General features: G+C 34.9%; 3 protein-coding genes and 2 long non-coding RNA genes across 7 annotated transcripts; 2 read left to right on the forward strand and 3 right to left on the reverse strand.

Annotated features, from left to right (window-relative positions):
• Positions 1–260: 260 nt before the first annotated feature.
• Positions 261–28465, reverse strand: LOC128550100 (uncharacterized). Of its 2 annotated transcripts, none has more exons than XM_053528258.1 (7): positions 28383–28465; positions 25665–25776; positions 17060–18446; positions 15066–15250; positions 12604–12727; positions 8744–9927; positions 261–6124 (listed from the first exon to the last, which is right to left on the reverse strand). In XM_053528258.1, the coding sequence occupies exons 2-7, from the start codon at positions 25670–25672 to the stop codon at positions 3907–3909; spliced, it is 5106 nt and encodes a 1701-aa protein (XP_053384233.1). In that variant the 5' UTR covers positions 25673–25776; positions 28383–28465; the 3' UTR covers positions 261–3906. The 2 variants fall into 2 exon arrangements, with proteins under 2 accessions (XP_053384233.1, XP_053384234.1); XM_053528259.1 differs by having other exon boundaries at positions 28371–28450.
• An 11613-nt stretch (positions 28466–40078) lies between these two features.
• Positions 40079–156124, reverse strand: LOC128550102 (uncharacterized). Its single transcript, XR_008368059.1, has 2 exons — positions 155987–156124; positions 40079–40534 (listed from the first exon to the last, which is right to left on the reverse strand). It is a non-coding gene; the product is annotated as an uncharacterized LOC128550102 (long non-coding RNA).
• On the forward strand, positions 153833–159095 carry LOC128550101 (SAM pointed domain-containing Ets transcription factor-like). 2 transcript variants are annotated; one of them, XM_053528261.1, is made up of 6 exons: positions 153833–153955; positions 154317–154384; positions 154643–155069; positions 156056–156253; positions 156461–156634; positions 156994–159095. In XM_053528261.1, exons 3-6 carry the CDS (start codon positions 154652–154654, stop codon positions 157302–157304), a joined length of 1101 nt encoding a protein of 366 aa, XP_053384236.1. In that variant the 5' UTR covers positions 153833–153955; positions 154317–154384; positions 154643–154651; the 3' UTR covers positions 157305–159095. The 2 variants fall into 2 exon arrangements, with proteins under 2 accessions (XP_053384236.1, XP_053384235.1); XM_053528260.1 differs by having other exon boundaries at positions 153860–154012.
• Positions 159096–264318: 105223 nt separating this feature from the next.
• Positions 264319–268825, reverse strand: LOC128550103 (uncharacterized). Its single transcript, XR_008368060.1, has 4 exons — positions 267904–268825; positions 267409–267509; positions 266862–266929; positions 264319–265738 (listed from the first exon to the last, which is right to left on the reverse strand). It is a non-coding gene; the product is annotated as an uncharacterized LOC128550103 (long non-coding RNA).
• Positions 268826–269487: 662 nt separating this feature from the next.
• Positions 269488–279101, forward strand: LOC123535699 (demethylmenaquinone methyltransferase-like). Its single transcript, XM_053528908.1, has 4 exons — positions 269488–269576; positions 270062–270180; positions 275019–275249; positions 277277–279101. The coding sequence occupies exons 1-4, from the start codon at positions 269567–269569 to the stop codon at positions 277784–277786; spliced, it is 870 nt and encodes a 289-aa protein (XP_053384883.1). The 5' UTR covers positions 269488–269566; the 3' UTR covers positions 277787–279101.
• Positions 279102–288358: the final 9257 nt, after the last annotated feature.

Below are 288358 nucleotides of genomic sequence, written 5' to 3' on the forward strand. Positions count from 1 at the left end.
TTATTTTGAACTTTTAATATTCCTTATTTCTCTTTCACAATTTTAAGCCAAACTATTATTGAAGCAATTTCATTTTTTTGACTCCCTCCATGAATGAATTAAGTTACTGAACAGGACGAGGTTGAAAGAACACCTCAGTATTGCCAATGACAATGATCATGGACAGGTTTTTCAATTTTACAACCAGTATACCTTTTTTTCAAAGCTAAGTGCATAATAAAAACTATCAGCTTCTGGAATAATACAACAATTTCACTCAATTCAAAATTGCACTTTTATTTCAATGTACTTTTATTTCATTATAAATCCAGTCTGTTAGAGATTGCAATTTCATACATGTACCAATATGTGCAAGATATCTATCTTTATTTCAATATGTATCTGTGGTGTCAAAATTCAGAACATTGCAAATGCTGTCTGTTGTGTGTAAGATCTATTACACATTATGTTCTCACCTAATTATATCTATGTGAAATTGAAACATCTCATCTGACAATGTAACAACAAATAAAAAATCATTTTCAAATTTCTGTCAGAATACATCATAAAATTGTTACTGTAATTAACAAATGTCATTATAACAGGAATTAAAATAACAAATATTTAACCAAAATATAATAAATAAACAAATAATACATTGAGAACAACACAGTTCATGCTAAAACACTGTTTCCTCTTTTCATATCCATTATACACAGACAAAATAAATGTTTACAAATATGTTATAACACGATTTACTAGAAACCAATCGAGATTGTTCTTTTTTTACCAATTAAAAAATACACACACCCTAAAGAGTTTATTATTTGCTTTGGATTGTTTATTTTGCATATTTTTTGTGTTATGGGAAAATGAAAAAAAAAACAAGGAGTCATTAACAACGAATGATACTCCCCGATGCAAGTGCTTGTTCCAATATGGGGAATAATATATATGAAACCTAAAAACAATAAATAAAGATAATCAAAGGAAGAAAATTGAATAAAGGGAGATAATTCAAAAACTAGGTAAGGTAGAGTTATGGTTCTTTGACACTGCACTTCCTGATAATGGCCTCTTATCATTTTGTGAAGTTTCAATGAAACGCCATTAACACTTTTCAAGTAATGCTCTGGTCAAGTCTTTTTTGTATAATAAAGGGAGATAATTCAAAAACTAAGTTGTGTGCAAGTTTTATTAAAATCAATTGCAAAATGTGGTCTCTATCGTGTTCACAAGCCAAAAATAGCAAATTCTGGCCCTTTAAACTCTGGAACCCATGATGGGATCTGGCCAGTTTTCGAAAGGAACCCTGAGATATTATGCCAATACAAGTTGTGTGCAAGTTTGATAAAAATCAGTTGCAAAATGTGGTCTCTATTGTCACATTGTGTTCACAAGAAAGTGTGAAAGGACGGATGGATGTCAGGCGATCACAAAAGCTCACCCTGTCACTATGTGATAGATGAACTTAAAACTAGGTAAGGTAGAGTTATGATTCTTTGATACTTTGTCTCAATGGCCTCTATGATTATGTGAAGTTTCAATCAAATGCCATTAATACTTTTCAAGTTATACTCCGGACAAGCCTTATTTTGTATAATAAAGGGAGAAAATTCAAAAATTATGTAAAGTAGAGTAATGGTTCTTCGACACTGCACTTCCCGTCAATGGCCTCTATCAATTTGTGAAGTTTCAATGAAATACTATTAATACTTTTCAAGTAATGCTCCTGACAAGCCTTATTTTGTATAATAAAGGGAGATAATTCAAAAACTAGGTAAGGTAGAGTTATGATTCTTTGACACTGCACTTTGTCTCAATGGCCTCTATGATTATATGAAGTTTCAATCAAATGGCATTAATACTTTTCAAGTTGTACTCCTGACAAAAAAATGTGACGGATGGACAAAGCGGCAACCATATGCTCGCCCATTTCGGTGAGCATAAAAATCTTACAGGAATACAAGCAAAAACACAATTTTATAAAAGTATCTGATGAAAATTATAGTAGAAAATGCACTAGCTATAAGCAATCAAAATAAATTTTAAAAAAAAGTTCATGGTCTAGTCATTTTCAAAGAATCAGATTACAAATACAGTAAAGACTGCCTCAGCGACCCCTTGCTTTCAGCGACTTTCTGTCTACAATGACTTTTTTTATTTCCTCCCGGTTCATTTCATATCAAAATTGGCTTGTTTCTAGCAACCCCGTCTGACGCGTACAGCGACCATGAATCCTAACTTCGAACCTTTATAATGACTTTTTGACCACCCTCTCAAAGGTAGAAAACTTCTCCAGAACTGAACTTTTAAATCAATTTATATTAAACTATGCTTTAAAAGATCACTTAAAATATTCCATGCTTTAGCAGGCAGAGTGTTTAAAAGTTTTAAGGTTTTAAATGCTAACTAGAACATGTATTATTTACCTAAAACCAAGACCTCTCCCAGTCAGATTGTGTATAGAAACTACCTGTCTACAATGACATTTTTGAAATTCTCCAAAGGTTGGTCACTGTAGACAGTCTTTACTGTAGTTCATTACCATTTTTTGTCTTTCTTAGTCTGTGTTAAACACATTGATTATCATTATGAAAGAGAAAAGACTTTGTAATATGCCTACAGATGTACCTGAAAATATAATTCATTATTATCATCAAATACTTACAACAGATATCAGTAAAATACAAAGCAATCATATACCAGCATTTACTGAAGTTGATGTTTTATGCATATAGTATAATGTTCAGATAAATTTCTTTTATTTCACAACAAAATTTTACTATTAAAGTGACTTATACAGTAGACAGCTTTTCAACACAAGTTAAAGAAGTTTTTTTTTCATTTAGACCAGTACTGACATTATAATGGAAGCCAGCAAAGCAATAGAAAATTCCTGAACTGTCAATCAAAAATATTTAGCCCTAATCAAACACTGCATTATTAGAAAACAAGGTGTTTGTAAACACCCTCCCCCCTCATAATGGCCTTTGCAACTATGTATGTTACTTTGTATGCTGTGACATTGACTTTTGACGTAATACCCCAAAACAACAAGGGTCATCTATTGACTATAGGTAATCATCTTATAAAGTTTGTAGGCCAATAGACCCCAAGTGTTCTCTAGTAACTGATCACAAGCCATTTTCAATCTAAAGGTCACTATGAACTTGACCCTTGAGGTTCTGATCCCAAAAACAATAGGGAACACCTCCTAATTACAATCAATCTATGAAAGGTGCTTAACATATTGACTGGGAACTGTTTTCAGTTTCAAGGTCACTGTGACCTTTGACCTACTGACTCAAAAACGTAAGGGGTCATGTGTTAACCACAGGCAATAACTATGAAGCTAAAAAGTAGGCAACAACATTTTTCTAGGAATTAAACAGAAACTTAAGTTAAATGTGACTTTGACCTTTGGCCTACTGACCCATAAAATAAGAAGGGTCATTTAACGACTACAGGCAATCATCCTATAAAGAGTGAAGGAAGTAGACCAAAGAGTTCTTTAGTTATTGAGCAGAAACCATTTTCAGTCTATACATCATGGTGACCTTCACGTTTGACTTACAGGCTCTCAAAACAATAGGGATTATGTACTGACCATAGGCAAATATGCTATGAAAGTTGCAAACAGTAAGCAAAAGCATTCTCTAGTTATGGCACCAAAATGGTTTCCAGTCTCCAATGACGTACTGACCCCAAAACAAAAGTGTTATCGATCAACCAAATGCAATTACCCTATGAAGTTTGAACATTGTTGGTCCTTAGATTCTCTTGTTATTATTCTAAAAACAAATAATCTACCAACCGACTAACAGACCAACAATTAGAAAAACAATATATCCTTTCTTCGGAAGGAGCTAGAAGTTTTATATTTAGTTTGATTGTTGAGGTTATATACGAGGATCGTTACAACTCTCAGTAATTTTCAATATCATAATGTTCCTGGTAATATCCTTGATACAGGGCCCCATCTGGCCCATACTGATTGGTTGTTGACTGTGATGCTACAGGAGTGTAGCCCTGACCTTGTAATGACTGTAAAGAATGAATTTGACCTTGAGTCTCATTTTGTGAAACTGAGGTTAAGGTCACATTAGACTGTGTCTCTATATCTGAGACTGGTAATGTGATTAACCCATGTGAAGAGGAACTATAGGCAGGTGGAGAACCAGACGAATGATGGTATGCCTGGAAGTGGGCTGGTTCCATTGTCTGTTGTTGTGATGTTATATTTTGAAGAAGGATCTCAGGTACTGAATGTTCATTTCTAAAAAGTGCAGTAGGAGTACTGTCCCTATATTGCTCATTACTTTCACGTAACTGTTGAATTTGTGACCTTAGTCGCTGAACAACCTCATCTTCTTGATTAAGAGGGATTTGGTGACTACCACTTTCATGTAAATCTATAACAAGTTTTTCAGCTTCATTAAGTAAGTTTGTGGACTCTGAGATGTTTGAATTATCAGGCAAATGTCTGGTTCCTATCTCAAGTCTTTGGCTATCCTGGTTCCCATGCAAAATGGCTGACTTCAAAAGAGACCTACTTCCATGCCCTTCAAAAGCTTCTCTTATCATCATTCTGGCTTCCTTGGAGTGTGGATCTAGAATCTTATGAGTTCCATGAATCTGAGAATTATCGGAAAAGCGTGATCCACTACTATTACTCGGTGTTTCGTATGTTTGACCAAGTGAGCTTTGATCAGGTAACCTGTTTCTCATATCTTGAATTTCATTTTCAGCACTTTCCTGGAAATCTTGAACATATTGATTCTGATTGGGATTATCCTGGTGTTGCATAAACTGATGTGCATCTTGAATGAGCATTTCCACATGACGTGGAATATTTTGGTTTTCTAGCATTTGGTTATCCTCTGGCATTACCATATCTAAATCTTGATTTTGAACAGCTGCCTGACTAACAAGGGAATAATCTCTAGCATTTAACATAATAGGAGCACTTACAGGCACTGGCCCACTATATGCTGATACCATAACATTATCCTGAGTAATAACTTCCATTTGACCAGAAACGTATTGCTCACGGTTACTTGTGACATCACTATTCTCTAGAGCTGCAGTCTGCACAAGAATATCAAAAGGCCCAGATTCTGTACCACCTTCTCGTGGTAGTGTCTGCTTATTTGTTCCATTGTTAAAACTTTCTTCAAATAAAAGTGATTCTGGGCCAACTTCACTCGCTTCAAGTGCCTCCATAAGGCTCTTTACAGTGCCAGGATTAAGTTTGTGTTTGCTTGTTAAATGCAACTTCATATTTCCACGAGTTGTACTTCGGTAGATACAATGCTCTGTCGGACATAAGAACGGCTTTTCGCCAGTATGAACCCGCTGATGAACTTTCATCTGCGTTGCTGTTTTGAATGTCTTTGGGCATTCGGGACATTTGTGTTTGCGCACTGAACTATGCTTATGAAATACATGACTATTGAGGCAAGTACGTGACCTAAATCCACTTCCGCACTGTTCGCAAACGAACGGATTATCCTCAAAATGGATAAGTTTGTGCTCACGTAACTGAAATTTTGTGAAGAACTCTTTATGACATAGATCACATTTGTATGCCTGCCATCCTTTTGGTAGTGGAATCTGATGTCTGAAATATTTATGATAATGAATATAATATGTTCCCGATTCTTTTGGCCTAAACCCACAGATATCACACTCTTGCAGATCTTTACTGTCCTCTGTCTTTTTCTCAACAGAAACATAGTCTGGTGTGTCATCTAAGTCAATGTCATGAGTGCCAATTAAATGTGTAACAGCACGTTTAGCAAACTTGAACTCAACAGAGCAAAATGCACAACGATAAATCTTCTCTGAATTAATAGATACGGCAACTTTCTCTATTTCATAAACCTTTGCCATAACAATATCATTCTTAACTCTAGGTCTTTTTCTTTTTGTTTTTACTTTCTTTGTTGAATTTTCTTTTCCAACTTCTTTCAAATCCAACTTTCCCTCTTCAGAAGTCTTTGAATTTTCCTCTGAATCTTTCCCATTGAGTTTACCATCTTCCTCATTTTTCATCATTTCTCTGATTTCTTTTGTACGCTTTTTCGGAGGGGGTCTCATGTACACTGTATCCTTCAATTCTTGTTTCTCCATAGTAGATTTCCTAAAATGGGAGAAAATTTGACTTAAATTCACGGCTAAAATACAATCATAAAAGGCACTGAGCCCCAGATTATGGCTAAAAATGATCTTTCTTTAAAATTGAAGTTTGGTCATGTTATGAACATTAGAATATTTTTTTAGTTTTTGTTTCTGAACTATCATAAAAAATGCCAAATCAAGAAGAAAAAAATGCCCGAGTCAGGAATCAAACTTGGGCCACCTCGGCAATAAAATCTTTCCTACCTTCTTACCCATTACACCACAGAGGAATACGAACCTAACAACCGTTGAATATAAAGCAGTTACAAACGCTTTTCAATTTTGAATGGAAAATTTAGTAAAATCAACCAATTCTCATGTGTTTCTGTAACATATAATCTGTCAGTAACTAAGTTTCAAAGCCTTCTTAAAAATAAAGCAATAACTTCCTGATATCAAAAATTTTTCTTTTCTTTTGTTGTTTTACAATCTGATGGTTAATGCCTTTAGAACATAAACATCAACCATATTTTTGGAAATTTACACTAGTTAAGAAAACAGCAATAAACCAACATCAACCCTTCAACTCTATCAAACTTATAGCCGACTATTCTGTGTAAGACTGATGTCAAAGTAATAATTCAAATCTGACACAACAAGTGCTAAATAAACTAGAAGAAAAGTGCATGTCTCCCCCAATGCATAGTCATATAGGCAAGAAGTCAATAGGGGACAGGAGCAAAACTCAAAGAGACACTGATGGTTGGCTGCAATAGGGATCATCTACTTGGCATGTCCAATCATCCCTCTAAGTTTCAACATTCTGGGCCTAGTGGTTCTCAAGTTATGAATTGGAAACGGTTTTCCATGTTCAATCCCCTGTGACCTTGACCTTTGATAGAGTGACCCCAAAATCAGTTGGGGTCATCTACTCTGCATGCCCAGTCTCCTATTAAGTTTCAACATTCTGGGTCAAGTGGTTCTCAAGTTATTGATTGAAAGTCCTATCACCCTATTTGTAAGTCCTATCACCCTATGAAATTTGAAGGTTCTAGGTCAAATAGTTCTCAAGTTATTGACTGGAAATGGATTTCCATGTTCTGTCCACTGCGACTTTGACCTTTAAAGAGTGACCCCAAAATCAATAGGGATCATCTACTCTACATGTCCAATCATCCTATGAAGTTTCAGCATTCTGGGTCAAGTGGTTCTCAAGTTACTGACCGGAAATGGTTTTCCAGGTTCAGGCCCCTGTGACCTTGACCTTTAATAGAGTGACCCCAAGATCAATAGAGGTCATTTACTCTGCATGTCCAATCATCATAATAAGTCTCAACATTCTGGGTCAAGTGGTTCTCAAGTGCTTGATCGGAAATTGTTTTCCATTTTCAGGTCCCTGTGACCTTGACCTTTATCAGAGTGACCCCAAAATCAATAGGGGTCATCTACTCTGCATGACCAATCATCCTGTGAAGTTTCAACATTCTGTGTCAAGTGGTTCTCAAGTTACTGACTGGAAATGGTTTTCCAGGTTCAGGCCCCTGTGACCTTGACCTTTATTAGAGTGACCCCAAAATCAGTTGGGGTCATCTACTCTGCATGTCCAATCTCCTATTAAGTTTCAACATTCTGGGTCAAGTGGTTCTCAAGTTATTGATTGAAAAGAGTTTTCTATGTTCAGCCCCCTGTGATCTTGACCTTTGACGGAGTGACCCTAAAAACAATACGGGTCATCTACTCTGTAAGTCCTATCACTCTATGAAATTTGAAGGTTCTAGGTCAAATGGTTCTCAAGCTATTGACTGGAAATGGATTTCCATGTTCTGTCCACTGCAACCTTGACCTTTAATAGGGTGACCCCAAAATCAATAGGGATCATCTACTCTATTGTCCAATCATCCTAAGAAGTTTCAACATTCTGGGTCAAGTGGTTCTCAAGTTCTTGATCGGAAATGGTTTTCCATTTTCAGGCCCCTGTGACCTTGACCTTTATCAGAGTGACCCCAAAATCAATAGGGGTCATCTACTCTGCATGACCAATCACCCTTTGAAGTTTTAACATTCTGGGTCAAGTGGCTCTCAAGTTATTTATCGGAAATGGTTTTGCATGTTCAGGCCCCTGTGACCTTGACCTTTATTAGAGTGACCCCAAAATTAAAGTCATAGACCTTAATCGCTTGGCCATGGCGGCTCCCACTAACAGCATATTTAAGAAGAAGTTTAAATGAATTGATTACAAACTCTACATATATTCTGATCTACAAAACTCAAATTTAGCTACTTCTGATTTTTCCCCATTCACAATTAAATGTATTTATATTTTATCGTTTAAATAATTCTGCATTAAAAGGGTGTCATTTAAATGTTTCATAACAAAGCAACAATAAAACGTAACTCTTTTAACAGTTAATCTTTTATAAAATTACACAAGTAATATTGATATTCTCAATCTTTCCAAGCATACCCAAACTTCTTTACTAGTGCTTTTTCCAAAATCTCAAATTGAAAGCAAAATAATTAAATAACACATTTTTAAATTGTATTAAATATCCTCAATTTCCCCAAAGCACGTCAAAATGCGTCTTATCAGAGATAGAGCTATCACCTATCCTAAAATCTCAAATCAAACCACTTCTTTTACCTTAATTTTGCTTTTTTTGGTGCTGATGGATATTTAGGTGACGGTTCATCAGGGTCAGTTTCCATAACTTCCTGTCCTGGTTTTGCTGTTAAATTCTCTACCACTTTTTTCAACCTTCCTTCATCTACAACCTTTGTTGGTTCTATATCTGCTATATCTTTTGTAATATTAGTTGTCAGAGGTGGAATTTCATTTAAACTTGCATTCAAAATATTCTGCCCAGTTGCAGATTTTGTTTTTATAGCCTCCTTTTCTTTCTCCAAAACTGGAACGGCTTCTGTCACAGTTTTTGTTGGATTTGTTAAAAGTCTTTTAATCTCTGAGCCAGTCTGTTTATCTGTGTAAGGACCTGTTGGAGATTTCTTCATTACTCTCTTTCTTCTACTTTTTATAGAGGAAATTGTACTCATATCGTTAGACTTTGCTTTCATTTGTGATGCCGCTTCAACAACACTAATGTTTGCTCTTGCACGAAATCTCCTTACTTCTGGTTTATTTGGAGTGTGTGGTGTAAGTAGTTTTTCGGAACTATTTTTGTTTGATTTATCTTCAGTTTCCTTTAATTTTAACAGTTCATTTTCATCAAGTTTCCCAGAAACTAGGGGATCTGGTAAGGCTGTAAGATGGTCTACAAAATCATCAATCAGTTCAGTCTGTTTCCTGCTTCCTTCTGCTGTATCTATACCACTGTTTAAATTTCTGTCATCAGTACTCTTTGCACCATCATCATTTGCTATAAACATTTCATATTCAGCCAGTGACTGATTAAATCCAAATTTATTAACTTCATTCTTTTTAGGATGAGCATTTCTGATTTCTGTCGTTGGTTCAGTATTTTCAGTCACACTGTTGTCATTATTGATTTCTTGAACATTTTCTACAGTTTCTTGATCAATTCTGTTCACAGTTTCACTTTCAGTAGTTTTAATCATGTTAGTTTGTCCAGTTTTTCTGTTTCTTCCCCTTTTTCGTATTGGGATATTACTCTGTGAGGGATCATTTGTCATCCAATCAATTTCTGAGCTAATGGTTTCAAAATTTTCTCGACTTTCTTTCTTCACAGGTGGTTTGGCTTTTGTTAACAGTTTTGGTGACGAAAGCAAGGTAGATGTAGTGACTGTGGTTGGAATGACAGACCTGTCCACTGTCAAACTAACCGGCAATAGTTCTGTAGCCACTGTCTCCTGAAGTGAGAAGCAACATAATGAAATCATGTAAGTTTATAAAAATACGATTAAGACTGAAGTAGGGAAGATTTTAATATACACATGTTTCTCTTCACTTTAATTGAGAATAAGATCACTGGTAATGCATTTAGCTCTCACACTACTACAGATTGAGTGATATTCACATAGGTTTTATTTTAGCGATTCCATGCTTACCACACACATTTGTGGTTTTAAGAATTCATGAAACAGGAGTGTTTGTGTATTAGGACATAATGGAAATCAATATCTACAAATATTTTTAATTTGTGAGAGGCATAATTAGTGAATATTAGCAACAACTAGAATGTGTGCCCCCACTGGTACATTTGTCACAAATAAGGGGCAATAATTCAAATGTTTGCAATCTTAGTGGAGTATAGCCTCAACAAACCTTTTATATAATGGATTCATTATTCTAGGCCATATACTTTTTGAGCTATGAGCATCACAAACAAACAATCCATTATTTTGGCTATTTCAAGGGCCGAAACTCTGTAACTAGCTCTAAAATCTCAAGAAGAATGCCAAATGTGCAAGGTCACATCATGATAAAGACTCAAGCAAGGTTTCATGAATTTATACCAAATACTTCTTGAGCTAGGCGCATCACAAGGTGAAAATGTGAATTGTTTACTATTTCAGGGGCCATAACTCTTGAAATTGGGGGCAGAGCCAGACAAAAAATAGGTGCGCAGGTTCATATCATGAAAAAGACTCATACAAGGTTTCATCAGTTTGTATGGAACACTTTTTGAGCTAGGCATGTCACAAGGTGAAAATAAGCATTTTTGACTATTTCAGGGGCCATAGTCTGGAAATAGGGGGCAGAGCCAGACGAAAAATAGGAGGTGCGCAAGTTCATATCATGATTAAGACTCAATCAAGGTTATATTAATTTAATTAAATACTTTTTGAGCTAGGTGTGTCACAAGGTGAAAATGGTGCATTTAAATAGGAGGCAGAGCCAGACGAAAAATAGGAGGGGCTCAAGTTCATATCATGATAAGGACTCATGCAAGGTTTCATCAATTTATATCAAATAATTTTTGAGCTAGGTGCATCACAAATTTTTTTTCGGACTGATGCACGGATGGACACACAGACAATATCAAATTTATATGCCACTTCAATGAGTGGTGGAGGCACAATAAAACCACTGCGATTGTTACCCTTTCTACAGTAAAAACATTACACCATATAAAATGTTTTCTGAAGTTGTGTAGTTTATTTAGCAGGAGGTTTGAAAAAGAGTAAATACGAAAAAGTGCATATTTATATACATGTATGTTCATATTTAGCATTTATTATAGCTTTCTTTTTTGTTAAGCTACTTGTAAACATCTTTTAGTAGTTTGTCAAGAATGAATTTCTCTTAAAATTAGTTTACACAAGTAAATTATATATCTTATAGGAGCTGCTTTTAGTAAAAACTTACTGACATATGAATTTTTGCACAATGGACCCACAACTATTATCTGTTTTTTCCACATATGATTTGAGCAATCGCCAGTTATTGCAGAAACCATTGCTTGTATGAACTACATTTATAACTGAAGAAAACAGAAATAACATGTAGTTTTGATTATTTGTCTCTGAATTCCTTGTGATCTCCTCAGTTGAGTTCTTTAGCTGGAGAGGGAAGACTGCAAACTGCCAACTATACATATTGTATTACTGACACTTCCCAAAGAAAGTATTTAATCAGCACTGAAATAACTAATAGGTGTAGACTGAAGCTTAACAGCTGAATTGTTGTATTTTATTGTTGTATTTTACTGGTTCCAGTTAAGATGACCAGAGAGACATACAACTAATCAAACTACATATGGTACATTATCTCATGACACAACTGTACTAAAGCTGACAAGACAGAAAGGAAAAGTGTTAAACTACCATATATTGCTATTGCTTAAAAACACAACACACTTTACTAAGATGACCACAGAGATAGGTGAATAGTCAAACTACATGTACCTTAACTAAGCTGATACACATGTGATCTCATGACACAACTAAGCCAATACATAATTATGTTTTCTCATGACACAACTAAGCCAATACATATGTTTTCTCATGACACAACTAAGCCAATAAATATGTTTTCTCATGACACAACTAAGCTCATACTTATGTGATCTCATGACACATCTGAGCTGATACATATATGATCTCATGACACAACTTAGCTGATACAAATGTGATCTCATGACACAACTAAGCTCATACATATGTGATCTCATGAAACAACTGAGCTGATACATGTGATCTCACGACACAACTAAGCTAATACATATGTTTTCTCATGACACAACTCAGCTGATACATTTGTGATCTTATAAAACAACTAAGCTCATACATATGTCATCTAATGACACAACTAAGCTGATACATATGTCATCTAATGATACAACTAAGCTGATACATATGTCATCTAATGATCTAATGACACAACTAAGCTTACCTTACAGACAGACAAATGATCAATTTACATGTACTATGTAATCTAATGACATAACTGAGCTGACCATACAGACAAATAATCAAACTACATGTACCACATGTGAACTTGTGACCAATACAGACAAACAGTCAAATACATGTACACACACCATAATATGTGATCTCATGACTCAACTAAGCTGGGAAACCTACCTTTTGGATTTGTTTAGCAGCCTCCTGGTAAGGACTGCCGATGATAAGATGTCCCATCTTAGCCACCTTACAGAAGTCATAACAGTGTTTACTGAGCTGAGTCAACCCAAATATTCCAGATAATCTGAAAAATGCAAAATTTCAATTGTAACAACAACTAATATATATGTATGCCCCCAATAATAGCCTGTCTGAGGTAATTAGGTTTGTAAATTTTCAGTTTTGAGTAGACTGCAGTCTTGACCTTTGACCTAACTAGATTTATCACTGGAGATGATTAATACCTCAAGACACTGACACAGGGAAGGTTGTGATGATAATCTTTGACCAAAAAAGTGTTACACTGACCTAGTGACCTGGGTAATAATATCCGCATATATCTTGATGCTAGTTTTATAATATGATGGCTATGATGGCCCTAAATTGCTCAAATGAGTTTCAAGGATTGCTTTAACAATTTTGGTAGAGGGTCTTACATGGAAATTTCAGTAAAATTATTTTGAAACTGAGGTTTTCTGACAAGATTTTTAAAGGTCCCACTATATGTATATAGGAAATACTATAATTATACAATCAATTATATAAGAAAAGTGACTACTGTGAAATCATTTAATTTCGTGGTTTTGGTCAAAACGGCAATTTCGTGGGGATATGAATTCGTGGATTTCAACTTTTGAACATAAAATGAATGGGAATTTTGCTTGTTCGTTGGGATTAACATTCGAGGATTGACACAATCACGAAATTTACGAAAATTAGTCCCCCACGAATATTAATGATTTCACAGTATCCACTTTAGTGGCTATGTTTTCGACAAACTAGAACCATTTGAACAGTGAATTAAGGAACACTTCAGTGAAATTATTTAATTTGTGACCTTGACCTTTGACCTACAGACCCTGCCAATGTACTCTGCACATCGTCTCATCACCACCTACCTACATGCCAAGTTTGAAGTCAATATCTTACATGGTTATTTAGTTAAGCACCGGACACAAAGTATGATGGACAGTTTTGACATTTTAGTTCCATTTGTGACCTTGACCTTTGACCAACACAGCCGGTTCAAGAGCTCTGCACATTGTCTCATTGCCATCTACCTATATGCCACGTTTAAAGTCATTACCTTTAATGGTTATGAAGTTATGCTCCGGACATGAAATAAATGACAGACGGATGGATGGACAGATGCACACGCCATCACATAATACGTCCAGTTTTTTAAATACAGGCGTATATAATTTTTTTAACCAAAGTGTTAAAAAAAGAGGATGTGGACACCATTACTAGAAAAGCTCTCCATATACTTTGTAATGCCGAGTCAAAAGAGGTATTCTACAAAAACAACGAAGGAATTAATTGTTTAGTTTGTTGAACTGTGTGAAAATGGAAAACTACTGTAAACAAGAGGGTCATGATGATCCTGGATTGCTCACCTGAGTAATATGAGCCACATGTTTCAAATGGCAAACTGATGCTAAAATATAAAGAAAGTAGGTCAGTAGGTCACACTCATGGTCACTGAAAGTCAGTTTTAAGATCTGTGTGCTTAACTGTACATGTCATCCAAATTTCAAGGTTGTATCTTAAAAAACAAGAAAGTAAGGTCAGTTGGTCAAGGTCACAGTCAGGTGACGCCTAATCACTTGCAGTCATCAGGTAATTATAATTAAACTGTCTAGGAACTATGATCTAATAATTTTGGTGACGCCTAATCACTTGGGGTCATCAGGTAATTATAATTAAACAGTCTAGGAACTATGATCTAATAATTTTTAAGTAATTTTTCCTATATAACTCATATAACAAGTGACCCGCAGGACGGGGCCTCTTTTCACCCCAGGGGTATAATTTGAACAATCTTGTAAGAGATCCACCAGGCAACGCTACACACCAAATATCAAAGGCCTAGGCCTTGAACTTTAGGACAAGAAGATTTTAAAATTTTTTTCCTGTATAAGTCTACGTAAAACTTGAGACCCCCGGGGCAGGGCCTCTTTTCACCCTAGGGTAATAATTTGAACAATTTTGGTAGAGGACCACAAGGAAATGCAACATACCAAATATCAAAAGCCTAGGCCTTGCAGTATCAGACAAGAAGATTTTGTTTTTAAATTTCCTATAGAAGTCTATGTAAAACTTTAGACCCCATGGGGTAGGGCCTCTTTTCACCCCAGGGTAATAATTTGAATAATTTTGTTAGAGGACCACAAGGCAATGCTACATACCAAATATCAAAGGCCTAGGTCTTGTGGTTTCAGATAAGAAGATTTTTAATGTTTTTTCCTATATAAGTCTATGCAAAACAGACGACGCACGACAGACACTGAGTGGTCACAAAAGCTCACCATGAGCCTTTGGCTCAGGTGAGTTAAAAAGCTAGACATTCTCCTGGGCAATTTTAATCAACTCATTGTATTATAAAATGTAGAATAAAATGGTCATATATGAAATGTTCTTACCTGTAAATCTGCTGGACATTCTCCAGTGTAAGTTTAATCAACCCATTGTAAATGTAGTATAAAAAGGTCATGATATTCTCATGCAGCATGTCGCCAGGTAACACAAGCTTTAGTTCTGGTTCCAACGTCTTTAAGACTCGTTTCTGGATTTCTGGGCTCACACCAATCAGAACTATTTTATGAAGCTGCAAGTTCAAAAAATTAAAATGGATAATAGAATAGCTGTTTGTAAAACACATATGCCCCCGTGTTGGCCTCTTAAAGTTCCCAGGTAAGTTGTTTTCAGTCTCAAGTATGCTGTGACATTCACCTTTAACCTAATGGCATGTATGACAATACATGTCACCTAGTAACATTAGATGCTGTGACATTGACCTTTCACCTAATGGCCTGTAGGACAATACATGTTACCTAGTGGCATTAGATGCTGTGACATTGACCTTTGACCTAATGGCATGTAGGACAATACATGTCACCTAGTGACATTAGATGCTGTGACACTGACCTTTGACCTAATGGCATGTAGGACAATACATGTCACCTAGTGTGTAGTGACATAAGACCACGTTATTAACTTTGATGGTTCATAGGTCAAACTGTTTTCTAGCTATAGAACTAAAAAATGTTTTAGTTACACAGTAAATTGTGAACTTGACCTTAAAGATCCAAACCACTTAAACAATGATGGTCTGTTTTTGACCATACACAATCATGATATTAAGTTTGATGGCCACATGCCAAAATTTATGTCAACTATTGATAAGAAACCACTAATAGTCTCAAAATCACTATGACCTTCACCTATGAACTACTGACCTCCAAAACAAAGGGGGTCATCTACCGACCACAATAACTATTCTATGCAGCTTGACAATCCTAGGCCATAGCATTCTCCTGTTATTGATCAGAAAATGTTTAAGGTCTTCATGCCACTGTGACCTTTATTTTTTATCTTCTGACCCTAACACAATACAGATCATCTCATTAATACTATGGATATAATAATGCTATGAAGTTTAATGACTATAGGCCAAGACATATTTCCAGTTATTGATAAGGATCTATTTTAATCCTGAAGTCACTATGACCTTGAACTTTGACCTACTAGTCCCCACAACTTTTTACCATAAGCATGAAATCTAACACTATTAGGCACTTCATATTCCAGGTATTGATTTGATTTTGTTCACACATGAGATTACTGTATTACTGACCTTTGACCCTAAAACAAGGAAGCCACTGTAGTCCCAAGTATTCTCAAACTGTTTATAGGTAACAGTTTTCAGTCTTAAGGTCACCCAAAGCAAGTAGGGTCATCTAGAGACCACAGGAAACCATCTAGTAAATTTGAACATTACAAGCCCAAGTGTTCTCTAGATATTGATAGGGAACAATTTTTAGTCTCTAGGTCACTGTTACATTGACCTACAGACACCCAAAACAAAATGGGTCATCTACTGATCACAAACAGTCATTCTATGAAGTTAGACCCCTGTAGACCAAGGCATTCTCTAGTAATTGATCTAAACTGTCTATCTTACAACCAACATAAGCAAAACAATACAAAAGTCATGCTCTCATCTTCAAAAGGGGGCATAATTATAACTGCGATATAAATTATTAGTCAGAAGGGAAAAAGTTCTAATATATCAAATTTTGCGTATTATGAGTAGGGCTACTAGTATATAAATATTTTCAAATTAACATTCTGACGTCAAACTATTGCCAACAGATGTTCTGAGACAACTCATGAAACAGGTCTTTACATCAAATCAGAATCAATTTTCAATAAAATTTGTATCATCTCAAACTGCTTTAAACTTGTATTCTTTGTTGAAACTTTATTTTATGGATCCACTCAACCATGAAAATTACTGGTAGTCCTTTCATGAATACTGGTATTTACGATTCCACAGTATTGAAAATTTCTTTTCATCTTTAGCTGAGCAGTGCCAGTTGTAACAGTAAAGTAGAAAAACAATGGTAAAATATACCTTGATCTCATTTGGCCCGGCATAAAGCACAGCATCACAATACAGATCATCTTGTCTGAAGCTCCATAACACTTCCAGGATAGATTTCCCCATACAATGATCTTCGTATGTTTTTTCCCTGATAGCCATTTCTAGCTGTTCAATAGGCAAGCTGCCAAATGTAGGAAGAGACGAATGAGCAAATTCCTGATTACTCGCAACTTCTAGCTCCACGTTGCTTTCAGTACCACCATCTGCAATACTAAATACGTCCATTATTTTTGGGTTACTATGAAAATCATCAGGAATGATAGAGTATTGGGGTGCGGACTTGGTCTTTAATAATAATTGTGTCTCAATGGGCTGCTGGTAGAATGCCTGCTTTTCTTGTTGCTGCATACCTTTGCCAGCAACAAAATTTTTGTAATATTCTGCAACTTTTGAAACTTTCAGTGTTGATTTGGAGGGAACACTGCTTACAGCATCATCTTCAGTAATTACATACTGTGGGACAGGCTGTTGTGGTATTGGTCTACTGATGTACCTGTCTGATTTTATGAAACTCGTGTTTGTCTCAGCTGATGGTGCATTAACTGAAGCTGGTATTGTTTTATGTGCAATCGAAGGTACAGCTGAAGTCTTGTTTATAGAACTTTTTGCAGAACTCTGCATTAATAAGTTCTGTGCCATAGCTTTTTCTAATTTAGATTTATAAACTGGACTAGCTACTGCCTGCGTACTTTTCCCTTTAGGTACTGAAAATACAGAACCAGTCATAATTTGACTAGAACCGTTTCCTGTATTTTGATCACAAGTGGTCACAGTCTGTACTTCTTGAAAACCAGTCTGTACTTTAGGAACTTGTATTTGTAATCCTTCTGCCTTGGAGGAAGTAGATAATAAACCACTTAGACTAAGATTCTGGTTGCTAGGGAATGTTGAAGACTGTCCTGCCTGTGAATTAGTTAACAGAACAACATTCTTTTGACTTCCTTCCCCCTGAATTTGATAAATTTCATTTCCTGACACAACAACAGGTATCAGAGAAGTTTGGTCTCCGGCAGACCTAGTTTTAGCAGGAACCAGCTGAACACTTCCACCAATATTTTCAAGACGGAGAGGTAAACTAATGTACTGGTTACCAGTTTCTCCACTTTTTGCATTTACAAGATCTCTTGGTAAAACTGTCAATCCAGGAGACTTTGACAAAGCACTGAGTTGCAGAGACCTATTTTTGATTGGAACCCTAACTGTTGATGTTCCTGGCAGATTTGAATTTGCAGTCAAGCTGGTTCTCAGCTGTGATTGTTGATTATATTGATAGATATGAGGTGAGGTACCAGCAACACTACCAAGGCTACCGTACTCCATTTGAGACAGTCTTGTTCCACTCTGAGTACTGGTATCACTGAAAATACACAAAATGTCAAATTTCAGTTTCTTTCGTTACAAGAAATGCTTAGCCATTAAAGCCATAAACTTTCTTTTTAAATAATGCTGTCGTCATTAAACAAAATCATGATTGCTGTTTTGGTTTTGTTGGGTTAAACATCGCATCAACACAACTGTAGGTCATATGGCGACTTTCCAGCTTCGATGGTGGAGGAAGACCCCACGTATCCCTCCATGCATTATTTCATCATGGGTGGGCACTTGAGTAGAACCACAGACCTTCTGTAAGCCAGCTGGATGACTTCCTCACATGAAGAATTCAATGCCCTGAGTGAGGCTTGAACCTACATCTGTCAAAGGCAAGTGACATGAAGTCAGCAAGCTTAATCACTGGGCTAAAATCATGATGTTATAATAGCAAGGTGTGATTATAAACTGAAAAACAAAAACTTTTCTATACACATACCAAGTTTTATGAACCTAGCTTGAATACTTCTGAAGTTATCGCAGGATCCAGATTTGCTGATGGACAGACAGAGGGCATTCCTATAGTCCCCTCCAGTGTTCCACTGGCAGGAGACTAATTACTACAATAATCTTCTATATATACATGTATGTAGTATGTAATACGTCATTTACAACACAAGAGTCATCTAAGATGGAGTTTTAAAGCACTGTTGAAAATACCAGAAATCATCGTCTGATATACAAGAAATTATTTATCACACTGATGCATCAATATTGAAGATTTCCTAATACAGCTAGTCTGCTGGGGCATTTTTGGAAAAACAAAATGAATTGCATATATACAAGACTGCAATTTTAATCAAAACAGCTGAGATAGACACTTATATTGATGATCCTTAATAAATGTTATTTACACTTTCATAATTTATAAGTCTGATATTACATACAGATCCATTCCTTCTTTTACAGTCGACATTGTATTAAGAGACCGCTCAAGGGACTGCTAAAAAGTGGTCTCTTAATGGAATATTCTCTTAACTCATTCTGCCCTAAAGTGTTATCTCCACTTCTACCCTGGTGATATTTATCTTTCAGCCGACTAGGAGGCTGATAAGCCAATCTACCCCTGAATACCTAGAGGTGTTTTGAGAGATAACATTGATTTTGTAGTGTTTTTGCTTGGGACATTGTTATTAATTAATGACATATCACATCAAATAATGTGTTAATAGGCATGGAATTTGCACTCTTTGTAAGTAAATTGAAGTAGCTACACAACAAAGCTAATTTCATGCAGCTGTGTGGAACAGTCATTTTTAACAGACTGTTGAATTAAAGACACAAAACAAATGACCATAACCCCTCGTAAGATTTTGTTTGGGCTAAACAACATTTATAAAATGCTAAATTTTATCATGCACAGATTTAAACAACAAATAAGAACAATTCTTAACAAGAGCTGTCACTAATGGTGACAAATGCCCCAGCAGCACCTTGACCTTTGACCTGGTGACCTTGACCTTTGACCTGGTGACCCCAAAGTCAGTAGGTGTGGTGTACTCAATAAGTACTATCAGCATGTGAAGTTTGAAGGTCCTGGGTGAAGTGGTTCGCGAGTAAAGTGCCTTCATGCAAAAAGTTAACGTTGGCCCCTGTGACCATGACCTTTGACCTGTTGACCCCAAAGTCAGTAGGGGTGGTGTACTCATTAAGTACTATCAGCACGTAAAGTTTCAAGGTCCTGGGTGCAGTGGTTCGCGAGTAAAGTGCCTTCATGCAAAAAGTTAACATTGGCCCCTGTGACCTTGACCTCTCACCTGGTGACCCCAAAGTCAGTAGGGGTGGTGTACTCAATAAGTACTATCAGCAAGTGAAGTTTGAAGGCCCTGGGTACAGTGGTTCGCGAGTAAAGTGCCTTCATGCAAAAAGTTAACATAGGCCCCTGTGACCTTGACCTTTGACCTGGTGATCCCAAAGTCAGTAGGGGTGGTGTACTCAATAAGTACTATCAGCATGTGAAGTTTGAAGGTCCTGGGTACAGTGGTTCGCGAGTAAAGTGCCTTCATGCAAAAAGTTAACGTTGGCCCCTGTGACCTTGACCTTTGACCTGGTGACCCCAAAGTCAGTAAGGGTGGTGTACTCAATAAGTACTATCAGCAAGTGAAGTTTGAAGGTCCTGGGTGCAATGGTTCGCGAGTAAAGTGCCTTCATGCAAAAAGTTAACGTTGTGACGAACAAACTAACGAACAAACGGACGGACAGTTGAAAACTAATATGCCTCCCTTCGGGGGCATAAAAATAATTTTAAATAAATATTATTGTCATTTTCTAACACTGATTTTATTCAGTTATATGCACTAAGGCAATCAAAACGCATCAAGATAAAGTTAATTCTCATAAAACCAGTGTAAAGTATGTATTTAATATGAAGATGTAATAAAATGAAAATAAGTAAATATTTCAACTATTTTAGGCAGAAACTATTAGCCTGAAAAAGAGATTATTTTGGACTAATTTTCAGAAAACATGTACTTTATGAAAATTTGAATTTTGAAACAATTTTGTAGAGTTTCTAAAGTGTTAAAATGATTGAGTTATTATTAACAGTTTATTCTATAGATCAAGAGACAGTTTTGAAGTTTAATAACAAATAAATAAATATTAAATAGACACCCACAAAGATGATTTTACTTTTTCGTACACACATGAGCATTGTCATATCGCATAGGTAAAAATGAAAGGTCTGGTGTGCATGAGTGGAAGATAGTTTAATCTTATATGTAAAAGAAAATATTTTAGTTCTTTTCCTTTCAATGTGCATCATCACTTGACAAAGTGCACGCGGTATGAAAATATAAAATAATTTTATGAGATTTTCTTGCATTTTGATCGGTATGATGACTGCATGTTATTTTTGTGCAGTAATTATGTACGTCTGTCTTTACTGAAGTGTGTTTTATAACAATACCCAATTATTTACAACTTATTTTTTTCCGCACTCAAATGTTTAGATCCGTACTTATAAAGAATACACTCAACGCCTTTTCTAGCTCCATAGCTGGGTTTTGTTTTTTTATCTCCGCTAAATTTTGACAGATTTGAATGAAATGCTGGCACACTATTTAATGATTATTTTATTGTAATAAAACGTAAGAATGATAATAATCAGAAGTAAACTCATTTAGCCGTAAAATTGTTTGATCCCGCAGATGGCATCCTTTGCCGCATAGCGATGAGCGAAAAAGTTTATATTTTTGGGTTGCGTTAATTTGAATTGCCATTGCTCAGTGAATCTTCGTTGGTATCTATTTATTTATTTATCTTTTACTTATTTTTTTTATGTTTCGATCATATAAAAAATTATCAGTAATTTTCAGGCTTCAAAAAAATAAACAAATTATAGCTTGAATGATGCCGGCTTTTACAGCTTTCTTCAGCGAAAGCATTCATTTTTTCACAATGTCTGGTTTTATTTATGTTCTAAAAATGTTACGCACCAAAAATATTTTGATTGGTCCAATTTGTTAGAAAGAACTAAAAGATTTTGTTTAAGACCAATGAAATGTGACGACTGAAAGTGTCACGCGGAATTCGGAGCTGTTACTGTAAAGACGCATGTATTCGACGTGAGGTTTCAAGATGTAGATAAGAACACTGCCTAGAAGCGGCACGCGGTGCACAGATAACAATCGGCCGACGCAATAATGCGCCGTGCAGGTAGAATGAGTTAATGAATTTCAGTCGGGTGAAGAGAAGAATTATTTTAACTGTTAAGGTAACTGTATCATGAACATACATATATGTATATACATCGTATATATTTCAAAATGTACATCATGAACACTTTTCAAAGTTCACAAACCGTAAAAATTATAGCTTGGACTGTTAAAAGGGTTACTTGCATTCAGTCAGGTGCAAAACGTACTTGCTAATTACATAGGTGAAGAAATGCCCAGTGGAAATTTGGTACCCAGTTGCTTAATAGATACTTTTGCCCATTATTTTACCTGTCGGGACTACATTAATGTGGTCGCTAGTCGTTTAATAAATAAGAGAGCCATGATGGCCCTATATATCGCTCACCAGAGTTGATCTGGGCTACTGACCTAGTTTTTGACCCCACATGGCCAAGAGTTGAACTTAACCTAAAGATCATCAAGACAAACATTCTGACTAAATTTCATAAAGATTTGGTTACAACTGTGGCCTCTAGAGTGTTCACAAGCTTTTCCTTTGATTTGACCGGTGACCTAGTTTTTGACCCCACATGACCCAGATTCAAACTTGACCTATAGATTATCAAAACAAACATTCTGACTAATTATCATGAGTTTCAAACTTAAATTGCGGTCTCTAGAGTTGAAAAGATTTTCCTTTGATCTGGCCTAGCGACCTAGTTTTTGACCCCACATGACCAGACATCCCAGCTCTCCCGATCCGATCGGGATTCTCCCGATTCTGGTTGTAAAACCCGATCACCCCGATCAGAAGTCTCAATCTCCCGATTAAAAAACAACAAAAACAAAAAAAAAAAAATGAAATAATCCACTTCTTTGCGCCATTCTGATACTGTATCACTAGAGTACTGACGAGTCTGTAAACAACAGCTTTCGGATATTTTCGCACCTTATTCTACCCTTGCTGATTATTGTTTATTACACGATTTAACAAAGCCAGGTGTTGATTAATGTGTCACAATTGAAATTAAAATCCAGACATTAGATATCTAATTAAATTTAATCAAATTTAGATTAGAAATTATACCAGCTTTACCCTTTTCTGTAACTTTTTGAAATCGAAAGTAGATGGTCGCCGAGTCAACCTGCTGGGTTTTAAAAAACATTTCTCTTAAAATCATTTTGATAAGAGGAAATGTCATGGTAAATTTTAATATCACTTACTATCAAATGCTGTTAAACTGTCTTTGCATCATGACAATTTGTCAAACACATCCTTTTGACTGGAGATTTAGGCAAATCTACGAAAGTGTAACAATACCCGGACATTCAATTTTGGATAACAGGATTTTGATCAATAAAAGTATTTGAGCTAGGGGTTTTAAATACTGGTTGACAGGGATGAGAATCAAACAGTACATTTTCTATTGCTTGAACTTTTATTCTTTTAGCTATATACATTTTGTTTTTACAGTTCTAACAGCTGCACTGTTTGTCATGTAATATTCACCTGGGGAGTCTTCTTTCCAACAAAAGAAATAAAAGTGCAGGTTTAATTCTCAGTGGAGTTTTGAATTTAGACATAGTGCTTAAAGTGCCATAACTATTTAATTTTGCAAAGAAGGCTTCATGTATTATTGTTTCAAAACATTAAAAATGCATGAATAATAAGATATAGAAAAGTGAAATTTTTTTAAGACTGGTGATTTTATAAGGGCAAATAAGTTTATATTATCATTAGATTTGTTAAAAGCTTCGTTATTATGAACATAATTACCGCGGTATAAAATCTCCCACTTGAACACCTTAATCTCCCACTTTGGAAAGCAAAAACTCCCACTTGGCATTCAGAAAAAGTTGGGATGTCTGCATGACCCAGATTCAAACTTGACTAGAAATGATTAAGACAAACATTCTGACCCAGTTTCATAAAGATTGAGTCACAAATGTGGCCTCTAAAGTGTTTACAAGTTTTTTCTTTGATTTGACCAGGTGACCTAGTTTTTGACCCCACATGACCCAGATTCAAACCTGACCTAGAAATCATCAAGCTAAACTTTCTGACTAAGTTTCATAAATATTGGGTCACAACTGTGGCCTCTGGAGTGTTCACAAGCTTTTCCTTTGATTTGACCAGGTGACCTAGTTTTTAATCCAACATGACCCAGTTTCAAACTTGACCTACAGATCATCAAGACTAACTAACAATATAAATCTGGTATAATAATAATAATAATAACTAACATTCTGACCAAGTTTCATAAAGATTGGGTCACAAATGTGGTCTCTAGAGTGTTCACAAGCTTTTCCATTGATCTGACCTACTGACCTAGTTTTTGACCCAACATGACCCAGATTCAACCCTGACCTAGAGATCATCAATACTAACATTCTGATTAAGTTTCATAAAGATTGGGGCATAAACGTGGTCTCTAGAGTGTTCACAAGCTATTTCTTTGATCTGATTTAATGGCCTAGTTTTTCACCCCACATGACCCAGTTTCGAACTTGACCTAGAGATCATCAAGACTAACATTCTGACCAAGTTTCATAAAGATTAGGTCACAAATGTGGTCTCTAGAGTGTTCACAAGCTTTTCCATTGATCTGACCTACTGACCTAGTTTTTGACCCCACATGACCCAGTTTCGAACTTGACCTAGAGAGCATCAAGACTAACATTCTGACCAAGTTTCATAATGATTGGGTCAAAAATGTGGTCTCTAGAGTGTTCACAATCTTTTCCTTTGACCTGACCTACTGACCTTGTTTTTGACTAAACATGACCCAGTTTCAAACCTGACCTAGAGATCATCAAGACAGACATTATGACCAAGTTTCATAAAGATTGGGTCACAAATGCGGTCTCTAGAGTGTTCACAAGCTTTTCCTTTGATCTGACCTACTGACCTAGTTTTTGACCCCACATGACACAGTTTCGACTTGACCAAGAGATCATTGAGACTAACATTCTGACTAAGTTTCATAAAGATTAGGTCACAAATGTGGCCTCTAGAGTGCTCACAAGGCAAATGTTGAAGGACGACGCACGACAACCGGCGACGGACAATGACCGGTCACAATAGCTCACCTTGAGTACTTCGTGCTCTGGTGAGCTAAAAGGCCGTTTAATGGAATGAATTTATGTACTGAAAACGTTCAGGAGGGAGTTTGACCGGTCGTTTAATGAAAAATCCGCTTAATAGAGGTGGTCGCAAGTACGATGTCGACTGTATATATAAAAGTAATATTGCATGACAAGAACTTATTTAAACTAGTGAAACTATTTTTTAACAAAACCTAGAAAAGAGCCAAGCCACGAGAAAACCAACATAGTGCCATTTGCGACCAGCATGGATCCAGACCAGCCTGCGCATCCGCGCTGGCTGGTCAGGATCCATGCTGTTCGCTAATGTTTTCTCTAATTGCAATAGACTTTGAAAGCAAACAGCATGGATCCAGACCAGAATGCACGGATGCGCAGCCTGGTCTGGATCCATGCTGGTCCCAAATGCACTATGTTGGTTTTCTCATGGCGTGGCTCAAAACATTAACATAAATCTGAAAGAAACTATGCCCCATATTTTTTACCTAGACATCACTGGTGAACTGTCTATATCCACTTCAAACTTGAAAGAAATCTTCCTCAACAACTCTGTAAGTTTTTCAGGATTGCATTTTACGGTTGTATCAGAATCCGTATCTGAAATGTTCAAGGTTATAATTAGGGTACATTGTATGATTAACGAATCATATAGAAAATGCTAAACAGGATTAAGTCTAAATGTTTAGGAACCAACTTAGTGCAGTACTAGCAGTTGTTAAAGAACAAGATATTGCACCCTAACAGTTCAGGGTAAAATGGCCCGTATTTCCCAACAACAGGAATTCCTGCTGATATTTACCAGTAATTCCTAGCGGAGGCCTTAAAAATTTCTATTAAACTGACTGAAAAAAAAAATTCTTTGTTTCCGGTAACATGCTCCAAAAAATTAGGGTAGGTAGGTCGGAATTTTTTTTTTTTTTGGAATTTTTTTTTATTAAGGGAGACTTTTCGGTAATTATTTTTTTGTAAAAAAATGATTAAAAATAAGGGGGTTATGCCTTTAGAGCATCAGTAAGTTGTTTTCCAACATCACTGGCCATGTTTAAAGCATAAAAAGTGCAGTTTTGCATCTTTTTGTTAAAAAGTTGAAAAAAATATTCTCCAAGGCCATAAAAACATTTAGGGTCGGGCCAAAAAATTAGGGTAGGTCGGGATACTGGAAACAAACAATTTTTTTTTTTTACGCCTTATAGTCACGTAAATAGAAAGAAAATACTGGAAACTTGAGATACGATTCAGTACCCCTAAAATGCACCAGGTCTCGCCATTTATGATCCTGTTTTTTTTTTAAAAATTCTGGGGGAGACCCCGTACCTCCTTACGGGAGTGGGTATCCCCCTCCAGTACCTACCCCCCTTCACTGCCCCAATATCAGACACCTTCCGATGCCCCTGAGAGGTGCAGCCCCCCTGATGCTAAAGCAGGAGATTGCCATTTTATCATTAGAAAAGTTAAGTAACGTTGCCGTTTTAATAAATTACTCATGGGTTTCCATTAATTTATATAACAATACTGGTACTAATGATAAACCCGGACAGAAAATGAGGTTTTTTTTACTTGTAACTTTTTTATTTCTGCAAATTGTTATCAATGGTTGGTATAAAAATAAAGCTTAACGTTTGCTGAAAAATTGAAAGAATTCAAACTTATATTTAGTAAGCAAACGCTCACGAAGTGAGGCCCTGAAAGGGGTATGTAAAATGGGGACTGAACGAACGATGACTGATGATAAATGCGACCACTTTGTCATTTATAAAATTTTCTCCATAGTATATATTATACTGAAACTTTCCCAAAAATGCTGCAACAGTCATTCCGGATCAAGTAATGAAAAGTGACCCAATGCCAGGCCTTCATGTGTTGACAGTGAGCATGCACAAAAAACATCCTCTTCCCCAGTAATTTTGGATTAATATTTTTAAACAGATAAATGTTAAGTCATTTATCTCTATACAGAATATTTACCAATTTTGTTTTTGTTTACACCAGTTGGTGTTGTAAGTGGTTGCTATTAGACAGCGTGTGCAATTATATAAATAACCCATTGCAATCAAATAATTCGGTGGTCAACTTTATCATCTGTCCGGGTTTATCATCAGTACCAGTATATTCCATGTTTTGCGGATAAATGACATTAGATATAATACCAAAATTTACTTCTAGTTTATAAAACGTGCAGAACACCTTAGTGAGATATCTTTTAGACTGGTCTCAGTGTCTATGGCAACTATAAAATATCAGGTTACCTTGTAATATAATAAGCTACTCCCAGTAAGGCGAATGAGTAAGGCTAGTAAGTAGTAGCCTTACTCATTTAATTGGCTTAAATTATCGGGATCACAGGCACGGGTCCAGTGTATATATATTGTTTAATATAAATTTTTTTCACACAAATATACTTTATATATGTTAGTCAAAAGAAAAAAAATCGATGACAAAAAATCCCGTCATAGTGTCATTTACATTCAATGTATATGACACTATGACCGGATTTTTTGCCATCGACTTTTTTTTCATTTGACTAACATATATAATGTATATTTGTTTGAAAAAAAAATATATTAAACAAAAAAATGTACACTGGGCCCGTGCCTGTGATCGGGATGACTTATTTTATGATCTAATACATCTGTATTTTTAGCTGTCATCCCTCGGAGACAGCGTTACAGTCAAAAGTTATCACGCTGTCCCGAAATGTCCTATTACTTGGACTATAAGCAAGTAGATTCTTCCAGTTTGTTTCAAAGGGCATATAGTCACATAATTAGTGACTACCATTATCCATTCAACAGACTATAACTTACAGAGACTATAGATTGTCAATTTGTGTATATTCTATTTCAAATTATATACATGAAACTGACTATATCCTTTCCCTATGGTTTGTATCAAATAAACAATAGACCTTTGACAAATAATTCGAACTGTACGTTAATATATTCACACAGTATTTAAGTCTAACTGCCACATGCAATAGTAAAAGTACCGGAACATAATTAAAACAACCGCTGAATACAGTTATTCGATATAATAGCTTAATTTTTAAAAATTAAAAAAAATAATTGAGGTAAAGGACGCATCGTTCTTTGTAACTCTCAGCAATACGAACGCGGTTTTCCTCAATATTGCTTATTAATTATAATATTTCTTTTCTGTATACCACGTCTGAATTTGTAAGAACAGAAACACACATCCAGATTTACCACTTTTTGACGATTTTGGAAACAAACTATGTATGGTTTACTTCTAAATGTCGGCCATTTGCAATTATTTTGTTACGGTCAAGGTCACTTCCTCTTTGGCTGATTAGGAGTTATTTCCCTTCGACCAGCTACCTTGTATAATTATCATAACAGAATAATTTTGTGCTTCCATGGTGGCAGTTATACACGATTTTCATTGAAAAATACAGGATATACTTGTTTTTATTATTTTCCATTTTCCACACTTTTATCTTATAAAATTTTAATTTTTGCCCAATGGCTTGGCATTTTTGTTCTGAAAACAGTACAAAGAAAATGGAAAAAAAAAAACTGCAAGAAAGGGCACTGAACTTTGTTTAGGCCTACGATGACTTTTCATCATCCTATTCTGATCTATTACATAAAGTTAAAATGCCTTCCTTACAGGTTATAACACATTAAATAGTTGTTGTTCTTTATTCTATATAAAACTGACCTATTTCCAATGGCCGCAGCACACATCAGGACCCATTTTAAATGTCTGTAACCTACATTTTCTTGAAGAATATTGTCAGTGCTAAATAAAAATCAGAAGAAAAGTGGGGGTCATTTTTGATGCAAGAAAAATAATTTCAGTCAAACACACAAATTGCAAAATCAGCTAAAAATGAGACCCAAAATTATACTGGTGGTGTATGATCTAGGTTTCCATGAAAAATTTTGTCATGTTGTTATTTCATTATGAAAATGCTACATACATGTCAAGCATAGATCTGTCATGTGATTTTAGCCAAAATAATGCAAAGAAAATAGGGAAAATAGCTCTACAGAGCAAAAAAAATCCTGAGGACTATTTGTATCCGCCATTATGCTACCATTTTTTTTCGCGCCATTTTTCTATTTAGTGTATGTATGCCTACATATAAGAAGAATGCGTACAATGGCTATTGAAACATTCAAAATCCTAAATGGTCTTGGCCCTGTGGTTCTCTCTGATTTAGTTGTAAAAAGAAATTCTTCCATTAACTTTAGATATTCTAATATTTTACAGGTAGGCCTACATAGAGTTAACTCTACAACTTATGGTAAGCACTCCTACAGATATGCTGCTCCAGTGTTGTAGAACTCTCTCCCAGATGATTTTAGATCATGTGTTAATTTTAGCCAGTTTAAAACCCTTATTCAATCATGGAATGGCACAGTATGTAAATGTTCCTCCTGCTCTAGGGGGGTTTCATAACACAGACACAGCATAAAGTCAAGTGCATGCTTGGCTAAATGTATTCTCAAGCTTAAGATTGCTTTTGTTCCTTTTATTTTTGTCTTTTTGTTCTGCCGCTTTATATATATATTTTTTTCAAGCACTGAGTTTCATTTTGCCTTTGTAGTCTGCTTACTGCTATTGTGTCTACTGTAGATGTTTGTAGTTTGATTTTTACTGTAGCTAAATGTTTGTTTGTATGTAATTGAGTCCTACTTTTGTTTGTTTCTCAGACGTTGTATTTCTGCTTTAGTTCATGTTGTATTCATTTTGTGATTATTGTAATTACATCCCTTTGATAGAATCAAAATAACGTGTCTGTGTACCTATTAACTTGAGTGTGAAGTACCTTGTTGCTTGCAACCCTGCCTGTCTGTTGGAAAATCTAATGATAGAGCCTATATGTCATGTCTGTATGCCAATTCTTTATTAAACCAAGTTAATTTTTAACCATAATACAAATCTGTATTTCTATGCTATTCAACATCAAACATGTTCATTTTAATGATTATTGATTTACCCTATGAAAAAGATGCTAATCAGGTCACTTTCAAATCTGATTTGAGTGAAAGCGTAGGAAAGCGTAGTAATACAAAATTCGTGCAATAAATCGTGGAGTTCCGAGCTTTTCTTTAAATCGTGGACATCGTGGACATCGTGGCTAAGTGTAAACGCAGCATAACCAGCTACAATACGATACGATACGATATTATCTAAAGTCGGTAAGACATCATAACAAGAAACATAAGCTCAAGAAGAGCTTTTATAACCGTCTGCTATAACATATATTAGATGAACAAATAAAAGAGCTGCAAAAAACAACAACAAAAAAACAAACAAACAAAAAACACACACACACACACAACACAAACATAAAGCGTATACAGTACACAAAAGCAAAGTAAAGCATAGCATTATATAAGCAAAGCAAAAGTAAAAACTGAGTGGATTATGCTAATCTTGACCAGAGGCCTAAAATTAATTAAGAACGTAAGGTTAAGAAACTGAAAAGGAAAAACGGACACTAATGTGTAGACTAAAAACGTGCTAAGACCTCAAACCAGGTTTCAGGAAAACAGAGTAGCATGATCATCTCAGATTTAGAATAAAGCATTATACGGACGGAAGCAAGCATGCAACACACTTAAAACAAGAGGGCAAGAATAAGTTAAAAAGCTAAAAAAAAGTATTGGAGAAAAAACACATAATCATAGAAATAATTTGTAACAGTACTGGAAGAAGCATGCAAAAATAATCAAGCAGACAAACAAGCAGGTGTTGGGAAAGGCAAGCATGACACTTATCAACATTCAAACCACAGAAAATAGGATTTAACAAGAAATGACTATAATTATCTAATGTACAAAATTAAAAAAAAAATGTGACAGCCATTAACAGACAAACGTGGTATGACCCTTTGAACCAGACTGAAAGAGAATGAAAACGATACCAGTAATTACGTCATGCTATGAAACTGAGCAAAACAGGATTTATTAATGCAATTCTAAGATGGGCGGGTATGGGTTTTAAAAATGTTTTTATTTAGATGGGCGGGTATGGGTTTTAAAAATGTTTTTATTTAAACAATACAATAAAACTGAGATGAGTAGATACAAAAGGAAAAACATATTGCATTCTATATCTGGACAGGATATCGCATACCTCCCAAAAATAAATAAGGAAAGAGTTATTCTAAAATAAATCGTCAGGGAAACTTAAGAAACCACAGCAAAGGGAGCGATATAAATTCTATTCATTAGCATTAACTTCCTGATATTTATCATTATCAGAAATCTTTAGTTTCCTTTATTAGAAGCTGTTGAAATATGACACCAATTTATTGAAGTACTTAAGGTACTTTTTGACGATGAAATTTCAGTTTTAGCTTCCATGAAGTCCTGAATAAAAATAATATTTTTCGTTTTCTTTTCGTCTTCAGAAAACTGTACTAAAATTCCCGAAATGAACAAATCCGTAGAAAACTAGGAAATACCCACAACATCAAAGATAAGGGGATTCTCTTGTACATTTCTGGTATTAAGAGGTATAGGTATTCATATATTGTTATGGAAACAAGCGTTATTTCAATAAACTTGGGAAAGTAACGGGTCTACAGAGTTTTATTAGGTTTGTTTTAGGTACACAGTTTCTGCAACCTTTTTAACAGTTTACATTTCATAATTTTTGACATTTTTGCGTGTGAACTGTATTAAAGGAGTATACCTGTAACACGGCCATGTCAATATCTGTTATATAACATTCTAATAATTGAACGAGGCCTAAATTTTCCTTCTGTTATATTTACATTCACTGGAAAGAAAATTTCGTTTATTTTCATATAAACAAAATTGATGCAAAATTAAGGGCGACCTTTTCCGCGATATTGAACGCGCGATATCTAAAAAAAACCAAAAAACATAAGCAAACGGCGCCGTTTATAACCCATTGAAAGTGGCAATTGAAATTTCATTAAGAATAAATATATAAAAGTACCATGTTTTAAAATATCGAAACAATTCGTTGAAGTTATTCGCTTGCGGAATAATTTCACAAGGGCGTAGGCCCAGTGAATTATGTACTACAAAAGGCATTTTTTTATTTCCATATAGTACCAATATAACTGTAACTTACGTGATTTAAATGTGATATATTTATAGTTATTTCAGTCAGGTGACATATAGGTCCACTGGGCCGGGTACTGTAACTTTGTTTTGTCATGTTATGAAATAATGTTTGCTGTTTTATGTACATGTCACTATAATAAAATATTTACTTACTTACTTATAGTAGGAATATGCTGAACTGGAAACATATTTTGTATATTCGACATGATGCTGTATTCAGTCGAAATAAAATAAACAGACAAAATACGGTCGTCTCGGGTTAACACTCAGTGCAATAAAATGATTAAGATATTTACTTATTTGAGATAAAAAGAGCACCTAGTGCTCCCAGTGAAATTGTTTTAAAGGTATGTAATATTTATAAACAAACTTTTATTATAAACTTACGTTATCAGGACATACTAGCAATCGGGAAGTTCGCCAGATGGTCCGTAGTGCATTAAACGACTGACTCCACTCAATGATCTAACTTTTGCGGAGAAGCAATGTATGAATATTCTCGGAGCAAAGAAATAATGAACAACCTTGATAGAGTGAAAAATGCCGCAAGAAGCTGAATTATTTCGAAGCGTTAATCATACCCAAACGTCAAGGATAGGCTTATAGATTTTAAGCAAAAATTTGACAAAAGACTTATGTCAACGAACACTTTCAATATTCCATTTTTGATGTGATGTTGTTTTTTCTTCTTAAGAGCTGTTACTAATATTGTCAAAAAATCTTGTACTTATCTTAAAGTTACTGTAAGACGGACTGACGGCAAGACTGACTGATGGGCGGACAGACGGGGTGCAAACCGTAAGTAACATCGGGTGAAACATCGGTAGGGGACTAAAAAGTATCGAAAAGTGATGTAATGAGTGCTACATGTATGAAGTGTAGTATCTATTGCATTTGTCGCGCGGTGTAAATTTTTTATGTGAAAAAGAACGAGTTTATCTTAGGCCACTCTGTCATAACATGCCTATCAATAATATTGAAGTATGAGTCTTATTATTTATAAAAGTTGTTATCAATTTCTTGTTGTTATCAAATTAAAGTTTGGAGGAGTGTCCTTTTAGAATTAGGATAAAGGGGATGACAATATGATCCTTGTAAACACTGGAATGAAATATTTTGAAACACTTCAAATGACTAAATCATGTTGCTTGTAAGGGAATGGCATCGTAAAAGAAATAATATATATATATATTTCTCGTAGCATCATAGCTTATTTAGTTTGAACAGCAACATTTTCTAAATGAGTAATATCTCTTCAAAACGGTGAGAAAATGCAATCCTATCAATAATATTCAGTATTAATTAGGTCATTTAACTTTCGAAATGGGATCGAAATCATCTACTTTTAACTGTTGTCATATGAAAAAAGTAAATAAAACTAATGTGGTGAGAAGTAGTCATAGGCTGTGTAGTCAGAGCGATATTGCATGGTGTTGTGGTTCGTAAAGAGAGTGCCAATGGCCCAGCACCTCTGTCTTCAACTCTCTAGGTTTCTTTCTGGGTTACCTCACCCTTAGTTCCGAGTTAAAACCCTATCCTGGGAACACAGGAGCTATTTGTCCCATAGCTGGGGGTCTGTTCATAGGCATCAGGGCGTGTCCACACACCGGTGGGCCTGGCATGCCACATGTCTGGGGGCAGACCTCCTCCGAGTCCCCTGCAGTTCTGCCTGAGGCCGCAAGGTGCTCAGTTACCGTGTGGCGCCAACTCGGAGGCACTGCAAAAGGGCTTGTCTGCAGAGAGGCTATGTACTGGCAGGGAAGGCTTACGCACTCGGCTCCTTTTTCACCAGAAGGCTAGCCAGCGGTGAAGGCTGAAAGCGGAAGGTGACAAGCACACAACACACAGCACACCACACTTGACGCATCAGCAAACCAATGCCACACATGTGGTGAGATAATATAGAAAATTTCGTTTAATGCTTGCAAACCCCAGCGAGCATGTCCATACCTGATATAATCGGTAAGTAAAATATTGGCAGGTCGGACAAAGGTCAGATGTCTGTCCGACCTTGTGGTATCGTTGTTAGTGTATAAACAACGAATGTTTATTTGTGTGTGTTTCTTCTACTCATTAAAAAACGACAATGGTCCGACATCGTTTTTTGTTGTTGTTGTTGTTGTTCTTTTTTTCTTTGCATTTATTTTTACTGAAATCACGTGACAGATTTATGCTTGGCATGTAGGTAGCATTTGGAATCTCAGTTTTAGCTGATTTTGCAGTTTGTGTGTTTGACTGAAAATACATTTCTTACATCAAACATGACCCCCACTTTTCTTTTGATTTTTATTCAACACTTAGATTAGTTTTGAATGTTGCCTTGCATTATTACCAACGTGTTTCCCTAGAGTGTTGACTGGCAATAGCTAAACTCGAAGAAGAAGAAGAAGAAGTAGTAGTAGTAGTAGTAGTAGTAGTATTTCCTGTCATGTGATTTCAACAACAATAACAAAAAACGCAATGAAGTCAAGAAAAATTCTCTACAGAGCAAACAAAATAATCCGAGAAAAAATTGGAATCCATCATTTAATATACTGCTTTTGATGCCATTTCCCTATTATTTTCTATAAACCTAAAATGCACCATATTCTCTGACGAGACAAAATATTGACTTATGCAAACTTAGAATTTACAATAGACTTACAACGTCTGTTGAGATCAAGCAATCTGTAATAAAGTTTATTTCTAGATTCATAATGACACTCATCGGATAATTTCTAAGAAAACCCATTTCTTTCTAGGTTCATCTCAACACGTTAGAGTCAGAGATAAGGGATATTGTGAAGAAAGTGCTGTTTGAGAGGATTTAATAGCAGAGATATTTATTTTAAAGGACTCAACGACTGATGCCAGTCTAAATTTACAAGTACGATCTAAGAAGTAAGCAATTAGAAGTAAGAAATAAGGGCTCCCTTTTTTTAGCTTTCGTACGAAAATTGCCTCTCCAGATTAGTAAGAGGTTGATACTCTACTCGGGTGAAGGGTCCCGCTATAATGAAACTACTGCAGTGTGCCTGTTTAACCAAAATGCACACTCAAACTATTTAACGATCTTTTCGTGATATACACACTCATCATTTTTTTTATATTTCATATTCATATTTTTCCAGTTCACTAACTATAACTTAAATTTTAATTTTACAGTTTAATAATAATTATTATTATATACTCGTTTCTATTCCCCGTTAAGTTACACTGGTACCGGAAACGTCAATATTTTTCCATACACTGACGCCTGAATTTCATATCGGGTGCGTGACATAATTCAGTGTATGTTGTTGCACTATTTTTTCTATTTAGTTCAGTATTGTCAATCCTAATCAGGCTATTGAATATATTTATGATATTTACATAATATCAAATACGTGTAGCTGCGTGTGTAATAAAAAGGTTGTTATCTTTGCATTGGAAAATATGCACTCGTTCTTCAGCGGAAGAAAGTCGCGCAATATTTCCGCTGAAGAACTCGTGCATATTTTCCGATACAAAGCTAATAACCTATAATAATACCATAAAGCGGTTTAATCATTACTGTCGCAGAGCTAATGGTATATAGCCTGCAAGCGATTTTCATCTTGTGCTATCTAAAACAAGAGATCTCCTGGTAGCTGGAGTGTCGTGTCTTTATATTTACACAAAACTAATTAAGAGCCCGAGTTTCCGTCCATTCCTGTGACTGCATTTTTGCATTACGTTTAAGTCTTTTTTTTAATGATTTCGCAACTTGTAAATATATTCAGTCAAATTGACTGAAGGCGAATGTGATTAACAGATGGTGTCATGAACACTATCTCATACTAAGTTTTCCGTGCGCCTGTCCGGTCAGTGCTGTTAATATTCTAATATGATTCAAGTTGTTCAAGTTCAGCATACAATACTGCTTACACTTTTTTTTTGAGTTTTCTCTATAGGTTTTTAAACTACAGCACAAGTCCATATAATTATTTATAAGTGTCCGTTATTTGTCCAAATAATTATTTTCTTGTCCATGAGCAAAACTTTTGTATTGTATATTTTGGCTGAATCGTTCAGGCTTCGTCAGCTGTCACTGAAACTCGTGTGATATCAGGAAAGAGTCACGGAGGAGGGCACAAGACTTTCAGCTAGACACAAATACATTTGTCACGACACAAATTATTTAATCGTTAAAGAGCATAAGAAATATTGCTTGATTGCGCTTAATGTAAGCGTTTGTGTGTTATTGGGTGGTAGATTTAACTCAAAAGGTCACTCATTTCGTAGCAAATCATATTTCGTCTTTTACCTGTGCATCAAGCGGAAAAGTATTAAAGGTTTGGTTTACTGACACCCGTGCGTAACAAACGATGTCATTTTGCGAGTATTTATTTAAAATCAGCTGTTTTAAGATGAGGTTACGTGAACCAGTTCTAGTTCGACTATTTTCATTACATTTCATATCATTTATACAGGTAAATAATGTATATGAAACGATTTTACAGAAAATTGTTGACATATAGGTAAAATTTATAACGTAAAGGAAAAAGCCACAATTTTACCGAGAGAAAAAAAGATATGCACAAGATTCAGCAATTTGCATGTACATATTCTAAAACTACTGCCAATGCGATTACCTCTTGTGTGCAAAACCCTTATTTTTCTTGTTCATTTGACGGGGTATAACAATACGTTACAATATTCCAGTCGTCAGGTAACAAAGCAATTCGCTATGGTTTGCTGGAATCACTGTTTAGTATAATGTAGATTTTATTACAGAGTCACCTGCCGATAAATCAGCAATGTGACTGAGTTATGCATTGATGTGAAAAACATTACTTCCATTTTAAATGTGTCAGCTTCGGCGTTTTGCGGTTCACTAATGAGACGAAGCGCCCCACTCTTAGTTTCAGAATATATTGGTATGAATGATGGGACTCGTCAGCATAGAAGTTATGAAGAAGTCCTTGACGTCTGTATATATTTCATCCATGGATTCAGTGTACGTTACGTAGCTCTTTCGACCGAGTACCAGTCCCTGTGGTAGAGCACAGGCAGGTTGGTCAGCGTACATGTATGCTGGTTCATACAACATGATTTGGGAATCCTAAATAATCTTTCAGCATCTCGACGTGAAGATATTTAAGAACTGAATGTTATTTTTGTGCGTTTAAACAAATATAAACCACACTGAGACTTCTGGCAAATCCATGTTTCTTGGATGATATGACAGAGGTTTTACCGGCTTTTACACTTAAATCACACACACACACGGAACCTATTATTAAAGTCTGTCTCATCTCATTTTTTACCTTAACTTTGGGCGGATATGAAAAGAATGGAACAGGATCAAAGAAGCATAGAATAACTTACTAGACGTCTACGCACCCTAAGTTATCCCACGTGCCTAAACACTGTTTTAAGCCCGCCGATTAGCTCAATAGGGAGAGCGCAGATCTATGGATCGCGGGGTCGTGAGTTCGATCTTCGGGCGAGGCGCATGTTTTCCTTGATGGCTGATAAGATATTGTATCTGCAATCATTCGTCCTCCACCTCTGATTCATGTGTGAAAGTTGGCAGTTACTTGCGGAGGACAGATCTGTACTGGTACAGAATCCAGGAACACTGGTTAGATTAACTGCCCGCCGTTATAACTGAAATAATGTTAAACCCAAAACAAGCAAATAAACACTGAACATTGTGCGTTGACGTCACGTCGACCTACTATATTTGACGCCATACGTGCGTCATTCTATTTCATCGACTTGATTACATAAATACATATATTGTTGTAGCATATCTCGACAATACGAATCGGTTATACGCCGCGTGTATAATTAGTTTTTAGAAAAGAATAGCCTTGTAAACTCCAGTGCTTTCTGATTTTACTGCGTAGAGCTTTTAATGTTTATACACATATTTTCAGCCTATAAAGTAATGAAACTTACTATACTGGATGTACATACCGCAATGTTTTAAAAAAGAAAATATAAATTTCCAAACATATGATATTATATGATATAATCGTCACAGCAATTAATCTGCTTCTTTTACTTTTGTTTTTTGCTGGGTATGTAGGTCATAAGGCGGCTTTTCCCTCTCTTGGTGGTAGTTGAAGATCCAAGACGACCCAGTCGAGCATTATTTTAAGCAAGAGTGAGTACCTAGGTTGAACCACCGGTATTTCGAAAGCCCAGACAATCAATCTGTGGGTTTTTTTACTAGGCGACTTACCCACTTGTAGATATAGTTAGATATTGGATATTGACTATCAAAAATAAAGAGTGTACATCCAGCATTTTTACAAAGTGCTATAATGCGTATTTTGTATTAACGTTTATGAAAATGGAAATAAGGGGCAAAAAAGGGAATTCTAATGATATTGAGCATGTGTCGAGTATAAGTATTCAAGGACTGGAACATATTGGTGAGGTGACCATTTTTGTCGAGCCCGCTTGCGGATGCGAAGACAAAGTTGTCCAAATGGCTGTTCGGTGCATGTGCGTCCGTCCGTGTGTGCATGTGTGCGTGCGTCCGTCCGTCCGGATTTGATTGTCTGGAATATAACTTTGATTTGCATCGAGCAATCTTGTTTATATCTGGCACGAATGTTAACCTCAGTGAGACGGCTGTCATGCGCAAATCCAAGGTTCCTATCCCAAAGGTTAAGGTCACAGTCGGAGGTTAAAGGTGATCTCAGATCTTTTACGGCCCATAACTTTGACATGCATTGAAGAATCTTGTTTATATTTGGCATTAATGTTAACCTCAGTGAGACGGAGTGTCTTGCGCAAACCTCAGGTTCCTATCCTAAAGGTCAAGGTCACAGTTGGAGGTCAAGGTCCGAATTTGTTTGCCCGGCCCGTATCTTTGACAAGCATGGAGCAATCTTGTTTATATTTGGCATGGATGTTAACCTCAGTGAGACGGAATGTCATGCGTAAACCCCAGTTCCTATCTCAAAGGTCAAGGTCACAGATGGAGGTCAAAGGTCATGTCAGATCTTGTTAGGACCATAACTTTGACATGCATTGAGGAATCTTGTTTGTATTTTGCATGAATATTTAACTTAATGAGACGGACTCTATCTCAAAGTCAAGGTCACAGTTAGGGGTCAAAGGGCGGGCTCGACATGTTGCCCGTGGGCATCTAGTTATTTTATTCATTTGTTTATATTTCATTATTACATGTAAAAGAGATAGATTCTAGAAAACATAGTAATGTTATGTTATACAGGCAAACTTTGACTAATGATGCCTCAAAATAATCAACTCGTCTATGTGTAGTTAATAACCATTTTTTTCAGCTCTTTTAACTATGAGAAATATTTACCTTCTTCACTTTTTATAAATTGCCAACTGTAGTCTTTAAAAGCGGGTCTAACAGATCGCAGATATGACTATGTCCGGCTTTATAACGTTTTTTATAGGGGGCGGGGGTGTAGACGGGCACAAGGTGAATTCAAAGGCCATATGGGCATAGCGTCGAGTGGGGTATGACCTTTGTTAAAGGTCTGGGTCTAAAATATCATTAATTTAAATGCAGGAACAGACCCAGGCATACAATAACCTCACTGCATACATCATTTTTGTAGAAACCACAATACTGTTCAACCGCTGGGAATAGGTACGGAAAGGGGGTAACCCCCTCCTGTACGGTGGTCACGGGTATCTCTTGGAAATATTTGAAATATAGGTGTGAAATGGTGGCAACTAGTGCACATTTGGGTCTAAAATTGGTAGGTAAAGGTCATTTCTCAGCCGACTGGAAGGGTGGTTGGGGCGCACGGGTTTCTTGTCCCTCTTCAACCGGGCCTGGTGTTTCATCCTGTAACGTGTTTTTGCGGTAAGGATCAATAAAAGAAAAAAAATGCAAAGAAATGAAAGATAATTTATTTACCTACGGTCAAAATTGAAACTATATAAAAATAAAACTTTAAAGTGAAAAACGGAACGTGATCATTGTGATGCCAACAAAATGTAGTCACATGTACTTCCGTGTACGAAATATGTGACATACTAGTCAAGGCTAAAGTTCGATTAAGCTATCATTGTTTTAACCAATCCTGTAAGAATAATACTGCATCTGTTTTATTTCACACGCCTACACTTGCATCTGCCTATGATAAGTATAACAGTAAGCAGTTTTGAGCTGAAAATTGTTATATAAAGCCCTTCCCATCTGAGGACAGACAGATGTGTATGTCCGCACACGTCGACGGAATGTTCTGCTTCTCGTACTGCAAAGAGTCTATCCCATTTGCTTTATGTAGACCTTGAACTGCAGAGTTTTTGTCCAAGTTAGATCGGATGTGGTACCGATTGTATGGAACCTGAAATAAATATGCAAATAATTTTCCAATGGTATAGGTTTGGTGTTTTAGCAGTTTTTAAAACTTAATGTATTAATTTTTACTCTTTTATATCATTCTCACGGACTTTGAAAAACGCAATATTTCACAAGGAAAGAAAACTTGCTTGTATTGTAATACACCATGTGAAGGTCATGCTACAAGAACTGTGAGGCACCCATCCTTGACTTCGACGTTGAAAATTAATAGCCATTGAGCAGGTCGGACCTTTTTGTCAGGAAAGCAAAAATAATATTTATAGTGTGATACACCATCTTAAAGGTAAATTAAAGTTGGCATTGTCATGTCAAAATATTTCAAATTCGTCTAAAACAGTTGCATGATTAAGACTGGAAACATACACTATTGCCATATTTGTCCTGGAGCTTGATGAAAAATACGCCTGCGTCTCTTTAGATTTTTTTCTCACGAAAACTTAACAAGGATTATCCCTTTAAACTTATCATATTTTAACACATAATACAAACTCAACAATTGAAAATATGAAAACATCATCAACAGTCCACCAATGTACGTAGAGTCCATAGAAAACATCTGATACATCTTACAACACAATACAAATCTTTAGGTCCAGTTGTTTGTATTTACCTTTACCTCAAAAATCTTTAGAAACGATAATTCCTATTCTTCCTTACTACTACACACCCGTTACTGCTAGGCGCTGGGCTTTTATACTGAACTAACGACGCACGAGCGACGCTTTCAGTTCATTGTGTACACTACGGTGGCGCTTCCATACTGACACTGACGGAAATTAGTGACGTCACGCTCTAAGTATGGACTGAAGGTTAAACTGAATGTAGTGACGTTACACTCTAGGTACAGAATGCTTTCAATTACCAACGGGAAAAATGTCTGCAGCGCTATTTTTATCATGGGATGTATTATTTGATAATTATCTGATTTCAAATGTTTTGTTACCAACATGACGGCAGTATGTTAACCTTCCAAATGCTATAGGACGATGCTTTCCTGGTAAAAACCATCTTACCCCACTGTTACATTTTCAAAGTCCGTAAGTATATTATCCAAACTTTAATAGAACCTGAATTAAACTGGGTGCCAAACCCATATGACTTTTGAACACCGTACACACGAGAAAAATGTCCCGATTCAGGTAACAGTTTGCCTATGTTTTCCTTACTTGACAGTTTTTCATGAGATAAAGAGCAATGAGTGCTTTTTTCCACAAAAAACGTTTGCAATCAGTTCTCAGTACTTTTCTCAAACACTTAGCCCAGCTGCGAAAGTGTATACGTTATCTAAGAAACGTATAGAGAACTATGGTGACTGATTTTTTCGCCCCGCGACCCCGCCGAGCGAAAACCAAGAATTAACAAGTTAAAATGGCGGGTGCGCGGGGCGAAAACACGATAATAAGCGGGGGCACGGGGCGAAAAGTCGACATTTAGTAACTCTAATGGCGGGGACGCTGTGCGAAAACTCGACGTTTGAAGACGCTATTTATCGTGTTTTCGCCCTGCGCCCTCACCATTTTAGTAAATAAATCTCGACCTTTGCCCCGCGACCCCGACAATTAGCGAATTTTCGCCCCGCGCCCCCGCCATTTTAATGCTTGAATTTCGCCTTTTCGCTCCGCGACCTCCGCCGTTTTATTTCTGCGTATTGCAATTACTAGTGCGTATTGCAGTTACTAGTATCTATGTGGCTGATTTGTGCTATTTAGCGGGGGCGCGGAGTGAAAACACGATAATTAGCGGGGTCGCGGGGCGAAAAGTCGAGATTTAGTAACTGGAATGTCGGGGGCGCGGTGCGAAAACTCGACGTTTAAGTAGCGCTAATAATCACGTTTTCGCCCCGCGCCCCCGACATACCAGTTACTAAATCTCGCCCCACGATCCCGCTAAACAGCGAGTTTTCGCCCCGCCCCGCGCCCCGCCATTTTAACTTGTTAATTTTTGTGTTCCGCTCGGCGGGGTCGCGGGGCGAAAACGCGAAATGGCAGAAATCAGCTACCATAGAGAACAGACGGCAGACGCATTTTGCGGAGGGAAACACTCATTTTACTGTCTTCGGCGCACTTTATTTTATGAAAATCCGTCAAGTATTAAAGAAAATATAGGCAAATTGTTACCTGAATCGAGGCGTTTTCTCCGTGTGTACAGTATCCAAATGTCACCCTATTAAAATATTAAATATACCCACTACCCTCTTACTTCTTCATCTGATGTGTATTTATGAAGTGAACTTAAAACTGTTTCGAATTGGAAAAATATTTTTTTCTTTTTGTTGTTGTTTTGCATCGAAAAGAAAGGCCAGTTGGTACTCAAATGTATACTTTTATAGGTGGTTCAAAAATGTCTACACTTCATTGCTTTGATTTTGTTACAGCATTCACTACAAAAACCATGCAACAGCAACAATAACAACAACAGCAACAATAACAACAATACAACAATAACAACAACAGCAGCAGCAACAATAACAATAATACAACAATAACAATAACAGCAACAATAACAACAACACAACAATAACAACAACAACACAACAATAACAACAACAGCAACAATAACAACAACAACACAACAATAACAACAACACAACAATAACAACAATACAACGATAACAACAACAACAACAACAACAATACTACTACTACTAACTAATAATAACAATTATCATAATAAAAGTATCAATAATAATTGCTATAATAATAGAATGGTGATTTTTTGAGATGGTGGTGTTGCTGATGCTGATGATAATGATGTGTATAGACCTTTGAATAAAGCAAGTTTAAGGTTACCGTAGTGATCAGTCACGACAATCGGTATTTTCCGTTCGAAAACTAATTCTTCGTATGCTAATTTGGTTTCTGTTATGATCAAGGGCGCTGAATTAGTATATGATGATTTCTATTCGCAGGGAAATTGCCGATATTCATGACGGGTCCCCTTCTAAAGCCTTTTTATAATTTCAAAAAAAAAAAAAAAAAAAAAAAAAGGACTGTAAATATTGAAAAGTCATCACTCCTATCTTTTCATTCTAAAAGTGCGCCAGATTGTTTATCAAGATAACACTATGGTAGCTTAAGATAGCGACTTTTGTTTTCGACAAATATAAATTAATCACTGATTAATCGAACGATTGGTTTTTATCTTTATGTATTAATAATCGCCTCTCAAAACCATTAGTCTCTTGCCCGGTGAAACCGCTTAAACACTTCAGCAATGTACGCAAGTCTTTCCTATCAAATCAGTACAACGCTGTGCTTCAGGGAAATCATTATTAATATCTCAATTAAAAACAATTAAAATTTATTTTTCGGACATAGATAAAATTTGATCGGTGTAAGCAAATAGAGCACTTATCATAAGCTCTTAAGAACGGTAGCAGTGTGATGACATTTAATTGATTTCATCCGGTATAAAGTAGTGAATTCTCGTTCTCACTGAATGATTTTCGCCATTATCACTGATTCAGCCAAAATATTTTTGATAGTCAATATTAAAAGTATTTGTATATATGTATCTTTTGAATGAATGTTCTTGGTTACATGAATCATAATCTTAGAAACCATTTAAACAGAAGATAATCTGGCGTTTCCCTAATACTAGCTAGTTTTCATTAATAATCAACATGAAGGAAACCGCAAAACCTTTGGAAAGCTGCAATAGTAAACAAATAAATTTTAATTTTATATCGCGATGGTAAATAATCTAAATTGTCTTCAGAAACAACACATACATTTAAGATCCATGTAACAATTAATTATATAGTGTATAATAAATTAGGCTGCCGTTTCCTAATATATCGCTACACTAAACATACATATGTTACCGCCATTGATATTGTTTGAAATGTTTTTCTTTACTGTGATGCTTTGCTGTTCATTATGTATGAGCCTAAGTATTGAAATAAAAGTTGAAAGTTGAAGTTGAAAAGGTTTAACATAGGTTTATGGTTTACATTTAATGCAAGAATTCACGAATTCTGTTTGCACGTCCATTTTTTAGAAATTTAGAAAATTCTTTTACAAGTGATTGATTAAAATAGAAAGAAGTGTTAATGTGGTTCCATAGGTTTTAGCACTCATATGTGGGAAACTCAGAAAAAAAGTTAATTTTGATATTCTTGTATCACACACATATTTATATCTCTGTTTAAGGAACACTGGATTATCATTTTAAATATATAATATCATTTGCTATCTGATATGTAAAAATTGAAATTTTGATATACATCTTTGAAATAACAGCCTTAAGTACTTTCTTTCAACTTCAATGTATAAGAGAATGCATATTTGTTTTATATGATAAAAAAAAGCAACCTTTTACAACATTTCGATGTTAATGGTCACGGGTAGCAAGTTTGTGTGATGGAAGGAATGGTTATATGGTGTCTTTTACATTTTAGCTAGGCTATTCTTTTTCGGACTACTGGCCTATTGCGGAACTGAATGGGGCGCAATGTTGATGAAGAAATCTCACGGTCATATAAATCAATATTATGAATGTGTATTGTGTGTGATATAAATGTATAATACTATTTGTGATAAAAGTTTCCTGTACTTCTAATTGTAAAATGGCCAAATACATTTCTTGTTTGTGTATATTTTTTTTACTATTTGTATGTACCTGGATGAACATAAAGGATAAAATCTAAATCTTTAAAAAGAAATTGATTCTGTCAAAAGGAGACCAATTACTTTCTAAACTACTGAAAATGTCCACCCTTTAAATTTGAAGGAAATCAATTTATTCATCAATATTTGTATATTCTTCCGAACCTAGATATTCAATTAGATTTTAATTACACAAAATAACATCTTCCTACGCATATTATGATAATTTTTGAACACTTTAAACATTTGTTTTACCTTAATGCTTTATAAACGTATAAGAAAATATCAAAACCAAAATTCCAATTTTCATTAGTAATATTGTATGTCTAACTTGTCCTCAGTCACGCTATATATGAATAGGATTTACATAAGTATCTAACAAATGTGGGAGTAAAAGTCATCTTGTTTAGTTAACTACTATATCAAATTAATTAAAAGGTCGTATCTTTTTACAAATCTCAGTTTTGTCATTTGTTAGCCTGGCTCCCAGGCTGCATGGTTATTTATTTTTTATAAACATTGCAAACATTTTATAAGTTAATATTAAACCTCTAAAATAGCACATTTCAGTTTTCTGATGGCGACACCGTACCTATGTTTGGAGCCAGGGGTAATAACGAATGTCAATATAGAAAGAACCTGCTGGAGGAACTTCCACTGTTAATGAAGAAAACTTATATAAGAGAGGTAATGAGCCAGTCTAGTAATTTGTATGCATGATGATTTTGTCAATGTGGGTTGAGACCAATGCCCGATATCGACCGAAAACTAAACAGCGCCTCGTGTTTCAATTCTGCTGGGCTCTGGTTACTGTCAATATTTAGCAATGTCATTGAGGTAACGATAAGATAAATGGAAATAGTCGAGGGATATCTATTCAGATATGTGTTTGATTTAACAAGTTGATATCTGTCAAAGTATTATCTCCACTGTTCTATTTTTATATATCAGCTTGAATGAACAGTTATGAGTGAACGCCGTGGACAACGCCTGATTATAAACCCTGCAGGGGGTTGATTATCACTAGAGTACGGAATCAAGTGCGCCTTGATACTATAACTAAATTTAACTAAATACCGCCATTTGGAGATGTAGGCTGCTGTACGCCAGCCGTAATTAGGCAAAGAAAACTTCTGCGATTGAGCGCATCTTTTCTCCAAAAGCTAAGATTATTATTATTGCGTTTTCTCGACCTGGAAGTGACACTGAGAAATCCCAATGTAGCGACTCCTGAGAAACTTGGAAAACACCGAATTGGGTGAAGACGAAATTCATCGCAAACATGCGACAACTATGTAAACAGTCTCAACATAACAAAGCTCTTGTGTACTTTGAGTATTTTCTTGGACAAATAAGGCCTGTATGACGCTACAAATTACGCATTTATACGTCATAATGAACGTGTACGCATCTCGAGAACTAAAGAATAATGTACTTGACCTTGAAATTTAATGCTACAGCCACTTTTGTCCTTTTGTAATGAACCGTAGTATTTTGAAATACTGACCACTTTTGTTTTTATCTCTCTATACATTTATTATGATAATTACATATATGATTGATTTTAATTGAATTTTGAGTGTTTCTAAAGTACAAGTACTTGTATTAGCAAGGACCGGAAAGCGCTCAAGAGATGTATTACGAGGACACAGGCCTTGGCTACGTACATGTATGACTTCTGTCCCAGGAAGGATTACAGTTACTCATTATCATGTTAAACTTTTTATATACTAAAACTTTTGTATATTTCGCCATTTTTATATTTACATTTAGATTTGTAAGCCAATTTTTTTATCGTTATGTTTTACTTTCTGTGCAATTCGAATATGCATCATGTGAATAGTTATATATAATATACAAAATTTAATGATATTTCTGACTAAAATGTATCATAAAAAGTTAAAGTGTTAAGCATATATTCTTATCTTACGTTTTTTATAAACAGACTTATGTTAATTTTTGTTGGGAAAGTAGCCCAGTGCTGATACAGAAACTGGGTTATATTTCAGTTTTTGTTATTGGAGAGGTTACATTTTAAATTTGAAATTGTAGTAAGGCGTATCCTTCATTTGATAATGACGGTTACAGTTTATGTCAGATCAGTACAAGAAGTAAATTCTTTATTAGTGAATTTAAGATTAAGTTTTATTAAAAGACAAACTTTCACTGAATGTAATACATTCATATAGTCTTGTGCAATAACAACACCCGTATCACATACGTATTCTATGTAGTTTTTAAGTTAGTAGATTTAAAATTGTTTCTTATATCTCAGTAAACTTTATTACCGTTTGCTTATCATGAAGAAACGTTTTATACATCAGTCATAATGTATTGCTGTATGATGTATCATTTCGTTTTGTTACATAAAAACAGGTATAAAAGTCGTATTTAAAAAACGGCAAAATTACGAACATACATACACATGAAAGGAATAGTAAAAGAAACAAGTATTAAAACAGACAAAAACATAAAAGACGAAATAAAACTGCAGAGTGCCGTCTTGGAACAATAAGTGGCAAAATTGCCATTAGGGAATTCAACACTAAATCTCATTTTGAGCCACAGAACGTTGAACTGGGTTATTCCAAATTCCAAACGTGACTACTTATTATTAACATCTATTTTAGTAATTTATGCATTAAATTGTTTCTTCCATATCACTATTAGTCATTTTACATTTCTTTTTTTTTTTTTCAATAATTCTCTAACATCAGGACGTTTTTTAATATATAAGGTAATGTATGTCAAGAGACAGCTAGTATGCCTGGAGAAATGTATTTCACTTCTACTGTGTTTTTATCTCATGCCTTCAGCAAGATACTTTAGACAAAATTATCTTTATTTTGCTACTTTGCTCAATATATAGTTTTGAACTTTGCGTGCGGATATTAAAGAATGTTCCTCTTCAAAAATAATTCTTTCTTCCCTTACTTCTCAGATTTCATAAAAGTTAAAACGAAAGTAATTAATGCTTTTAATTTGAATCTTAAACACTCTTAAACATGAAACATGGGTCTCATCTGATTGAATGTCAGAGTGGCTCTTCATGTCGTTAAGATCGCTGACTCTCATCACTGTGATGTAATTCCTTAATGCAAGGAAATCATTCAGATGGCTTGTTGAAAGTTTGCTGTTCTGTCAAGATGCCCGATTTAGCTGCAACAATGCTAAGAAATTAGAAATGGAAAGTCAACGTTTGACAAAGAGTTTGTCAGTACGACCCAGCAAAAATATATTAAAAAATATGCAGCATATTATTATAATTAGAACTGCAGACAATAACTGATGACTTTTTAAATGAATTCGCCACAGACTATAAGGATCTTATATGACTGCCTGTGTAAGCCCGAGGGGCAGCATGGGATGGAAACTGAGCGCTAGCGAGGTTTTTCATCCACGCTGTCCAGAGGGTTGGGAAGACCAGTCCCTTTAAAAACAGCAAAGTCGTTATAAAAATGCAATCGGAGTCATACTAAATCATGTAAATATATTTACCAAAATATACTAATCCCTGCGAAGGAAAAGTAACGCGACAATGTAAACATTGTATTAATTAGTTAGAAAATAGTATCTTAAAGTGAGCTATAAGCTGAATGTAAATTACATAATAAATACACATTATATTTTTGCATGTGTGGGCTGAAGTGCACTTTGCAAGTACAGATAGTGCGCTACATGGTTTGCGGTTAGTGTGTTTTTCCGCCTTTCAATTTGTTAAAAATTGAATGGCATCAATTGATTTTAAGCTTCCCGATATGCAACTGATACAATTTTCAAAGAGAAAGGGATCCATTACATAATCCGGAAATTAAACACATTCTTTCAGATAAGGCACATTCTCTACCTGTATACACATTCAAGACGATGCATAAAAGAGACAAACTCAGTTAAACATTTTGATGGGTCTTTCACCCTGACACTGAGAACAGGAAGAAATGTATCAAATAAGTCACAAACATGATGCTCCATCCTCACAAAATGCAGTTACGCTCTTAACGATAAAACACATACAAACGCACTTCCAGACGTCAAGCTTTACACACATATAAGAAAACGTGTCTGTATTATTCATGTAGTATTTGAATACTTGTATTCTGTCGAATAATTGTTTGTTGCATCATAATTCATGTTTCGTACTGATTCAATTATTTTATATTGAAATTAGTTTTAAAATAACTATTTTGTACATTATAATTCGTTTTTTTTGCACTGATTCAATTATTTATATTGAAATTGTTTTAAAATAAATATTTGGTACATTATAATTCATGTTTTGTACTGATTCAATTATTTATATTGAAATTGTTTTTAAAATAACTATTTGGTACATTATAATTCATGTTTTGTACTGATTCAATTACTTTGGTACATTATAATTCATGTTTTGTACTGATTCAATTATTTATATTGAAACTGTTATTACAATAACTTTTCGGTACATTATAATTCATGTTTTGTACTGATTCAATTATTTATATTGAAACTGTTATTACAATAAGTTTTCGGTACATTATAATTCATGTTTTGTACTGATTCAATTATTTTATATTGAAATTATTATTACAATAAGTTTTTGGTACATTATAATTCATGTTTTGTACTGATTCAATTACATTATATTGAAATTGTTATTACAATAACTTTTTGGTACATTATAATTCATGTTTTGTACTGATTCAATTATTTATATTGAAATTGTTATTACAATAACTTTTCGGTACATTATAATTCATGTTTTGTACTGATTCAATTACTTTATATTGAAATTATTATTACAATAACCTTTTGGTACATTATAATTCATGTTTTGTACTGATCCAATTATTTTATATTGAAATTGTTTTTATAATAATTGTATGTTGCATTATAATTCATGTTTTGTACTGATTAAAATATTTTACATTGAAAGTAATATTACAATATTTGTTTGGTGCATCAATATATGAATTTTAACGTCTGATATGTGTCGTGTTCGATGATGGCTGAACTATTCTATATAAAATAAATATCTGCTACATAATTATTCGTTGTTATTACAATAATTTTGGCTGTATTTTGTAACTAGTTCAAATACAATACATATACATTTTGATGGGTGTAATTGTTTGTTATATTTTGTCTAGGAATGTTATAAAAAGTATTTTGTCCCTGGTTTAAATTTTGTACGTAGATATTGTGATGAGTATAACTGTTTGTTGTATTGTATTCCTGGCTCAAACACTGTATATAGACAATTCGATGAGTATAACTGTTTGTTGTATTGTATTCCTGGCTCAAACACTGTATATAGACAATTCGATGAGTATAAGTATAATTGTTGTTTGTATTGTATTCCTGGCTCAAACACTGTACATAGACAATTCGATGAGTATAATTGTTGTTTGTATTGTATTCCTGGCTCAAACACTGTACATAGACAATTCGATGAGTATAATTGTTGATTGTTTTGTATTCCTGGTTCAAACATTGTACATTGACAATTCAATGTGTATAGTTGTTGGTTGTAGTTTATCCGTGGTTCAAATATTGTATGTAGACAATTCAATGTGTATAGTTGTTGGTTGTATTTTATCCCTGGTTCAAATATTTTACACAGCGATTTGATGGGTATAGCAGACTCGAGGGGTGAGTGCTTCTTTATTTATATGCACTTAGAACTCTTTCGCATTCACCCCTCAAGCTGTTCACTTTATTTTGTCTATGGCTCAACTATTGTATATAGACAATGTGATGAGTATAACAGTTGCCATCACTTGTAGAAACACTATCAATATGTGAAGGGTAACTCACGGTACTGTTCGAAGCTTTGAATATGGTATTTGGAAACTCATTTTCAAACAAGCAAATTCGATGAATTGGTATCTCCCGCCGTATGGGTTTGTGGTGAGGAATGGCAAAGAAATATATCCGGCAAAAAGTTAAGAATGTTACTAAGAAGCAAATAATTTCATTAGACAGGATCAATTTAACAGAAAACAAATGTTTTAAGTGTACATAATAAATATTTGTTACGTTTTGACAAATGAAATTATTTTGAATAGAATATGTTTACTGTAATAAGCTTAACTTTTAGAATTATATGGAGTTATTTGAAATCTGAGCTTGAAGTGGAACTAGAATGAAATATTGTATTCGAGTAGTTTGGCACTAAGTGTCACTTTCACTGTTTGAAACTTTCATTTGAACTTAAAAGAACAGATGTCCTTTAAAGAGAGCATAACCAAGTAAGAAATCTGGAACGTGGGTTGTGGCGGGGGTGGGTGGGGTTGGTTTACAATTCCACATGCTGATGACAAATATTCAAAATATTCAAAATATTCGTGGCAGGTTTGAAAATTTAAACATAAAGGAATGGAAAAAAGTGTTCTTTTTGTTTTTGAAGGGAGAGGGGGTGCAGATGTGGTGCGGGGGGGGGGGGGGTCAGGGGTGACCGGGTGAGGGAACAAAACTTCACATGTTGATGATAAATATTGGTTGAAAATAGAAAATGAAGAAGAAAAAAATGTTGCATGATCGGGGTGGTGGGGGTTACTGGGTGAAAGAGCCAGGTGGGAGAAGGGTACAACTTTACAAGTTGATAAATATTCATGCAACGTTTGAAAAAAAAAATAAAGTAAGGAATAAAAATTTCTTTTTCTTTTTTTTTTGGGTGGGGGGGGGGGGGGGGGGGGAAAGGGGGAGGGGAGGGGTGTGACCAAGGCTATGGGGGTGACCTGGTGTGGGTACACAACTTCAAATGTTTACAATAAATGTTCATGGAAAAAAAATGAAAGAGGTTTTATGAAATTCTACCAATTGGTTAGTTGGTTATGTACAAATATGTGGATTTTTAAATAATTAAAGGGCAATAACTCTGAAGTTACTAAAGAGATCCTTACGAAATTGTGTGTGCACTAACACATTATGGTGATCTAAATTTAATTAAAGTTTCATAGTTCTAGGTAAAATATATCACAAGTTATGAAGCAGAAATTGCCATATTTATAGTACCTTATATAGTTAAAACTAGAAACTTCTAAGGGCCATAACTCTGGTGTTACTTGGACAATCTGACTGAAACTTGACGGGCCGCATAGCCTCATAGTGTTGAACATGTATATGAAGTTGTTTTGAATATTCCCAACCACTTCCTAGATACGGCTCCGGGCGGACGGACAACACCAAAACTATATAAAATTTGACCATACACGTAGTGGGCATGTATATACCCAGGCTCTGGCTCGTGGTTGAATTCTTTGACTTCACCGAAAACATATTGCCATATTATGAAAATTACTTACAATGAGTGATTACAATTTGCATATTAACAGTGACAACAATGCTATTACTAACTTCAAGGACTCCCTGGTACAAATGGGCCTGGAACAATATGTTGATTTCAGTACTCATACAGGAGGACATAGCTTGGATCTAGTCATAACTGAGTCACTTAATGGTGTTCATGTACAGAAATATGAGCCTAGACCATTTTTATCTGATCACTTTGTTGTTAAGATTCTCCTAGATGTTAAAAAAAGAGACTATTACTAGTAGGAGCATATCATTTAGAAACTACAAAACACTGAACGAATCAGAAAATTTTCATTGACCGTAGTTCAATAATCGTTGATTCACAGAATATCAACAAGTTTGTGAATGAGTTTAAATCGGAAATAGAGGATGTCCCGAATAAGCACGCTCCTCTTAAAGAGAAAACTAAAATTCAGAGAGCACCCAAACCATGGTTCAATGAAAATTTGCAACATCTAAAACAACAAGTGAGAAGGTCTGACTGAACGAACATGGAAGCGTTACGGTAAAAAAGATCAGTTTGAATCGTATAAAGCAGTAAGAAACAAATACAGTTTTGAAATGAAACGTTTTAAAGAGAAACACACTCAGTGAAAAGATAGAAAACGTTAAAGGTGATTCCAAGACTCTCTATAGTTTAGTATCTGAACTAATTGGTACCAAACCTGAAAACCCCTTGCCTCAAGGAAATTCTAATAATTCATTGGCCGAAAAATTTGTTGACTGTATCATGGCAAAAATATCAAAAATACTACGTCTTCAGAGCTAGATATTTTGCCAACACGTATTCTGAAATCACATGTAGACGAACTTTTCCCTAGTATCACTAACAAGAAGGTGTTTTTCCTGTGAAATACAAACAAGATGTTGTTAGACCTTTGCTAAAAGAAGGCAGGTCTTGAACTAAAGCGTTCCAACTTATCATTTCTGTCAAAACTTATTGAGAAAGCTGATGCTCTTTACATATTAAACAAACATGTAAACCAAAACAATCTTTTACCTAAGAAACAGTCTGCATTTAGGGAATATCATTCCTGTGAATCTGCGCTGCTTCGGTTGATTAATGATCTTCTTGGTATGGAGAAACAAGAAGTCACGGCCCTTATTGCAATTGACTTAAGTGCGGCATTTGACACTGACGACCACGACATTCTGCTAGATGTCCTAAAAGCTGTGTAACAGCTCATCAATGTGTAGACTCCTACTTAAGGCCTCGTTCTTATAAGGTTAATGTGAACAATGCATATTCATCAGACCGCCAGCTTGAATGCAGTGTGTCTCAAGGCAGTTTCCTAGGTCCTTGGCTGTATCTCACCTATGCTGAAACACTTTATGTCATTCCCAAATCCATATCAGTCTCAGGCTTTGCTGATGACCATATAGCAAATAAAAGCTTTCGTCCCACATCTGCTTCCGTAGAATCACAAGCTACGGTACACAGTTACAGTCAATGACTGGATAAATAGAAACAGACTGAAAATGGACATTTATTATGTTTGGTAGCAGACCTCAATTAAGCAAATGTTTTACAAATTCGATTTACATTGCTGGTGATGATATCAAACGTGAAAGCACAATTAGATATCTTGGTGCAGATCTTGATGAAAACTTGAACTTTAAAGATCATGCAAATCGCAAATGTCATACAGCCATATTGAATTACCTACGAATTAAGAAAATCCGAAATTATTTAACCAAAGCAGCCACTGAAATTTTAGTTTTGTCTCTAGTTATTTCACATCTGCATTACTGCAATGTCATGCTGTATGGTGTAGCTACGGTGAAGTGCGTAAGATGTAATGTTTTCAAACATGTGTGCAAAACTTGTCCTTAACAAGAGGAAATTTGATAGTTCCAAACAAGCATTGTATGACTTACATTGGTTGCCGGTGAAAGCAAATATTGAGTTTAAGATACTTTCTTTCATGTATAGCTGTCACATTAAGCACCTATGTATTTAACAGAACTGCTTACGGAATATGTCCGACTTCTTGACTTCTTACTTCCTTCTTCTTACTTCTGCAGTTCTGACTTCTAACTTCCGCACTTTTGACTTCCAACTTCCTGACTTCTTACTTCTGACTTCCAACCTCCACACTTCTTACTTCCGACTTCCAAAGAGGGATAGTTGGAAGTCAGAAGTGAGGAAGTTGGAAGTCGGAAGTCAGGAAGTTAGAAGTCAGAAGTGTGGAAGCTAGAAGTCAGAAGTGCGGAAGTTAGAAGAGGGAAGTAAGAAGTCAAGAAGTCGGAAGTAAGAAGTGTGGAAGTTGGAAATCAGAAGTCGAAAGTCAGGAAGTTAGAAGTCAGAAGTGCGGAAGTTAGAAGAGGGAAGTAAGAAGTAAAAAAGTCGGAAGTAAGAAGTGTTGAAGTTGGAAATCAGAAGTCAGAAAGTTGCAAGTTAGAAGTGCGGAAGTTAGAAGTCAGAAGTGCGGAAGTCAGAAGTAAGAAGTCAAGAAGCCGGAAGTCAGAAGTGTGGAAGTTGGAAATCAGAAGTCGAAAGTCAGGAAGTTGGAAGTCAGAAGTGTGGAAGTTAGAAGTCAGAAGTGCGGAAGTTAGAAGTAGGAAGTCGGAAGTCAAGAAGTTGGAAGTGAGAAGTGTGGAAGTTAGAAGTGCGGAAGTTAGAAGAAGGAAGTAAGAAGTCAAGAAGTCGGAAGTAAGAAGTGTGGAAGTTGGAAATCAGAAGTCGAAAGTCAGGAAGTTGGAAGTCAGAAGTGTGGAAGTTAGAAGTAGGAAGTAGGAAGTCAAGAAGTTGGAAGTGAAAAGTGCAAAAGTTAGATGTCAGAAGTGGGAAGTACGGAAATCAATTGTCCCTCCAGGGCTTCCATAGCAAAACATTTAATGACAGAGGTTTCTACACTATTGGTCCAAAAACTGTGGAATGAACTGCCGTTAGCATTACGCAAAAGTAAATCACTTGATACATTAAAAAATCTTAAGACACTGTATTTTAGAGACTTCATGGCATTGTTTTAAATTTTTTGATAATTGTCTTATATGCGAAAACAGCAAATTTATCTGAGTTTTAACATTTCATCATTAATATTTGAAGGTTTATTAAATCAAATGTACAACGCCATTGAATATGTCATCGTATAGAAATAGGCGTTTAATCAAATTAATCAGGTTTAGTTTATTTTGTCCCTCGTTCAAATGTAGTACATCGACATGTTTGGTATTATAATTTTGATCGTAGTTTATCTCTCGTTGAAATATTTTGCATAGACATTATGATCAGTATAATTGTTGACTGTATTTTGTCCCTTGTATAAATATTGCACATAAAACATTGTGATAAGTTAGAAAAATATTAAAATTAATATTTGCAGTATCCTTACTGGTGGGTATTTGGATCCGGTTCAAATGTCCGATACACTAACTTTTTGTCTCTCTATACCCCCTGCAGGTTTTAAGCTGCCAATTTGTACAACTCAACAGGCTCATTTAAGAGACCGTAAACAACGTAATAGAGAACTCATTAAAACTGAAGTGTACTTTTCATTCTAACGGTAAATTTTCAATTGTTTAAAAAGTAAATGAAGCTGCAGGCAATTCTAGTAAGTTACATATACATTATCCCGTTACATACATACATTCACTTTTATATATAAATAATAATATTCAAAAATAGCAAAGGGAGCGACACCATCTGGTAGCCTAATGCAGATATCTGCATAAGACAACCTGAAAAACTTTTAAAACTGAAATGTAATGCAACCGTTGGCAATGAAATACGATGTCTTCCACTGGATTAGATGTATTACTATAGCTTATTGTAGCCGTACGAATTACGATTTTACTATATTTAAAGGTAATTTATTGACCATATGAGCCGCGCCATGAGAAAACCAACATAGTGGGTTTGCGACCAGCATGGATCCAGACCAGCCTGCGCATCCGCGCAGTCTGGTCAGGCTCCATGCTGTTCGCTAACATTTTCTCCAATTCCAATAGGCTTTAAAAGCGAACAGCATGGAGCATGACCAGACTGCGCGGATGCGCAGGCTGGTCTGGATCCATGCTGGTCGCAAACCCACTATGTTGGTTTTCTCATGGCACGGCTCATATGTTAAAATGTAGTTTCCTTTTCGAAATATTGTTATAGAGTAGCACACTGCCTGTCCGTTCACCCATAACGGCATTAGCATGCACGTTTTCCGCTTTTTAGAGAATGCATCAAACAATACAGAGTGGCAAAGAAGTACACTTTATTTTCACAAACTCGTTAACAATATCAAATTACAAAAATAACAACATGACCATGACTTTTATCAGTCACGAAATCTTTTTAATGTTTTTGACAAATAGGTTATTAAATATTGACTCATGAACCTTAAATGCAAGGAGTACTTTACGAAATTAACGCACTTGATAACAATACTATGTGTTTATTACTATTTTACTTCCCTTGACATGACGTCAATGGACAGGATTATCTTCTTTACAATGAAAATAGAAGCAATCGGCAAACTTGACACTCATGCATGAAATACAAGTTTGTTTACAGTTCGCATAGATGACTAGTATAAATGATTCAATTAGGCTTTAATCTTAAATTTTGATTGGATATATGGTCACCAATCAAAAGTGACAATTCTGATTTTTGAACTACACTGACGCTGCATCTGTCCCCATGGCAATTTATGTACCCACTGTCATGACCTGGATAAGATCTAAATAAGTTCAGCTTAATTTAAACGTGACATGAACTAATTTATCTAAATACAATCTAACAATACATAATACACAGTTCAATAAGTATAAAAAAAAGCTGAAGGGACATAAGTTTATATAAAATGGGGTTATCAAATGTAATTAACAAGTAAATTGCTTTAGAAAGGAGTGTCGTACATGCACCCGACATTATCATATCTATACCTTGTCCTTCCCAAAACTTGTTGTATCTACACATTTAGTCCACAAAAAAAAAAAAAAAACAAAAAAAAAAAAAAAACAAAAAAAAAAAAAAACAAAAAAAAAAAAAAAAAAAGAAAAGAAAAACCCGCAAATATAAAAGAAAATATTTAGAGTCCAAAATAAATTTTTCTATGAAGAATACATGTATACTGATATCAAGTATGGTGCAACGCGAAACAGTTTTCCATACATTGCACATTGATGTAAGTGCTTGCTTTAATCTTTTTAAAGGGAAGGATTGAAAAAAGATGTAACTCTGAATCAGAGTATGGATAATAACCAATCGAGTATGAAATACATGTTGGGCGCGTGGAGATCTTGTATTCCATACCAAGAATGAATACTGTACAACCGTAATTTATTTCTACCAGATAGAATTATCAAATCCTCTGTTTTATGCAATACAACAGTTTTGATCTCGTCACCTTATATTTTCAACATCATTATCAAATGAGAGAATATGGCATTTATTAAACTACTGTGCGTCTTGTGCCTTTTTTTTTTAATCGCGCAGAACAGTACTGCATCAATTGCACACATTAACCAATGCTGCCTCATTAACTCAGACTTATTACTTAATGGCTAATCCACTCGTTTACCTTCTCTTACTCCTGATTTACACAAGTTTTAACTCATAGGTACTTATCTTGTTAAAGAATGTATTATGTCTTCCGCCTTACAATCATGTCAGTTAAAACAATATACCATTATCTAATGAGACTACCACCCACAGAGTACTTTAAATTGTTTTATCGAAGTGCTCTTAATACTGTATAAAAGTGCATTTAGCTGAGATATTAAACATTGTTTTTAATAATCATTAAATGAACTGTCCACTCATAACTCGCAGAAAATGGTGTCCACACTTAAAGACGAAATATGAAGTCATAATAATTTGAAAGTTTACGCGAAATATGGCCAGAACCCCGGCACCATGACTAGCGATACCTTCATTTAATGATGTTCTTTACAACTTTTTACGCGCATCCTAGTGCGTTCTAGTAAAAATATAAATTTCAAGATATGTTTTTAACAATATAGGGATAACGCATGCCGTTTTCGTTGTATAACATCTGCAGAATCCCGAGGGACTGGTTGGAGCCCGAGCCCGGTAGGACGAGATTAACAACGTATCCCGAGGGAATGTGCAGACATTGCGAAACTAAATCAGCAAGCGCTTATGCTATTCTAGCATAAAACATGTAAAAACTCAAAAATGAATATGTTATGTATCAACGCCATTAAATGTCCATGAAATGCGCGGAATGGCAGCGTTGTTATATGATGTTGACGTTTACGCTTTGCCATGGAACGTGCATAATGTAAAAATGTGTGGTAACAGTGCATGAGCTCGAGAATCTCTCTGTTTAATCACGTTTAATGCAAGTGTTAAACTGTAAAGCTATTGGTGACATGTATATTGTATTTCTCAATTTGTGGCAGTTTACTTATGCATGCATTTGAAATAGACAGAAATAGACCCAAAACATAGCTTTAGGTGATGGTATCAAAATTTGATTATTGGAAAACAAACAAGCACTTTTACCAAAAGTTTTATCTCAGAAGTCAATGTGTAACATGTAAACCTATATAATGACACTATAGCTACCCAGGAGATACAACTGTGATAAATATCTTTCAAATGTAACGATTTGTCAAAATGGAAATAAGAAAAGAGTAATGCATTAAGCAGGCAACACATGCAATCTTAACAAGGCAGTCGCCTCTTACACACACACACACACACACACACACACACACACACACACACACACACACACACACACCTTGGCATTTGAATATCTCAAACCCACTCCATTTGGACAAGAGCGTTATCATATTATTACTACATGTAGCCATTATAGGTAAACTGCGCGTCACAGTAAATAACTAAAATTAATGTTGTTAATATAACAATATAGAAAAAGCTAATGTTATTGAAAATACGAACAATATTTCCTTTTTTTCTCTTAACATAATATTTATGCATGTATTTTTTTTCTAATAAATATACTTCCTACAAACAATAAATTCTACTGATGTTATAACTACGTAAATGTATAATGCGTGGGAGTAGAACTTTACGGACATCATCTGTGTTTTATTACTTTAATGAGGCTCTAAAGGATATTTAAAGAAATTTAAGAATATTATTTTCATTCTGTATACAACTGTTTGAAATTCGAGTAATAATGTAATGACGTTCGCACATACTTCAAAAACGTTCTTTACAAACGGTTTCAGATTACGGACATTCGCACGAAAGGCTATATTCGACCTTGAGGTATACAGCTGGATACACAACTGCAAAATCCTCCGGCTGTTTTATTACGTAAACAAATCCATTTGAGCCATGCCATGGGAAAACTAACATAGTGGGTTTGCGACCAGCATGGATCCAGACCAGCCTGCGCATCCGCGCAGTCTGGCCAGGATCCATGCTGTTCGCTTTCAAAGCCTAGTGGAATTTGAGAAACTGTTAGCGAACAGCATGGATCATGCAGGCTGGTCTGGATCCATGCTGGTCGCAAACCCAGTATGTTGGTTTTCCCAAGGCGCGGCTCATTTGTCATTTAACCGCATGATATGCAATATGCAATATTGCACTTTGACGATAAACTGTATAATACAACGCGTTGTTATCACAGTCTGGTACCCGTGTTTAACCTCTCCATTATAGTCTACAACCAGTCGCGTGTCAGGCTAAGAAAATAAAACTAATCTATTTTCAAAATTTCTCCTATTCAACATTATCGTTATGCTTATATAAAAAATGTGATACTTTTTGAAAAAATGCATTTGAAAATCATGAATGTTCATTTTCATATATTTCTTGCAGAAAGCTAACATAAAGTTCTTAAAGTAACTTTATAAAACAATTTGATGAATGTAAACGTTAACAAGAGTGCCAGAATGTCACAATATACGCCCGTCACAGCAAATTTCTTTACTCTAACACCTGTATTTGCAAATGGAATTTTAATTTTGTGGTTGTTTAGTAATCATTGTAAGTCATTTGTTTTTCTAAGTCCAAAAAAAAATCCTTACCAGGTAGAGATACCTTAAAATACACCTAAAATTTGAAAGTAACATCTATGTTGTACCACAGAAAAGTGGTCTTGTTTTTTCCCTACGGTCAATTATAAAAAAGTAACAATATAAGTTATTTATAGTAACAACTAAGGGAAGATGATCTTATAAAAAAAAAAAAAAAAAAAAATCCAAAAAAAAATTGTAAGTCCACACAAAAATCTTTACCAGGTAGAGATTGGTCAAAATACACCTCATAATTGGATGTAGCATGCATGTTGTACTACAGAAAAGTGGTCTCGATTTTTCCCTCAGACTAGTAATGAAAAAGTTACAATATAAGCTATTTATAGTAACAACAAAGGGAAGTAATTCTAAAGAAGGGAATTGCGCATGACACTTCGTCTCATGATGGTGTATAATTGTGCCAAGTTACATCAAAATCCCTCCAAGCATGAAGAAGAAATGCTTCGGACAATGTCATTATTGTATATGACCTTTGGCCTCTAAGTGTGACCTTGACCTTTGACCTAGGGACCTGGTTCTTGCGCATGACACTCCGCCTTGTGATGGTGAACATTTGTGCAAAGTTATATCAAAATCCCTCCATGCATGAAGAAGAAATGCTCCGGACAAGGTTTTCATTCTTGTATCCTTTGACCTCTAAGTGTGACCTTGACCTTAGACCTAGGGACCTGGTTCTTGCGCATGACACTCCGCCTCGTGGTGATGAACATTTGTGCCAAGTTATATCAAAATCCCTCCATGCATGAAGAAGATATGCTCCGGACAAAGTTTTCTTTCTTGTATCCTTTGACCTCTAAGTGTGACCTTGACCTTAGAGCTAGGGACCTGGTTCTTGCGCATGACACTCCGTCTCATGATGATGAACAATTGTGTCAACTTTCATCAAAATCCCTCCATGCATGAAGAAGTTATGCTCCGGACAAAGTAATTCTTGAATTTGACCTTTGACCTCTAAGTGTGACCTTGACCTTAGACCTAGGGACCTGGCTTTTGCGCATGACACTCCGTCTTATGATGGTGAACAACTGTGCCAAGTTTCATCAAAATCCCTTCATGCATGTAGAAGATATGCTCCGGACAAAGTCTGTGGAGGCCGCCCTCCCAAACCAGGGGCGTTCCCATAATACGTCCCGTTTTTCAAACGGGCGTATAAAAAGTCTAAATACGTCTTTATTTACGTGATTTCTCCCTTTTGGAATTGTATTACGAATTTTTTGTTACATTTTTCACGTAGCTTTTATGTTTAAATATATGTCATTTCATGCAAAACATTTTCTTTCTTTTGTTGTCAAGCGCCATTAAGTCTTTGCTTAGTGTGCACCTATCACCCTCATCTCCACTGAGATTATCGAGGTGAAATGTATCCTGTTTTGGGTTTTATTTGAACAGAAAAAGCATGTGAATGATACAAAATATTGGCACTTTAATTTTATGAAATTAGATAACACAATTTCACAGAAGTAAGACTTTTCAGCGAAAATATTACTACTTCAGATTCTTTTTACTTACAAAAAAAAAACCCCATTCTTTTCAAAACAAGTACAGTCTTGCAGGTTATTTAATCATGAATATTACCATTGAAGTTTAAAGCAAACAAGGGGAAGTACAAATGTCTCCAAGATAAGCAGTTGGAAAAGAGGAAAATAACTTTTTTGACACAATTAGACCCGCCTACTAATACAGATAAGAAAATATTCTCACAAAACCAGATTGTTTCTTATTGCCATTACGTCTTCGTAAAATTTTAAAATTTTCCTCACCATTCACCCCAACCCTACTCCGACTTGCACTTCTCTCCGTCGAATTATGGTAATTTGGATATATGTTTTAGGCCACACCAAATTAAAAAGTTGTTCATCGGATTTGCTGCTCGTACATTTTCAGAAACACAAAAAAATATTTTTTTTTGTTTTTGATTTGCGCTCGCCCCATTGAAAAAATTCAGGGCAATTCTTTTTGGTGCGCTACTTTTTACGGACGTAACAGTGTACAAATGCATATAATTCCAGTCCCAGATTGTTCTAAAATGTAATTTAATCACAATTAATACATTTCGTCTATAATGTATGAGGACACTTCGATTTAGTTGCATTAAAGTTATTTCATGCAGTTGCGCCATTTTCTTCCAATGTTTACCAAATTGATTTGATACTAAAATCGGACTTATTTCATTGAAAATTGGATGAAAACACACACTAATTTATTTGATAACATCAATGTACGTTATTTTGGTAAGGGTACATACATATTGATGCATGTCACTTTTCTGTTTTTCCTGTCAAAATGATCGGCATTTTTATACGAAAGTGGGTGGGGTATTGTGTTCAGACCAATTTAAAGCTTCAAACTTTTCAGTCCCCGAGTAGAATAATGTTAATGCACGTTAATCACCATTTCAGACCTTAATTGAAACTTTGTTTCAACAAATTTAATATGTTAAGAAAGTTTAAAGTTAGAACAAGAGTTAGGGAGCTGGCCATAAGACAGCATGCTCGACTTTTCTCAGTGCTTGACTCTGAATTAGAGCTTTGCCAGTAAAAGGGGCATAACAGTCAATAGCTTTGAAAGTAACTGAGATATTGGATGTTATATGAAACTTTAACCAAAAAAATCTAAGTTGAAAAGTGGCATAACTCTCTGTCTTAATTCAAATCAGAGTTATCGGGATTGTTTCTCCTGGTGTAGACTTATGCATTGTTGTATATTACATATTTTCTAACAGCATTTTCAAATGCATACATTATTTGATTACACTGTACTGCATTACCTTTTTCCATGAGTTCGCTTTGTTGTGCATCTGCAGGTCAAAATGTAGCCAAACCAAAATGTACCCATGTTTTCTCAAACCCCTGGTGAATTATTTCTAATGTAAAAGGGCTATACATTCTATTTTAAGGTTTTTATTAGTTAATCGAGAGCCAAAACAAGACATATATATTTCTTCGTTCTTCGGTTACTCCTGATTTCCTCACTTTTAAATTTTAATTTTTTCGCTCGCCGCCTCAATATTTTCAGAAAAAAATCCGATGAACAACTTTTCAATTTGGTGTGGCCTTATCCTGACAAAGACTGGTATTCAAGATATAATTTAAGCTAAGCAAAATTAAGTATTGAATCTACATCTTGCCAAAAAAAATAATATATTGGTCCGAGATAGCTTAATTCTGACTTAGGTAAGATAAAGCCTGGTGACCTTTACAAAACACATTAGCAATATATTTATATTTCGAATCTTACTCTAACTAAAATAACTGATATGTGTTGGTAAGTAACTTACTCTGTTACGCGGAACAGCGTTATCTTTTATACCGTATTAAGAGTGACAAACTGTCACCTTGTCGACATGTTACCGTTGCTCTTCGTTGACAGATGTAAGCGACATTATAAATTTACATAAATTTACATTAATTACTATTCTCCCTTTGATATCGGTTAATACAAATTTATTGAGCTCTTCTGCAATGTTCTGTTTTAAGCCACGGCCAGCCACATATGGATTTTCGACAATGCAGTCGCAGCCTCTTTAAAGCGTGTTATTTGGTAAAAATTAGAACGAACATGTAGGTCTTTTTTTTTAATTAAACATGTTCATTAAAGTCCTTATGTAACACACCGATTTCGTTATGTTCTCTGTGATATTGAAATGAATTAAACGAATGACGAAATATTTTTGCATTCTTCTATTTATACAATGCATCATTGTGTTATTCTTAAAACTACTTGTTTAAAGATGGGCGTCAAATTCTAATGTCTTCGTTTTAAAAGAATTTGATATCAAGTGTATATGTGACATTAAGCGTGGAAAACTGGCATGAACTATTTGGAGAAACCCACGTAAAATGCTTCTGTTAATCAATTTCAAAATATTCATATGCCAACATGTTTATATCAGTAGTCTTTCCAAATAAATAAATAAAGGTTTTTAAAACAAAAACAGAGGGCCACCTTTTCGTTATAATGTAAAATAAGATAACTACACACTGCAGTATCTGAATCCTGAAAAATATCAACATATTGTACAATAAAACTAAATATATATAAATATATAATTATATAAAAGACTACTACTTTTATTGTTTATTTTTCAAGATTTGCCGATGTATATTTTCACACATTATAGAATGGACACAGATGTAGGAATGTATATAACTGATCATAACCCCAATATTTTGACCACACTTATTAAAGTATTACATTATATTACATACTCGTTTTTATTTTCCAATAAGTTACAGTTGAACCGGAGATATCATTTTCTTTTATACTGACGTAATTTCTTATCGGCTGCTTCACATCATTCTATATAATATCAATACGTGTAGATAAATACGTAATAAAAAAGATTTTTGGTTGCGGGTTTATCCCGCTACCAAAGTTAAAGTGTATTTCTGACAATCATATCATCTTTATTTGATTCCAAATCACACCCAAATGTTCATGTGCTACACAAAATAGTCCCATTCATGAACAATGCGGATGGATTATCAATGAACAAGCAGTTCTTATTCAACCTGTATCAGCTGCACTGACCATTTAGATTATATAAGATCTGTCAATGATAAGGTATTCCAGCCCATGGTTACATCACAAGCTAGGTCAGGCAGAGTTCATCGTAGATATGAGGCACATTAAATTTGTATTTGTTTCTCATTCATGTATATTCATAGACTGGCATTTAAACAGAAAATAAATCCACCAAAAAAACCCGCAACCATCAGACATTTCAAGGCTTTGATTAGCTTTGCATTGACAAATATGCACTCGTTCTTCAGAGGAATATATTGCCCTCCCTAAGAAGAGCAATATTTGCGCTGCAGTACTCATGCATAATTCTCAATGCAAAGCCAATAAATATTATGCATTGACGACGTTTTTTTTTTATATAACGGGAGTATATTTATTTGAAGTAAGTCTGATGTTACAATTAGGATGTGTAAAGTCAAGACTCAGTAAGCACAGATATTCTATAGACCACTTTTTTACGATGAATCCGAGTATCGCCTCTGATAGGACATTTTCGTTTTAATATAAACCAAATTAATTAATAAACTGCTTTTTGATAAGTACCAATTAATAAATGATTAAGAGAACGGATGTGTCTACGGTGGTTGACTCAAAATATTAACAATTTTAACAATGTAAAGAGACTTGCATTCGAATTTTCGAGGAATTAATTTACATTGTCCACATGTTTTAATGAATGCTACACACCTTCAAACTGTTTTACTACGATACTACAATGTCATTAAAATAGCGATGATGGGTTTTTCCCAACGTTGTTTGCAAGGTAAAAACGTATGACGTTGCACACACAAGTAGGTCAACGTTGTAATTAAGCGACGGCGGAGACATCTCCGGTGTATACGGAAGGAAATAACGCATACATGGGATTTCCAAACGTTGTTTACACATTAGATTTATATGGTTTTTCTCGATAAATGTGCGTTCTGTACTTATAAATTTTCACGGAAACGTTGTTGTTATAGGAAGACGGTGATACGAACACTTCCCTATAGTAATAATTATACTTGACTTTTTAGATGGTTGGCATGCTTTTGTAAATGTTTTATACATGGTTAAAAGTTCAAGGCGAATAGAAATTGAACATTATGTGGTCAAATGACTCGATTCATGTCCTTCCCTGCTGAAATCCAATTTTACCGAATTCTACGTATCAATCTATTTAAGCTTTGGAGGGACCCGCATCCTATCAAAGTCGGGGGTCTCAACTTTCACTCGATAGCGCATGCGGTAGTCACATTTAATCAGTATATGTTTACGCCCGTGGTGTCAAAGACCCGGGAGGAATATAGTGCTTGAACGGTCCGTCCGTCTGTCGGTCCATTCGTAACACTTTCTTGTCTATTCAACTCCTCTTACAGTTTCCGTCAAATTCAAAATTCAAAATGGAACTTGGCATACGTCATTACCATGAAGTGGACATGTATAATTCATAAGGACTTTCATGTTCGATTGTTTTTCTTGAGTTCTTGAGTTATGTTCCGTGTGTGTGTGTGTGTGCGCGCGCGTGTGTGCGAGTGCGCGTGCGTGCGTGCGTGCGTGCGTGTGTGTGTGTGTGTGTTGGGGTGGGGGGGGGGGGGGGGGGCATGTGTCATATAATTTTGACTTCAATCTTGTTTTTCATGACCTGGCTGATAGATCAGCCGTAAGCGGCTAAACTATACCTATCGAGTAAAAACGTTAGTTAAAAAAAACACAACTTTATCTTGTATTTCAGCCGTAGCAACAAAATATTACCGGAAGACATTACTGATCCACATTTTTTAAAGATTAATTTAAAACTAATTACACTTCAGAAAAGGATAATACATTTATGAATTCTATATTTATCTACTCTGAGGCGTTATAAAGTGTTACGCATGCATTAAAGTCTAATTTAATCTATAATAGATAAAGCTCACCAACAAACGTCTTTAGTCATAATTACTGATAACGGTAATTAACAATTCTTGTTAAACAACAAGGAAGTATCGTAATCAAAAGCATTGAATTACGCACTGTCCCTCGCAATATGGCTTCCTTCATCAGGCCTAATACATTTGTTAGAAAAAAACCCGCCAAATTTTAAGTCCGCGCATTTTCCAGACTCCCTTTAATCTTTTCTTATACTAATGATGAATTATTAGAAAAAAAAAGAAAACGTAAACAAGGAAATAGATGCGTAAATGAAAGATTTTGCTTAAACATCATTATGTGATTATAAACTCATTAAACTGTTGGACTTTCTTATTCTAAATTAAATGACAATCTTCCAAGGGTTGCCGGTAACCCATGAACCTTTTCTTAGAGGGCATTTCGCTACTTTTTCTCGAAGAACAGTGCCAATGGTAAAACCCAGAAGAAATGCGATAGTCACGTACATTATCAGTCCAACAGTTGCACTGTAGAATCAGCTCTCATTGAAACCATGAATTGTCGGTACGGTGCGTGGCCAAGTGCAATCATTTACTTGTGCAAAATACTACCTAATTTCAGCAAGCAAAATTGCATTGAAAGTAAGGTAAACTACACTAAATGGCTAAAAGCCCCAATAATTAAAGTCCGCATCTTATATGGAACTGCCCTATTTATGCTTTATTGGGCAGTTTAGCGTTTAGATTTACATGATTAAATGTTGTTTAATGACGAGCAGACTCATTCAAACAGTCTGCTATTATTTTGCTTTGCTGCATTCCATGCTTCAAAACGATCTTCTTAAGATATTGTTTATCATTCATACAATTTTTTTATATTTTCTTCAGTGGCTTCAGCATTTAATTAGTATTAAAACACCAAACGTCAATGTATCAACAGAGATATAACAGTAAAAAAGTACAATTAATGTTGAAAAAAGTAGTTGAGGACTACAATTATATCTAAAATCTTCAATGGATTTGATGTCAGTGTGTTTTTTTTATGATCTTTTCATATTTACTCGTTCTTTTTTGTGTAAATCTAGCAAATATTTTAGGGCAGTGACAGGTCAAATAATATGAAATATTTATAGCACAAATTAAGATATATCAATAAATTTTGTGAGTGGTTTATTATCTTTTGCATGGCCCAGGTGTTTTAAAGATGTAAATATTGTACATGTACATTTTTATATCACGCGAAAATTGTAAACAGGTTAATGAAAGTCAACGTCCGGTACAATTATTTAACAATCCATTTTGAACAAAGAAAAGAATCATTCAAAAGTTAAATGCCTTTATCCGGAGTTATATTTTCAAATGGGGTCTAAAGATAAAAAAAAAGATCAACAGCATCCGAGCACTCATACCATAAGATAACTTAGATATGACGTAACTGAAATCTTCATTTTCTAAAAAAGGTTATATGTAAAAGTTTTCGGCAGGTTTATGTACCTGTGTTTCATACATCACACTTAGACGAAGGCAAACATAGCACTTATACCAAAACCCCGTTAGTGATCTTTTTCACATTACATGAAATGTACTACATGTGAAAAATATTGTTTAACAAAGTTACCACAACCACAGAAAAACGTGATTTTCATTGCTGCTAAACCAAAACTATAGGGAAAATCGGAGTAAATCAAAATGTTGGAGCATTTGGTTTCACGTGTAAGGAACGTGACTCAAAATGGACCAGTTTAAATTAAATCATTTATAATTTATTCTTTTAACATGAAAGTATTCCCACTGAATGATGCACTTTTATCTTAAATTCAGGAAAGAAACATGTCACTTGTTATGGTTATGTATCACAATAATATTAACACTATACAGTGGTTAAGTAGCAATGAAACAACAGTAGACATGTGACTTTGAGAAAAGAAAATATTGTTTCCCAAGGAAATACTTGAAAATAAATGACATTGTACAGATATTGTAAATCTAAGAAAAGTCACTATTTACATGTTTCCATTTTGTTAAATCACGTCGTCACATACTATTTGTTAAGCTTGTAAAACACTTTCCGTGTCTTAGTTAATTCACCATTTAGATTTACAAGTAAAATGATACAAATTTAACCACAATTAATTAACTAGTGAATTTTGTTGTTATTCTTTGCATGGTTGTGAGTATTGATCGTGTAAACAAAGTTGTAAAGGTACATGTAATAACAAGTAGAGGAATACAAGTCTAGGCACCGTCTGTCATTTCGTACCAGTCTTTGGCTTTTTTTCACCAAGTTCAAGGTGAAACTGCGGCAAGTGAAATATAATTACATGTTAAAAACTCACAGATTATAAACTTGAAAATATATAAAGTTTGTCTACACATTACACATAAAACTACACCGGAAAATCGAAAGAAAAACGAAATTAAAACCTGAAATAATTTTTATGCATACCTTTTTAATGAGCATTCGGACAATCGAGGCCAACAATGGCATATAAAAGGCAGTTGGGATCAAACATTAAAATGTCTTTTTCACAACTCGATCGAACATTTATCTCAGACAACAATAGGTAACCTCTAAGCTCAAAAACAATAGATAATATCTAAACTCTAAAACAATAAAGTACTTCAGTTATCGATTGTCATACTTGAATATTATGTTATTTATGTATATTTTTTATATGACTTCTTTTATAATTTACTACCCTAACTAGTCTTGGAACACTTCTTACAAGTATCTGTTTGTCTATCAAATAAATATGAAATTTACAATTCGGGAAGCTCTATCTAAAATCCACCTGCACCGCCAAAAAGAAAAAAAAAAAAAAAAAAGGAGAGAAAGCAGGTATCGAAATGCCGCTCTCTTCAAGCTCCCACCTTCACGTATAATGACAGGACTCTATTCTCGGTAATTATAAAACAATCCGAATAAATGAAATAAATAAATGAATTGATTTTTATATATTTGTAAATATATGATACAGCCTGCCTGTCATGTGACACAGCGTGCCTTTTTATATAATACAGCATGTATTTTATATGACACAGCGTGCCTTTTTATATGATATAGCGTGAATTTTATATGACACAGCGTGCCTTTTAATTTGATATAGCGTGTATTTTATATGACACAACATGCCTTTTTATATGACATAGCGTGTATTTTATATGACTCAGCGTACCTTTTTAAATGATGCAGTGTGCCTTTTTATATGATGCAGTTTGCCTTTTTATATGATGCAGCGTGCCTTTTTATATGACGCAGCGTGCCTTTTATATGATGCAGCGTACCTTTTTATATGTCGCAGCGTGCCTTTTTATATGATGCAGCGTGCCTTTTATATGATGCAGCGTACCTTTTTATATGTCGCAGTGTGCCTTTTTATATGATGCAGTTTGCCTGCTTATATGATGCAGTTTGACTTTTTAGCTCACCTGAGCAATGCTCAGGTGAGATTTTCTGATCGCTCGATGTCCGGCGTCCGTCGTCTGTCGTCTGTCTGTCTGTCTGTCTGTCGTCTGTCAACATTTAGCTTGTGTATGATAGAGTCTGTATTTTTCAACTGATCTTCATGAAATTTAGTCAGAATTATTATCTTGATGAAATTTAGGCCGAGTTTGAAAATGGGTCATCTGGGTTCAAAAACTAGGTCACTAGGTCAAATCAAAGAAAAACCTTGTGTATGCGATAGAGGCTGTATTTTTCAATTAATCTTCATGAATTTTAGTCAGAATGATTACCTTGATAAAATCTAGGTCAAGTTCAAATATGGGTCATCTGGGGTCAAAAAGTAGGTCACTAGGTCAAATCAAAGGAAAAGCTTGTATATGCGATAGAGGCTGTATTTTTCAATTGATCTTCCTGAAATTAAGTCAAAATAATAACCTTAATAAATCTAGGCCGAGTTTGAAAATGGGTTATCTGGGGTCAAAAAGTAGGTCACAAGGTTAAATCAAAGAAAAACCTTGTGTATGCGATAGAGGCTGTATTTTTCAACTGATCTTCATGAAATTTGGCAGAATGATTGCATTGATAAAATCTAGGTCAAGATTGAATATTGGTCATCTGGGGTCAAAAATTAGGTCACTAGGTCAAATCAAAGAAAAACATTTTGTATGCGATAGAGGCTATATTTTTTCAATTGATCTTCCTGAAATTAAGTCAGAATGATAGCCTTGATGAAATCTAGGTCAAATCTGAATATGGGTCAACTTCAGTCAAAAAGTAGGTCACTAGGTCAAATCAAAGAAAAACCTTGTGTATGCAATATGGCTGTATTTTTCAACTGATCTTCATGAAATTGGTCAAAATGATTGCTTGATAAAATCTACGTTCAGATTGATTATGGTCATCTGGGTCAAAATTAGGTCACTAGGTCAAATCAAAGAAAAACATTATGTATGCGATAGAGGCTATTTTTCAACTGATCTTCATAAATTTAGTCAGAATGATAGCCTTGATGAAATCTAGGTCAAGTTTGAATATGGGTCAACCTTATCAAAATAGGTCACTAGGTCAAATCAAAGAAAAACCTTGTGTATGCAATAGGGCTGATAGTTTCCAAATCATGATTGTCAATTGAAACGTTTGGTCAAAAATGTAGTCATAAAGACCTGTATGCATAAATCTGACGTTGAATTATCGAATAACTGATGGTCATTGGGTAATTCAGAAAAATAGGTCACTAGGTAAATCAAAGAAAAACCTTTGTATGCATAGATGGCTGTATTTTCAACTGATCTTCATAAAATTTGTCAAATGATAGCCTTGATAAAATCTAGTTTAAGTTTGATATGGGTCACTCGGTTTCAAAAGTAGGTCACTAGGTCAAATCAAAGAAAAACCTTGTGTATGCATAGGGCTGCATTTTCACTGATCTTATGAAATTTGGTCAGAATGTTGCTGATAAATTAGGTCAAGTTGAATATTGGTATCTGGGGTCAAAAACTAGGTCACTAGGTCAAATAAAAGAAAAACCTTGTGTATGCGATAGAGGCTGCATTTTTCAATTGATCTTCCTGAAATTAAGTCAGAATGATAGCCTTGATGAAATCTAGGTCAAATTTGAATATGGGTCAACTTCAGTCAAAAAGTAGGTCACTAGGTCAAATCAAAGAAAAACCTTGTGTATGCAATATGGCTGTAGTTTCCAACTGATCTTCATGAAAGTTGGTCAAAATGATTGCCTTGATAAAATCTACGTTGAGTTTGATTATGGGTCATCTGGGTTCAGAAAGTAGGTCACTAGGTCAAATCAAAGAAAAACCTTGTGTATGCGATAGAGGCTGTATTTTTCAACTGATCTTCATAAAATTTTGTCAGAATGATAGCCTTGATGAAATCTAGGTCAAGTTTGAATATGGGTCAGCTCGGTTTAAAAACTAGGTCACTAGGTCAAATCAAAGAAAAACCATTGTGTATGCAATAGGGCGATTCACTGTCATAATATTTGTAAAGGGCCTGCATTATCAGTTCGAATACGGAGTCTGGTTAGTCATAGCTAAGAAATGGCGATAAGGCTGCAATTTTTACTCATGCGGAGGAAAATAGGTCAATTGATATGGGTACTGGGTCAAAAATAGGTCACTAGGTTAAATAAAGAAAAACTTGTGTATGCATATAGGCTGCATTTTCAATTGATCTTCATGAAATTTGGTCAAATGATGCCTTGATGAAAAACTAGTAAGTTTGAATATGGGTCATCTGGGTTAAAAACTAGGTCACTAGGTTAAATCAAAGAAAAACTTTTATCATAATATTTTTTACTCCAATTTTAAGATAATTGGTCAGAATATTTTTCCATGAAATCCCAGGTCAAGTTTAATTGTTATGGTCGTGTTTTCAAAGTGAGGTCACTAGGCCCAAAACAATAGAAACCTTGTATATGCATAGCGTTGCCTAATTTTACACTGATTTCCTAATATTTGTGCAGAATTGTGCCTATGAAATATATGCAGTTTGACATACTATATGGGGATGATCAGGTGCAATTAAAAGAAAATGCTGTATGCATAACATTTTCATGATCACTGCCATTTGTAGATGATGCCTTGTTGCTATATTCATATGGCATGCGCAAGTTTCCTTACTTATTATATCAATTTTTTTATCCAATTTTAATGATAATTGGTCTATTATTTGTTTTTCATGAATCCAGTCAACTTTACATGATGGAGTTTGGCTTTTTTCAGTGAGGCCTATGCCAGTTTGCCCTTTTATATGATGCAGTTTGCCTATTTATATGATGCAGTTTGCCTACTTATATGATGCAGCGTGCAATTTTATATGATGCAGTTTGCCTACTTATATGATGCAGCGTGCCATTTTATATGATGCTGTTTGCCTATTCATATGATGCAGTTTGCCTTTTTATATGATGCAATTTGCCTATTTATATGATGCAGTTTGCCTACTTATATGGTATTTGTACTATTGTCAGCGTGCAATTTTATATATGCTGTTTCTTTATATGATAGCAGTGTGCCTTTTTATATGATACAGTTGCCTACTATATGATGCAGTTGCTTATTATATGATGCAGTTTGCCTACTTTATATGATGCAGCGTGCAATTTTATATGATGCAGTTTGCCTATTTATATGATGCAGTTTGCCTTTTTATATGATGCAGTTTGCCTACTTATATATGGCTATTTATATGATGCAGATGTGTCTATTATAAGTATGAGCAGTTTGCTATTATATGGTCTTTATATGATACAGCGTGTCTATTCATAAGATAGAGCGTGTTTTTTTTTTATGATACAGCGTGCTTCATATATGATACAGCGTGCCTTTTTATATGATACAGCATGCTTCATATATGATACAGCATGTCTATTTATATGATACAGCGTGCTTCATATATGATGCAGCATGTCTATTTATATGATGCAGCGTGCCATTTATATGATGCAGTTTGCCTATTTATATGATGCAGTTTGCCTTTTTATATGATGCAGTTTGCCTACTTATATGGTATTTATATTGCTACAGCGTGTCTATTCATAAGATAGAGCGTGTTTTTTATGATACAGTGTGCCTTTTATATGATACAGCGTGCTTCATATATGATACAGCATGTCTGTTAATATGATACAGCGTGCTTCATATATGATACAGCATGTCTTTTTATATGATACAGCGTGCTTCATATATGATACAGCATGTCTATTTATATGATACAGCATGCTTCATACATGATACAGCATGTCTATTTATATGATACAGTGCGACCACTAACATGATACAGCGTGTCCATGTATATGATTTTTGTATCAAACATTTTGCCTTTTTACGAGATATAGCGTGCCTTTTTATATAATACAGCATATCCTTGTATGTAGAAAGGCATCAGTATCAGTAGCCAGTGTCCTTTAAAATAAATTATCTCTGACACAAATCTGACATATATCTTTTATTTCTGAAAAGAAAATGTCTTGAATAATTCTACTGAAATATTTTGCATTTTACCACACTTTTGAAACTGCACTGTAAAATCGATTAAACATTTACCAGAAAACAAATCAGAATATAGCTGTTAGATATTGTCAAATTATACATTTTTGTAGAACTGTGTTACAGAAAAATGGTTTTTGCAACACGATTTAATTACGGTCTGTAAATATGCTTGATCAGAAGGTGTAAGCTTTGTAAACACACACACGCACACACAATATTTTATCAATATTGTTAGACTTGCGGTTATTGATGGATTTTGAACGAACTGTGTGGTTATAATGAGGAAAAAGGTATCGGTTTTTTTCTAAGAGAATTTTTTTTAGTGGGATTGATTTCTTCAGTTGAAATCAGGACCTTGCACCCCCTTTCTTCAAGGTGGTCTGAAGGCGGTTACTTTAAATATATCTCTCTGATTATAAATCTGCCTCAACAAAAAATCTGTTCCGTGTTGGCTGTCATAAAGATAAAGTTCAATAATTTCCTTGACATAAAAGTTTTATAAATTAAATAAATCGTTTCAAGGACTTATTTTTTTTTTTTAAATCACACTGTAACAATAAATATTCATCTTGTACATTTCTTTGAAGAATAATTATCTAGAACAGCTTGGAACTGTATCATGATTTATACGTGGAAACAAGGACACTTCACACCGGGAGGCGTTTTCTTTTATGACACTGATACGGAACCTACACCTGTCAGTTATAAAACAAACACTGTCACGCAAATAATCTAATGAGATATATATCATAACAAAACTGATTTAAAAGATTTCGATTTGTCTATATCCCACCTATTTGAAGTGTAAAAAGAAAACAAATATATTCCGAAAGACACATTTTTTTTTCGCAGAAAACACTGAAGTAAAATAAGTTCACACTAACCGGGCAGTACAAAGTATGTGAGAGGGCCTGCGTGGCCGAGTGGTTAAGGTCACTGACTTCAAATCACTTGCCCCTGACCGATGTGGGTTCGAGCCTTACTCGGAGCGTTGAAATCTTAATGTGAGGACGCCATCCAGCTGGCTTACGGAAGGTCGGTGGTTCTACCAAGGTGCCCGTCCGTGATGAAATAATGCACGGAAGGGCAGCTGGGCTCTTCCTCCACCATCAAAGCTGGAAAATCGCCATATGACCTTTAATTGTATCGGTGCGTCGTTAAACCCAACAAAAACAAAACAAAGTATGTGAACAAAATATATTCAACGCAAAACAGTTAAAGACCAATATGGCTCCATAAAATGGTGTCATGTACCTACATCCTAAAATGTTAGCCCGCCCGCTTAGCTCAATAGGGAGAGCGCAGATCTACGGATCGCGGAGTCGTGAGTTCGATCTCCAGGCGGGGCGTATGTTCTCTGTGACGATTTGCCCGCCGCTACATAACTGAAATACTGTTGAAAAACGGTGTTAAACCCAAACCTATCAAGCAAGCAAACAAACAACAAAATGTTCACCACAATATTTGTTTCAAGCAGATAGCACAGCCTATCGAACACATATATGAAAACTATAAATCACAAATCATAAATTGATACATATGTTTATTGCGGTACCAACACAGAAGACAGATTTTGTTGTTGTTGGCAAATTCTATATTATGTATGGTTAGACTTGTAGAGTAATGAAGTGTTTTTAATACACTTTTAATAAACTGGTTATTTTGACAAAGCGTCAGTGCAAATCAAAATCATACTAAATTGGTATTGGAATAATAAACAAATGGCATTCACCTTTTTATGATGGTGCTATTATAAGTGAAGTACAATGTTGGCTTTTTAAAAGTTAATCAGCGTTTATTATGCTAATGTTCAGCTTAACTGAGACTGAAAGAATTGTGAAGTACATTTACTGGTATACCATAGAACAGTACAACTTTCATTTAGAAAGGGTCTCTTTGGGTTTATATATTTCAGTAGCTGGTTCTCAACTTGCCAATACAAAGGTAGTAGTTGCCCGAACAGAAAGCCAGATAAAATATGTCTCCATGGGATTCGAATGTTTCGGTCATTTTCGTTGTATTTAAACGAAAATCCTGTCGTAATACCGACCCGTCGAGACTGGCCGGAATAAGTCCACTTACTGGAAAATTTCAGAACTTTCAAGAATGCAAACGTTGAACTATATTACTACTAATACCAGAAACTCGTGGAAATCATCTAATAAATTACAGGTATGATTGCACTAGCTGTTGCTTCATAAGAAGAGTTCACAAGGTGAACAAACTTCTGTTCTTAGAAGACCAGGATTAATCTGAAATTCATTTTTACCAAGATATACCCGAACACTTCAGCATTATTTTGATGAGATTACGTGATATTAATAAAATACTGCTTTAATATAAGAATACGGTTTATGATAAAGGGATCTTAAACAACGTCATAGGTCTATATTTGGTAAAAGTCACGTGATGTATACAGTGTTATGGTATTTTATGAATGAACTCGTCAAGGTCGATTGAGTACAAAGCCGTTTAAGGTATGTTGAAACCCGATAGTGTTCAAGTGCATATACATAACTCGGGTGGGGAATAAAATGAGATATCAATAGTATGATAATACCATGCTGTTTGAGGAAATATTAATGTCAACTAAAGTACGTTAATTTGTTTTGAAAAAAAAATATAAGGAGGCGTAGACAAGATCTAGATTTAAATTGCAATGGGGAATTACCTTGACGCAAAGGGCGCCCCGAAACAATGCGGTCACAGAATGGGTATGGAAAATTACCAATTTGCCATTCAAATGCATATATTTTTTTTGTATTTAAAATCGAATGAAGAAAACACAAATTGAACAGATTGCTTTTGGTAAAATGACTATCTATAATTTATTATAATAGTTTGGCCCCAGTCCACTATTTATTCATTTGATATAAGTTGGTCACGGTGAACCAAATAAACCACTGAATTTTCATTAAACTGTAATCTTGCTATAGTAATCTAGAAGTAAAATGCATTATTAGTTATACTTTTGACTTATACTGGGGTCTATAACAGTCAGTCATTATACATACAATTATTTTCAGAGTAAACAAATGTCAGTATATTTATTCTACACTTTTGTTATTAAAATCTAATAAGCACGATAAAGATAAACATTCTGTATTGAGTAGGTTAAGATCGTTTACAGCTTTGCAAAACATCTTTCTTATACCTCTTTAATTAAATTTGAAATAAAAGTAATTCAGCCCAAATGGTTCGACATTATTTTATGTATACTTTATAAAATATTGCAAAAACGTACCACAATCAAAGTAAAAAGAATTCATAGTTTAGTATAATCATTTTTGTCAGTTCAGTTTAATTATTTTAAATGAGTGCCATATTACAAATTTTACTTGTAGACTTTTTCACCTAGTATAGTATAATCATTTTTGTCAGTTCAGTTTAATTATTTTAAATGAGTGCCATATTACAAATTTTACTTGTATACTTTTTCACCTAGTATAGTACAATCATTTTCGTCAGTTCATTTTAATTATTTTAAATGAGTGCCATATAACAAATTTTACTTGTATACCTTTTCGTCTAGTTTAGTATAATCATTTTCGTCAGTTCATTTTAATTATATTAAATGAGTGCCATATAACACATTTTACTTGTAGATTTTTTCACCTAGTTCATTTTCGTCAGTTCATTTTAATCATTTGAAATGAATGCCATATGAAAAATTTTACTTGTAGACTTATTCACATATTTTGTATCCATACAAATACAATTCAAATCATTTAAGCTCAAATGTAATATATCAATTTGTTGTCACATCGACACTATTTAAATCATATGGCGACATTTCAAGGTTTTGGTGGAGGGGGACCCTTCCGTGCATTTTTCAGGCATGGACAGGAACTTTAAAACAATGAGGTAGGAAAAGATTCTAAAGCGCAGTGTAGAAAGACAATTTTATATTAGACCTGGAATATTATGGAATTTATGAACAGGTCCCAACATAATGCTCAACGGCCTGTCCTCGAAAGCACACAATAAAGTTGAGAGGTTGACACAGTTCTTAACTGGTTGTAAGCCAAGCCTCATGACTTCCCGAAAACCGAAAACATTACACCGGACGTCTAGAAGGCCAAGAGCATTCAAGAGTTTAGGAAACTTCTGCAAAAATACATAACGCACATTCGAATTAATATGTTTCATATTTCAAAACTTGAAAAAAAAAAAGATTTATGTGATCTTTAAGAATGGAATTCGGGGAATCTAAATATGCATTTACAAGTAGATAAAACAAACAGTTATTATATGATCTGCAAATATGCGTTCCCCTTTCCAACGTCATTGTCTGATGACGACAAAATAAGTGTTTGACTATATCACTTATCACTGGAATGCAGATAAATTGAAATAGTTCATGATTTAAGTTTATCAATGTTTAGTTCATACCTTGGGCTGTACCTCATTGTTTATTTAGTATTACAATCACGAATTTGGACGACATTTATCTTTCTTTCATGACGATTATGGAAAGGTTAAGCGTGCCGGGTGCAAGCTAATACACCAAATATAAAAGTTTAGGGAAAATTATATTTTGTAAAGGTATCTTTGAATGATCATCTTTTATCTACACATTAAAATAATACAAACAAGATGAGCATTTATTTGTATATATATATTGGTATCCAGGGTTTTTTATTTTTCATGAAATATGGTACATAATCCATCCACTTGTTCCGATTTACCTATTTGGAAAAAAAAATCGAGTTATCGAAGTTATCGAAGTTATAAAAACAAGGACAACGATTCCAAAGTAGCAACCACTTACAAAGAAGACAGTTTCAAATACGAAACAAAATAGCAATGGTGTGCAAAAGGCATGTATACAAAATAGGATACATCGAAACAGTAGTGATTAAATAGCGGTGCAACTACTGGCGAGTAAGACCTATGCAAAAATCATCACCCTCAATATTTCCAAGTTACAAGAGTTATTGCCTCTCCAGATGTATTTCTTACAAAGTATATATGTAAAGGTAATCAAAGGCACCTTACATATGAAAGAAATATTCAATTATATATCTATATAATTATGAACCTAAGCAAACATAATTATTTTATTATATGCTTCAATTTAACGCCTTTGCAGGTGGCAGAACAACAATATGGACCTAACTAGAAATGTAAAACACCAAATATAAAAGCAGTTCAGTCTAAGATGGTTTTATGACTTGCCTTTCATGGCAGACATAGTCAAAGAAGAATGTGTGCTAGAAAACAGCAGACTGTTTGTTGCAAAAATTCCAGGTCATAAAATACATGTATTTCGATAAAACCTTTTATAGAATGATATAATGAATAGATGCATTTACAACCTTTCACAATAAACAGGCGGCAATAAAAAACCGTTGTAATTTGATATGGCATTTATTAAATATTATCTATTTCACCAACACAATATAGGTTATGTGGCGCCAAACAGGACTGCAAATGTTGGTTTCACATCTCATTTACATCGAAATAAAAACATGAGGTATGGAATCAAAATTTGCATACCTGCTGGAATCACAGAGTTACAGCAAAACCAAGTGTTAAGACCCTATTAGTCGCCTCTTACGATCATGCAAGGGTAAGGCAGTGGTTCCAATTCTTTTCATACACAGTTCGTCCCAGAACCACATGGGGTTAATATTATTTATGGTAGTCTGTTGCAATACACCAGCCTGATTTTCCCACAGAATGATAGATATAACATACTTCATTTTAGCGGACTAGAGCATTTACAATATATTTTAGGGAAAAGCGGAGAAACAATTTGTCATATCTATGGGATACCGATTGAACTGCTTTATATTTAGAAAATGAGGAAGGAAAACTTAATGAAGGTTATGCCCTAACCTGACATATACAGATATCACATCAAAGCAATGAATAATGTATAAGCTCAAGATATGACTATCAATAAATGATGAATTTCAAGGCATTTAGAAATACTTTATTTCCGGTATTCCATCCATGAAACGTGTGTGAAAATAAATACATTGTTTGTATGTTTCTTTTCGGAAATTTTGAAAACATGATTTTATATAACGTAAACAGCATTGATGTATGTATTGCGAACCGTCTCATGCTTTTATTCGGAAATTTTACAATGCTATATGGTACAAATCAGTTCATTAGAAATAACAGCCCATTTTCGGGGCATATTAACCGACAAATTCTGATGTAGAAAAAAGAAAAGAAACAAACACAAACACTTCAATGGAACATACTAAAGTAGTAAATTAACCATACGGAGAAATATCAAAATAATTTTTCTCCGCTTCTGATTTCAGTGCCATAACGCTACAACATATTTAGGATACATTTTTTTCAGCATATTAATAAGAAACAAATATAAATATCATAAATATGTACTAGATGCTGTTTTTTGACAATAAAATGATATAAAGGGCTAAGAAAACTTTTCAAGGGATTTAAGCTCATTTTTTGTCTGGATGTCAGCCAATAAAAACGTTTTTTGAATGACAAGTCCTTTTTAAACTGGGAAACAAACTTTGTAAGGCATTTTTGATTGAATGATATCGCATAAACATTTCAGTGAAATACTGATAATAAATACGTGTATCAAATTAATGATAGCAAACATAATATTTTTGAAAAGTAAATTTCATTATATGAGCCGTGCCATGACAAAACCAACATAGTGGCTTTGCGACCAGCATGGATCCAGACCAGCCTGCGCATCCGCGCAGTCTGGTCAGGATCCATGCTGTTCGCTAACGGTTTCTTTAATTGCAATAGGCTTTGAAAGCGAACAGCATGGATCCTGACCAGACTGCGCGGATGGTCTGGATCCATGCTGGTCGCAAAGCCACTATGTTGGTTTTCCCATGGCACGGCTCATACATGTATAGGTAAGAGGATACATATAATCCGCAATGTGGGTCATTTGAATTGTCTTACCTTCTTATTGACAACACAGTCCAATGCAACCTCAATTACGAAAATGACGCAGATGCTGATAACTTTCAACTTTATTTACAGTATGCTTCAGCTCCGGCCCATAACATTTTAAGTATAAACAATTGAATTATAACGCACCGTTTTAGTTAACAACAAAATCTAGATGACTTCTTGTTATACAGAAGTACATTCGTTAGAACAATATTTAATAGCAACATTTTCAATTACGGGACTGTATATTCATTTTGAGTTCCTTACAGTTATACATAGAAAATATTATAAGACATGAATACATATGAGATTTCAAACTTAGCCACAATTCAACGTTATCAAATATTTATATACAAACATATCAGTAGATATAGCATCCAAATCGCTGGTTGAACTTCAGAGGTTTTTCTCCATAGCAATTATCAAAATACGACTGTTAAAATATACAGACATGCGGTGACATAGATTAAATGTCAAAAATTATAGAAATATGCTATACAATTAAACAGCATCATCTTGAATATACTTTAACAACTGTAATTTATGTTATACGAAACATAACATTTTATTGCTATGACAAGTGATGATATTCAGATCTGCTATCAAGCCCTTTAACTTGAAGACACATAAGAACACCATGCATATTTATAGTATGATACTGGACTAACCTTAAACGAAACGAAATTAAGACGTATATTATAAGTTACTATATGCCAGATATAATTGCATAATTAATTTGAGCTATCATATAAATACGTGTATTCATAGTTGATGCATTCCCTATTAATAATTATATCTACAAAGTATACGTATAGTGTTTAAAAATTATGTAAATAGTTCAGTATATCAAACTTAAATATTTTCTTGTTCTAACAATGACTTTCTTGTCGTGAATGCATAGAATATATAACTGGCAACACTTTTAATCAAATTTTCATTTCTGTTGCGAGTAAAATATTAAATTTGTGTACGGATGGTCTTTGCCAATATTTTGAAGGTACATATTTAGTTCTAATGTCTTCATACACAGGACGTTCCATTAAAAAATGAAGTTCGTCTTCAACTGAGTTCAAATAAAGTTTACATTTCCATTCTTCTCTCGGTATGTTGGTATATCTACCCCTTTCTATCACTAATTCATGTACGCCAAAATTGTGCTAATGAATGACGAAATTTACGTATTGTAAGGCAGTCTAGATATGTTTCATGTTCAAAGTATGGTTTATAATGTTTGTTGTAAAACAGCTTAGATCTGTCTACGAAAGTTTTTATAAACTGGTTTTCATCCGCTACAAATTGTTGATCCCAAATGTAACCGAAACCGTTTTCGAACAAGATAATTTTGACCTTAGATGCCCAATTAACATTACTTATGTTATCGTAATAACGCTGCATCAAATACCACTTTTTAACGTATTTGCTTTCGGGCATTTTAAAATATTTAACCAGTATTTTATAACACGTTTTGTAGATTCTAGCCATAACGGTAAGCTTCCGCAATCTTCTAGGACGGCTGCATTACATGATTTTTGATGTACGCATATGTAACGTATGCAAGCAGATCTATGCACTATTTCTGTACTTTCTCTAGGTTCAAATCCCCATATGACTGACCCATATAGTAAAATTGGTAATATCTTGGTATCAAAAATTTTGAAAAATATGGATTTTGGCATCTGGCCACCTTTGTATAGCGTCGTTGGTAATGAAATCAATACTTTTTTCCCTTCAGTTGCTAATTCAGATGCCATTTTATTGTAAGAAAGACATCGACTAAAGGTTACACCGACCTAAGTAAATGAGTTAACACAAGTTAAAGGATATTCATTATAGTACCATCTCTCAGCATTTGAAAGTTTTCCTCCTCTTTTAAAAGCCATTCTTGTTGTTTTATTGACATTTACTTTTATAAGCAACTACTTAAACAAATTTCGTACAACATGTCTAACTGGCGTTGAAGGCCTATGACTGTGTTCGAAATCAGTGCGACATCATCTGCGAACATAAGAATAAGGATTTCTGTAATATCCGGAAATAGTTGTACTCCTCTTACATCACTTGTCTGTAACATTTCGGCCAATTTATTGATGAAAAAAGTGAAGAGTATAGGTGAAGCCATACAGCCTTGTTTCAAGCCCAATGGACAGTTGAAGTATTCAGTTAGAGACCCAGAGTTATGTACACATGCTTTCACAGATTTATACATCCCTGTTAAGGACTTAAAAATATTTCCGGAGACTCCAGCTTTTCTCAGTACATGCCATAGCTTGTCCCTCCTGACAGAATCGCATGCAGTTTTGAAGTCCACAAAGGCTACGTAGAGCTTGCCTTTCTTCTTTGAGAGATATTTAGCAATAAATGATTGAAGAATAAATGCATTATCAATAGTAGAATAAGAATTCCTGAATCCAGCTTGTGCTTCATTTATTTTGATATATATATCTGCATTACATGTCAGTCTTCTATTGATGATACTAGTATAAACTTTCCCAAAAACATCTAGAAGAGAAATTCCTCTATTGTTTTCAGGTTTATTGGGATCTCTTTTCTTAAACAAGGGAACAATTATAGCACTGCTTCATTCTTCGGAAAATTTCCCTTTGAAAAACAACCTATTGAATAGACGATTTAATATTGGCAGAATAATGTCAATTGAGTATATAAATATTCCGGGCGACAGTTCATCTGGGCCCGCAGCCTTTTCTTCTATAAGGGCTTTGACACTATTCAAAATTTCGTCGTCTGTTATTTCAGAAATAAATATAATATTTTGTAACTATTCTAAGTCAGCATTCTCCTCCACATCTATGTGTTATCAATATTTGCTTTATTTTCGATGCTAAATAGACTTTTAAAAGTGTTCCATTGTTCATTGGGTATATCATTGTTTGTTGGGTGTTTGTTTGAAAAAAAGTTTTAATTTCTTCCAAAATGATTTTGGGTTGTTGATGGATTCTACTAAGTCATTCAATTTATTTTTGTAATACGTATTTTTCTTATCTTCGCAAAGAGTTTTGAACGAAGTTCGTGCTGATTTATATTCATTTAAGTTGTTGTCAGAACGATTTTTTTTCTGTATTTTCTAAAGTTAGCAAATTTCAGTTTTGTTTTAGTTTATGACATTCTCTATCAAACCAAGGTGGCTGTGATATGATAAAAGCAGTCGAAATGTGAATCCGAACATTGCTCCCAGTACAATTTAAGCTTGATACATTTATGCGAGTTTTATTTACAGAGTGTTTCAAAACAGTGTATACATTGTCATCAATGTATAGGTTTCCTAGAAATAAATTTAAAAGTATAAAATGAGATAGAAATATTGAAGTAAATACGAATGAAACTGAATGCACCCTTCACTTCAGAATGCTAAACAGCGTGATAACAGGTAAGGCATTAATTAGTACTGATAAGAAATACACAAGACAATAAGCACCCAGTGGTGATATCATCAAAATATAGGCCCTTTAAACAGCACCAATTTTACTTTTTTAAGGTTATATAACTCTTCTTCCCTGTACATATACCCTGCTGCCTGTAACATGCTTTGTACACTGAACAAACATGTATATTTGTTAACAACATGGAAGTATACACAGAACATATTGTTTCATGGATTGATCTAAAATGTGCCGACTATCTTTTTATATAAAACAAATCATTGAATGCATTACAATTATGTCACCTCCCACATTTTTTTTTTCTTTCCGAGAAGAAAACGTTTTCTTTTAATGTAGAAATTTGGTGCTAAGTCACATTTTAAAAATAATTAAATTTTTGACAATAAATGAATTTTGTGCAATCGCACTGATTCAAGGGCGGGGTCAAAAACACACACTGACGTCCAGCGGTAACGGCATGACATTTTGACGTCATAACAATGTGACGTCATACATAATTTAAGACAAAACTTTGGATGGGGTGCTAAAGCGAATGACAAACTCCTGCACATTTTTTGATTTTATGTTTAGGTTTTCGTATGGCGCTTACCTTAATATTTGTTTACATTTATTAAGGAGGTACCTATACAATATCTGTTTTACTGTTTTGGGATGTTGATTAATGTATGTTAAGGTTTAGGCCTATCACTATTATTTTCGAGGTTAGAGAATGATATCACAACGAAGCACCTTTACGATTTGATTTGTCGTCCTCCTCGTGACCTCGTGACCCCTATATACCAATTTCGGTGTCAACGATAGTACTGCTCTTGTTGATATATTTTTCACAGTCTTAAGGCCATTTGCACTAGACTTCGTTTGATAAAAGGCGCTTTAGTACATTGCGACGGTAGGATAATCTTGAGTAGTTTACGTACTGACACGGCATGTCAATACATAAGATAAATAAGATAAGCAGTTAAATCGTACATAACATTCAAAAGGTAGAGGAATGTAAATAATTGAATAGTAATGATATCTTGCGCTCCATTGAAAAGCTTTTGATTTAATCTGGTGTATTATATCCCCAACTGTTAATTAGCATTGACTAGATTGAAATAAATAGAAGTTAATGCTAGTTATGTTAAAAAAATCAACAGTCCTAGACACATTTATGGAAGAGACCAATACTCGTAAAGTCGTTGTTAATGCATTGTGTGAAACTTAAAGAATTACTAACATATCAAAAAACATCACTGGGCAAAAACTGATACAGGCACAGATATTTCAATTATTTTTTTCAATTAAGAGCTGTTGAATGAAGCAGGACTTACCATGAATTTATATTTTTCTACTTTGGTTTTAGTCTAAATTAGGAATTACTTTGAACAATAATGTCTAAATTTTAATAGTATCTAACATATGTTTTAAAACATTTGAATTGCTAAACATCGTTTGATCCCGACACGTATCTGTCTAGAAATGTTTTAGCCGCTATCCTAACTTAACATTGTCTTACTGGGCCAGAACACCTGTGCTCTTGAATGGCCCAGTATCTTGACATTTTGTATCATTATTGCGAATAAATGTTTTAAAAGTAAGAAATAAGATATTTGCTTGTATTTTATTTAATAAGACCTTCTTCTACAGTGTAGGTCTTAGTGAAACATTTCACAGTCGTAAATAAACATATGGCCTACATATAATATGGCGAAATTAAATGTATAGGTCCGCGTCCTTGTTTATGAGATATTTGCCCATGATTAGGGAGATCCCCGCATTTCAAGCTGATTTAAGCTATTTTTTGAAGTATTTGATATGTTAAATGTTATAACTTTAGGAAGATAGTAACGTACGCTGAATCCAGGCTTTATTCTATGTTTTTCGGATGAATGACGTTACGCCATTACTCACGGTTTATCAAATTTACAGAACTACCTTAAAGGCTCATAATGCATTTGTTTAAAAGGTGGCTGCCACATTTTCCGTTATAAACATAAAATACATTAATTTCTTGTTAAATCCTATTACTGATAATTACTTTTCTTTAATATTTGTCAAAGGATTGAATATTGCTGAATATACTAGAATGTTCTATTTAATATATTATTCTATTACCTCCCTTTATAGCTCTAACTATAACAGTTCATGTGTAATATTAAAAGTAGTGCTTTTCTAACCATGTAAGAACGCGTAACATCTATTTCGAAAGCTGTTTAAACTGTTTTTAAGATAAAAATCTAAAGCATTATGAACCTTTAATATGGTTCGGCTTTCAGGGGTAAATTGTATTTGACGTACAGAGTTTATGTTGGAAAAAAATTGTTTGGCTTTCTGAATAGAAAGATTCCGGATTACATTGGTATTTTTCGAATTAAAAAGGAAGGAAATATTTCGGGGACTCAAAATTTGTTCAATTAAGCGGGGGTTCCGTTTTTTAGGGTTCAAGTTAAGAGGGGTTTCAGTAAACAAACATTAACTAAACCCTGTGATTCGTGATAGGAAATTAGACAACACCCACCGTGTTCAACCGCGACAAAGATAAATATGATGACGTAATGTTTCAGTCCAATATTATCCTGTTTTTTTTTCATGACATAATATGATCTTCCGATGAACAATATAAGTGACTGAAATACTATATTGTACAGCAGCACGGATGTGTTTATTAATTAAAACGGCACAAAATACATAAAATCACAATGCTTATAATTACTAGCAATGAAAGTACTTATACTAAGGCATGCCCCATAATCTTCAAGATATACAGAACCCGTGCTAAAAGACCACCTCTGAATAGAGGACACCTGGCTGCAAAGCCAACTGGGTTTCGTTTCCTATCTTAACATTCACTGTTTCTTTTAACCTGTGAATAAAGACAAACTACCATTGCACACTATTTTTGTCTTTCTTAAGGGTTTCTTTACAGAATGAACTGACTGTATGTGTATATGTTCATTAAAACTGTTTTCCTGCTTTAACATAATCTCGAGCATGGTTAAACTTTCCGATAAAACACTTTTGCTGCAAAACCCGAACTGTAAGTTATTGATCAACATCAATTTTGCATTTTTTCCCATTTTTCGATATTTGTAGTTCGTCAACAAGTCGGTTTTTGACTAGGGAGCTTGCGGGATAGTCAACTTATGATGTAATTTGTTAGGCAGTCGGTTTTGGACCAGGAATATGATGTGAACCGTTCTGTTCTGCTATGGGTAAGGAAGCTAGCGGAGAATTCAACAAAGGACAATAATGTTGTTTAACTAAAAGAAGAACTCCAGAGATATTTCCAGAAACAAGGAGAGCGGTAGTCTAGTGGTTAAGTGTCGGCCGCTCAACCCCCCGGGGGTCGTGGGTTCGAGCCCCACGTGGGTCACGACCATGACCTCTCATATGAAACCAGTACTAGTTCTTTTCAGGAAGCGGACTCGAGGGTGGTTCAAATAAGCTTTAAGCTTAATCACAACTGAGCTGAAACAAATTGGTATAACCTAATGGTGTCGTAGTCAGCTAGCGAAGTGCACTGAATGCGTAAAACGACAGGTGTTCACCACTTATACCTACAATGTCAATATCAGTTCGATAATACACGTAACGACTTTAAAATAAACTGTAAATTTATATTCCTTATTCTTCAAGGAGAAACTGAAAACTGTCTCAGATACATAAATTTTCTAAAACCCCCCAAAAAAGGCATAATATCAAAGCTAAACGATATTTTCATTGCGATTTTAGCCAAAGGAATACATGATTAGGCCTATGCAGTTAAGTAAGCACTTCAAGGCGCATTTGAGGGGCTTTCTGTCATACATACTGCATAATAATAAGTTAGTGATTCCAAAATCACCTCAATTTAATTTCAGAATTACTAGTTTATAGGTATTTGAAATTTGTGTGTGTGTTTTTCCATAGATTTGTTGGACATTATAACACCTGAAAAAAGAGAGAAAGAGAAATAAATGCGCTTTAGCATAAAATATATTCATAAAACACATATCCCGGCATTTTTACAACTGTAAGTATTCGCTGAATATTCTATAAATAAATCTTTAATTCTAACACGATCCGATTCATTTTCCTATTAAACAAAGAAGGCTGAAAACAGTGAATTATTATACAACAAATCACTGTTCTGACGTCACAATTATTACGTCATAGCGTCAAACGGCATAGCGGCGCGCTGGAAAAGAAACCAATTGAAAACGGGCAAATATTTAATGAATGCCGTCAAGGATGTACTTTAAAATCCTTGGCAACGTGTTAGAATCGAAATAATATATCTCATTGATTTGCTCTTGAACAAATCATTGTTTGGAGTTGAGATGCGAAGGAATTATATCACGAGGGCGCAGCTACAAAATAATTCGGGCAGTATATGTACTATATAAGCATGCATTTTAGCACAGACCTTACATCTTACTCGCTCCTGGTATTAAGATCAGGGAAATGGTTAAGGTGTCGCCTAGTTCTTAAAATATAACGGTAGTCTAGAATACAGACGGTATCATGCATTGACCGTAATTCTTATGCGTGTAGGAACATAAAAATTGTTCATTAATTTTTGGAAATAAAAATTAGGTTATCCTATAGCAAATTCGCGTAATTCATGAATCAGTCGGATTGGGAACTTGCCAAAATCAAACGTATTTGTCTGATAACGATAGAAATGTAATTGTTAATCGATATTAAAATGTAAAATAGAATCTAGTACGTTTTGAAAGTCCATGCTGAAATTAAGAACAAAATTAAAAGAAAAGCTCCAAATACTACCATAAAAACATCAATATTTTTCTTCTCTAAAAACTTAATGCTGAATCTTAAGTAATGATCGTATTGTTTTTGACCCTGAAAAAGAGTCTAATTTTATGTATATTTGTGCATAGTGATGAAAAAAAGACAATTTGCCAACCTAACAGTGTGATGAGCTGCATGTATCTTTATTTTGAAACCTAGGATTATGTAAGGCTACCTAACAAGTTGAATGTTGGTATGATCAATAAATACATGTATATCGAATAAGATATAGAAAAGTACTTGTTTTATTACATAATTGAAGTTGTACACTTGCTTCAGTGTGTTTTAATCTTGATTCATGAGTTTATGTATATTTCTCAAGTACCCTTTACACAAAATGGGATTGCCATCAAATTTTTGAATCGATGGCATTTTTATTTTGTTTTCCTATAACGAACAAAAATTAAATTGTTTTCGTTAAATTCTTCGCTAAACCATTACTTTGGAAAGCTTAAATATCATTTTATTAGACCAAGGAACTACGGTCAAAAGCCAACTGGGTTTCGTTTCCTATCTTAACATTCACTGTTTGTTATTCTGTGAATAAAGACAAACTACCATTACACACCATTTTTGTCTTTCTTAAGGGTTTCTTTACAGAATGGACCGACTGTAAGTGTATGTTCATTAAAACTGGTTTCTTGCTTTAACATAATCAATCTCGAGCATAGTAACACTTTCCGATAAAACACTTTTGCTGCAAAACCCGAACTGTAAGTTATTGATCAACATCAATCTTGCTTTTTTCCCATTTTTCTATACTTGTAATTCGTCAACAAGCTGGGTTTTGACTAGGGAGCTTGCGGGATAGTCAACTAAAGATGAATTTTGTTAGGCAGTCAGTTTTTGATTAGGGAACATGATGGATAGTCGACTAATGATGTGAACCATTCTGTTCTGTTCTGGGTAAGGGAGCTAGCGGAGAGTTCGACAAAGGAGAATAGTGTTGTTTAACTAAAAGAAGAACTCCAGAGATATTTCCAGAAACAAGGAGAGCGGTGGGCTAGTGGTTAAGTGTCGGCCGCTCAACCCGGGGGTCGTGGGTTTGAGCCCCACGTGGGTCACGACCATGACCTCTCATATGAAACCAGTACTAGTTGTTTTCAGGAAGCGGACTCGAGGGTGGTTCAAATAAGCTTTAAGCTTAATCAAAACTTAGCTGAAACAAATTGGTATAATCTAATGATGTCGTAGTCACACGATCCTTCACCGCTAGCGAAGTGCACTGAATGCTTAAACGACAGGTGTTCACCACTTATACCTACAGTGTCAATATCAGTTCGATACATAACGTAACGACTTTAGAATAAACTGTCCATATATATTCCTTATTCTTCAAAGAGAAACTGAAAACTGTCTCAGATAGATAAATTTTCTAAAACTCATAAAAATGGCATAATATCAAAGCCAAACGATGTTTTCATTGAGGTTTCAGCCAAAGAAATACATGATTATGCAGTTAAGTAAGCACTTCATACATCCTGCATAATAATAAGTTAGTGATTCTAAAATCACCTCAATTTAATTTCAGAATTACTAGTTTATAGAAATTTGAAATGTGTATGTGCGTGTGTTTCAATAGATTTGTTGGGCATTATAAAATCTGAAAAAAAAAAAAGAGAAATAAATGCGCTTTAGCGTAAAATATATCCATAAAAACCTATCCCGGCATTTTTACATCTGTAAGTATTCGCTAAATATACTATAAATAAATCTTTAAATAAAAGACAAAGGAAAATATATTTCTGATAATCGTACAATGCAAGATTCTTTTATGTACAATTCTCTTGTTGCGTTTTTTACTAGATGAAATAGCATCAATTTAATATAAAATACAAATCTAAAACATACTCTATGTATTTAATTGTAGTGAAGTAAGAGGTTGTAAAAATACATTCAGAAATGAATTGTACAATGTTTTGCCCCATTTTGTTTATTTCTTTCTATTTGACTGTGTGCAATGCATGTAACTGTAGTGATTTAACATTCTTATTCTCTTTACTTTCTTTTCATTACAAGTAACTTAGCCCATCTGACTTGAGGCGGAAGCTCGTAATTCATTTTTGTGGGAGACCGCTACAAATAATTCGGGCAGTGTATGTACTATATAAGCATGCATTTTAGCAAGGACCTTTCGCCTTACTCGCTCCTGGTATTAAGATCAAAGAACTGGTCAATTTGTTGCCTAGATATTAAAGTATAACGGTAGCCTAGAGTACAGCCGCTACCCTATATTGACCGTAAACATTTTTACATTTTCTTATGCGTGTACAAACATAAAAGTTGTTCATTAATTTTTGGAAATAAAAATTACGTTATCCTATAGCAAATTCGCGTAATTCGTGAATCAGTCGGGTTCGGAATTTGCAAAAAAGCAAACGTAGTTGTCTGATAACGATACAAGCGAGTTTGTTAACCGATATGAAAATGTAATGTATTAACACATTAATATGTTTCTTTTCTAAAAACTTAATGTTGAATCTTAAGTAATGATCGTAATGTTTTTGACCCTAATTTAATGTATCTTAGTTGCAATAGTGATGAAAAGAGACAACATGCCAACCTAACAGTGTGTTGAGCTGCATGTAACTTTATTTTGAAACCTAGGATTATGTAAGACTACCAAACAAGTTGAAAGGAAATTCAATAAACACATGTACTCGTATATCAAACAAAATATAGAAAAAATACTTGTTTGATTACATAACTGAAGTTGTACACTTGCTTCAGCCTGTTTTGATCTTGATTTATGAGTTTATGTCTATTTCTCAAATACCCGTTGCGCAAAAAGGGACTGACATCAAACTTTAGAACCGATAGCATTTTTATCTTGTTTTCCTATAACGGACAATAATTCAATTGTTTTCGAAAAATTATTCGCTAAACCATTACTTTGGAAAGCTTAACTGTCATTTAAATAGACCAAGGAGCTACGGTCAAAAGCAGTATATAAATATGACTCGAAATGTTTTCAGTTGTTAAATTTTGATCATGAAGTTATACAGTTGGATTTTATAACCGATCATACGATGTCCAATGAGATCTAAAATCCGTTCAGACAACATTTCCCAATAGTTTGGTTTGCTTAAATTATTACCATGCGAAAATAGTGAATTTTTAACACTAAAATAACTTGTTAAGTTTGTATTAATCTGTAATGTATCTGATTTTGAGATAAATGGAATGCTGAATACAAAGTCCTATTTTAGAGCGGGAAAAATCGGTTGGGCTTCAAATTTATAAAAAAAATGAATTACAGTTGAGTCCAGTTTGAAGGCAAAAAAGCGTTTTTAAAAGGACTTGTTACATAAACTTTGGGATATGTATCACTTTACCCTTTTTAGGCAACTTTAACTTTTGTAGGCAAGTCACTTTTTGAACATCATAATACTGGTAGTGTTCTTATATATTTGACTATGCTTGGAAAAAAAAATATATATATATATATCCGCATTTTCCCAAAAAATGTTTTTTGTTACTTTATCTAGAAAATCTTATATGTCCTGATCCGACACAAAACTGGAACCAGAAAAAGAAAAGCCACAAGAAATATAAATGTATACCTTTTATTTATTGATTGAGTATCGTTAGATACAGTTTCATTAAAGCTGATTCTAGTATGGATATGACTTGAGGTATGTGAATACTAACTCTCACTTAGAACCGACTAAAAACCACTGTATCATTAAAATGTTGTCTGGTTCCATATATTAGCTGTAAAGGAAGAATTCTTTACAACTGATTTATCGTTTATGTATTACGAACATAAAAAATAGTAATATATAAACGAAACTTATTTCAAAGCTATAGAAAAGGGACAAACATTCTGAGTGATGTGGTTTTCAATTTATTATCTGTAAAGAAATTATTTCAACCTTTTATAGTCAGTGTAGCACATCAGGCGATTTTCCTACATTGATTAATAGCTTCTTGTATATCTTTAGTTACTCATTCTCCATTAACTAACTGTAGTGTCATGGCAAAAAATTGATATATACAGTATATTTTTTAAGCTGTATGTAGCTCTTTACATATATATTTAAGTAGTTCTAAGTAAATTTAGTCAGTACTATATTTTAACTAAGTAAAGCTGTAAAACAGCCAGGTGTTGCATTCTAACACCATATTTTACATGCCAACATATTAAAATATGTTCTGTTACTGTGATGTTCACTTAATTTGTTTTAAATATCACATGCTCTAAATGAGCTTTGACATTGAAATAAAATCTTAAAAAACTTCGAAAATGCGGTTTATGCATTGATATAGCGCAAAAAGTTCAGATCTTAACTCGGAAAAAGTTCTCTAGTCGACTTTGTCAAATATTTGTTATTATGGTAAACACTTAAACTAATGCATAACCTGATAAAATTCATTGAAAATGCATTTCTTTGGAAGGTCACTAGTTCGTGAAAATCCCTTTTGGCTGAAAGTTATTATCATATCCGGTAACGTATTTTTAGCTAACATGCTACTAGTGGGGTAATTACTTGTCAAGAAAAGGAAATACAATTGGCTCAATTATTGACATTGCTGTTTAAAGGTAAATTAGAAATGACTTTAAGCTATGATAATGTGTAAAAGAATTACGTAATAGGGCTCCATGTGAAAGGCTACTGATTACTGCTGAGTTTAATATTATTATTTAATTTAAACGTCTGTTTTTTATTTTTATAGATTATGTCAATCACATGTACGCAATGAAATATAGAGTGGGAGTATCTATATACATTTTTATTTGTTAGGCTAATTAATTTATCTGTTGAACTCACGGATGTGTTAAATCATCATCGAAAGGAGAAAGTAACAGATAGTGTAATCATACTCTAAAATAATTGTTTTGGTTTAAACTTCAATTTAAGGGTCAGCAATTATTGTTAATACTGATGTCTATGCCGACTCACTCCTCATGCGGTGTGTTGAAGCTGAATGCGAAAAAGATCATGAGATTATTTCATATTAGCATTTATGAAGTTATTTTTAAAATAGCTTTTGAAAGAGTACGTGAAAACCAATTAAGCAACTATCGACTATTTATTTTTTTGAGGGAAATATAATACAAAATGCCCGTGTGAAAATCCTTTATATGTTTTAATCCGCTTGAAATTAATATATTTTTCCCATGGTTATATAACAAAAATAAAAAATAAATAATAATCCTGCTCAAATTGTGGTAATATATCAACGTAAAATTATTTTAATTACTAGAAAGCACTGTAAATTTTATGGGCCTGCGTTATCGAGAGGATCGGATTGCAAACTTTAAATCGATTGCTCGTCATCGCTTTTGGCTCAAAACAAAGCTTAGGGTGTAGAAATATTTCATAAATCGGTGATTGTACCCAGGTATACGCCCTAGCTTCAAACAATACTTAGAGGTTATTATACCGGGCTGGTGTGCCTTAAGGCGATATTGGCATACTAGGAGAGGTATTGGCCCGAGGGCTTTAGCGTCTTTGAACGTTTATCGTACGTCGCACGCTATTTTACACATAGGCGCTTTCGAGATACATGTTGATGTGTATGCAGCTATTTAAATTGTGAGTAACTGACGTACGTGTATGTTTTTACTACAGTGATTAAAAAATTTAAATTACAATTTTCCCCGTTTAATTTTTAGATAATTTATAATCGTAAAATACATAAAAAATCGAATTATCATCAACAAAAATGACGAAAGATGTAACGTTACGCGTAACAAGATGTTAGTACGGCAGTCGGTTTTTTGACGATAAATCTGTCAATTTTAAAGATATCTGGACAAAATAACCAGCAGACGACATTGAATTTTGCCGCGCATCATTCAATGCGTTTATTTCACGGCATTTCCGTATTTATTCGCTTTAACAAAACCTTGACGGCTTTTCCTACAAGCGTTACGCTCGTCATCCTGGTGCGTATTTATTCAATTATACCGTAATAATTTATCGGAAAAAATACCAAAACTTATACTATCATAAAATGCATACATAAACAATTATGTACATGTTTAAATCAATAATCATTAACAAGTATTAAACGACTACGGCATATTTTAAAAAATTACATACTGAAAATGTTACGTCAAAAAGTCCATTTCAAAAGTGAGTTTCCCCATTTTATGCGAGTTATTATTGAAAGTTGGCATTGATCTTTATAGATGGCTAAAAGTGCATTGTATGAACTTTCTAAAGATATCTGACTTATCTTGTTAGTATAAAACTTTCATGAACCATCATTATGTGAAAAAATTACATCGTTTATAGTAAAGCTTCAAATAACGTTACGTCGTATAATTTCACTTTGCTGTACATAAAAACGCAACGTTTTTGATAATTTTTATTAGCTCGATTTCCATTAAATAACTTTAAAGTATTTGGTTCATTTTACAAATTTGTGACGCATATTATAGATCTTTTCATCTTTCTTCTATATTTTCAGTATCTTCGAAATAATTTATTCTGAGCATTGTGCCTAGAAGTAAACTTAAAGTATGAACATCTCATCTATGATAATTTGAACAAATCACTTTTACATTTAAATCTAAGGTCCAGTCCAAAAACAAATAATAATGTTCTGTAAGAAAATTGTACTGAACCTATAATGAAAGAGAAAATTGCATGGCAAGCGTCATTTTATTTGATGTGCCACGAAAATGGAAGTATTTTTTAAATTACATTCTCAACGAATTTATATTACATATTCCTACAGACCTACCATCTATGAACTAATCAAATGTTCGGTTTCCCGTTTAGTTTTTCATAAAAAACAGTGTTGTAAGTGGTAATTTACAGGTCTATATGAATGTATTACATTCGAGGAATTGTAATACCGTGATAAAATTAAGGCAATCAGTTAGCCTACGAAGTTTAAATAAATAAAAGTAATACTTTTTATCTACACTTCAGTTAAGACAATTTCATTTTGCATTTTTGCTCGGAGTCGATTTTACATGATTTTTATCATATCATATACGCATATGCATGTCGTGGCCTCAACGCGAAACTAGTCTATCTGCTTCTATTTCTATTTACACATAGACTAGTTTCGCGTTGAGGCGACGATGTATGTATCATAATTATACAGCTTTAAAAAGTAGAACATTCACTCTTGGATACTTTTCTAATATAATAAATCAAAGAGGGTAAAATATACTTTTATGTTCTAATGAGCACACAAAAAGAATAAAAATCATTAGGCACAGTCATGGTGTCTTAATTGATAAATTTCAAATGAAGTCTGCTTCGTCCGCAGTCCCTCACGCACATAGTCACATAATAACTGCTCCCTCGCGTTGGTCATTTTGCTGGTTTTTTTTTATGTTAAACAGCAGTAATTCGGTCAAAAATATGCTTCCGCAGTGTAGCGTAGTCGTAAAGATCTTTCATAAATGGAGTTTTTTTTTTGTTTTTTTTTCATTTTAGCGCATTTGCGCGTAATCCCGGGAACAAAAAATGAATATACCTTTCATTATTGTTTTTTATTTCTTTTTAATTTTTTATTACCCCAAAAACGAAAGTACGGTGTTTATTCTGCGGATCGCTTTCTGAAATGCGGCAATATGAGGGTACTTATCTTCAGTCGACTTGTATTCCACTGCAAACTTATCAACACCCTTTTTTCTTTTTCGTTTTCTTAAAGCATATTCATAAATGTCTTTTTGGAAATAGGTCTATAACTGAGTGAAAACTGTGACTAGAACCTGTATCAAAAAGGACCTGAAGCAGCTAAATTGTATATTAAATTTCTTTCATAAGCATTTAACCTAGATTAATGTATGTTTTGACATACTTATCTTTATATATCATTCCATTGTTGTATATTTCGTTTGCTAATATAAAATTCGAAAAAATTCGTACACAGCTTAGTGTCCGAATTAAACTATAGCCGTCCAATTTTTAGTGTTTCGTTTTTTTTTCGCTCTACTTTTCCCGAATAAATGTGCAAATTGTGTATTATTTACTGCGGTAATAATAATAGGTATTGTCCGTAAGTATTGACCTGGCACTCATTAATCTTCGCCAATATTTTCGGGCGTTTTCGTTATTTTACGTGATATTCGTGTCCTGAAAATATCTAGATTTATCAAAATAATCAATTTAGAGAATCAACGGCACAGTGGTGTAGTGGTAAGCTCTCCGACTTGGAAACACGTTACTATGGGTTCGAATTCTTTTCTAACCAATTTTCGAAATATGATTCCTTGTGTTTGTATTTGAATCTATGATTATATATTTTTCTTGAAACATTGCATTTTGTGTCGCTAACAAAAATTCCTTGAATTGTCCGTTGAATGAATGAATGAATGCTTGTCAGGTCCTGAAGATTTTAAATGCCATTTTGTATAACTGTTTTATGTATGTAAAAGAACGGTAATCAACAGTAGAGTATTTCGTTGATAAATCATGATCAGTGTGACAAGTTTCCGTCTTTTACAGATAAAAAAATGGGCAGACAGAGGGCTCGAACACTCAACCCCGAGTTTACTGGCAAAACGCTTTGTCTGCACAGCTATATCTGCACATGATACTTGACGGCTTTTCAATAGTTATATCGTTGTTTGGGTTCGGAAACCGAAAATTAATTTATGGAAACATACGGAATATTCATGAGTGCCAGGTCAATACTTACGGACAATATAAATGAATATACATAACAAATAATGAAACGCAACATTCAATCGACCATTCAATCCATCCGCGTGTCTTTTGGCAGTCGAATAGCCAATGAGTATGCACGAATTCATGACCAGTTGGTAATTATTTACTCGATCATTCATTTAGTCAGCCTGAAAGATTTGTTCCTTCAGTATGTCCGTTTATCTGTCTGTCTTACTAGATATTATGTCGGTCAGTTTCTATACGTAGTTGATATACAAATGTTATGAATTTTGTCAATGATTACTCTATCTTATTGATATTTACACAAATGAAGTGTGATACCCCCTCCCCACATCCGCCACCCCACCCTTGTCTGAGCATTGCGGAGAAGCGAGAGTGTTACCGCCAAAAGAAAAAAAAACGGCCACTTGAACAGAAACGTGAACGCTAGATGCAGAACTGTGATTAGTATCGGATGTGAAGTTTCAAGGTTTTCCGCACAAATATAAAATATAAAAAGCTGATTTAACATTTTGATGCTTTACATGTATTTTGAATAGATATAAAGAAATCATCAAACTTAGATACCGGACTATGTTTTTTGACTGCTTATAATACGCGGTCTTTGATAAAGACAATAAACAAAATTTAATCGATAACGCCGTTATTTATTAATTTATTATGATAGTGCACACAATGTCTATAGATCTATGTAAGTTTGTCCAAAGCACTGAGATTATTAAACTTTTTTTTAACAGTTTATTTCATTTTGAGCACGAAACATTTTTCATTTCTAGTGTCGCACATGATGTGAATAAAAAAGGTGTTATTTAAACGGTACTTAAGCTGGTTCAGAACTGGTTATAGGGCGTAAATAATTTCTTAATGAAATAATAACTTCCCAATCGTTGTTTAACGTAAGATAACACGTCTTTTGATTTCTTATGCATACGAATATATGAGCCGCGCCACGAGAAAAACAAACATAGTGCGGTTGCAACCAGCATGAATTCAGACCAGCCTGCGCATTAGGATCCATTTTGTTCGCTAACAGTTTCTCTAATTCCAATACGCTTTGAAAGCGAAGAGTATGGATCCCGACCAGACTGAGCGGAGGTGCAGGCTGGTCTGGATTCATGCTGGTCGCAAACGCACTATGCTGGTTTTCTCGTGGCACAGTTCATACTAAGTGACATATTGTTTCGTATAAGAAAGAAAAAAATCAGGTTATCCTATGATAAATCACACTTGAGAATTTGTTATTTCGATTCTAACAAGACATACTAGTATTAACAGTGTTAGAAAAAAAGGTAACTACGTTTTACGACTGTGCTACGCACCTGGATCGGATGACGTCACTGCACGCACAGGATTATCGCAAAATAACCGTTGAATGATTTTCTTCTATTTGTAGGGTTATTTGTTGGTCGTGTTAGAATTAAATTTTCGGTGTTTTTTAAACAAAAGTCAGAGTACAAAACTGAATTTAGCATGAAAAAAGTTTTAAATCCACAGGACCTGTTATATTCTTAAATGCATAAAAAAATTCTAAAATTAACTGCTTTACGGTTTAATGAAAATATTTTTTTTTAAATATTTTCGTGCGACAGCACTGCCTCTTTGTCGGTTGTAATCATCCTGATCACTGTTGATGCTAGGTTTGTTAACGTCCGGAAGTTGATATTTATGTTTGCGATCAACACGGTACAACATGATAAAATTAATTGCAGTTTAAAATGCATATATATTTAATTTGAAGAAACGGGCGGTAATAATTAATAATAAAAAACATAAATAACAAAAAAAAAAAAAAAAAAAAAAAAAAAGGTAAATAACAATAACAATGTGTTCAAAGCAATAACTGTAAATTACGATACCATTAAAGAATATGCAGATTTATCTCAACGCATGTTTTGCTATTTATTTTCTCAATTAGTAATTTGTACGTCAAAATGACGTTACGCATTTGTGCAAAATAGCGTGCGACGTACGTTATGTAATGCGCGGGATATCGATATCAGGCTAACCAGCTCACACGAACGTGAATATTGGCCTTACGCTGCTCATATACGTTTAAATTCAGTATATTTAGTAACATATGCAATAACTGAAGAGACACCACGGGCCCTGTGTTGTTATGTTTCCTGACCCTTTAGGATTATGGATTCTATTCAATGTAACGTACATGGATCAATATTCGCGATGATTTGTTTGCTAAACTTCGCGAATACTGCCACTCACGAATTCAAAACCTTCATGAATACTTCTGCCTCATATCCTTAAACACAAACACTTACGTTCCGCGAATTTTTAAAGCCGCGAATAAGTGCGTACAATAAAATCGCTCAATAAAGCCTGCGCGAAAATGATTCATTCTACAGCAGATGTGAATAGAATTCCGCTTAGGCCTTTTCCAGGGGGAGTGAGAGGTGCTGCGTATTTCATAACCTCTCATGAGAAGACTCAGTCAGACAAGTTTGCTATTGGAATATGCATGAAATTCTGACATGAAGTGACGTTTTTTTTGTGTGTAGGGGGACTTTTAGTCCAACAAAATCATCAGACAAATATTTCATATTCAATTAGAACTAAAGTAATAAAAGAAAACAATGCAAGAGAAGTGATTTTTTGTCTCTGAAAATACAGCTTGTTAAAATAAGGAGGAATTTAGCATGTGTACTCAAATTATCCATATCCCCAAAAAAGTAGAATAGCTCAGTGGCTGCTCAAACTAACGACGTCTGTTGCGGCCAGTCTAATCAGAAAAGTCCACGAAATTCCATTGGGCTGCAACAAGGTATTGGGTCTGTTGAGAGTCGTAGCTTAATCTGACAACATATAATGCTTCTTTCCGGGCCTAAGTCTTATTTATATAGAAGTTCAGAACATACCATTCCAATCCAGTACTTTTCCCATGCAATAACTTGGGTGAATAATTGGATGTCAAAATAGTTAATGACGGTACTTTATAACGAATTCAATAAGTGAACAAGTGTGTCGTTGTCGCGTATTGTCAAGCCGTTTTAGGAAATCCGTGACGTTGGTCTGATGCCATTGGTTCCAAAAATATTGCAGATAGAAATCGATAAATCACTTAAAACGAAATTGTCAGTGCAGCATCGAAGATATATCTCGCATGATTTTCTAAGGCTGGGGATGTTTTAATTTCGTACCAGATAAGAAATGACTTCATACAGGATATACGGTCAACTGCAACAACAACAACAACAACAACAACAACAACAACAACAACGAAAAGGACAAATATCCAACAAGAAAAGACACACTTTAAAAGCACATCCGCCCTAACAAAATCAAAATGCTAATCAACATCAAGTTTGTAATTGGTAGTCATTTTTGGAAATAGGAATACTAAGTTCTGGGCAAGTTCTTTGCTTATCGCATACAGGTAGGTGCGATAGCATTCTCATATTTTCATTTTTGTTAATACTGCAGATGTTAACTAGGCTGGATGTTGCCAAGTCATGCTCGCAATGATTACCTCATTACTCCCACAAACGGTGGAAAAATCTCAATACGTTTTGTTTTGCATTAAAACACAGCTAATTAAGACATACCATTCTGGCGCACTTTTTTACCCTACCTTCCTTTCCTAAAATGATATTATAATTTATCAAAAACGATTTCAAATTGTTTACCTATCCCATCCGCAAAGAAATGAGAATTTATTACCTATCCAAAACAAATGTTTAGAGACATGCTCACTAATCGTTTTGGTTTCTGCCTTTTTCTAGGGAATATGCTTAGTATTAATTTCTAAAGCTTGCATATATGAACAGGCTGGACATGTTTTCATTTAAGATTTACGACAGATAGAACTGATATAACTTCATAGCAACAAAGTGTGTCACTGATTTCCCTGTCTAATACTCTTTAAAACTACGTATAAGCTATTTGTATTCAATCAGGAAGAAATGTCGTATCATTCCTAGACTAAATAATAGCAGAAATAGGAAAATATTAAATTTAATAATATTTTAAGATTGCAAGACCGTACTCTTCCCATGTGGTTTAAAACGCTGCCTTTAAACTACTGTGAAAATGAAAAGAAATCAATCTTATGCTGAAACATTTTAATTACCTCAAACGTTTATTTGACGTCATGGGAGTATGATAAATAAAGGAACTGAAAAACTCTATTATACCTTCCGTAGTCTAATTTTACTCAGATGGATAATGTGTCCTGTTTTATTGTAAATTGCGAAAACCTTCATTTTACTTGCATCTCCATGTCAACCATGACGTTTATACAAAAGTTGTAAAGGTATCGCTTTTCTATTTTTGAAAATTGCAAGGTTATTTGGGATAAACATAAAACGATGACTCGGCTGATGTTTCTGATTAAATATTTATTGATATGTTTTCACCTCCAATGATCATAAAAATTTATTTTATTTCTGTGTAATTAAAATAATTTGGTTTTTAATGAGCGTTACGCATTGTTTAAAAAGAAAATATTGCGCTGTATGCTTATGAACTAATTCACTGTATATTTAAGGTCATAAAACGCATTTTTAGTCAATTTGACAGGGATATAAGCATTTTGAACGCGGATCACCTACACAAATCAATTCCGAGTGTGTTCTTTTATGTCATACTGGAAAAGAGAAAAGATTTTATGCCCGTGAAATCAATAGCAACAACTCAAATTGTCACTGGTCAAAATACTACAAACCAAGAAATAACGTATTTATACCAGTGTTAGTTAAGTATATTTTGTTTTCTTACCTTTACCTTATTGGTATAATTAATGATAGAATGCTTTCCAAATTAGTTTTTATATGATATAATTGTCTTTCCGCATAGAAAGGAAATAAGCCGCCATAACAAGGAAGTACAAGTCTCGATCTTTGTCAGTCCAAACTGACCTAATACGTCCTGCTCTTGGTTAATCTGTTTATCAGGTACATTGTCAGCTCTTTAACCCTTAGCCTGCTCTGCCTTTGTGACCAGTGCAAACCAAGACCAGCTTTCACATCCGTGCAGTCTGATCATGGTCTGCACTGTTCGCTATTCAGTCAGTATCTTTTTGGTAAGCACCCTTTTTAACAGCTAATGGTACTGTCCAAATTGAAAGATTGACAAGTTCATTATAGAAATTTAGCAGGATAAGGGTTAAGTTAGTCCCACTCTTTATCTGTTCAAACTGACCAAGGTTGGTACATGTCCCTCTCTTCGTTCATCCAAACTGTTTAGCAAGTTCATGTCCATGTCTTTTAGTAATACGTGTTCCGTTCTGTGTCCATCCAAACTGACCAAACAGTAAGGAGTTACATGTTTACCTCTTGATTGATCCATATTGACCAAAACGTTTATTAAGTTCACACCAAATCCAAATTAACTAAATACTTCAGTAGGTAAATGTCCCGCCATTGGTTCCTCCCAAATGGCCAAACAGTATAGTAGGTACATGCTCCGCTATTGACCAAACAGTATAGTAGGTACATGTTCCGCTATTGACCAAACAGTATAGTAGGTACATGTTCCGCTATTGACCAAACAGTATAGTAGGTACATGTTCCGCTATTGACCAAACAGTATAGTAGGTACATGTTCCGCTATTGACCAAACAGTATAGTAGGTACATATTCCGCTATTGACCAAACAGTATAGTAGGTACATTTCAAGCTCTTGATCTATTCACAGTTTATAAATATTTTAGTAGGTACATGTCCAGCTCTTTAAGTAAGTATGTGTTCCGCTCTTTATCCGTTCAAATTGACCAAACACTTCAGTAGGTAAATGTCCCGCTCTTGGTTCATCCAGACTGACCAAACTGTTTAGTAGGCACATGGCCAGTTATTGATCGATCCATATTGATAAAAAGTTTAGAAAGTACATGCCCTTTGATTAGCTTTCTAAACTGACCAGCTGCTGCATACTTATTCAACATGGATGTTTTACCTATACAGCTATGAAGTTATTTACAGAAACCAGTTGCCATATTTCTATTTTTTAAAAGAAATTTCTTCATTTCTTCCTCGCCGTTATTCCAATTGCTAAAGGAAGTCGTCATGGTCTGTGCTGACAAAGTTATTTATATGACATTTCAATATGTATTCAAAATTCTACTCCCCTTGGCCAGTGATGCAATTTCTGTGAGTACCATTGTGTGCACACACTCACTTCAAATAGTGCCACATACACTTTGATATTCTCACATGTCTGACTGAGACCGGAGGCCCCTTCCCCCAAATTACTTATGGCAGTGGACGCGTAATATCTCTCGGAAATTTCCGAGTAATTGCGTCTCTCGTTCAGCGATTCCACATAAGTTGTAAGTAAATTACGTCAAAGCGCTCATAAGTTTCCGTAAAAACGTAAAACGCCTAAATCGCGTGCGGAGAATACATGATTTTCTAATGTCATTGCAGGTCCGCTGTCTTAATACGAAACTAGAAATATATTCTCAGAGACGATTAGTTAATTATGATTAATTGCATGATCTTATTCCCATATAACTGTAACTAACTGTTGAACTATGAAAATCACACCGATAAGGAAAATATATAGTTGTTAAGAGACCATATTGCAGTTACGAATGAGATCTGTCATTTATGAAAAAAAAAACGGGAATTATGTCTCACCTGATACAAGATAACCTGCTTTTCCGAGAAATCAATTTATGGGTGTCATAACGAGCAACTGTCGTATAACTTACGTCATTTTACTGTTTGGGTCCATTCATCTATATTATCTAAGGTGTATTTATAAACTTATTTGAATAGTGCAAAATGTAGATCAAGGTGTATTATAAAATAGAACTTCTTTTCAACCATGACGTAAAATTAAAGTTGAATGTTCATCAAATTGCAAAACTCATTGTTATAAAACATGTTTTTTTTCTTCACTGACGAATTTGACGGTTTTCATATAAAATAGATAAAATGCGCCTTTTCCCTTTTTTTTTTACGTTTTTATGTCTTCATTTGTTTTATTTTTACCCATGCATTTGCGTTCATCAAAGATGAAATTAAGTAATAAATATTATGATTTTAAATGAAGATTTGTTTGCAATTCAGATACGGATAGGGCCAAAAAGAAGTTTATTCCATTATATTAAATTGTATAAATGCATGTATACGTGATTTAAATATGAATGGATTTTCTGTAAAAAGCATGTCAGAACATTCTCTATACCATCCAAAGATGCACAATGATTCAGTGACACAACACATATAACCAATGTATTGATAGATACATATGAATATATCGTAGATGTAACGTCGGTATTGCCACGGTAGCCAAAAAATAGAGTACATTTGTATATAGTTTGATGGCAATTAAAGCTACATGAGCATATCTGTATTAACTTTTATTTACGCGGCCCTGTAGCCTTGGTGTGGACCATTAACCAGTTTTAATATCCCAAATATCCCAATACTGTCGCAAACGAGACCACCTCCATGAGGGGTAGGTGGTCTACGAATGTGCACATCGCAAACTATATATCAAAATGTTTGTAAGAGTCTTAAGTTTTCGAAACCAGTTGATGCCAGACTGTAAGTGGTGGGCAAAGTGCTCAAATTCAAGATGGCCGCCAATATGGCTGCCGAAAATTAAAAATCATGCTATACATATTGACTGGACAATATATTTCAAACTTAACGGCATCGTCCTAGTCTTATACCATTTTCTGATGCAGAATAGATTAAAACATAGTTTATATCATCTTTAAGTAAATTGGAATATATTCTTACAAAATATGATGGATTTTGTATGCAAAATGATCAGAAAAAATCGTTGTTTTACATACATTCTTTTAATAATTCTACCACTTTTAATTGCTTGGTTATATTTTACAAGTTTTATGCTTTATTATGTTCAGAATTTCATAAACTATATCATGAGTATTTGACATGACAACTTTTAATTAAATTATTATCTGTTAATCCAACAATCAAGGGCTAAATAAACAGCTTAGTGGGTGGGGTAAATCTATGTACACTTACATATAACATGTGTAATACTTTAAAATTCATATTAAGTAAAGGTGCAGGTTTTTTAATGTGCAGTTTTTTTTCTTGACGGAACAAATGCGCAAAAAGGAACTATTACATGAATAAAATGTGGCATATTTACCGACATTAATAAGACTAAGTCACATAAGTGGTGTGGGTAAGCAGTAAATGATGAAAATATATCATTTTCACATTATGACACGGTTCGATCTTGAAGTAAATATATGTTTGCTAAAAGTAATTAAAACAGGCTGAAATGTGAATTCGAAGATTAAAACAGCATTTAATAGAATATTTCTTTAGCAATTACATAAAATACTGATTTAAACTTATGAACTGCTTCCTAGTCATTTTCTTATAAAAAGAGAATGCTAAAATGATAAATATACAACATACGTAATAATGTCTTCGACATTTTATGTTCAGTTGTAAGCTTGTAAGCTTGTAAGCTTGTGAGATATGATAATATCATTAAAATATGGAATACTGCTCTGCAATGACATATTTTTAAGATTGGAATAAAAAAACCTTTAGAATGTTATTAAATTCTAAAAAAAAAAATTAAAAAAACAAAACAACAAACATTGAACACACATTGATTGATACAAACTGACACAAGTGATTTAAGTAATCTACATGTAAGTCATGGTTTTGAAATAGCACCATCTTGATTTTATTTATTTGTTATTTAAGAAAGCATATGTTTACTCATACTTTGTAGTATGAGGTAATTATAGCAGAACAAATGTAGAAAAGCCTTAAATTTAAGAAGGTCTTTAAGATCATATGCATGAAGCTATCTAGGCACTTTTTAATGGGGTATCATTGTATACGTCAAATACACACAACTCATACATAAAATGTATTTGCGATTTAAAGTTTACTTGTAAGACGTAAGTTGTTTCTGTAGAAATAAAATGCTTACTTATATCTATAGAAATGAGCTCGGGATTGCATCACGCGAATATTCAGAGGGGCCAAGCCCCCGCCTCCCGTATGTCTGATTCAGCAATGCATACATCTTCGAACCTTACGGAAGGCGCGAGGGATCATACCCCTTACCCGAATACAAATGAAATGAGTTCATCTTTGGTGTCGAATCACGCGAATATTCAGAGAGGCCAAGGCCCCGCCTCCCTTATGTCTTCGAACCTTACGGGTGGCGCGAGGGATCATACCCCTTACCCGAATACAAATGAAATGAGTTCATCATTGGTATCGCATCATGCGAATGTTCAGAGGGGCCAAGCCCCCGCCTCCCGTATGTCCGGTCCAGCAACGCGAACCTTACGGGTGGCACGAGGGATCATTTCCTTTATGCAAATACAAATGAAAAGAGTTCATCTTTGGTATTGCATCACGCGAATATTATGAGGGGCCGAGCCCCCGCCTCCCGTATGTCTGAACCGACGGGTAAAGCAGCATCGAACCTCTATGTTGGCAAAGTGTGCCAGACTCCTGCTGCATATAAACCAGTTCGACTTTGGCATCAAGATGTACTGGAAGACAAGTACCTCCGTCGGTACAAATACGCCCACCTCGGTTTCCGTGCCAAGTATCATTAGTAGTGGCACCGGAGGACAAGTACCTCCACATGGTACAAATACGCCCGCATCTGTGTCTTAGTAGTGGTACCGCGGGGGGGGGGGGGGGGGGGGGGGCAAGTACCTCCGCCTGGTACCATTTTTTTGGGTACGGTACAACAATCTCAGGCTGAAGTATGGAATAGGCTGTGTCCACCCGACATAAACAGCCCACTTTGGTACAACCATCCAAATATAAGGGAGAAGCAGGACTGCAGGGCCCTACAACTGGTTCAAATGTGCCAGGAACTGTGCCCGCACTACATCCTACAGGCGACCCTTGGGATCAATCCCGTCCACCTGACGGCGGCCAGAATGCTATTGCCAGACCACCCTACCATATGGGTAGCACAGGCGATCAACCCCCTCCTATTGACACAAATGTACCCGCAACAATTTCTGCATCAAACCCCACAAGTGGCATTTGGAATAATATCCGTCCACCTGATCAAAACGCTCTGGTTCGACCACCCTACCCCATGGTTGACACAGAGGTTCAGGCCCCTAGAATTAGTACAAATGTACAGGCTATGGCTGCAGTGCCACATCTCACCGGTGGAACAAACGGTGGTTCGAACCTTTCCACATGGAGCTAGTGACCATGTTGTTGCACAAACACCCTACTGTATGAGTGGCACACTTAGTACAAATATACAAGCTCCCTCTCGCGTAGCGCAACCCAGGGGTGGTCATTTGTGTCAAGCCCTGGCACCCGGAATGTGTTTCGTTTGGGTTCAATCCATTCCAACCAGTATAGCTTGGTCCGGTCTGGCCTCAATCCCAAATTCTACAGTTGCTGCACTGCCATCTTACTATAAGACTGCGTCCTTTGCGCAAATGTCCGCCAATATATCTTTAGTGGCCTCGACACAATACACTATGGCTGCTTCAATGCCACCTGATGCCTTGGCTACTCCAATAATCCGCACCCCGGCTTATGCAAATATGCATGCTAGGGCACCGTTCCGAGTGTCTGCCACAAGCGCACAGATCTTAGGGTAAATGAGTCGATTGCGGTTAAGATCATGTACCCTTAGGGAGGTTAAGGTCTCTTATATTCGGATTCAAAAGATACAACGCATTATGAACATCAAGGACTACTAGAGAGTCAATTCCGAGACGTTCAGAGAGGCTTGCCTCCTCCAGTACAGACTCAGATTGTTCAAGTCCGACTATTAGTTCTAAAGTCGCTCCAACCCCAATGCAACATACCCTCTCGGAGTTACTAAACAGTATGATTAAAGTCCAGGAGACCGCTAGCAAAATCCAACTTAAATACCAAGAATACACTACTCAGCAGCAGACAGATTTGTTGAAAGCTATGTCTGAGCTTACTGCCAAAGTTCAGCAATCATTGTCTCCCTCTCCGTGTAGTCCCGGAAGAAATAAGTATCGGGAAAACAGTCCGGGTAGATCAGGTAGTCCTAGTCGGAATGGGGGATGCTGCTTTAATTGTGGGGGAAACCATTGGCTGAAGAATCGTACTTTGCCTAGATCTCCAGGGAGATGCTTTGTCAGGGAGTTCACCTGAGAAGAGATTGCCCTGAACTGAAGGAGCAGAGTGACCGGAGGGTCACTTTTCAAGAGTAAGCAATATTTAAAATAAGGTAGGGTGTCCTCCGTGATGATCATGTTACGGGTTTTATTTTCTTATATTTATATTTTGATGTACACAGGGGAGATTAACCTTGTAAATTTTACATGATGTAGGTGAAATTTTACAACCGATCAATTCAGAATATATGAAACAGGGGAGGTTACACTTGTAATTGTATATGATGTACATGAATTGCCTATTTTATGATTGGTCAGTTTAGGATGTTTAACAAAGGGGAGATTAACCTTGTAAATTTTATATGATGTATGATATTACACCAGGGAGGTTACCATTTTGTATAGCGTATGTTCTCAAAGATCTATCTCTCACTGCATTTACCACATGGTTGGCAGGGAATGTCCAGGTCATTTTGAGTATTCACCAGGTCACCGACTGGAAATAATAAATTCCCGATAGTTTGTTAATGCTGGAGTCGAATGCTCAGTATTTTGTCCTATGGGGGTTTTCAGATTTGGCAGCCCACATTTTTTGGGCATTTTGTCCCATGGGGTTTTCAGATTTGGCAGCCCACATTTGTTGGGCATTTTGTCCATGGTGTTTTCAGATTTGGCAGCCCACATTTGTTGGGCATTTTGTCCCATGGGGTTTTCAGATTTGGCAGCCCACATTTGATGGAACGTGCACAACGGGTGTTTTGACCCTCACAGCAAGAAATACTCGGGCCCTGTATTTCCAATCGAAGAGCAGACAATTTCTTTATTTCCTGTAACTTTGGTGTAAAGGAAAGTTTCCCGTGATCTAGGTAATTTATTTAAGCAGTGTTTATTCACTGTATATTTGGTGTAGGGGAAAGATCCATTTATTAGATATTTGTATATGAATATTAACATTTATAACCTATATCTGGTATGGATGTATATACCTATGTTCTGTTTCGTTTATTTTATAAATATAAAAAAAAATATTATAGTTTACTCTATAAATCACAATGCAATTAAATAATCAACATATGTACGACTGTTATAACGCAAAGACATCAACAAGCTATAGCAGAGTCTTCAAAGGCGTTGCAAAAACATTGCGGCAGCCATCTTGGCGGCCATTTTCTTTTTTAAATAAACTTGGTACGTTTTGTTTAATTATATATTTCGTACTTTATACATTGATTTGATAATGAAACTATAGTAGGATGTATACATAACTGAAGATGATTATCAATTTATTTTTTATTTTACCTGTTATTAGATATATTTTATATTGAATTACCCCACCCACTTAAATATATATATATTATCAATAATTTGAATGTATCCTTTAACAAAATAATAGTGTTATTACGATTTATTATCACTTGTTCAACACGGGATTGCATTGTGTAAGGAACAACAGTAAATAGAGGAATACAAACAAAGTATATTTGACCGTATTTTCAAAACAATAGTATTCATCACATTTTAGTCCATATAAAATTGGTATAAAATGTGTCAAAAAGTTGTATTTCATATCGATAAATGCATATAATTTTGCAGATTTATAACTTTCACATTTTTATAATAACTTCAAATTAATTTACAACAGTTAAATGCTTTATTTTTTTAAATTTTGTGCATTGGGTATCATTTTCATGTATCAGCGGCCATGTTGGCGGCCATCTTGAATTTGAGGACTTTGCCCAGTGACTAGCAACTGGCATCAGGCAGTTCTGAAAACAACATATTCTGACGAACATTTTGGTATGCAGAAGTTGATGTGCACATTCATAGACCACCTACTACCAGTTTTAAGCTACTTTTATGGCCATATTTGCAGCATGACAAGTGTTCTTCTTGCTACACACAATTTCTTCCGAAGTTTGTTCCGCGTTTATTATTTTTATGCATTATTTTGTCTATGCATTTTTGTGTGTTTATCTATCATGCATTATTCTGAGCATACACTGTCATATGATTTCAATTTTAGGGGCTGCGTTCTTGAAACTTGTTTTTCTTATAAAATCGCTGTCCTTGTTTTCAAAACAAAAAAAAAAAACAACAACAAAACAACAGCACCAACACAATGAAACTTAACTTTCTTTCTATTTGGATAACATCAATAAGGCTCGCTTGCAGTCATGTATAAAAAAAGAAGGGTCTTTTCGGTATTACTTCCAAGAATAAAACATTTTATCAGACAATATAAGCGTTGTTTCCAGAAAATCAAGGCGTTCAAGCTAATCTTTTGAGTGGCATACCATTCAGCAGGATATCACTGCTAGTGGGATGGATTAAAGCTTGAACGGCGGTCTTGTGCAAATATTTGTTGTTCTTGTTGTTGTCGCTGTTGTTTTAAGCTGGATACAGTTTTGCTAATTTTCCTTTGGAACAAAATGCATGTTCATGTATCTTACATTCACAATATGTGGCGGATGCTCTTAGCGGGGCAAATATATCATTTTGCGCACTTTTTAAGTTTCACAATAAGTTCAAGGTTCTGAGTTGGAATTTCAGACAGATAAAAGGTGTTTTATTATATTTAAATCATTTGATTGGTCAATAATATTTTCCTTGTTCATTTACTTCCACATCTGTCCCGATTTTTGAAAGCGCGACATGTAACACCTTGAGCATTTTCTAAAAAACAAAGAAGTAGGTTATCAGGTCAAGAAAAGGTATGGCACTGGTTCTATTTCAATCAAACTAGACTTGAATTGCGCTGTTAAGTATTTTGATGATCACGTGTTTTTGGAATGATAATTTAACGTGATTGATTAGGTCATGTAAATGTCTTCAAAGATATTTGTAACAGAATCAAAAATCAAAATGATCAAAATGTATAAAAAGCTACAGATACCTTCTTTGTTATTTCGTATATCACGGTGAATAAATCTAAAAACATTATTAAAAAACACAGACTGGCTTTTTAGCATTAAAACACTGAAGTTAAATCTCTGAAATGCTAAAAAAAAATCAAAAACAAATCAGTGACCAACTTCATTAAATACATCGTCACCTACCGCAAAAAAAAGTGAATAAGTCCTTCTTTAAGTCAATTCAGATATCCAATTTTCGGTGACGACACAACCTAGCAGGTTGAGTTTTACCAAACTTGGCTTTTAAAGCAGGTATTATGCTACAAAATACAACGCAAAGCAAGTAATATTAACTTGTGCTTCTTTTTGAACAATCTACAACCCCCCGACTCGGAAAAGCGGACACTGTGTTTTCTTGCTTCTGAGGAATTCCCCATCCTTTTTAAATATTGAGTAGTCTAAGATTTTATATGTGTGCATTTTATATATATATACATATATGAACATGATTGTATTGCTGAAAGTCAGTATAACCTTAGGACGGCCAGCACATATTTATGCAATCTCGCCAGGCATACGTATGTTTTTGACAACACAGAAAATGACGTCACTCGACCTTCAGCTATTTCCGGAAGTAAATAAAATGAAAGTAGAAATGCTAAACTTGAAAACGAAAGCCGCATTTTGATTTCGTAGATAGTCAGGGGTCACGCGCAGGGAGCCAATTTCCAGCACTTTATTATGCATGTCAGCTTTTAATCTATGAAAAAATATATCCACAGGGGTCCGTAACGGACCAAGGGTACATTGATAATTTTGGAACTTCATCAAATCGCTCAAAATGTCATTTTGGATGTTGTCTGAGAGTGTCAGTATATGCCTCAGATGTAAGATATAACCGTATTTGAGAGCTGCAGACCTAGACATTTCAGAAATATTTTCAAAATAAGTTTCGTGTCATAAATATTGTTTCTACGGAAGCGTGAAAGGGCCATCAGACGCTAATACGTTTTAGTACGTTAAGGCTGCGGAAAGGATATATATTACACAAAATTATATTGCAAGGTTAATATGTGGATGGCTCTCCGACCCCTATTATACCATTTACGGGGAAAACAAACGGGGTTACAATCAGGGTCTAAATCAAAAACAACAAAAAACAACAACAAAACATATTTCCAGCAGAGACATCTGCTCACTTATTTCAACTTCGTTGAATCTATCCTGATACATTTCCTAAACATTTAAGCGCATGCAATCTTAAAACATGCATGTAGTTAGTGAATACAGGTAAGTAAATATAATTGGCTACAAATATCACAAAAAGGTGGAACATTTTAACGTTTTAATGATTGATAAAATGATCGATTAAATTAAATCAAACCACAAAGACAATCTTGAAATTTATATTTTTACCAATGCGAAAGTGAAATTTATATTTTTACCAATGCGAAAGTCAGATGGGAAATAAATTGCCCAGATCTTCTTGCCCTTCAACAGTCAGAAGGATTCATAGACACAGAAAATGACCCGGTTAAATCAGTTTACATGGTCAAGGTGAAGAGGATTTGAAATCACATCATGCAGATATATTCTTATCAGACATGAAACAAAACCATGTCACTATGTCAGATACCTTATCTGTATTGCATGTTTGGGCTGTAACTTATTTAAAAAAAAAAAGATATTCATGGGCAACTTTCATCTAAAAATAGCTCATTTTGGCTATAAAGACTTCAACCAAGGACAATGAAAGTTGACTGGGTTTGACTTAGTCTTACCACGGGAGATACTGCAATATGCAACACCCCTTCACTCCCATAGCACCAGCTTAAGCTGGACTCATACATTGGCTTGACTCCATGATCCAAAAGGACCAGAAACTATAACAAAACGGAGTGCACTTGTAGACTCACTGGGTAGAACGCTAGAGAGAAATCATCAGGTTAATGGTTCGATCTCTGGGCGAGAAGACAATATGTCTGAAAGAAGCGTTCGTCTTCAACATCTGATAACGAAGGAAATTTACCCGCGGAATACACGGGATTTGTTAATTGATCGCATGTCCTTACAGCGAAAATATCGCTAAACCCATAACAGTGTGTGTAAATCAAAGTCATCTCCCTAATTTCCAACTTCAAAATATTTTATTTTCTTTGTCCAACAATAAACATTTGCAGCAAAACTTGCAGATTGTTTTTAATTTCAGCCCATTAGTTTCGCTGTGGCCGATTATAGCATTGTTAACATTTTGTGTCAATCCGAAAGTATTTTATCATTTTCGTTCATCACATGTCTATGTTAAGTTTCTCATCTTATTTAACTTTTCAGTGTAAATGGAAATATAAAGAGTGTACAAAAACATATTTTGAAGTTATTGGTTATTTCACGTGCTCGAAGAGGTAATGATTTTTCTTAAGCATTTCCAAGAAGTCTGAGAGTTAAAGAACCTGTTGTTTTTGGGTATACACTTAACAAAGTTTCAAATACAACTCTTGATATTCTGTAAATATCATTAATTATACTGATTGTAACTTTCAAAACCTTTCCAATGAATAAATATCTAACAGGGAACATCAAATTTTCCACGAACCCAAATACCTGCGTTCACCTGTCACTAAAGCACACATTATAATGTTTGCGCCTACTAAACGAACAAATTTCCTTTACAACAGAGAGAGAGATGTGATGTTAATTTTACACCAAAAATGTCAAATATTAGTCAAACTCAAAAAATCTAGATTGACAACGGCATTACTTTTTATATGGATTTTGTTTTTTTCTTGAATGAATGAAATGCGCTTAATGAAATACCATTCTGAGTTTTCTGTGACTTTTTTTTAAAAATGGGGTGAGGTCGTAAAACAAATTTGACCATTTGTCTACCGAAATTATAATATATTTCTACCAACATAAGTTCATTTCACAATGCATTATTTAAGAAATAATTTATAGCAAAAGAGTGTTTTAACACTATTTATGCACGATGGGCGGTTATACGTCGCGCGTAATAATTTCACGAGGGCGCAGCCCGAGTGAAATTATTTGTACGACGTATTACCGCCCGAGTGTATAAAAAGTGTTAAAACACGGTTTTGTTATAAATTATTTCGATTCTAATATTGCCTTAATCTAAAACAGTAGATAAAATATAGTAGCGCTCTTTCTTGGCCGCAACAAAAACATTGACGTCACCGCTCGTTAACGTGACGTCATTCTAGCGTAAGCGTGTTTTAACAGAGAAAAGTATATTAGTATAGTAGTTTCAAAGATATCAGTAAAATATATTGTGTTGAGTTAAACATTTAATCAAACGATAAGTTTTAATGAAAAAAGCAGTTGGCCTAACAGCATGTCAAACATATTATTTTGAAATTCACCATAGGTGAAAAAAAGCTAAATTTTTGAAGAAGCGTTTTAGTTACTTCTGTTCTCCAACACATGAATGAAATAAATTTATGTCTACATGTGTAAGTGCATCTAAACGTACCTTTGAACGTTTTACTGCAGAGAAGTACTTTGAGCTCCCACGCATTTTGAGATGGTGCCAAAGACGTGATGAATTTGGATATGATTCAGTAAAACAACGTGCCTTACTTTCACGAACGGTTTTCTTGTGATTTATCTATTTCGTAAAACAAAACAGAAAACAACTAAACGATTCCAAAACAATATGCAGATTTAATTTTTCAATTTGAAAGTATTCTAACCCACAGGCTACAAGCAATATTATAACTTACAAGGTGCTTTGACTAAAACTAGAATATATGATTACCTAAACTCTCTTGGCAAAAGTATGGTTTCAAACAACAATTAAACCCACCAAGCCACAGTAAGAACAGGTTCTTATTTTATTTTCACATTGAAATGTACTGTGAAATCATTTAAATTCGCTGGCTGAAATTTCGCGCAAACGTGAAAAAGGACTGTTTCGCGCGAGCTTTAATTCGCGCATTTTCAATGTTAGAAATAAAAAATAGAATAAAATAATAATAATAGCGCGGTCTTAAATTCGCGCATAGGTCCTAGCGCGAAATACGCGAAAATTCGTCCTACGCGAATAAAAATGAATTCACAGTATGCATATCGGAATATCAGATTATTTTCTTATCATTCTAAGACATGTATGATAGCTAAATGTTTAGATTGTAAATATTTTTCTTGTATATGTACAACCGTAGCTTTTATCTTGGTTTTATGTAGTAGATCTATACTGACTTCCTTCTCAATAATTTGAGTCACAGAAACTGAAAATGGTATTTTTTAACAGCCTCTGTAAAAGTGACTCTCACAATTTATGAGGCTCTCAAGTGAAAATCGTACCAAAAAAAAAAAAAAAAAAAAAAAAAGAACGAGAAAAAAAGCCAACAACGAAATATAAAGAGAGACATGAAAACGACAAAAGTAGAAACTAAGGCCTTTTACATGTATATATAGAGGATATTACATGAGTGTCTTTTCATATTGAATTTATTAAACGAGTTGAATAAAATGATAAAATGCGAGGCTCTGCCGAGCATTTTATCAATTTTATTCGACGAGTTTTTATATATTCAACATGGAAAGTCACAAATGTAATATTCTTTTTATCACATGTTAGCTATTCCTGCCGAAACATCAAAAATTCTACTTTCTTTTACTATATAAACAAGCCGATTTTACCAACGTCTCCTATACTATAAATGACGTCGACGTAAAAGCTTTATTACACTAGTGTATTATCATTTTCATGTAATGGCTTTATTACACTCCCGCGACGTCAAACATGTGATAAGTAAGGTTATGGTACGCCATCTATACTGCAGTCTTATCTTTTTATACACGAGAAAAGTATGTCTATGCATTGCCTAGTCGTAAATGTTAAAAAGCAATTTACACTGACAAATACAAAAATGTACATGTTATCATTTTAAATACATTTCAGTAAAGACCAAACATTGAAACAAATCTATGAACTGGTATGCCAGACGTGTTAAGTATACGAAGCATACTCTGTCATTGTTGTGAAAATAATAATACCCCTTTCTCGTGATCAGTGGGAAAATCTATTGCTGATCTTAAAAAATAGGCTATTGTGACTAAATTTTACGGGTGTGATCAAGTCCCTCCATAAGTGCTTATATGAACTGCTTCAAAACGACATGTTCTCTATCTCGCACTAATCTGTGACTTTTTAGATTGAAAAATTCCACGATATCCGATCACGATTCAGCATAAACGTTCAAAATTAAACATTTTTTAAAGTTTAGCGGTGTGGCAATTTCGCAGCGTATTAGCCTAGCAGTACAGCAGCGCAGAATTTTTAGCTCAACCAAGAATACCAAATAGCAATATTGGCGTACTGTCGTGTTTTTCTTTTAAAGTTCCAGATTTGCTTAAACATACTAAAATGTAACGTCCAGTCATCTTAACATGGGATGAACGCTATTTTTTTTCATTGATAAAAATGTACTGAAAAAATAAGAGTGGGATTATTTTGTGTCATAATTGTAAATCCACATTTACTTTCTTATTTGAGCTATTTTTATCTTTATATAGGTGAGCATTGCTTTGTCTACGAACAAGAGTTGTAACCGCATCCATTCCAGGTAAGGACACCTTTTACTTTTTGCAGACAAGTTTTATGATACCCAACTCAATATATGCGTCTCCTTAACTTTCTATACAAAAAAGAAAAAACCTAGACCCACCTATATTTTCTTTATGTGAACTTCACGAAAGTCATTTTATAATGCAGTTCAAATAGGTATAATTACCTAAAATAGACGATTCTATTAGCTATACTAACTTTCAGTATGCACACTGTAGAATAATTTTTGTTCAAAAATAAAATATGAAACAATGAATTTCATCCCAAAAATGAAAGATCTTATTATTCCTTTATACAGTAAATTTTGTATTTTTAATAGCAGCAGTTTTATATTAAATTTTGAGAGTTTTAGCTTTAATCATAATTTACATATATACAGCGCGTCATGAGTGGTCAGTTTTGTAGTATTTATTGCTGGTTGTATCATATATGGTTAATGTTGTAATTGCTTCATACAATTGTCAGTTTGCAGCACTGTGCGTCAAATGTTTTGATCTGCTTACCTTTAATTTCAAGCGCTATGTATCTTATTACCGTAATGTAATTTTAAAGTCATTCTATAATAGTTCAATTACCATATTTTAACATTATATAGATTTTTATCTTTTTATGTAAAGCATTTTTATATGAAAAGTGTGCTATATAAATGTGGTAATAATAATAATAATAATGATAATAATTTTGCGTTCACACAGGACACTTTATTTATGCAAAAAAGAAATCTATTACGTATGATATTATCAAATAAACTAGCTTTTTGTTCCTTCTGCCAAAATCATAAGTCATAATGAAAGATGTAATTTGTAAAGATCAACGTCGTTGGTATCAAATTTCATTTTATGGGTAGATAAACATGGCTAACAAATCTGTTGAAACGCTTCATACCAAACAAAGCCTGCATAAAAATTATGATATTTCAGTCTGACGGGATAATTGATGTATACTACCTAATCATAGCTTGTAACGTAAATTTGCTATTTTTTTTGCATTACATGATATGTTTGGTACATCTGTGATACACTTCTGTTATAGTTGAATATTAAAAAAAACTCAACCTTATATCACTATTTCGGAAATGTCTGTAGAATGTAGCACACGCGTATTTTGTTACGGATACAAATATCTACTTTAGTACATATGACATAAGAGAGAATATCTTATGCAATACGGAGACTAAAATTACTTAAAAGAACAAAAAAAAAATAATAAATAAAAATGTAAATATAATATGTATTCAACAACAAACACCTGTCATTGCATATCAACACCTAATAATTGACATTCTCATTGCAAAAATCCATACGCCAACGAATAGCGCTTCATCCTTTTTAACCTTTGTGACAGGGTAGTTAAACTTCGAATCACCTGATCAGCACGGCTATGTATTCGATACTAATTTTGTGCAAAGAAGTCATACACGTCATGTACTCGTCACTGTCTTGAATAATGCCCTGATATGCACGCGGTGTTTTTCGTCAACATGTAAAGGACCAGATCTTGATCCTTTGTTTTCCGAATTGCCCCAATGGCCTAGAGGTAGAGCGCCCGCTTCGAGTGCAGGGGGTTTCTGGGTTCGCTTTCTGTCCGCGTCATACCAAAGTCGTGAAAGGTGGTACTAGTAGCTTCCTCGCTTGGCGCTCAGCATAAAGACGATAGTACTAGAGCTGGTCAGCCCGGAGTCACTATAACGTGATGGGTAGGGATATCATGTCACGTGTCTACGGCGTGATATTCAAGTGAGGTTGGGCAATGGGTTCAGTGGTACAAGTAGACACCGTCGATTATATGACTAAAATTTATTGAAACACGCACGTACGCACGCACGCGCGCTCGCTGTTTTGTATTTCGTTTTTGGTCGAGTACAGGAACTCGTTTATTGTATTACACCAAATGACTGCATCCAGTTCCCTTACAAGTATTAACACTGTGTAGTCCCAATACGTGATTCTAGTTACCTCCACTGAGCCCAAATTGAATTCGTGTCTAGGAATAACGCATATTTTTTCCTGTTATAACATCTGTAGAATCACGAAGCATAGATTGGTGCCCGAGCCTAATAGGGCGAGAGAACTAACATAACCCAAGGGATTCTGAGATGATATAACACGAAACGATCATGCGTTTAAGCTATTTTAGCGTAAAACGTATGAAACGCTAGAATAAATATATTGTCTATCAACGTTATCAAATGTTCGGCCTGCGTCACATGATTTCCTTGATAAGTTTCAATTATAGAGCCGTAATACATTTATGCTTTGAAACGAAATGGTGTTTTAACAGCACATGAGCGCTAGCATCTGTTAACACATGTTTACTTCCTGACAAAAATAGCAGTTTTATGTTAGAATCAGTTTTTTTTCAATCAAATTTACTTGTAACGAAATATAACACATGTCAACATTTTACTTGAACATATACAGCTGGTAACGTTCTAAAGGACAAAGTTCACTTAAGCCTTATATGGCCTATGCAATTTTGAAAATTTTCAAATTGACAGTAATTTGAAAAAACTATATATTTTTTACTACCAGAATGTTTATCTACTGCAAGGAATTTATTTTTTATATAAAAATTTATTATTTTGTTCACAACATGTCATTGAATATTGCTGATATCGCAGAATTTTGGGAAAACGGGCATTTTTTACCATATTTAGGTCATATGGCAATGTTTTTAGTAGTGAGCACACTCAAGGACCACAAAAATATTTTGATCATTGGTCCAGCTTATTTCACAGAATCTATGGGCATTTTTTGATTGTGGTCGACAGTTGTGCTCATAACGAAAATTTCAGGTATGTTTAAAAATTTGATTAAAAACTGAAGGTTTCCCATACCCATAATGTTAAATTCATTTTCAGTTATGTCCAATATTTTCTTCTATAATGAATATATTGTAAAATAGTTTGTACAGTTTGATAACAGAATATTACTTGATGAAAGAAAACATGTTCTTTACTAAATTGAGAGACTTTCTATTTTTAGGCCATTTTGGTGCAAAAGTGAACCTTCTCCTTTTCAACAGTCTGACCTATTCACCAAAGACCAACTGAGGTATCAAACGGGACTACAAGAAAGTAGTGACTAAAACGTGTAATGATCGGAATTTGTTTTTACCTTTCCTATTACTTCCGTTTGAAGGAAGCTGGTGCTACATGAAGTAATCGAAGGGCAAAAGAAACAAACATTTGCACATTTATCTGTTAAATAATACATTTTGTAGTACGATTCAAGGCTCGTCCGATAGCTTCCACTGCACATTCTTGTGCGCATAGCGTCTTTCACGTCATTATGTTGTTTAGCCAATGAGTCAGCTGTTTAAGGACGGAAAACCCAGAATAACAAAATTAAAAATAATTATTGACAATGCATTTAATTTTCTGTCTAAATCATACAGCACTTCTACATGTGAGACATTTCTATCTCACACTGAGGTAGAGGCGTTAATTGTTTTTTTTCTATTTTAGGGTTGTGTGGTAGATGACCAGTAAAACTTCGAACAAAATATTTCTTAAATTCAATACAGATTATTGTTGTGACTTCTACAATATAAAGAAAAGATGCCCCTTTGACTATCATTGGCTTTGAACATTAAAATGTATACACTTTATGAATATTTTTGTAAAAGGTGATAGTAACATTATTACATAATATTATAACGCAAAAATTAGCGCATCAGTATATTGTATTTTTGTCTCTTTTGATAGATCTTGTTTTCAACCACTTAGTAATACATAAATAAAAAAGAAAAATATATGTCTATAGAATTTTCTTTATTAAGAAAACATCTTTGTTTTTTTGTCAATTTGCATGTAAAATGACCTTTGACTGTCACAAATATGCATAAAGGGCTTAAATGTTTGTGTTGCACGTATGTCAAATGCTATTTGACCCAGAAATATGAAACATTACAGGATTGCTGCTCAGCATGTGAAGTTGTTCATCTGGGGTTTTGTTTGGGATTCCACTCAGTGTATGGCCCCTGACTTGATGAAATTATGCATAAATGGCCTAGAAGTTTGTATCGCAATTAACTAAAATGTATTTGACCTGTATTTGACCTTGAGTCATGAAACCATATAAGAATATCATTCAGCATGTACAGTTGTGCACCTGGGATTATTTATGATTTCACCCTACAAGATCAGAGCAAAAACCATTGATTAAGTCAAAAATATACATTAAGGGACTAAGCTGTGCACCTGGGGTGTTATTTTGTATTTACACAATAGTACGCTAATAACAAAACCCATTTTTATCAACATTAATTGCGAAACCGTTTCCTTTGTTCACCAGTTACAATGGTAACGCAATTGACAGTGTCCATATTCGAGGCTACAAAACATCCTGATTCCGGTTTAAAAGTCTTTAAAATACAAACTGTTTCTTGCATACATTTCTAATAATTGGAAGTTTGGTTTTTTGAAGGTATTTGGTAATAAGGTAAGACAGACATGCAGACGACATATTTGGCATTAATCAGGTTATGGCGGTAATTGCGGTTACAGATTTTTATCTAAATGCATTCGCCTGTTCAAACATTTGTACACATCTCATAATTGCATGACCTTGACACTTAATTATCCCACATATTGCAGCAATTTAGGAACAGTATACAAACTTGAAAAGTGCAAAATCTGCAAAAAATAATGAATTAGTGTTATTGCGTAATAAGTATGCGTAGGTAGCAATACTTAAATCAAGATAACGTTGTTTTGTTATTACTGAAAGGACTAAAATGATACCGGATATGGTATACACTACAATGTGCAACTATTGCCATCAATTTATTTAAAGCGGACGGTGTTATAATATCTTTGATCATAAAGCATACATGCACATTATGCGAAGTTATACAAATTCTATGAAATATCACCGGATCCTGTCTGAGAAATGTCCTTGAAAATATAAAGATATTAGCGAAATATGGGTGTTATCTGTTACATTTAATCGCACGAAAGTTAATACGCGTTCGGGTGAATTTCTTCAATGTACTTTACGTAAAATGCTAATTAGTGGCTCAAAGCTGTCTTGTATTGGTCACGATACATATGAAGGTTTTTTTTTTATGAATGTTGAACGTTTTTAAAACAACCTAATATGTCAAATGATGTTGATAAGTTTGGTGCAAACAATTGCCTTAATGATTTACATGCCATTTCTAGCAGTAGAATGAAGACTCTTATACTCAATAGAACAACATTCGAAGCCCGCCCGCTTAGCTCAGTAGGTAAGAGCATTGGTCTATGGATCGCGGGGCCGCGAGTTCGATCCTCGGGTAGGGCGTATGTTCTCCGTGACGATTTGATAAACGACATTGTGTCTGAAATCATTAGTCATCCACCTCTGATTCATGTTGGGAAGTTGGCAGTTACTTGCGGAGAACAGGTTTGTACTGGTACAGAATCCAGGAACACTGGTTAGGTTAACTTCCCGCCGTTACATGACTGAAATACTGTTGAACAACGGCGTTAAACCCAAAACAAACAAACAAAGAACAACATTCCCGGTTATCTATGTATGAAAATTACAATCGGGAGGTCTTATGTTCGAATCCTGGACTTGATCCAGTCCAGGATCCAGGATGAGTTCGAATACAGGACGAGTTTGAATACAAGACGAGTCCTTCGGATCCAAGACAAGATGTTTCATATTCGTGATTATTGACCCAGTCGTTCACTAATTCTAAGAAGCTGGAAAAACATGTAAAAGCTGTGAAGAAATTAAAGAACAATTGCTAGATTAATTAATCATCGCATGTAACTGAAATATTGTTAAAAACGTCAGTACACCAAGCAAAATAAAACAAACATTTACTCATTTCTTTTAAGATTTCTACATCCATTCAAATGCTAGCTCTTTGAATTAAGTGACATTTAAATATCAACCGACCGAAATAACAATCCCAATGGCAATAGTATTTTACAAGTAACTCAGATAAGATTTGCCTTACCTACCAAATAAAGATATTGAACAAATAAGTCATTTTGCACATTCTAATAATTTCTATGAAAGACTACCCACATTACAATGAACATTTTTCATCTAAAATAAGTAATCATTAATATTTGAATGCACAGGTTATAATTTCGTCCGAGCTGAAGTAAAGCTGCTAGTTTAAGATTCGGACACTTCATTGAAACATCCTTTTATGTACTCCTCTTTGACTCCGCAGCCTAGTGGCTAGGTCCAACACAAGCAGAATGTATTTGTACGTTTTATTAAATCTAAAAACATTTTGATAGTTTCTTTTTAGGTTCACGGAATAGGATATCTATAAATATTTGTTTTTCTATGAATGTTCAATGTTTTATTTTTTATTTTATTTGCGCTCTCTTGTTTAACCTTTAGCCTACTGGCGGTAAGTGAATCTGCCTATGCGACCAGTGCAGACCAAGATCCGTGCAGGCTGATCATGGTCGGCACTGTTCGCTATTCAGTCCATAAATTTTCAGTGAACACCCCTTTGAATAATAAGTGGTATGGCCCAAACTGAATGATGGACCAGTCCATTTTAAAAATTTAGCAGGCTAAGGGTTAAAACGATGACTTAATGAGAAGTACGATGATGGCAGCACGAATAAAGTTTTATGCGTTTTGTCTATTATGTTTGCGTTTTTAAGAAAAAGCCATGGAATATATTTTACATAATTTTGTGATGGTTATACTCTTAATAATACAGAAAACAACCAAATCTGGTGCTAGGAGGAGATGGATGAGTATTTGCACATTTCTTCCAGTGCCATGAGCACACGCAATCAAACCGAGAGTGTTATTATTAAAAACAAAAGAAGGGACAAACAAACAGGAAGTGTTAGCAGCCAAAATACTGAATTACATGATGTACTTTTAAATAAATTTGAATGTACCGAAGTGACAATGCAGCCAAGGGTTTTCAAAGTTGTTCCCCTTGGCCCGATAATAAATCTATAAACTTAATCATTTTCAGTCTTTGGTAAAATCTCTTTGAGATAAGCTTCGGTCTTTCAATGGGGAAGACGGTGCATTCCAATAAGTATTGCATTTTATCGCAAAAGCTGTTAAGGGAACATAATCGACACTTGCTGTATACATGTGGGAGAAATGACTGGTTCAATAGGCCTTCAATGCATATCTGGAAGTTTCTTTCTAATACACAGATTTTTTTTATAACTTTCCTGAGTACTGAAACTACATGTAAGTGCCAAATATCGACAATTGAATTAATAGGTTGCGCTCCTACAGTTTGAGATTTAAAACTTCAAACGAGACGATCCACTTAAAACAAATAATAAATGAGTTACCACTAAAGTATAAAACTACAATAAATAAATTAAGAACTTGTGTTTATTTTGTTGTATTAAAGCTCAATATAATATTTCTACAAAGTGTGACACAGAAATATATCGTGATAGAAAGGAATCATGTTTTAACAGTGGATAAATACTTCAGTTTTACACGCAAAACTTACGAAAAAAAAAAACAGACATTTTTAGATAAAGATTATTTTTACAGACAAAAATTTTCTAGTTTGAGCGCGAACGTTTGTGTGTATGTGTGTGTGTGTGTGTGTGTGTGTGACTAGCAAAACAAATAATAAAAGGTAAGGGTAAGACATGTTTGTAAGTAGCTTAAATCAAGACGTCTTTGTAACTAGCTGAAAACAAAACTTGTGTGTAATTAGCTAAAAACAAGATAGCTAAAGTACACTGATGACGGCAAAGACGCTATGTGCACAAAGATGGAAATTTTCAAATGTTGCTTTAACATGCCACTTTAGCTTCGTTCTTTTTTGACTGAAGTGATTAGAACTGTCGTAAAAGTTCTTAGTTTTTATCTTTTGTCTCTGTTTAAAAAAGTCAAAGTTATTTTTAGTTAAAGTAACCAAAGGGCAAAGGGAGTATAAGCATTTTTTCATTATGCTACATACATACATACATACATACATACATACAGGTTTTGTATAATAAATACTTTTTATCTGAAGAGAAGCTTTTGGTTGCCTTGTTCTGTTATATAAGTAATAGAAATGGCTTTCAAATATAAGAAAACAACGATAATTAATGTTTTGTTAATATTTTGTGAACTAGTATTCAAGAACGAAGCTCTCTAAATATAAGTACCTACATATTTCTTGAAAATCGCATTTACTGACATTTTAATTTCGATACCTTATCACACCTATTAGACAATTTAAAATGGGCAAAAATCATCCACCATGTATAGAATTTTTATAACATGTGTAGACAGTTTGCATTTCAAGCACGCAATCTTTCCATTTTCCTTGATTTGGTAATATTTTCGTATTCGAAAGACTATTTCTATCTTAAGTGATTCCTGGTATATTCACGTAAAGATTGGTAAATCTTAACAACTCGAAAATACCATGGATGCGGTCACTCTAAACATTCAGAACACTGTATTTGTCACTCGAAATATATCTCGTAAGTCTAAACCAGGTAAAGACAAATTGATACTTCGGTATACAAACAAATAGAGACAGACCTGACTAAACAGCATGGTAGCATCAATCTGATATTCCGTGAACATTTAAACCTTAGACCTGTACATTTCAATAGTTCATCTCAAATGCAATACCATAGATTATATTCAAGGTGTTAAAGACAAATATGATAACGAACAGGCATTACAATAAATAGACGCAGATGTGAGCTATAAATGTTGCATGCGTAACAAAATCATTTCACGCAGAAGCAGTTAATATAAACTTTCTGTACCCGTACAGGATACAAATAGTTTCAATGTCATGAAAAACTCGACGCAAAACATACTATTACAAATCAAAGTTGTTGACAAGACATGCAAATCAAGCGAGACACATTAGCTATTATGTTTTTGTAAGAAAGGTACTTAAAGCCTTTTACAGTTTTATAGTTATGTATAATATTTGCATTACTTTCAACAAAAACAGAAAGCAAGATATCTCAATATTTTAAAAGCAAGAATTAATTTACTACATTATTGAACTAAAAGCAAAATAAAAACGTTAATTCAACGACATTACAATTTAATACTTGTTTTAGCTTGTGTTGCAAAATGTCTCTTTAAGTATAGTAAAGCATGGGGGGAAAATATTCAACCTAAAATAGAGTGGAAAGCAGTTTTGTTGCCTTTAAAATAATAAGAATAAGAATAAGAATAATATTAATGATAATATAGAATGGCTTTTGAAAAAAAAGGAGTTTGCAGTCGAGTGTAAAAATGAAGCTTTTTAAAAAAAAACATAATCTGTTTATTTTAAGGAGATTTTATAAGTAAACTTGCTACTGCTACACATACATTTCGGTGCTTAGTTTTGATAAGAATTCGACAGCGATGGGTTATGAAAGGTACCACATTTTATAGACAATGTTTTGAATACTGACAAGAAAAAGGAACGCCGTAAAGACATGGTATCACTCATATGAGTTTCACAGCTCACTTGAACGGTTAGGTAGAGGGGCAACTAAGGATCATTTGAGCCGTGCCATGAGAAAACCAACATAGTGGCTTTGCGACCAGCATGGATCCAGACCAGCCTGCGCGTCCGCGCAGTCTGGTCAGGCTCCATGCTGTTCGCTAACAGTTTCTCCAATTCCAATAGGCTTTAAAAGGGAACAGCATGGAGCCTGACCAGACTGCGCGGATGCGCAGGCTGGTCTGGGTCCATGCTGGTCGCAAACCCACTATGTTGGTTTTCCCATGGCGCGGCTCATTTGTGTAATTTTAAAAGTGCAAGTCGTTTCAGAGGAAAAGATTTTCAAAGTTATCCGTAGATCCATATAAAGTAAATTAGTCACGACCCAACGGCGGCCATATTTTCAAACAAATCAACGTAGTTTTAAAGCACTTGGTATTAGGTCAACCAAGGTCCATTGCTGTAAACCTATTTTCAGACAGTACTTTCTGAGGAGAAGATTAAATAAAAATAGTTTTCCATACAGCCATATAGAGAAAAATAGCCCGGCCCTGGCGGCAATGTATTTCCTGGTATCTTTTCAACATGGCTTGAAGGAAGTTGATAGAGGGTCACCAAGAAACACTGCAGTAAATTATTTGGAAATCACAACAGTGGTTTCCGAGGAAAATAAATTCAAAATTCTTACTAAAGCCATACAGAGGAAACTAGTCTTTCCCAGTGGCGGCCTTATTTTCTTGAAAGGAAATGTCAGTAAAATTATTATGAAATCTGGTCAATGGCTTTAGAGGAGAAAATTTCCCAAAATTTCAATACAGCCATGTGAATTTTGACTGAAATTGGCTTTTTGGATTAGAAAGAAATATTCAAAGAAAGCTATGGACGACGGACGGATGTACGACGGACACTCAACGACCCTAAAAGCTCAACGCTTTATGCTCAGGTGAGCTAAAATTGATGCAAAGCATCAAAGACGTCTAACACATCTTCTGCCTTAACCAGTCAGTAACAAATGACTTAAAACTATTAAATATGACACACATAAATTGCATAGCATTAATAAATTTTCTACATTTCATTTATACACTCCAGTTTCCATGTCTACATGATAAATTATATCTAGTTACAAAATTAAGCTTCTACAGATAGTATTGAAAGGTACAAGAATTCTTAAAATTAACATAACATACATTTAAATAAAATATATGGTCCAAACCTTTCTAAAACATGAAACATACGCTTCGTCGTTAATTAAATTTATAGATACATTATTTAAAAATGAACAATTTCGTTTAAGAAATATGCTAATATTGTATGCTTACGTATATGAAAACCCTAGATAACAGCAGCAATTTTATAGTAGTTTTAAAAGCTATAATTCACCTTACATGATTCTAATTATGATCGTTTAAAATAACAATAACAACACTATTTTCTTTGTCATTTACAATGATTATGTCTTTCTAATCGATTTAAAGTATTATTTGATTGCAAAGAGTACTGATCAGTTAACAGATGTTTTAATGTATCCTTGGCATGGAGTGTAAGTGGCATTTGTCTTGGTAGAAAATTTTGAGTCATGTAAATCATCTTCATTTCTAAAACTTAAAATCAGTATTTTGTTCATTTTTTATAATTCATAGAATGTCTCTTAGCAAACACCGATATATTATGTTTTATAAGTCTTTCCACATTAAAAGCATGAAATATGTGTAGTCAGAGGCTTTGTGCATTAAAAAACAAATACAAATATAAGGTCGCCTCTGCGGCAACTAATAAATTTTGTTTGCTTTTTTGAGATATAATAATATCCTTATGGTTTGAAATTTATAACGACCTTGTACCAATATCATTTATTCAGATCATAATAACAGTTCTTCCTACAGGAGCTCAGATTAATGGATATTACTGATACAGGAAATGACCTTGTACCAATATCATTTATTCAGATCATAATAACAGTTCTTCGTACAGGAGCTCAGATTAATGGATATTACTAATACAGGAAATGACCTTGTACCAATATCGTTTATTCAGATCATAATAACAGTTCTTCGTACAGGAGCTCAGAATAATGGATATTACTAATACAGGAAATGACCTTGTACCAATATCGTTTATTCAGATCATAATAACAGTTCTTCGTACAGGAGCTCAGAATAATGGATATTACTGATACAGGAAATGACCTTGTACCAATATCGTTTATTTAGATCATAATAACAGTTCTTCGTACAGGAGCTCAGAATAATGGATATTACTAATACAGGAAATGACCTTGTACCAATATCGTTTATTCAGATCATAATAACAGTTCTTCCTACAGGAGCTCAGAATAATGGATATTACTGATACAGGAAATGACCTTGTACCAATATCGTTTATTCAGATCATAATAACAGTTCTTCCTACAGGAGCTCAGAATAATGGATATTACTAATACAGTAAACTGCTGCCATTTTATTTGCATGTAATTTCATAGCGATATTGCATTACGCCGGCGTCTCTATATGAGCGCGGAGGTTTTATCAACAGCAAGGTGTCTTGGACTAGTGGCATTATACATTTCACATTTTGTTTCAGAATAATAACACTGTACATTATAACAAGAGATCACAGAGTGATCTTTGCGCCCACCAATGTGCCATTTTGGAGTGTTCCAAATTTCAAGACTTACTGACTAGCTCAAGGTCAAATTTCGTTTCCGTACACAACACTGTGCATGTGGTCCAAATTCGAAAGCTGTAGCTTGAGAAATGTGAAAGTAGGTCAATGTCAAGGTCAAAGTTTGTTTCGGTACATAATCCTATGCATGTGGTCTAAATTTGAAGCCTGTAGCTACAGAAATGTGAAAGTAGGTCACTAGGTCAATGTGAAGGTCTAAGTTTTTTTTCAGTACACAAAACTATACATGTGGTCCAAATTTGAAGGCTGTAGCTTGAGAAATGTGAAAGTAGGTCACTAGGTCACTAGGTCAACCTTAAGGTCAAAGTTCATTTTGGTACACAAAACTATGCAAAAACTATGCAAGTGGTCCAAATTTGAAGGCTGTAGCTTGAGAAATGTAAAAGTAGGTCACTAGGTCAAAATCAAGGTCAAATTTTATTTCAGAATACAAAACTATGCATGTGGTCCAAATTTGAAGCATGTACCTTCAAAAATGTGAAAGAAGGTCACTAGGTCAATGTGAAGGTCTAAGTTTTTTTTCAGTACACAAAACTATACATGTGGTCCAAATTTGAAGGCTGTAGCTTGAGAAATGTGAAAGTAGGTCACTAGGTCAAAATCAATGTCAAATTTCATTTTGAAACACAGAACTATGCATATGGTCTAAATTTGACGCCTGTACCTTCAAAAATATGAAAGTAGGTCACTAAGTCAAAATCAAGGTCAAAGTTTTTTCCAGTGCACAAAACTTTGCATGTGGTCCAAATTTGAAGGCTGTAGCTACAGAAATGTGAAAGTAGGTCACAAGGTCAAAATCAAGGTCAACTCATGTCAAGGTTCATCTTGCCACTCAAGAATATACATGTGATCCAAATTTGAAGGCTGTAGCTACAGAAATGTGAAAGTAGGTCACTAGGTCAAAATCAAGGTCAACTCATGTCAAGGTTCATCTTGCCACTCAAAAATATATATGTGGTCCAAATATGAATGTTGTAGTTATTGACAAGAACATTTTAAAAGCTTTTCCCTATATAAGTCTGTATGAACCATGTGAGCCCTGGGGCGGGGCCATTTTTGACCCTAGGGGGATAATTTGAACAAACTTGGTAGAGAACCACTAGATGATGCTACATTACAAGTATCAAAGCCTTAGGCTTTGTGGTTTGGACAAGAAGATTTTCAAAGTTTTTCCTTATATAAGTCTATGTAAAACATATGACCCCCAGGGCGGGGCCATATTTGACCCTAGGGGTATAATTTGAACAATCTTAGTTGAAGACCACTAGATGATGTCACATACAAAATATCAAAGCCCTAGGCCCTGTGGTTTTGGACAAGAGGTTATTTAAAGTTTTTCCCTATATAAGTCAATATAAACCATGTGACCCCCAGGGCGGGGCCACATTTGACCCCAGAAAAATAATTTGAATCATCTTGGTAGAGGACCACTAGATGATGCTTCAAACCAAATATCAAAGCCCTAGGCTCTGTGGTTATGGACAAGAAGGTTTTCAAAGTTTTTCCCTATATAAATCTATTTAAATTATAGAAATAAACAAAGGGCCATAACTTACTAAAAAATTGTTGAACCAGTCTGATTTTCAGGGGGACACAAATAGGGTACCAATACATCATTCTGACAAAGTTTGGTCAAAATCCCCCTAGTAGTTTCTGAGGAGATGCGATAACAAGAAATTGTTAACGGACGGAAGGACGGACGGACTGACGGACGGACGGACGGAAGGACGACGGACCACGGACGCAGAGTGATTTGAATAGCCCACCATCTGATGATGGTGGGCTAAAAAAGAAGAAATATTAATCTGCAGAATGTAGTATGCTTTAAAATATTATAATATTTGTTAAAGAAATTATATTATGATAATGCCAAATACAGTTTCGCATGGTTCTTTTGTACATATTTGTTTATTTGTTTGCTCAGATGTTGCTTTTCTGCACTCAATTTATTGTTTGAACTCTGATGATAATGTGCTGCATAGTACAAACACACATCCCACTATAATAATACTTTTAATTACTTACTTACAATAAATAACAAATCTGTTGGAACATTTAAACAAATAATACCTGCTAATAAAATAGAAAATTGTGGAAAACCACAGGCCGCCCTACACGACATAAGGTGTCTTGGACTAGTGGCATTAAACATTTGACATGTTGTTTCAATAACACTGTACATTATAAATAGAAGAAATATTAATCTGTAGAATGCAGTATGCTTTAAAATATTAAAAAGGGATATTGACCGGGAACATATAACGACAGCATATCACGAGAGCATATCACTTTTTTCCAGGTCGGTAAATCAACATATTGACCGAACCCAAAAAGCAACAATTGTTTTATTACAAAATCCAGCAACTCAAAGGATATTGGTGAAACATTTCAAATATTTGCAGCGGCTGGTTAATTTTCAAGTATTGTGTACGACGTCACATTGTTATAACGTCAAAATGTTATATATGACGTCACTGGTGGAGATCAATACGTTAGTTTTTGGCTCCAGTGCAAGTTAGTACGACTTTATCATTAAATAAAAGGAAAGGACTATTATGAATTAAGTTATCGTACATGACATCAATAGCCACAATTTGAAGTTGTAAAATATAATCTCCGATTTCAAAACAGCTTAAAATTTAATTGCAAATTTTGAAGTAGTCCGTCTAATTTGTTGACCTTAAGTTCGCACTTTTGACCGATATAAGATAAACGTAGAGACACTGAAAGAAACTTGAACTAGGTGACTTGTTATCAGTTTTATTACAGGTTAGTTAGTCTTACAGAGTGTTAATTCTGCACCCATTTACATCAGCTAGCGACACACGACCTGTATATTTTGTAATTTCAATCTATCTTCTATTTCAAAATCAACAATGAAAACGACTTACATTGGCTGAACAACTATAATATATCAATCTATGTTTTGACGTTCATTGTAAATTCCCTTCAGTATATCAAGAATTATACTAACACGATCCGATTTATTTTCCTATTAAACAAAGAAGGCTGGAAACAGTGAATTATCAAACAACAATTCACTGTTCCGAGGTCACAATTATTACGCCATAGCGTGAAACGGCGTAGCGGCGCGCTGGAAAAGAAACCGATTGAAAATGGGCAAATATTTAATGAATGCCAACAAGGGTGTACTTTAAAATCCTTGGTAACGTGTTAGAATCGAAATAATATATCTCATTTAGTGATTTGCTCTTGAATAAATCATTGTTTGTCGTTCAGATGCGTATATTTATATCACTCGGGCTGCGCCCTGGTGATATAATTCCTTCGCATCTGAACTCCAAACAGTGATTTATTCAGCGACAAATCACCGATAACATATATTATTTCTTAAGTAATTAGTTTGGAATAAATGGCGTGAACTGTCACAGAAGACAATATCATTAGCAGCAAAATATGATATAAAAAGCGGTATATCGTCCATAAATATGATGATCATCTCTTCTGATATATTACTCATAGTGGTATCGACAAGATGTTTATTACTATACTGCAATACAACAATATGTTACAACAACATGTTACCTAGGTGAATTGTACAAGTAGTGTCACATTGTGTTCTTCAAAAGTTATTTGTTCAATAATCTACATTTCATTGTAACAAATGTTCAACAAACAAAATGATGAGTAATTGATCATTCTGCAGTGCTTAGACCAAGTCTATTAACAATTGGTCCAATTTCTTTCACTTGTCCTTGAGATCAATTTTAAGACCTTTTGGAATTTTTGTTATTCATTTCTGCGGTCGTCTCTAAAATAGTAACCAAATACCATAGTGCATAGACTTTTGAAACAATTCCTCATTAGTTATATAATTACTTTGGCAAGTTAAGGTAGTGCATTTGTCCTGATGAAATGCAATACAAACGCTTCTGGAAATCGGCTAGGCACATTTGTGTTTAAATGGTTTAAAACCTTTCCTATATATAATTAAGGCGCCAGGCGGAAGAACATGTCTCAAATTGTTTTGTCACGTTTCCTTGAGGAAACAGACCTGCCTCTTTAGCGTCCATCTAAACAGACTATGGAATGATCAGAATAGTAAAAGTTTTTTTCCAATCCAGATTACATCATTTCTTGTTCAGCTTCCTTATGCAGTGTTGAATTGATAAACATCGCAGCATTTCCGTGACTTTTCTCCATAATTTGATAAATAATACGGGTAACTGGTTTGAGAGACACTCACAATTTGGTGAATTGACTTTTGAGATCAAACGAGCCAATAACCGCTTCTACATGTCGTTTTCAGAAAGATTTATGCATTGCAGCAATACTATATTCAGTGCACCGTATTCTAAGTAACTTTATCAAAACATTTCATATTGACCCCAAAGGAATATTATATCCGATTTACTCATACATAAATTAAAAGTCTTCAAAGGTCCAAATACAATGTTCTCTGCTTCATCACATACTGTATCAATACGACTTTGAAATGAAGAAAACAGCACAAACAGCTGCAAAACTGGTTCTCTTATAGATTAAAATTTTATACTGTTTAAATATAAATTGTATTATTTTGAATATTTGAGCCGTGCAATGAGAAAACCAACATAGTGGGTTTGCGACCAGCATGGATCCAGACCAGCCAGCGCATCCGCGCAGTCTGGTCAGGATCCATGCTGTTCGCTTTCAAAGCCTATTGCAATTAGAGAAACCATTAGCGAACATCATGGATCCTGACCAGACTGCGCGGATGCGCAGGCTGGTCTGGATCCATGCTGGTCGCAAAGCCACTATGTTGGTTTTCCCATGGCACGGCTCATTTCAATACCGTTAAGATTGAAAGTATATTTATGTTACAATTTCACATTAGGAGTGCAAAGGTTTTGACAGATGGCTTTCGAAATTCTTCGTTCCTAAGCACAGTAGGGAACGTGAGGGTTGTTGAACATTTCATTACATCTGGTGACCACAGTCAGTCAGCCTGAGCCTGCTATCATTTTGGTTGGTTGCGTTCTATAATTCCAAGCGATCATCGTATATATTTTATAAGTCAGTTTGTCAGCATGGTTCCACTACCCACGATTATAACTTCATTAGAAAGCCAGTCGGCCATCTGATAGAAAAGAAACACCTTAGCATGTCTATAATATTTCAAACTTTTATTCACATTGATATGTGATACATTATCATCTTAAATGTTGTATAATTTGGGACAAAACGTGAAATTAACAGAAGCAGTAGCAAAAACGTGAAACTGGCAGTAGCAGAAGCAGCAGTAACAGTAGCTGAAGCAACAGTAGCAGCAGCAGTTGCAGTAGAAGCAGTAGCTTCAGTAGCAGTAGCAGTAGTTGCAATAGCAGTAGTTGCAGTAGCAGTAGAAGTAGCAGTAGTAGCAGTATCAGTAGCGCTAGTAGCAGTAGCAGTTGGAAGCAGTAGCAGCAGCAGCAGCAGCAGATAGTAGCAGTAGCTTTAGTAACACTCGCAGTAACAGTAGCAGCTGTAGCAGTAGCACTAGTAGCAGTAGCAGCAGCAGCTGTAGTAGCAGTAGCAATAGTAGCAGTAGCAGAAGCAGCAGAAGCAGTAGCAGTATCAGTAGCAGCAGTAGCAGGAATAGCAGTAGTAGCGGTAGCTGCAGTAGCAGTAGCTTCAGAAGCAGTAGCAGTAAAAGTAGCTTCAGTAGCAATAGAAGCAGTAATGTAGCAGTAGCAGCAGTAGCAACAGTAGCAGTAGCAGTAGCAGCAGTAGCAGTAGAAGCAGTAGCAGTAGCAGCAGTATTAGCAGTGGTAGTAGCATCTTCTAACAGTAGCAGCAGTAATAGTAGAAGCAGTAGAAGCAGTAGCAGTAGCAGCAGTATTAGCAGTAGTAGTAGCATCTTCTAGCAGAAGCAGCAGTATCAGTAGAAGCAGTAGCTTCAGTAACAGCAGCAGCAAAAGCAGTACCAGAAGAAGCAGAAATAGAAGTATTAGCAGCAGCAGTAGCAGCAGTAGAAGTATTAGCAGTAGCAGCAGTATCAGTAGTATCAGTTGCTTCAGTAGCATTAGCAGCAGTAGCAGTAGACGTAATAGCAGTAGCAGCAGTATCAGTAGTAACAGTAGCTTTAGTAGCAGTAGCAGCAGTAACAGAAGCAGTAGGAGTAATATCAGTAGCAGTAATAGCAGTAACTTCAGAAGCAGTAGCAGCAGTACAACAGCAGCAGAAGCAGAAGCAGCAGTAGCAGAAACAGCAGTAGGGACATTAGCAGCAGCAGTAGCAGCAGTAGGAGTAGCAGCAGTATTAGTAGAAGCATTAGCTTCAGGAGCAGTAGCAGTAGCACTAGTAGCAGTGGCATCAGTAACAGCATTAACAGTAGCAGTAGCAGCAGCAGCCTAAGCAGTATCAGCAGCAGCAGTAGCACTAGTGGTAGTGGCAGCAGTATCAGCATTAGCAGTAGCAGTAGCACTAAAAGCAGCAGCAGCAGTATCACGTTAGCAGTAGCAGTAGCAACAGTAGCAGTATCAGCAGCCGCAGTAGCAGTAGCTGCAGTAACAGCTGTAGCAGTAGCAATAGCAGCTGTAGGAGTAGAGCAGTAGGAATAGCAGTAGTAGCAGTAGCAGCAGCAACAGCAGTAGCAGCAATAGCAGTTGCAGCAATAGTAGTAGTAGCAGTAACAGAAGCAGCAGTAGCAGTAGCAGTAGTATCAGTAGCAAAAACGTGAAACTGGCAGTAGCTGTAGAAAAAACGTGAACACATGCAGCAGTAGAAAAAACGTGAAACTGAGTTTCAATAGCAGGAGCAAAATCATGAAACTGGCAGAAGCAATAGCAACAGTAGCTGTAGCATAAATGTGTTACTGCTACTGCTGCTACTGCTACTGCTGTTTCTTTTTCAAGTTCTACTACTGCCAGTGCTGCTAGTTCTGCTAGTTCTGCTACTCCTCCTGCTGCTACAGCTGCTACTGCTACTACTACTACTGTCGCTACTACTACTACTACTACTACTACTAATGCTACTGCTACAGTTGCCACTGCTACTGCCGCTACTGCTACTACTTCTACTTCTACTGCTACAGCTATTGCTACTGTACTGCTACTACTTCTACGGCTACAGCTATTGCTACTCTACTGCTACTACTGCTACTGCTACAGCTATTGCTACTGTACTGCTACTACTGCTACTGCTACAGCTACTGCTACTTCTGCTGCTGCTGTTGCTGCTACAGGTGCTACTGCTACTGCTGCGGCAGCTACTGCTGCTGCTATTGCTATTGCTATTGTTGCTTCCTCAGATTTTACCTTTTTGCTAGAGCTACTGCTGCTACTGCTACTACCAATTTCACGTTTATGTTACAGCTACTGCTACAGCCAATTTCACGTTTCTGCTGCTGCTGCTGCTGCTGCTAATGCATCTGCCAATTTCATGTTTTTGCTACTGCTACTGCTGCCACTGCTACTGCCAATTTCACAGTTTTGCTGCTGCAACTGCTACCACTGCTACTGCCAATTTCACGTTTTTGGTACTGCTGCTGCTTCTGCAAATTTCACATTTTTGCTACAGGTACTGCTGCCACTACTACTGCCAATTTTACGTTTTTTGCTACTGCTGCCACTGCTGCTGCCAATTTCACATTTTTGCTACTACTACTGCTGCTACTGCTACTGCTACTGCTACTGCCAATTTCAGGTGTTTGCTACTGCTGCTGTTGCTGCTACTGCTACTGCCAATTTTATGTTTTTGCTACTGCTACCGCTGCCACTAATACTGCCAATTTCGTGTTTTTTGCTACTGGCACTGCTACTGCTGCAACTGATACTGCCAATTTCACGTATTTGCTACTGCTGCTGCTACTGTCAATTTCATGTTTTTGCTACTGCTACTGCTGCTACTGCTACCGCTAATTTCACATTTTTTCTACTGCTACTGCTACTGCCAATTTCGCGTTTTTTGTTTGTTTTGCTACTGCTACTGCCAATTTCACGGTTTTGCTGCCTCTACTGCTGGTACTGCTACTGCTGATACTTTTACTGCTGCTACTGCCAGTTTCTCATTTTCTAATTTTGCTACTGCTATTGCTACTGCTCACTGCTACTGCTAACTTCCTATACATGGACATTTGTTATAATAAGCTCAATTGAGCAATTCGTACAGCTTGTAGCACACATTCCAAACAGTTTTAATAAGTAGGGTTGGAACTTTATATTACTCGTTCTCAATTTCGTTCTCAGAAGAAAGTACGTAAATACCTGAATATTTTTGTGTTAAATTTATTAAGAACGTTTCTTCCATTACTAGTTAATGTATGTCCCAAACTGAAATTATTTTATCTTGGGAACTTGAACATGAATGAATGGCCGTTTAGAGGACTTCAATGCAAATTTGAAAAACAGAACCAATTCTAAACATGGCCAAAGTCCTGTGACTATCACATATAATGTGATTTACTTAGGCAACCAAAACAATTTACAGTATAAAAAATGTCAGTTCTTGGTCAAACACAACACAAAACTATTGAAAATCCCGCTTATCCAGCGTCTATTTTATTTTGTCTGTTCTTTTCAGTATCCCAGTTTGACCCAGTTTGTTCTCACAAGGAGGGACTGTTCTTTGGAAAATGTTCCTTAGACTATTGGGAAGTCAAAAATGTTGATAATTAATGGTTCTTTTGATTAAACAGTTTATTCAATCTGTTATAGACTATCATGAATTGAGCCGCGCCATGAGAAAACCAACATAGTGGCTTTGCGACCAGCATGGATCCAGACCAGCCTGCGCATCCGCGCAGTCTGGTCAGGATCCATGCTGTTCGCTTTAAAAGCCTATAGAGAAACCGTTAGCGAACATCATGGATCCTGACCAGACTGCGCGGATGCGCAGGCTGGTCTGGATCCATGCTGGTCGCAAAGCGGATGGTCGGATAGTTCAGTGGTTTGCACACTGGCCTTCCAATCCTGAGGTCGGGGTTCGATCCCCGGCAGCTACTCGGGAATTTTCAGAAACGCTTTTCAGTGTTTCCCACCCAACTAGAGGTGTACTGGTCAGGAACCCAGGCAATCCTTGCGTGTATCAGTGCTATACACTGGGCACGTTAAAGAACCAGGCTGTCTATTCGCAACGAGCTAGGCTAAGTTAGCCGGACAAACCTGTATCTAGTTTCTGATCTCTCTGTCGTGGGGGCTTTGTCTCACTCTGTCCCTCTGGTCAGATCGCTCTGTGTCTGTACTAGTAGAGGATGAATTATGCGCCCTGTGTGGCTGCATTTGAACTATGTAAAGCGCCTTTGAACGTGAAATTGATCATGAAAAGGGCGCTATATAAATCTGGTATAATAATAAAGCTACTACGTTGGTTTCCCCATGGCATGGCTCAATTAATTTAATATCGTATGCAATTTAAAATACCTGTGAAATGTGTAATGTTAATTTTACTATAATATGCAAATTTGAATAAAAATATGTGGTTATTTGATAAGGATAGATTTAATCTTAGTTAAATGACTAAACAACAGTGATTTACTGCTTAAATGCGTGCATCAGCGACGCTAATATTGTTATGCAACAAGAATACATGCCAATTCTAAATCTAACGTACAGTAAGATATACTTTCTTACACAGTCAAAACCAAAAATCTGACCCACTTTAGAAAATTTCTTGTCGCCTGCATTCTTGTTCTTCTATTACAAACACATGATGAATAAATTACATTGAAAAGAGGTTCTTACATTAGCAATGGTATATGATTTGTATTTTTAATTTTTTATGCTTTCAGTCGATCTATTTTTCTACTTTCTATGTGCAGTAGGATGCGAAATATAAGCATTCTGCTCATTTCTGCTATGTCGCCAAGTATACTGAACCCAATAATAACTCTGTTAATAGCACAGGAGTACATTTGTGCACCAAACCTACATGCAGTATTTTGAAAGAGGGTTCACTGTAATTGCGGAAGGACATTTTCAATAGTATAAGCGCAAAATGCATTCATCCCGGTCATACATCTTACTGTCGCCAAAAACAGTACTCACCTACCGTAACATGAACTAATATATTTACAAAGTATTTTGAAACAGGTATAGATGTGACAAAAGTGACACAAACTGTCGTCAAATGATTTTACTTTATTAAAATAACTCTCTAGTTACTTTCTGATGAGTAAATATTTGTGATATAATCGTTTACAGTTCATCTATATTTTGTCGCGATTTAAAATCTCTCCTCCGTAACGTAACGGGGACTTCTTCAACTATTCGTGATAACAGTGGTGTTTTCCCTCTATGTCTGTATCATATACCTTGAATGCATCAGTATGAAGGCTTGTTTTCAGTACATGCTATCACGGTATCGAAGAGTTATCAATTATTCAAATAATTTTATCTCTTCCGTAACTTATCCCTTCCGTAACTTATCCCTTCCGTAACATAACAACTTAGCTGATCAATCTGCTTACTGAAATGCGAAAAACGCACTAAAAAGTTTTTCACATGTGTCACTCGAAGGAAGCAGAGGCTAAGTTTAAGTGTAATTTGAAAATTATTGACGGAACAGTATTTCAAGTAAATGAGGCAAGTTCATAAATATTTAGAAAAAATAATTCTAATACATTATGTGCATGTGATTATGTTTTACGTTCTTAGAATGTGTTTTCTCTGCTTTTCCAATTTAAATTGAACGTAAAACAATACATAACATACAGTGCTGCAATAAATATGCCTCTTTAAAAATGTCCGTTACGGAAGAGATAACGTGCTCGTAAATTCCAGTGCTACATTCAAATTTCATACATGAAAAGTTTGGCGAAAGAGACACGTCAAAACTGACTCAGATCCAAGAAATATATATTTTTCTGACTATTTTCTCCGTAGAAAAGTGATACAGAACTTGATTTTCCCCACAGTACAGGTGAGATAGTTTGTCTGACTGCATTGATGTTGTCCTTGTTTAATTACTGCGCCCAATATGACTCCTTCTGGTTTCAGTAATGCCCTCGTCATTATGTAATACTTAAAACTTTATATATAATTATTTAAAACAAAAAATGTGCTTTTGACGACCGCTTGTTTTATTCTGTTACGGAGAAGATATTATGTTACGGAGGTTACATAGATATTTTGTTATATTGTATGTAGTTGAAATAAGGTATTTTAGAATTGTTTTAGTGTAATTAGGTTTCTCTGAAATTCCTTTTTTTATTTGAGAAATTTGACTATTTTTATTCCACGTGCAGAGAAGATTTAGTTGCACACATAGCTTACAATGATGTGAGCAGACTCAATCAAACCGAGTCTGCTATTATTCTGCTTGACTGCATTCTTTGCTTTCAAAGGATCTTTACAGATTTTATTATCCAATAGAAACTGTTGAATATTGAACGTCCGAAACGTTGATGTGACAAACTAAAAGACAGAAAATGTTAGTAAGGAAACGTTTATTAACACTAAAAAGTGGGTTTGTTTGTTCAGAGAATGGAAGACAAGCACACTAATATCAGAAAAGTAACCGAAAAAAGCAAATTCAACTGTTGCTGACAAATCACAGAAATCTGTGTGCGAGAAAAGACATCTGCATGGCTGCGTTGTATAATGACATGGCTCGAGATTAAGTTCTGATTAATTTCCTTACGGAATCCGGGGAAAATAGTAACAAATGCAAAGTCCCGTTCGTCCAATATGTAAATCAAACGCTTACATAGTAACTGATTATTTAGAAAAGACAGTAAAATCAAGAAATGTTCGAGGTTCTTTGACGGTGATCGGAGAAGGATAGAAACTCTGCATAATGAGAGGGCTTTATCATCTGATTTTTTTCTAAGGAACCCTGACATTTTTATATCATGCTCAGTAATCTGTTACACACAGCAGTTTTGATATAGGCCTAACTATGTCTGTAACACAGTTTCCGAAACGTATTATCACTTCCGTTACAAGCTGTATACACAGATTTTGTATAAATGCCACATTTGGTAGTTTAGTTTAGTTGCTGTATAGTCTTGTGGAGGTAACTGTTTGAAATGTACTGTTCAAGGGCTGTCTCTTAAATGAAATGTGTTCTTTTTGAATTTATGTTAGGTGACATGTGTCTAATACTTAAGCACTGCCCGGAAGTAATGTAATATGTCGATTAATTATGTTGTTGTTGTTTTTTTAATCAACAGTGTAAAACATTTGATAAAGTTTCAAAACCATGTTTCCATGCGAGAAGAAAAAGATATATTCTTTAGTTTTATGTTTTCATTTCGTTGTTAATTTTATCACTTCCGTAACGGAGATGTATGTATTTAGAATCGCACTATACATAGCACATCCGTAACTTTTTGTGTGGTGTTAAGGACATTTTAAATTGACAGAGGGCTGTCCTTTTTCTCCTATACGATGTTCAATTTTATAAATATAACAATTATAAAAATTCAATTTTCTGTTTTAAGAATACTGCTTAAAATTGTTAATCATATACATTTTGTACCTTTTTTCGCTCTCGGTGTTGACGGTAGAAAATGTCATACTGATTGGATTGTGTATCGGATGTGTTTTTTCAAACATGTTGCATTAAAGAGTTTCTTTTCATTAACTAACTACGTTAAAGTTTAATTTCTTTATGTTCAAAAATATAGATGGTCACTAAAATCTATCCTCCGTAACAAGAGTAAATGGACATATGAATCAACATTCGATATTGTTTAAACGCTATCAATGTTGTGGTAGAAATTTTTCAGAACCAACTAGGAGATATTGGACTTTTAAATAATTCAGGTTAAGAACTGTTATTTAACTTTCACATTTTGAAGATTTTTCTACTTATAAGTGGGCCAAAATTTTGGTTTTGTCTGCTAAATGGTCGCAAATCAGTTTTTTAGGCATAGAAATAAATGGTTCTCGCAGAAAATTCCTGTAACTTGGAATAATTTGTTTCACCATAATTTTAGGATAAATATCCAACCAAAGTAATATGACTAGATACAGGTTTTAGAACAGGAATTAAATATCCAGTGCATTATTTTGACAGTCACTGTTTTCAAGCAAAAGCATGTATTTACAAATACATCATGCAAGATCAGATGACACATTTCTTCACTAATTTATTTCAGATATGTAGCGTGACATGATGTCCCTTTAGACAGTGTTGTCACCACAGCTGAATACAAATTAGACAGGGTAAATGAAGAAAGATATAAACTCCATTTATTTTGAGTAGTTAGACCTTTGAAATGTCTTGGAAATGTGCTGGAGCTGTTGCCTGGATACTAACGAGAATTTTACTAACGTTTAACTATCTTAGAGTATATTTTATTAAGGTGGAAAAAAGCGTATGATATTAGTACAGGTATCTGAGTGACCTGAGAACCACAAACTATCGGGTCCGAATGCAATCTACGTAATTGGCTAACTTGCGACGCATATTTTTTTGCAAAATCGTTTAACCGGATCGTTACAGGCTAGACACACATTGTTCAATTGTAAACTAAATACCCGTCAACAAGATGCATTATAATACAAAAATAAATGGGGGTTACATCAAAATACAAGACAACTTTACAGACATTCATAACTACAGTCGTTACACATAAAAAAATGCGAACAAAAAGAAAAATAAAACTTGGAAAATATATGGCTACCCTGTTCGGGAAAATGTCGGCCCTATCTCCCCTAACATAGCACTTAGTCTACTACGCAGCCTGAGATACTTTGCTTTTCTTCTATTCGTTTAGAGTCATACCGATACAATGTGGCTACTTTGCCTTTTCTGGTTGTTGAAGACCCAAGGTGCCCCTCTAGCATTATTTAAGGCACGGGTGTGCACCTGGGTTAAACAAGCGATCTTCCGTAAGCCAGCTGAATGGCTTTTTTACATGAAGACTTCTACAACCCAAGCGAGTTTCGAACCCCCATCGATGAAGGGTTTGTGAGCTGAATCCACTCAGTCACGGAGGCCCTTTAAAAAATTAAAAGTACATTTCTGAAAGTTGGCATACGCTTAGACAATCATATTGTTTATGTAATACAGAAATTCCAAAAAGTTTAAGCCATTATACAATTTTATTCATTTTACGATGACACCTAGTTTTTTAAAAGCCGCAAAACCACATTAACATTTACAATTTATTAAAAAAGTGTTTTTGGTTTTGACACTGCTTTTTTGTTAACACCGACATTTTTATATGTCATATGGCAACATTCGACAGTAAGTCAGTTTCGAACCCATAGCGGTAATCGAGGAGTCAGCGACCTTAAGCACCCGGCCACGGATACTCCCAAAAATGAATTCATAAAATATACAATAACACTATTGTTCTCAGTCGAAACCAGAACGGAATACACTTTTGAGCATACATACTTCAAAAATATTCGTTCACCTTAGTGCCCATGTTATAATGGTTCGTCCATTTAAAAGCACTCCCATGTAAATTCAGTAACTTTCATGAAAATCTTAATTTACTCCTGTTTGTGTAAAATGTATCTGTGACATTGTGAAAAAAGTTGAAGTTCTGTAATAAATATTCATCATACGCAAATGATGATTGTATTCATCATTCGAGAACGTTTTACATTAAAGACCGACCTTGCTGACCCTGGATAACCTTTGGAGAGTGACCGCAGTGGCTATAAAATGTTGGTATTTTCTCTAGGGGCAATTAATCATTCTGAAAGATCCTATGGAATCAGTGAAGGTTTACACACTGCTACACTGAAGTTTAGGGGGTTTTATTACTGCAGACTCTGGTTTTCAAGGCTATGAAGTATTTACTATTTGGTCAGACTGCATGAAATATTCATTGCTTTTATAGCATTACTGTTATTTCTGGGATTTTCTGAAAGTTGTGTTCAAGTGCACTTCAGATATTATTGACTGTATAATTTGAAAAAAAAATCACTTTTAGAATACAGCAATATAAGTGTGTATCAAACAAAAGATGCAGATGTCTGTCATAAGAATTTCTTACAACCTTCTGAAGGGATCTGATACATTTTTACAGACCTTTGACTTTCGATAACAGTTGAAAAAGTTTCCTCCGAAATGTCTGAAACTCGTGAAATTACACTGAGGATTACTAGAGAACAATATGAAACTGTATCTCACTTTTTTGAATTCAATAACTGGAATTTTGAGAACTGTGTTGTTAGGTCGGAATGGGAGCAACAGCAACAGCCACAGGACGTGGAAATTACACTAGGAACTGATCAGACTGAGCCAACAGGTAACCATCACACCAATACTGGTGATGATGATGATGATGATGATGACAGTGATCATGGAAATGAGGAAGGACATGCTTATATCTTGGCTCCTGATGAAATAGATACCAGATGCAACTATTGTTTTCTGGCTCCTTGCATTACTTCTCTGAAACCCCTGTGGTTAGGTCGGGGAGCACAACCACATATAAGAACAAGAGATCACAGAGTGATCTTGGCGCCCACCAATGTGCCATTTTTGAGTGTTCCAAATTTCAAGACTTACTGACTAGCTCAAGGTCAAATTTCATTTCCGTACACTACACTTTGCATGTGGTCCAAATTCGAAAGCTGTAGCTTGAGAAATGTGAAAGTAGGTCACTAGATCAATTTCAAGGACGAAATGTGAAAGTAGGTCACTAGGTCAAAATCAAGGTCAAATTACACTTCAGAACACAAATTTATGCATGTAGTCCAAATTTAAAGCCTGTACCTTCAAAAATGTGGAAGTAGGTCACTAGGTCAATGTCAAGGTCAAAGTTTGTTTCGGTACACAATCCTATGCATGTGGTCTAAATTTGAAGCCTGTAGCTACAGAAATGTGAAAGTAGGTCACTAGGTCAATCTTAAGGTCAAAGTTCATTTCAGTACACAAAACTATGCATGTGGTCCAAATTTGAAGGCTGTAGCTCGAGAAATGTGAAAGTAGGTCACCAGGTCAAAATCAAGGTCAAATTTTATTTCGGAACACGAAACTATGCATGTGGTCCAAATTTGAAGCCTGTACCTTCAAAAATGTGGAAGTAGGTCACTAGGTCAATGTCAAGGTCAAAGTTTGTTTCGGTACACAATCCTATGCATGTGGTCTAAATTTGAAGCCTGTAGCTACAGAAATGTGAAAGTAGGTCACTAGGTCAATCTTAAGGTCAAAGTTCATTTCAGTACACAAAACTATGCATGTGGTCCAAATTTGAAGGCTGTGTCTCGAGAAATGTGAAAGTAGGTCACCAGGTCAAAATCAAAGTCAAATTTTATTTCGGAACACAGAACTATGCATGTGTTCTAAATTTGAAGCCTGTACCTTCAAAAATGTGAAAGTAGGTCACTAGGTCAATGTAAAGGTCAAGGTTTGTTTCCGTACACAAAACTATGCATGTGGTTCAAATCTGAAGGCTGTAGCTTGAGAAATGTGAAAGTAGGTTAGTAGGTCAAAATCAAGGTCAAATTCCAATTCAGAACACAAAACTATGCATGTGGTCCTAATTTGAAGCCTGTACCTTCAAAAATGTGAAAGTAGGTCACCAGGTCAAAGTCAAGGTCAAAGTTTTTTTCAGTGCACAAAACTATGCAAGTGGTCCAAATTTGAAGGCTGTAGCTACAGAAATGTGAAAGTAGGTCACTAGGTCAAAATCAAGGTCAACTCATGTCAAGGTTCATCTTGCCACTCAAAACCATACATGTGGTCCAAATTTGAATTTTGTAGGTTATTGACAAGAAGATTTTAAAATCTTTTCCCTATATAAGTCTATATGAACCATGTGACCCCCCAGGGCGGGGCCATATTTGACCCTAGGGGGATAATTTGAACAAACTTGGTAGAGAACCACTAGATGATGCTACATTACAAATGCCAAAGCCCTAGGCTTTGTGGTTTGGACAAGAAGATTTTCAACGTTTTTCCCTATGTAAGTCTATGTAAACCATGTGACCCCCGGGGTGGAGCCATATTTGACCCTAGGGGGATAATTTGAACAATCTTAGTAGAAGACCACTAGATGATGTCATATACAAAATATCAAAGCCCTAGGCCCTATGGTTTTGAACAAGAGGTTTTTCAAAGTTTTTCCCTATATAAGTCTATATAAACCATGTGACCCCCGGGGCGGGGCCATATTAGACCCCAAGGAAATATTTTGAATCATCTTGGTAGAGGACCACTAGATGATGCTTCATACCAAATATCAAAGCCCTAGGCTCTGTGGTTTTGGACAAGAAGATTTTCAAAGTTTTTCCCTATATAAATCTATGTAAATTATAGAAATAAACAAAGGGCCATAACTTACTAAAAAATTGTTGAACCAGTCTGATTTTCAGGGGGACACAACTAGGGTACCAATACATCATTCTGACAAAGTTTGGTCAAAATCCCCCAGGTAGTTTCTGAGGAGATGCGATAACGAGAAATTGTTAACGGACGGAAGGACGGACGGACGGACGGAAGGACGACGGACCACGGACGCAGAGTGATTTGAATAGAAAGTCAAACACGGAAAGTTAGATACAAGAAATATTGGAATATGTTGTCAAATGCAGGGGCTTGGAATCTTCCACAATGTATTCGAAAAAAAAACAGCAATTATTAAACAGGGACAGATCGATGTGAAGATGATACAGTTTGGACTTGCAGGGAGGTTATGCCACTGTGTGTATTAAACGAAGTAAGAGGCTTATATCCTAATCCGGAAGGACAGTCCTATATGGGACATAAATGGCACTGACTTTTTTCTAGTATTGGCTGCTACAGGATACATTAGAAACAAAATATAATTATAAACATATATCATTATAAAAGGAAAGAAAAATAAAGATAAGTTTAGGTGAAAAAGTTTTACAGTGTATTGAATAACATTTTCAACATACATTTATATAAAGTCTGGAATGTTTTTACTATCTCATAAAATATATTAGATAAATTGTGTTTCTGTTCTTATAATGTTTCTTTATTCATCATCACTGTCCTCCTGGTAATGATCCTAATCATCATCATCGAACACAAATCGAAGGAGTTCATGCCATAATTAGCATCTCACTTATCACTGTTAAAATGCAGTTTAGGATCTCTTGAATCTACCATAAACATTGCGAGCGAGTTACTTTAACAAGAGGGTCATGATGATCCTATATCGCACACCTGTTTAACCTGGCCTTGGAATCATCAAGATAAACATTCTGGCCAAGTTCCATGGAGATAGGGTCGGAAATGTGGTCTCTGCAGTGTTAAAAAGCTTTTCCTTTGATTTGAGTGGTGACCTAGTTTCTGAACCCACATGACCCAGTTTCAAAATTGGCATAGGAATCATCAAGATAAACATTCTTATCTAGTTTCATGAAGATAGGATCATGAATATGACATTAAGAGTGTTAACAAGCTTTTCATTTGATTTTAGTGGGTGACCTAGTTTTTGACCCCAGATAGGGTCAGAAATGTGGCCTCAAGAGTGTTAGCAAGCTTCTCGAACTTGGCTTAGAGATCATCAAGATAAACATTCTGTGCAAGTTTGTAGCAAACCAAGGCATAAATATGGCTGAAAGGGCCAGAATAGAAAATTTTGCCACTTTCAGGGGCAATAACTCTAGAACCAATGATGGAATCTAGCCGGTTTTTACAAGGAATCGAGATCTTATTGTGACTTAAGTTGTGTGTAAGTGTCGGTAAAATGGAATGTAAAGTGTCACTTCTAACGTGTTCACAAGGTAAAAATTAACAAATTTTGGCTTTTTCAGGTGTCAGTCAGGGGCCGTAACTCCGGAACCTATGATTTAATCTCACGGATTCATCATGAAATCTAATATCTATTGTTGTTTAAGATATTTTGCAAATTTGTTTCAAATCAAACCATAAATGAAGTCTCTATATGGCTGCAAATGCCAAAATAGCCAATTTTGGCCCTTTAAGGGGCCATAACTCTGGAACCCATGACGAGATCTGGCCAGTTTTCGAAAAGAATCGAGATATTATGCCAATACAAGTTGTATCCAAGTTTGATTAAAATATATAGCAAAATGTGTTCTCTATCGTGTTCACAACCAAAATAGCAGATTTTGGCCCTTCAAGGGGCTCTATCGTGTTCACAAGAAATTGTGAACGGACGAAGGTAGACCACAAAAGCTCACCTTGTCACTACGTGACAGGTGAGCTAAAATTGTTATAAATTTAAAGACTTTTTTCTAAACGGGTTGAGGTATTAAGATAAATAAAATTGTTTGATTTGTTTCAGTTTCCAGCACATTTTGCTAGTTTTCTGTAATTAAAACGTGTATTAATTTGCCAGAGATTTTCAAAAACACTATGTGTTGCATTAGAAGATCATTCAACGGCGGAAGAAAACCTCACGAGTTACAGATGGTTCGGCGTCTGGGTAGAACAAAAGACCTTCCGCAATCCAGTGGATTCGACCATTAATGAGATTTGAATCCACAATGGCTGTGGCATGTAGCTTAGACAAAACAACTAATTGGCATCTTGTTAATTGTATATACATGTACTGTATGAAGCTGTGTACCTGGTGTTTTGTTTGAGATTTATCCTTTCCGTTTTTTTTTGTTTCTGATGTTCTCTTGTTTTCTGGTGTTTCTTGATGATGTTTTGTAGTATTCCAACACCCCGGCATCCCCACTTCCAAATAATATTGCTTTATGCCAGTTTTTGTATTTTTATTCACTGGTAAGATTTTTTCCAATTTCGATTTCTTGCCAATGAAGACAATATGACAATTTACTTAGTCTTGTATTGTCAACAAGTAATATATGGTCGAACAGCCACACTTAGTAGAGGCACCAGTGTCCTACGGGCATGCATGCTTTCATAACAGTGAATTGCACCTCGAGCCTTGCAAGAAATTGCCATACACAAATGTTAAACCGATAGTATCACTTTTTGTAATTAAAGTGTTAGTTAAACTGCAAAGTAAAGCTCAGTTGCACTAGTGTAAACATTATTTAGTGTCTAGCGGTTGTGGTTGTTTATCTGTTAATTTCAAATATATTGAATATAACCGTTTAATATCCTTGTCGAATACAGTGGGGGCAGTTCTATTTATGTATTTTGCGTGACTTTAGTTCTTTGGTTAGCCTATAATCAGCAATAGTACGGATTTTCTTTTCTCCGAACTGTTTTACTGCGGTTACTGTGAATACCTGTAATCGCTTGGCCTTGAACCAGAATCGCGCTTTTCTATTGGATATGCCGTCTACCAATGATGCTGTTTGGTGAAATTGACTCACAAAGCACCTAAGATATCTCTTTATTCTTGGAACAGATACATAAAAATTAGACCAATATTTAGTCTTCATTTTCTTGGTAACAGAAGTTCTATATAACTATGTCTTTCTTTTTGGTAAGGTCAAAAATAAGTTGTATGCTAAGATATTATCTAAATAACAACGCATTATTTTATACAACAAAAATAACTGCAGTTTAGAAATGATAGTTCCTATTTCTGAATTAATTATCAAACAAAAAATATATAATAAATAAAAGATGGGAATGAAAATAGCAATTTCTTATGTTATCAGACTGAAACGAGATTATTAAAGGTATACTAGACCCAAATTTCATATTTGAAAACATGAAAAAAATACTACCAGTAGTTTATGTAAACATAGATTAAACAAATTTATGTGAATTAACACTGATGAATTAGGTAAATAATAGTACACACTGTATATATGTACAGCTGAAAGCAGTAAAAATGTGTACTATCATAAAAAACTGGAAGTTTTTTACACAATCAGCTTTTACTATATGACATTTGATTATGAATGTAGCTTAATATAGACAATTTATTAATATATTTAGTGAAGTTGAATATATTTGATGAGATTATCTGCATTTGAAGTAAATATCATAATATAAAATATTTCAATGAAAGATGAGCAGAATACATCTTTAAGCTGTCTTATAATTGAATAAGGCTTAACTTGACTATTTGCAAATTGTCAAAATATTTGTCAACAATTCTAAATGGAAGATATTTTTGAGGGCTAAACGCAAAGTATTTTTAAACGTCTTCATACTTCTATTGTATATACAAATTATATTTAATTACTTTGGAGGTAGGTGGACTTGGCAGCGTATTTCATCGCTTTTAATTGAGAGAAATGCCTAGATGTACGAAATGTATGTGCAAGTTTGTGTTTTTAAATACTTCACACAATGGCCACTTTATATATTTACATACAGGAGTTTTATTCCCAGAGTCTGCTTAAAACATTCTGCAAAATATTTTTTGTCTAAAAAGTCTTTTTTTTGGTAAAAAGAAATCTGAGGTAAGAATTTCAAATTTAGCAAAATAAACTAGCATAGATGCTGATTTTATGAACAAACACTATTATATTAGAATGTTAAGATGCTTATAGTAATATGATTTAACTTGGTGTTTAGATAACGTTTTCAAGTATTTGCAGAGATCTTTATGTAAAATGTACTTAAGCTGTATTTGAACACCACAGTAACTCTATAATAGTATAAATAGGGATTTAATCCATACTTTCTGTTTCCTAAGATATGCAAGGACATCTACTCTTAATTTCTTCATCGTTCTCTCTTCTGATTGGATAATAGGGATGTATGTCATATAACCGTTTAAGGGCTTCTTGAACCTTTAAGGAGCTGTATCTTTAGTCCCTTTGTACATAGAGTAAAAGACGCAGGACATGTCAAGGACAAGTTAGCGGAAAATCAAACAGTTTTTAACACAATATTTATGACATTAAGAATGCAAACACTGATTTCTTAAGAAATGAAGAGCAGGTTTTATTATTCTGACACTCAGTAGCTCTACATTGACGTCATGGGTTTTAATTTTAACATTGTTTTGGATCCCAATAACCCTACTTATTTTATTTGAGAGATATTGCTTTGTACCCTCAAATGTGATTTTTTATTTAAATAAGTACAAATAAATTCCTAGAACCACAAGATGAATACAGGATACCGAACAAATAGCGACACGAAATGCACACGCAAGATTATTTCATATTAAATTATCGACCTGAATGTTCTTATTGGAAACCAAAGAATGCATACTGAAATATGACTACTTACTGGAATGTCACTGTGGTGTACCAACAGATCTCGAAGAAGAACATGTGTGATAACTGTGATAGAAATTACAATAAAAGCCATCTGTGCTTCTTTACGCGAACGCTTGCAGAGCAAATCTCAGTTTTAATAAGAAACATAAGTACTGTACAACCACATCGTGTCCGAAAACCGACATGATTGCTGGTGTAAGGGTAATACTTGTACGGATCGACTAAACCGTCGTGTTCGAATCCCGGTTCGTGCCGGACGTCCTTAGATAACTAAAGATATGACTTAGTAAAAAAAACTGTTAACTCATCTACAACATTATTTAAAGCATGTATTTACAAGAAAAAATGAGCGATTATTCTAATCCTTATAATTAAATCTCTAATTACAAGTGAATGCATCGCCCTAATGCAGCGCGCGAGCTACCATAGTCTGTACATACACTAGTCTGTGTTCCCAGACTAGTGCTACCCTTGAATATATATGAGCCGCACCATGAGAAAACCAACATAGTGGCTTTGCGACCAGCATGGATCCAGACCAGCCTGCGCATCCGCGCAGTCTGGTCAGGATCCATGTTGTTCGCTTACAGTTTCTCTAATTGCAGTAGACTTTGAAAGCGAACAGCATGGATCCTGACCAGGCTGCGCGAATTTCTCTTGGCGCGGCTCATATGTTATTTATATTGTACTAAGTATATGCATTCAGGGAAATATCTGGTGGTTGAAAATGGTAATTTAAAAATGACTGAGACGGCATGGCACGGGTAAACATTTAAAAAATCAGGATTTGTAATACAATGTAACAAACATACGTTTGCGTCACGAAATATTATATCAAAACATGTGTCAAATTTTGTTACCTAATCAAAATAAATATAACTAAAAATCTAAATTTATTTGAAAGTACAGAGAACGTGGGAGCATTATGTTAATAATCAATTCATAAATACTTTTATTGTCGTTACTACCCGATATAGCTCTATGTACGTCAGTGTCCATGCTTCAGTGCACGATAATACGATAATCTTTACTCCCCTTTTTGCTAAGTGTAAATTTAGCCGCACGGAATGTTTAAATTATATACCAACAATAAAGATTATCTTACGTCCAGACCTACAAGAAATGGGTTAACGCGTCAGTGTGTAGGATGGTTGAAACGACCGAAGGACACAAAATACTTAATATGTGTTGGGAGATAGTGAAGTTTGTTTATAATTATGGTAATTCTACTTTTAAAGATATAAATAGATGGGCTAGGTCCACACGTTTAGGAAGTGATTTATATTTCTATATTTAGTAACTATCAAACTTGACCGCGATGCTAGATACATTATACTGAAATGATAAAAAAAATCATATTTTTTCTTTCTTATGTGCAAATGGCTTATCTACATATATTTTGAAAAATACTTAAAACGTTTCAAGAAGATAGTGTACAAGCCATTCAATATATAGTTACTTTGTCACATAACATCAGATATAAAATATCACTTTTTTCTCAATTTTTGCATTTAGCCGAGTAAACACCAGCTGAATTGACCATCGATTTATATAAAATGGACTAGGCAAATAAATCAACGTAGTCTCCTCACATATATAACGCTATTAGGCGATATGATATCAAAAATTATTGTTTGAACGGCATGAATAATGTTGGCTGTACTCTCGATAAAAGTACTTGTGTATCTGGGTCAAAAGGTAGCAGACGATATAACATAACATGGCGAGCCTTCTGAGAATTGTTTGTTACATAATGGAAATTAAAAAAAAACAAAAACAAGTCATGAGTAGACTGATAAGAAAATTATATCAAGTTTCTACAAATTGTCGAGCATATTCCATTATTCGAGTTAAAAATATACATAAAAAATAGACACCATTAGGCGTGTATATACATTTAAATCATATTCTACATATTGTTACAAATATCTCGAGCTTCTCATATTATTTATCATTTTGCAACATTTATCTGAAGTGTTACACGTTTCAATAAATTCTAAGAGAAAACAATCGTTAATTGCTTTTTGGCCGAACCATTAACGCGAAATGTTTATATTTATACTATAGATAACAAGTTGAGTCAATGTGTACGTCATACACAGTCATAGCCAATGAAAACGCTTGTTCTTTAAAGGGAAAACCCGGTCATAAGGTACTGTTAGGAGTTTTCTCACGGTATTTGATTGACCTACATCTTAATTAACTTGAATTTTATACAATTTGCAGTATTAAAAACTACCAAATTCATCTATATGACATAAAAATATATATTAAGTCATGCTTGCTTCAAATCCTTTTCTTTTTTTATTAAGTATGAATGTGTATACATAAAAGACTGGTAACTTTTATAAACATTTTACCCTAAAGCGCCTCCCGATTCGGCCCAATTGTAAATCGGAGTGTTTTCGTAGAATAGCGCAAAAGTGCGATATATAAAACCATTCAACATTCGAGCCAAATCATTTTAGTAAAAGTTAGTGAAGTAACAAGTTTGAATTTGGATTATTAAATTGCAATATTTGTGTTATACTATCTACTTATTAGTTAGGGTGAGGAAAAAAGTTTATCTTATAAAAAGAATACAACAAGCAGCTATAAAGCAATGGGTAAATTAAATGTGCTTTTGCATTTTTACGTGTTTGTGTGCGTCCTTCTGTGTGTGCTTAAACTAACTAACAAATTACTAACAATGCACTTTGATCTTTTATAATATATTGCACTGCCGTCTTTGTATTTATGGACTAATGCATTTGTTTTATGTCGCAGAGATATTGAAAAATAAACTACATGTGTGCGATTAATTTAGATATTAATCATTATGTCTTTAAATTTTATTTTAAAGTGTAATTTCATTTCATTTGGTTTAATTTCATTTATTTAATTTCATTTTGGTTTAATATGTGCTTTCAGGTTTTGAAGGCATTGAGCAATACTTGATAGAGGTAGAAAGACAGGCACTTAGTCCTATCGACCAAGAAGTGAGTACAAGTTAACTTATTACAACTAATGCAAACTATACTCGTATTATCTAGAAATGACTATAATAAAAAAAAAATATGCACCTCAAGTCAGATTTCTTTTTTCGTCAAATAAGCAGCAACTTAACAGCTTGTTTAATTTCTTTTATATCTCAGATTTCTTAGTTTATTTCATTGTGAAATGATTTGGTTATTGATCACTTGTGCTGTAACAAACGTTTATGCTACAAAATCTTACACTGAATCGTATCATCACAGGTACCACAGATGCTTTTAGACAGCTTAGAAGCGATGCAGACGGATCTGGAAGCGCCATCTACAGATTTTTATGCGGATGACTTAGATTTCAGAAAGTCGCCTATAACTGAAGTTCCTATTGCTGGGGAACAAGGTTCACCTTATCAGCCTGAAGAAACACAAGATTATTGCAATCTTGATGAGCGCAGAGACCTTACAATATATCAGAGGGATGATGTTTACATGGACCGAACAAGCGTTTCCCCTGAACATCATCTTTGTGATTCCAGTGTTCAGGATCGCGGGACGGAAAATTTGGAATCATTCGGTTATTATACAGTGTGCCCTCAAAGAAGAAGCAATCTTCAAGATCAGTTAACAACGAGAGCATTTGCAGTGTGTTTGCAAGATGTGGAAGACACATGCCGATGTTTGGGTATTGCACGAGGTAGGTCTTATTAATTTGTACGCTAGTTTTCAACTTACGTTATAACAGAAAATACAAATTTAAAACAGTGGAGTTTACTTGGCGAGAAAATATTATTATTCTTAATTTACAAGAGTTTTTTTTTTTTGATAGTAGCAACTGATACCTCAGTATCAAAAGCAAAACTAGAGCGTTCGTATTAAATTTGTAACTATGGCACAGTTTAACGACATTTTTTTTTTTTGGTTCACTTAACCGATGAGAAAGTTTTAAAAAATCTGATTGGGCACGCATGGTTGAAATCACGCACATGGGATTGATATCGTGGTCCGATTAACTGTTACCTCCTAAAATGTAGAATAATAGCCAAATTACTACTATTAAATTTACCTCCCGGCTTGTTTTACATGTATAAGTTTACTAAATTCAAGAATAAAACGTTCAGTTTCTTACATTCTCAAATCGCTTCTCAAAAACACCTTACTTATCTGCTGCTTACAACAATTACATATAAAAGCACTTTAAAGCAAATCAACAACATATTTTCGAATTAATTGTCTCTAAATTAGAGCATGCGCGTGGCTGGATACATTAATGTTTTAATCAGTAATCGCTTTTTCCCCGGACATTTTATTATTAAAGTTTTTCAACATATTTCAGAAAAATATTTTGTTATGTAAATGCAGGCTGTAAAAAATAAAGATAATAATAAATAAATAAATAAATAAATGCTAAAAATGATGATGATCATCATCATGATGATTAATGAGAAAACTCACTGATTTTATAATGATAATGATCCTCATCATCATTGTGATATGGAAATTATAAACCAAATTGATGACAGTGAACAAAAGAAAACCGTTTGGCGGTTTGCGTATGGGAAAAATACCTGGGCCCAAGGCTAAAAGGAATGTAGGTTACTTCTAATATGTTACCTGTTATCCGCTATGTTTTGTTGCTTCTGGTTGGCTTTTCGTTCACCAACGTGCGTTTTAATTTTTCAGATCCACTTCTGTGGACGCACGATCAAGTTCAGCAGTGGATCGTATGGCAATGCAGACAGTTCAACGTCCCTGAACCTAACATGGACATTTTCCTTGTTTCCGGGGCAGAACTTTGCATCATGAAAGAGGAAGAGTTCAGAATATATGCTCCGTCTGCTGGCTCCACGCTGTTTGCACGGTTGGAAGTTTGGCGAAGTGGTAAGTCACAAAATATTGACCGAGAATGTAGTCAGTTTCTCAGTTAAACATATTTTCGGCAAAATTTCACCACATCTTGAACCGTGTTTTTTTTTTATTTGCTCACATACATTTACACGTTAGAATTGAAACATAAATTCCGATACACATTTTGTCTCGCCAAAATCGATTAGGTACAACCTTGACCATATCCTCATTTTTTTGCAGTTGTCGAGCAGACGACCAGTCAGATATACACAGATGTCTTGCCAACACTTTCATCGGTGCCTGTGCCCGTGTCCCCAAGCCGAACAAGCTCTTCCGGAAGTATAAGTCCAGCACCCAGCTCCTGTAGTGAACCCGAAATTAAACAAGAAACTCCTGAAACTCATACTAAAACATGTAAGTAGAAAGGTTTCATGTTTACACACAGTCTGCATTGATAGGACGTTCTATTTAACACACGATCGTGGTTTGTTTACACCGCGAAGTTTCGAAATATGTAAAATGAACGTTTTAAGCGTATAATTGCAAGTTTGTATATATCTATTTCTTGAAGAAAATGTGTGATTCTGAACGAATGACTACCTCATTTGATGAATATGATATATATCAAGTAAGGAGTATGAACGAATTACAGAAAGAATTAATAGATATCAAGAGAATGAACGCTTTTTAAGCATTATTAAGGATTAATTGTGTGAAATATGAATGTGAAAAATGCAATCAGTAACTTATTTAGATCACTGTTTAAATGTCAGGTGATGACAATGATCGATTACCGGAAGAACCTGTACATCACCACCGGCAGACGATACAGTTGTGGCAATTCCTAAAACTTCTGCTGCTGGACGGCCATTACACAGACTGTATCCGCTGGGTGGACCGATCTCGCGGAATTTTCAAGATCGAGAATTCCTCGAGAGTTGCAAGACTGTGGGGAAAACGCAAAAACCGCCCTGCCATGAATTATGACAAACTGAGCCGATCTATCAGACAATATTATAAGAAGAACATAATAAAGAAAACGGAGCACTCTAAAAGACTAGTCTACCAGTTTTGCCAAATGTAAAACCGGACAGTATGTATGTTCTCAAACATATTGCGGCGGCACTTAAGCCCATTCCAACAAAGAATAAACTCCTATTTGAGCAAGATATTTGCTCAATATATATGGAGACACAGGGCATTTTGGAAGGGGTGGAGCATAAAACGAGGAAAAATGAAAAGACAGCTGGTCTGTTCTGATAATTCATATTCTGTACAAAAAAAACTGTTATAGGATCCGAATACAGTTGTCGCCATGTTTGGCAAAATGTGTATTTTTGTGCCTTTTTCTTTTAGAATAAACGTTGCAGTTATGAAAATAATAAGTGTTGGAAAAAGTTAGAAAATGAACAAATATTATTTCTGGAACACTGAAATTTACTTAAAGTGAAATATTCCTTTTATTCAATTATTTCTTTTCAATAAAATATTTTTTTTTTAATTCTTCAGCTGAAAAAAACATTGACATTCAGTTGGAAGCTGCAGAAAATGTTGTGAGCATTCTTTTAAATGAATTTTTGGGAAAAAACGCTAAAAATTCGAATTTTAATAGAGTTTTAATATTATAATAAGAAATATATTTTAAAACCGATTTTCAAATAATTAAAATGAAGAGTTGTGCGTAAACATTAGCTGTGAATAATGCTTTTTGCTATTATTCAAATAATTCTACACATGTCTAAGTGAATAATTTACTATTAATTCAGCAGTGAAACTGATCTTTTAAAGTATCAGTTGGTTTGCGGCATTTGTATTGCTGTTTTCTACTACCAAAGATGTTTTTCCCGAAGGACTCATTTCTATGTGAATGTTAACTTTCTGCTCGTTAAAATCTTGCCCAAAAATATATTCATATACTCAAATCGCATCATAGATTCATCGCACCCAAAACATCCATTTAAGGGTGAAAATATCATCCCCATCACACAATTTTCATACATGTGCAAGATTTCTGAAGTCCATACTTCGGGTTATCTGCATAATACATTATTGTTGTTTTTATATTTTGTTATATACATGATATATTACAATAGCCAAATATTGTCATATCATGGACACTAAAAGTGCTTTTTATTTTATTTTATTTAGAATAATTATGCCTCTTATTTCGCTTCAAACCTACTGTCTTAAGGTAGAAAAAAGTCGTGTAAAAATATTTTTTTTTGATCCGCACGTTAAACTGAGAAGGAAGTAACATCATTGTTTTCTAGCATTTTTTTTTTAAAATTATAGAAAACAGCAAATTCCCCTTTCATATAAAAACATGTAAATTTTGAGTCATGACAATATAGAAGAAGCTAGCACTTTTTGATTAAACACCTAAGACCGTTGTTTAAAATGAAACAGCAAAACATATGTCACTATTTTAGGTAATATCGAAGAATTTATATATATTTTCTATTTGGGTCAACAGTTATTTACGTTTTTTAGGCAGTGAATATTTGAAAAGAAAAATCAAGACCCAGATTTTGTAACAAATGAGAGTTACTGATTTTTTTCTGTCCTAATATCAGTTGGTTTTTGGTTTTTGTTTTGCTATTTTTCGTTTTTATTACCAAAGATGTTTTTGTAAGACATTCGTCTCTGTGTAAATGTCTAAATGTTAATCTATCCGAAAATATTTCAAGTAACTGTTTGTTATTTTTTGATAATAATTTTCAACAACTGTTTATACATACATTTTATCTATTATTATACGATGCTACTAACTGCCAAAGACATACTTTTATGTATGTTCAATGTACTGTGCCTTAGCTGTTAAAGATATATACAGATGTAATATTTTCTCAGAAAAAATAAATGAAAAAGACCTAAACTTTGTTTCATCATTTATTATTGTGTCAGTTCAAAGTCATACATACAGTTTTGCCTCAGTCCAGCCGGTCTCCCTCCAGAACTGTTTAGTATCCAGGTTTTTATTTATTTTATGGTAGTAATATTCCGAACTAAAGGTTATAAGTAAACCGTCACCTCCGCCCCCAGTTTTCACTTCACATGTATAATTTGTGCACTACTTTTGTATGCATTGCATTCTGTCTCATTTTTTAGTTTTAGATATTCTGATTATGGCGGTGCAAAAACGACTTAACGTTTATCAAGGGTAAACAAAGGCTTATTATAAAAAAGAAAAAAAAAAAACACCTAAAGATCACCTTACTTTTTAGGTGTCTGGTATAATTTCAAATTGAGAAGATAGTGTGTTATGAAAATAGTTTATATTTTATTACTAATCCACCCTATCATTGTGTACCGGACTTCCTTCGTTATGACAAAGCCAGAAGTACATCGGTATAAAAATGCAGCGAAAAAAAAATTTTTTCCATGAAAATCAGTCATAGCTATTGAAATAGCATTTTCATATAGAAGAGGTCGATCGTTGCACTCCTGTATTCCCGGAACAGCATCGAACCTCTGACAGAGGAGAATGTACAGGAAGAGATGATAATGGACATATTCCATGATATTTTATTGAGCTGAAACTATACTTTAGCAGGAATTTAACAATTGAACAACAATTATGCTCGAAAAAAATTTTTTTGGGGCGGGGCAGATGTAAAAGAGGGGTGGGTGGACAGCAAATGTATTTATTTTAGGCCATAAAGTGCAATACATTTATATCTGAGATGTAAATTTTCAGCATAGTCAATGAAATATTTTGACAAATGATTAACGGTGTAAGAATAGATTGGTACATAAAGGTACATCTACATGATCAACTCAATGATTGCGCAATGCTACTAAGTAATAACAGGGAATTCCCCGCCTGAATCCGTTACAAACCGCAGATATTACATGTGCTGAATGTACTAGCAGGCGTTGCTGATGAAATTGAAAATACCTTTCATTCATTTTTTGAAAGTATTTCAAAACGGCCTTTCGACTCAATTCGAGTACTTGCCCAGCTGTTCTGCCCATAACGGCACCCCCTCCCTATCCGCCTACAAAAAATAATAATAAAAGAAAAAGAAAAAGAACTGATGTATAAACTCGAGTTATCGTAACGCTAGGGAGTGATGTAAGAATGGTAAAGGCCACCGACTCCACAACATCTAGGGCTCGAGCCTCAACGATACCGACCTCTTACATTGAGAAATCTACACAGTTAGTATTTGGATAGAATATACACTCACTTGTCATCTGTAATGGCCACTACACTTGAGGCCATTACAGATTGTTGTTCTTCCTTGGAAACGACCACGTCAAAACGGTCATCTCTGAGAAAAAGAAAATAAAATTCACCCGCAGGAATGTACAGAAAAAAGTGAAGCTGATGAATAACAGTAAAGTGATCAGCAAACGGATTTAGACACTACTTTAACTTGAAATGAGCCGCGCCATGAGAAAACCAACATTGTGGGTTTGCGACCAGCATGGATCCAGACCAGCCTGCGCATCCGCGCAGTCTGGTCAGGATCCATGCTGTTCGCTTTCAGAGCCTATAGCAATTAGAGAAACTGTTAGCGAACAGCATGGATCCTGACCAGACTGCGCGGATGCGCAGGCTGGTCTGGATCCATGCTGGTCGCAAAGCCACTATGTTGGTTTTCACATGGCGCGGCTCAAATGTTCTAACTCGTTCAAAATATGAGCCTACTGGGATCGGAGCTATTTCTATCCCTAAAAAGTTAACAAAATAGTTCAATTACAGTTGAAAATTGAGGACACCCTAGTCATACTCCCTTCATATTCTTTCAGAACATTGTTCAGTAAAACCAGTATTTAGATGTCATAATTTTACAAAATAGATCAGAATTATGAAATGCATACAATATGGAATAATGACGACACTGGAATATGTCAAGACGTACTACGACTAAGTAGTTGGAGTAGTTGAATTTGAATTACATGCCCATCACCTGTTGATTAAAAAATATTTTAAAATTTTATCAGTCTGTTGACATTACTGGACCTCTGTTTAGACGTTTCTATAGTAACAAAACGTTTGATCTGTTTGTTAGGAAAGAAAAAGTGCACCTGAATATTCAACCTAAGATACCAATTTATAGGCCTTGACTTTAGTAAGAATGGGTGTTGGAACTTTGTGTTTTATATATTCGTAAAAGTATATGCATTATAAAGATCTAAAGCTTTACTGGATTTAAGTTTAGTACCTGCAGAATTGATACTGGATTCAATCACACAAGAAATAGAATCACTTCTCTTGCTTTTGAAAAACTGGTATTTTTGGTACAAAATAGTTTTTGTAATAGAATAAACGCCATATTTTAACAGTAACAAATTACTACATGGGATTTGTAAGTACGCATTTCTGAGTTTCAGTCATTTCTACTTGACTTTGTTTTACTTTAATGCGAAAAATCAAATCAACAAAAATTGCTAAAGTTCACAAATGATCAATACCTATACATACCATAAGAATGAAAGGCTGGAGCGCCATGCTAATTGCCAAATGCTGAATGCCAAAAAGTTACTACAAAATGCTTTTTGCCAAATGCATAATGTGAAATTTTTACTGTGAAACGGCACTTGTCAAATGATAAATGCTAATTGTTAAACAAAATATGACAATGCCTATTGCTAAAAGCTTATTCAGATAAGGTGCTAAATATATCAGTGGATGAATGCATCCTTTAAAATTCATTGGCCTTCGTTATGTTACTGTTAAAAACTTTTTTTTCCTAACTATTTACGAGTAAACAGTTTCGGTCCCATGTTCTCATTACTAGTAGAATATGTTACTGCTTAATTCAGACTGATAGAAAATTGTATGTTTTGAAATAATTAAAAGTTACATTCATTAGTTTAAGAGTTACTTGAAGTTAAAGAATTTGATGATTAGCATTTATTATTTGGCAATAAACATTAGCTATTTGACATTTAGCATTTGGCATTTAGCATTAAGTATATGGCATATAGCATTTGGTAGGTAGCATTTAGCATTAAATATGTGACATTTCGCATTAAGTAATTTAAACTGATATATTCAGCTCTTTTTAATAAGCACTCAATTAATAATTAGCATTTATCGTTTGGCAGTCAATATTTGTCATTCAGCATTTTGCATTATTTATTTGGCAACTGGCATGGCACAACGACCTTCCATAGCAAATAGAACTGTTTATGCTACACAGTGGTATTATTTACAAAACTTGGCATCAAAATATCTTAAGTAAGTACAAGAACGATACAAAAAAATAGCCCGCTTGATCCATGAGAAATGTACCCGCCTCTCCAAAAATCAAGATTGAGGAAAACTCACCCTTTCAGTCTCTTTTTCTTTGAAAAATAACAGAGGAACTGTTTATCAATTTGGACTGGCCTAAGAATGTGACCTACTGCCAAGCAACAGAAAAAATGGACTTTAAAACTATATGTCATGTACATGTACTGTATGTTTAAAGTGGACTTTTTCATGAACAAGATTCTCAAGTAGTACTTCAGTATGTTAGACGTAATTATATAGTTCCAAATCAACAGTTTCATCTTTAGCGCGGTAATCGCCAGTGTACACATTGAATACTGACGTCACTACTATTTGTATACAAGGGAGGCAATCATTTGGCTAAAAATTGAAACAGTTAATTGCCCTTATATGACATTCAAAATATCCAGTAAAAGAGCTTGGGTCCTCTAGCTCTGCGGACAGTTCAAAATGTATCAACCGCCGTTTAGAACTATTTTTTTGCACTACTTTGCTACGCATTGACTGATTTTTGAAGCTCGCTATTAGATTATATTGGCACTGAAGCGGATACTTAATGAATATTTGTTTAGACGTTTAGTGCTAGAAATTAAAAAAAATGTCTATCTAAGTTATATATGTTATATGTTTTGTTGATATGGAAATATCACTCCTGTTACAAAAACTTAGTCATTTTGTACGATTTGTGACCAAAACATTTAGTCATACATTTTTTTTTAAGATTAATTATGCGTATGAAAATAGCCAACATGTTAACCTTTTGGTTTCGTTTTCGATAAAGATCGACTGTACTTTGGAGTACTATTATTAAAATTACGTATTTTCACGTTCCATTTAGTTTTTTTCTAAAAGTCTTTATTATGTATTAGTATATAATATTTGTTATTGATATGAATGTAACCTTCTCTTAGATGCAATGTATGATATATATTTGTTATGTATATGCAATTTTCTCTGTACGTCATACATGTATTGCACTGTTGTCCTCATTGGGCTTATTAGCCTAATGGATTTAATGAATAAACTTGAAACATATATATATGTAAGGCTCCTTTTTAAAGTCTCAATGTGTTCTTTTATATCTGTTCCGAAGATGAAAGATAATTCTAACATCCAAAAGGAATATTCCCCTTATTATTCTGCCAGTAATTTTATATTGACTTTATACATGTCCATAACTTAAATAAAAAAGTAAATCTTATGAAACTGTCTATATTGCTTGCAGTAAAATCTTGATATCCCTACTACATGCTTTAGATTTTGAATTCAAGACACTAAAGTAAAAGTGTTATTATTATTATTGTTATTATCATTATCATTATTACAATTATTGTGTAATATAAGATGTCGGTTATAGTATCCTGTATCAATGTCAATGTTTAAATATAAAATTTTAACTCTGAAAAGACTAAAAGGAGTGTTTGATCGTAAACAAAATGAGAATACTTCTATTTCATACTCGGAAAATGCAATGATGCGAGCTGTAAAAAATAAGTATATATTTATTGTGTATATTTGCTATCGCCTGCCCCAAGGTGGTACACTTCAATCTGCTGATCTTTGTACTTTTATTAACTCAGTGGTTCGTAAACAATAAATGACTAATGGGATAATTTTTCAACAGTTTAATGTACTTTGGCCCTTACTACGAATGCGTCCAGATGTGTATCAGCACTATCATAACTGATATTATATATATATATATATATATATATATATATATATATATATATATATATATATATATATATATATATATATATATATTTGTTTTAAAAAAGACCAAAAAAAAAAAAAAAATAAAATAAATAACAACAACAACAATAAGAAAACAGCACCCCCACCCCCCCAAAAAAAATCCCAATAAATTTTAAAATCTTTGATAAAAATTAATAGAGAGAGGGCCTCCGTGGCCACTGACTTCAAATAATTTGTCCCTCACCGAAATCTCCACTTGGGTCAAAATGTGAAGAAGCCATCCAGCTGGCTAGTGGATGGCCGGTTGTTCTAAACAATGCTCCAATAGTCACTTAATAAGTGTAACATGTGACTAACACAGAGGATTTTCGTACATATTGACAGGATACGAATCTTTCTATCTAAAACTCACTTTATTTTAAATATTAATCAGAATTAAACATAAACGAAAGTTCTTTAAGAAGTGATTCAATCAGTTACTGATATATCACTGTAATATTTCTGCATGCACTGTTTGAACTTAGAATATTTCTCTATTTTGACCATACCTGGATGATTTTTGACCTAGTTTGAGCCCCTGCCACAGGAATATACTCTACATGCAAACTGAGGTATATATACTGGACACACTTTGGGCTATTGAGTAGCTCTGGGAGCTTACGTAGGGCATAAAAATGAGCCGTGCCATGAGAAAACCAACATAGTGGCTTTGCGACCAGCATGGATCCAGACCAGCCTGCGCATCCGCGCAGTCTGGTCAGGATCCGTGCTGTTCGCTAACGGTTTCTCTAATTGCAATAGACTTTGAAAGCGAACAGCATGGATCCTGACCAGACTGCGCGGATGCGCAAGCTGGTCTGGATCCATGCTGGTCGCAAAGCCACTATGTTGGTTTTCTCATGGCACGGCTCATATTATATTGGTGTCCAAGATTAATAGTTATATAGACAGACATTCAAGCTTTTGTGGATAAAAAAGTAAGACACTAATTAAAACGATTAAGTATCTCAAAATTTCGTGTTACTTAAGTTGAAATTTTAAGTTAACGAATAAAACGCACCTGGCGCTCATGCAAAAAGTGTTGTTTTTTTTCTGTTTCACATCTTCATTACGTTTCCTGTATATAAAAACTCAGTGGCATCATTATATAATACATTCATATAGAATTTATACATATACATGTACATACATACACATATATCAGACTTCTTTTCTGGTTTGAATTGCTGTATTTTGTTCAACCTCTCCTATTAAACGAAGCAATGTTTCTTGACCACATTGACTGGACGTACGTTGAATGACATTGTTTGGAATTACATTTCATTCTTTGTCACGGGCAAGGCCATGAGTGTGGTTAATAAAATAGTTTTCTCTTGACCTCCGCCCAAGAATGTCCGTATTTGCTCGATTGGACTCGTGTCTTGTGAGCAAGCTTGTCAATGAATCACGTTGCCCGGTGAGGTAATTTTGCGTCAGCCGAGCATTGTGTGACCTTGCATTCTCGTGCATCAGCTCACTGGGATGCTGTTACAGAATTGGAACCACTATTTGGAGGAGAACGTCGTTAATAAAACGCAACGCTGGACATTTAGATTGTAAGCAATGACGCCCAGATCTGTTCTTCGACCCCATTTCACCCACTATCCCGTCCCCAACCATAACATTACCTCTACCAAACCGACCCCGCTCCAACAACAATGATATACTCGATCCTGTGCATTATTCTTCACGATTCAACTGGTACTCGTAGTTTCTTCTATACATCTCTTAAAGGCACATGTTTGTTTGTAAGCTTATCTATTACAGTCGCCGCCGGAAACCCGTATTGGTAACTCATTCAGATTGGTGGTAAGTCAGCTGGAGAATGGTGCAAGATACAGAAGTCACTCCTATTCCAGAAGTGTCCTTGCTAGGTTTAAAACACCCTTGCACAGGGCTAATATCCCAATTTTATTGATTTCATTTGGAGGAGCGGTGGCTCAAATGCACGACTCTTGGTTTCGTAGTCAGGCAGTGTTACAACTGGACCACTAAGACACATCTGGAGGTGTGTACCTTTAATAGTAATGTTTATACAATATTTGATGAATTAAATGTTACTTTTGATGAAGAGAATAATAAAATATTTTCGTGGAAAAACTTGGAAGAAAATAATTAAATTAAGTGTTCTACATGATATTTATCACAACAAAATCAGTTTGAATTTAATTCGTAATCACTCAGGCGATAAAACATAATTTATGTTTAAGTATTCAAAGATTTAATTTTATTACTTAATCGTTTCACTGAGCTACCGACGTGTGGAGTTTATTATACAAATTTCATATCCTTTACCCCTTGTAGTTGAGTCTTAAGTGCCTGCTGCACTCTGAGAGCTAAGCGAGCCGGGTCATCGCCCATACGGGTCAACTAATCATTGTGAGGTCTCTGGGGCTGATTCGATAATGCCCGCTACCACTGTGGCCCGTTGTGGATTTTAAACCTTGATTCGGTGCAGAATTCTATCATGTGAGGTAGAGACCATGCTTGCTTATCGGTGGCTTTATTTCTATATTTCGCGGCTTCGGCAAACATGACGATTTCGTGAGAACATTAATTCATAGATATAAAATAAATGGAAAATTGGCTTATGCTAGGATCTATTTTGTGGACTGTGACGAAACCCACGAAAGTTAGTCCACTGAGAAATTAATGATTTTACTCCATAGTGAGTTAGCCTATACGTGACTCAAAATCAGCGGCGTTATGTTAAGAAAATTATTCTTTAAACTGAGAGTATTTCCACGGTACCGGTAGCCTGCCATATTAAAGATTTTAAAAGTATTCAAACAGATCGCATGTGAAATAATGGCTTTTGTAAGATTGTTTACATTGTTCACATTGACCATGACAATATACATACGCACTGACTGTTACAACTTCTGAGAATACATACTGTTTAAACCAAAACAAGTTTGTTGTTATAATTGAACAATAAGTCCTGTCGTCATTTGCAAAAGACACATAACATTGTAAAAATATAGAAGATTTTTATTATAAGTATGCATGTATTTACACTACATTATTTGACCGATATTTGTATTAATATAATTCAAGAACTCTGACTACCGTTATACGACTGAAAAACGAGTTTTATTATGAATAATGAAGACATTAAAAAATCATGTGTATAAACATATTTAACACGTATCTTTACATTAAATTTCACGAACTAAGGGAAATAACCGCTTTCTGTAGTGTTTTTAATAGGCGTGTATTTATTTCCCTCTCAAATGTCAACATTATGTACCACTTCAATAACACACCCTATGTTTATTTTTCATGTTTGGTGGATTTATAACCAATCCATTCTTTGCTATTTGTGGGTGCATTTTTATAACTAAAGGTGGAGATGAGATAAAAAAAAATGATTTCAAAATTGATTAAATCTATGTCTTTCCCATTTGTTTATTTCTATTATATTACACTTTTACTTGCAAAACTGCAGGCATTAAAAATCAAGAGGAATATATAAATTATATACAACATTATTATGACACAAAAGTTTATTATACATTCTAGCATAAAACTGCTGTTATTGTCACTTTACGGGGGTGTTTTAACAGGAGAGAAAACGTGTGTTAACAGAGAGATTCTCGCGCTCACGTGCTGTTATAACACCCTGCGTTATAAACGTGCTGTTATAAAAACATGCGTTATCCCTACAAAAACAACAGTAACACTGTTCTTACTTTCTTCGCCTTTAAAGACGCGAAATGACATTGTTAAGTAAATTTCAAAGATGTTTATGGTAGAACGTTTGTACATGTATATATATAATAATACAATTACCAAGAAAAACAAAGTTCTTCAAGGTAATCACGTGAAAAACGTGTTCTTTCTCGCCTTATTTTTCACAATTATTGCTCATTAAATATTGAATTTATTTCTTATATGATAAAAATATTATTCTTGCACGCACCGATTTTAGTATGATTCTTTCGCTAAAAAATCTATAATCGGCACTCGCAATGCAAATAGATAGGAAAGATTGACGAGGTTTGTCGGAGGAGGGGTAATTTTCTCCAATTTTTTTAAGCGGAACAGTTTCCTTACTTTCACGGTTTAATGTTAGGGTTTCCAAAGTCCGTTATAAGCAAATATTTTTCACCAGGAATGTTTCCCTATCTAGAAATGTGATTTGAAAATATGAAAGCCCCGTTTTATAGGATACTTTACAGCATATATAATTAATCGTTTTATTATATTATATGAATAGATTTTGATAACACAAAAGGATTTATATTGTTTCCTCGAGTGAAATATTAGTAGATCGGCGTGCTACAATTGCTTCCTTATACTCTTGTAGCTAACAACCCCCTTGACGGGTTTCCACCAATATGACGGAAACATAAGATCTAAGCGTTAATTTCATTTCTTGTTTGGAGTTTTGGAAATTCAGATTTCGTATACTAAAATACCTTTACGAATGATACTTTGGAGTATCACACGACAGTGGTTTTTCACGGTGTTACATTAGAGCAATCCTGTAGCCGACAGAGCTATATTCGCATTTCGCCAGAGATGCAAAAGAACGATGGCCTTAACGGAACACCGTAGGTTTAATGCACTATATAACACTAAACCGCCAGTTATTTCTGGAATGTTAGAGATTATATAATAAATGATAACATTAATTTTGCATAGGAGATATCGAAACAAAAAATTGTGTAATTTTGATCCTGACTGTGTCATTTTGTACGATTTATATGAAACTGTCTTAAAACATAAAGTGCGGTTCGGAAGTTTCTAATTGGGTATGAGCACGTGGGCGTGTTACAAGAATGTCACACAGGCGTACCGAATATTGAAGAAATATGAACGCTGTGTCATAGCATATATGAGCCGCACCATGAGAAAATGCGACCAGCATGGATCCAGACCAGCCTGCACATCCGCGCAGTCTGGTCAGGATCCATGCTGTTAGCTAACGGTTTCTCTAATTGCAATAGGCTTTGAAAGCGAACAGCATGGATCCTGACCAGACTGCGCGGATGCGCAGGCTGGTCTGGATCCATGCTGGTCGCAAACGCACTATGTTGGTTTTCTCATGGTGCGGTTCATATACTTATGACTTTTTCTTTTACATTGTTTTTATTGAGCCAGTCCTGACAAAAAGAATCAGCTAGAGATCAAATATTTTAACACCGCATTTCCATTTATAGATCCTTTACATAGTTGTCTGTCTGCCACTTTTGCTTCAAGAAGCTTTCACCTCTGTCAACGTCTGACCCCAATTATAAATAAATAAAATATCAACGTCTTTGAGACATGGTTAAATGAGATATTTGTACAGTAAATAACATATTAATGTAATGAAATGTAATGTAAAGTAACGTAACATAACGTAATGTAATGTAGTATAATTAATATATGATATGATATGATATGATATGATATGATATGATATGATATGATATGAATGCTATGATATGATATGATATGATGTGATGTAATGTGATGTAATGTTTTCCACATGCGATATGCCAAGAAAGTCGAAATTTGTGAACATTCTAAATACATTTTCTGAATTATTTTATGGGCTGATATCTGGCATATTTCAGGGCAGTTTGATTATTTTTAAAAAGCTTTCACTGGCAGTTATTAAAAATTCGTTAGTTTGTTATTCTTATCCTTCAACCTTATCTATCATGTCGCGTCGTCCTGGTCGTTTAATAAACCAGCGCACGTTGAAGAAGACAGGCCAATCAGCAGATACGCGGCACAGCGTACTAACTAGGGATGGAATTGAGGCCTGGGAAACGGTTTAAAAGCGTTGTGGACTCTGGAATAATAACAATCTTGAATTTCAACAATTAATTTATTTGCCCAAACCTTATAGTGACCAGAAACTTGAACAATAGGACATTTAACAATGAAACATATATACAATCATATGATTGAAAAGTCTTATGTGTATATATTGTAACATCTTACTGATAGTGTTTTTATTGCATGACTTTGAATTGTATGAAAACAATACTGTTCTTTCATAAATTAATTGTGTTGTTGGGCTTAAAGTCAATTTATGTTAGAGTGCTACATTTTAGCTTTGAAAGAGTTATTGTTTTCATGAATTAGATACACGATTTATATTTTACTCAGTCAGTTAAAGGAAACAGAGAAAGGTCGTTTTAAATCTTGCAATAATTTTATGTGTAGTCGCAAAGACACAAGTCTTCCAATCCAGAATCTGACCATCAAACTCTAATGTTTCTATGTAATTTAGATAATTGTGTTGTCAGTGTTAATGCGGCCAAAACAAGCTTATATTGTAATGTATAGGACAAACAGGAATATGGTGTAAACCTACATCCCCTGTCCCTAATTGCATTGTATATACAAATTAATTACAACAATGTTATTGAGAAGATTTGAGATTTGTTCACAGGAAGGGTTTATTTATACTAGGTTGTGTTCTCTCCTTTAAAATGTAGAAGAAAAAATATCCAAAAGAGGACTCTTTCAATATATAAGGGCAAATTGCAAGCATGAAGGATGGAAAGTTTTCATACTGACCTATACATCAAAGAGGAAGAAGAAGTGAAATGGTAAAAAATAGCCGCTGTACAATTGTACATGAACACTTTGAAATTGAAAAGGTAAACGAAACATGGAAAAAAAGAGATAGAAACAAGATGAATTGGAGAAAAGCAAAGCTAGAATAATTATCAGAAGTCGGACAGTCCAGTGTCGAAGGAATCTTGAGAAGTGTTGCACATTTGTTTGCTTCTCAGTAAAAGACTGAATAAGACTGAGCATGTAAATCCCCTGCTCGGTTACATTCTATGCTTCCAAAGGGTCATAAAGTTTTTATTAACTATCACTACGCCACGTGGCGGCTGTTAAAAGTCTATCCGTACATGGATTCAGTTATGTTATGGTTTCTGGTCCTTTGGGATCATGGAGTACATTTAAGTTTATTAGTACAGATTATGAACGGGGTGGGGAATGGCTCATGAATATTATCTTATATAACATCGTTACATTTTTCAACATGAACACAAATAGTTCGCATGATTAGTTTAGAATATTCAGTTCTCATTCCTGTTCTGCAATTGTTTCATTTTAACATCCATCTAACAATGATAATGCTGTATTTGGTTTAGCGTAAAGTAGATTTTAGCTATTATAATTGTATTGTAACTATTAGGGCCATATAATATTTACATAAAAAAAGTGAGGACCTTAAAAGGCCATTTTTGTATTCTAGTAGTTTATTTCATATCGAAATATCAGACTTAACTCCCTAAAAACTACTCTATACAAATAAACATAATCGTTATCGTGTTACAATACAATATATGATCGGCAGAAGTATGTTTTCATATCATGACCCATAAAATAATGGAAAATGAGATTTGTACCCTTTCAATACATACGAGGGTCCTGCAAAAAGTTCTGTCATTGGGCTCGAATTTCTTACGTGCTACGTTTTATCAAAATTATTTTTATTACGAATCAACAAAGTATTCCCCCATTACCGAAACACATTTTTGTAACCTTTTTACCCAATCGCGAAAAGCAGATAAATAGTCTTCTTTTGGTATCTGTTTGAGACACTGATAGAGAACTTCTGGACTTATATTTCTTTCCAGAAAGCATTTTCAAGCCTTGGAAATAAAAACTAGATGCCCACGGACAACATGCCGAGCCCGCCAGCTGTCAAAAGGACTAATTATGATACTATTTGGCGGCTACAAAACTGATTGCGGCAAACATTTCTGCCAAGTTATTTAAGAACATCTCCATTCATGGCTGAGTTACTGCCAAGACAAGAGAAACTGAATCAACTTTTGACCTTTGACCCCTAAGTGTGACCTTGACCATTCAATTACTTATGCCTGACAGACTCATGTATTGTCTCATTGAGGCAAATAATTGTGGAATGTTGTTTAAGAAACCCTAAATCAATGGCTGAGTTACAGCCTAGACAAGGAATACTGCACCAAGTTTCGACATTTGACTTTGACCTGTGAGGTAGGGGTCTGGGAGTTGCACACGACACTCTGTCTCACTGAGGCAAACATTTATGCCAAAAAGATTGCTTTATGCATGGCAAAGTTACAGCCCGGACAAGCTCTGAAATGACCTCTGACCCCAAGTGTGACCTTGACCTTTGAGATAGGGACCCAAGGTTTGCTTACAACAGTCCGTCTAATAGAGATGAACATTTACGCCAAAGAAAATAGGATTGCTCCATACTTATCAAAGTTATGACCTGGACAAGCTCTTAAATGACCTTGGCCTTTGAGATAGGAACCTGGGGGTTTTCACATGACACTCCGTCTCTTCAGTACAGAGTTGTTGTAGAATCATCCAGTGATTGTATGACCAGATGGACAAGGCACTTGAACGACTGGCCCACTAGAATTGAAGAACATTTCATACAACATCTCTTTCGAACTTATGGTTCTCTTTGCAACACAGGGGCGTTTTTGATCTTTTCGCTTCCATTGCTTATTATCAGCCCTTCTCTGTGGCTCAAACATGTGCACCCAGGTTTTGTCACCTGTTAGCAAGTTAGAAATAACCCGACTATCTCAGCCTTTGTATGTTTTCAAAAGTTCCCGGGCACATTTAAGGCGTTGTTTCTTTTGCTCCTCAGTAAGCAAATGAGATACCCACCTCGCGCAAACCTTTCTCAGGTCCAAACGCCTTTTTAAGAATTGTTTGCACACTGCCTTCTGATATACCAGTACAACTGGCTATATCTTTCACCGACAATCGCGCATCCTGTTTGACCACAGCTTTTAAGATATTTGCCTTGGTAACAGAGGTTTTAGGCCTACCAGAATGGGTATCATCTTCTTCAGATAATTTTCCAGCTTTAAAAGCTTTAAGCCACCTAAAACCTGTGCGCACTGAAATGGCCTGAGGTCCATATAAACCATACAATTCATCAAATATCTGCTTTGAATTTATATCCTTAGGAACCGGGCACATTTTCATGCAATCTCGCCAGGCATAGGTATGTTTTTGACAACACAGAAAATGATGTTACACGACCTCCAGCTATTTCCGGAAGTAAAGAAAATGTAAGTAGACAGGCTGAACTTGAAAACGAAAGTCAAATTTGCATTGGTCGATAGTCAGTGGTCACCCCGTCAGAATGTATGCGCGTGGACTTCTTTTATTTTGCTAATGGGGAGTCAATTTCTAACGATTTGAAAATAAATGGGCTTTAGCACGATATGTCAACTTTTCATCTACGAGACAATAATTGAACTCGGAATAAACACAAATCCCACAGGGGTCCGTAACGGAGCAAGGGTATGTGGAGATTTTTGGAACTTCATCAAATCGTTCAAAAGGTCCTTTTTGATGTTGTCTGAAAGTTTCAGTATATGCCTCGGATGTAACATATTTCCTTTTTTAAGAGCTGCAGACCTAGACATTTCAGAAATAATTTCAAAATGAATTTCGTGTAATAAATGTTGATTGTACGGAAGCGTGAAAGGGCCATCAGACGCTAATGCGTTTTATTACGTACAGGTGTGGAAAGGATATCAAGCTTAGTGGGTCCTTTTAATATAGCTTCGAATTTCAGTCTTTTCGTCAATTTTACAATGTGACAAGTAATTTGGTCAATGTATACGACTGCTTGTATTTCAATTTAAAATTACTCAGTCATTTGAAAAGCAATTTGCACGACGAAATAAACGGATATCGTTAGCTATTGGACCATTCAAGTGCAGGGATAAAACTACAGAATAGAGAGAAGTGGAAACTTCACAGGTTCACTTCAGAAGCCCATTAGTTACAGAACTATTTGCAGGACCCTCGTATCTGATAATTGTAATAGGTTTTCCAGTATTTCACCAAGTACAAAAGCCTTCACAATGACATTCATGTATCGATAGCAAATTGGTTTGACAAACTTGCAGTGACATTTCATAGGATACCTTAATGGAATCCAAATGTCATTACACCTGGTCCATCCCCACCTCAGTCACCAGGATTAAGCAATTCAAGTGCTACAATTAATGTCTCTCCCAAAACATGGATTCAATAATTTATCGTTCAATGAACAAACTAAAAAGGTGAACATCAGGTAGTTGGGATGTGTTTAATCTGTCTATTTGCTTCAGTAACAAGATTTTTGTCTGGCTCCATTTACTGACTTACCTCTTGATGCTTTTTGATTTATAACATGACAATGCATTGTTCCAAAGTTGTACAATACAGTCTGTAACAACAATTGGTGCACTTACTGGTATTAGATAATGCAGGGTCATAAATAAAGGAAGGTACTTTATATGTACTCCTAAATAGCTGATAATCGTATGCACTTGTTTGCAAAGCCATAAATTGTTAATGTTACGTGCAACATACACTGAGACACAATTGTATTTTCTAAAGAAAAGCAGTTTAACGGTTGTTAGTTGTAATTGTATTTGACCATTTCAAACATTTCTGATAAAAACCGCCTCATTCTGCACCATACCGTCTTTTTGGCACAGTATTTGGTTGTGGTACTGTCTAAACACGTTTACAGGCAAAGGACATCTTTGCTTATGACTATATCTCGTTTAAAGATTTGTAAGGTGCATGTGACTATTGAAACGATAGGCACTACTATTAGACAACATAATGTCAATATTTCATAATTATATGTCTGTATTTATGATGAAATAAAGATGTCATAAATTAAAATTTAGGTTAAATTCTCAAATAACACTTTTCTGCATCAATATTCCCTGTATAGACTTTACATTTTTTGTAGGTTCTACCTCAGGCTTAAGAGACCCTATAGATCTACTTACTCTAGCAGCATATTCTGCTGTAAAGAATGTGCTTGCAGTTAAGGCAGCAGCAAGACAATTTGGGGTACACTAAGAGATTCTGCCAAAGGGTACATTGACCCTGAAAACTGTAACCCAGGTCCTGACAATGCTTTTCAAGGAGGAAGAGCTAACCCTTTTGAGCACGTAGAAACCATGTCACAGCTTGGATATGGTTATTCCAATGTTCAGTTACAAGATCTTGCTTGAGAACTTGCATACAGTTTTGGAAGGAAAAACATTAAAAGCTTTAAGCAACTGTTAATGGTATGGCTTTTGTAATCCTTGGAATGGTCGCCTCACTTCTTTTAATCCAAGAAGTTTAGAAAGTTGCCATGCTAAAGATGTAACCCCTGAAGTTGGTAGCAACAACTATGGTAACCTTCATGAAAAACTGCTGAAGTACAATCTTGAAGATCAGTCTATTTATTTCTACAATCTTGATGAAACGGGACTCCAGCCTAACCATAAACCTCCAAATATTATTGCCCATCTACATTCAAAGCCACAGGCAATCACGTCTCCACGCTCTACAACTGTAACTCTCATTGGATGTGCTAATGCTAACGGAAATAGTTTGCCTCCATTTTTTGTCTTTAAGGGTAAAAGGTGGAACTCAGATCTCATGCAAGGAGCCAGTGATGTGCTAGAGATGTACTTTCAGAGTCAGGGTGGTCTAACGTCAAAATATTTAAGTTGTACCTTGAGGAGCACTTCTTACCCTTGACACGTTCAAACTCCAATATGTCGCAACCAATTCTGTTATTGTATAATGGACACTCATCACATGTCTCAACATCACTCATTGACTGGGCCAAAACTCAGAACATAATCTTATTTGTTTCACCACCACATTCTAGACACCTGTTGCAACCTCTGAATGTTGGCATTTATGGTCCTTTTAAGACATTCTATCACTCAAGAGTGTGGTCTGTACTTGAAAAAAAACATGGGAGAGGTAATAACTAAATACCAGATTTGTGAACTGACATGTAGAGCTTATTGAAGGCCATGACCCCTAGTAACATTCAAATAGCCTTCCGGAAAACTGGAATCCATCCATTTTGTGAGAAAGTAATATCTCAGGATAAGTTGTATCCTGCTGAGATGAAACGCCTGTAAAGAAAGTCCAGGTTATGAAGGCAGGCAAGGAGGAAGTCCAACAAAAATTCAGGAATGGAAAGCTGAAAAGAAAGTTGTCAGTGCTACAGGCACCACATCTTCAAGTGATTGTTCATATCTAGTAATAAAGGGCACTTCCAGGGGATCAAGCAATCACTGAGCAGTTATTTGAAAATAGGCTCAAGGATTACATTGAGAAAACTGCTCAGAAAACTAAACAAGTAAATACCAAGGCAGGTAAACTCTCACAGAAGGAGAAAATTTACGAAGCTTCATCCCCACGGCCCTCAACAAGTGGAATTCAGCAGCATAAAAATCCTCCGGCTGTTGCCCAAATTGATGATTTTTTGGTGATGACAGTGATGTTGATGATGATGATGAGGTATGCTGTGTTTGTAAATTCAGTCTCCTGAGGAATTGAATCACTGTCCATATTTGGTCATTGTAAAATGGGCCAAGTGTGACAACACTTGCTGCAGTCATTGGGTTCATCTGAAATTTTGCACAGACATATCAGTTGTTAGGAGACATAGCAAATTTCTATGTCCCCATCGTCTTGAAGAATAGATATAATGCCAAAATGACAATTAAAACTGTTAATATATTTATGGTTGTGCTCTCGGGTTACTTTTAACATTTTTAACTGTTTCATTATAACTTTACAGCATTTTTTTCAAAAAAAGGAGAGAAAAGACTAAAGTGAAATTGATATTAACCATATAGTGAATTAACTGCTAAAATTATTACAAATGTGTATTGAAAAGTGATTTCTTGTAAGAACGTGACATACTAGTACCTTGGAGTGCTGTATTTCTTATTATATGGACTTGACTTCTGTATAACTGCACTGTAGAAAACCACATATTACTGTTTAAATTACATAAGCGACCTAAATACCTCAAGCGGCACGATAATATAGGAAAATGGTGTTAGGGATTAGGTCAGATACATGCAGGAAACTTCTTGATACTTTCCCACGAATGTTTATGATATCCCAACAGGAAATATTGCATAATAAAGGTAGGTGATTTATCTTCAATATCATATATACGGTTTTTAATATATTTTGCTAATTTTTGGAATTTTACCCTGAGAATAAATAAAAGGCACTAAGATACAAGAAAAGGGCATATGTGAGTAATCAAACTTAAATACAGAAAAACATCTTAAGCAAATAGACACATTGAAAGAAACCCCCTAAGAGATATTCATGTACCTGTTTCAGATCATTGTATGAAGCCGGTTATAGGGACACTCATTTATTACCTATTTAGCTAATAGTGGCGACTGAGAATGGACCAAGCAAACAGGCATTTGGGTTTCCATCCTAAAGCTGCTAAAAGCTTCACTGAACTCATCACTTTAATTTTATTGCAAGAATATCACAGGCAGATAAAATTATCAAAGCAAAGTTACTGTTTATTTTTTTATATTATTATAACAAACTTATATAACAGTCTTTTCATACACACTTTCACGTTCAACAATTACACAATCAACACACAAAATGGCAACAACAAAAATCATGAATGAAAAACATATAGATAAAACAAGACAAACATATGTACATATTTAGAAGTATTTAAGTGACCCTATGATAAAATACTGTATTGGTCAGTATATGAAATTTTGTACAAAGAAGTCGGTTTTGGCAGGTTTTTGAAAGCAGCCAGCGTGTCAGCTTCACTAATCTTGACGGGAAGGGAGTTCAAAAGATTGGGAGCATACACGAAAAGCTCCGATTCACATACATGAATGTTTAACCCTTGACAACCAGTGACAGCGTAAGTTGTGCTCTTTGATTTCTGACCGTTTTATACACCTCTATGATAGCCCTTATATAGGCGGGGGACTGATCGTGTAGAGCCTTAAAGGTGTGGGTCAGAACCTTGTATTGTACTCTGTATTTCAATGGCAACCAATGGAGCTCCTTAAGAATCGATGTTACATGATTGCAACGGGGTCTCCTAGTGATAACCCGAGCTGCTGTGTTCTGGATATGTTGCAACTTGTCAAGGGTGCCGTTTGGAATACCGCTTAACGAGGCATTACAGTAATCTAACCGTGAGGTAACAAGGTTATTGACAAGGGTCTTTGTGACATCACTGGTAAGATACCGTCTAAATTGACCTGTTCTGCGAAGATGTGCTCGGCCCACCGAGTTGACATACTGTTCCATAAAATACTGCACCAAAACTCATAACACATTTTGTGGATTTTATCACAAAAGTTTCGACCTTCACCGATACGTCCTCAATGTACTTTGAGTTATGATTTGATGTGAATATCATTACCTCTGTTTTATCAGTACTGAGCTTCAGCATGTTGGAATGCATTCACGAGACAATTTCTGCCAGACAGCTTTCAATGCGGCGCAAAGCCTCACTTCTAATCAGCTTAAAGGACATGTATAATTGAAAAGTCATCGGCGTAGAAATGATGAAGTAGTCTATGACGTTTGTTTATAGCACGAACGGGTTTAGCGTATATGCTATAGTGCTTTGGACCAAGTACTGATTCTCGGGGCACACTATACTGTACGTTTATACAGTCGCGCATTGTGACCTTTGCACCAGAGAGTCAACTACTGGCAAACCTATTATAGTTTTTACTTCAATATTGACAAAAATGTTACGCCAAAAATAACCTGATCCTTACTAGTTAAAAACCGTAACCTTAGACATTCTTTGCAGTTCAGTAGAAAAGTTTTCAAAAATTCGCAGAAAGGGAGATTTGAAGGGGAATAAAAGGAAACGGACACTGCAGTTCAATCTCTTATGTTTTCTATATATAAGGTATAAAATATATAACACTAACAATTTTAGTTTGTAACAACGACTTGTTGATGTTCTATAAAAATATTATAAAATCTTCCTATCATTCTAACTTATTTTTGGGATGTTGCCCTGAACAAACAATTATTCAAAGCATTATAATTGCACTGGTGAGTGGTGTTCGTGACAATATATTTGACAAACAATACACAAGCTAAATTTTAACCAGGACGTCCTGCAAGTGTACCCTGGGGGGTTCGTTTTGAGGAGGCTTTGGATGAGCTTCATAGACTAAACAGAGATACAGAGTATAGTACAAAACTGACATCTTAGGTTTTATATTACGCATATGGAATGTCAAAGCCACAGTTCTGTTAAAAATTTATAGGTTTAAATTTGTCATGTTTGTAATACCATCGAAATTCTCAAGTGTCTTTTTCATCCCATATTAATCCAACAAATATTATTGTTGTCATTATCTTGTTTCGGTTTTGTTAACAGGCTTGTTTGAATGAGGTGTCGCCTTTATTAAAATCTTTTATCATTATAATCATCATCATTCACTGTTATGAGTGGTTGATAATTTGCATCGGAGTCGGTGCTTTTATTATTTTCTCGCCCTTTGGATTAACAATAGTGTTCCGTTCAGGATTGAGAATTACTGCACATTTCATTACCTTCCATAAGCAGAACGGCAATTATTTTCTTTTGGTTGTATTATATGCTTTCCAAATGTACCTCTGAATAGTTCATTTCTACGTTTCAGTGTAATAGCAACAATTTTCATTCTACATTTGTTTGGTAAATCACTAATCACTAATCAGTCATTGTCAGGTAGCGTCAGCTAGATCGATCTATCCTTGCCTTTTTAGTCTGTTAAAACTTAACTTTCCGACTTGCGTATTTATTCGTTATGATACGTTACAACTGGTATTTATTATAAACACAAAACAACACATTTTATTTTCTTGTTTAATAATTCTTTTCAATTTATTAAATTTTCATGGTGAAACTGATTAACCGCTACAACAGCAGTTGAGTCGCCTCATACTAGAACTCATTATAATAAGTTAATATGTTCTGGTAGAATCTATTCAATTTTAATGTATAACAAAGTTTCGCTTCTGAAGGCCAGTGGGAAGTTTGATGGGTATTGAACATTTCAGTACTTCTCTTGAACAGACTCAGTTAGACCGACTATGGTATTATATTGTTGCTTTGAAAGAATCTTCCTAAATATCAAATTCGACGTGAAACAAAGCGTTATTTCACAATCTGACTTTTTAACTTGACGACACACATATTTATAAACACTTGTATTCCAGATAATCTTAGATCTTAAATAGATTTTAATTATATCAAGCGGTTATAAAACCATGTCAAACAAATCGAAGTGACACAGCTATTGTCACATTTAAACTGGTTTTTACTGAGAATGATTTCGATGGTTTTTACTGAGAACGATTTCGATTGGGGGGGTGGGGGGGGGGGTGGAGGGTACATTCTCATTTAAGATAACAGCTCTTCTGCAAGAGGCTCAACGTCATGGGTGTGGGGTAAGGGTGTGTGTAACAGATATACCTTCTGTCGTCATTTTGGTGTTGCACATATCTAATCAGGTGCAACACATAAAGTTATAAAACTTAAAAGAAAAGTATGTCAGCGCACAAGGTCAGAGCCTGCTATTGTAAATAGTCAAAGTCAAAAGCAACACTTTTTATAGCCCTTGATTTATTAAAATTTGTTTGCTGAAACACCGATATTTGTCATGCCAATATCTCCAGATGTGTAGGACATAGAATTATCTGTCAGCAGACATACGATTCAGTCAGTAAAGTTACGACTCTTAGGCATTGCTTTCAAATCTGGCTATTTTGCACATTTTAGGTGGCATTTTCGTAGTTGGAAGGCTATTGCACCCGCCCCGAGGCTGGCGTCGCCCTTGCTTTCATGCTACGGTTATTTACTTTAACCACTATTCTCATTAAACATAGCGTAAAAGCACACATGCTTTGGTTCAGGGTAAGTTGTGCCAAAGGTCAAGCTCACTAGGGTTAGATATCGTAAATACGTTAAAAGTTTTATGGCAAGGTTTTCAGTATCACTGTATCTTCATAACGCTTGTCTCTAAAATTCCTGAAAGGTCTGTTTTGTTATTTGTACACCATATTGTTTTATGTTTGGTCGTTTGGTATTATGGAGTCAGTGCTTTTGTAGAAATATCCAACATTTGTAAAATGGAAATAGTTTTGCACTGGCAATTATGGGATAAAGTAGTTCTTGTTATAAGATACATATAAAGTTATGGTATTTTAACATAGGAAATCATGAAATTGTATGTCCAAGAGCAATGAAGATTACAGTTCTGAGAACTGATTGACTTGACATACTTTAACTATTTGACCACTGAAGCGCTAGAAAGGACCTATTTGTGTTCGGTATTTGCCAAAATAATTTTACGGCACTGTAATGTGACAGTCTATTGGAATATTAGTAAGACGTTGTGCTCTTAGATTGAATCATTACTTTGTTCTTTGTCATAAAACATTGTTGTAAATAAAAGTCACTAGAACTAAACACAAACATAAATGAATTGATCGTGTTTCTTAGTAATGTCCGATACACTTAAGATAATTATTTTTTCATTTACACATGAAACCATTTGGACATTTGCTGTTAAATATTAATTGTACTGACGTCAAAACCCTGTCATTACAGAGATAGTCTCCAATAAAGATTTTATACTATTTTGGACGGGCGTTTAGTTTCAAGTGTTTGACATAATTTGTAGGCTAATTGTGCTTTCCTGGAAATCGTTTTTATCAACAGATATGACATGATTATATGATAAACTGTGCTAATTGCTTCCTTACTTTGTCAGTTTTAATCTTGATTTTTCAAAGCTTAGATATATGTACGAGTTGTCAAGATTTAAAATGTCAAGTATTTAAAAGCTTATAACTCAAGTACCGATTTATCGATATCAAGAAAAGATTTTCTTATGAGAAATGTATACATTTCGAAGAATTCTCCTTCAGTGACATCGCATTCAGTTAGGAATTCCTATAGTTATGTGACACAGTTTTCATAATAATCACTAACAGTAACAGTAACTAGTAAATACCATTTACTAACTAATTATTAACAGTTTGAAGACGGATACTACATGTCGCAGCCCTATGTTATTCCGTATAAATTAAAGTTTAATATCTACAATGCTTTTGCATGCGAAACGATGAACCAAAACGTTTAAATAAGCTCACATTGCTTTGACGTCACTTAGAGGTCACATTGCCCGATTTCAAATATCGCCGTGTTTCGCATTGAGGTGACGATGATCCATAACTTAAAAAATATGCAACGTTAAATTAATTGAAATAAGGAGAAAATATCCTGTAAATAGAAGATATTGTATTTGTTTGTTTTGGGTTAAACGCCGTTTTTTAACAGAATTTCAGTTATGTAACGGCGGGCAGTTAACTTAATCAGTGTTCCTGGATTCTGTATCAGTACAAATCTGTTCTTCGCAAGTATTAACTGCCAGCTTCCCACTTGAATAAAAGGTGGAGGACGAATGATATCAGACACAGTGTATTTTATCAAATCGTCACGGAGAATATACGCCCCGCTCGGGGATCGAACTCACGACCCCGCGAATCGTAGATCTGCGCTCTCCCTATTGAGCTAAACGGGTGGGCTAAGATATTGGTCGCGGTTTACTAAGTGAAGTATATGGTGTGGCCTCTATACACTTTAAACATACTTACATAATTCATACCTAAATGTAAACTCCTAAACAGAAATTCATGAATGATATATACAACAACCAAAACATTCAAACTTGGAAGCATGATAAGGCTTATGAATTAGAAAACCTCTTATTTATTTTTTTGGGGGCGGGTCAATAGGTCAAAGGTAAAGGTCACGGGAGAATAATCTGACCTAGAACCTTCATGATTGGCATGATTGGACAGATTGACAAGTATCGATTTTGGGGTATGTAGGACAAAGGGCAAGGTCACAGGGACCTGAATATTGAAAACGATTTCCGATCAATAACCGAAATATTGAAAAGTATTTCCGACCAATAACTTAAGAATCATTTTACTAAGAACATTCAAACTTAGTAGTCTGATTTGGCTTATGACTTTGGTGGCCCTTATTGTTTTGGGGGTCAGGAAATGTTATGGTCGCTTATGCATAGCCTGTACGTTTAAAGTTAATCTCTGACTACTGCGTCAGGGTGTCGACTCTTTGGCTCAGTGTCTAGAGCATTGGACTAGTACCCGAGCGACATGTGTTCGAATCCTGAAACAGGCAGTTCAGATTTTTCGTCATAAAATACTATGCTCTTTGATTTGAAGCCAGTTTCTAAAAACTGTGTCAGGGAGTCGACTCTTGTTACACCGGTACTCAAAAGTCCGCTAGACATAACAGCAGGCTTCGCAAAAATGTTGGACATTTGAGTCAGACAAACTTACAACTTTAGTCAGACCGAGAAAAAAATCGAAAAAAATAAATTATGTTACTGGCGAAACGAAACCGTTTTAATTTCTATACATATTTGTATCAATCCAGATATTTTGAGCCGCACCATGAGAAATCCAACATAGTGCGTTTGCGACCAGTATGGGTCTAGACCAGCCTGTGCATCCGTGCAGTCTGGTCAGGATCCATGCTGTTCGCTTTCAAAGCCTATTGCAACTAGAGAAACCGTTAGCGAACAGCATGGATCCTGACCAGACTGTGCGGATCCGCAGGTCCATGCTGGTCACAAATGTACTATGTTGGTTTACTCTTGGTGCGACTGAAGTGAGCAGAATCTGTCTTAAAACAATTCAATCTTTAAGTTGGTCAAATCTGTTATCCGATGGCTTGCTACAATCTGACATATTGCCGTTTCAAAAAGGCGAGTATTAATATCATCGCTGCGCCCGTTGATAATTCGTGTTTTGTTAGACGAAATTGTACCGAATACATGTGTATCTATGCATTAATATAGTATCTTATGTTGTACATTTCCTGAAGGAAGATTATCCGTGAGGGAATATTATTTAGAAAACATACATGTCTTTGATTCTCATGGCAGGTCACATTGCAAACAATATTGAATAAATTTTAATTGAATATTCTTTTGTTTTATTCACTCTCGTATTGCAAAGCATGTTTAATTATATTTTTTTCTTGATATAACGATGAACTGTACATGTTCAAGTTATATCAATAAATTACTGTCCTGTCCTGTCCTGTCCTGTTCTGTTCTGTTCATAAATCATCTTACTAAATTAATGCGCTAATTAGTGTTAATTGGCAGTAGCAACGCCTGAGGAAATCTGTATCACTGCTGATTATCGATTTTCTATAAATAGCCTAATTAACATGTGGTCATATTTTCGAGTGTTTGAAACAACAACGAGACAATACTGTCTAAAATTCGGTAACATTCTTAGATCACTAGGGTTGCATTAATATAATATCTTATAATTTGATAGCCATGATTGACGAACATTTAAGTTTATTCTGACATACTTGAAAATTGTTACAACTTTCTGGAAAAGCTACGGTAGGTACAAACTGGTATTGTCTATGGACCAGAAATGTTCGGAAACTTTTCCGTTGAAATTCCGTTTCTATTTTTAGCCGTGGATTATCTGTAGATGTATAAAATCTGTAGACTATTGCTATTAGAAGTCATCGTTCTTTATCAAATACAGTCTTATATTTCGGGAGTTATACATGTGACAATGCGGTTAGGAAGCATGTTTGAATTGTCAGTCTGGATTCCCGGCTAGGTTTCTACCTTTTCTACCTTGTTTTGGGGGTAAGAAGGCCAACAGTCAAGGTCACAGTGATTACGGGACTGAAAATGAGACAACCCGTCATGGAAGACATACGTATTTTACAAACATCTCTTGTTATTACTGTGTTTGTGTTGTACATGAAACATTTTGGCATTGAACACCTTATTCCCTTCATTCTGAATTACTACATATGCCAAACAGACGAACAGTCGCAGAACAAAACGTTAAGTATTCAGTGGTGTTTAGTTATATTGTTTTTGTTTCTTTTTGTGGGAAATAAAACGTTTTACGTATGTAACGTACTGTGTCTATGTTGAGTTTTAGTATTATTCACAAGCTTGGTGTTATTATGTACTGGTGTCCTAAATAGGTTACTTAGTAATGCCAACACCTTTGGTTAGGGAGGGGGTATATATTTTTTTTATGTCCTTCCATAGTTTCGACTCGACCTCATGTATTACAGAAAGGATTATAAAAAGATTATAACCCGTATATTTGTTTTATTTTTACTTGTGATGCCTGCTGCTTGCAGTCAAAGAGACATCCCTCTTTGTAGACAGTTGATAGCATGTTTGGAGTTGTACACCTTGACGTTCGGTATTGCTGTCGCCCTGTAATAGCAGAGTCATTGCCCTTGAATTTGTTTTCTTTTTATTTGTGTAACATGCTGTTAAAATTTATGAACAAGAGACATGAAACTTTGCATCAATGTTAATCAGCAAGCACAGATGAGTACCTTGTGATATTTTGTGCCTTTACCCATTACAAGGGACATGTTACTCTTTTGAGTAATTTTGAACATGCTTGTGCCTCGCTAAGATACTCGGAGGATCAGCTTGTAAAACTGAGCATCAAATGTTTTACCGATATCATAATTATATTACTTGACTTAATGTGTCTACTTTAAAAACTTCATTTTCTAAAGATGATGAATTTCTTTCTGTCATTATTTTCCAAGAAGTTTTATTAGTTTGTTTTAGTGTTTTCTCCTATTTGGGTGCACTAACCTAGACTTCCCTTGCCTGTCTGTCCACTCATGTTTTGTCTTTTGTCCACCTCGAAATTTTAACAGAGTAGGGTTTGCCTACCTGTGAAAAGAATGAGGGCAGGGTTTGCCTGTAGGAGGTTTTTTCAGCTTGATAAAAAAAGTAAATCAATGTGCTTAATAAACAAATTAATACAGGAGAGGGTTTGTCTGCTTAACGAATTCAGCAGGAGGGGTTTTGTCAGAGCATTCTTTAAAGTTGAGCTTACAGAAAGCTTTGAATTATTTTGCAGTTGAAGCTGCCATCAAGGTTAAGCACTTCAGTAATTTGTTATCTCTACATTTAAGCACCTTTGGGACAGGATTGAACACCTTCTCTATATTGATGGTGTCTGCAGTTCCGACAACTTTTGTAGTAAATATGTTTTAATTTGCCTACAAGTGTTTTAGATTTTGCTATTCAGGTTATTTACCGTACAAGTACGGGCAATACTTACCACTGTGATATATTACAAGAAATACATTTTATTTCAAATTACTATTGAGATTTTAAAACACATTAAAATAATTTGATCCATGTACTTAATATTAATCTGAATTAAGCTGCCTTCTAAGGCAAAAAATCTTGTGCGATTTTTGTTGCCCACAAATCTGGCACTTCTGCATTATAAGCAGAAGACTAGTCTCTGTTCCTTTGTTTTTATGTTGCCTTGAAGTATGAGTATTTGAATGAGTTTTGTGTTACAGAGAATATCCAAAAACTACAAGCAGTAATGTTTCTTTTCTGCTGACAAGTCTAAACATGTTTGTAACTTGAGCTGTTTGAGCTCTAATTTTGATTTATATAGCCTGGAAGTCGAATTTATGTTGTAATTTAAGCTCCAGGCAAGTTCTTGCCTGAAATTCAAGAGGCTTTTTTTGACATAATGTCCCCGACAACTTTGAAGTATTTTGCAATTCAAGTTTCGTGCTCAGGTTCTACTGTAATTTATGTTACCTGCAAGTCCTTGTCAAATTAAAATTTCCTACAAAATTGATCCATATGATTTATGTTGCCTAAAAGTATCAATAGTATTTTGATACAAGTTGCGAACAAATTCTGCCACTTAAGAGCGTTATGTTGTCTACAATTCCTAGCATATTATATTGCCAACAAGATACCTTTTTTATTCAACTTGTCTTTTTAAAGTACATTAATTTATGATATATATTTTTGCCATAGAGTTTATGCATTGGTCTCTTAGTATTACTGTCTGACTAAAAAACTCGGAAGCAGGAGGTTGAGCTCGGGTCCTCCAAATAGAGTACAAGTGTCCCGTGTGTGGACACTAAGGTTCCAGGGAAGCTTATGTAATAGGAATATTTGCTGTATCTTGCACCATCCACTAACTAAAATTATTATCATTCTTCTGGAGAAGTCGCAAGTCATTGGTGGTAACTTTAAATCATTGCTTAACAAACAAAGCTAATAGAGCTGGGTATTGACCACTTGGAGAGTATTGACTGGGATGGTTTAAACCAGTTAAAGAGACTGTTTTAAAATGATGTGGGGGTGGGGTACTTTAACTGCCTAACACTGAAATCAGTAAAATGACAATTCTAACACTTTTATCATTAATGTTTCTTAAATATAAGGCTGATTTTATGGTATTTATTGCATAGAAGGTCATGCAATTTGTGGGCTATGCTTCCTAGAAATTCTCAATTGCTGAAAAACGCGTGTAAATTGATGATGTTAATTGCTGACAAGATTGGGCATATCTGTGATCAATATTTCTTGCCAATTTTAATATTTTTAGTAGTACTTCCCACATGTCTAAATCATAAAATTGCCTACAAGTTAGAACTACCAGTCCTATCACATGTGATTTAAAATTTCAACAAAACCGAGCATTACGTTGATTTTGGATTTCTTCAAAACCTGGCGCTCTCGTTATTTAAGGTTTTTAAAAGACCTAGCACTGGTTTGATACAAGATCTCTACAAGTCGAAGCACACATGTGGTTTAAGATTTCTACTAGACCTAGCACTCTTTTGATTTCTGATTTCAACAACACCCAGCATTGTTGTGATTTAAAATTTCTACAGTTCCTAGCTCTCCTGTGATTTAAGACTTAGACATGTCACTTCTGTGACTGACGGTTTCTACAAGACCAAGCCCTGTTTTGATATAAGATTTCTACAAGTTCAAACACTCTTCTGAAGATTTCTACAAGACCTAGCACTAGTGATGGGCCGACAATCGGCGACAATCGAATAATCGTCGGCGTTGCATTCATGAGCGCGATCGCCGACTTCACTTTTCCCTGACCGGTTAATTACTTGGCATCCTAAAGGGATAATTTAGTTGTTTCTGACCTTTTTATTTCTGGTATTTACGGTTCTTTGGGGCAGTTACGCCAAGGGAAACTACTCTTCGTAAAAATGGCTTCCTCCAAAGTCTCGAAAGAAATTGAAGTCATCTGTGATCACCCAGATTTTGGAAGATATGTGGCTTTTACAAAATTAAACCGGGAAAACCATCAAAACTCTTGACATAAGTATGGCAGTATGCATTGCATGCCGTAAGACTTACGTAAGCATATTAGCAAAGGTATTTTCATTTTTTGCTTACGTGGGATTGAAATCATTCCAGTCGTAAATTAAGAATTAAGAATTAATAAATCGTTAATACTTTTTTTGCTCCAAATAAGTTTTATTAAATAACACAATATCACTGGATAAGTCACTAGTGAAATTAAGAGTACCTGATTTGAAGTTTACTGTCTTCACAAATATTTTACTTTTATGCTGTTAACTTACTCGTGTTTATGAAGGGATACAATAGAAATTTGATTTGAATATTTGATGTCTGCGTGGTTCATTTCTTAAGTAATGACATAAAACATACACTGTGATGTGAGCTTATAGATATGTAACTGAGTAACCGATTATCCGATTATATCCGATTAATCGAATCGGTTGGTTTGTCCGATTATGCCGATTAATCGGTTGGCAAATCTAACCGATTTGCCCATCACTACCTAGCACTCATAATTTAATGTTGTGATTTACGACTTTTTCAAGATTTGTCGCGCTGAGATTTAAAATTTCTACAAGTTCAAACACTTTTGTGTTTTAGGGTTTCTACAAGACCTGGCACTCATGTGATTTTAGTATTTTATGTATTGACACAATTCTATAAAAGAACTGCTGTTTTTCTCGAGGAAAGATTGACCAGAAAGTGGCCTTTATCAAACAGTAAATAGACTTAATTTGTACCGGAATTACTTATAATCAGCTTAATACATACGGAAAATGGAAAGTGCCAGAAATGATTGACCCAAACATATTATGATAAAAAGTAAAATGAATATAGACAGAACTTGAGTGTTGAAATTATATTTAATAAATAAATCCATTAAAGTGAAAACATTATAACTTGTTCAGCTTTATACCTTAATATGATGCTGATGAACTTTTTATAGCCATGAGCAGTAGCCCTTGGAATAATATCTTTTTCATTAACCAAGAACAGTGGCTGTTTACAATGTCTGTTTTGTTTACCGAGAACAGCAACCATTTGAACTGTCTGTAACATCATCTGAGAACAGTAACCATTTGAATTGTCTGTAACATCATCTGAGAACAGTAACCTTTGGAATTATCTGTTACATTAGACAAGAATAGTAACCTTTTGAATTGTCTGTTACATTAGCCAAGAATAGTAACCTTTGGAATTGTCTGTTACATTAGCCGAGATAAATACTTACTAAAATTATCTGTTACATTAGCGAAGACACAGTAACCATTGGAATTATTATCTATTACATTAGACAAGACACAGTAACTATTAAGATTATGTGTTACATTAGCCGAGACAAAGTAATTGTTATCACTTGCAGTAGCCGAGATTCAGTAATATTAAAATTATCTGTTACGTAAGCCAAGACACATCAACATTTCAACATGTCTATTATATTAGCCGAGACACAGTAACCGTTTGAATTATCTGTTACATAAGCCGAGACACAGTAACCACTGAAATTAAATGTTACATTAGCCGATACACAGTAATTGTTCAAAATGTTTGTTGCATCAGCCGAGACACAGTAACCATTGAAGCTATTAGTCACAATAGCCAAGTCACAGTGGCTGTTCAACTAATCTCTTACATTAGCCAAGGCACAGTAACCATTGAAATTATCTGTTACAGTAGCCAAGCCAATTATCTAGTACATTAGCTAAGACACAGTAACTGTTCAAATTATCTGTTACTTTAACTGAGACGCAGTCACTGTTCAAATTGTCTGTTCCATTAGCTGAGAAACAGTAACTTTTCAAATTATCTGTTACTTTAACTGAGACATAGTCACTGGTCAAATTGTCTGTTATATAAGCAGCTGAAACACAGTAACTGTTCAAATTATCTGTTACTTTAACTGAGACACAGTCATTCTTTAAACTGATTGTCTGTTATTACAGCTGAGACACAGTCACCTTTCAAATTATCTGTTACATTAGGTCAGAGCAGTAACTGTGCGAATTATCTGTACATAAGTCAAGACACAGTAACTTTTGGAATTATCTGTTATATTAACCGAAACACCGTAACTGTTAAAATTATATGTTATCTTAACTGAGACACAGTCACTGTTTAAATTGTCTGTTAAATATGCTGAAACACAGTAACTGTTAAAATTATATGTTACATTAACTGAGACACAGTCACTGCTCAAGTCATCTGTTATATAAGGTGAGACACAGTAACCCTTAGAATTATCTGTTACATAAGTCGGGAACAGTAACCATGGGAATTATCTGTAAATTAGTCAAGACACATTCACCGTTTAAATTTTATGTTACAATAGCTGAAACAAAGTAACCACGGGAATTATCTGTTACATTAGCTGAGACAAATCCCATCGAAACAGTATTATATATAAAATACGTGTTTTATTTTCATGTCTTACTGGCAAACAAAAATAGATAAAATCATCATATTGTTATCTGCAGTTATTTAACATTTCAGTTCGTAAGTATATATCTCACAGTTTATTTATTGTCTGTCTATAACTCAACACAGGTTTGAGAAAAAGTTGAGAAAATGCACTTTGAAATTTGTTCGTAACATTGCTGTAATAAAACATAACTGGATTACCAGTCAGTAGTTATAACTAAAACCATACCATTGGTCCCTGGTCAAACAGTTTTGACTATTGACTGCCACTTCTGATTCAATAAGTACGATGTGGTATAAGACATTTTCATCGGAGAAACTTCTAAACCAGCTATTACACTCTTTAGTCTTCATCATAGCAAGTTTATTTCAAAATGTCATCCTCCATGATGGTCAGTAGTGGCTTTATTACTCAGTCAATTGTATTCAGGCTCTAGTATACTGGTTTTGGTTGTATTGGTGTGCCCACCACTGTTTTACTGTTCTTACTTTTCTGTGGTATGTGTGCGAGTTATTAATTTGTTTCAAATTGTCACCAGTGGTAATTGTTTTCTGTGGTATGTGTACGAGTTATTGTTTGTTTCAAATTGTCACCAGTGGTAATCGTTTCAGTACAGAGGTGGTCTCAGTAAGGAAGTAAGTAAGTAAGTAAGTAAGTGAGTGAGTGAGTAACTAATTAAGTAAGTAAGTAAGTAAGCAAGTAAATTCTTTATTTATAGAAGGTAACCCATTTAGCTAAAATAGAAAAAGTGGAAACTTCACAGGTCGCTCAACACGACAAATACGAAAATGTTGCAGGCTTGGTTTGACTGAGCCTGTTCATGGACGGTAGTGGAAATACATGCTACCGTCCACGCCATCTAGCCCCGGGTTGAGCAGAACGCAACATTTACACCTGCTAAAAGTACAAAAAGCAATTTAGAGACATCCGCAGATGTATACAAACGGCGGTGAACATGGAACCTTCGATGATACACGGACTGTGGCGTGTAATTCCATGAAAAGCGGCGTTTGGTCCCCAGATGAAGTAATAGGTTTGCCCCAAACGAGAAAACAATGGGCAGAACTAAACATACTGGAATTTAGAAGGGGGATCTGAGGTTATGGAGCCTGCATATCATAGGAACTGTAAAAAGACAAAACTAAGCCAGTCTTCCATAGGTCTCTCAAAGAACTAAAATGAACAGTATTTAGGGTTGCGAGGTGTATCTGGTATTGCTGTAGTGTAGTTCTTATTGTTATGGTTTCTTATTTATCACCTTGAGGACGATTAAAAATGTGACAGTTGAAATAAATATGAATATGCAACATAATAAACAGACAGCTGTAGGAAGTATGTCCAGAAATTCCATTTCAATAATCATAGGTAATGCAAACTAGAATTTAAAGGATCTCAGAATTCTAGATTTTATGTCCAGTGACTGTTACAGTTTCTTGCAGCTGTACATAAAAATGTTGTGAATGATTTTAATCCTTAGAGATTATTATTATTATTATACCAGATTTATATAGCGCCATTTTCATGATAAACACATTCAAAGGCGCTTTACATATAGCAAACGCAGCCACACAGGCGCGACATTCATCCTCTACTAGTACAGACACAGAGCGATCTGACCAGAGGGACAGAGTGAGATAAAGCCTCCAGATCAGACAGAGAGAACAGAGAGACACACAGGCCTGTCCGGCTAACTTAGCCTAGCTCTTTGCGAATAGACAGTCTGATTCTTTAACGTGCCCGGTGTATAGCACCGATACACGCGAAGCCGTCTTTCCTGGGAAGAGCCAGTACAGGCCTCTTAGTCAGGTGGGAGACACTCAAGAGCATCTCAGAAATTTCCAGTTCCTGGACCGGGATTCAAACCCCGGACCTCTGGATTGGCAGTCAAGCGTGTTACCACTAGACCACCGGCCCACCTAGAGATTCAGTGTTGATGAGTTAAAATAACATTTTGGGTGTTCCGAAGGACATGTTCTCAAATGCAAAAGCAAACCTGGCGTTTGTTTATATTTTATTTATGATGAAGGAAGAACAGTAGAAATGCTAAATAATCATTGTAGATGCAATATCAAGAATGGAGTTCTGGTGAACCTTTTTTTAGATTGAAAATAAGACTATTTAGGGAGTTATCATTTGAAATACATGAAAAAAAAAACTGATTTTCATCAATTTGATCTGTAGCATCATTTTGATCATTTTGTTTAATGTTAGAAAAACAAAGAATATAGAGAAATTATAACATAAAAGATTTTACTTGACTGCTTGATATATTTTCAAACATTTTTTTTCGTCAATGCTTCTTTATTATTTCAGTATTTAGAAGTCTATATTCTGTCTTGTTTTTGGCAAATAATTCTACATAATTATAAAGAAAGAACACCGGATATGAATAGAGAAGTTTTAATTGAAACTCTATATCTCAGACTTGCTCATCTAAAAGTTCCATTTATCCTAAAGACATCTGAATCTCAATATCTCAATTTCTCAAATTGGCTTATCTTGAAATTCCTATTATCACACAGGCATTTGATACTCAATATCTCACACTCGCTTATCTTGAATGTTCATTAATTTCAAAACAAAAAACAAAAAAAATAACTGAAACTCAGTATTTCACACTTGCTTCTCTTGAAATTCCATTTATCTCTAGGACATTTGAAATTCAATTTCCCAAACTGTCTTATCTTGAAAGTCCATTCATCTCAAAGAACTTTTGACTGAAAGTAAGTATCTCAAACTGGCTTGTCTTGAAATTCCACTTATCTAACAGAACTTCTAACTGAAACTCAATATCTCAGACTGGCTTTTCTTGAAATTCCACTTTTGTCTCAAAGAATTTGATTGAAATTCAGTATCTCAAACTGGCTCAATCTGACTAAAGTACATCTCCTATTACGCTACGCATAGGATCTGACAACGACCTATTCATAGCCTCGTTCTGACGACCCTTTCGCTAGCCAATCAGAGCTTAACTTACAACATCTTGCAAATCTACCTGTAGCCTTGACTTTTGATATTTACAATTATCATGTCGTAATGTGTCAGATAGCCGGTTAGCTCAATCGGTAGGCCACTTGCTTTGTAAGCGAGGGGTCCCGGGTTCGAACCCTGGAATTACTGCACATTTTTCTTACTCTTCGACATTCCAACAAGTCGTCTGATTGGTTAAAATAAAAATAGCAATACTGGAAATCCAAAATATACAGAAGACGTATGTGAATGGGTCGTTCTCAGATCTTCGTTTAGAAGATCAAGTACTTTAGTCAGATTGAAACTGGCTTATCTTGAAATTCCACCTACCTCAAGGAAGTTTTAATTGAATCTCAATATCTCAGACTGGTTTATCTTGAAATCCCACCTACCTCAAAGAATTTAACTGAAACTCAATATCTCAGACTAGCTTTTCTTGAAATTCCACTTTTGTCTCAAAGAATTTAATTGAAATTCAGTATCTCAAACTGGCTTATCTTGAAATTCCACTTACCTCAAGGAAGTTTTATTTGAAACTCAATATCTCAGACTGGCTTGTCTTGAAATTCCACATACCTCAAGGAAGTTTTAATTGAAATTCAATGTCTCAAACTGGCTTATCTTGAAATTCCACTTACCTCAAGGAAGTTTTAATTGAAACTCAATATCTCAGACTGGCTTTTCTTGAAATTCCACTATTGTCTCAAAGAATTTAATTGAAACTCAGTATCTCAAACTGGCTTATCTTGAAATTACACTTACCTCAAGGAATTTAACTGAAACTCAATATCTCAGACTGGCTTTTCTTGAAATTCCACTTTTGTCTCAAAGAATTTAATTGAAACTCAGTATCTCAAACTGGCTTATCTTGAAATTCCACTTACCTCAAGGACGTTTTAATTGAAATTCAAAATCTCAAACTGGCTTATTATGAAATTCCACTTACCTCAAGAAAGTTTTAATTGAAATTCAAAATCTCAAACTGGCTTATTATGAAATTCCACTTACCTCAAGGAAGTTTTAATTGAAACTGAATATCTCAAACTGGCTTATCTTGAAATTCCACTTACCTCAAGGAAGTTCTAATTGAAATTCAAAATCTCAAACTGGCTTATTATGAAATTCCACTTACCTCAAGGAAGTTTTAATTGAAACTCAATATCTCAAACTCGCTTATCTTGAAATTTCCTTCATCTCAAAGACAATTGAAACTTAATATTTCAAACCAAATTTTCTTGAAATTTCACTTACCTCAAAGAGCTTTTCAAGTCACGTCAAAATTCCTTCTGTGATTACATGGTAGGAAATTGGTTGTGCCAAAACGTTGGTCAGATTTCTATGTATCTATATCTCAGTTTGTCAAGGTTAAAAAAAGTTAACTACGTAAAGAAGTCTGTGTTTGTTCACAGGACATAACTCCTTAAGCTATTCAAAATTTTTGCTTACATCATAGGTAATAGAGCAAAGAATGATCAGATTGGAATATATGAGAGAAATTATTTAAAATGAAGTTTATCTAGTCAGTAGCCAGGCTATACGTAAAGATGTGATTGTGCGTTAAAATGTAAAATACATAATAATAATTGCGAAAAAAAATGTCTATTTGCTTACAACATGCAAAATATATTATGTACATGTATATTAGATATAGTAGATGTTCTAAGGCAATTAATGTTAATCATCCTGCAATTCAGTCAGTACCAGCTTAAGCAAAGGTCTATCTCTGGCTAGGTCAAACTGTGCAGCTGTTTATTCGTTGTCTGAATCAATTTTAAATGTCTCCCCTTAATGTTATTACAGACTGGAAATGCTGTCACGACGTTACAATCTTGGTATGATGTACCAAAGACAGAGATGTGAAATGGACTAAAAATGAAGCGGCAACAGCTATAAACGAAAAACAAGCATAAATTTCAGATGGCATGTGATGTTTTACGCTTCAGAAGGTCACTTTATAATTTTTTTTTGATTTAACGTCGCACCGACACATGATAGGTCATATGGCGACTTTCCAGCTTTAATGGTGGAGGAAGACCCCAGGTGCCCCTCCGTGCATTATTTCATCACGAGCGGGCACCTGGGTAGAACCACCGACCTTCCGTAAGCCAGCTGGATGGCTTCCTCACATGAAGAATTCAACGCCCCGAGTGAGGCTCGAACCCACATCGATGAGGGGTAAGTGATTTGAAGTCAGCGACCTCAACCACTCGGCCACGGAGGCCCCTTCACTTTATAAAGAGGTCAGAGATATTTTGTTAGAAAGTGATGATTTTTTTTTCATGTAAGCAAATGAAACGTTTTATTTCAGATGATTGTATTAAAATCAAAACATGCAGAAAATACCAGTGTTCAAGCATGCATGTGATTTTTGCATTAATTGGTTATGTTTCAATTATATAATTACATGGTTGAATTATAAGGAATAAGGGTAAAACTGGCTTTACGTTTTGTGGTGAAAATAAAGAGAAGTACAGAAGTGTTGCTAACGACATAAAATAAAAAAAGTGGAAAACCACAAGTCGCCCAACACGACATTAACAAAATGTTGCAGGCTAGGTTTGATTGAGCCTGTTCATGGACGGGACGGTAGTGGAAATGCAAGCTACCGTCCACGCCCTGTAGTCCCAGGGTGAGCAGAAGTATAGTTTCATTACAAAAGTATGTACTAGTATTTGGTCATTGATGTGTATTCCAAAATTCTGTACGTGTACAGAGTTGTTCTCTGCAAGTCACAGAATATTATAACTCCAGTACATGAATCTTGGTTTGATGGACATATTGTCATCATTTCACAGATTTGAGATTATGTTTTTAGCATCTTGGCATCCTAAAGTATGAATGGAACTGAATTGATATTTCAGAATGTCATGACTTAACTTGAATGATAAAACTACAAGGCTAAGGAATGAATATACTTAACGTATAGAATACAGTTTTCATCTGTTTACTGGTAAATTGCCTTCTTTTAACAGGAGATTGAAATCTGGTTTGTTTGTTTAACTTAATGCCAAAGATGAATTGTTCTCGTGATATTTTATGCTGGAACAATTTTTACAGTTCAAGTTATAAAAGTCATTTTACATACATACAGAACCAAACAATGAGTCCTAACTGATGTCTTCTTTGCAGAGTTAGCTGCGGTTTTCACATAAATGCCAAACTTTTATTAAGATCTCGGGTGAAAAAAGTGTAAATAAACCACCTGGTGGATAGACCTCAGTGTTTTCCTCTCTTCAGACAGAACTTTGTAACCCAGCTATGATTCCAATTGGTGCATTTTATTTTGTTCCGGGATCATTTTTAACTTTTAAGTTTGGTTTCAACATTGATGTGAAGTGGTCCTTACACTAACGAGAAAAAGAAACGGCTCATTCAAACTCATTGTACAATATTTTATTAACTGTGATTCAAAATTAGAAAAGAACAGTTCCATTCGCAAATCTAATGATTTAAAAGATTTGATGCCTAATTAAACATCGTCTAATGGTCGCATTATGCTTCAAACCTAGAATGTTAATACTAGTAGACTGGACAGAGGAATTGAATTTCACTGAACCGATCAGTAGTGCGTGACCACCTCTGCTGGCAACCACAGCAGCAAGACCCGCACCAGTTACGTAGCAGATGCCGACGGATTCTGACACACTTCTGGTGGAGCGCTGCTCTCAGTTCCTGAACGTTGATAGGCTGTGGTTGACGTTGACGTAACCGCCGTCCATGTTAATCTCAAGCGTGTTCAATCGGATTGCAGTCCGGTGAGCACGCCGACCAATACAAAACGTCAGTGTTGTTCATCTCTAAAAAGTACCTGATGACACGTGCAACATAAGGTTTTACGTTGTCCTGCTGAAAGACCAAGCCTTCAACAACAGATTGTGATGCGAAATTTCAAAATAATTAACTAAAGGCCCAGGTTTTACAATAACCGCATACCTGATATTTATTAGATATATATAGTTAGAAAAGTTGTTGATATGTTGTATATATGTGATAGGACTGGTAGCGGGGGGAGGGATAGCAATAACTGTACAAACATGGTATTTCAAATAAGATTGTGCTATAATTTTTAGCCAAAATAATATTTGAAATTTCAAGCCAAATTTTTTACCCCAAAACTGCAAACCTGATATTTCTGAAAAAGAAATGTGCCAGGACTTAAAAAGTAGATAAAATATTTTATAATAATTTTGCACTCCAGGTATAAGAAAAAAAAAAGAAGAAAATTACAGAATTCAAAGATAATTGATGTAGGACTTATAGCCCAGGGTTTTGGAAAGTGGAAAAATGTGAATACCTGCTTTTTCAAAATAGAATTATGCTAGAATTTAAATAAGCCCAAAATTTTACTGTTGTATAATTGATAGTTCTGTAATGAAATGTTCTTTGTGTATATGAATTGTAGCCCAGTGCTTTGCAATAACTGACTAAACCTGGTATTTCTGAAATAGAAATGTGATGAAGGCATTGAAACTCAATGTTAGACAATAACTGTATTATTGGTTCTAAAGAACTGAAAATTTGCTTGTAGCCCGAAGTTGTACAATATCTAAATACCAGGTATTTCAGAAGTATAGATTGGCTAGAACACTGTTTATGCCTGATATTTCAGAAATAGGAAACTTCTGAGAATTATAGCCAAAAGTTTTGAAATAACTGTTTTACCTTGTATATTAGAAGGAAATTTGGTAGGACTTATGCTCAACAATTACAGCGTACCTGGTATTTAAATAAAAATGTTTAGGAACTTGTCACCATCCATTTCAGAATACTTATATATACCTGGTATTGTACAAATAAAAATTCACTCCGACTTGTACTAAAAAGTTGTTATTACTGTGAATACCTGGTAATAATAAAAACATATTGGGACTTGTAGCCAATGATTTTACAATAACAGTGCATACTTAAAACTTCAGAAGAAGAAATTTGCTTGGACTTAAGCCCAAAGTCTACAATTATTGTATACCTGATATTACAGAATTAGTAATGTTATAGGACTTGTAGACAAGAGTTCTGCAATAACTCTCAGTATCTTAGTATTTCTTAAGAGGCCTCCGTGGTCAAGTGGTTAAGGTCGCTGACTTAAAATCACTTGCCCCTCATCGATGTGGGTTCGAGCCTCACTCAGGGCGTTGAATTCTTCATGTGAGGAAGCCATCCAAGCTGGCTTACGGAAGGTCGGTGGTTCTACCCAGGTGCATGATGAAATAATGCATGGAGGGGCACCCGGGGTCTTCCTCCACCATCAAAGCTGGAAAGTCGCCATATGACCTATAATTGTGTCGGTGCGACGTTAAACCCAACACAAAATAGTAGCTAATTAAGAAGAAGACATTTACAAGGACTTGTAGCCCAAATCATCGATATTATGACTTGAAAACTGAAACTTGAAGTTTTATTGGAATAATAGAAGAAGTAATATTTTGCTACATGTAGCTCAAAGGTATTTAATAAGTGCATACCTGGTGTTTCTGAAATAGAATTGTGCAAACAAATTACAAAACCTACAGTATGACTACACATTATATTTCGCATTTGATATTTCCTGGTTCTTGCAGCCCAAAAGGGTTACAGTAACTACATCATAGTTATTCAGAAACAGGAATGTACTAAGATGAACAAATGTAGTCAGAAGTTTTACAATAAAATATGTTTACCAGATAATGAATAAACAAGCGCTTGGATTTTGTTTACCTGGAATATTAGAAATAGACTTTTACTTCTTGTCAAAAAATAGGAGAAAAGAATATAAGTATGTGATAGGACTAAATGTAGATCAAAGTTAAACAATGACTGTATACCTGATTGTTCAAAGATAGAATTATTTCACCATGACTGTGTACCTGCATTTCAGGAATAAATATTTGCTTAGTCTTGTAGTCTGAAGTATTACAATAAGTTTAGAAATATAAATTTGCTAAATTTATAGGCCAATAGTTAAGAATAACCGCCTACCAACAGTTTCAGAAAAAAAAATTGCCGAGACCAACTGAGCCAATTGTTTTTTGGGGTTAACGCCGTTTCCCAACAGTATTTAAGTTATGTAACGACGGGCAGTAAACGTAACCAATGTTCTGGATTCGGTACCAGTACAAATCTGTTCTCCAAATGTATCTTCCAACCATCCCAGAGGTGGAGGATGAATAATTTCAGGCACAATGTCTTTTTAAATCGTCACGGAGAACATACGGCCCGCCTGAGGATCGAATTCAGGACCCCGCGATCCGTAGATCGGCGCTCTCCCTATTGAGCTAAGCGGGCGGATTTTTATTCCTAACTGCTGCCATGGAGTGCGGGCTGAGAATGATAGAGTGATAGCCAACTTGGATCAAGATCACCAGTTTAGAATTTCAAATTTTCTGGGATTTTGTTTTCAGACATAAAAGTTTTCAAGCACTTGTAGTCCAAGAGTAATGATCACTGCATGATTGGTATTTCAGAAATAGAAATTTGCTAGATCTTGTACCAAAACTATTCCATAATTGCGCAAATGGTATTCTAGATGTCTAATTTCTTACAATAACTGCATACCTGCTATTATGGTAGAAATGGAAATATGCTAGTACTAGAAGCTTAAAGTTTCACAGTTGCCAGAAGCATGACTGATATTTAAGAAATAGAAATATGCAAGGCCTGTCGTAAACTACATACCCGGTATCGTAGGAATATAACATTTGCTTGGACAAGAACTGCATCACTTATATTTCAGAAATAGCAATTTCCTAAATGTTATGTCTAAATCACAGAAACAGTACTGCTGAAATACTGTTTTAAATTTTAGGTCTTTTAAATTTCAGATATGTGCCAGGACTAGAAGCCCAAAGATTTACCATTTATTTAGAATTACTCTTTATCCAGATGTTTGTAAGAGTTGTGTAGGTAGAGTGATAGATGCCCCAGATTAGAAATATACATTTGACAAAATTTGTAGCGCCGTATTGAAATAACTGCACGCAAATGTTTAGAAATAACTTTGCCAGAACATATAGACCTAAGATTGACAATAACTGCATGCATACAATTTGAGAAATAGACATTTGCTGGTACTTATTGCCCACATATGTTTACAATAATGGTATAACTAGTGTTTCAAATTATAAATTGGCTAGGAGTTATACCTAACAGGTTTTAAATCTGATTCACTGGAATAATGCAAATAAAATCACTAGTTTGAAATTTGAAAATATTTTAAATTTTGGAAATGTGCTAGGACTTGAGACCCAAAGTTTTATAGCAATACTTTGGTTTAGAAAAAAGAAATGTGCTGGGACTTGTAGGTTGAAGTTTCACTCGCACTGCATAATTGTTATTTCAGAACTATTGTTTTGGACTGGTATTCCACTTCTCTTAAAATGACTGTTTGGAGTAGAGTAATTATGACAATGAGAAAAGAATATCATGTAGAAGTAGATACTTTCTGGTACTAATGTAGCCCAAAATTTTACATAAAAACTGCGTTCCTGGTAATTAAAAAAGAAATTCGCAATGACTTTTAGTCGAAGCCATGGCAATAACTGTTCAATGTACCTTGTATTTCAGACATTGAAATTTGCTAGAACTTGTAACAGAAGCTTGACAATAATTGTACAGTGATAGTGATCAGGACTTGTAGCCAGATGCCTGACATGTATCTAAAAGATATTTTTGTAAGGACTTCTATCCCATATATTATAAGTTTAATTCATAGAAACAATGCAACTAAAGTAATAAGCTTGAAATTTAAAATTCCTAAACTTTAGAGATGTTGTTAAAATAGAAACCAAAATTTAACATACAAGCAAGAATTGCATATGTTATCTAGCTATTGAAATGACAACATTTTACAGAAAAAACCTTTAGTAGTTTGGAAATTTATTTGCTAGAAACTGTCGCACAAATTTACACAATAAATGCATTCCTGTTATCTTAGAAATACAAAATATGTTTAGACTTGTAGCTCAAATGTCTGCATTAGGTGCGTATTTAAAAAGGGAAAGTTGCTAAGACTTGTAGTCTTGTACAATAACTCCATAATTTGTTTTTCAGAAATAGAAATGTGCTTGGACTAGTAGCCCAAACATTTACACCTTCGTGCATAATGTTTTATGGTATTTAAAGATAGACTAGGACTACAGAAGCTAATCTTTTAACAATAAAGCCATAAAAGGTATTTCAACCTAAAGTTGTACAATGACTGTATATCTGAGTGAAGAAATGTTCTAAAGTTTTACGTATCTTTGTATATCTGGTAATTGCGTATGAAAACAAGAATTAACTTTACAAGATTTTTTCAAGGATAGATGATGGACATAAGTTTTACTATCAATACAATACTAAGTCTTGTTCTTCAGACATTTACTATGACTTGTAGGTAAAAGTTTTACAATAATTGCAAAACTGGAACATTGTATTTTAAAAAATAGAAATTTTCTAGGACTTGATTCCCCAAGATTGTGAGATTCATGTGAACAAAATTCAAATCAGTCTGAAGTGCTTGATTTGTGGACACCTGGCATGAAAGTATCAGAGCTTGATTTATGGACTTCTGGCATGAAGGTGTCAGATTTTGATTTGTGGACATCTGGCATGACAATGTCAGATTTTGATTTGTGGACATCTGGCATGAAGGTGTCAGATTTTGATTTGTGGACATCTGGCATGAAGGTGTCAGAGCTTGATTTGTGGACATTTGGCATAAAGGTGTCAGAGCTTGATTTGTGGACATCTGGCATGAAGGTGTCAGAGCTTGATTTGTGGACATCTGGCATGAAGGTGTCAGGTCTGATTATGCCCCCAAACTTATGTAGGGAGCATAAAGCGTTGTCCGTACTTCCGTACGTTCGTTCGTACGTTCCGAAATCTTGTGTGTCCAACCTCTCCCACCACACTATTAGCCTGAATTGCTTTAAACTTTCACAGATGAACAAGCTTGATGGTAAATGAACATGAAGGAATGATTTTTTCTTTAACTATTGTTACCGCAGTTATGGCCCTTTGATAGTTTTGCTATGTAGAATATAGAGAAAAATTTCGTGTGTCCAACACCTCTCACAATTTTAGGCTAATTTGCATACAACTTTCACAAATGAACAAGCTTGATGTACGGATGATCATAGGGGAAGGAATAATCGCCGCTGTGACTATTTTTTCCTTAGTTAAAGTCTTGTGTGTCCAACTCTTTTAACACTATTGAAAGGATATGTCTGAAAGTTTCACAGGTGAAGGACCTTAATGTGAAGATGACCATAAGTAATTGCCTTTTATCTGTGGCTATTGTTTCTAGAATTATGACCCTTTCTTAATATCACAAACTAGGCCATAGTGAAGAAATTTGCTCATTTTGAAGGAATGGATTCAAAGTTGCTCAGATGTACAACCTTATCTAAATACATATTTTTTTCAAACTTGTATTCGAACAACCTTCATGTGAATAATGACTGTATTAAAAACTTTGATATTTAGAGCTGGCGCAGTATATGTGGGCATCCGTGTCCTATGGACACAATTCTGTTTCAACACAGATATACTTTATGAAGAAGATTTTTTCTATGAAGAAATAAATTATAAAGACAAAACAGGCAACCATAAGCTGGTGGTCATGCTTTTTGTTGTCCTCAGCCTTCTTGGAAGAAAAAAGGGGGCATAGAACTGGGCTGCATGTTCTGTTGGTCCGTCTATCACACCTCTTGTCCGGTTCGTCCGTGAAGGAATTTTGAAATAGCTTGGCACAAATGTTTCCCATAATGAGCCATCCTGTCTCACGCAAGATCCAGTCCCTGACTCTAAGGTCAAGGTCAAATGTAGAGGTCAAATTATCACATGGTCTGTTTTGTTTCTGGCCCATTACTCTACCATTCATCAAGGGATTCTAAAATTACTTGGCACCCATATTCCCCATAATGAGATCACTTGTAACAAGAAAGACACAGACCCCAAACTCTAAGGTCAATGTAAGCAGGGTACAGTGCACAGTCCATAACCCTGCGGTTCAACAATGTATTTTGAAATTATTTTAAGTTGGCACAAATGTTTCCAAAAATAAGACAATGCGTCGCGCTTAAGACCCAGAGGTCAAAATTTCACTATGAGATCACAGGTTAAGAGCGTCAGTTTCGTGTCCGGTCCATATCTCAACCATTAATCAGAGATTTCAAATTCACTAGGTACAAATATTCCCTAAATTGAGACATGTCATGTACGAGACTCACTTAGAGGACAAAAACGACATTGTCCTCTAAGTCTGGTCAATCACTTTACTTTGCAGAGCTAGATGTTCAAGTTACTAGGCACAAACAGTTACCATAACAAATGGATTTGTCACATGTAAGACACAGACCTCTAGCTAAAGGTCAAGGTCAATGTGACACTTGAGCATAAAACATTTTAGTATTATTTTTTGTCTGGTCTGAAACTTCTTTATGCATTGATGAGTATTCAAATTGGCAAAATATTCACCAATACAAGGCAATGTGTCTCAAAGGCCAAGGTCGTAGGCACCCATGTTTGTTTTCTGTTTTGTTATTACATGAATCGGTATTGATAGATACAATAGACTGTTAACAATTGTAGATTTCAAGAATGCTAACCCGGACAAAACTTTATTGTATATGTAGGTAGATACAGTATTATTATCATCGCAATACAGTAGGTTGATATGAATTGACCAATACTGATATTAACTTCAACTGGTGTGGAGTTTACAAACAGGTTTCATTAGTATCATCTAAATGTCGTTTCCAAAAGTCATGCCGTTCATTTGTTTATTTATTACTTCCTTTAATATGATAACATATATCATAGGTCAGCCGGTGGTCTAATGGAAACACGCTTGACTGTCAATCCAGAGGTCCGGGGTTCGAATCCCGGTCCACGCACTGGAAATTTCTGAGATGCTCTTGAGTGTCTCCCACCTAACTAGAGGCTTGTACTGGTTCTTCCAAGGAAAGACGGCTTCGCGTGTATCGGTGCTATACACCGGGCACGTTAAAGAACCAGACTGTCTATTCGAAAAGAGCTAGTCTAAGTTAGCCTGACACGTCTGTATTTCTCTCTGTTCTCTCTGTCTGTTCTGGGGGCTTTATCTCACTCTGTCCCTCTGGTCAAATCGCTCTGTTTCTGTACTAGTAGAGGATGATTTCGCGCCCTGTGTGGCTGCAGTTGCTGTAAAGCGCCTTTGAACGTGTTTATCATGAAAAGGGCGTTATATAAATCTGGTATAATATAATATCATTACAGTTTTACAGATATTATCATTTGAAAACATTCGTCAGTTACAGATTATCAGACATTTTCAAATTACATACGTCTTCATCTAATACGTAATATATAGTTATGATTTACAGACATTTTAGTATCTTGCCCCTCCCTTGCTTTGTAGAAGATGTTGTATTTGCAGAAAATATATTTTGTGAAAGATGTCTCTAGGTGAGGACAGAGTTACAATTTCTTTTTTGGTAGAAGCCATTTTAATTTTTAGGCACCCGGTGTCGAAGACTCGAGAGCTATATATATAATTTATAATTCATAACTTTTATAATTTACTTGATTCGGCACAGATTTTTACATTTTTTTTATATATATATATACAAACTAAGGACATACCGACCCTATGGCAGACAAAGAATAGCGCTCCACTGAGTTACAGACATGGGACGTTGTGCCAAAACGCAGGTCACAGACGTAACGTCACTTCCGTTTACTTGTATACATTGTTAAATAAACGCCACTGAAGAAGGCCGAACGGTCGAAAGCTCCGGCTACTGCATTTAAGCGTTTTTGATTATATACGGCAAACAGAGACTTTGTTAACAATATAAAATAGCGATGGTATACCAGCAAGCGGAACACATATTGTTGACCCACTTGTGGAAAGTACAGAAGAAAATCGAGCGCTACGAAAGCCACGCACAATTTTTAATAGAATGCATCGAGAAAGGGTTAGTACCATCCGGTTTCAACATACAGTGGAAAATGAACTTTGATTAAACTTACAAAGAAACGTTAAATGTGAACAAAATTCTTCGAACTACGACCCTGTCCTTAATGGAAGAAGGTCTAGAAGTATTCGAAAGAATTCTGTCAAAGGTAAAGGAAACCAAAGTTAAATTGACAAGTAAGCTTAATACTTATACAAATACAAATACCATTCGCAAAAAGATTCAAAAACTAGACACTCAATATTTACAGCTGAAAATTAAACTTCTAAGGGTAAAGAAGAAAAAGCTAAAATCACTTAAAGACAAATCAAGATGGATGTATCATCAATGTGGAGAGAGACGGTAATTGCTTTTTCTGGTGCGTTGCTATGGAACTTTTGAAAGATCCGCCCAGCCACAAAAAAGTCAAAGCAAATGTAATAAACCACATGAGAGAAAATAAAGACTACTTCTCAGAGATGATAGATGGTGATTTTGAAACTCATACTGACAACATGGCTCTTATGCATGGAAAATCATGTACATGGGCGACGGAAGCGGAAATCATTGCAGTGCCAACTTTTATAATGTTGATATATATGTGAAGAAGTGCAATGACTCGGAAGTAGAATGGCTGAAATTTCCGTTTAATCAGGGACTTAATTTGAAAAAAAAAGAAATCTATGTCTGCAAGTAGAAAATGAACACTTAAGCATAGTGCGCATGTGCAACAGACCGGATGTGCATGATCAGGAAGCAAGAGAAATTTCCGAGAATGGATGCTCTTTAGAAAATGGGGGTAAAACCGGAAATGTTACATCTACTGCAGCATCCGCTCTGGGATACACTGACATTAACACACAGGTGACAGGACAAACTCTCATTGACCTTCCGGAAATTGTTACCAACATCTCATCTAAACCGCTCAGCAGCTCTCAAATTTCTTTTCTGTCTAAAGGATTGAAATTTGTGCCAAGAAGAAGAAATATCGACAAGGGCAAACTTATTACTGATTTGAAAGCCTGGGAACGCCGCATGAGATTACGAGAGTATTTCTACACGGAAGATGAAGAGTTCAGACTGACGATAAAAGAAAGGAATAGTCGACTTGGACTCCAGCAGCAGGGAGAGACAAATTGCTTGATGCCTACTTAAAAATGTAAAAGATGATATAATTTTGGCCTTTAAAAACATTTCAAAACAAATCTTACACAGGACGAAGAGTCAGCAATGAAAAAACAGCTAAATGATGACACAATCGTTATTCGGCCTAAGGAAAGGGCTCTGGGGTGGTTGTCATGGACACCGAAGAATACGTGAATAAACTCCAGGGAGAATTGACTGATAATAACACTTACGTTGAAGTGAAAGAAGACAAGACCATTACAATAAATAATAAGGTGAAAAAGATCGCAGATGAGATGTGCAAAAAAGGAACAATTACAAAGGACTGGAAAGGGTATATTACGTCATCCATTGCCACTTCTGGTAGACTTTAAGGAACTCCCAAATTGCACAAAACTGGGCTGCCGTTGCGGACTATTGTGAATGGAAGGGGTCATCCAACTGAAAAGATGGCGGAAATAGTAGAGTAAGAACTCCGTAGCCATGTGACATCACTTCCGTCATATATAAAAGACACCACAGATGTTTAAACAAAGTGCGAAATATTAAACAACCACTTCCGGAAGGAACGCTACTTTTCTTCTTTGATGTAAAGGCCCTTTACCCGAGCGTACCCTAGACGAAAGAATATACCCCGACATTCCAACAGCAGACATCGTAAGAATGATTCATACCGTGCTGGAGAACAATACATTCTCCTTTGCTGGCAAACATTATGTACAAACAGAAGGAACGGCGATTGGCTCACATCTGGTAATGAACTATGCATCGACGTACCTTGTTGCATGGGAATCAGAGTTAATGCAAAGATCGCACAAAAAACCATTGGAGTATTTCCGGTTTGTTGATGACGTCTTGGGCCTGTGGACGCATGGTATAGACTCTTTAAAGGAATTCCATGAGCTTTGGAACCAAATTCATCCGAGGATTCAAATAACACTCCGCTATTTTACTGAGAAATTAGAGTTCCTTGACGTCACGACATCTATTCACAGAAACTCAATAAAGATAAACTTACACACTAAAGAAAGTGACAAACACCTGTACCTCCATCAGGAATCATCCCACCCAGAAACAACTAAGAAAGCTATCCCGTATGGCCTCTGTATCCGCGAGAAAAGTATTTGCTCGGATGAATCAAAATATATTTACATTCCCCCTATTCTTTTCCGTTGAAAATTATACCGTTCATTTCTTATGAACAGCAAAAGGAAAGGCGCAAAAATTACTATTTTTTTCGGTGTTCATGTCCTATTATGTCGTTCATTTCGCATGAACACCGAAAAAAATCATTTCATTTCTTAAATAAACTACATAGAGCCGAAATCAAAACACGGTTACAAAGCAGAGGATATAATGAACAGTTTGTGGAAACTGAACTAAGAAAGGTAGGCGTGAAAGAAGTGATGACTTGCTGCTCTACAATAAAGCAAACAAACTGAACAACCGGGTTCTAATTGTGCTGACATTTTCCCGAGAACTACCAAATATAGGTCGAATTTTATGGAAACATTTACCCATGCTCCACACCTCTGATAGGATGAAACAAATATTTCCAGAGGCACCGTTATAGCCTTCAAGAGGGACTGCAGTCTGCAAGACATACTTACACACAAGAAACATAATAGACAGTTCTTTAAGGAAAATAATTCATATGGCCCGTGTGGTGCAAAACGGTGTGCTGTGTGTCCTTACATCATGAAAGCTGATTCATTCGTGGACGCCAACGGAAAAACGTATAACTTGCGCAACGAGATCAACTGTAAGAGTTCAAACGTGGTGTACGCGGTGTACTGCAAACGTTGCCAATCATTCATATATGTAGGGGAAACCGGCGGTACTTTGTACCAGAGACATTTATTGAACCTATCCAGGATTAGAACGAAATACGGCGATCCAGTGGCCTTCTATTTCAACACTAACGGCCACAATAAGGACGATTTTGCGGTGATGGGACTGGAAAAGCTGCACGGCACGGACCTGTACCGCAAAACAATTGGGAACTTATGGAAAAACAAACTCAGGACTTACGACCCTATGGCATTAACATCAAAGAATAGCGCTTCACTGAGTTATAGATATGGGACGTTGTGCCAGACGTAACGTCACTTCCGTTTACTTGTATACATTGTTAAATAAACGCCGCCGAAGAAGGCCGAAAGGTCGAAAGCTCCGGTTACTGCATTTAAGCGTTTTTAATTATATCTATATATATATATATATATATGAAAGCTGGTATGCATCATCAACGTGAAGAGAATATGCGAGTATTGTCGGGACATGCATGTCCAATTATCATCCCCTCGCAAGGTAAAGTAATACATTTTTTGCATTATCCGTTCATCTTTCCATCTGTCCTTACATCTTGAGTCGTATCTTAAACATTGCCTGAATGATATCTATTAAATTTGGTAGAAATGTTAACTGCTATAGGGAAAATGCCTGACGTAAACAAGATGGTCCGCTGTATTTTTATTTATATTTATCATATTTTTGTGGGCGTGGGAGTTAAATAAAGTAATCTACATATATTTGGTATTAAACTAGTGTAATAAAGCTTTGACGTTGACGTCGTTTTAAGTATAAGGACGTTGGACGAATTTACTTGTCTATTATAGGTAAAGAAAAAAGAAATTTTGATGTTTCAGCAGGAAAAGCTTTGAATTTATTAAACCCGTCGAATAAAATTGATAAATGTTTCAATTCGATTCATGAATTCAATATGAGAAGACACTTTCAAAAAGCATTTTCGAAGGCACCATAAATCAAAACAATAATGGCTACTTTTCCGCCTATATTGTTCGATATATATATGTATATGTATAAGCTAACTGAACATATTGATCGATAAAATTCCATACGATACGGTTAGTTAATAACAGATGTCAGGCACCTATTTTGGCTATATATAGCCCATCCGTTTAGCTCTATAGGGAGTGCGCAGATCTTCGGAGTTCGATCCTCGGGCTGGGCTTATGTTCTCCGTAACGACTTGATAAGACATTGTGTCTAAAATAATTCGTCCTCCACCTCAGATTCATGTGGTGAAGTTGGCAGTTACTGCGGAGAACAGGTTTGTATTGGTATAGAATCCAGGAACACCCCCACCGTTACATTACTGAAACGACGTTAAACCCAAAACAAACAAACACTGTTTCGGTCCTTTGGGAGTAGTTATCTAAAATAGCAATCTTCTCATTTGTTTTCGCCTATTCTACCAGAAGGGCGTCATGTGCTATGTTTTGAATGTAGGAAATGGAGGTTATATATGTTATATAAAAACAGAGCGCGTTTGATTGGTTTCCTGTATTTTTCCACACGAAGCAGTGGGAAAAGAAAATTTATGACATGATGTTAAAAGAGTTGTCAAAATAAAAACTATGTCCGATTGCCTAAAATGATAAATGTAGATTTAGATAATAACCTAAAATGAAATATATCGGAACTGTTGCAAAATGTGTATTGTGCACTAGTTTATCAAACCGCCGGTGCTACCTTAAAACATACAATTATTCAAAATGATTTAGGTTTAGGTACACGGCAGGCAGCGTAAGTGGTCTTGCACATTTCATTACCTCTTATAAACTAAAATCGAGTTTGCTATTGTTTTGCTTTGTTGCATGCTGTGCATTCCAAGCGACTTTTTATAGGTTTATATTACATTCGCCCTATTCTTTTCCATTGAGACTTTTGACGTTCATTTCGTATGAACAGCAAAAGGAAAGGCGCGAAAGTTACGTCATCGCTGCTTAGTGATAACCGACCTCTGTTTTGACGACGTCCGCGTATAGTCAGGGAGAACGTTCTTTAGATGACGTCGCAGTTGTTCCGTCTGGTGAACAGAATGGCCGGGAATCCGATTTTAGTGTTAGATACTAGAAATTATATGCAATTCATAATATTATATAGTTTACAAATGGAAAGGAAATATAATGTAAATATAAGAAATGAAACTATTTTTTTCGGTGTTCAAGGGAAATGAACGACAGAATAAAATCGGCAAATTAAACATGAATCGCTAGCGCGATTCATGGATTTGCCGATCCTATTCTGTCGTTCATTTCGCATGAACACCGAAAAAATCATTTCATTTCTTAATACACCAAGTAATTGCCTGTATCAAGAAATTATATTGCTTTCTCCGAAAGTGTTGTAAACTCCATGATGGTGAGTATGATTACTCAACAAATCAAAGGGCGTAACTTTTAATGACGAAAAATCCCATTTGCCTGTTGCGGAATTCGAATCCGGTGAATCGCTTGGATGCAAGGCAATTGCTCTAACCATTTAGCAAAAAGGTCGACTCCCCGACGCAGTTGTCAAAGATTGGCTTCCGAGGGATCTACTTTTCAGATTTTATTTACTTCACAGCAACGGAAGTTAAGAGCTGTTTGGCGGCCGTAAAAAGTCGCCCCGACTTCATCTCAGTGTTGTTATATATGAACCGTGCCATGAGAAAACAAACATAGTGGCTTTGCGACCAGCATGGATTGAGACCAGCATGCGCATCCGCGCAGTCTGGTCAGGATCCATGCTGTTCGCTATCAAAGCCTATTGGAATTAAAGAAACTGTAATCCTGACCAGACTGCGCGGATGCGCAGGCTGGCACGGATCCATGCTGGTTGCAAACCCACCATGTTGGTTTTCTCATGGCGCGGCTCATATATTTTCTGATCCTTCGGGATCATTGATTTCAACTAGTTTAGATTTGAAGATTGAATTACTGCATAAGCCGGTGCTAGGGGGCATGGGCAGTATTGCATTTTCCATTACTGCTCATGAACAGTTTCAATCAAACCGAGTCTGCAATTTTCACCGTTTGCATTGTTCTCGGTGCTTCCGAGGAATCTACTTTTTAGATTTTATTTACTTCACAACAGCGGGTGTTAAGTGCTGTGTGGCGGCCGTAAAACGTCGACCGACTTCATCTCAGTGTTGTTATAATTTCTTATCCTTCGGGATCATTGATTTAAACTCATTTAGATTTGAAGATTGAATACTGCGTAAGCCGGTGCTAGGGGGCGTGGGCAGTGTTGCATTTTCTATTACTGTTCATGAACAGACTCAGTCAAACCGAGTCTGCAATTTTTTTAACTGTTTGCATTGTTTTCGGTGCTTCCGAGGGATCTACTTTTTAGATTTTATTTAAACGTACAGGCTATACGTAATCGACCGTAACACTTCCCCTCTTCACAGTAGTCAACATTTATTGATGGCGTGTAAGCCATTTTGACAAAGAATGTAAGCCATCATTTTACGACTTTTAACAGATTGACTTTAAACTTATAGGCTATGCGTAAGTGACCGTAACAGCATAAGTGTTTAAATGTGTTAAACAGTAAGTAAAGTTGAAAAAATTATCCTCCAAGGCCATCAAAACATTTAGGGGCGGGCCAAAAATTTAGGGTAAGTCGGGATACCGGAAACAAACAATTTTTTTACGCCTTACAAAATTGCAGTAATTGTTTTTGCAAGTCCACGCATTCTTTTAAACACAATTATATATAACGTTGCATTTTTGAAGAGGTATTTTATATCAAGCAAATAAAGCAAACCTTATCATATAGCTTATGGTTACAAAATGTTATAGATCAGTAAATGAAATACAAATGTCTTACTCATCGTAAAATTTTACAACATTTTATAGAAACTGCATAGTTGTCTTCCGGAAAACCTCATTGGAAAAGAAAAGAAACACATGTAATTAAAACACAACTGTTTATTTGGTAAATGTTTGTTCCATAGATTTAATAATTTCCATACTATTATTATGACTCAGCTCTTAAAATATTTTAATTTGGCATTACATTTGTACAAGTTTTGAAAAAGATAAAAAACTGTTTTGTAGTTTACCATAAATTGATACTCATTTAGCAGATGGGGGTTTCGATGATATTTATAAACATTATTGCGCTAACCTCATCCTTAGATGAGTAAAAGCATTTATCCATAATCACGTGGTTTTCACCGGGAATAGTATCCAGTATACAGATAACAGTTGGTCTGCATTTTCTTGGGCTTTGCACTCTTGTTATATAATTTTTTGAATATACATTGATGAGTAATATATAAACCATGTTCGTTCATTCACACAATCGTCTTTACAACCTCTTGTCAGTGGTATGTTTTATTTATCAAATTTGACAAAGAAATATATGGTTATTGCTAAATATTATTCAAATATCCTGTCATGTAGTAGTTTGAATATTTAAACATAAAACTAATGTTGAATTACAACATCTGTTTCATGCAGATGTAATTATTCGAAAATGTATATATTCTGACCAAGTCTCTGGATAGTACTCTTTACCGGCTAGTTACCTATTTCAGCATTAAGCCATCCGTCAACGTCCTTTGAAATAAAACAGACGTAGAATGGCGGCCATTATGTCGAAATATATTCATATGGGAAATTCATTTTCTCATTTAAGAACTAAACAGTTGTCAAATTTATTAAACACAAACGCCAAACGTGAGTAAGAAGAATTGCATGCAATATTATAAAAATATTAAGCAGATCTAGTTGAAATGAGACTTTAGTCCATGAACAGGCTCAATTAAACCGAGCCTGCAACATTTTCGTTTATGTCGTGTTGGGCGACCTGTGATTTTCTACTTTTATTTTATTTTAAATGCAGATACAAGTTTATTAGTACAAAGTAACAGAGATGTACATCTTTTAGACACTTTGAAAATTTTGTCTGTATGATATTTTTATCTTGCTTAAAAAATTCGCTCGTCATTTCTGCGATAATGTTCAATGCGAACAGAAGTTAAAGGAATAAACTTGTACGATGACTTTGTTGTAATATTGGTACGATATTTTGAGTATGATGTTAAAAGATATGCATATTTTCAGTATGTTCCTTCGAAGTATTTTGAAGATATGTGTATTGGCAGATAATTTTTTATTTAGTAACCTCAAACGCCAATATGCTTACTAAGTCTTTCTGATGCTCAGATTTCATATCTGGATCGTGACGTTATTTCTGACATCAGTTTTGTGTGTTTCATGGCGTTAATAGTTCATTTCTGTTGTAGAAATAATACATATTTCTCGGTCCAAATCAAAAACGTATAAATATCAAATTTTGCGTTAGAATATACATGTAGGAGATAAATGCAACATACTGAAAGTGTCTTTAATCTTTTCTTTAACTAACTAATATTTTGTTAACTGAAATAATAAAGAACTTCGATAATCGACAACTTATAAAGCCTGCACTATAAAAACTATTATTATGAAGGAATTAGTATTAAGCCGTTCTACGCTAACATAACCCTTTTAACATCATACCCCACATCAGGAATTACATGCCGAGAGTGATAAATACAAGTTGTAAATTTTTTTTTCACATTTGACCTATATAAATTGATATATCTATGTTGATATTTTACTCTTTATTTCGAATTTTCGGACACTTGTCCTTTTTCAAGAATATGGAAATATTTTTCTGACTAAGTAATATCCATGTAACATTTATATGACAGGAAATGAATGATGTTGACGTCCTGTCTCTAAGACGACGTCACGTCATTTCCTGTGTAAGACGTGACGTCGTCTCCCGCAAAAAGGCAAGGTGTCAACGTCATACACAACCAGAGAGCAAAACGCAATACTTTGTACAGCAAGATATACAAAAACTAAAAATATAAAATATTTATCAGCAAAATAACTGTCCAATTCAGTTTAAACCCTAAAATTTACAAGGTCTATATGCACAGTCAGTACGGAAACACTAGTGGTTGTGTATGACGTTGACACCTTGCCTTTTTGCGGGAGACGACGTCACATCTTACACAGGAAATGACGTGACGTCGTCTTAGAGACAGGACGTCAACATCATTCATTTCCTGTCATATAAATGTTACATGGATATTACTTAGTCAGAAAAATATTTCCATATTCTTGAAAAAGGACAAGTGTCCGAAAATTCGAAATAAAGAGTAAAATATCTACATAGATTTATACTATACTTCCCTTTGGAAGATTTACAGACATATTGTAAATTGATATAAACTAAACACTTTTAGATATGATGTGAAGTAACATATAGTATATATAATCCTCCGAAGTGTAAAAATCATGGTATGTAAACAGGTAAATAGTTTCCACGGCAAGCGAAGTAGTTGAGTAGCTAGAACTTCAGAAACAGTTGGTAATACAATAATATCCCTTGTACACACACATTAAAACACACTGTTTATCGTACATTTTTTTCGAATGAGACACCCTGAAAAAGAGATAATATGATATCAAAATATTTTATACAGACTGCATAGTTTTGCAATATCTTTAAATAGTGTTTACTGTCAAATTGTCATGGTGTACATACGCATCACCCTTAGATCGAACTCGTGGCCTCTCTATCCATATTCATGCGCCCTACCTACTGACCTTCCCCAGGCGAGACATGTAGTTACCGTAATACCATTATACAAATGTAAGCACCATCAGAGAACGCCGTGAAACCATTGTAAAATTTTTAATGAATGAAATTAGAAAACGCCATACCTGAAATATCTTTAGCATTTCCAATATGAATATAATTTCTTATGCGAATGAATTAAATTATGAATAGATAGGTACTCACATCTTCAAATTTATCTTAACATGACTTGAATGGTTGCAAAAACAGCCATTACAAGTGTCATAGCTCCAACTCCTGTAGATGCAGCTGAAACAGTGAAAACGTATTGAAAGATATTATATAGTTACATGAATGAGCAATCTGGTCTCCGGCTGTTCTCATTGCTCACTTCATTATTATGGCAAAGTTATTACTCCGAAGACAACTATTCTTTTATAAGAGCAAAATATAAAAGTAATAATAAGCCTTTTTTTGTGGAAAGATTATATAAATCATTCAAATATCAATGTAGATTTTTATCTGATACTAAAGCCACGCCACTTATTTCTTCTCCCCATCAAAATTTTCATCTTTGAGATAAAACACCACTCGCTCGCATGTACAGAAAACAGTTGGGAATTAAACATTCCTTTACAAACTTGGCGATGAATACCATGAGATATACTATGTAATATTTTACGAGAACTCAAGAAAAAAAATACGGAAAAGGTAGAAAAATAATCAGGTGATAATGATTTTTAAAATATAATATGCGTAACTATTTACCAGTGTTCTCAGGTACACATGTGTTAGCGTTCATAACGAAATTAAGACTACATTTACATCTGTTTGTACCCTCATCACACACGGCATTGTCAATGTTTTCACATCCATCTCCATCTGCACATTCAGTTCCACTTACAGCTAAATATTTGATAGAAATGTATGCATTTTAGAAAACATTGAATGTACAGCAATTGTTACGATTAGTTCGAAAGAAAACACAAAACTATTTTGAAAAGTGTAACGATATCACTTACTGAATATTCTTTAATCTTTGTAAGCTATTGATTGTTAAACTGATTCCATATCAGCACAATTTACACTAAATGCTTATATTAAGGGTTATCGATGAGCTTTAAATAGGTTTCTATTTTTAAAAAAATCATGTACAAGTGTTTCTGCAGTAAGATGATTTAGCAAATGCACGTGAAATACAGATGCTTAAGTTTTAACATTGACTGTTTTTATACTATGTCACAGCCTGATCAGGCAGAGTAGATTGCATAGATACATAAAAGTTTGAATATGACGATACAAACTATGATAGTATTTGTAGAACGATCTTACCGTACTACACCTCCACTTGTCTTGGTGTTATTATGTTTATGTTACTAAAGATATCATTACTTACAACTATATAAACAAGTCACTTATACTATTTTCAGTTTCTGGAATAGCTATTCCAACTATTTCAATTGCATATAACATTTTCCATGTTTTTGACTTATCGTTTGTTTATTTCCGTTTACTAATCATATAGTTTACCGAGTGTACATATATTATCTCTTTCTCCGTAGCCTTCTTTGCAGACACCTTTGGAATTATCACCACACACTTAATTCGCATCACCTGGACATGGTCCGATTCCAGTGCAGCCACTTCCAATTACTGACAAAATAACCCCCCCATTCTCATCATAGTAATTCCGTTGGCAGGTATATTAAATTGAAAGTTTGCGGATATTAAAATCTGAACTCGCACCCAATATTAAAAATCAGAGGAAACTATTATTAGTTGTCTTAACAAATACATTGCTTATTAAAAGACAGACCAATTTATTCGTACAAGATGGCACTGAAGAGGCGGGAGAAGTTGGTAAATCTATTACAAATTCATGCTTGTTTAAAAATAATTCAAGTTGCATTATGTGTTTAAGGCTACCACGCGCCGGGCAAAGTTATTATGTATAGAAACGCGCTAGCCTTAGCATATTTTTTTTTTATCAAATAGGGGTTTTCCTTCTTTAACTACAATGTAATATAACTGTAATATATTCTTAAATTTCCATTGTTTTGCCATTGTGAGATCTATAGCTTTAGGTATAGAACGTCTCCGCATGAACAGGTGCAAAGGCAAATTATACCAGACTTACCTTTGTGTATTTATTGTCACGAAGAACATTGCTAATCATAGGAATCAAACCATTATTATTAGCTGTGTTTTTGATTTTTAGAAGTAACATACGTTGTAGACAACATGAGCTGAAAATTGATAACCGGCCGCGGTCTAGTTCTTGCGTTACGTCACCGTCACCAACGTGTAAATTGGCAGAACGTGTATTTTATTGATGAGTCCCGTTTCAACTTGTGGAACACCGACGGACGTATCTGTGTCTACAGACGACGTCGTGAACGCTTCGCTAACAATTGCGTTCTTCAGCACAATCCTTGCGGTGGTTGTGGAGTTATATTCTGGGCAGCCATTAATCATAGGTCTAAGCCCCAACTTGTTGTGTGCCATGGTAATCTCTCAAGGCAATTCATCGATCAGATATTACGTCCTGTTGTTGTCCCTATATTCCGTCAACGTCTTGGTCTTTCAGCACGACAACGCGCGACCTCACGTTTCACATGTCAACAGGAACATTTTACTGTCACGTCTGGGATAACCATGGACAACGTCAACCGCAGCCTGCAAGCGTCCAGGAACTGATAGCAGCACTCCACCAGGAGTGGGCCAAAATCCCACGGTATCTGCTACGTATATGGTGCAGGTCGATGGGGCGACGTCTTGCTGCTGCTGTTGTCAGTAGAGGTGGCCACACGCGCTACTGATTGTGTCAGTGAAATTCAAGATTTGAAGCACAATGCGACCACGAAATGCTTCTCATTAATCTTTAATTCTTGTAGATCATCATATTTGCGAATGGAATTGTTCTTTTTTAATTTTAAATCACGGTTATCAAAATAGTGTACAATGGGTTTGAATGAGGCGTTATTTTTTTCTCGTCAGTGTATGAAGCGGAGGCATGATTCTGCTTTATAAAGAAAAGCTTTTAACGTACTTGGAACGCATTTGCTGTCATCATTTAAATCTTCCTTATAACCGTCTGAACATTGACATTTAGCGCCAGTGTCATCATTGTTGCATTCAGCATTTGGAGTATGTGTACATTGGTCTGCAGCATCTTTCGTGCAGTCTACTTCTGACACTTTTTCTAAAGGTATGTGTTAATAATGTTAACAATCATATTCATTCTAAATTGAGCGGTTTTATAATCATATCAATCTATTTGTAACAAATAAATATCACTTTTGAAAAGAAAATAGTATCTAATATCAAAGGCATATAATGTTGGTCTTTCTACATTTCCTGGCTAATATTTTCAAATTATCTAAAGAAATGCCATTTCGTATATCTGAATATAATTGAAGATATTTTAATGTACGAGAGTTAAGTCGGAAGAATAACTGTGGCATCTGGAAAAGTTCACAAAGTTTGGTAACGGAAATATATTGTATATGCTTAGAACCGGCAAAACATATATATGAATATACTGTTCCGGAAATAAAAATATATATTGCAGGTGGGTTTCATATAATTAAAATATTTTGCTAATTTAAAGCGGAGTCATTGATTCTCCTTTCTAAACAAACATTTAACATACTTGGAACGCATGTGCTGTCATCAGTGGTATCTTCTTCGTAACCATCAGAACATTGACATTTAGCGCCAGTGTCGGCATTGTTGCATTCAGCATTTGGAGTATGTGTACATTGGTCTGCAGCATCTTTCGTGCAGTCTACATCTGACACTTTTTCTAAAGGTATGTGTTAATAATGTTAACAATCATATTCATTCTAAATTGAGCGGTTTTATAATCATATCAATCTATTTGTAACAAATAAATATCACTTTTGAAAAGAAAATAGTATCTAATATCAAAGGCATATAATGTTGGTCTTTCTACATTTCCTGGCTAATATTTTCAAATTATCTAAAGAAATGCCATTTCGTATATCTGAATATAATTGAAGATATTTTAATGTACGAGAGTTAAGTCGGAAGAATAACTGTGGCATCTGGAAAAGTTCACAAAGTTTGGTAACGGAAATATATTGTATATGCTTAGAACCGGCAAAACATATATATGAATATACTGTTCCGGAAATAAAAATATATATTGCAGGTGGGTTTCATATAATTAAAATATTTTGCTAATTTAAAGCGGAGTCATTGATTCTCCTTTCTAAACAAACATTTAACATACTTGGAACGCATGTGCTGTCATCAGTGGTATCTTCTTCGTAACCATCAGAACATTGACATTTAGCGCCAGTGTCGGCATTGTTGCATTCAGCATTTGGAGTATGTGTACATTGGTCTGCAGCATCTTTCGTGCAGTCTACTTCTGACACTTTTTCTAAAGGTATGTGTTAATAATGTTAACAATCATATTCATTCTAAATTGAGCGGTTTTATAATCATATCAATCTATTTGTAACAAATAAATATCACTTTTGAAAAGAAAATAGTATCTAATATCAAAGGCATATAATGTTGGTCTTTCTACATTTCCTGGCTAATATTATCAAATTATCTAAAGAAATGCCATTTCGTATATTTTAATGTAAATGGAGATATTTTAATGTACGAGAGTTTACTCGGTAGAATAACTGTAGCATCTGGAAAAGTTCACTTAGATTGATAACGCAGATACATGTATATTGTATGTCCTTTGAACCAATATGATAAGGTATGAAAGCAACAGATATAAAGATACTGTTCCAGAAATAAACATATATCGTAGGGTTTTTCTCCTATCTTTTTTATACATATATTTTCTCTAACGTCAATTATTTTGCTAATATACTGACGAGATAAAGAAACGACTCATTGAAAGTTGGCGTTATTTTCGTAACATAGTTTAAACTTGTTGGGCAATGTCAGAAATGTACATGTACTCTAACCGACAAACACAGCCAACCGAAACGCGTAAGATTTTATTCAGCCCATTGTTAAATTCAGTACCTACTCATGATTTCCTCGTTTAGCCCGAGTAAGTCAACCATGTGGTTTTATTGAGTGAATTTAACACAAGTACATACGACCATATTTTCAGAGATTTTCTGACAATTAATCAATTTTTGATATTGCAAGGCTAAATTTCGAAGAGAGGGCCCAAGTTTTGGCCATGCTCGAATAAGGTTGAACGCAAGAACAAGTCGCTAGACGTTTTAACGTCTCTCGTTTGGCAACACTACGTCTCGTTCGACGTATCAGAGACATGGGAACACTTGTCGATAGGCCTCGTTCGGGTAGACCGCGTGTAACGTCAGTACGGCAGGACTATTACGTACGTCAACACCATTTGCGTGACAGATTTGTGACGGCTGAATCCACATCACGTTTAGTGGACAGTCTATAAGTCGACATACGGTGAGAAATTGACTAAGAGAACGGGACATTATCTGCCACGGTCAAGTTCTTACGCTACGTCACCGTCACCAACGTGTAATTTTGGCAGAACGTTGTATTTATTGATGAGTCACGTTTCAACTTGTGGAATACCGATGGACGTATCTCTGTCTACAGTCGACGGCATGAACGCTACTCTAACAATTGCGTTCTGCAGCACAATCCTTGCCATGGGGCAGAGTTACGGTCTGGGCAGCCATCAAATATATGTCGTCGTGTGCCATGGTAATCTCACCAGGCGATACATCGATCAGATATTACGTCCTGTGATTGTCCCTATATTCCGTCAACGTCAAGGCTTGGTCTTTCAGCAAGCATGACAACGCTCAACCTTACGTTGCATGTGACACCAGGAACTTTTTAGAGACAAAACATTGACATTTTGCCTTGGCCGGCGTGCACAGTGGGACTGCTATCAATCAGAATACGCCTGGGAATACCTTGGACAGCGGTTTCGTCAACGTCAACCACAGCCTGCCAGCGTCCAGAAGTTGGCCAGAATCCCACGGTATCTGCTACATAACTGGTGCAGGTTCATTGGGCGACGTCCTGCTGTTGTGGTTTCTAGTAGAGGTAGCCACATGCGCTACTGATTGTGTCAGTGAAATTCCTCTAACCAGTCTATTGAAATTTAAGATTTGAAGCATAATGCGACCATGAAATGCTGTCTTATTAACTATAAATTCTTTTAAATAATTAGATTTGCGAATGCAATTGTTCTTTTCTAATTTTAAATCACGGTTATCAAAATATTGTACAATGAGTTTGAATGAGGCGTTTCTTTTTCTCGTCAGTGTATGAAGCGGAGGCATGATTCGGCTTTATAAACAAAAACTTTTAACATACTTGGAACGCATGTGCTGTCATCAGTGGTATCTTCTTCGTAACCGTCAGAACATTGACATTTAGCGCCAGTGTCATCATTGTTGCATTCAGCATTTGGAGTATGTGTACATTGGTCTGCAGCATCTTTATTGCAGTCAACATTTGACACTTTTTCTAAAGGTATGTAGTTAAAATGTACACTATCATATTCAAGAAGTATTCCAAACAACCTTGCACAGAAAAGAATGTATTTGATGTAACCATAGGTATTGTTCCGAATTAAATAAACTCACCGACCTCTGAAACGGTATTTTAGGTTTATGTATGGCTTGATATATTTAATTTGAAATCTGAATGAAAGATAATGTATGTGACAAAAATAAAAACAAATGTCCTAATTTAAAATCTTTCTAAAAACCTACCAGCATACGACGAGCAAGTCTGAAAACATATTACTGCTACGAGCAAAAATCTTTTCCCAGCAACCTGAAATATATGTCAACAAAGTTGCAGTTAAAATAATCCTTTCTCAGAATGATATTTCTTTATGTTTTGTCTTATTTCTTTTATGGTACTAGTCCAGTCCTTGGGCACCTTCCGTGTGCAAAAACGTCTACCGGTTAATTTATATATTAATGTTTAGATAAATGTCTGAAGTGTAAGAAAATTTAAGGTGGAGTTGCCGCTTCATAGTATGTTTCCAGAAATCCAAGATGGCGTCCAACAAAACACTATTTATCACATTTTAATGATATATTTATGGAAATTCGAATCATTATTTTTTTTAATCCTGATGTTTAAAAACAACAGCAAACACATTTTGCCACCAAATAAAGTCATTTGACATCATTTTTATTGTATATGGATCCTGACTCCTAGTCTGTTACCATTTCAAGTGGGTGGGGTAAATGGTAGTTTATCCCAGATTTGCTTAAATTACTGACTTTATTATTTTTATCAATTTTCCGTAATGTTTCTTCAAAATGAATGGTATTTCTATGATATTTCCCTTGATATTGTACATGTGTAATGTTTACAAATATCTTTGTTTTAAAATTCGGTCATGTGTCATCGTTGCCATGGTAACAACTTAAGGAAAATGTGAGAAAAAAATATTTTTGTTGTTTTGGGCATTTGTGCTTTACAAAATAACCAATAAGTAATTAGTGTTTTTCATCAAATGCCAATAACTAAAAATTCAAACCAAGAGGAGTAGGCTCGCGAGAATTTATATCTTTAAAATGTGTATTAGCACTTGGATATTTAAAATTTTAGATATTATGAGATAATGTTATTATTGTTATTCTGATGATTTTTGTTTTATAAGAGAAAGTTAAGTTTAATTAGTCCTACGTCAGCAAATTATGTTTCACAGCAAAGTCTTACAGACAAAGTCAAAAAAGACTTCTTCAAAAATGTATCAGAACTCGGATGATAAAAATTTTAAAACATTGCCACACATTTTGGTGACTCGAAGATGATATGAAAATGTTTAAATAATATGTGCTTTGTTTAGATTTGTTTAGATTTCAAGTACCATAGATTAAAGCATACGATTTATTGATAGCTCACGCCAAAAAGGAGAAGGAGTATTATTTGATTGTAAAATATTAATATCCATTGCTTAAAAAAAACTTTGCAATAACCCGGAATCCAGAAATGCACACAAAAATGCACGCTAAATATAGAAAATCCTTTTTAGTATAATATCTTACGCAATTTGTTATTATCAAGTTTTAATTTTGTTTATACGAGGGTTGATCCAAAGGTAATGTCACTGCGTCCATTGTGCGCTTATTCATCTGAGTATAATAATGAAAATATATCAAAATGTACAAAAATTCAATTCGATAATATGGCAAAATATTTGTTTCCGGCGTTTTTTCGTTTAAAATGCACATGAATTTGGTTAATTAATAAAACTGTCACTGATCTTTATCAAAATAACGCGCTGAATCATAAATTATGAAATTTTTACAACGTGACATCACGTATCTCCACCGTTTGCTGTTGAAATTTTATTGACGTCATCGCTCGTTGTAAATACCTAAGCAGTGTTAACGCTTGTTCATGCTGAGAGCACATATGTCGATTTCTGACAAAACACCGCAGCGCGCTGTTCTACGTTTTTGGTTTAAATTAGGAAAATCACCATTAGAGGCCATGCTGACAATAAATAACACATATGTACCAAAACAGTGAACAGAAGACTAGTATATAGGTTATAACACACTAAAAAGCTGTTCTTCTTTATTCTATATAAAACTGACTTATTTCCAATGACCGCATCACACATCAGGACCCATTTTAAATGTCTGTAACTTACATTTTCCTGAAGAAGATTGTAAATGCTAAATAAAAATCTAAAGAAAAGTGGGGGTCATGTTTGATGCAAGAAAAATATTTTAAGTCAAACACACAAACTGCAAAATCAGCTAAAAATGAGACCCAAAATTATAGTGGTGGTGTATGATCTAAGTTTTCATGAAAAATTCTGTCATGTTGTTATTTCATTATGAATATGCTACCTTCATGTCAAGCATAGATCTGTCATGTGATTTTAGAAAAAAAATTGCAAAGAAAATATATAATGGAAAATAGCTCTATAGAGCAAAAAAAAAAAAAAAAAAAAAACAAACTGAGGAATATTTGTATCCGCCATTATGCGACTGCCATTTTTTTATCGCGCCATTTTTCTATTTAGTGTCTGTATACCTATAATATTAAGGTTATAACACACTAAAAAGCTGTTCTTCTTTATTCTATATAAAACTGACTTATTTCCAATGACCGCAGCACACATCAGGACCCATTTTAAATGTCTGTAAGTTACATTTTCCTGAAGAATATTGTAAGTGCTCAATAAAAATCAAAAGAAAAGTGGGGGTCATGTTTGATGCAAGAAAAATATTTTCAGTCAAACACACAAACTTCAAAATCAGCTAAAAAATGAGACCCAAAATTATAGTGGTGGTGTATGATCTAAGTTTTCATGAAAAATTCTGTCATGTTGTTATTTCATTATGAAAATGCCACTTACATGTCAAGCATAGATCTGTCATGCGATTTTAGCAACAACAAAAAATGCAAAGAAAATATGGAAAATAGCTCTACAGAGCAACATAACTGAGGACTATTTGACACTGTATCCGCCATTATGCGACTACCATTTTTTCGCGCCATTTTTCTATTTAGTGTCTGTATGCCTATAGGTGGTATGAGCGTTTCAGGGACGGCGATGATTCACAAGAGGATCGCCAGAGAACCGAAAGACCTGTGATTTTGGCGCCGTGTGATTGTGCGCTTTTTCCTCATCTGAAAGATAAACTCAAAAGGGTCCAATTCCAGGACCTTGATCATTTGAAAATTTTTGTAAAAATGTATTTTCATCTCTTTCAAAGGACTGGTATGTTGCTGCTTTCCGTAAGTGGGTGAACAGACATGGGCGCTGTATAGAAAATCAAGGACGATACTTTGAAAAGGAATGAATATTGATAGCAGTCAGTAAGAAACGTCGTCTCGGACGTCAATAACGTCAGTGACGTGCGGCGATTGCTGCAAGTATGCCTTCCGTATGTCGATATCGTTAAAACTATGCAACATATATTACCGATACTTTTAGACAACATTGCAAATAGATAAATGTACTTCGGTATGCATTTTTGTTTATTTCCTTTCATTATACACGATTTTACAGCTACAGTGACATTACTTTTGGACTAACCCTCGTAATGCTTGAAAATGTTTAATAAATATCAATATATGTTAATAAAATTCTTTGTGTGACAGTAATGCGCAAAAATATGAATACTTTTTTCCTCTTAGCATTTATTCAAATTGTCTAAAAAGCTTTTGAGTGTAGACTTTTCAGTGTTGTTATATTTTCTCGACCATTGAAATAACTGAGTTCTTGCACTATCTGTGTAACAGAATTCCATGTAAGCAGATGTTAGAGGGCGTTAGTGGTGTCAACAATTTCTTTATTTCTCTTGATTAGAAGCAGGAAAACCGAGACTATTATTTCATTTGGTTACGTTCTGTGCTTCCAGGGAATTATAGATTTTATTTTTTTAGCAATTGCATAGCTGATATGATTTTCTTGCATACCAGACGGGAATTTCCGGTATTTTTCCGGTGCTGGAAATCTCTGTCAGGATACGATTTATATGACCCAGGGAAGTGCCTACGCCTTTAGTATCTTGAACAATGGTTTGGGTCCAATCGCTAAGGTGACTATGTCTTAGACTAGCTGACAAACGATGTAGAATGTCCTTTGTTAAAACGTAGAGCTGGTGAGACCAAATATCTCATATATAGAGTTTTCCTCTGGCTACCTTGCCTAAATGATTCGTGTACCAATGATTCGTAAATGATTTTAATTATGAGCTAGACAATTTCAGGGATCAGGCAAATCACTAAATGTTTCAAACTAACAATTTTCAATTAGCTCAAACTCCTATAGGCTGGAGACTCTATACTTGACTGGTCTTTTTGTTGAAGTTCCTGTCAGACAATGTCTTTGAATCAACAACATACGAGTCCTATCGCATAGATGCTCGGTCTCTGTCCTCTCAAACTCTATATGATTGCCCTGACTCCTGGATGCTCAGCGCGTATATGCTATCATATGTAGCATTTAACTATCATATAGGTATATCCCCGATGCCTTGGCTGTACTTCGCCAATAATGCTGAACCGTATATAAGCTGGAACTCTCCTACTATCTCAGTAGATTACCAAACTCTGGGTCTCTATCTCAGCTTCCCGATGCTCAGCCTATATATGCTATCGTCTATAGCATTCAATTACCTTTAAGGTAAAACTCCTATGCGCTGGCCCTATAGCTCGAAACCTTATCGAAATTCTGCTACTCTTCTTTAGTCTAAGAACTTTCAAAGTTTTCTTTTTAATAATTTATCCGCCCTGACAGGGTAACTGCAATAGTCTCCTTCTCAAGGTACTGGGATAAATTATTAGTTGAATCCTCGATGTGTCTTCTTCGACCGCTGGATACCGAATGTGCTCTCTATCATCAATCTACCTATTTATACCCCAGCAGACGTGCTATTTTTAGAACTTGTTTCTGATTGGTCCAAATTTAAACATAACGTCTTACAACGAGTACCTGCTCTATTAAATGTCTGGTTCCCTTTAACTATTGTATATGACTCAATGTGTGATGCTGGGATCCAGCTATCGACATAATGAACCCAAATCAACCACAAATGACCAAAATTCTATTAATTACAGCAATTCAACAATAATTATAGCAACGACAACCTAAAAAGGGAGTCAAGCACTATCCGTGCTTATGTGTCACGTTATCAATATATTAAATATACAAATTATTCTGACAATCTCCATCTTACACCCCGGGATGTAACATGACTCTCGAGCTTTAAATGACGTATTACGAACTATATATATGTAGAATATTTATTTAGTAACTTATATTTTATTTCAAAAACGGAAAAAAGTCCTTGACAGTTTCTCTTTGTTCCTGATAGTATATTCTTCGATTCAAAACACGTTATTTTATCAAAAATTCAAAACGTTACGCTGCAACTGATAAAACAATACCGGAACTAAACATTGTTACTTGTCTCTGAAACGTCATGACGTCTTTCCTGTTTACGGACGTTGGTTTCCCGCGCTTTGTTTAAATACGCTGCTATAAGAAATAGTTCTAAAAAGAAAGCCGTTCTATTGATTTTATTTTTATTATTATTACTTGATTCTTGATATTGGTATGCAAGAAAAAGATTCTGTCCATGGTTGTAGGTGCAGATGGGAATATCCGGCTCTCGGGTAACTGTTTAGGCGGTAACTCGGCAGGAGCCTCGTTACCGCCTAAACAGTTACCATCGAGGCCGGAAATTCCCATCTGCATCTACATCTAGTGAAAGAATCTTATAATCTATAATTCAAGGTTGACCTGTATCCTTGCATCCCAAGCTGTCAGAAGTTTCAACACTGTGCAAATAGACAGTTCAATACTTTCCACATTGCTTTAAAAACGTGTATATAGATGCCTGCACTAAATTGCAAAAGAAGAATATGTCAAACAATAAATAGTCGATATCAACAAAGAGTTCTATTAATTGGGCAAATAAATAGAGAATGAACTGAGTAGCCTGTAGTATACTTAACTGTTTTCCCTTAGGCAAAATGCAGTGGAAAGAACTTGCTCTTTGTGTTTGACTGTCAGGAAGAGTGAATAAATAAATGTTGTACAAATGACAAGAATCTCGTCAATACATCTTTAAAAAAAGAGAAATACGTATCAGGCGGTAATGCAAATTCCTCATTAGTCTATTGTGTTAGAGCAAAAGCACATTTTAATCCCTGTCTAGTTTTAAAGTTACAGGACATTTAAAACAGTTGTTTCCACCAGGTGACACTCTGTTACGGTAAAAAAAATCATGAGATACAAACATAAAAATGTTAGTGTTGTTGTCCGTAAGAACTGACCTGGAACTCATTAATCTTTTCCAATATGTTTGGACGTTTTCTTTCTGACGCAATATAAGTATCCCGAAAATAACTATATTACTAAAATAACCTACCTATTAAACTGATGACAAGGTAGCGTAGTGGTAAGGAGTATGACATTCGTGCACGTAACCATGGGTTTGAAATCACCTCAGACCATTCTTTTTAATTCATTGTAAAGAATTGTAACCGATATCCGTATTGTTTTTATTCTTATATTATTTTATGTAATATATTTCACGAATTTTAATTGATTTCTCATGCAGCACTCATTCTCTGGAATCCCAGGTGATAAGTAATTTTTCCTTTTTAATCTATGCTACTTTTAAAGATTTCTATTCGACATTTTCTAATACGATTAACTTGAATACATGTGTATATCTCTCAATAAATAAACCATAAAAATAAAAGATAAGTTTGCGCCTAAAATTTGAAAAACATATGGTCAGACGAAGGACACCAACCTACAACCTAGAGATTTGCAGCTTACCGTTTTGTCCGCACAACTACCTGCTATATTCTTGCATACCAGACGCGGATTTCCGGTACTTTTACCGGTGTTGGAAAAATCCATCTAACACCCCAGGGTGTAAGATGACTCTCGTGCTTTAAATGACGTATTACGAACTACATATATGCAGAAGATTTATGTAGTAATTTATATTTTATTTAAGAAAACGGAATAAAAATCAAATACCTTGACAGTTCCACTTTGTTCCTGATAGTATATTTCTCGATTCAAACATTGTTATTTAAGAAATAATATATCTCATCTAGTGATTTGTCGTTGAATAAATCATTGTTTGGAGTTCAGATGCGAAGGAATTATATCACGAGGGCACAGCCCGAGTAATATAATAATACGCATCTGAACGACAAACAATGATTTATTCAAGAGCAAATCACTAAATGAGATATATTATTTCGATTCTAACACGTTACCAAGGATTTTTAAGTACATCCTTGATGACAATCAATAAATATTTGCCCGTTTTCAATCGGTTTCTTTTCCAGCGCGCCGCTATGCCGTTTGACGCCATGACGTAATAATTGTGACGTCAGAACAGTGATTTGTTGCATAATAATTCACTGCTTTCTGCCTTCTTTGTTTAATAGGAAAATGAATAGGGTCGTGTTAGAATTGTCTTTGAAACGTCATGACGTCTTTCCTGTTTACCTACGTTGGTTTCCCGCGCTTTGTTTAAATACGCTGCTATAAGAAATAGTTCTAAAAATAAATCCGTTTGATTGATTTTATTTTCATTATCATTTCTTGATATCGGTATGCAAGAAAAAGATTCTGTCACTGGTTATAGGTGCAGATGGGAATATCCGGCTCTCTGGTAACTGTTTAGGCGGTAACTCGGCAGGAGCCTCGTTACCGCCTAAACAGTTACCCTCGAGGCCGGAAATTCCCATCTGCACCTACAATCAGTGAAAGAATCTTATATTATGTCAATCAATAATATATATGCAATAGGTACGTCACCTTTTAGGTTCGGACACCGAAAATTAACTTACGGATACAGTATACAATGGATTGCTCCTTTAATAGTTATAATTTAATTAAACTATGAAGTATTGTTTGCATGCCGTACTGGGAGTTCTGGTGATTTCACCGGTGTTGGAAAACTCAATTTTACACCCCATGGTGTAAGATGATCCTCGTGCATTAAATGACGTCTAACAAAATACATCTATGTAGTGATTGTGTGCAGTAGTTATTTTGTTTACATAAAACAGGATAAATTTTATATACCTTGATACTTCGTCTTTGTTCCTTATAATATATTTATCGATTCCAAAAAACGTTGTTTTACGAAAAAAGCTTAACGTCTCACTGCAGATGATAAACAAAACTGGAGCTAGTGCGTTGCTTTTGCCTTTGTAAAGTCATGACGTACTCTCTGTTTACGGACTTTAAGTTCGCGCGCTTTGTTAATATATGTATGCTAATGTAAGGGAAAAGTGCTATAAGAAAGATGTGTGTTGGGTTCTATTTTTACTATTATTTGTTGAATACGGCATGCAAGAAAATAAATTTATCACTGGTTGGTGATGCAGATGGGAATACCCGGTTCTCGGGTAACTGTTTACGCGGTAACTCGGCAGAACCTCGTTACAACCTAAACTGTTACCCTCGAGACCGGATATTCTCATCTACATCTGCTACTAGCGAAAGAATCTTATCTGCTTTAACCAGTACAAAACATATTCAGAATTGTGCACGCATCCAAATCTTTAAACAAACCCATACATTATCATATAAAAGCCTTTTTTGAAGAATTACTACTACTTACACATCATATATATACTGGTACAATACTGGTACACTCATTTTTGTTTATACAACTATTTCTTTGACACCACAAGAAATGGTTATATTTTACAACGCATATACAAATGTTTGAAAATCATCACTTGAACTTAGTACTGATAGTAATTTACTATCAAACCATCCCTACAAAATACGTTCTTCTGATTACAATTATATTCCAACTTCCTAAAATGTATTGCATTGACATGAATTTAACTATATAATTTAAAAGAAAATATAAATCAGCTCGATTTCCTGAACACATATTTTAATTGTTTAATAAATCTGTGTTTACTGACAGACTAAATGAACCTTTTAATAAATAATAAAAGTTTACATATTAAAAAAGAAATATCCTACCATGTTTCGACTGTCTAACTGCTCGCCTGATTCCTATATGACCGTTTATTATTTCGAACGCTTTTTATCATAGATTTTTGTTTATCAGTCACATGATCATTGTGATTAATAACCGGTGTCATGTACGCACTCGTTGCAGAATTGTAAATATAAGAAAACAATTTTAAGACGTTTGACATAAATTGCACTACTTTAATTTGATATAATAGGTGTCTGATAAACCAAATCTGTTTTCACGACCGCGCGATACGTTGAAAGTATTTTTTTCTGTGCAGCTTTCATTGACATTTTGTAATTATATTTTGAAACGGGTCTTCTATTTGTGCAGCCGTCTGTTCCGTAACCCTCTTTTCACTATTTTCAAGGTGTCTGACTTGGAGTTAACTTGCACATATGTGAGATGTTGCAATTTCAACTGCGTACGGGTGAAAGTGTCCTTGCGGTACCAACGTATGCGCACCTGTATATTATACAATGACAAATTTTAGACTTTGATTTTCACGTATCTAAAAAGGCTTCATAAACCATACTAAATAGATTTTAGAATTTCCAAACGCAGTTATCTTTGAAAAAAAACTTTCATATTTTTTTGAATAAGTGATATAATATTCTAAAGAGCAAAGTTGTATGAAGAAGTATAAAATTCCAAAATGAAAATTCATTTGAAAGGGAGTAACCAAACAAGTTGTATGGACCGTAAAGGCCATTGTTACTAAAAGTAGTAGCATCGCCTGTTTTAGTTTAATATTGTATGCAACTAATACTGGAAACTATTTACTTTTGGTACTTTCAGCACAATGTTGAATTTAGCGTAAGAAGTTCATATACAAGATACGACCGTCAGATTGAACGTTGTTGAGACGTGTGGAAATAATGAATATGAACATTAGCCTACTAACGGACACTTAACAGTCATGATGCATCAGTTAAATATGTTGAACAAAACTGTATTTTTTATTCACTCGGTAATTTAATAATAATCGTTCTTTGGTCTTAGAAAAGTTAAACTTTTCCACCTGCTATTCAAAAGAAAGAAAATAAATGCGATGCTTTTGCTTTTCGTATCGTTCAAATATAATAAAAAGCTCTTCTCAAACACTGAAGATCTGTTCATATTTTTCTTCGGAAAATACTAAATTTATAATGACAAAGGCTATAATCTCGGACAAGATTTCTTTTATAAATATGCAGAGTTTGTGTTGCCCGCAGAAAATATATGCGTCATGCCGTTTATAGCTCGACTAGAGTAAAACTATAACTGTAGGTGTAAAAGTAATTCATATACCTTTCAAGCTCATTCAGTCATTGTTGCCTCCAAGGAGACATACCTGTATTGTTTCTTTTCTGGTTGTCTCTATTTTTGTCTATCGGTCTGTTCACCTGTTTGCCTGTCTGTCAACCCGTCCGCCTTTCTATAAACCCGTCCGTCATACTTTAATTCCACGTAACTAATCCCATAATCAGATATTGAAATAATACTTCAGTATCAGGTTAAGTTCTGAAAATTGTCGGTGTCGAAGTAATGAATTTCGGTGCCTTTATGTTTCCAGACAACGCATTTTACATGTCTTATCAGACTTTTTCAAACTGAAAAATGACCAATGTCAGGCTTAGTTGTAAGTACATCTTATATAGAAAACACACTGTTTTTGTAGGCTTCGAGAGCGTGAGGTTGAGAGTTTCCTGTTAGTCCCTGGCTGTGTCATACCAAAAAACGTGAACATAGCACTAGTAGTTTCCTCGCTTGTTTTCGCTGTGCACCGCTTACATGACTGAAAAATTGAAAAGGACGCTAAACCCGAGCACAATAAAAAAATCCGAACACTTTTCATCGAAATTAGCTCTGACTAGATAATAAGGTATTTCTGTGAGATATATCGAGACTGACTTAAAGCAAAGTAATTCTCCCTTCTAAACAGAGCAAGGTGCAATGACTTTTGAATATAAAGTATTAAAATGACATATTACACTGTCAAAATCGCAAGCTGAAAAGCAAAAAAAAAAAAATAAATAAATAAAAAAAAAAAAAAAAAAGAAAAAAAAAAAAAAAAAAAAAAAAAAAAAAAAATATATATATATATTATATATATATATATATATATATATATATATATATATATATATATATATATAAAATAATTTAAAAAAAATGATAAAACAAATAAGAAAACATGTAAAGAAATAAAAGTGCCATAATATGATAATTTATAACTTGTTTACCAACATATTGGAGATAAGTGCAATATATACTTTGATTTATTTAAAAAATGTCTACTAGAATGAAATGCTGAGTATCTGCAATTCCTTAAAATGTGTCCGAACATTACACTCGAGTTTGTGACATGTTTGATTTACGATTTAACGAAAACACTTATGAGTCATAAGTTATTGGTAAATGGGGAAATCACTGTTATTTTGTGATATATTCTTACGCGTACTACAATAATATCGCCTCAGTTTGTAACAAACAAATTATTTTCGTTCATATCCAGACCACTCACATGTGACCGTCTGTCGTGTGTCCATCTACGTTTTGTATACGCGATGAAAGTTGATGAAACACTTGTCATGGTCAGCCGAGTTCTTATACTACAGCGGAATCAACATTAGACAATTTTCTTAACAAAAGAATTGCAAGAAAAAAAAAACGGTCCAAAATAATACAAATTAAAACGAGGTCAAGAAGGGTTGAAGAATGTAAGTTTAAATGTTCAACTTTAAAAAATAACTATATTTTCATCACTCTTAAATTGAATAAAGTTCGCGGTCTAGAAAACTGATAATACATGTATGTGATGTTTTAATTAAAATATTCCATCCCAGATGCAACAAAACTAATCAAATGATTAATAACAACATTTAGCCATGTTAAGTATATGTATGCCTGAAAAGAAATCTCCAAATGTCACAAAATGTGACAAAAATGAATATACGATAGCAAAAAAAACTTCAGAGAAATATAATGAATATATAATTAACTTGTTCTGACCTGTGAGGAAAGAAACATTTTGCAGTATGGTTTCTCACATTCAAATGTTCTTTGAGTTCTACTAAAGACGGTTATTGCGCTATTGCGCAGCCTATCACAGTTTAAGCAGAACTCTATATCAAATATAACTTTGACACAGTAATGTAGATCGGTACAATACGTAGGATTTAGATAAAGATTAGTCCCCCTTTTTAAGGAAGAATTTCATGTAAATCTATTAGCTTTTATTCAAAAGCCTCTAACCTAATCTAATAAAAATGCCACATATAACACGGAAGCCTAAGTTAAAATTATACAAAGTGTTTGTGAATTAACACAGTATATAGTATAGGCATTTTTGGGATTTGGTGAGAAAATTGGACTTAAATCTTTGAAGTTCGTTCATTAGACATTCTTGCTTTGAATTATGGTTAAGATGATGATAAAAACATAATTGGCACATATTGTTAATCAAAGCAAGGGTCCTTCGGATACATTTTATGTTAATTGTGTGAATATATGGCACGACTACGTATTACGTACGCTGACATGTCCAAATTAACGTAAGGACGTTGTATAAAATTCCAGACACTCTAAGGGAATATTCAACTCATAAATGTACTTTGCGTAAATTAATGTATTCTCCCTTTATCGTTTGGACATTGCTTTTCTCAGCGTTTCATTATTCTTGCTCAATTTTGTTTTTATTTTACTTGGTGATACTTAGTGTTGACCTATGTTTAGTGATAGAAAATGGCATAAGACACATTGATGAGATATTACCTAGTCAAATGATTTTTGTTGACTGCTTCCAGTCATGTGATTTTGGAATGTAAACAAAGCAGTATCCCTGGATATTTCAAATTTACTGTGAACTACTACAATTTCACAAGTTGGCGTGTTGTTTTTAGTCTACTTTATGATGAGAAAAAATTCTCTTGCTCCGGGATTGAGCTCATACACATTGTGTCTTTATATGTGATCAATGTATCTTTATATGTGATAAGTGTAGTAAACATTTACAATTTCAATGGTATAACTATATCATTTCAAACCATAGTCTCTTAGAAGGCCCTTTTCTCATATTGTATATACATGCATGTCATTACAATGCAAATTTGGTAATCAGATTGCAGCTGTTAATGCACATAAAATCTACTGCATTTAAAGAGTTACTTGATACGATAAATGGATAATATTTCACACATGCCATATTCCTAGTGTCAAAATTATGAAACTTTAATACCAAAATAATCTTACATAAGTGTTACAGCACCAAAAACATTTGCACCATGTACCGCTAAAAAGCGATAAGAGGCTATATATTAAAAAAAACCATGTCATATCAAGATTACCTCCCGTGGTAAATCTAAGTTTTTTACTTGTTTTAAGATCTTACTAACCACTTAAAAGCTATGAAATTCACATTTTCGACAAAATACAGCCTTTAAAGGTACAATCCAATTTTAACCAGCTGATTTTGTGTGTGTTTTCACATCTATTTAAATACAGCAACGGGACACATTAACAAGCAAATAATTTGATTTTATTCAGTCACAATATTCAGACGTTTTGCCACGTAACTCGCTTTTGTTAAATGTGTGTTAACAGCGAGTGAGGAGAATCTCTCATTTCTCTGTTAGCACGCGTTTACTTTCTCGTTAATACCTCTCCCCACCTGAAAACGGCAAATACTGCAGTTTGATGCTAGAATACAGCTTTACAGTCAATAATATCAGAAACAAATAAAGCTTAAAGATCTATCCATGACTATGCTACAAAGCAACCCGCATCACCACCCTTCTTCCTACTTTACTGTGCGACTTGCGCAGAATGAACTTTTCTTAGTTTATAAGTCTTCACCACTGTAATGTAGATAACATACACATAAAATGCACATATTCACTCCATTTTTGAATGTTACTAACGTTTGCTAATATATTCAAACTGTTTCTCAATAATGAAAAAAAAGACATAAATCTCGGACCATGCCCTTTAGTAAATGCTAATGGTAGATTTGACAGAACCGAACCCGATGACTTTCCGTATGTTGTTGAAGGATTGATATGCACGCCGAATTTTATTGTTATGAATGCGTTGACCAAGATAGTGAGGAATAGGAAGGAGGCAAACTTTCAACATATTTTAAGCATTTATAGTGTCTTAATCGGTAACATGTGGACACAGAAAAAAGGCACCTTCTTGATAGATGAAAATAAAAATAAATGATACACAAAATGTCACAAAAACGAAAAAGAAAAGAATGTCATTTTATAATTAAAAATAAGAATTCACGTTAATTGGCACTTTCTTAAAGAGCAAGTCACAAAGATCGGTGAGCAGGTCTTTTTTTTAAATGATTTTTCAAAACATTGGTTACAATGATTATGACCGGAATAATTGATGTTAGTATGTAACATACGGCATTATCTAAAAGTGCTTTGTATTTTAAGTGTTATTCAATCAGTTTGTAACCATTTCACATTTATATCCTTAATAATTGGAAGACATGGATTGCTCTGTATTAGGCATCTTGCCATGGGCCATAGGATGTATTACAGCAATTGTAATCATATGATGCTTTTCAAATTTTATATGCTGAAACTTTTACTGGAAATTACTGCTTTGCAAGCAACACTCAATAATTATGGAGTATATCTTTGAGGTTTTGATGATAATTTATTTTGATTCTAAATGTAACGCTTTTTAAAAGTTTTAATCTAAAATGTTATCAGAAATACCACATAGACCTAGTTTGATCACATACTTACTACAACTACAGTTAAACTACTGTGGCATCGAACTGCTTGTAGTATAAGGTTCCTCTAGTTTCAAAATGGCGGAGCGACTTTAGAAAATGTTACAATTCCACAGCAGTTTCAGCATTTCATTTCAAATGCTTTTAAAAGACATGTGGGGCACATGGACTGTAAAGAAGTGTGTCTGCATGTTAATTTTACTTGTTTAATTGTCAAAAATATTGAAAAAAAATATGTTGGAGAAGTTTGTATAACTACTTCTTCATCTTCAATAATAAAGAGTAGTGCGTGTCACTGTAGTAGCAACTAAAGTACGTTCGGACATGCGCATGTACAGAAGTATTGTTTCTTAGTATTTATTTTATGTTAACTGGTGAAATACTGAAAATTATCAGTGAGATGTTTCTCTATCTCACTCACTGTGCCGAACTTCTTTTTTCTGAAAAAAACTCGTGTGCAAAAAAAAAAATCACAATAATTCCACTTTTCTGCCTTAAATGTTTGGATTTACTGACAACTCTATGGCTATCTTAAAATTCAAGCCGTACAAATGTCATGTACTGCTAGGCAGTCCTGTGTAGACCAACCTAGCTTCTTACCCGAGTTTTCGAAGAAACAATAGTAAATGCTATAGAAAGGTTACATTCTATAGAAAGGTTACGTTTAAGTTGGTTGCTTGTTTTTCGTTCTCAGTTTTATCGTTTGGTAGCTTATACTGGCGACAGCACATTTAGTTGGTTTTTGTCTTGGGTAATTATCACAAGACACCCTTATGTAATATGCCAGTATTTTCGTTGAAGTAGTTTCCCCAGACTTGTTTCCGTTGTGTTGTCAGTTGTGCTATATCCCGGTCTTTCGGTTATCCCTCGATTGTGTACGTTTTTCATGTTGTTTTTAATCTAATCTTCAGCAAGCTTGTTGTTTTCGGTACCATCCAACGAACTTAGGCATTTACCCAAAACGTTAAAAAATGCATATGGTATCACTTAACTGTCGACGTTTTGGTTGATATCTGTTGGCTGTGAATAGTGTACATAAATAAAAAAAAATAAATGCAACATTATTTTCTAAATACAAAATTGCGTCGTGTTGATTTCACGGACCTAATTACCAATATTCGACATCACTGTGCAAGTGTCCATGGTTATTTAGCGGATACATTGGTGTTACATGAAAGCCTGAATAAATCCGAATTTTATCATGAACTTTTCTTGAATATGTAAGCATGAAATAAACAAATAAATTTTTTTCAACACAAAAAAGCAAAAAAGAAAAAAAATGTCTGTATAGCTACACCGACAAGGGAGAAAAATCTGATATTATCACCCAGGCTTCGCCTTCGTGAAAATATTTGATTATATCCCTTATCGGTGACGATATATCTCGATATCACACTGGAAACAAACAAATATCCTCCATATTAACGTATTAGGCCTAGATAGCTACATATCATCTGGTAAGTAAACATCAACCATTATTTTTTCATAAATATACTTTTGTACTGCACAATAAACGTGTGGTCAAAAGTGGTGTATTATATCTTTACATTGGAGATTTCTCCGTATATCGGAAGTACTCGTCTAGTATTAAACAAAGAAAATCAAACAAGGTTTAACCCGTCATGCATTTCGTATGCAATATCTTTTGTAGTAAAGGCTTGCATAGATGTTATACATTGGTTTTGATAGTTTTGCATACTTTTGTTCAGTTATTTCTCTTAAACGACCATTTTTCCATTTCCGACGGTTCTTGGATCACAACAGACGATTTCTATAAGCAGCTTCCGGTAAAAAGCATATGTCTAAAATGAATACCATTTATGTAAGAAAACGAAGCCGTTCCAGCGTTATGAAATGTTCAGATTTTTGTACAGAAAATGGAAAACCTTTGCTTCCATCAAAAGAAACGCATTTTCAATTTAGCTTTTTAAATTATATTTTGTGTGTGTGGTTGTGTGTGTGTGTGTGTGTGTGGGGGGGGGGGGGGGTGGTTGTCTTCAAATCTCTTGTTGTGTTGTTCGAACCCTTACCGTGTCGTCATGTGAGAAAGCTATCCAGTCGATACTGTTTTCCGATATAGATTGGTTAATTTCTTTTTTAAGGTCCACTTTACTTGAATACTATAAGAACGCTAGCTTTGAAACTTTGCAGACTAGTTTATCATCACTAGCTGAATACGTAGGCCAAGATTGTAGTCAAGAGAGTTTAGGTTTGCACCATAAACTGCCACTGACCGTTCCAAGGCGGTGTCCCAGTGTGCCCCTTTAGTTGTTCGTTACGTTCTTACGTTTTCCCTTTGTTTTTTGTCTGTGCGTGTGTTTGTCTAGGTATGCAATTCTTGTGCACGTTTGCGTGCTGTGGGTTGCGCTATGGAGAGACTGTGTTTTTGGAACCTGGCTTTACCTGGATATTCATCCTTGTATTTTTGCCTTTCCTGATATATCACAATCTTATAATACAATGTAATTTTTCACTAATTTTTTAATCATGAATTAATGTATAACACATGTTTACATTACAAACCTGTACTCATTGTAATCACACATTACAGAAGCTTTGTGAATGCGTGTAACACTGTTAGGATGGTAGGTATCGCCAACATACCAAATTCCAATCTCGCTGAAACAACTTAAAATCAATGAGAAAAATAGTATAGGAAAAAATTGTTATGCACATTTCCAAAGTCTAAATATGCTGTTTTGATAATCATTTTAAACTCGACCATTCAAATAATAGTCTACCTATTCTTCTCAACCTGGCGTCGGCGTCACACACTGGTTAAAGTTTTGCATGCAAGTACATAGCTATTACGTTAAGGCATATAGCTTTGTAACTTCTTTTCGTCTTTTTCTAGGTCAATTACCAACCTCACTGGGCCAAATTATTGCTTCTTTTTGGACTTAGAAAATCCTGGTTAAAGTTTCGCATGCAAGTTACTATCTCCAAAACTAATGCAGATACATGTGTTTTCAAGGTTATAACACTAGGTGATAGCAACAAGTCCCATAACTCTGACATGCATATTGGCCAAAGTATGGCCCCTTTTGGACTTAGAAAATCCTGGTTAAAGTTTTGCGTACAAGTACTTATGGCTAGAATTTAAAGGCATATAGCTTTGAAACTTTTTTTCTTTTTTTAAACTCAGTTACCAACCTCACTATGTCAAGCCCTATAACTCTAACATGTATTTTGTCTAAAGTATGCCCCCTTTTAGACTTAGAAAATCCTGGTTAAAGTTCTGCGTGCAAGTTACTATCTCCAATACTAATGCAGATATTGAATTGAAACTTCACATGTGTCTTTGGGGTTACAAAACTAGGTTACTATCTCCAAAACTAATGCAGAGACTGGATTGAAACTCTATAGATATTTTAACATTTAGGGTAATATTCCTGCTTCTGGGAATAGTCGAGCATTGGCTGTCTTACGGACAGCTCTTGTTGTGTATATACGTGAAATTCTAGCTGCGATTTCCTTTTTTTGTCATTTTTTTAAATTAACATTACTAAATTGTAATATTAATTGTATTATCAGTTACTAAGAATTTAGATATATGTAACAGTTTTATATCAATGACCAAAAGGAAATAGAAAGATGCTATTATTCAAGAGAATACAAATATAACACCATATGGGACACTGTATGGTAACTACACCGGTAGCCGTGTGTTTGGATCTGTCCAATATGGCCTCTCCCGAGCAAAAAATGTCAAAAACATCACGTAAGGTATGGTATTTTGTACGATTAAACACATATTTCTACATAAAGATTTATTACGTTTTCAGTTTTCATTCTAAGTTTCAAGTTATTCGATATAAAAAGATAAGACCATTCCAGTTTTAATTACTAAGTGATAAAAACGTGCAGATTATGGGAATCAAAAAGCGAAAACGAAACTTTTAAATGATGTTATCAAAACTCTTGTAATTGTATCATCAGATAAATCAGTTAAGAAGAAAGAAAAAACATTTTCACATATCTTGCCATATGTCTCTATACCGAAAATATGGTATTTTTACGAAAAAATACCATCGTAAGTCAATCACATGTATCAACTGTGTAACGGTTTGGATACAAGTAATTGAAAAACAGTAAACGGTTTGGATTTAGTATATGCACCGGTTTGGAAGTACCTTAATTCAAAATCTGGCACGAAAAATCGGTATCAAAGTAAAAAGCCAGAAACAACCACATCTATCTCCTTCATTTATTCCTGGGATATCAGAGGTAACCTTTTGTATAGATTGCATAAAAGCTAGGGAAAGAAATAAACTGAAGGTCATAAAACTAAATATCTAAACTAAAAGGAAAAACTCTGTATAAACGATTCCAAATTAACACTATACCTACTGTATTTATTTTTTGTTACCTGTGCATAAAAATTGTTTTACGTATAATAACGAATTTATTTCCAAGAACATTTTCAAAATGAATCACTAGATATCCTGATAGGTAGGTTTAAACGAGTTTTAAAAAAGCATCGTAAATACGTTTGAGTATCAGACCGGTGTGATATTCAAGTCTTTTGTTTTTTGAAACCCTGGGTTCCATCTACCGTCTTGAGGGTGATTTGATTTAAATTCTTTTAAAATAAATATTCATTTGATCATCACATTTGCCAATTGCTTGTTTAGAAGAGGAATTAGTAAATGCTTAGAAAATATGCCCAAAATAAACAAAACACTTCCACCTACCAACTTAAAAGAAACCCTGTACACATAAGTTATTTTCACTATTCCACAAGATGATTTTGTTTGTTTGTTTGTTTTGGGTTTAACGCCGTTTTTTCAACAGTATTTCAGTCATGTAACGGCGGGCAGTTAACCTAACCAGTGTTCCTGGATTCTGTACCAGTACAAACCTGTTCTCCGCAAGTTACTGCCAACTTCCCCACATGAATCAGAGGTGGAGGACTAATGATTTCAGACACAATGTCGTTTATCAAATAGTCACGAAGAACATACGCCCCGCCCGAGGATCGAACTCACGACCCCGCGATCCGTGGACCAACGCTCTTACCTACTGAGCTAAGCGGGCGGGCTTACCTCGACTATTTGAAAAATACGAAGGGCTGTTGCACGCATCCGTTCAACGACTTCCGCGTACTCTTTGTTAACCAGGTTTTCGTTGAAAACCTGAGTTATTAGATTGGGGTAGATGTCGGTCGGGCGGGCGGGCGGCGGCGGTGGCGGTGGCGGCGGCGGCGGCGGCGGCGTCAAACTGGTGTTTCCGGTCAATAACTTTTGTTTCGGTAAAGATATTTGAATAAAACTTGGTATGTATGTAGCTGATATCAAGACAAAGGTTGGGATTGATTTTGGGGTTTCTGGGGTCAAGGTCAAGGTCACTGTTACTTAAAATAGAAAAAGGGTTTCCGGTCAATAACTTTTGTTTCGGTAAAGATATTTGAATAAAACATGGTATGTATGTAGCTTATATCAAGACAAAGGCTGGGATTGATTTTGGGGTTTCTGGGGTCAAGGTCAAGGTCACTGTTACTTAAAATAGAAAAAGGGTTTCCGGTCAATAACTTAACTTAGGAATGAGCTATCATGATGAAACTTGGTGTATAGAAAACTTACATAAAGTTGTAGCTTGGGATTGATTTTGGGGTTTCTGGGATCAAGGTCAAGGTCATTGTTACTAAAAATAGGGTTAGGGTTAGGTTAGGGTTAGGGTTAGCATATCTTCTACATGCATGGAGGGATTTTGATGAAAGTTGGCACAATTGTTCACCATCATGAGACGGAGTGTCATGCGCAAGAACCAGGTCCCTAGGTCTAAGGTCAAGGTCACACTTAGAGGTCAAAGGATACAAGAATGAAAACTTTGTCCGGAGCATATCTTCTTCATGCATAGAGGGATTTTGATGTAACTTGGCACAATTATACACCATCCTGAGACGAAGTGTCTTGCGCAGTTCCCTTCTTTAGAATTACTTCCCTTTGTTGTTACTATAAATAGCTTATATTGTAACTTTTTCATTACTAGGCGTAGGGAAAAATCGAGACCACTTTTCTGTAGTACAACATGCATGTTACATCCAATTTTGAGGTGTATTTTGACCAATCTCTACCTGGTAAGGATTTCTGTGTGGACTTACAATTTTTTTTTTGTATTTTTTTTTTTTTTTTTTTTTTTTTTTTTTTAAGATTAACTTCCCTTAGTTGTTACTATAAATAACTTATATTGTAACTTTTTTATAATTGACCGTAGGGAAAAACCAAGACCAATTTTCTGTGGTACAACATAGTTGTTACTTTCTAATTTTAGGTGTATTTTAAGGTATCTCTACCTGGTATGGAGTTTTTTTGTGGACTTAGAAAAACAAAAGAATTACAATGATTACTAAACAACCACAAAATTAAAATTACATCTGCAAATACAGGTGCTAGAGTAAAGAAATTTGCTGTGACGGGCGTATATTGTTACATTCTCGCACTCTTGTTTATTCTTATGAAAAGTGTTGAAAACCTGGTTTCGTGGCATTGCCGCGTTTCTTGTTAACTATTTGTAAGATGTTATATCAGTAATGACTAGTGGGACTTTATTGAAACTAAGTGGTTCAATGTGATGATCACATGTTCCATAATCCTAGTTTGCTGTTTTACAAAAATATGACCCTTTCCCGATTCATTAAATGAGTTTTGTATCTTTTTTGTACGTACGCGGGTATCTTGATAATCAGTAGTTAGAATGAATTATCTGTGATGATCTAACATGCAAAGTAAGGATCTGCAAATCTGACTTTAACTTCATTGCAGAGTTATGCCGCTTCCTTGAGCTAACAAATACTGTTGAAGTAGGTACCTCATATACATTTATCACTTTTAAGAATGAAATGAAACTACAAAGACTTGTTCACTCTGATTATCTGACATGCAATGCACAGGCGTCAAGATTCTTCTGTTCTTTCAAAGAAATTATGTCGCTATTTTTACTTGACTTAGCAGGTATGTAAGCAGGTATCTTATTTAGCATCAGAAGTGGGGAAAATTCTATGACTAAAACACACGTCTTACGAAAATGCTTTGCCGTTTGGTACTTGTTTATGTTACTGATTCATTCAGTTAGCTTTCTTTAGTGACATGGCATTTGAATAGTCGATCTTCATTGCCCCCTATTCAAACTTGATATTTGAGCTGTTTCATCGAAATGTATATAAACAATCGTGAATTTAGAACAGAAGTCAGTATTAGTAAACAAGCAAGTGAAACATTTCCGTTTAAAGAGCTCTGACAGGAAACGAAGCTTTTAATTGGGCACAAATAATTAACAAACTATCATGCCTAATTAACAATTTTATGTATTCTTGCACGTGTGGCCTATCTTACGTAGCACTAGGCCTGTGCGTTTGCATTTCCTACAAAGATTACTAGTGCTGACCATTGCTTTCTGTGGCCATTCTTCTCCCAACGGTGTTTTCATTGCTACGCTTGAGAAAAGAAATTATAAAAAGGGTAACATATCCAACAGGAAAAAACACGAAAGCCTACAGCAGTGTATGCATGGATGTATACATTACTAAGCTATATTGAAAATATATACACATACTATAACGTATATGTAACGTAGAAGAAAGACACAAACAAACATCTGGGCGTCGCCTTGGAACTGTCATTAGCAAAACCACCACTGGGGTATAAACCTGTTAGCACACACTGTGAGGTGATAAGGTCTTAGCCCTGTATAGCAAACACTATATATTAAACCTATCGATTAACGTATTTTTGACAGATCATGGAGCTATGCCTTCCAAGAGGATGTTCATTTTGGGCCAGTGCTAAAGCAAATATTAATTGTGAGGTTTGTGTCAATGTGTAGCGAATTGATACAATCTTCAGCATGCATTAATCATATGCTCAGTTTTAACACATTTTATTTTCTGGTCATCAGCAAGGATATGTGTATACTCATTTCAAAAATTCTTAAAATTAGACTGGTTTCAAGATTGCTAGCAGTAACATCAGTTTGATTAAATATACTAGAAGAATTAGCATTCATATTGATCGACATAGGAGTGTATTTCTTTGAATTATACATCCCTATTTTATAAGCATATACATTTAAAATAATATGAAATAAATGCTTGAAGGCCATGCCAAAAGAATATTTAAAGTATATAATAAATTACAAAATCTTTAAGTGTGTCTTGTATGTTTTGAAAAAAACAAAAAAAACTTGTTGACAAAATACTTTTGTAATTACAAATACCTGTGTTATCTGCTGCACACGTATTAACGTTCATTGTGCAACCAGAACTGCATTTGCATTTACTAGCTGTTACGTCACATACGGCATGAGTTATTCCATCACACTCTTTTCCATTTACCAAACAGGCGGTGCCACTTAAGCTGAAAAAGTTGCATTATCAATTATGAAGCGCTTATCGTTGTTCAAAGTAAATTGCGTCAAACACGGCCTTCTTTGGCCTAGATTTTCATACAAGGAAAACTGTCGTTGTATCTGAATATATAGTATATGAAATCTCAGATGCGAAACGTTAAACGAAATTGCAACTGAATTCTGTATTCTTGTCATGAACAATAGACCATACAAAACGTGATCATTAGAGTATTCATAAATAAAACAATGTTATAAGGATCCATAACATCTTATAAAATTTCGTTGCAATGTTTTCCTAAAAAAAGTATCCTGTATTATCTGCAATAATTTTTAAGTTTCTGTTAAATATTCTACAAATGCAGTTTAGATTCTCACAGTCGAGCGGGTAAAATACAGTATTCTCTATAAACGATTACATATCATTTTATTTATGACATACCTTCTATTCTTACATTAACATCGTAGGTTTAGAACTGCATTATTTTATTTAAGTTAGCATTAAAACAGTGTATAAAAATTCTAGTTTCCAATTTCAAACATTTGCATTAATCTTCATTTGTAAGTAATTGGAAGTGTGTTAGAAAGCCTCAAAATGTTTTTGTTTGAAGGCCACGTAAGGACCATTTCTGTGAAATTATTTAAAAATCAGGCCAGCAGTTTCATACAAGAATGTTTAAGTTTATTGGAAAGTGACCACACCATCTGGCGCATGTATTTTGACAAAATGGAATAATTTTCATTATCTTGATAAAATGTCACACAAGGACCATTTGTGAGAAATTATTTTATAATTGGGCCAGCAGTTTAATACGAGAAGATTTTTAAAGTTTCCACTGTATACATATAGGGTAATGTCACCACGCCTCATAGAGATAATGTGTTTTTTTCAGAAATGGAATAATTTACACAATCTTGGCAGAATGTCACACAAGGACCATTTGTGTCAAATTACTTTATAACTGGGCCAGCAATTTAATACAAGACGATTGTTAAAGTTTTCAAATATACATGGAGGGAAAAGTTAACACACCTCCTTGTGATCATGTTTGTTTACAAATCGGAATAATTTCAACAATCTTGGTAGAGGGTCACACATGGATCATTTGTGTTAAATTAATTTTAAATCAAACCGAAAATTGATATATGAAGAGTTTAAAAGTTTCCACTATATAAATAAAGGGAAAAGTGACAACGTCCCCTTGCGGCCATGTTTTTTGAAGAATTTTAATTATTTGAACAATCTTAGTAGAGAGTTATATAACACCATTTGTGTGAAATTATTTCAAAATCGGACTGGCGGTTTAGGAGACAATATCGCCCGTATATTTTTCTATATTCTAGCTCTAATGCCCTCTATGAGCAACCAACCAAAACGATTTGCACAACTTTGAAAGAAGACCATCCAATGAACTGCCAGGCCAAGTTTCATCAACTTCCGTAACATGGTTTTAGAGGAGATGTCGTTTGAAGAAAAGTGTAGACCGACGGATGACATGGAATAAGCAATCTTCTGAGAACTGTCAAGTATAGAAGGATTTAATTACCGCAAGTTTAAGCATAGTATTATATAAAAGGTATAATATACAACCATTTTCCATGAGCCATTACGCCATAAAAGTCGTTATACTTTATTTTGATACATACTTTACCTGAAACATGTTAAGGGCAATGGGGAAAATGTTCCCTTTTTTACATGCTTTAGACATTGCTTCATTTTCTAAATTTTGAAGATTCTCACCATGCCCATTTTCTTTTTAGTAAATGTGAATTATACTGTAATTTTCTACACAAAAGTAGTTTTATACAGACATATGTATTTCTAACATATAAAATATTTCCTTACTGGAAGACAAAATTCCTCAAAAGCTGGTTAAACTAGGTTTGTGTACTGACTTAAAGTCTGATCCAAATCACGGCATCTCTAATTGGTGTATCTCAAAACGGAAACAAATGAAATACATAAAATAAATGTGTTAGTGTGTTATGGTTTAACGTCTACTTGTAGCAATGAGCACAATGCCTAACTTTATAGTGCTGTGTCACTGGAATATCACGCCGTAGACACGTGACATGATACCCACCCTGTCACATTATACTGACACCGGGATGACCAGTCCTATCACTATCCTCTTAATGCTGAGCGTCAAGCGAGGAAACTACTAGTACTTTTTTTCACGTCTTTGGTATGACGCGGCCAGGGATCGAACCTCCGATCTCCCGCACTCGAAGCGGACGCTCTCCCACTAGGCTACCGAGGCGGTTTCACAAAATAAATACTAAAAGCAAAAATGGTAAGGTTAAATAAACTATGGAACTATGATCTGTGAGTTTATTATGTAAATCTCCTCGACGATGAGCTGCATGACTATAGTTAACAGTAACTCCAATGTGCTATTTGATCAAGACTGCTTTTTCTCCCCTTTAAAAATGTAGACAATAAGTTTCCATAACTCATTATGAAGAGGCTGGAAATGAATGTCAAAGAACAACATTTGTAATATTAACAGTAATTCGGTTCAGTTCTTTAGCAATATTAACTTTCAACTGAAATATCAAAATCAAATGCAATTTATGCCGATGGATTTAAAATAAAGTAAGTTTTCTAAGACTAATGTCTTAAAATGGGACAGAGACATGTAACACCACAGGTGTGATCTCTTTTATGTAATTGTGCTATTTTCACAAGGTACCGTTAAAGTTATAACTATAATCATACGCTGTTATCGCCATACAACATTTAACATTAATAAACAAACATTAGAAGCACGATGGTAATATGAAATTTTATACAGATTTCTAACTATAAACTTGTTGCGTTCCCAGTATTTTTCGAATTGGGACATGAAAATGTGTTCCTAGTATTTTTCGAATTGGGACATGAAAATGTGTTCCTTTTCTCAAACAATTCACTATAACCGTTCTTTTTTTCACCGTAACAATTTTATTTCACAGACAAGGAGAAAATAAGTATATTGGAAATTCTTTTTAACTTTGCCTGTTATAATTGCTGTTAAAAACTGTATCTAAAATAATCTTAATTCAAATATATATTACTAAGAACTAGTAGGCTTAACAAGACGTTAACAGAAGTGGAGAATGAATGACTGTGAATGTAAGACTTTTGTTAAAATCATAAAGAAAGGAAAATAAAACTAGCTGCTATGACATGTGATGGTCATGACTAGGTAAACTTACCTCTACTGCTAAGCCTTCAGCATAACATCGGCTGGATAAATTGTAAGATTATTACTTTTCCTGTAAAACAGCAAATAACATAAAGAGACATACTGTTCACCTCCTACCTAACAGGGCTACACGTCAATTACTTTTAAAAATACTTGATTCTAAAGAATTCTACGGGTGGAAATGGGAACACGGTATAGGCATAGGAAATAGAGATCAATGTAATTGCATCTTTACTAATCCTACCAGGTGTTCTGTATTACAAAAGTGCTTCTATTGTGACATTTTGATACAAGCAAAACTGTATTATCTGCACTATTAATTACTAACTGGTATTTCATTTTATTATTGGTTTGTTAAAAGTTAACTTTTTACCATAAGTAAATTGACAAAATCATAGGAACCATATTTTGAGGGGTAAATCAAACACATATCAATAAATCCTAAACGTTTTTGTTGTGCAAAAAAGTATGATATTGTGTCTAAAACAGTTTTCATTTTCCACTCAATTGTGTAATTGCAAGGGAAGTAAACTAATAGATATTTCTGCTTATAAGTACTAGCCCAAGGCAAGAGTTGCCATTCTTTGTGGATCACAACTTTAAATTAAAAATTAAAACTTCTGTTATTGATATTAACAAAATTATCATAACCTTCACATTTATGAAATCATTTTTGGTTATTTGAAGGACTTGGAAATAAATTTCTAGACTTTATTTAATGTATAACTATCATTGGAAATTTTAGGGTCTATCTCTACACGGTAGCTGTTTTTTTTAGTATAGAGATACTGTATCTATTAACATCAAAATCTATTTCAATGCCATTTATTTCGTTAAGGCCGGTTTTATTAACTGAATTAAATGTTGAGGCTGGGTTCTTTCATATAAACAGTACTAGAAGGACTTGCAATCACCCTTGCACGTTCTTTGCAAATCATTACTAAACAACTTTCTTGTTTATAATCTATTTTTATTCACTTCAAAACTGGTGCCCAGCCCAAACTACTACAGTGAATATAACGCAGATTTTAGTCCAAATGTCCATATTATGAATTCATAATTCTACATTGTAGTTACACATATATCAGCTAAGTTATTTCTACCTTGAGTAAAATGAAACTGAAATAGGAAACATCATGGAAACTTTTATAAAACTACCAGTATTTACGCTTATTCTAAAACTGGAATTTCCAAATGTACATTATTTATTGAAACATGTATTTTTGTAAAGTTGTTGTTTTCTATTTGTTTAAGCAAATATTAGATTATCTATAAAATTTCCTTCTCATTAAAGTATTTTTAAGTCTAGTTCTAATAGGCTTGTTTCAGTTAAAAAACTCTTATACTAAAATGATGTTAACTTCACGGGTGATAACGTCAATGTTTTTGTTGCAACCAAGATAAAGCACTACTATATTTTATCTTGTGTTTTAGATTAGGATTATTAGAATCGAAATAATGTATAGCAAAATCGTGTTTTACTTAATACACTCAAAATCGGTTAAATGTCGCCAGAATAATTCTTACAGGCTATGCCCTCGTGATGTTATTCCATGGACAATGTACCTCTTTTTTATTTTTAGTTACATCCGGCGGCTATGCCTGTCAACATGGGTCAGATTTACCTAGTCTACTTATGAAACAAATTACTAACAATTTCACAAAATTTACATGGAGTTTGTCACATAATCATAGGATGACACTTTCACTGTTTCCTTGCACCACTTTCTGCGTAGTCTCTGAAACAAAATGAGAACAATGTATTTTAACTAATACAAAGATTACTGTAATCAAGTGATTGTTCACATCATTGTATTTATTGCAGGAACATTGTTAGTACTTCAGGCACAAAAATGCTAGTGGTGTACTGGAAAGAATAAATTTATCCCAAATTTTCTTTCGGGCATTTTTGAGCAGAATGGATTCTTTCATAAGATTTTTTTCACTGTAATTTATCAGTTTTCTGCATGAAATGTTGCCGTTTCATGTTTATAATCTAACAATGGAACAATTTTGTAGATTGAAATTCCTGGTGCGCAGACAAGAGCCATTTTATCGTAACTAGGGTTAAATTCATGCAAAATGAACGACAGAATAGGATCAGCAAATCCATGAATTGCGCTAGTTATTCATATTTACTTTGCCTATCCTATTCTGGTTTTTTTTTCGCATGCACTCCAATACAATTATTTCATTTCTTATATTTACATTATATTTCATTTCCATTTGTAAACAACGTTATATTATAAATTTCACACATTTTATTACGTTTAACATTGAAACCAGCTACCCGGCCATTTTGTTTACCAGATGGAACAACTGCGACGTCTTCTACTGAATGTCCCCCTTGACTATGCATACGTCGTTAAACCGGCAGACCATTATCACTAAGCAGCATTGTCGTAACTTTGGCACATTTCCTTTCGCTGTTCATACAAAATGAATGTCATAGTTCTCACTTTGAAAAGAATAAGGTAAACGTAAGGACTTCTTTTATGAAAGAAGAAGGTACTGGAAAAAAGTGAAAGATGTTCTCCAAAACAAGAGTGGTTTAGCGTAGCCTTCTTTAGTTTTTTTCCCCCAAATATTCTGTCATTTAGGTGCCTGCTCTTTCTCTGCATCATTGAGCACTCTATAAAAGAAATCTTGCCCAGTGATTGCGACCTGTTATGTTGCTATTGCTAGTAAATACAGTATAGGATATTTCAAAAATATACAGGAAAATATTGGAATTATATGAAGATATGTACGTGAACACAAATACCATATTAAATTGTAATTTTGAGCAAATGTAGAACAAAATCTTATTAACAACCTTTAAAGTATAATGCCATCTAAACTGCAGATTTCCCACATAACTGAACCACTACCAGTTATGTATTTACAAACATCGTTACACGTAGATGCATTTTACTACTACTCATCTATCAACTATTCATATTGTCCTATCCTTTTTCCTCTGCAACAGTCAACATGGCTTCTGCAAGATACACAGTTAGTGACAGCCATCTAAGGAATAGCCAGCAAGCTGCGCTCGGGTAGAGACCAAGTGGATGTGATTTTACTTGATTTCGCAAGTCCCCTGTCAATGCCTTTGCATGAAGTTGTAGGATCAAGGGAGACGACCTAAGATGGCTCTTGTCATTATTGAGCTATCGCTCCAAACAGGTTGTCTTGGATGGCAAACAGTCAACAAGGCTCTAGTCTAGTGATTCCCAGTGTCCCGCAAAGCACAGTTTTATGCACTTTTCAATTCCTGGCCTAAATCAGTGACCCAACTGCATGCACATTATCCGAAACCAGACTGTATGCAAATGACTGCCTCTTGTATAGGCATATCCGGACATCTGATGATGCTAAGAAGCTTGAAGAAGACATGAGCCACTCTGTAGATGGAAGCACAAGTAGTGGATGAAGTTTGATCCCAAGAAGTGCCAAGTACTGGGCATCTGCACCAAAAGCAGGTTTGGACAGGACACACAGTACACGCTACATGACCACTTACTGCAGAAAGTAGACAGTGCAATGTACCTGGGCATTACGATTTCCAATGACCTTCCCGTGGGGAAACATATAGATGGGATCACCTCTAGGGCATCCAAGATCCTAGGTTTCTTGCGACGCAACCTATATACACCACTAAGCAAGCCCAATCTACTAAGAAACTCTAACGCAGCCAGAGATCGACACTTCCATTCTGATATTGATAAATTGGAGCAGATCCGGCACTGAGGTGCAGCTTTCTCACAAACAACTACCATGACAGAACATCAAGCAGTGTCACAAGAATGCCCCGAGAACTCTACTTACCAAGCGACGTAGAGAGCATTGTCTCTACACAGTGTGACTTGACTGACTTTAAGACATTAGGTCAATGGCAGTCGTCTTTGTCTACTAGTCAGGGTCATTAAATGTACATAGTACACATTTTACTGTTCTTTTACAAGTTTTGAAGATATGAAGCTTTCTCAATTTTAACCACCTGTAAAGGTTAACATTACAGTCTACCGGACTCCTGACCTATAACCGAAAGATGAACCCTACCTGACCCAGGCTGTGATAAAAATTCAGTATTAGTCCATTGTTTGATGTTTTCACCTTTCACGCTATACCCTAGATATTCTCACTATATACATAACATTTAAACATGTGACTAGAATAGTAAAGTTTCACTAAACCCCAAAATACTCATAGCCACAGGTTCTTTTATAACTCCAACTCTTGATACTATCATTTTAGACATCCCCTTAAAGTACAGCCTGTAACACGTGTGAGAGGGGTTCACAGATTACAGATCTGTGAGAGATAGGAATTTACCAAAATTCGTAAGTGGTTTCATTCTAGGAAGTGGCTAGGGGTCAGGTAAACGGAAGCTTTGTCGTAACATTGATCAAACTTATTTCAACCTTCAGCAACAGTAGAAGATGCTCTGTTGCAATTTGGTCGGTACCTGACGTTGAATCAACGTGGAATATTACATGTTTCAACCCTCTTTCAAGGTTAAGATAAACAAGAGCTGTCTATGGACAGCGCGCTCGACTATTCGAAGAATTCATGGAAGTATGGGGTAAATATATTACCAGAGATTTTCAAACAAAAAAAGACAAATAGATAAGACAAACAATGTACCTGTATTTGTGGATTTGGAAAAGTCTTGCACTATTTAGCAATGTATGACCATGATGGTAAGCAAGTGTTCAATGTTTCAAAGCCATATATCAAACAGCTTAGACAAATTATCGAATGATATGCGAAACTTAACTAATTTCTGTCAAAAAGGGCCATAACTCTGCTAAAGTCCTTGTCTTAGTTATGTAGTCTTGCCTACATATGAATACTTTGATTGTAAACTAATGGTCAAAGTTTCAAAGCCATATGACAAGCAGGTTAGGCAAAATATAGACTGGTATGAAAAATTTAACTGATTTCTAATTCCAAAAAGGGCCTTAATTCAGCCAAAATAGTTGACAGAGTTATGTACTTTTGCCTACAGATGGAAATCATGATGACAAGCAAGTGTTCAAAGTTTCAAAGCCATATGTCAAACAGTTCACACAAAGTATGAACTGGTACGAAAAACTTAACCAATATTTGTAAGTTAAAAGGGGCCATAGTTCAGCCAAAATCCTTGGTAGAGTTATGTACTCTCGCGTAAAACTGGACATGGTGATGGTACACAAGTGTTGAAAGTTTCAACGCTTTATCTCAAAAAGATTTGTCAAAATGTGGACTGGTACGAAAAACTTAACCAAGGTGTGACACCGACGCCGACGCCGTGGTGAGTAGGATAGCTCTCCTTTTTCTCCGAAAAGGGTTGCTTTGAAAATTGTTTCAAGATCAATACTGAATTGCGACACTCGTACACTCAGACATGCCCGTATAACATTAAGATACATGTTATTCATTGTTACGTCTGTATATGTGACATGATACATATTTTTCATATCTTAATTAAATTTGTGACTAGGGGGCGTGGGCAGTGTTTCATTTTCCATTACTGCTCATGAACAGACTCTGCAATTTTCACTTTTTGCCTTGTTCTCGGTGCTTCCGAGGCACTTATTTAGTTATATTTACAGTTGATAATAAAATTCATCAGTAAAGGAACCTAATTTTTGACTCTGGCACAGTTTATCTGATTTTCAAAAAAGTAAGTCTCAAATTTGATCAAAATTTCTAAATTAAAAATAACAACCGTCATTAAATTGTAAAATCAATATGGAACTTAGTCACAATTCCAACTAGGAAAGGTGGACAGAATAGTATATATAAAATGACAATACGAAAAATGTTTTGCAGACATGTTTTCTTCTTAAATCAAGTCATGGTTTGTTGGAGGTATATGTTATAAGCAAGACAGTGTATGGATGCAAAACTTCAATAATCTCTTTATAAACAGGATTAGTGTGTGACCTTTTAGGGGAATGCTTGCATTACCTTTGTGCCTATTGGTTATTTATCTCATGGTGTCCTAATCCTATACATTATTATTATATAGTGCTTGAGTAATGATATCAGACACAATGTCGTTTATCAAATAGTCACGGAGAACATACGCCCTGCCCCCCGAGGATCGAACTCGCGACCCCGAGATCCGTAGACCAACGCTCTTTCCTATTGAGCTAAGCGGGCGGGCTAATTCTGTTTAAAATGTCCTGTTACTTCCAATGTATTTAGAACGACGAAAAAATATGAGAACAAACGTAATTGTGAACTCATCTCCCATTTTTAAAGATAAAATACATTCTCTTCGTAAATACCGTTCTCAGTATTCATATTGATTACCGGACCTCTAGACATGCAGCCCTTTACGAGTTATCTAGAGGTCTGGTAACTAGACCTCTAGACTCAAGGTTTAGAGGTCCGGTTACAGGCCCCTAGCCACTGCCTTCATTCTAACTTGGCAAATATTTGTTCCCAACAAATTTTGTGGGTAATGTCTCTGAAAACAAATGTAACATATACCTGGATGCGAGATATGTTATTGCTTATCCAAAAGTTGTATTCGTCATGTTTCCATCAAATGACGGACTAACTAGCACTATTTTGAGCCTTTGCTCGTAATATGACTGGCCTACTCTGATTCCCAATATTCAAGATTTTATCGAATAATGGAACAACGTCACTGAATTGTGCAAGATCTGACCAGGAATCGTGTTTCTTCAAATAAGTCTGACACCCCTTACATGGTAAACTTTCAAGTATTGTATTCCCATCATAGCACCGACACTCTGCTGGTTCACATGGAATTCTGGACAGGCTATCAGCATTGATATGCTTTTTCCCACTACGATGTTCGATTTTAAAGTTATACTGTGACAAAACCTCTAGCCAACGTGCCATTTGATCAGTAGGTAACTTAAACGACATTAACCACCTTAAACTAAAACAGTCAGTCCTTAATAAAAATTCTCTACCTAACAGAAAGTGTCTAAACTGGGTTATAAATGTCACAACGCCCAACAGCTCCCTTCTTGTTGCACAATAACGTCGTTGTGTTTTGTCAAATGATTTACTCGCAAACATAATTGGTTTTTCAACATAATCCTGAGCTGTGTCTGACCATTGCATTTGAGACAAGCAACCCCCGCACGAGAAATTACTACTATCAGTATCCACTATGAATAAGCCTTCCTCTTTTGGATATGCTAATACTTTTTCGCCTGTCAATGCAGATTTTAAATCCATAAAAGCACTATTCTGTTCAGGTCCCCAGATAAACGCTCGACCGGCCTCTGTTAAGCGATTAAGTGGTGACGCCCTAGCACTAAATCCCTTGATAAAACGTCTGTAATAACTACAAAAACCTAAAAAACTTCGGTTAAATTCCACGGCACAGGCCACTCTCTCACAGCTTTAACTTTCTCTTCTGAAGAACGTATTCCAGAACTGTCAATTGTGTGAACAAATAAATTTATGCGTCTTTGGAGTAGATTGCACTTGCTTGGTTTTAGTTTCAAGTTATTTCTCTCCAATCTGGTTAAAATTTCATCTAACCTAAACAATGCCTGATCAAAAGTTTCGGCAAAAGTACAAATATCATCCATGTAAATAATCATTGTCCTCCATTGTAAGTTCTTTTGTTTGTTTGTTTTGGGTTTAACACCGTTTTTCAACAGATTTCAGTCATGTAACGGCGGGCAGTTAACCTAACCAGTGTTCCTGGATTCTGTACCAGTACAAACCTGTTCTCCGCAAGTAACTGCCAACTTCCCCACATGAATCAGAGGTGGAGGACTAATGATTTCAGACACAATGTCGTTTATCAAATAGTCACGGAGAACATACGCCCCGCCCGAGGATCGAACTCACGACCCCGCGATCCGTAGACCGACGCTCTACATACTTAGCTAAGCGGGCGGGTTGTAAGTTCTTAAACATTAATTCCATACACCGCTGAAATGTATGTGGAGCCCCTGTAAGGCCCTGCGGCATAGTAACATATTGATACAGACCGCCCCTGCTGGTGCAAAATGCAGTCTTTTCACGATCTCTCTATCCAATCCTGACAAAAGATCTAATGAATTGTAATAATTATTTCCTCCCAAACTTTCTAAACAACTGTCAATCAATTCTTGGCAATGGATAGGCACATTTTTACTTAGGTCATTTAAACCTCTATAATCGACAACGACGCGCACTCCTCCCTGTGGGTCCTTTTTCCTTACGAAGCATAAAGGTGCAGACCATGGACTTTTACTTTCTTCAATTATTCCCATTTCAAGTTGTTGTTGAATAATTTTTTCTTCTTGGCTTTCGAACGCTTTTGGCACGCGTCTAGGTGGTATTTTAACAGGTCGAACATTTTCTAGCACTTCAATTGTATGTCGCACTATAGAATTACGCCCTAAATCTGTGGAGGAACTAGAAAAAGCATCTTTATGTTTCTCCAATAGACACTTCAATGCTTCTTTATGTGACTCATTGAGATTTTCTGAGGATCTATGGTACAGGTCCTTTAACCTACTGCCCCATGTAGTCATGTTGTGTTTAATGTCATTTTCACTTGTTTTGATATTATTGTCCAATATTGTACAGTCATTTAAATCGACATTTTCTCTCAATGAATCCTCCTGTTTAGTTTCATGCAAATATCCCAATAATGACCCCTTCGATAATTTCACTTTTCGGTCAGAGGTGTTAACTAGTCTAATGGGAATTGAATCACACTAATTCTCTTTGGAGAATGTGGTGTGCACGTCTGCGTTCTGTAGGTTTCGTTTTGGGGAGGCTGCGATTTTGGTACGTGGCATTCCCTGTTTGATATTTGTCTTTGTTTTTTTTTAGCAATGAGCACACTTCCCATCATAACATTGTTAGCCGGTTGTTTATTCTCTGAAGGGTAAATGATGCCCAATGATGAATTAATTGCACCGAAATTTATAGCCTCCACGGGTATAACTGTTTCTGAATTAGCTGGAGTTATTACTCTTGACCTTGTGGTCACTCTGACTGCCCTCAGGGGAACTTTTTCAACTAGAGTCAATCAAACCGAGTCTGCAATTTTCACTGTTTGCCTTGTTTTCGGTGCTTCCGAGAGATCTACTTTTCAGATTTTATTTACTTCACAACAGCGGGTGTTAAGTGCTGTGTTGCGGCCGTAAAACGTCGCCCCAACTTCATCTCAGTGTTGTTATATTTTCTGGTCCTTCGGGATCATTGATTTCAACTCATTTAGATTTGAATATTGAATACTGCTTAAGCCGGTGCTAGGGGGCGTGGGCAGTGTTGCATTTTCCATTACTGCTCATGAACAGACTCAATTAAACCGAGTCTGCAATTTTCACTGTTTGCCTTGTTTTCGGTGCTTCCGAGGGATCTACTTTTCAGATTTTATTTTTTCTACATATTTTCCCATTCAATCTTAATCCCTTTTTAGCACTAAGTTGGTAATCATTTTTGTACAAGAAGTCTAATCCAATTAGTCCATCTTCATGAATAGGTGCAATTAATACAGTGTAATTAAAAGTTTGACACGATGCACTAAATGAAAATTCACATTGTCCATCTATGGCTAATAAACCATCATCAGCAACTTCAAGACGTATTGAAGGGTCAACTTTACACAACTGAGGTCGCACATCCTCTGGTATTCTATGATATAACGCAGTAGAAAAAGTCGTAGTACAGGCACCAGTATCTATGACTAAGTTCGCATGCACAGTTTGAAAAATATTTACAGGCAATATAATGGAAACACCATCTGTATTAGCACTCCTACACTTAATAGTCTTAAATTCAACTTCATTGTTATTGACCAAGTCTGGGCCGTTAGGCTTGGTCGAAGCTAGTTTTCCGACTTGTTACCTCCCTGAAGATTTGCCTTAAACTCGTCCGCATAGTGACCAAACTGCTGGCTTCTAAAACACTGCACATCTTTTCTTGGGCGCTGATTTACATTACGATCCGAGACTGATCTACTACTTTTAACATTCAACAGGTTCGCGAGATGATCAATCTTTTTGCCTATGTTGGATTTCAGAGGTTTCAAATTCTTGCAGTCTTGTTTCTGTTACATAAGGTTCCCTGCCCGTGTCAATGTTCCTAATTCTCGCCCCTCTCACGTCATCTCTGATGCTTGAATAGTTGTCAAGCAATTCTATAGTTTTTGGTCCTGCATCCCAATGAACAAAGCCGCCTGAGAATCCTGAAGTCCCTTAAGAAAGTGCCGAGGGTTATTGTTTCCCTCGTCTCGTTGTTCGCTGTGGGGTAACCTTTTATTACCAACCTCTTAACCTCTGCCACATATTCAGCCAATGATTCTTTTTCCCTGTTGTATTTCCGGTTTTCTAACTCAGCCAGATAGGAGGAAGTGGAGCGCTTTTCCTGATATCGCGTCGCCATAGATGATTTTATCTTTGCATAACTTGACAATTCGTCAGCACCCAGCTGCTTGAAAGCGTATTCCGCAGCATCACCGCGTAAACTATTCTCAAGGCGGAACAAACGTTCATTATTGTCCCACTTGCACGCATCAACCATAGCTTCAAATGGGTGAATGAAACTCTCCCAGGATGATTTGCCATCAAAGATAATTTGCCTTGGTAGAGGAACCTGGTATTTATCACGGCCTCTCATCTGTTGATTTTGCTGCCTTGATGTATTGCTGTTTTCATTCGAAGCTGTGTCCCTTTGTCTTTTTCCACAGAAATGTCATTGATTCGTTGTTGGTAACTGCGTACTATTCATTTCTTTGTAAAGTATTCATGTTCATTCTTGCGTAGTCTCTCACTTAAGGTCAAGTTATCAACTTCTGCCGATTTAAGCTTCTGTCTCAAAAGTTCAACTTCAGCTAACAATTGTTCATGACTGTCATCATCATCAATTGTGACAGAATCTTTTTCTTGTTGCTTTTTAGGTCCCATGATTGTCACTTAATTGTCCCCACAAACATATTAAATAGAAATATATGTCCAAATTTCTGATAAGCACGTGTGTAAGTCCATCCCATCGCTGCCACCAGTGTTGAAAAATGTAGGTTCGAGGGTGAGGGTTTATACACCATTGATAAAATAACACTTCAATTCCAGTTTTCTATGTTAGTTTATTATGAGATGGATATATAGTCTAAGTGATGGAAATATAGTCATCAAAATTATAATTCTCTCATTCGTCTGGTCTAAAGTCACTATTTTATTATAATTGTAAAATATTACATTTCTTGTTTCTAGATCCTATGATCTGTATTTTCAAAGTCCGAGCCAAAAGTAAAAATTCCTCTCTCAAGTTCTGACCTAGGTTTATATACAACAGTATGTACCCTTCCATATTTGGAGAGTATCATAGTAATGAAAGACTAAGATTACCCCTAATATTTATGAGGATAACCGTTGACTGATGGTACCATCCCAAATACAGAGCCACTTCTAACTCTAACAAACCAGACATGTTTAAATGGTACATGATGACAACGTACCCAGATAAAATGATACAAAACGATACACACTCCAGTCCCAAGCAATTTATGAGCGTAACTGGTGAATGACAACTCAAGTAGCAGAGGCTTCTCATCAGTAGAATCAATTAATAAATCAGCTTTAATAAGACTGCTAAATTTACAGCACATGCGTGAAAGTCAGAGAACTTAATATCACTACGCCACTGTGCCATTGGTAAACTATGCATGTTTTTTTGTCAATTTAGATATTTTCAGGTTACAAATTTGGTGTAAAATAAAGAAAACGCCTGAAAATATTGGCGAAGATTAATGAGTGCCACCTGTCAATACTTACGGACAACAACTTTCAATTTCTAAATGTTATCTTCGTTCTGGGATCTGGGATAGTATGATGCGGGGAAGTGATACATAAATTTTGTAGTTTAGGTTATACACATACTGAATATTTTCGTAAGACTGCTTTTATATTGTTCTAAGTATGTGAAAAAAATCCTACAACGTTTTGTGAAACAGGCTCAAGAGATCTTTTAGCGTTGAATATATCAATTAGAAATAACATTATTAAAACACAATGATAAATATTTTTGTAACATATAACATAACAACATGTTACATACTAAAAATCATGTACATATGCATGTACTAATCAAGAATAAAGATTATGTTGCTTCACATATCAACAACTACTTCTCTTTCATAATTTGCAATAACATATAAGTTCTCCATTGCCAATGGGCCGCAAGGATGAAAAGCTTAACAAGAGCACACTCTACATAGCAGTTATTGCCGTATTGGAGTGGGGGATGTATTGTGGATAAAGGCTTGATGAGTAAGAAACAATACTGAGAAACACAGTCAAGTAAATGTAACTAGAGCTATCACTAAAGGTGATGAATGTACCCCCCACATGCACTGACACAGTACATTGCAATTTGACGCACACAAGATTGCATAATTATGTGGACTGTATGTATATAGACTGTATGTATACAGTATAGTAACAAAAAACCAAGTCCCATAACTATGCAGAATATTTATCTAATAGAACGTAACATGCACCATGCACAACTAGGGTTGATACCGATCACTTGTGTGAAGTTTCATTAAATTGTGTGCAAGGGTTCGGAAGATTAGGCGCGCATAAGACTGCATATGCAGACTGTATGTACATAGTATGTGAACAAGAAACAAAGTCCCGTAACTCTGCAATTTTTGTTGTTGAAACAACCTAACATGCCCCATGGACAAGTACTGTTGTTACTGATCACTTGTGTGAAGTTTCATTATATTGTGTCAAGGGGATGAGGAGAGATGGTGCGCACAAGATTGTGTCTATGTATATAGTATAGTAACAAAAAACAAAGTCCCATAACTCTGCAATTTTTTTTCTGAAAGAACCTAACATGCCCCATGCACAACTACTGTTGTTACTGATCACTTGTGTGAAGTTTCATTAAACTGTGTCAAGGGGATGAGGAGAGATGGTGCGCACAAGATTGTGTCTATGTATATAATATAGTAACAAAAAACAAAGTCCCGTAACTCTGCAATTTTTTTATCTGAAAGAACCTAACATGCCCCATGCACAACTACTGTTGTTACTGATCACTTGTGTGAAGTTTCATTAAATTGTGTCAAGGGGATGAGGAGAGATGGTGCGCACAAGATTGTGTCTATGTATATAGTATAGTAACAAAAAACAAAGTCCCGTAACTCTGCAAAAACATTTTCTGAAAGAACCTAACATGCCCCATGCACAACTACTGTTGTTACTGATCACTTGTGTGAAGTTTCATTAAATTGTGTCAAGGGGATGAGGAGAGATGGTGCGCACAAGATTGTGTCTACGGACAGACAGACAGACGGACGGACGGACAGACAGACAACATGAAACCAGTATACCCCCCCTTACAACTTTGTTGTCGGGGGGTACAAAAACCCTCAAAGTAAAAACAAAAAACAGGAGTCTTCTCAAAAAATTTTAATAACTGAAACAAATGCCGGCACCAGTGGTGGGGTGGGGTGTGGTTTCAGCTCAGTAATAGCTCTTGTGACTTTATCACAGAAAAGTGAAAAGAAAACTTAGATGCACCATTAAATTTTGTGTAAGAAAAAAATCAAATAATCTAAAATGCCAACACCCTGACCACTTATAAGTGGCCCCCAATGAATATTATTTGTACCCCCCGACAACAAAGTTGTAAGGGGGGTATACTGGTTTCAGGTTGTCTGTCTGTCTGTCTGTCCGTCTGTCCGTAGACGCAATCTTGTGCGCACCATCTCTCCTTATCCCCTTGACAGAATTTAATGAAACTTCACACAAGTGATCAGTACCAACAGTAGTTGTGCATGGGGCATGTTAGGTTCTTTTAGAAAAAAAAATTTGCAGAGTTATGGGACTTTGTTTTTTTGTTGCTATACTATATACATAGACACAATCTTGTGCGCACCATCTATCCTCATCCCCTTGACACAATTTAATGAAACATCACACAAGTGATCAGTACCAACAGTAGTTGTGCATGGGGCATGTTAGGTTCTTTTAGAAAAAAAATTTGCAGAGTTATGGGACTTTGTTTTTTTGTTACTATACTATATACATAGACACGACACAATCTTGTGCGCACCATCTCTCCTCATCCCCTTGACACAATTTAATGAAACATCACACAAGTGATCAGTACCAACAGTAGTTGTGCATAGGGCATGTTAGGTTCTTTTAGAAAAAAAATTTGCAGAGTTATGGGACTTTGTTTTTTTGTTACTATACTATATACATAGACACAATATTGTGCGCACCATCTCTCCTCATCCCCTTGACACAATTTAATGAAACTTCACACAAGTGATCAGTAACAACAGTAGATGTGCATAGGGCATGTTAGGTTCTTTCAGAAAAAAAAAAATTGCAGAGTTATGGGACTTTGTTTTTTTTGTTACTATACTATATACATAGACACAATCTTGTGCGCACCATCTCTCCTCATCCCCTTGACACAATTTAATGAAACTTCACACAAGTGATCAGTAACAACAGTAGTTGTGTATGGGGCATGTTAGGTTCTTTCAGCGACAAAAATTGCAGAGTTATGGGACTTTGTTTCTTGTTAACATACTATGTACATGCAGTCTGCATATGCAATCTTGTGCATGCCTAATCTACCAAACCCTTACACACAATTTAATGAAACTTCACACAAGTGATCAGTACCAACCCTAGTTGTGCATGGTGCATGTTACATTCTTTTAGATAAATATTCTGCATAGTTATGGGACTTTGTTTTTTGTTACTATACTGTATACATACAGTCTATATACATACAGTCCACATAATTATGCAATCTTGTGTGCGTCAAATTGCAATGTACTGTGTCAGTGCATGCGGGGGGTACATTCATCACCTTTAGTGATAGCTCTAGTTTTATTACTCTTTTAAACCAAACAAACATTAAAAGTTCAACTGAACAGTTAAGAGGTCAGCTAAGGATAGTAGGGACACAACCTGTAATTACAATTCCCAAAGAGTCTGCATTCACTGCATGCAAATATTCAGTTATATTGCAGCAGGGCTTGTCAGTGATAATGAGATAACATGCTGGGTAGGAAACCACGGAAATTATCTGGATCTGGCCATGATTCCTTACAGTGTTATTTAAATTAGCCATTAGTTTTAAAACTAAGTGTTATAGTTGACTTTAAAAAATTTGATCACAGAAAAAGATGGGTAGTTATCATTTAGTTACACCATTTTCTTCAGTGCAAGTCTGTATTTCAAATAAGATGAATGATGGCTAATTGATGATTTTCCAGAGGACTGGTTTCTCATTCTGTTTGATCTGCAGCAAGTAAACAATACAGGTTTATACTGCCTGCTACTGTTATTGTATATTTAGATGGTATGCCATTCATTTCTGTATGTACAATAAAATCTGGCCTGTCCTGGCCTGGCCCAGTCGAAAATTTGGCTCATCGGGCCAGGCCTGAGATTAGAACATGCCGTAATTTACAGGTGTAAAATATTCACGTCTGTTGAAAGTTATGTACAGCTGTTAGACTGGCTTGTGCTGATGAGTTTGATATAAATGATTACAACATTATAATACGTTTTCATGACAGACATTTTTATAAATGCTCTGATGCATAGTGTTTACATTGTAACTCTTGAACTTTTCAATTTCAATACTGTTGACATATTCCATATTGTTCTTTACTTACTAGGTCATTTATTTTGCGTTTCTTTAGTAATTGCTATAGACTTTGTACAGAATAACAATTCATCATAAAACGTTGTGTATCTGTAGTCTCGTCGCCTAAAATAATGCCCCCTTTTCAACACCTCAATCATTTCTACAGCTGTAACACAGCAGCTGTACATTTTTTCATTTTAAGGCTGTAAGCTGTATCTACTTTAGATAATTCCAACTGTTTTGCAGTCGTTTAACAGCTGTAAAATGAAATCTGCAACTGTAAAATAAATAATCAAAATCTATAGGTGTTCACTTGAAATAATCAGGACTGCAATTTTGCAATTTTGAACAAAAAATACAAGTCTTTTACAACTGCAAAATTTAGTACTGGCGTGACCGTCGTCCCCCAACCCTGCTCCGCTGTTTGAACGAGGAAGGGAGACAACTATACTTGGACAGTCACATATTTGTTTGTTAGCTACCACTTTATAAATAATGTTTTCAAGCTTTTAAAAATTATCTTTATAATATTGTATTTTAACAACGAATTGGATAAAATAAAGGTATGTATCACATATTTGTTTGTTAGCTACCACTTTATAAATAGAGCTTTTACCTTTATAGGCATGATTTAATATTGTATTTTAACAACGAATTGGCAGGCGATTGTGGTCGATGAGAGAATATAGAAATTTTCATCTAGAACAAATGCGAGTCTATCGGTGTTGGTGTTTCTTTTCACTGTAAATATAGACATTGTAACTAAAAAATTAAAACCGGAATTTTTAACATTTTGACTCCAAATATATATTGCTAAGTGCATCAGATAATATATATACAATATTAAAATGCTGTGTGTTATTTTTTAAAAGAGATATTTACTCCAAAAAATTTAGTCCCCATAGCATTTTTGGAAATAGGATAGACAACTCCTGAATGACTATCTCATCAAATTTGCTGATATAAAAATAAACTTAGGTATTTTCCGGGATACCCTCATTAAAGTCTGTTTCTTCATTTCATTCAGACATGGAATGTAAACAAATACAGGAACAACTTAACAGTACAAGGACATCAAACAACCTTTTTTATTTTCCTTCAGGACAGGTACACATGTTAGGTCATACTTGTAGTTAATAAACCAAAATGTAAAACAATTAATTAGCTCATCAAAGAAATGAAGACTAATAACTTCACAATATTTTATTACCTCCCTTCATTACATTTATCATCTACATTCTACATATATTTTTATGGAATTACCTCCCTTTATCTCAAATAAGCTTTCTTATATTGCAATTTAATCAGTCAGTATTTTTACCTTAATTTTCAGACAAATAAATTTATATATTTTTAATCCATGGTAAGATGAAAAGCATAAATTATATTAAAGAATACCATAAAAGCATTTATCACACATGAATGCAAGGTATACACAACAAATAATTTTGAGCCTTGTTGCCAATGACAATGTTGAAAAATATTAAAGCTCAGATGGCATAACAGTGAGATAAAATCTTTTTAAGTTAAGTTAAGTTAATAATTCCCATATTAACTTATGACTACAAAAAATTGAAGTATGTTGTTATTCCCATTTCAGTCCAACATATCTAAAGAAGTAAATACTACAAAGACTGTATATCAAATTTTTGAAAATAAAATTCCACCAACATATATTGTTCTTATTTCTTTTATCTTGATTATGTAGTGTACTTATCTGGAATGATGAGATATTTTGAAATGTATATTTCTTTATTCTCCCGGATGGAAAAAAATATATAAACAAAACAACCATTTATACCAACCAAATTGTAAAATACTTAAGATTCTTTGATGTTAGTAATTATATGTTGAGACATGAAAACAACATAAAATATCAACATAAAATATAACTAAAAAATTGTGGTACATCATATGTAGATTAGATTAGACTGTATTATACAAATATTTATATGAAAATATGTGACAACTCTGGTTAAATAGAATATTAGTTAACTTATGGTAAAATGTTGAACTGCTTTAACATTAATCTACAAGACTTTAGTAATGAATGAGTTCGTCTTACCATAACTTTGACATTTAATGTATTATTAAGAAAACTATAACATACAAGAAATGACACACAGACTGTATGAGTTGCTGAATGACTGGGTCAATCCCCACCAAAAATACTATGAAACTTAAAAAGTCCAATTAAATGTGTTTCTTTAAATTAGATTGATCACATTTTAACACTTCTATGACTGCAATTGTTAAATGCTTGCTTCTTACATGCATGCAATAATGGAAATAAAAAATGATTTAACAATACATGTATACAGTCTTGTCATGAACACATTCTGTACAGATGATAATACATAGGAAAGTCAACATATTTATTATATGGGTCCATCTCAGTTTACAGCTGGTGCATGGCTGTCTTGCACTTGAATATACATCATGCAGCACAGTTGGGGTAAATTCCATTTCACATGACAACACACTTGTAGCACTTCTGGAAATACAAATGTAAAACTTTATTACATAAAGAGAATAAAACATGATAGTTTTTAAAACAATTATAACATCATTTTAGACATTTGCAGATATTCTAATCTTAGAAATATATTATCAAGCAGCAAGTCAGGTAACTCTACAAATTGACATTTTGTCTAATTTCAACTTGTCTAAGGAATTACCTGTTTTAAGCAGCAAGATTGTGTTGCTACTTGGCTTGCTGCTTTATTTAAATTTTACATATACTTAGATCCACTAAATGACAAGTTATTTAATAGGACTGTCTGAAAAGATTGCATATTTAATAACATTCAATGTACATATTCAATAAAATGGTGAAAAAAATAAACAGATAAATCTGATGATGTTCACCTATGATCTCACCCTAAAACCTCCAACAACAACCTACAACCACTGATTAGTATATGATGTAATAATAATGATAAACTACCTAAAGTGCTTTTATATAGCATGCAAAAACAATGAACTTGAGAACTGCCAAAACTTCACCCTATGAGTAATATATGTTCACTTTTCCCCTTGTTGAAAGTGTTGTTTTTCTTAAAGCATTTGAAATCATAGATTATAAGTACAATGCAACCTCTGTAGAGCAATACCCTGTGGGATATACAAATATTTTAGTTATTTTGAGGTTGTTGTTCTGGAGAAGTAAATTTGATAGTTATATTTCAGCTTAGGGAAATTCTCATGATGTTGTTAAAGAGAGGTTTTTGCTTCAGAGTGAGCTATTCTGGAGAGGTTGTACTGTGAAAATTGCTTCAAACTTCATCTCCTTCAACTGAGCTAAATGAAGAAAAACAACAAAGGATTTTCCAAATTTAGAATTTCCTTGTTTACAATTTGACATTTAATGTTAGGCAACTATGCAGACATATTTTTATGTGACACAATGCCGCCTTTAATTATCTTATTCCAATGAACAAATTGTCAGTCTTGACAAAATCATGTGAAAAAATGATCACAGTAAAAAAATAATCCTAATCATTTTATATATATTGCAAAATCAGCTTTACAGAACTCATAAGTGAGAAAAAATTAAATTCAAATATTGCCTTTGTGATGTGCAGCACTGGCCATGTCTTTTTATCACAATAGTTTACCTTATTTATATCTGTTACTTTTATCATAACTTTTATGTCCCTTCTGCACTAACCATTGTCTTCAAGTTCTGAAATATTGTAAAACATTAATTCACACACATTCTAGGAATTCAACATAAAATCAGTGTCAAAGCATTTGAATATAATTGTTTTAATTATCTTAATACAAAGATCTATACAAATGTACTTCATGTTTTTGCTGACTGATACAATATACTGAAATTTGTATTTCAATATTTATTATCAAAGTACATGTTCATTCTACTTTTGAAATGTTGACATTACAAAGCTATCACACATTTATTACTAAACCATATCTACTATCATTATTTTGAATGGAGATATGTACTTAGTAAATTGAGGGATACACAAAGCTACAGGAAAGAAATGTTTATGCCAGGCTGACATAAAGTCCAGAAGGTTCACATCTTGTCAGGAATGTCAGTCTTATAGCTGTCTTGTACAGTTATCTCAGGAGCAAGAATGTAGCCATACAGCATATTATAAATGCTTTGAGACCTTTGTTTAACATACAACAGCATAATACCTCCTGCATTTTTCATAATGGTAACATCTGCTTGGACTGCCACAGGGTAAGACAGGTCAAACAACTGTACATGTACATGCTCAAACTTTTCCCTACCAAAACTGAAAATGAAAATTATACAACATTTTTTTCCTTTATTTTTGTACAAAAGATGACCTATGCATTTAATACAGACTTTTTACATATATTAATATAAATATATTAAAATTAATAAAATATCTCATAACTCATTGTATGATTAAAATTATAATCATTAATAAACTATATCAAACATGAACCTGAAGTGTTCTAATTTATAAAGCTGCAATTAATATTGAAAAAAAATGCAACTATTGTATACAATGTATATTAAAAAATATCATGAACCTGATTATAAAACAGTCTCAGTTCAAATGTAATAACACATGACTGTCAGAATATCAATGTATGTTATACTTTAATGATATCATCATGACATGAATGCCATCAATAAACTTCATATATAACAAACTATACCACTATGTCAGTCCCTTTCTTGTTATTTCTACAGCTTCCAAAGACAGACTGCAACTACATGTATCAGACACTGAAAGTAAAATATACAAATAATCATTACACAAGAGAATTTTTCATGTTAAATAAAGGGAGTTCATTAAATGCAATCTGAGAATTTTTGCTAAACATAAAGGGAAGTAATTATCAATAAAATGAATGAAGAAAAATGCATATATAAGGGAGGTAATTTAGAAAAAAAACAACAACTTCAAATGTCAGTATAATGATAGTTGACATTGACAATGACCTATATCAAGTATGCACAACATAAGAAACAGCAAGCACTTGAAAAATGCATTATATTACCTTGCAATATCAAGAATATTTGACTGTATGTAAGGGTTCTCTACATGCTGTTATACTGAAAAAAACTTTAGTCTAAATATAGCTTAGATCTATTTATATCTTCAAAAAAAGGAAGTCCCAAATTTCCACAGCTATTCACAGGCTGAAAATTTTAGGTACTAATATCAGCAAAGAGGTTGATATCTATACTTTTAATAACTATCGTCAAAGGTAGGGAAAAACTTACTGGAAAGGCATAAACTTCTGATCTAGTCATTTCAATACATTTTCAGCTCATTTGCATATAAGAAGAAATTTACAGAATTCCCCCTGTTTCTCTTCATTTTCAAAAAAATCTGTAAGATGGATATAAACCAAAACATTCTCCTATGTGTCAGCTATCAGATATATATTTCAACAAAAACTGTCAACTTACCTTGTTTTTAGAAAAAGACAAAATTCCATGGCAACTTTCGCTTCCCCACAAAACTGTACCGGTGCACACATAAAAAAATCTCAACTGTGATTTTCAAAATAATACAGTCAGACCACAATTATTTCCCTTGAAAATAAAATGCTCTAGTTAAATGCCTAGTAAATACCTTCCATGATTTGATTGTTATAATTTTAGTTGTTATATGTTGAAGACGGCCTTTCAAACGGGTTTGAAACATTCACGATCTGGTCTGTGTAATTTTGACCCTGTGAACTTTCAAGAGCTGCTCTGGGTGTATTTTTTTTTGTTACAGATAACGTAGTTTTAATACAGTGTGACAGTATAATGTTGAAATCTGATACTTACATTTACATAATTTGCAACAGTAATGTCTGTGTGTGCAAGGTCGTGTTTAAAAGCTTTACCCCAGACTTGTTACTGACAGTTCGGCACGACAGTATACGATATATACCCATAGTACTTTATAAAAGTGATTTAACCCTTATCATGCTAGACACGATTGATTATGCATTTGCGACCAGTGTAGATCATGATCAGCCCGCACATCCGTGCAGTCTGATCATGATCTTCACTGTTCGCCATTCCGTCAGTATCTTTTTGGTAAGCACCCCTTTTAACAGTTAATGGAACTGTCCAAATTGAAAGATGGTAAACTTCGTTGTAGAAATTTAGCAAGATAAGGGTAAAACTGATTACGATCAAGGCTGTATAAGCAAATAACTTCTATCCCTACAACTGATAACTAACCAGGTTAATATTCACCTCATATCTTTTGACAACTTTTTGTCACTTGTATGTACATGCGTGTCTCTGCATTACGGATGTAGTAGGAACAGTCGGTATGTTGTAAACACACGTTCTTTTTAAAGGATATTTCAACATATGATAAAAGGTATAAATATTACAGTTCGTTTCGGCATTGTTTTATAATATGTAATAAATAATATGGCTTGCTTTAATATTTTTTCGTCGTTTGCTGTCCCGTTTGCAGAAAATTTTGTCGTTAGTGAACTTGTAAGTAGACTAAGCACGCAACCAAGCTAGGCTTTAGCTGCTCAGGCCCGGTGGAGGTAATGAAATGTGACACTACTTAATATGCCTGGTACTATGTTCCACAGTACCATTTTAATACGATCGTTAAATGTCCGAACGTGAAATCAAAACAAATTATTACATTTATTTCTGGCACTGATTGTTCACACATTAGATTGTTAATGTTTTGCCTGTGTTTTACCTAATTATTGTATATGAAGCCCCAAACCCCCACCACACAACACCCTACCACCCGTAGATACTCGCTCTAAATTTTATAGTTCAAACGTGTTTATTTTCTATTTAGTACTATTTTTAGGAGACTGTTAAATGTTTCTAATACAGGCATGAGTAAATACGAGGATTACAATAGTGCGTCGCGTAACTATGACAACCAGAGGTTTGCTTTGGGTTCTGACGTCATGGCAGCGATGATACAGTTTCACTGTGGGAAACCTTTGAAAGTAAGTAGATACTATATCATATAATATACTCAATTATTCCTTTTTGGAAGATTATGATCGATATTTCATACTACTATAAAGGTTCGAATACCATTTAGAAATTAGTTACATTTATCTCAACAAAAATATGTTTTTATACAAAATGGAATATGCATATTGAAAGGGACCTTGTAAATATTGTAAGCATTCGAATATCAAAGATGTTCAACTTCATTTAATTTTAGCAGAGCTACCGACGCCGCTAAGCGGCACAGACAGCGTCGAATTACGGTTAGACGTGTGAAAAAGAAAACAGATATCGTGTATACTATCGAGTTGAAAATTCGTGGTATTTTATATGAATCGGTGTTGTTCGGGTTTCTTCAAAGCTTGCTGTTTACGGATTTATAAAAGCGTCCCGCTTACAGCTTTGACATTGAATAACAATGTAAATGAGTGTTTGATAATAAGAAATTAGCGCGCAATAAATTTTCTACGTAGAAAAAAAGCTGTAATAAATAAATTTCAATGTGAAACGAGTTCGTCACGCTGCCGTAACTGAAATTTATTATATATACATACGTTTGTAAGGTATGACGTCATAGTTCAACTGTGACTCAAAGGTCAGTGCATCCCCTCCTCTCATCATCGGCACCAGACCTTTTTTATTTCACTAGTTTTACTTTTTTATTGTATTTATCATGAATAATGTAACAAAAATCATTCATGTGAAAATTAACAAGCGATTTGTTTTGATGTCAGGTTCCAATGTACTACCTTTACAGTAGATATAACATTTTAAAAAAAGTTTTGGGGTCCAAATTAACAAGCGTGAATTTTGGAAAAACACATTATTGCATCCACTATCTTGAAAATCACTGACAGAGTTTTTACACTTGGCAAAACCTTTTGGCTATACCAATGAGAATAAACATTAAAAAGGTTCCCCTACCATCCCTTCTCTATAGATATAAAAAGATTAATCTTAAAAAAGCCGTGCATGAATATACAACCACTTTAGATTCCCTACAGTAACTTAGCCCAGGGTAATACGGATGAGTACAGCCAGTCTACCTACCCGTCTACCTATCGGTTTCTTTGTTATCTCTCTAACTCGTGACATTCCGCAATATAACATTGCAACATAGCATAGTTGTACGTGTACACTACATTACACACACTAGAGCTAATGCGGCTTTATGTATAATTCTTAAATTAAGTTATTAAGTTTATTATTGATTGGTGAGAGTACAGTCTTTCTTTTGGTCATGTTGTGTACATAGCTGTTATAGCAATACCACAGTCTTTAAACAGAAGCAGTATATTTAAAATAATATCACATTAAAAGTATTTCACGGGCATGCAATTATATCAGATGCATTTATTACCTGCGGCCTCCAGGCCGCAGTATATTGGAATGCAACAAGTAGTGTAGCACATTGGGACTGGGTGATTTCACGTGACTTTTTACCGATATGCGATTGGCTTATCGCATTTATGGAACGCCGTTTTTGCCTGGCACTCTATATGATATATAGAGAAATGTTTGTGACCTGAATTCCTCATTCATTATTTCATATAATTTATTCAAACTTTCAGCAATGATCAATATTGATACCAAGTTGTACATAAAGGACTTGTTTTGCATTGCTCATTAATTTCCTGGATTATGGTCCTGTGTTGTCTTCAATGCTCTATATGTCAACGAAGTCCAGGTGAAAGCATGAATCACATTTGTGAAAGCTCTAGTAAAGTGTTTCAATAGTCAAGGACCAGTTGAGCTAAAAATTATGTTATACATGAAAGGGAAATATAGTTATTTTGCTCAAATCAAAAACTTTCAGAATTAAGATATACATATTTCACAGATCTACTTGCAACATTAAAGCGTAATGGTATAATAGAAAAAGCACCTTATTCACCAATAAGTTACTTACTAGGCCGAGTGGTTACTCAAACATCCATAAAAATTTCTCGACTGTATAACTCCTGGGCGCAGGAATTCTTTCGGCTTGTATTAAATTTTGCCTTGTGCTTAACACTGACATTGTTACAATTCAAGTACTAATCCCCAATGATAACGTGATTCTCGCCGAAACGCGAGGACGAGTCCATTTTATGATAACTGATAAAATAACAATTCATATTGCTTGCACATTTTTTGACAAGTAAAATATTAGTATTTGTTTAATTTTAACTATCCAGTTAGTATACTGCAACATAGCTCAGTCGAATAAAACTAGAAATATTTAGATTTTAACATGTTAGAAAAATGCTGGATTCCCTTTGTTTCATTTTATCTATTTATAGTCATGTTTGTAAAGTTATCGTTGGGGCATAGTAATTTCCTGAATATTGTGCTATTTTTTAACCTGTCAAATATGCATACATTACACGCTCTGTGCATTCGATATTATAATGTTCGGCCCAACTTCGGTGCTATCCGTATGTTTTACGGAAAGAAATTTTGTAAAGGCATACAGACACTAAATAGAAAAATGTCGCGAAAAAAATGGTAGTCGCATAATGGCGGACACAAATAGTCCTCAGTTTTTTTTTGCTCTGTAGAGCTATTTTCCTTATTTCTTTCCAATTGTTTTGCTAAAATCACATGCCAGATCAATGCTTGACATGTAGGTAGCATTTTCATAATGAAATAACAACATGACAAAATTTTTCATGGAAACTTAGATCATACACCACCAGTATAATTTGGGGTCTCATTTTTTAGCTGATTTTGCAGTTTGTGTGTTTGACTGAAATTATTTTTCTTGCATCAAACATGACCCCACTTTTCTTTTGATTTTTAGTTAGCACTGACAATATTCTTCAAGAAAATGTAAGTTACAGAAATTTAAAATGGGTCCTGATGTGTGCTGCGGTCATTGGAAATATATCAATTTTATATAGAATAAAGAACAACAACTATTTAGTGTGTTATAACCTAAAGTGTCTAAATATCATTATTAGTATTGTAAGTGAAACACACTCTCATCGATCGTATCTGTGGCTCAGTGGTTACAGCATTTGGCTCGAATGCGGGAAATCGCTGGTTCGAGCCCATTAGCGAGCACATTTTTTATTTTTCATTTTCAATTATTTATTGATTTATATGACTTCGATGACAGCAGTACTGACACCGCGAATGAAACTGAATGATGAATTTAGCTAGTTTTTAATTCATATTTATGAAATTTGTGTAGTCGTGAAATGAACTGTGAAACAAAAATACATAATATATATATATATAAATGAGAAATTAATAAAAGAGATAAAAATGAAAAAAAAAATACTTGTGAAAATAAAATGAAGGAAATACTGGATAAAAAAAGGATATGTACAGAGTATTTGTTGAAATTTGTTGGGAAAAAACTCAGATACTGAACGGTATCGATCTTACGAACTCCAGGTTTCAAGCCATTGACGATGACAACTGAGCTATCGTGTCTTGCGTATATATGTTTACACGCTTTAAAAATAAACTATTTAATTGCTGGTTACTTTCCGTATACAAAACGGAATGTACCGAAAATCAATCGAAGATTAAAATATTCTATGCACCGCCCATTTAATCAGTATGCATTTGACAGTTCAATAAAATAGGACAATACCGACGGTTAAAAATAAATAGCCTATTTAATAACGGTTAATTTGAAAGCGATAATATTACACACTGATAGCCACACGAAACCTACATGCAGATATAGACTTGCCATAGTACGCTAATCAGCTACACTACTGCGGGAAATATAAAGTGGTAGTATGGGACTGGGAATTCATGGCATGCCTAGCAGTTCAGTAAATTAAACAGGGATTTTTGAGAATATCGGCGAACAGTGTTAGAGTAAAATTCTAATCAATAACTTTTACTAATGAGCCGTGACATAAGAAAACCAACATAGTGGCTTTGCGACCAGCATGGATCCAGACCAGCCTGCGCATCAGCGCAGTCTGGTCAGGATCTATGCTATTCGCTTTCAAAGCCTATTGGAATTCGAGAAACTGTTAGCGAACAGCATGGATCCTAACCAGACTGCGTTGGTTTTCTCATGACACGGCTCAAATGGTTTGTCTACAAGCATCGTACACATAAATGGTTGTTTGTCATTCTCCCGTACCAGACGTCTACCATGGCAGTATTTTTGGCCGAAATTAAGTCCCATTCTTCCTTTCAAAAAGTACGTAATTTAACCATAATGTCATATAAAGAGAATTACAATAGTCATTGTCTATGACCCCAGGGTTACGTAAATTCTGATTTCCATAAAAACATAGGAATTGGAACATAAAATATTTACATTAAGTCTTCATTTCCAAACATACACCCGAATAGAGACACAATTTCTTTAATTAGACTATAGGCCTAATGAGATTCTGTTACGTTTAAAAGTTTCAAAGGCCAATCTTTTAAATTTGAAGCATTTATTATTAGTGATTGGTTTCTACGATAGTAATTTATGTAAAAGGATACAGTACGTTTCAATATGAATAACAGAAATTATTCAAATACGTTTTTCTCTTCATCTTGGTGCAGATGTATATACATGTATCTATACCATACTTTCTTTTATCATGTTTTCACATGTTGAGATTTAATTTTAATGCAGTCTAAGTCATAACAAGCTTATACATCATGTACTGCATTCAGAAATTATGGATTATCGTTAATACAAATAATTGTAATGATAAAACATAAACTTCCTAAAACGGAAATATTTGCAGCCATTGTAATAACACCACTTCTTTATTTTTTTATTGGGCACTGGTGATTTTTCAACGGAGTTCTGCCTTTTAGATAGCACCTAATTTCATGTTATTTATTTATTGGTTTATTAAGAAGATTTGATATGGTTTTGTAGGACTTGCACGTCCTAGATGCAGGTTGCGGGACCGGAAACTATGCAAAGGCTCTAATTGATTATGGTGTAGGTCACGTGACTTTGTTAGATGCCTCACCTGGCATGTTGGAGAAGGCCAAGGTCAAACTTGCTGATGCAATCGAATCAGGAAAGATTAAAGCAGTTGTGGAGTCTGCAATGCCACAGATTCCATTTCCAGACGCAAGCTTCGATGCTGTTATGTTTAATATGGTGAGTACAAAAATGAAAGTTCTTACTGTTTGTGAGTCGTTAAGTACTAATAAATCATATACGCTTTGTTGCAAAATTTATAAAGTTTCATATATCTTTGTCAGAGTTCTATATTCTTACTTGAGCCTAAGTGGCGTATAATTTTATATAATATATTTATGTACATGTTTCGAAAAAAGTCAAAAGTAGATAGAGATTTATGTAATGCATAACCAGGGTTACACGAGATATATAGTTTGTCAAGGTTCGAGATATCACATCATTTAAGTTAAAATTTTGAATGTCTGCAGTATCCCTGTTTTACATTAAGAATATAACCAAAAGTCTAAAGCATAATGATAATCACACTGTCTCCTCTGTCATCTATTGATGTTGTTCCTTTACATATTGAGTGAAAATGTTTTTATATCATATACGCTAAGTTTTATTTAAGATTGTTCTTAAATTACTAACTTGCAGAATTAAAAAAAAATATAGATAGTGAAAAGTATTTAAACCTACGCTAAGTTTTATTTAAGATTGTTCTTAAATTACTAACTTGCAGAATTAAAAAAAAATATAGATAGTGAAAAGTATTTAAACCTTGTTTGTAAAAGCACGTCAAACAAAACAGTGAATCAAAACCATTACATTTCCATTGCTTTAAACACACAAGATAATAAAAATTTTGAACATGTTAATACGTTTCTAGTAACGGAAACGTTAAAAATGGAACCCATGATGCTATTCCAACATTTTAAGAAAAGAAATCCCAACGTTTAAAGTGCGTTTTTTTCTCTCATTTCTTGACAAAGAATATGAAAAAAACATACTTTTTCTCCTGCGATTTAGAAGCTCATGAGTATTTAAGAGTTAAGTTATTTTTAACTTTACTGATAGAGTAAAGTTGTATAAATTGCAAAATTTGTTAAAAGCGGACACAGCTCATTCTTGCGATGTAATGATCAATCTGCACCAGTCTAGAGCAAAGACAGTATGCTCACTTTTAACAAAAGTTAAACAAGCACATTACGGTATTTACGCTGATTGATTGGTCAGAATATGTAATTATCATTTTCATTACTTTTATGCTCTGTGTCTTTTAGTTAAAACATTTTAATTGTTACCAGTAAATTCAAACAGAGATCATAGAGCAAAAAATCATTTTAATTTATAAGCAGCGGGCACCGTGGCCGAATGGTTAACGTCACTGGATTCGAGTCACTTGCTTCTCACCGATGCGGGTTCGAACCTTGCTCAGGGCGTTGAATTCTTCATCTGAGGAAGCCATCTAGCTGGCCTACGGATAGTCGATGGTTCTAGCCAGGTGCCAGCTTGTGATGAAATAATGCATAGAGGGGCATCTAAAGCTGGATGACCTACAGCTGTGTCGATGTGACGTTAACCCAACCAAATATGTATAAGCACTACTTGAATCACACGACAAATATAAAAAAAAAATTGTGCCTCCACTAATTGAATTTTTAAAAAAATGAGAGTTTTAGTTGTTGCGATTTCGTCTGCGCCGGCTTTCATCGCAGAAGTTTTGCATGCTTACAGCTTTCTGTAAAAGTGCAATGAAAAATGATTTTAAACTCTACACATAGCTTTGAGATTTTGAGATGTTCTCGCATGACAAGTTACATAATGCTTTTATTTTTTCAAACTTATGCCCCTTTTTAACTTGGAACGTTTGGTCAAAATTTTCTTAAAAGTTAACAATTTATCAAAGTTATCACTTTGGCAACATAAGACCACATCACCAAGCTGGGTTCCATACCTCCAGCTTGCAACTTACAGAATTATGCCCTTTTTTCAAGACGTGCAATGTTGCAAAAGTTTTTGTGTGCAAGTAGGGCTTAAAATAGTCGAGCGCGCTGTCATTTGACAGCTCTTGTTAAGTAAGATCATGAGGTGTTTGACAGGGTAACTTGAAGGTACATTTTATACTTAATGCTTTGCTTGCCTCTTAGTTTACGAACAGAACTCACTTCTGTTCAGTCGCGGTCTAAACTTAAAAAAAATAATTTCTACAAATTACATACCAGGTGCTTCATCATTTAGAAGGAAACCCTGATGGCGAGAATTTCCCAGCAATAGAGAAGGCTCTCGCAGAAGCAAGACGAGTTTTGAAACATGACGGGGTCCTTGCAATCACTTCCGGTGAACCACCGCGTGAGTATTACAAAATATGGTTTGTACATCTGAATCAAGACATCGTGAAACGCCATGTGAAACATTACCCACATGACAGGAAGTGGTACGAGATATTCCGGAAGTGCGGTTTTAACTGCGTAGACTACATACATATAAATGTAGATATTCCGGAGCATACCTACAAAACACTGCTTGACCCAGAAGGACCTCTGAAGAAAGAATGGCGAGATTGTAATTCCTACTGGGCATCTGCTACTGAGGAAGATTTGAAAGTAGTCGAGGAGAAAATAAATGAAATGAAAAGTGCCGGAACGCTAGAAAACTTCATTGAAACAAAAAACACTTGTCAAGGATTCTTTGTTGTTCCAATGTTAATCGGCAAACCGCAATTAGCGGAATAAAAACATAAATAAAAGTTTATGTCAGGAAGAATGAACACATTTTGGGTTTTTTTTAAAGACTAACAAACATGAATATGTTTGGTATTAAACAAGTTGTGTAGCATCATTTTCTCAGTCTCAAATAAACATTAATAAGCATCTACTCAGAATGTCACAGTTACTTTATTGTAATATACGCTAGTGTTTAGATATATGCCTCCTTTTTCATAATTCTAATTAATTGATTAATTGTGGGGAACACCGGGACAACTTTTATGTAGTACAACGTGAATGGTGCCTCTCACTTTTAGGTTTATTTTAACATATTTTGTCATGTCTGTACCTGGTAAGGATTTTTGTAGACTAAGAAATATATTTTTTAGAATTACTTTCCTTTGTTGTTCCTATAAATATATTTTTTTTATTATTGGCCATAATTGGTACAACATGGATGATACGTCAATTTTAAGATGTATTTTGACCTATCTCTGCCTACTGTGTATTTTGTGGACTTTGAATTATTTTGTGTGTGTGTGTGTGTGTGTGTGTGTGTGGATGATCGTTTCTGTTAAATAACTTTAGTTTGCGTCAAGATATTGAAATGAAACTTGTTTGAATCGGCCAAGAACATCCAAACGGGAAAATGATCACTTTACAAATAAATTGTCTTCTATTGTACTATATAGTATATAAAAATATGTATATTGTCTATAGAAATTATGAACAAGAATCATTTAAGAAAAAATGTCCTTCGCTTTTTTGCAGTCAAATCAATTTTAACTAAATGCGGTTTAAACAATATATGGGACCAGCAAACTGTAATTAATAGTGAATGGCTTAAAATGGCAGTTAGACATAAACTTAAAGATTTATTCATAACTGGTTGGTACACCCTTATTCGAAATTCCAGCAATATCACCTTTCATAGAATATTTAAAACTTCTTTTCGCTTAGAAAAGTACTTAAGCAACACCCCGAAGTCATTATTGCGATTTATGATAAAATTCCGCACGTGAAATCATGTTGGACAAGGATACCAATAAACCTTGGGAAATGTAACACGTGTGAAAATAAGTTAGGAGGCGAGTATCATTATCAGTTTGAATGTAACCTTTTTGGAAAATTCATTCAACCATACTACTTAAAACATCCAAATTATATAAATTAGAGCAACTTTTGAATACCATTTACAGGAAAGAATATCTGAATTTGTGCAAGTTTGTTAAAATATTATTGTTACAATTCAGATAGGTTATATTCTATAATTAGCCGGAGTTACACATACATGTATACACATATATTGGTTTTGTTAACTAGAAATAAAAATTTTGCATTTCGTCGTGTTAGCTTTGTTAAAACTTTGTTGATAAATTACTTAGCATGAGCCTCAAACATGTTGTTAATATATGACCTCATTGATTCATGAAAAGAGTGAAACAAAGGATTTTTACTTGAATTTTTGACTTGACTTGGCTGAAATGTTTGAGTTATTCGGGCGATGTGTCAGCAAATAATGGCTTTGGGCTTCAACATTCTAGTTTAATTATTAAATCCAACGTCATGTCGGTAAAATAGATACATAGAAATAAAATGCTGTCTTAACAATTTAAGCATTGAACGCGACTTTTGAACTTTTTTGTCGTGTTGGGCGACCTGTGGAGTTTCTATTTTTTCTATTACACTAGTACTGCAGATCGTCAGAACTTTTGAAGAAATATAACACAAACTTTAAAACATTTTGAAACTTGATCTTCAAAAACCCTGCATATAAAAGGGATGCAGTTTGTTAAATTCGGAATATTATACATAATGCTTATTTTAATAAAATAGTCACTACGCTTGCCTATCTGAGGATGCGATGACTAATAAAGTGTAAGACTCTGATGCTTTTCTCCTAAATCGGAGCGAGTGGAATTTTGTCTTGCAGCTTGCTTAGTCGTGCCTTTAAAATTTAAGTTAGGCTATTGTTGCATACAAGTTGTTGAGTACATTGGTGTAATTATACCTGTTTTTATGTTTTACTTTATATGATATGGTATTCTGTCACTAATTTAACAACCTTTCTCAGTGTGGAGTTATTTTATCTACACTGCCTTGTCTAACTTGTTGAAAATAGGGTAAGAGCAATGTTGGCATGCCATAAACGCGTTCGAGCCTCCAGTTTTTGCAATTACTGGTACGGAATCCAGGAACACTGGTTAACTGCCCGCCGTTACATGACTGAAATACTGTTGAAAAACAGCGTTAAACCCAAAAAACGAACAAATTAGCAATCTAAAATTGTTAGGGAAGCTTATGTCACACCAGGACACTTTTAAATGCTCTAATAAATAGACTCAACACATACACACTTGCTTACTCCGTTTAAAAGCGCCATTTCGTCAGATCGGAACATCTCGGTCGCGCATCTGATTGGGCCCAGGTTGCTATGGTAAACATTGTGAATTTAAAGGTAAACATCTGATTTTAAGATACCGTAAGTCATATTTTATTGCCATTAGGATGATTAGCGAGTGTTCGCCAGGTAACAGTAATTTGAACAATGAAGATGAGGAAGGAAGGCTACATTTCTTTAGAATGACTCGAGCTGAATGTAATATTTTTGTCCAAGATAAGAACATTTATAAATACCCACTGAATATAACAAAAGCAATGCCAGTTATATATGAAGTTATAGCCTTCAATTTGTGTAAGAGCAACTTGAGTAGTAGTTTGATGGTTAGAAAATCCGGATATATATCTGTTTGAGCATGAAGTCCTCTTTACTTTGGCATCAGCACCTTATTGATTTATTTTTTGCTCCCCAACCACTCAGTGGAGGGGGCATATAAATTTGGCCCTGGCTATGCATGTGTGTGTCGGTTCATGCATCCGTCCGGAAAAAAGTTTGTGCGGCACCTAGCTCAAATAGTATTTGATATAAATTAATGAAACCATGTATGAGTCTGTCACATGATATGAACTTGCGCGCCTCCTACTTTTCATCTGGCTATGCCCCTTATATCCTGAGTTTTGGCCCCCTGAAATGAACTTTTTCACCTTGTGACATGCCTAGCTAAAAAGTACTTGACATAAATTGATGAGACCTTGCATAAATCTTAATGATATGAACCTGCACACTTATTTTTCATCTGCCTCTGCTCCCTATTTCCAGAGTTATGGCACTTGTAATAGTAAAAACATTCACATTTTCACCTTGTGACACACCTATCTCAAAAAGTATTTGATGAAAATTCATGAAACCTTGCATATATGTCTATCATGATGTGACATTGCACACTTGGCATTCCTCTTCAGGTTTCAGCGCTAATTACAGAGATACAGTCTTTGAAATAGTCAAACTAGTAGATTTTTTATTTGCTATGCTCATAGCTCAAAAAGTATAAGGCCTAAAACAATGAACCCTTAAAATGAAATGTATATTGAGGGTATACCACCTTAAGACTGCAAACATTTAAATTATTGCCCCTAATTTGTGACAAATGTACTAGTCGAGGCACACCCTACATACACATTCTTGTTCATTTAAGGGTTGGGGGATTTGATGTATTGTTGATTTTAGCTTGTCTATTTGAAGAATAGTTTATTTTGCTGGGTTTAACGTAGGACCGACACAATAATCGGTCATATGGTGACTTTCAAGAATAGTGAGCTGTTTTAACCTTTCTGTAGTCGTCATCTTCACACCTGGTTAAAGATGTTTAGGGAAAAATCATTCCTGTAGTGGTACCTGTATTATATTGAAACTTCTCAAAAGGTTTCTTTAAAGCAGCATGCCTCCGGATTTGGCTAAAAAAATCTTTCTTTCAGATTGAAGTTTGGTCTTATAATGAACATTAGAATATGAATTTTTGTTTCTTAAATATTTTGAAAGTTCCAAATCAAGAAAAAAAAGATGACTGCATCTGGAATTAAACCAAGGACAGCCTCGGCAATAAAAGACATTTTCCAGTCGTAACCAATAGTGCTATAGCTGAAGAAGTGAATAATGACTTCAAAATATAGATATTTATAATCGAGAAAGTTTACATGGAGTAAAAGCGTGACAAACACGTTTTGATTTTCATCGAAAAAGAAATAAAAACAGCAAATTCTCATGTGTTACCGTAACATAAAGTTTGTCAGTAATTAAGTTTTAAAGCCTTCTTAAGAAACATAGCATCTATTTCAAGATATCTAAAAAATGTTTTTTGTTGTCAAAAGATCTTTCTTGAGGCATGCTGCTTTAAATAAAACCTGCTATATATTTAATTAGTGAATAAGCTAATAAGACAAATTAAGTTTCAATTTTATACAAATTTCTGTCCTTTCGGCTTACAAAATTTGGTCATGTTTTGCAAACAACTTGCTATATAAAGCTAGATCTGGGTAACAGACCGATGTATTTTCTGGCTTAAGTGGTTCTTAGACCTTTCACTTGAATGTATGTACTCGAGGAAATGCAACTCAGTGTTATTTTCCTAGGACATCCTGTTGTATTTCAGAAAACAGAAGACCTTGTCTTTCTGTCGGAGTAGTTTTGACCTGTAGCGATTTACATGTGAAGAAACCAGATACAAGAATGTCAGACAAGTCAGACTCAGATATAGAATTGTGTCCATCATGATCACCAGTATTAAAAAAAACTAATTAAAATTTAGGTACAAACATCTATGTTGTCTTTGCTGAAAGTAATAACTTACTAATTATTAACTCATTCTATTCAGTTTTTTTAGGCTAAATGCAAAACAGTTCCCGAGTTTAAGCTGATCGAACATCCTCTTAAAATTGAACCTGGTCCTAAGGTTTTTTTTTTATTTTGAAACACATTTTATTGTGTTTTAAAATTAGAAGTTATCGTTTAAATGCCCAGGTAGATCTACTAAGAGTTTTGTTTGGAATATATAAAAAATCATATAATATACATTTTTATATAGGTTAATTTTTGTCAGAAATGAGGGAAAAAGCCTATTTTTGGCAGGGTATTTGGGGCTGAATTTCTGTCCTGCAAAAATGACCAAATAATCCATTGTTTGGTGGCATGTGACACAATGTCATTATAAAAGTCATAGAAAGTAGAAATAAAAATATATCCACCTACCTATCATTTTTTAAAATTTTTATTTATTTATTTTATTTATTAATTTTTTTTGGTCAAGTAACCATAAACACACAGGAAGTTTTTAGTTTGGTCTAACATTTAATCATGTATATATGTATGTTACATTGGCAGTATTAAGATTTTAAGATTTGTAAAAGTGTCAATCTGTTGAAGATTGTGTGTGTGTGTGTTCGGGTTTAACGTCTTTTTCAACAATTTTTCAGTCATATAAACGACGGTGTCTACTTGTAGCAGTGAGCACAATGCCCAACTTTATAGTGCTGCCTCACTGGAATATCACGCCGTAGACACGTGGCATGATACCCCACCCAGTCACATTATACTGACACCGGGCTGACCAGTCCTAGCACTATCCTCTTAATGCTGAGCGCCAAGCGAGGAAGCTACTAGTACCATTTTTTCGTCTTTGGTATGACGCGGCCGGGGATTGAACCCACGACCTCCCGCACTCAAAGCAGACGCTCTACCACTAGGCTACCGAGGCGGTATAAAACACATCACTTTTTCATAATTATTTATGCAGTTGAATGTTCAGTTGATTTCCATGTCTGGTATAGTGGCCAAGTGGTTAAGGCATTGGATTTTGTTCCAAAGATCGTGAGTTCAAATCTCACCTGTACCATTATGTGGAATCCTGACATTTCAAGTGCTATGAAGTAATAAAATCTTTGTAAATTAGCTTAAATAGTAAATTTACATCTTAATACTGCTTGGCTTTTCTTGCTTGCTAGAAACTAAAACTTATTACATACCTGCCATACATAAGATAGAATGCTTTGCATAGAAAAACTATTTCTTGCTAAATATCTGCCTTTTTACCAGGCATGGCAGGTATGTCTTAGATATCCTTGCTTATCACTTTCCTGTTACCTTGAAATATGTAATCAACTTAGGTGAATAAGTCTGGTGCCGCTTACTTCAAATTGCTTCAATTGCCAATATGCAATATTGCATTAAGTAATAATTTTCCTACAGCTTTAAGGTTTTAAATTTAGAACCTGAGGTGTTGTGCAAATATTTGTCTGAATTTAAGATGACTTATTGGATATCAAGTTGTAGTAGACTTATTTACAGTAATTTAACTCTAACATGCTTAACAAAATAACAGGAATGTAGAGATAAATAAAATGACTTTTTAGTTCAAGCAAATTTAATTCTGATTTCATCAGTCATTTCTATTTTTTATTAATCCCCCGCCACAAGTGGTGGGGGTTATAGGAATGGTATCCGTCCGTCCATCCGTCCGTCTGTCCATAACACTTTCGTGTCCGCACCATCTCCTAAACCCCTTGAAGGATTTTCATGAAACTTGGGTCAAATGATCACCTCATCAAGACGATGTGCAGAACTCATGAGTCAGCCATGCCGGCTCAAGGTCAAGGTCACATCTCAAGGTCAAAGGTTTGAGCCTTCCATTTTGTGTCCGCTCTATATCTCCTAAACCCCTTGAAGGAATTTTATCAAACTTTGGTCAAATGATCACCTCATCAAGACAATGTGCAGAACTTATGAATCAGCCATGCTGGCTCAAGGTCAAGGTCACAACTGAAGGTCAAAGGTTTGAGCCTTCCATTTGTGTCCGCTCTATATCTCCTGAACCCCTTGAAGGATTTTTATCAAACTTGGGTCAAATGATTACCTCATCAAGACGATGTGCAGAACTCATGAGTCAGTCATGCTGGCTCAAGGTCAAGGTCACAACTGAGGTTCAAAGGTTTGAGCCTTCCACTTTGTGTCCGCTCTATATCTCCTAAACCCCTTTAAGGATTTTCATCAAACTTTGGTCAAATGATCACCTCATCAAGGCGATGTGCAGGACTCAAGAGTCAGCCATGCCGGCTCAAGGTCAAGGTCACAACTCAAGGTCAAAGGTTTTAGTCTTCCATTTCGTGTCCGCTCTATATCTCCTGAACCCCTTCAAGGAATTTTATAAAACTTGGGTCAAATGATCACCTTATCAAAACGATGTGCAGAACTTACGAGTCAGCCATGCTGGCTCAAGGTCAAGGTCACAGCTAAGGGTCAAAGGTTTGAGCCTTCTATTTTGTGTCCACTCTGTATCTCCTAAACCCCTTGAAGGATTTTCATCAAACTTGGGTCAAATGATTACCTCATCAAGAGCTCATGTGTCAGCCATGTTTACTCAAGGTCAATGTCACCACACAAGGTCAAAGGTTGAGCTCTGTATCTCCTAAGCCCCTTGAAGGATTTTTATGAAACTTGGGTCAAATGGTCATCTCATCAAGACGTTGTGCAGAATTTATGAGTCAGCCATATCAGTTCAAGGTCAAGGTCACAGCTAAAGGTCAAAGGTTTACCCTTTCACTATCCTAACAGTGGCGGGGGATTTAGCTGTCTTTCAGAGTGCCTTGTTCATTATGTTTTTTATTCTTTATAATGAAAAATGGACTTAAAAGCTAGCCTTTAATTTACTTAGGCTGGTTGTTTATTTATTTTTTTTTAAATTTCACTTGATGATGACATAAGAATCAAGTTAACCCGGCCTAAACAGTTTAATTACTGTCTTGCTGCTGAGAAGGCAAAATAATCCTTAAAGATATTTTCTGCTAATTATGTGTAAAACATCCTGTTGAAATTTTGTGTCATGCAGGTTAGAAGGGTTAAAAAAAACAAAGACAAATATCAAACAGGGAATGCCACGCACCAAAAACGCAGCCTCCTCAAAACGAAAACCACAGCACGCAGACGCGTGCACCACACACACACACACACACACACACAAACAAACACACAGCCAATTCACTAGGACAAAACGAACAAAGGAACACACACACACATACACACACACACACACACACACACACACACACACACAAAGTCAACAAATAAGGACAAAACGAACAAAATAAGGAACACAGCCGGGCACCGCCTTGGAACGGTCAGTGGCAAAAACACCACTGGGGAGCTTAAACCGGTTTATGGTGCGCACCCAACCTCACTCTTACCCCCACCATGTTCCAAAGACACGGGACAGTGTAAATAAAAGTAATCCCCTCCAGGTGAATCTCTTACACACGTAATGGAAACAAAAAGGCATGGCATGTAAAACACAAAAATGCTCGTGTATAAATATTTAATAAAAAGCAAACCTTAAGAACCAAAAACGTATGTACTCAATGCCTTTTCAGAAGACAGAGCAACAAGAGAAACACCCTTAAGGGCCCGACGAAACAGGCCAGAAGACAAATATCAAAACAGTTCAGTCCTGGTAGGATTTATAAACTGCTTATCATAGAGTCCTCCCCCTCTTCCGTCAGACACAATCAAAGAGGGAAGCGTAGTGTCCAACTGTAAACGGGTTGAACACTAAACATGCGGTATGTCTCAAAACAGTTGGGTCGTAACCTCTTTTAATAAAACGTTTTATAATTTTACCAAATACATTTGGAAAATTACCATGACCCAATATCTTACGAAGATTGTAAACCACATCCCTATAAAAACGGGTTTAGAAATACCTTCTCGCAGAAGTGTCTTTAAATTACTATTGAATTTTAAAACTAAATCAGAATTACGATAGTAAAATTTAGCAAAATATTTACGCAATTTGTAATAACGGTAGCCTTGCTGAAGAAGTTTACTTGTAATATATTGATTACGTTCGTTGAAATGCTTGACATGACTACACGCTCTGGCAAACCGAATTAATTGAGAAATATATACCCCATAAGAGGTAGCCTTAGGTACATCCCCATCCAAATTGGGAAAATTTACAATACTAAAATTAAAATCATCCCTCTTGTCATAAATTTTGGTATGTATAATATTGTCATAAATAGAGAGATGTTAATCTAAAAATGAAGCATCAGTATTCGAATTGTTAGTTTTTATTAACTGAAGCTCCCTAGGATCAAGCCAGCCAGGAACAAAATCCTAATAGCCAAGATTTGTTTGATAGTTGCCCACCTGATTCTGAAAGTGATGCTCTCTTGGAAGACTATGACATAGATGATAAAATGAATCAAAAATACTTTGATTTAAAGGAAGGGGACTATAATATAGTGAAGGGGGTGGGCGGGGGTGGGGGGACGCAGTCTCAAGAGAAATCGCAGCTCACTGAAAATGATAATATTGAATTTGATCTTAAGGTAGAAAATGCCCGCTTACAAAAAGAGAATCAGGAACTGAAATCAATTGTGGAAAAATTGAAAAAAGATGCAAATGATTTCTTAGTGCAAGAAAATATGAAGTTAAAAGAAGAAAATCAGGAACTAGAATTTAGAATTAGGTTTCTAGAACAGTCAACCCAAAAATAAAATATGTCTCTGAGTACATTTTCAAACTGCGACAAGCATATAGAAAAATTAAAGACATTATGTCGTCTTTGTGGACAGTCTTTTAAACAGAATAAACTTTTTTTTTATGTTTGTCATTCAAGTCAGATATTTTAAGTGTATTTGATTTAGACATTTTACAAGATTCGAACTATACCCATCCAAAAATATTTTGCAGTGCATGTAGACTCAAGCTTAAAAGACACGATGTCTCAAAAAGGAAATTGTGTGCTGCTGAGTTTTCTTAGCACACAGACAGTTGCTCTATATGTAACCTGATGAACAGAGGTCGTCCAAAGAAACGTTCAATCTCAAGTTCTAGCGGCTCTTTAAATGAATCAACTAAAAAGAAAATAACAGATATTAGTGTACATAAAGAGTCTGCTTCAACCTCTAGGTCAGAAAGTTTAGAAATAAAACCATCATCTTCATGTGATTTTAAAGAAAGTGGGAAAACAACAAAGGAAGTAAAGCTTTCTGGTAGTGAGAGTGCTAGTACATCATGTAGCAACTATTCTCCATCTAAAACGTTTCTTGATATGCGTCGTAAACTGTTAACGGGAACAGAAACAACTGAAACATTAGGTTCAAATGTTGCCATAAACTCTATTCAGTTAGAACGGTTTAAGGAGCGAAACTTAGCTTCAATATTAAAATGCACTATTTGCTTAGGCATTCCCAAGATAGCAGCATACCCTGCATGCAGTCATATATTTTGCAAAGAATGTATTGAATCATGGCTGGATATAAGAAATTCTTGTCCAGTCTGTAGAACATGTATTGACAACACTTATTTGATCAATTTGCCTCTTCAGGTTAAGACATTGTTTGGTATTTTACAAGTCAGTTGTCAGTATGATTTTAATGGTTGCAGTGAAACCTTCAGTATCTGTTCAATAGATAAGCATGAAAGTACATGTACTTTTAAGGAAAAATAACAAGTACACAAAAGCCTGTAGGTTTGTTTTACAGTAAAAAAAGGTACACTTATATTCCACAACAAGAAAAAAGCAAGTCTTACTTGTCCAGAAATTCCATCCCCAAATATCAAAGGTGTAAGGTATAATTACCTGCAAGCAATATCAAAAACATTAGAAGAACTTGATTCAGAAATTGTTGAGGGCTTGCTTAAGCATAATATTGACGCTCTTGATCCAAGTATATTACTCAAAACATATATAAAAGATGGTGCAGATG

Source organism: Mercenaria mercenaria, chromosome 17, assembly GCF_021730395.1.
Source record: "Mercenaria mercenaria strain notata chromosome 17, MADL_Memer_1, whole genome shotgun sequence".
In the NCBI taxonomy this organism is placed as follows: Eukaryota; Metazoa; Mollusca; class Bivalvia; order Venerida; family Veneridae; genus Mercenaria; species Mercenaria mercenaria.

Coding starts and splice junctions, on each gene's coding strand:
- LOC128550100 (XM_053528258.1), bottom strand. Junction 15,251..17,059: donor CCGGGCCAAATGAGATCAAG/GTATATTTTACC, acceptor TTGAACTTGCAG/CTTCATAAAATAGTTCTGAT. Junction 9,928..12,603: donor CTGCTAAACAAATCCAAAAG/GTAGGTTTCCCA, acceptor TTCTCACTTCAG/GAGACAGTGGCTACAGAACT.
- LOC128550101 (XM_053528260.1), top strand. Junction 154,385..154,642: donor TTAGTCCTATCGACCAAGAA/GTGAGTACAAGT, acceptor GTATCATCACAG/GTACCACAGATGCTTTTAGA. Junction 156,254..156,460: donor GTTGGAAGTTTGGCGAAGTG/GTAAGTCACAAA, acceptor ATTTTTTTGCAG/TTGTCGAGCAGACGACCAGT.
- LOC123535699 (XM_053528908.1), top strand. Junction 270,181..275,018: donor ACTGTGGGAAACCTTTGAAA/GTAAGTAGATAC, acceptor ATGGTTTTGTAG/GACTTGCACGTCCTAGATGC. Junction 275,250..277,276: donor ATGCTGTTATGTTTAATATG/GTGAGTACAAAA, acceptor ATTACATACCAG/GTGCTTCATCATTTAGAAGG.